Below are 221,297 nucleotides of genomic sequence, written 5' to 3'. Positions count from 1 at the left end.
GAAATGGCAGAGGGAAACTGAACACAGAAGAGGTAGCGAGATGACCATAGAGGCAAGCTAGAATGATGTGACCACAAACCAAAGAATGCCTGGAGTTAACACAGATGGAAAAGACCAGGAATGGATCTTTCTTAGAGTAGCTCGAAGAAGTCAGCCCTCCATCCACCTAGAGTTTCATCCTATGAGGCTCACTAGAGACTTGTGGCCTCCAGAACTGTACAGGAATACATTCCTGTCACTTTAAGCCATTCAATGTATATATTTGTTCTAACAGCAATAAGACAGTGACACACTGCTCCTTTCTCAGGACTCTCACCAGGCCTCCAAGAGAACTTCTGCAACCTGCCAGGGTAGGCAGCTCTCCACGCTTACACAGCACTGGCCACGCCAGGTGACATCGTTAGCCTCAGCGCTGGTGTCCTCTAAAAAGAGTGAGTTCTTGGAGATCTCAAAGAATATCTGCTGAGTAAGTGAAGGAAGAGAAATTAGATTTTGTCTGATAACTCTGGGTCTTTACCCAAGACTTTGTAGTTGACTTGAACTAACTTTGACCCAAGAAAAGAAAAAAAAAATTACATCATCCAAAGAAAGAGGTCTGTTCTGTTCTCTTTTCTTTCCAAAAGTAAGGCTTTCACAACTTTTGGCAGAGGCTGGGATTGTGACTTGCTTAGTTTTTCAACTTGGGGTTGTCTTAAAAAAAAAAAAGTGATCAATCATTTAAGATTTATGTTTCCTTCCTTTTTTTTTTTTTTTTTTTTTCGTACTTGGAACTGAACTCAGGGGCATTCTACCTCTGAGCTACACACCCTGTACTTTTTTATTTTGAAACAGGGTATCGCTAAGTTGTTGAGGACCTTGCTAAATTGCTGAGACTGGTCTCAAAACTGTGATCCTCTTGTCTCAGCCTCCCAAGTTACTGGGATTAAAGGCATACATCATGCTAGCCGACTAAGAAAATACTTATCATTTAAGACCACAGAGGTGTAGCTCAGTGGCAGAGTACTTGTGTAGCATGCACGAGACACTGGATTCCATCCCCAGTACAAAAATAAGTTGTAAGCTCACATCTGCCTTTGTCTACCATCAATCATTAGTTGTAAACACTAATTTTACTCTATGAAGTAGTTCAGAGCAAGTTCCTTATTTTCACTTTCCGTCTAAAAATCAGAGACATCTATTTTTAAAACAACTATCACCAGTCTTGTGTTTTGTGTGTGTTTGGTTTATGGAGGTTTCTCTTTGGTACTGGCTCATATTCTTTTTTCTTTTTTTTTGTGGTGCTGGGGTTCCTGGGAGCCCTTCTACCTCCGGGCTACACTCCCAGACCCATTTTATTTTTGGAAACAGGGTCTCTTAAGCCAGCGCTGCTGGCTTTGAACCTGCACGATCCTCCTGTCTTCGCCTCCCAAGCGCGGGGATTTTAAGTGCGCACCACCATGCCCGGTGTTTAAACCTCATATTCTGCCGGGTTTGGCGGCGCACACTTGTAATCCCAGCTTTCGGGAGGCTGAGGCAGGAGGATCCTGGTTCCTGGCCAACCTCAGCTACTTAGTGAGGCCCTTTGCAACTCATGGAGACACTGTTTTAAAATAAAGAATAAAAAAATAGAGCTGGGGGTGCAGCATAGAGGTAGAATGCCCCTGGGTTCCATCCCCAGTACCGTAATAATAATAATAATAATAATAATAATAATAATAAACAATAAAATAATAAATAAAATAAAACAAAACAAGAAAAAGGAACTGTAACAAAACACAGCAGTTCTCTGCTGCCACCCCTCCTCTGAGTCAACAACAATAACCACCAAAGTGGTAAAATAGATATAAATAAAATTTATATTTTTCACTACTTTCAGTTGCACAGTTTAGTGTCATTTAAGTTTAGTGACATTTAGTAACATAAATACATTCACATAGTTATACAACCATCACCACCATCCGTCTCCAATTTTTTTCTTATCTTGAAAAGAGAAAAAGGAAAAGGAAAAACAAACAAAACCAGATTCTTAAAAATAATAACATTTAAGCCAGGAACGGTGGCACAGGTTTGTAATCCCAGTACTTGGGAGGCTGAGACAGGAGGATCGCAGGTTCACGGTCAGCCTCAGCTACTGAGTGAGAGCCTCCACAACTTAGTGAGACCCTGTTTCCAAATAAAGAATAACAAATTGGGCTGGGGTATACTTGGAGGTAGAATGCCCCTGGGCTCAGTTCCCAGTATCACAATAAATAAAATAAAATAAAATAATAATAAAACTTTTTCACCTTCCTAAGTTAGAACTTTATATACATTAAGCAATAATTTACCCACCCACCCCCCAGCCTGTGGCATCCATTCTACTTGCTCTAAGGCTCCTCATGCAAGTGGTATGTACTCACACAAGTACAGTATTTATTCTTTTGCATCTGGCGTGTGTGTGTGTGTGTGTGGGGTGTGTGTGTATGTCTCACTGGAGATCGAATGCAGGGGCATTCTACTCTGAACTACACCAAGCCTTCTTTTATTTATTTATTTTTATTCTGAAACAGGATCTCGCTAAATTACTGAGGCTGTTCTTGAACCTGTGATCCTCCTGTCTCAACCTCCCAAGTACTGGGATTAGAGGTGTGCACCACCACACCTGGCTACACCTGATTTATTTCATTTAGCATTTCTCCAGGGTTCATCTTTATCAAAGCATGTGTCAGAATTTCTTTCTTACTTAAGACTGAGTAATATTCTATTGTATAGATGTACTGCATTCGGGTTCTTTCTGCCTTTCAGCTACTGTGAATAATTCTATTATGAACATGGGTTTATTTGAATTCCTACTTTAATATTTTGGGGTACATATCTAAAAGTGGAATTATTGGATCATACAATAGCTCTATTTAAAATTTTGGGGGGAACTACCATAAACAGTGCTTATATTATCCTCCCAGTTTTTGAAGCACAGACAGAAAGAAGGATATTGGCAAAGAGGAGGGAATCGGGGTTTTCTTAGGGTAGCCAATGTCATGAGTGAAATTGCAGGGACTATAGACCACGCAAGCCATGTGACACGTGGATCAGATGTAGACACAAAGCCCCTTGGGGAGCAAGAGGGACCGAGTTGGTTGAAGAGAAGGAGCCTGAAATTGGAGATTCTGCATGGACACACACCCTGCTCCCGCTCCAGGGAAGCCCAGTGTCTGGAACGCCAGACTAAAGCACATCCAGAGAAAACTCATCCCTCCCCTGTAGGACTGACACTTAACAAGGAGAGTAAAAGGGACCTTTGGGACCAGTGTCTGTCCCTCACTTTGTAGAGAATGGTTTACTCAGAGAAGAGTGATGGTTTACCCAAGGTCACCCAGCAAGACAGTGGCAGAGTCTACTAGGTAAGGCTGGCACCCTGGACTTGAGAATTCCCTGGGCGCAGCTAGCAGAGATAGTAGGTGAATCTAATTAGAAAGACATGCCCTAGCATGTAAACCCAGCTCCTCATAGTCTCCCTGCTCCTTAGACCTGCCGGACTGCCCCTACACAACTTGAAGTGTGGGGGCGCTCCCCAGGAGCCAGAGTTCCAGGGGGATTTGAAGTCCTGGTGAGGACCACAAAGAGGAGCAGTGTGGGCCGGGCGTGGTGGCGCATGCTTGTAATCTCAGTATTTGGGAGGCAGAGACTGGAGGATTGCAGGTTTGTGGCCAGACTCAGCTACTTAGTGAGGTCCTCTGCAACTTAGTGAGTTCCTGTTTCCAAAAATATATATATATATTTAAAATATATATATATATATATATATATATATATATATATATATATATATATATATAATTAGTGCTAGGAGTGTAGCTGAGAGGTAGAATGCCTCTGGGTTCAATCCCCAGTACCATACGGGAAAAAAAAAAAGAGGAACTGTGTGAACTCCTTATGACCTCTACTGAGCCTACCACCTGGGTGGGTAAGGGCACAGGCTCCTGAAGCCAGGCTCCAGGCGCCACCCCTCCCTCTGGCCTGGCTTACTTCATCCTCTCCAAGTCAGCAGAGGGGAGCCCACCCAGTCAGAACCTCCCATTTTGGCCTCTTCCCCTCTTCCTCTATGGGAAGAGTCCAGGCAGGTCTAAGGCATGGAATGTATATGAACAGTGCCAATCTTTGGAACCTAGCGCCACCTTTCCCAACCAGGTCCAGAAGTATACAATTACCTCCTCTGGATCCTGCAGCCCTGCCCAGACCTTAGGGGACCAGGAGGAGGGCAGGAGAGAGAGTGAGGAGGACCAGGGAGGTGAAGGTGCTTTCTCTCTAGGGAATTGTGAGTTAGGTCCCAGGCTGGGATAGGTGGATGGGGAATAGGATAACAGGTCCTAGCCCCTGAGGCCGCCTTACTGAGGGTGGTCCCCGAACGCTATAGGACCACTCACTGTTCCAAGGGCCAAGGCCGAGATGCAAGGGGAGGGATGGGAGGATGCCGCGCTTGAGATGGGGTACCAACTGAATCGGGTGGCTGGCCTCTCCGCCGACTTGGCCCTACCCCTGTGGGGACCGAGGGGCTTGCCTGCAGTTTTCTTTGTTCGGGCGCTACCCCGCCCCCGTCAGTCAGGATCTCTGTTCCAACTGGCAGGCCTTGTGGGGCTCTCCAGGCCGCCTTTGGCCTCTGAATCACCACCGGGGGGTTCCCACGTGGTCCACCCGCTAAACGGGTTGATGGGGACCCATCAGCCTTGGCCATGCTCCGCATTGACGCACCGCTGGCTTCTTTTTTTTTTTATTAATTGACAAGTTCCTTGGTCCTCTATACCCCGGCCGCTGATGGCTGGAAGCAGCTCTGTCTTGGGCTGCACCCAAGGGCATTCGGATCCAGAGGGAAACCAGGGCAATTCTTCCAGGGTGGGCGGGGAGGACCGCGGGTCCGACTCCGGGGTGGCTCTGGGCACCGAGTCGCCACCTCCTCGTCTCGCCCCGCCCCGCCCGGCCCCAGTCCTCTGCACCCCATAGGCAGAGGCGACCCTTCCCGCCTCCCCGCCTGCTCGGCGCTCGCCCCGCCTTGGCTTGCTTTAAAAGTTTACTCCCGGCGGGCGGGGCGGGCTGGGAAGCGCAGCGGAGAGAACCATGGCTGTTTCTGTCGGGATGGGACGCCTCGGGAGGCTGTGCGCCGGGAGCCTGGGGGTGCAGGGGGCCCGGGCGGTCCTCTCTCGGGGTTGGCAGGACGTGAAGTTGCAGCCTGTCCGCGCGCTCAGGTACCGGGCCGGGAAGAGGGAAAGGGGGCGTCCCCCGGAAGGAAACTGGAGTGTCCTGCAGAGCTTGGAAAGGGAACCGGGGTCTGCTGCTGCGAGGCCCGCTGCCTGGGCCGCCCTTGGATGGATTCACTGGGGGAGAAGGAACCCCACCCGTGTTCTAGCACTAGGGAACCGGAAAAGCTGGTCTGGCCTGGGACTGGAGCCATGGCTAGTGGGTGCAGTGGATCTGCACCCATTTCAAGTTCTAATCCAGGACTACTCGATTCTTCCCTGTATGGACACAGGAGGCCAGGAGCTTGGCCTTTAGCCATCTCTCCTGGACTGTGCCCCACGACTGTCTCTGCACTGGACCTCCTTCAGGGATAAACTTGGGATCAGCCCCAGAGTTCACTGGGGGCACTAAACTAAGCAGTTTCACTGTCCTCATCAGCAGCTGATAAACTGTTCTTCTTGTCACCCGCTCCAGTCCTCAGCACAGGGGTGGGATGGGGCAGACAGACAGTCTAAGTAAGCCACCAGGAGAACCCAGAGGCTGCACATGGGAAGGGCCTTGGTGAGGTGGACCTGGCTCTCCCTTGAGATCAGTGGAGGTGTTACTGCCAGCACCCAGCAGGGGCTTGGCCTATGTGCCACTGACCCCGCCCTGCCACCCAGCAAAGGCCAAGTACTAATAAATCTGTGGTCCAGACACCACGTTTTATACCCTAGGAGGTATGGGCCTGGGTGTGGAAAGGGGAGAAGAAACCTTACAGGATTCAATTTGGTATTTTCAAAAACAAACAAAAAGTTAGGTAGAGCAGTTCAAGGGAGAAATGAATTTCTTTTAGGCCAGAACTCCATGATCACGTTTTTTTAATTTGTTCGGCTCCCTGGAAGCTAGAGAACATTTAATATCAGTTGGCCTCATTCCCTGAGAAAACAGAGGGGATCGAGTCTGGTCAGCAGATGGATGAAGGAAGCTGGGTGCTTTTCTAGCCGTGACACTCCCTTCCATGCCTTCCTAGGCTAGCTCAGCCTCCCCCACCCCTGGCTCCAAGCCTCTCCTTTGCTCTCCCTGATGTCCCTCTCTTAGGCTGTGAGGCCTCTAAGGAAAGTGGCCATCCCAGCCCCTAAGAAAAATGACCATCCAAAGTATACGTCATTTATGATCCCAAACCGGGCCACATAGTAATATTCCTGACCTTTGACATTTTTTATGTGAACGAAGCAAATCACTTACCTGTTCCAGGCCCGTGACCCGGGGTGGGGGTGGGGGTAAGGGGAACCAGGCCTCAAAGGAATTGTCTGTATCAGAAAGAGACAGAGATTTCCTAAGCCAGGCATGAGGGCACATGCCTGTAATCCCAGTACTTGGGAGGATCAAAAGTTCAAGACCAACCTCAGCGATATAGCAAGCCTCTCAGCAACCTAGTGAGACCCTGTTTCCAAATGAAAAAATAAAAAGGGCTGGGGGTATAGCTCAGAGATGGAATGTTTCTGGGTTTAATTCCTACCGTCCAACTTTCTGAGTGTTTGGCCTAACTTCTTTCTATTCCTTTCTTTCCTTTTAGCTGTTGTGATTACAGTGGTCCTGGACCACTGTGCCCTTACCAGCTGACAGTGGTGATTTTGTCTGATTTTTCCCCTAATTTCCATTTTAGAAGCCTCAGATGTCTCAAACTGTTTAACCAACATTTCTGAGAATTTGCGTTGTTAAACACTTAGTGGGTGTTGTGGGTACAAGGCCATACACCTCAGCCTTCTAGAACTTGCATGCTAGTGCAAAAGAAAGAAAAAATCAAGGTGATCGCTGTGTGGTGTTCCAGGTACTATGGTGTGGAAGGTTCTGGACTTTTGATCTCTACCCTTTCTGATATGGTCACCTGTAGCTCTTTTCCTGCTGCCTGTTACTTCAGATCCCTGGTTTTGCTGACAGCAAAGAGTAGTAACTTTGAAGCCAAACTATCTTGAGTGATAGCTCTGGCTCCTCTACCTCTAGGTTATGGGACATGGGGAATATTACCTAACCAGAATCCAGTTCCTTTGCTGCTAATAGAGTTACTTGCTGTTTGGATGGGAAAAGCTTGCTCTTGTCTGAGCCTTTCCTTTAAGGCAGGGCTGGTTCTAGAAAGCTAAGCTCTAGATCTTGTATACACCTTAGCAGTTCTACCAAGAGATTGTGTGTCTTGCACTGGCCGCACTCCTGGCTCCTGGGCTTTGTACGAGCATCTCAGGGGAAAACCTGCATCATGGATGACCCTGGAATCTGAGAATAGCTTCCTGAGTTTGCTGGACCCAAATAATAACTTCTTGTGTGTTTCTCTATAAACCAACAAATACACATACACCAGTGATTCTATTTGAGATGCTGATATTGGAAACCTCCACCAATAGAATGTGTGTGTGTGTGTGTGTGTGTGTGTGTGTGTGTGTTGCTAGGGATTGAACCCTGGACATTCTACTTCTTTTCTTTTCTTTTCAATACTGGGGATGGAACCCAGGGGCAGTCTACCTCCAAGAGGCACCCCCAGCCCTATTTTTTATTTTATTTTATTTTTTGCGGATCTGGGGATGGAACTTAATGGCAGTCGAACTCCAAGATATACCCCCTGCCCTGTTTTTAATTCTCTATTTTGAAACAGAGTCTCACTAAGTTGCGGAGGGCCTCACTAAGTAGCTGAGGCTGTCCGTGAACCTCGATCCTCCGGTCTCAGCCTCCCAAATGCTGGGATTACAAGTGTGCGCCACCACGCCTGGCTTGGCATTATACTTCTGAGCTGCACTCTCAGCCCTATTTTATCTTTTATTTTGAAACATGGTCTCACAAAGTTGCAGAGGGCTGTATTACACTGCTGGGACTGGTCTTGAACCTATGATTCTTCTGTCTCAGCTTCCCAAGTACTGAGATTACAGGCATGCACCACCATGCTTAGCTAAACATATATTTTATTTTGAAACAGGGCCTCACCAAGTTGCTGAGGCTGGTTGCAAACCTATGATCCTCCTGTTTCAGACTCCCAAGTACTGGGATTATAAGTGTACCACTACCACATCCAGCTAAATATATATATTTTATTTTGGAATAGGATCTCGCTAAATTGCTGAGACTGGCTGTGAACCTGCAATCCTCCTGTCTCAGCCTCCCCAGTAATCCCCAGTACTGGGATTACAGGCGTGCACTACCACTCCCAGCTCCAATAGAATATCTTGTTCAAAATCTTTATTGTAGCTCTTAGAACTCGGGAGTTCTTTGTAGTCTGAGACTTTCATAGCCTGTAGATTTCTTAGGGGAGATTATGTCCGGTGGTGATCACTGCACTTTGTGTTATAATCGCATGTAGGACATTTACACTGATCTTCAGTGTGTAGTTCACTGAATTCTAATTGCTTTACTTTGTTTTTTGTTGCTATAATTGAAGAGCAAAGGCTGAGCAAAGGAATAAAGGTTCATTTAGCTCATGCTTGGGGGCTGGGAAGTCCAAGCGCGGGCACCGACAGCTCAGCATTTACTGAAGGCCTCCCCACTGGGTCAAGTATGACAGAGGAAATCACATGGTGAGACAGACACTCCAGGCCAGGGACAGCTCACTTTTCTATTTTGCAGCACTGGGATCAAACCCAGAACCTCATACATGCTAGGCAAGTGCTCTACCACTGAGCTACATCCTCACCTCATTTTTAAAATGAATGAATGACTAAATGAACGAATGCATTTATTTATTTTGTTTGTGGTACTGGGGATTGAACCCAGGGGCATTCTACCTTGGAGCTATACCCCCAGCCCTATTTTATATGTGGAAACAGGATCTCACCAAGTTGCAAAAGGCCCCTCACTAAATTGCTGAGGCTGACTCCTGGGATTACACTCCCAAGTACTGCATGTACCACCGTGCCAGCTTTTTTATTTTTTCCTTCTCCTCCTCTTTCTCCTCCTCTTCCTCCTCCTCCTCCTCCTCCCCCTCCTCCTCCCCCTCCTCCTTCTCTTCCTCCTCCTCCTCCTCCTTCTCTTCCTCCTCCTCCTCCTTCTCTTCCTCCTCCTCCTTCTCCTTTCTTCTTCTTCTTCTTCTTCTTCTTCTTCTTCTTCTTCTTCTTCTTCTTCTTCTTCTTCTTCCTTCTCTCTCTCTCTCTCTCTCTCTCTCTCTCTCTCTCTCTCATACTGGGAATTGAATGAATGCAGGGGCACTCTACCTCACTGAGCTACACCCCCAGCCCTATTTTTTTCCAAACAGGGTCTCACTAGGTTGCTGAGAGTCTTGCTACATTGCCAAGGCTGTGTTTAAACCTGAGATCCTCCTGTCTCAGCCTCCCAAGTTTGGGGATTACAGGCATGTGCCATCACGCTTGACTCTGAATACATTTTCAATGCCATTTGCCTGTATCTCTTCCCCAATTGTTATGAGCCTTATGTTTGGCTCGTCTGTCTGTCTGTCTGTCTGTCTGTCTGTCTATCTGTCTGTCTCTTTCTCCCTTTTGTGGTACTGGGTTTTGAATCTGTGGGTGATGAGCCTCTGAAGTACACCCCCAGCCCTATTTTTAAAAATATGAAATATTTTTAAAATATTTAAAAATATGAAATAGGAGGCCGGGTGTGTACACTTGTAATCCCAGTTTGAGAGGATGAGACCAGAGGATCGCAGTTCCCAGACAGCCTCAGCTACTACTTAGTGAAGCTTTTTGCAACTCAGTGAGACCCTGTTTCAAAATATTGAATAAAAAATAGGGCTGGGAGTGTGGCTCAGATGTAGAATGCCCCTGGGTTCCATCCCAGTATCATAATAAATAAATAAATAAATAAATAAATAAATAAATAAATAAATGTGATGGAGGTATAGCTCAGAGGTAGAATGTCCCTGAGTTTCATCCCCAGTAACACACACACACACACACACACACACACACACACACACACAGAGAATCTCTTTAAGTTACCATGTGTTGGCATTGAACTTGAATTCTCCTGTCTCAGCCTCCCAAGTACTGGTATTACAGACATATCCCATAGCGTCCAACAAATTTGTTCTCTCTTTTTTTGTGTATGGTACTGGGGGGCATTCTACGTCCAAGCTACACACTCGACCCTATTTTTTTGTGTGTGTGGGTGGGTCTGGGGATGGAACCCAGGGGCATTCGACCTCCGAGCTACTCCCTCTGCCCTATTTTTTATTCTTTATTTTGAAACCGGGTCTTACTGAGTTGCAGAGGGCCTCACTAAGTAGCTGAGGCTGTCCGCGAACCGTGATCTTCCATTCTCAGCCTCCTGAATGCTGGGATTACAAGCCTGTGTCACCATGCCCGGCTCCTCGCCCTATTTTTTTTTTTTCTTTATTTTGAAACAGGATCTCACTAAATTGTGGAGGGCCTCACTGGGTAGCTGAGATTGTCCACGAACCTCTTGTCTCAGCCTTCCAAGTACTGGGATTACAAGTGTGTGCCACCACACCTGGCTAATAAATTTAATCTCTTAATGTTGACTCAGAGTATATTTTGATCATGGTCTTTCTTTCTTTCTTTCTTTCTTTCTTTCTTTCTTTCTTTCTTTCTTTCTTTCTTTTTTTCTTTTTCGTGGTACTAGGAATTCAACCCAGAGGCATTCTACCTTCAATCTATACCCCAGCCTGATTTTAGTTCTTATTTGGAAATACGGTCTGGCTAGACTGATGGAGAGTCTCACTACTTGCTGGGGCCATCTTCAAACCCACGATCCTCCTGTCTCAGCATCCCCGGTACTAGGATTCCAAGTGTATGCCACTATACTTGGCTTGATTGATCGTTTTAACAATCAACTTTTTGAGTTATTTGTCCAAGGTTCCATCTACTTCTGTATCTGCAGGTTCAATGATCGGAGTTTATAAACTTCTGGAGGCATCTTGTTGGCTTATTTCTTCAGGTTTTCAGAGGTTCTAAGTTGTTAGTACATTCGTTATGGTGGATTTGCCTTCTTTAATTATACAAGGGTCTTTTAGTGAGCATTTACCTCTGTACAATCTACCCTGAGCTGGGGATTACATCTGAGCATGATAACATCCAGTCAGCATAAGGAAGGTGCTAAGTACTATTCTGAGAGGAGAGAGTAACCAACTGCCTGATGTGGCAGTAACTTAATAGCACATCATATATCAAAAACATATTTTTAAAACTTTCTAATAATGAACTCTACAACTATATTAACAACTGGAAAAGGGGAGTGAGAAATAAGATAGAATGAGCTGCCAAGTTAAGCATTAATGATGGTGTACTTGGTACTAAGTTATAGTAAAAGATGGGGAAGATAAAGAGAAAGAAAAGAGTTAGGGAAGGGAGACAAAAAACACGAGGAGAGAAAGAAGGATGAAGGAGAAGGAAAGGAACGGAGATGAGAAAGAAGAAAAGAGGTTTTGAGAAAAATCCAACTAGTTGAAAAACTACATAAAATTAGGACTATTAAAAAAAAAAACAAGCAATCAGGGAAGACTATAAAACACTACAGGGAAGAGCTAATGCAACAGTAATCATTAAAAAATTCAGTCATTTCCTTGCTGAGTTGTTGTTTCTTTAATGGAGACCCTTGTCTCTCGGATTTCAATTTTAGAATTCCTCCAGTTAAGAGAATGTTTGTGGACCCCAAGTAGTGTACTGCTTGTTCATTTTCTGCTCTGACCCAAACCAGCCAAACTTGTTGGGGGAGTCTGTGAGCTGAGCACCACCCCCTCCGTGCCTGCTAGCAAATATAGGGGCTCGGTGTTCACTGTGGAGCTGAATTCACCAGCAATATGCCTGTGTTTTTGCAGCAGGCTAGGAATGTAGCTCTGGCAGGCACAGCACGCAGGCCCTCTCCCCGGGGAGCCCGTGGCCACACCTCTCCCTCTGAGCGCCTTAGTCCTGAGCTGGGAGAGGCCTTAGTCCTGAGCTGGGAGAGGCGTGTGGGCCTCGGCCGTGGGGTCAGCTGATCCTCCACAAGCTTTTGGGTGTGGGGGAGGCAGCAGGCTGCGGGGAGGAGGCTGGGGGCTGGGCTTTCCTCCCTGGCCTGACCCAATTCTCCTAGTCGGCCTTGCCCCTGATCACAGTGCAGACCACCAATTCCAAACCAAAGCATCCTTCATTGACTCAGCTCTGCAGGCCCATAGAGCAGCAGTCATGGCTCCAGTCACCAGCCAGAGCTTCTCCTAGGCCCATGGTACAGGCCCACAGCTGTCCCCAGATGGACTCACGCTGAGACAGGAGGATCACATAGGTTCGAAGCCAGCCTCAGCTACTTAGTGAGGCTCTCAGCAACTTAGTGAGACCCTGTTTCCAAGTAAAATATAAAATAAGTATGGGAGTGTAGCCCGGAGGTAGAAGGCCCCTGGATTCCACCTCCAGTACCACAAAAAAAAAAAAAAAAAAAAAAATATATATATATATATATATATATATATATAATATATGATAGACAGAAGGGAAAAAAAAAAAGCAAACTTGTTGGCTCAGTGGTAGAGAGCACCTCTGTACCATCCACAAGGCTCTGCGTTCAATCCTCAGTACCTCAAACCAAGCAAAAGTAAGGGAAAGAAAGGAAAACTTCAGGGATTTCTAATCTTCCACTCAGAAAGTCCAAACAAAGAGTTTTAATTAGAGCAGGCGCTGCTTCCCCACTTCCACTAGACCCGCTGGGAGGTGCCAGGGCTTTCCCCTGCACTGGCTCACTTAACAGTATCTGAATGTTTTTCCTGCTCAGAGTGCCAATTTGCTGGACAGTGGAGCCAGCTTGCTTGTGTGTGTGTGTGTGTGTGTGTGTGTGTGTGTGTGTGTGTGTGTGTGGTACTGGAGATGGAACCCAGGGGCTTTCTACCCCTGAGTTACACTCCCAGACCTATTTTTTTAAATATATATTTTATTTGGAAACAGGGTCTCACTAAGTAGCTGAGGCTGGCTTGGAACCTGTGCGATCCTCCTGTCTCAGCCTCTGAAGCGCTGGGATTACAAGTGTGCGCTACGATGCCCGGCTTTTTTTTTCTTTTTTAAGCTGGGGATTGAACTCAGGGGCACTCTACCTTTGAGCTATACCCCAAACTCTATATTATTATTTTTTTTTTAATTTTGAAATAGGGTCTCACTAAATTGCAAAAGGCCTCACTAAGTTTCTCAGGCTGGTCACAAACCTGCAATCCTCCTGTCTCAACCTCCCAATTACTGGGATTACAGGCATGTGCCACCATGCCCGGCTAGCCCAATTACTTTTTTTGGGGGGGGGGGTGGAACCCAGGGACATTCTACCTCCGAGCTATACCCCAGCCCTATTTTTTTTTTTTTTTTTTTTGCGGTACTGGGGTTCTTGGAAGCCCTTCTACCTCTGGGCTACACTCCCAGACCTATTTTTTACATTTTTATTTGGAAACAGGGTCTCCTAAGCCAGCGCGCGCGGCTGGCTTCGAACCTGCGTGATCCTCCTGTCTCTGCCTCCCAAGCGCGGGGATTACAAGCGTGCGCCACCACGCCCGGCTTACCCCAGCCCTATTTTTTATTCTTTATTTTGAAACAGGGTCTTACTGAGTTGCAAAGGACCTCTCTAAGTAGCTGAGGCGAACCTGATCCTCCTGTCTCCGCCTCCTGAATGCTGGGATTACAAGCATGTGCCACCATACCCAGTTTAGCCCAATTACTTTTGAGTGTGTATGGTACCGGGGATTGAATCCAGGGGCATTCTACTTCCAAACTACACCCAAGCCCTTTTTATTTTTTGTTCTGAAATAGGGGTCTTGCTAGGTGGATGAGAGTCTCACAGTTTTGCTGAGGCTATCCTCGAACCAGCAATTCTCCTGTCTCGGTTTATCAAGTATTTGAATTACAGGTATGTGCCACCATGCCCGGCTTATTACTTTTTATTTTGAGATAGGGTCTCATTAAGTTGTACTGACTAACTCAAACTTGTGATCCTTCTGAGCTGCTGAGATTAAAGACATAAATCATGTCACCTGGCCTACGTACTTGTCTTTCTTTTCTTTTTCAGTACTAGGTATTAAATCCAAGGGCATTTCACCCCTGAGCTATAACCCAGTCCCTTTTAAATTAAAAAAAAATGTTTTTTGATACTGGGGATTGAACCCAGCGACATTCTACTTCTGAGCTACCTCCCAGCCCTATTTTTTACTCTTTATTTTTTTGAAACAGGGTCTCACTAAATTGCAGAGGACCTCACTAAGTAACAGGCTGGCTGTGAACCTGCAATCCTCCTGTTTTCCTGTCTCAGCCTCCCAAGTACTGGGATTATGAGTGTGCACCACCACACCTAGCTTTTATCTTAAAGAGTCTTGCTAAATTGCTGAGAGCCTCACTAAGCTGGCCTTGAATTTGTGGTCTTCCTGTTTTAGTCTCCCATATACTGGGACTACAGGTATGGAGTTCCTCTTCCCCTTCTAAAGTAGTTCAAGTGCAATTCTGAGTTCATAAGCAATACATTGTATCACTTGGTCTGTAAAGTTTACATTTGTTAAGAATGTAAAATAGCTGGATATGGTAGCCGGGGCTAGCAATCCCAGTACTTGTGAGTCTGAGAATGGAGGATCTCATGTTCACTGCCGGCCTCAGCTACTTGGTGAGGCCTTCCTCAACTTAGTGTCACCCTGTTTCAAGATAAAGAATAAAAAAATAGGGCTGGGGGTGTAGCTTGAAGGTAGAATGCCCCTACCCAGTACTGCAAAAAACAACAACAACAACAAAAGTAAAATATTAATGAGTGGTGGTGCCCACCTGTAATATCAAGGAGGCAGGGATAGGAGGATCGCAGGTTCACGGCCAGCCTCAGCTACTTAGTGAGACGCTGTTTCAAAATAAAGACTTAAAAAAATATAGGGCTGGGGAGCCGGGCGTGGTGGCGCACGCTTGTAATCCCTGCGCTTGGGAGGCTGAGACAGGAGGATCACACAGGTTCGAAACTAGCCTCAGCTTAGTGAAGCTTTCAGAAACTTAGTGAGACCCTGTTTCCAAATAATATATATTAAAAAAAGGTCTGGGAGTATAGCCTGGAGGTAGAAAGCCTCTGGGTTCCACCCCCAGTACCACAAAAAAAATTATATATATATATTGGCTGGGGGTATAGCTCAGAAGTACTGAAAAATAAATAAATAATGAATGAATGAATTAAAAAAATAAAATGGGGATGGGAGTGTAGCTTGGATGTAGAATGCCCTTGGGTTCAATCCCCAGGATTCCCCACACACCCATTGAATAAGAATACTAGCTTCAACAGCAGCTCTTAAGCACTGAAGTCACATAAGTTACATCAGAATGGGCAAATATTGCCCAAGTAAAATCCCATTGTTAAAGCTGAAACAGGTTTAAGACTTTTCAAATTGAAGCACAGTATACAAATCTTTTGGCACCTCATCTCTTGTGTTTGAATCATGTGACCTGTCTTCCAATTTGTGGCCTTAAACTTCTGTTTTACAAAATTCAAAATGAAAATACAGGAGAAGTCAACGTTATAGTAAATAAGAGTAGCACGCAAAGCTATAATTAAAATGAAGAAAGGAAAGCCAGGCATGAGGGTGCATACCTGTAATCCTAGCATTTGGGAGGCTGAGACAGGAGGATCACAGATTCGAGGACAACTTCAGCAAATAGTGAGACTGTCATTAACCTAGCTAAACCCTGTTTCAGAATAAAAATAAAATAGGGATGGGGGTGTGACTCAGGGGTAGAATGCCCCTGGGTTCAATCCCCAGTACCACCAAAAGAAAAAAAAGAAAAAAAAATGAAGTAAGAAAAGTAAAAACACCGTAGCTGTTAAAACTTGTTACTTATTGAAACCAGCCCTGCATTAGGAGTTAAGTAATATATACAATTATTTTCAAATTTTCAAGTCAATGACATGCTGTTCTAACATGTCCTTTTTGTCAGTGAACTGTTAAGCTAATCAAAACCTCTACGCTCGTGTATTCCCTTACAGTGCAAAGCCGTCAGTCTCCAACGACTCAGTGACTGAAAGGAAGCAAAAGTGTATAATTACCATATTAAGGAGAAATCATGGGAATCAGAAAACTCACACAGGTCAGCTCTTTTCACCAGCCAGCCAGCTTGCTGGCAACAGGAGCTGGTTTCTGATGAGAAAGGCCCTAAGAGGGGCACTGTGGTGGCCAGTGACCTCTGTCTTGCCTGGGACCCCTACAGGAAGTTGCTGTTCTGTGTCTTTGCTTTAGCCATGTTGCATTCCCCCACAATCTACGCAGCTTTTGCTCTCTCTGAAATTGCTTCCCTTAAGAAAATCGGAACCTCCAGGCTTTTGTGCCAGGGGAGGCTTCCTTGCTTTTAATTTTGCTCCTTCAGCTTTCTCTGGACTGGTCACTTGATCTTCCCTTTCCTTCTGTTCTCACTGAGGCTGCCCTTGGGACTTCTGCGGACGCATCCACTGGGACTCCCTTGGGGAACCGTGCTCCCTCGAAGCTGCTCCGTGGTGGGCGGGACACTTCAGCTTTTCTTGAAGTGTTTATTGTTCGTGTGTTCTGTGAGCACTCTTTTTTTTTCTTTTTGGCAGGCAGGCAGGGATGAGGGGGGAGTACTGGAGACTGAACTCAGGGGCGTTCTACTTCCTAGCTACAACCCTTTTTATTTTTTAGTTTGAAACAGCATCTCACTAAGTTGTTGAGCCCTGGGAAGCGCTCTCACTGGAAATTGAAACTGGAAGAGTATTCTACCTCTGAGCTACAATCTCAGTCAACCTTCTTACAGTTTTAGTTTGAAACAGGGTCTCACTAAATTAACACCTATACTGGGATCATGGGATCACAAGTGTGTGCCATCATGCCCAGCCCCCCCCCCCCGCCCCGTTTTATGGTCCTGGGGATTGAACCTAGGGCCATTCTACCTCTAAGCTACACACCCCCAGCCCTTTTTTCTTTTTGTGGCACTGGGGATGGAACCCAGAGGCATTCTATCTCCGAGTCACCTTCCCAGCCCTGTTTTTTATTTGGAAACAGGGTTTCATTAAGTTGCAGAGGGCCTAAGTAGCTGAGGCTGGCTGGGAACCTGCGATCCTGTCTCAGCCTCCCAAGTACTGGGATTCTCCCAAGTACTGGGATCACAAGCATACACCACCATGCTCAGCTCTTATTCTTTATTTTGAAACAGAGTCTTACTAAGTTGTGGAGCGCCTCACTTAATTGCTGAGGCTGGTCTCGAACCTATGATCCTCCTGTCTCGGACTCCCAAGTACTGGGAACACAAGAGTGCAGTATCACGCCCAGCTTTTATTTCTTGTTTTGAAACAGGGTTTCAACAGGTTGCTGGCACTGTCCTTGAACCTGCTATCCTCTTGTCTCAGATTCCCAAGTACTGGGATTCCTGGTGTACACCATCATGCCTGGCTCATCCAGCAATTTTTATTGTTAATTTTGAAGCAGGGTCTCACTAAGTTACCCAGGCTGGGCTTAAACTTGCCATTCTCCTGCCTCAGCCTCCTGTGAGGCTGGGATTATAGGTGGTCACCACTTTGCTCAGCTGATCTGTGGGTTTTTAAAATTCAGGCTTAGTATTAATCCTTTGTATCATACATATGTGCATTTATATGTAATTAAAATGTTAGGCTCAGGCCATTTGCTTGTCTTTTTTTTTTTTTTTTTTTTTTTGCAGGTCTGGGGATGGAACCCAGAGGCATTTGACCTCCGAGCTACACCCCCTGCCCTATTTTTTATTCTTAATTTTGAAACAGCGTCTCACTGAGTTGCAGAGGGCCTCACTAAGTAGCTGAGGCTGTCCACGAACCGCGATCCTCCAGCCTCAGCCTCCCGAATGCCGGGATTACAAGCGTGGGCCACCACGCCTGGCTTCCATTTGCTTTTCTTTTAGCCTTGCTGATGGTGTATGCTTTCCTTAGGATCTGAGAACCAGCCTTGCATCAGATACCAGTAGGGGGAAGGGACAAAGGTCAGTGTTAGTCCACGACTTGCAACCACATAAGATGTTACTTTCAATTTCATTTCCAAATGATGGCTGCAGCTGGCGTGCCACCCTCCCAGGGAAGCAGTAGTTGACCTCAGACGGGAAGACGTTCCTGTAGCAATGTGGGCCCAGACCAGTCTTGCCCATCCTTCTCCCCCAGTGGCTCCTTGAAAGGACTAGGAAAACTTGCCCAGGACCTCCTCCTGCAGGGGTCAGGTCAGGTCTACCCACCAGCCTCTGCCATAAGTTCCAAGAACCTTCACCCTGCAGGTACTATGTACAGAAGGCTAAACCAACACCGTCTCTCTTTCAGTCTGTTTGCTTAGACATTTGCAATTATCCTATTTCAGGTGGTTACTCAGCACCCAGCTCTACTTATCAGATCTGTGTACTCTGTGTCCGCAGTGACTCCTAGTCCCTGGCTTTAATTGTCAGCCCTGGATGCCATAGAATGCCACGGTTCTCCCACTTGGGTTCCCCGGACCAGCCAGCTCACGTTTTCTGTCCAGATCTTGTGAGGCTTGGCCAGGCATATATATTCAAAATGTTAATAGATATCACCCAATCAGAAGGGATCCAGATTAATGAGTCTGATGTATATACAAATTAGAGAGCTTTTTCTAAAAAAAAAAAAAAATACAAAGCCCTATTTCCAAATAAGAAATAAAATCGGAGCTGAGTGTGGTGGTGCACACTTTGTAATCCCAGCATTTGGGAGGCTGAGACAGGAGGATCGTGATACCCGGACAGCCTCAGCTACTTAGTGAGGCCCTTTGCAACACAGTGAGACCTTGTTTCAAAATAAAGAATAAAAAAATAGGGCTGGGAGCCAGGCGTGGTGGCTAACGCTTTTACCCAGCGCTTGGGAGGCTGAGACAGTAGGATTTTGGTTCACGGACAGCCTCCCTCGGCTACTTAGTGAGGCTCTTTGCAACTCAGTGAGACCCTGTTTCAAAATAAAGAATAAAAAACAGGGCTAGGGGTGTAGCTCGGAGGTAGAATGCCCCTGGGTTCCATCCCCAGTACTGCAAAACAAAACAAAACTTAAATGCCAGATGTAGTACAAGTTGAATATTCATTGGGAATAAGAAAAGAATTTGCTACCAACCGCCGGGACCTTGAAGGTTCTTTTCTTTTGAAATCTCTTTAGGAAGTTTTCTGGAAACGCTGACACATGAATGCATCTTGATTTGTGGCCAGCCTCCCTCTCCAGTTCCCAGGAGCTCCAGTCGGGCTGGGGAAGGAGGCCAGTCAGCCTAGGGATGCCGGGACCTGTCCCTTCATGGCTCCTGGGCTTGTCCTCTAAAGAAGTCTTGTCCCAATTTACACTCTGCTCCACTTCTCCACATCCTTGCCAACGTGCTGTTTTATCAATCATTCTTGTTTTTATGTTGAAATGAATAGCTGTTTCATCAATCTTTTCTAATCAGGGAACTTGTAGGTTTTTCTTTTTTTCATTGCTGGGGATTGAACCCAGCCTCCAGCACAGCTGGCGCTCCATCACCGATGCAGCCCCAGGCTTTAAGCATTTGTTACCATCCCTGCTCCAGGTATCCTGGGATAACCTCTTCCTGATTGCACAAAGCCAGCAAGAACACTCATTGGCTCAGGTTGCTGGGACCAGGTCTCAGTGAGCTGAAGCTGCTATCTAGGACTGTCTGGGAGGAAAGAGACAAAAATACCTGCCACGGATCTGTGAATGGAACTCCTCTAGAAAGACAGCTATGTGCACTGGGCAGAGGATTACTGATTTGTTAGGTTTCCCCTCCAATAACTTTTCATTTATTACAATATCAGACAGGTCCTAGTACTTGGGAGGCTGAGAAGAGAGGATCGCAGGTTTGAGGATAGCCTCAGCAACTTAGTAAAACCCTGTTCCTTTCCTTTCTTTCTTCCTCACTTCCTCCCTCCCTCCTTTTCTTTCCTTCCTTCCTTCCTTCCTTCCTTCCTTCCTTCCTTCCTTCCTTCCTTCCTTCCTTCCTGGTGGTACTGGGGATGGAACCCTTCTCGGGCTACACTCCCAGACCTATTTTATATTTTTTTAATTTGGAAACAGGGTTTCTTTAAACCAGAGAGGCTGGCTTCGAACCTACGTGATTCTCTTGTCTCCACCTCCCAAACTCAGGGATTACAAGTGTGCGCCACCACGCCCGGCCTTTCCTTCCTTCCTTCCTTCCTTCCTTCCTTCCTTCCTTCCTTCCTTCCTTCCTCCTTCCCTCCTTTCCTTCCTTTCTTCTCTCTTTCTTCTTTCTTTCTTTCTTTCTTTCTTTCTTTCTTTCTTTCTTTCTTTCTTTCTTTCTTTCATTCTTTCTCCTTTCTTGTGGTACTGGTGATTGAACCCAGGGGCTACCTCTGAGCTACACCCTCAGTCCTATTTTATTAATTTATTTTTTACTTTTTGAATCAGGGGCTCACTAAGCTATGGAAAGCCTACATTGCTGATGTTGGCTATGAACCTATGAACCTCCTGTCTCAGCCTCCCAAGTATGGGGATTACAAGCATGTGCCACAACATCCAGCTATGAAACCGTTTCAAAAACAAAAATATAAGCCGGGCATGGTGGCACACATTTGTAATCCCAGCACTTAGGAGGCTGAGACAAGAGGCTGAGACAGGAGGATCGCACGGGTTCGAAGCCAGCCTCAGCTACTTAGTGAGGCTCTCAGCAACTCAGTGAGACCCTATTTCCAAATATAAAAAAGGTCTGGGAGTACAGCCCAGAGGTAGAAAGCCTCTGGGTTCCACCCCCAGTACCACCAAAAATATAAAATAAAAATAAAAAATAGGGCTGAGGGGTGAAGCTTGAAGGTAGAATGCCTCTGCGTTTCACTCCTAGTGCTGCAATAAATAAATAAATAGATAAATAAGTTGCAGGTGTAACATCAGTACTTTTTTTTTTTTTTTTTGCGGTACTGGGGATGGAACCCAGGGGCATTCTGCCTCAGAGCTACACCCCCAGCCCTATTTTTTATTCTTTATTTTGAAAAAGGGTCTCACTTAGTTGCAGAGGGCCTTACTAAGTAGCTGAGGCTGTCCATGAATCATGATCCTCCATCTCAGCCTCCCAAATGCTGGGATTACAAGTGTGCGCCACCACGCCTGCCTGGCTCAATATCTCTACTTTCCATCTTTGCTTATTTGGGGGGGAACAAATGCCTCTTTGCTGAGTTACTTTGTTTTGTGCCATGCACATTTTTTCCTGTGCTTACTGGCCATTTGTCTCCACGTTTGCAGCAGATTTCGCCATTTTTATTATATTATTGTTGTTGTTATTATTATTACTATTTTGCAGTACTGAGGACTGAACCTAGGGACATTCTATCTCTGAGCTACACCCCTGCCCTATTTTGTATTCTTTATTTTGAAACAGAGTCTCACTGTGTTGTGGAGGGCTTCCCTAAGTAGCTGAGGCCCATCACAAACCTGCTAGCCTTCTGTCTCAGCCTACCAAGTACTGGGATTACAAGTGTGCGCCACCGCGCCTGGCTAGATCCAGCCATTATTATGTTCTGTATTTCAGCGTCATGTGGTCTGTTTTAGGAGAAAGCTGCTTGCGATCAGATGCTGAATCAACCTTTCTTTGCAATATCTCAGACAAGCTGTTTCACTTCTCTATCTCCAGTTTTTGTCCATTCGTAATACAGAGGCAAAAGCACTGGCTCCCATGACTTTTAGGGACGATTTGCCTAGAAAACCTGCAGGACAGCATCGCAGAGGAGGTGCTGGGTGTTCCTTTCTCTCTGGTGCTCACATACCCCACAGGCCCCTCTCATCTCTGCCTTCCCCTCTGAGAGTGCTTGTCTTTTTCACAAAGCTGAATCTTTACATTCCTGGTTCATTCTTCCAAGTCTCCACAGAAATTATTGGAAATTGCACTCTAAGCAGACGTCATCAGGTAGATACTCGTTTCCTGCAGCAGCAGTATTCCGGTCCTGGGCTGCCTCCTGGACGAGAGCCTTGGGTCTGTTTTGCCATAGTGTAAGCAATAGACAATGTGTCGGGAGCTGCTCTGTCTTCCTGATCCTGGAGGATGTGCATTCATGTCTGAGATAGGTTGGAGGGTGTTCCAGTCAGCAGTCTCACCACCATAACTTAGAGGAAAAGAATTATTTTCTTACGGTTTTGGGTTCAGTCCATGGGAGGCTGGGGATGGAGGATCTCAGAGCATGGTGGTGGGGGACAGAGAGGGAGAGCACATGGGCTGTGCTCCTCAAATCATGGAGGCCGGAAGCAAGAGAGGGAGAGTGGGGAGGAGGCACCATATATAATCTCCAACACCGACCCCGCCCCATGGTCCACCTCTCCAACCACACCCAGATAAATTCATTGCAGTGGGATTTGTCCACTGCTGGGGTCTGGGATTACAGCCCTCACGACTCAACTATATTAACCCTGAATATTAATAAATGAGCTCTTTAGGGGCCATTTTATACCTAACTATAACATTCTGCCCCTGGCCCCTAAAGAGCTCATGCCCAGCTCAGAATGCAAAATGCACTTTGTTCTTTCTAAGAGTTCCCACAATCTTAACAGTTCCAGTATCACTGAAAAAAAAAATCCCAAAGTTCAAAGTCTGCTCTGAGGCTCACGGTGAACTTTTGTGAGTCCCTGTAAAGGACAGTGAAGATAAAAACAAGAAGTGTATGCATCTAATATACAAAGAGTAAACAGTCGCATTCCCAAAGGGAGGAATAGGATCATAAAAGAAGGGATGGGATCAAAGCAGCAATGAGATCGGCAGGGCAAGAATTTAACCTTGCAGCTCCAGTTCCGGCGTCGTGGTCCCTGGTGGTGAGATGGGCTCTCCAAGGGGCCTTGGCAGCCCCACCCCTGTGGCTTGACCCAGTGCCGTGGGGAGTTTACTGCCTCTTTCCAGCCTAGCTCTGTGGCTCGCAGCTAGCAGCTCTTTCTCACAGTTGTTCCACTTTTCTGGTGTTCCTAATTCTCAGTTTCTAAGTCCCCATTTCCATATGGAGTCCCCTTTGCCATCTAAATTTTCTAAGCACAGTCTCTACTGTCCACCTTTTTAGTCACATTTTGGCCCTTCCAATTTCCTCTCACAAACTGGTTCAGAGTCACAGTTTACACGGTCAGACTTTTTCTTTTCTTTTCTTTCTTTTTCTTTTTTCTTTTTTTTTTTTTTTTTTTTTTGTGGTACTGGGGATGGAACCCAGGGGCCTTTTACCTCCGGGCTACACTCCCAGACCTATTTTTTATACTTTATTTGGAAACAGGGTCTCTTAAACCAGCTGAGGCTGGCTTCGAACCTTCATGATCCTCCTGTCTCAGTCTCCCAAGCGCCGGGATTACAAGCGTGTGCCACTACGCCTGGCCCATTTTTTTCTTTTACTTACATTTTCTGTTCTGGTCATCATTCTTACAGCTATAATCTAAAGACATGACCATGTAACTTACAGGATTTATTTTCTTATGGTTTTGGGTTAAATCCATGTGAGGATGGAGACCGAGGATCTCAGAGCATGGTGGCTGAAGGCTGAAGAGAGAAAGAGTACCTGCGCTGTGTTCTTCACATCATGGAGGCCAGCAGCAAGAGAGGGATAGTGTGGGGAGGAGGGACCATATATAATTCCCAGGACTGACCCCACCCCCAGGACCCACCCCTCCAGTCACACCCACATGAATCCATTGCAATGGATCCTCTGCTGGGATTACAGCCCTCCTGACTCAACTAATCAACCCTGAATATCAATAAATGGGCTCTTTAGTAAACTTATTTTCTTCCCCCCCCCCTTTTTTTTTTGCAGTACTGGGAATTAAACCCAGTTTAATCTACCTCTGAGCTATACCCCCAGATGTACTTTTTATTCTGTGTGTGTGTGTGTGTGTGTGTGTGTGTGTGTGTGTGTGTGTGTGTTACTGAGGATGGAACCCAGGGGCATTCTACCTTCGAGCTACATCCCCAGCCCTATTTTTTATTCTTTATTTCAAAACAGAGTTGCACTGAGTAGCAGAGGGCCTCACTAAGTAGCTGAGGCGGCCCGTGAACTGTGTCAGCCTCCCAAATGTTGGGATTACAGGCATGCGCCACCACACCTGGTTTATTTATTTATTTATTTTTTAACTATAGAATTTTTATTTCTATCTTTTTTTATTAATTTATTTTTTAAATTGGTGCATTGTAGTCATATATCAATCACATTGGAGTACAAGACTTGAGAGGATATACAAGCACACATCATCCAATTAGCCCTCCTCCAGCCCCCATCCCATTCCCTCCCCCTCCCTCCATCACACACTTCTTTGGTGATTTACTTTGATACATTTGTTTATGTACCTCCTGCGTTTTAAAGAGGCTCTGTCCTCCAATATTACATACCCTCTGATTGGTCACATTAGTTGCTTCACTATAGGGCCCTTTCTATAGCTCAACCTCTTCCTGTTGCCCTTTTCCTCCTAGTTATTGCTGATTAAGAGAAGCGTCTGATTTATATTTTCTGTGATATTTCTCTGTGCATGCTGCGTTGCATGTACCGATCCCACTCTTGATGGTCCCAGTAGTGGCCTGGCTACTCAGTGGACTGATCCAGACCTCGCTGGCTCAAGCAGCAGCCTTGCCTCATGGGAGGCCCCAGGTCTAGTCTCGCTGGCCCCTGCACCGGTCTAACCCCTAAGCTGGCTTCGGTCCTGGCCTTGGAGGCCGCAGGAGTGGCCTTGCCTCACGGCAGGCTCCAATGCCGTCCTTGCTGGCCCCAGCATCGGCCTCACCCCTCAGCAGGCTCTAATCCCGGGCTCGGAGGCCTCAGTACCAGCCTTGCCTCATGGCAGGCTCCAGTGCCGGCCTCACTGGCCCCAGCACCGGCCTAAACCCTTGGCGGGTTCCGTTCCCGGGTTAGGAGGCCCCAGCACTGGCCATGTCTCACGGCAGGCTCCGATGCCGGCCTTGCTGGCCCCAGCACCGGTCTAGCCCTTCGGCAGGTTGTTATACTGGCCTCGGAAGCCCCAGTACCGGCCTTGCCTCACGGCAGGCTCCGATGCCGGCCTCGCTGGCCCCAGCATCGGCCTCACCCCTCGGCAGGTTCCAATCCCGGGCTCAGAGGCCCCAGTACCAGCCTTGCCTCATGGCAGGCTCCGGTGCCGGCCTCGCTGGCCCCAGCACCGGCCTAACCCCTCGGCCGGCTCCGATACTGGCCTCGGAGGTCCCAGCACCGGCCATGGCTCACGGCAGGCTGCGATGCTGGCCTCACTGGCTCCAGCACCGGCCTAACCCCTCAGCAGGCTCTTATCCTGGCCTAGGAGGCCCCAGTATCGGCCTTACTTCACGGCAGGCTCCGATGCTGGCCTCGCTGGCCCCAGCACCTTCCTAACCCTTCGGCAGGCTCTTATCCTGGCCTCGGAGGCCCCAGTACAGGCCTTGCCTCAAGGCAGGCTCCGATGCTGGCCTCGCTGGCCCCAGCACCGGCCTAACCCCTCGGCAGGCTCTTATCCTGGCCTCGAGGCCCCAGTACCGGCCTTGCTTCAAGGAAGGCTCTGATGCTGGCCTCGCTGGCCCCAGCACCGGCCTAACCCCTCGGCAGGCTCCGATCCCGGCCTTGGAGGCCCCAGCACTGGTCATGCCTCAAGGCAGGCTCCGATGCCGGCCTCGCTGGCCCCAGCACCGGCCTAACCCCTTAACAGGCTCTTATCCTGGCCTCGAGGCCCCAGTACCGGCCTTGCCTCACAGCAGGCTCCGATGCCGGCCTCGCTGGCCCCAGCACCGGCCTAACCCCTCGGCAGGCTCTGATCCCGGCCTCGGAGGCCCCAGCACTGGTCATGCCTCACGGCAGGCTACGATGCCGGCCTCGCTGGCCCCAGCACCGGCCTAACCCCTCGGCAGGCTCCGATCCCGGCCTCGGAGGCCACAGCACTGGTCATGCCTCACGGCAGGCTCCGATGCCGGCCTCGCTGGCCCCAGCACCGGCCTAACCCCTCGGCAGGCTCTTATCCTGGCCTCGGAGGCCCCAGTACCAGCCTTGCCTCGCGGCAGGCTCCGATGCCGGCCTCGCTGGCCCCAGCACCGGCCTAACCCCTCAGCAGGCTCTTATCCTGGCCTTGAGGCCTCAGTACCGGCCTTGCCTCACAGCAGGCTCCGATGCCGGCCTCGCTGGCCCCAGCACCGGCCTAACCCCTCGGCAGGCTCCGATCCCGGCCTCGGAGGCCCCAGCACTGGTCATGCCTCACGGCAGGCTCCGATGCTGGCCTCGCTGGCCCCAGCTCCGGCCTAACCCCTCGGCAGGCTCTTATCCTGGCCACGGAGACCTCAGTACCGGCCTTGCCTCAAGGCAGGCTCCGATGCCGGCCTCGCTGGCCCCAGCACCGGCCTAACCCCTCAGCAAGTTCCGTACCCGACCTCGGAGGCCCTAGCACAAGCCTTGCCTCATGGCAGGCTCCAATGCCGGCCTCGCTGGCCCCAGCATCGGTCTAACCCCTCTGCAGGTTCCAATCTCGGCCACGGAGGCCTCAGTAGTGGCCTTGCCTCACAGCAAGCTCCGATGTCGGCCACTGGCCCCGGTGCCCGCCTAACCCCTCAGCAGGTTCCGATCACTGTCTCTGTGGTTATTATTTCAAAGGTTCCAGGTGTAATGTATCAGATCTCTGCCTCCCCTGAGTATTGGCCACTGGCATTGCCACTGCCTCCACCATTTCAAATCCTTCCCAGGCTCTTTTTTCACTCTGAATGTTGTCCAGTGTTCCTAAGCATGCGTGATGGTAGCATTCGACATTTGGTGTAATTTTTCCAAAAAAATAAAGTTGGTAAGATCCGGTTTCTGCTTCTCCTGAATACAAGTCTCCACCACCATCGCGGAGAACTCTTTCAACACCGCATTTCTCCTTGGTCTCCGCTAAACTCTCTCCTTATATGTGATGTCTGAGATTCTTAGCAATATAGAGAAATAGCAGTCCTCTTTCCCGGCGAATTTTTCCATAAGTTCCAGTGCATTTAGATAAGTTTTGTCTGCATCTCCAGTGTCCTGGCATCCATAACGGCTTTCTTATCTCCTCTCCGATATTTTTCTTTATCTTTTTCTGTTCTGGGCCCGGTTTCTCCAGGGGTCTGGCGTGCTACTCGCAGTTAGGCCCGGGGCCCAGAGTCCCACGACCCGGGCCCCAGCTGGCGTGCCCCGCGCGCGACCCCCGCCCAGAACCCAGCGTCTTACTGGGCCCGGTTTCTCTAGGGGTCTGGCGTGCTACGCGCAGTTCGGCCCGGGGCCCAGAGTCCCGCGACCCGGGCCCCAGTTGGCGTGCCCCACCCGCGACCCCCGCCCAGAACCCAGCTTCTTACTGGGCCCGGTTTCTCCAGGGGTCTGGCGTGCTACGCGCAGTTCGGCCCGGGACCCAGAGTCCCGCGACCCGGGCCCCAGCTGGCGTGCCCCGCGCGCGACCCCCGCCCAGAACCCAGTGTCTTACTGGGCCTGGTTTCTCCAGGGGTCTGGCGTGCTACGTGCAGTTCGGCCGGGGCCCAAAGTCCCGCGACCCGGGCCCCAGTTGGCGTGGCGTGCTACGCGCAGTTCGGCCGGGACCCAGAGTCCCGCGACCCGGGCCCCAGCTGGCGTGCCCTGAGACCCCCGCCCAGAACCCAGCATCTTACTGGGCCCGGTTTCTCCAGGGGTCTGGCGTGCTACTCGCAGTTCGGCCAGGGGCCCAGAGTCCCGCGACCCGGGCGCCAGCTGGCGTGCCCCGCGCGCGACCCCCGCCCAGAACCCAGCGTCTTACTGGGCCTGGTTTCTCCAGGGGTCTCCACACCTGGTTTATTTTTTAATCTTTATTTTGAAACAGGGTCTCACTAATTTGCAGAGGACCTCACTAAGTAGCTGAGGCTGGCAGCAAACCTGTGATCCTTCTGTCTCAGCCTCCCAAATAATGGGATTACAAGTATGAGCCACCATGCCTGGTTAGGGAATATTTTATATCTAACTATAACAGAGGGTGAGTAGTTATAGTGTATCTTGATCTGTATAGAATGTGTATAAGATAGCTGGGCATGGTGGCAAACACTTGTAATCCCAGCATTTGGGAGGCTGAGACAGGAGGATCGCGGTTCGCGGACAGCCTCAGCTACTACTTAGTGAGGCCCTTTGCAATTCCATGAGACCCAGGTAGAATGCCCCTGGGTTCAGTCTCTAGTGCTGCAAAAAAAGAAAAAAGAAAGAAGAAAGTAAGAAAGAAAGGAAGAAAAAGAAAGCATATAGGTATCTCTCTCTCTCTTTCTTTTTCTTTTGTGGTACTAGGAATTGAATCCAGGGATATTCTACCTTTGAACTACACCCAGCCCAATTTTATTTCTTATTTGGAACCAGCGTAATGTTAGGTTGATGTGAGTCTCACTTGCTGAGGCTGTCCTTGAACCTGCAAGGTTCACCAAGTTGCAGAGGGCCTCACTAAGTGGCTGAGGCTGGCTGCAAACTTGGAATCCTCCTGTTTCAGCCTCCTAAATACTGGGATTATAAGCATGTGCCACCATGCCTGGCTTATTTTTTATTTTGAAAAAGGGTCTCACTAAATTACTGAGGTTGTCCTCCAATCTGCAATCTTCTTTGTGTGTGTGTGTGTGGGGGGGGGTCTAAGGATGGATCCCGGAGGCATTCGATCTCTGAGCTACACCCACTGCCCTATTTTTTTTTTTTTTTTTGAAACTAGGTCTCACTGAATTGCAGAGGGCCTCACTAAGTAGCTGAGGCTGTCTGTGAACCGTGATCCTCCGGTCTCAGCCTCCTGAATGCTGGGATTACAAGCATGCGCCACCATGCCTGGCTCAATCTGAAATCCTCTTGTCTCAAGCCTCCCAATGCTGTGTGTGTGTGTGTGTGTGTGTGTGTGTGTGTGTGTGTGTGTGTCCCTGAGGATAGAACCCAGGGGCATTCTATCTCTGAGCTATACCCCAGCCCTGTATTATTTATTTTGAAACAGGGTCTTGCTAGATTGATGAGTCTCATCATTTTTTTGAGGCTGTCCTCAAACATTCAATTCTCCTGTCTCAACCTCCCAAACCCTGGGATTACAGCCGGGAGTGGTGGCACACGCTTGTAATCCTCACGCTTGGGAGGCTGAGACAGGAGGATCGCACAGGTTCGAAGCCAGCCTCAGCTACTTAGGGAGGCTCTCGGCAACTTAGTGAGACCCTGTTTCCAAATAAAATATAAAATAGGTCTGGGAGTATAGCCCGGAGGTAGAAAGCCTCTGGGTTCCACCCCCAGTACTACCAAAAAAAAAAAAAAAAAAAACAACCACCCTGGGATTACAAGTGTGCGACACCATGCCCAGCTTAGTCTTTTTATTTTTGAAACAGGGTCTCACTGAGTTGCAAAGGGCCTCACTAAGTAGCTGAAGCTGTCTGAAAACCACAATCCTCTGGTCTCGGCCTCCGGAATGCTGGGATTACAAGTGTGTGCCACCACGCCCGGCTGTCTGGCTACATTTTTGAGTCTTGTCCTCTCAAATTCAATCCTGTCTCAACCATCTACGTATTGGGATTACAGGTATGCGTCACCACACCTGGCCTGAGTGTTCAAAGCACTGCAAAATTTTATGTCACTCACCTAGCAAACTAAGTATATGGGATCATGTAAAAGCTACGTAACAAAATATGTGGTCTTTTGTTATTGGCTTCTTTTACTTAGCATAATGTTTACAAGGTTTATCCATGTAGTAGAATGTATCACTACTTCTTTTTTTTTTTTTTTTTTTGTGGTTCTGGGGTTCTTGGAAGCCGTTCCACCTCCGGGCTACACTCCCAGACTATTATATATATATATATATATATATATATATATTTTTTTTTTTTTTTTTTTTTTTTTTTTTAATTTGGAAACAGGGTCTCTTAAGCCAGCAAGGCTGGCTCTGAACCAGCGCGATCCTCCTGTCTCCACCTCCCAAGCGTGGGGATGACAAGCGTGCGCCACTATGCCCGGCTACTTCTTTCCTTTTGATGGCCAAATAATATTTCATGCTGGGTTGGATAGAGTTGGTTATACCACATTTTGCTTATCCATTCATCATTGCTGGGCTATTGTTGTTTCTACTTTTTTGCTATTGTGAGTAGTGCTTTTATATATATATATATATTCGTACCCAAGTTTTTGTTTTATCAAAGGACAAAACTACAAACTAATTTGAATATTTTTTTAAGCTGAGCTGAGGTGTTCACTATGGAGCCCACACCAGCACTAGACTCCTGGGCTCAGGTGACCCTTCCCTCTCAATCTCCTGAGTCTCTGGAAGTACAGGGAGGCCTTCAGGGTGCCCAAGATAAATATCATAATTGGATTTATTTCCAGTTCTAGAATCATGCAGTGCTACATTCCATGAAGCTAAGTAAATGTTGCAATACTCTGAGCAAAGAGGTTGGTTGTATAAACAGAGAAGGCTGGAGCAAGCCCAAAGAACAGAAAACAGATTGGTTATTTCAAAGTTACTTTCCTTGTAAAGTGGGGACAGGACGATAGAACGGGGGTGGGGGGGGAATTAACAGATTAGTTAACATCCGGTTACTCCAGGCTGTTTTGTGTTGTAGGGCCAAAAAACGATCTGTCTGGGAAATATGGCTATTGTCTCTCGTTTTTCCTTGTTTCTTGAAAGGTCACACAAACAGCTTAGTTTTGTTGGTTAAGGTGAAACTTTTTTTTTCTTGTATGTGGTACTGGAGATGGAACCCAAGGACATTCCATGTCTGAGTTCCATCTAAACCCCCAGCCCTATTTTATTTTTTATTTTGAAAAAGGATCTCACTAAGTTGCTGAGGCTGTCTGCGAACCTGCGATCCTCCTGTCTCAGCCTCCCAAGTACTGGGATTACAAGTGTGCGCCACCGCGCCCGGCTTGACAAGGGGCATGGGTGACTCCATTCTGATTTCCAGCCTGGTGAGTTAGAGCCCAGTGTAAAAACATAGTCTGAAACAACAGGCTCCTCAGGGGTGTTGGTGCACACCTGCAATCAAAGTACTAGGGAGGCTGAGGCAGGAGGAGTGCAAGGAGGCCAGCCTAGGCAACACAGCAAGACCCTGTCTCAAAATAAAATAAAATAACATAAAATAAAATAAAATGGCTGGGGATGTAACTCAGTAGTAGAGCAAGAGCACCTTGGGTCAATCCCTAGCACCATAACAAAGAACAATGTCCTCCTATAATACTTATTTATTTTGGTTCTAGGGACTGAGCCCAAGGGTGTTTACCTCCAAGCTACACCCCTAGTTCTTTTTATTTTTTATTTTGAACAGGGTCTTGATAGGTTGCTGAGAGTTCCACTAATTTGCTGAGGCTGTCCTTGAACCTGCGATTCTTCTGTCTCAGCCTCTCAAGTACTGGGATTACAGGCTTGGACAACCATGTCTCTCTCTCTCTCTCTCTCTCTCTCTCTCTCTCTCTATATATATATATATATATATATATATATTTTTTTTTTTTTTTGGGGGGGGGGTGGTACTGGGGGCAGAACCCAGGGGCTTTCTACCTCTGGGCTATATTCCTAGACCTATTTTATATTTTATTTGGAAACAGGGTCTCACTAAGTTGCTGAGAGCCTCACTAAGTAGCTGAGGCTGGCTTCGAACCTGTGTGATCCTCCTGTCTCAGCCTCCCAAGCACAGGGATTACAAGCGTGTGCCACCATGCCTGGCTTATATTTTTTACTTAACAGTTTGAACACTTGTCTTCAACTTACAACTCTCTCTCTTTTTTTTTTTTTTTTTTTTTTGTGGTGCTGGGAATGGAACCCAGGGGCATTCTTCCTCCAAGCTACACCCTCAGCCCTATTTTTTTTTTTTTTTGTGGTATTGGGGTTCCTGGAAGCCCTTCTACCTCTGGGCTACATTCCCAGACCTATTTTTTATATTTTTATTTGGAAACAGGGTCTCCTAAGCCAGCGCGGCTGGCTTCGAACCTGCGCGATCCTCCTGTCTCCACCTCCCAAGCGCGGAGATTACAAGCGTGCGCCACCACGCCCGGCTCAGCCCTATTTTTTTATTCTTTATTTTGAAACAGGGTCTCACTGAGTTGCAAAGGGCCTCACTAAGTAGCTAAGGTTGTCCACAAACCTGGATCCTCCTGTCTCAGCCTCCCAAATGCTGGCAAGTATGCACCACCACACCTGGCTCTTCAGTTCTTTTGAGTATATATCTAGGAGTGAGATTGTTGAGTTGTATGGCAATTCTTCATTTTAACTTTTTGAAGCACCTCACTGTTTTTCACCATGGCTGGACCATTTTATATTTCCACCAGCAATGTACAAGGATTCTGATTTTTCCATCTGCTCACCAACACCTACTTTTGATTTTTAATTTATTTTTTGCCTCCTGGTGGTTGTGCAGTGGTATCTCATTGCAGTTTTAATTTGCATTTAATTTGCTTGTTAGCCATTCTAAGATACCTATTCAAGTCCTTTGCTTTTTTTTTTTTTTTTTTTTTTTTTTTTTTTTGTGGTACTGGGGATGGAACCCAGGGGCATTCTATCTCCATGCTACACCCCCAGCCCTGCTTTTTTAATTCTTTATTTTGAAACAAGGTCTCACTGAGTTGCAAAGGGCCTTACCAAGTAGTTGAGGCTGTCTGCGAACCGTGATCCTCTTGTCTCAGCCTCCCAAATGCTGGGATTACAAGTGTGCACCACCACACCTGCTTCTCCTTTGCCTATATTTAACTGAGTCATTATGTGCATTATTTTAATTAATTCAATACTCATTTGGTCATTCATTTGTGCACCCCTTATGTTGCCAAAAAGTCAAGAGGAGTGTGTGTGTGTGTGTGTGTGTGTGTGTGTGTGTGTGTGTGTCTAGGGATTGAACCTAGGGTCATTCTATCCCCAAGCTACACCACCCCTAGCCCTTTTTATTTTTCTATTTAAAAATAGGGCCTTCCTAGGTTGCTGAAAATCTTGCTAAGTTACTAAGACTGGCTTTGAACCTGCAATCCTTCTGTCTCAACCGCCAAAGCCCTGGGATTACAAGTGTGCATCACCAGATCTGGCAACCAAGTATTTTTTAAAAAAGATTTCCTTGTTCTGACCTCTTATGAAATCAGATCTGGGCCAGCTCTCTAAGGGCAGCTTTGGGTGGGGATGTGCTTTGTTTTTGTTCCTCACCACTCATACCTAGCTTCTCTCCCAAAACAAAATAAAAGAAATAAAATAAAATAGGAGGGCCTTGGGTTTCTCAGTCCCCAATCTAAGTTGCTTGATGGCCCCACTAAGTATTGACTTTGGTTCTGTGAGTTGACACCACTTGGCCCACTGGCTCTCCTCCAGCTTCTCAAGTTCCCTCCACATTAAACACACACGTACACATGAATGTTTCTTAAAGCCTTCCCAAATATCTTTAAGTATACAAAAAGAAGTGGCTACCCTTTTTGCCCTGGGCAATTGGGTTGTAGACAGGGAAGGTGAATCAGTGTTTGTGCTAGAGCTTTTTATATATTTATTTATTGTGGTACTGGGTGGAACCCAGGAACTTTTCTACCTCCAGGCTACACTCCAAGACCTATTATACTTTATTTGGAAAACAGGGTCTCACTAAGTTGCTGAGAGCCTTGCCAAGTAGCTGAGGCTGGCATCAAACCTGTGCAATCCTCCTGTCTCAGCCTCCCAAGCGTGGAGATTACAAGCATGCGCCACCATGTCCCATGATGCTAGCACTTTTTAAATGACTGAGTGATGGGATTAGTTCTTATGTTTATGAGAAAATTGCATTGATTGGTAGGAGCTTCTAGAAGTCTTAACACCTTAGAGGAGCCACCTGTTTCTCCCTTAGCGAGGCCCTGCCGTAGACCGTTTCTTAGGATCAGTTGGTAGAAACTGTCAAAAAAGTGCAATTGAGGTTAAATCCTCTGACGGTCAGATAGGGGTACATCCAAGGCAGAAAGATCAGGGGTTGCCCCTGAATGCCTCCCTGCCCGGATTGGGGGTGGCTGGTGTAGGCAGGCCTGGATGTCTTGGTTGTGGCAATTATACGAGACTCTCCTTTAACAGCAAAGCTATTTACCATCCCTGCAGGCACTTGACCTCCTTGGACTTCAGCTTCCTTACCAAGGAAGTAGAAGTTCATAATTCCCACTATTTTGTTTTGTTTTTGGTACTGGGCATTGAACCCTGAAGCATTCTATCTCTGAGCTACATCTCCAGCCCTTTTAAATTTTTTAATTTAAAAATAAGTTCTCACTGGGCGTGGTGGCGCATGCTTGTAATCCCCGTGCTTGGGAGGCAGAGACAGGAGGATCGCGCTGGTTTGAAGCCAGCTGTTCTGGCTTAAGAGACCCTGTTTCCAAATAAAGATATAAAAATAGGTCTGGGCATGTGGCCCAGAGGTAGAAGGGTTCCCAGGAACCCCAGTACCACCAATAAATAAATAAATAAATAAATAAAATAAGGTCTCACTAAATTGCTGAAGGTCTTTCTAATTTGCTGAGGCTGGCCTTGAACCTGTGACCCTTTATGTCTCAGCCTTCTAAATACTGGGATTCTAAGTATACACCACTGCTTACTGGACAAGTAATGAGATTCTCATCAACTGAATAAAACCCTATTTCAAGTAAATAAGTAAGTAAGTAAGTAAGTAGAAATAAAATAGGGCTGGGGATGTAGCTTAGAGGTAGAATGCCTCTAAGGTCCAATCCCCAGTGCCAAAAATATAAATAAATTAATTAATTAAATAAATATGGTCATACCAAGTTACTGTATACTAGTCTCAAGCCTGCAATCCTCCTGTCTCAGCCTCATAAGTATTAGGATTACAAGTGTTTGCCACCACACCCAGCTTATTTATTTATTTGTATAATATTCCTGAGTATCACAGAAACCCCTATCACTGATTCTGCCGTAGAGGAGATGGGAGTTTCTTTTTCAGGGACGGTCCGTCTGTGGCTGGTAGGGAACCTCCTATTACCCAGACATCAGCGCCTTCTCCTTGGTGGCTGTGTGGTGCCTGAGATCACCATGCAGTGATCCAAACGCTCCCTTTCTTTTCCCGTCACTGTGACCTCTGCTGAGACACCACTGAGAGCCGGGGCCTGAGCCCAGGCGCCATGGGGAACACAGGAGCTTTCATCTGCGTCTGCAGGCGCCTAGCATCTTGCCTCCTGGCACCCGGCCAGAATGTTGGGTAACAGGAGCCTTCCAGCTGCCTCTCCTCAGGCTGCCGCCTGCGTCCCAAACCCCTTGCCTATTTTGTCTTTGAACTTCAGGCCCAGAGAAGAGAAACTGGCCCACCAAGGAGCCCAGACACCTAAGGCTCTGGATTCCAGCTCTGGGTCCAGGCATGATCTTCATCAGTTCCTCAGGAAGGGCCCCAGTGACCCCTCCATTCTCCAGGAGGCAGGGGATGGGGTGCAGTGGCACTTTGTAAGATCTGTCTCTCTGTGTACTTGGGCCCCCTCAGGCTTTCCTGGGGCACCTCATCCTCCCAGGAAGGTGAAAGAGAACCCCATGTCCCCAGTATGGGGTAACTTTGCCTCCACCCTGCTGATATGGGGTTGTGCTGAGGTTGGAAAAGAGTCAAGGAAAGCCAGGCATGGTGGCACTTATCTATAATCCCCGTCCTTGGAGACAGAGACCAGAGGGTCACAATTTCGAGGACAGTCTTGGCAATTAGGGAGACCCTCAGAAATGAGTGAGGCCCTGTTTCAAAAATAAAAAATTAAACAGGACTGGGGGTAGAATGACCCTGAGTTCAATCCCTAGTCTCTCTGTCTGTCTCTGTCTCTGTCTCTCTCTTTCTCTCTCTCTCTCTCTCTCTCTCTCTCTCTCTCTCTCTCTCTCTCTCACACACACACACACACACACACACACACACACACACACACACACACACACACACACGGGAGGTGTTCTAGGCTTACAAAAGATCCAGAGAAAACTTGGAGGTCTCAATACCAACCTGACTGGCAGCTGGGTGTGCCAGGTTCTTGGTGGCAAGGAAGCCCAGCCTGGCACAGTCTAGTCTGTGACCCTCTCCCCACAGCTCTGGAGACATGGAATACACCACCCCCCTGCCAATCGGAGGCCTCAGTTACATCCAGGGCTACACCAATCTCCCTCTTATCAACAAGACTGTGGGTTGGTGCCTGGATACCACAGCACAGAGGTTTCCTGACCGAGAAGCCTTGGTTGTCCTCCATGAAAACATCAGGCTGACCTTTGCCCAGCTCAAGGAAGAGGTGGGTCTTGGCCTTGAACCCTCAGATGGGGCAGGTACTAGTTCCCAGGCTGCCCTGGCTGGGTGATGCTGAGAGTGGGCACATGACTACGGGCCAGTGGCTGGGGTTGCCTGAGGACCCACGGGATGGCAGGAGAAAGAGACAGACTGCCAGGGGTGGAGGTGGGCATGGTGGTATATGCCTGTAATCCCAGTACTTGGGCAGTTGAGGCAGGAGGTTCTCAGATTTGAGGCCAGCCCCAGAAACTTAGCAAGACCCTCAGGAACTTTTTTTTTTTTTTTTTGGTGGTACTAGGGTTAATGGGAGCCCTTCTACCTCCGGACTACACTCCCAAACCTATTTTATACTTTTTTATTTGGAAACAGAGTCTCTTAAGCCAGCACGGCTGGCTTTGAACCTGCGCGATCCTCCTGTCTCTGCCTCCCAAAAGCGAGGATTACAAGCCTGCACCACCATGCCCGGCTCAACCCTCAGGAACTTAGTGAGACCTTGTTTCAAAATAAAAAGTCAAGCTGGAGGTGGTGGTGCATGCTTGTAATCTCAGTACTTGGGAGACTGAGACAGGAGGACTGCAGGTTCAAGGACAGCCTTAGCGACCTAGCAAGAACCTGTTTCAAAATAAAAATAAAATAGAGCTGAGGACATAGCTCAGAAGTAGAATGGCCCTGGGTTCAATCCCCATTACTACAAAGTAAATGAAAAAGTAAATAAGTTAGTAAAAAGGGCTGGGGACATCGCTTGAAGGTAGAATGCCCCTGGATTCAATGCTTAGTACCATACACACAAAAGAATAGCAGAGGTAGCCTAGATGTCCCTACTGCCTTGGTAGCTCCTGAAGCCTTTGGAAACTGTGCACCCCCAGCTCTCCTGCAGGCCCACTGGGGCCTGGGAATCTCTGGCCCCTTTGTTCCTGGTAATTCTGTTCCTGGGACAAGGGCTCAGGGTGGGACTCGTGGGTCCCTTCCTGCTTGCCCCATCTCACATTTGTGCCCTGTCTGTTTACACCAGGTGGATAAAGCTGCTTCTGGTCTCTTGAGCATTGGCCTCAGAAAGGGTGACCGGCTGGGCATGTGGGGACCCAACTCCTATGCGTGGGTGCTCATGCAGTTGGCCACCGCCCAGGCGGGCATCGTTCTGGTGAGGAGGTGTTTGCCTGGCACAGTGGGGTACTGTGAGGGGCGGTGTCATCCTGGCTGCTCAGCCCCAGAATGAAATCAGTGCCTGGCCGCTGGCTTCAAGACTCATCTTTCTCTCTGGGCCCACCTTAAGTCTCTTAAGGAGACTTGGGAGGCACAGAGTGCTGTTTTCTGAGAGTAGAGGGGCAGTGGGAGGGTGCTGTGTTTTCCCAGGACAACGATGTATCTTCACTGTCCCCCCAGGTGTCTGTGAACCCAGCCTACCAGGCCATGGAACTGGAGTTTGTCCTCAGAAAGGTAGGACCTGCTCCTGGGGGAGGGGTGCTGCCAGCGCCTGGCTCAGGGGCTTCCGGTTGTCACAGACCCTGGCTGGGTGAGGGGAGCATGCACTGAGGGTGCCCTTGGAGTGTGTCCCTGCTCAGGCTGTGTGTGGCTGGAAGGCAGCGTCAACTCCATGGAGAGGGCGGTGGGTCAGACACAAGGTTGGTGTTGGGTGTGCAGCACGTGTGTGTCAGGGTGGTAGTGTGTGTGTGTACATTCACATGTATGGTGCCTGTGTCTTAAGGCCAATTATATGTGTATTTGGGGGTGGAGTGCAAGTGAGTATGTGAGTGCATTGGAGGTGGTGTGCGTGCGTGCGTGCGTGCGTGTGTGTGTGTGTGTGTGTGTGTCAGGGTGTGTGTGCATATCAGGGTAGCGATGAATGTGTAGAAGAGACAGCAGCTAATTAGTGATGCCTCTCTGAGAGCCTCCATCTAGGGCTTTCTGCTGACACAGGTGGGGGACACCCTTCCACAGGTGGGCTGCAAAGCCCTGGTGTTCCCCAAGCAATTCAAGACCCAGCAATACTATGACATCCTGAAGCAGATCTGTCCAGAGATTGAAAAGGCCCAGCCAGGGGCCTTAAAGAGTCAGAGGTAGGTGTGTCCTGGGTTTGGGAAATACCACGCGGCATACCCTGCTCCCTCACCCCTTACCAGGCCCTGGGCAGGGGTGTCTCCCAGAGCCCTCCTCGGTCCCTCCTTCTCACCAACCTCCTTATCCCCCAGACTTCCAGATCTGACCACGGTCATCTTAGTGGACGAACCTCTGCCGGGGACACTGCTGCTGGACGATGTGGTCACAGCTGGTAGCTCAGAACAGTGTCTGGCCCATCTCCGGCACACCCAGAAGTTTCTGTCCTGCCATGACCCCATCAACATCCAATTCACCTCGGTAGGATAGAGGTCCCCAGGCCCCAAGCCTAGCTGAAGCAGCCCGTCCCCGGTGACCCTGCCCCAGGGATGGGGACACAGTGGAGGAGGCACGCACTCTCCCAACACTGGCCCCCAGCCACTCTCTGTGCCTTAGGCAGTCAGCAGCCCGTATTCCTGTCATACCACCCTCTGGGTCCTCTTGCTCTGAGTGCAGTGCAGATTCACTGCACCCCCTGCCCCCATACACAGGGCTCAGAGTGTCCGAGCTGGTAGAGCCTACCCCCTGCTGTAGCTGAGGAAAATCTGAGGCCCAGAGAGGGCATTTCCCTAAGCCCATGCAGCTAGCAGATGGCAGAGTTCCCTGAGCCGCCTTCCAGGGCAGCAAGAGAACCAAGACCTTTGCTTTCTCATTTCTGGATCCCAGCATGTGGCCCTGCACAGTGTGTGGTGCATGGACTGAAGGATCTGGGGCAGCCATCCTGGGCCCCTCACTCAGAGTCCTGTGCTCTACTGGACAGTGTCTGAGGGTAGGAAGGAGATGGGGAGAGGGAGACCAAGCTGTCGCCTGCCTGTCTTCTCAGGGGACCACAGGCAGCCCCAAGGGGGCCACCCTCTCCCACTATAACATAGTGAACAACTCTAATCTGATAGGCCGGCGCCTGAAGATGCACAAGAAGGTGAGGCGGTGCTGGGCCAGGGTCCGCTTACTGGCTGCGGGGAAGGCCGGGCGGCGTGCTGGGCTCCCCCTGCTGGCGGGAGGAGCTGGTTCCATGATAGACCGGGTCTCCTATCTTCATCTTTAGACACCAGAGGAGTTGCGGGTGATCCTGCCCAGCCCCCTGTACCACTGCCTGGGCTCCGTGGGGGGCACAATGGTGTCTATGCTGCACGGTGCCACCCTCCTCCTGTCTTCTCCAAGCTTCAGTGGCAAGAAGGCACTAGAAGCCATCAGCAGAGAGAAGTAGGCACTGGTGGACAGGCGACCTGTGGGCTGATGAGACCCTCTCCCCAGTCCTCACTCCTGAGCGCTGACCCCTTCCCAAGATGCCTCCTCCCTCCAGCCAGGAGACCCGGGAGGGGAAGGGGCTCCCAGGAAAGGACTTCTTCCTGCCTTGAGCTTTCCCTACCCGTTCCCACAGCTTTGCCCACGCCCTTGCTACAGGTCTGTGGTGGATGGGGGAGAAGAGGGAATTCCCTTCCACTTTCAAGCCTAATTTTGAGACCTGCCTCTTTCTACACAGAGGCAGCTCCCTGTATGGCACCCCAACGATGTTCGTGGACATTCTGAACCAGCCAGGCTTCTCCAGTTATGACTTCTCATCCATTCGTGGAGGTGGGGTGAGGCAGAGGATGGCTAGGCATGGGGAGGGGGCTGCTTCCCCCCAGGACTGGCCAGGGTGAGCCAGTCTTTTGTTTAGCGGACAGGAAGGGTACTTTAGAAACATGGGTGGGAGCCAGGCGTGATGGCACATGCCTCAGTAGTTGGGAGACTGAGATAGGAAGATCGCAGGTTCGAGGCCAGTCTCAGCAGCCTAGTGAGATCCTATTTTAAAATAAATAGTAGAGCCAGGTGTGGTGGCGCACGCTTGTAATCCCAGCATCCGGGAGGCTGAGACTGGAGGATCGCGGTTCGCGGACAGCCTCAGCTACTTAGTGAGGCCCTCTGCAACTCAGTGAGACCCTGTTTCAAAATAAAGAATAAAAAAATAGGGCAGGGGGTATAGCTTGGAGGTAGAATGCCCCTGGGTTCCATCCCCAGACCCGCAAAATAAATAAATAAATAAATAAATATAGTAAAATAGGGCTGGGGATAGAATGCTCCTGGGTTCAATCTCTAATACCAAAAAGAGAAAGAAAAATGTAAAAACTTGGGAGGTTGAGACAGGAGGATCCCAGGTTCAAAGGCCAACCTCAGCCAGCAATTTAGTGAGGCTGCGACTGAGACTCTGTTTCAAGAATAAACGAATAAAATAGGGCTGAGGGTGTAGCTTGGAGGTAAAATGCCCCTGGGTTCCATCCCCAGTACCATATCTAGATAGATAGATAGATAGATAGATAGATAGATAGATAGACAGGAAGACAGACAGACAGACAGACAAATGTGGGTAGGAAGGATGTAGATCTCCAGTGTTCCTTGACACCAGGCTGAAGTCGGGGCCAGGGGAGAGAAGGGAATGTTCTGCTCAAATGAGCAGTAGGTGGAAGGGTTCCACCGGGCCTGGGGGAGGTGGAGCTGTGTCAGCCTGTCTCTGATCCAGGTGTGATCGCCGGGTCCCCTGCACCCCCAGAGCTGATCCGAGCCCTCATCACCAAGATGAATATGAGGGAGCTTGTGGTGAGTGGTGGCGGGAGCCGGGGCTGTGTGTGTGTGCGTGTGGGGGGCAGGTCTGGCCTGGGGATCGCCAAAGGAGACCCTGAGACCAGTCCTCTCTCCAGAAAGCAGACGGGGGAAACGACAGTCCGACATCCTCAGCACCTGGCAAGGTGTGGAGATAGGTGATGGGGAGTGAAGAGTATTCACACATAAATTTATATTTATAGGAATCTGGGGCAGAAACGCAGCATGAGAGGACATGCGGCAAAGCACTGGTGTCCTGCAAGGGTGTCCTGGCAGGCGGGGGCCGGCAGAATTGGGGTATGGGCCTGAGAACCCTTCTGGAAGTACCGGGCATGGCAAGGGTCCGATGTGTCTTTCCAAATGGCAGGGAAAGAGGGAGCAGAGAAGGACGATTCTGGGCTGGTGGCCATCCTGATGACCACCCCATTCTGGTTCTGATGGACGCAGAAGTGCCAGCCACAGCACAATGGGTGGGGCCGGGTGGGCAGTGGAGTGGCCCAGGCCCCCTGCCAGGACGCGTCTAGGTGGGGGGCAGCTCTGTGCATCGGCAGGGCTGTGGGCAGCGGTGGGAAGGTCAGTAGTCTCTCCAGTAGAAGGCAGAGGCCAGTCACCAGGACTGGCTGGGTCAGCACCTATGGGAGGGCAAGGGTCGGCGTTAGGACTCCAGCAGCCCAGTCCCTCCAGTGGGAGTCCTGGGCAGTATCCGTTCCTCCCTTAGAGGAGGTCTCCAGTTCTCCCCTCCTCTTCCTGTAAAAATGGAGGGTCTGCCCACCATCTTAGTGGCACAGGTATCCTGGGAGATACCAGCCTACTTGGTGGAATCTCTGAAGAAGACAAAGGGCGGCCTGCCTGCTCAAACCCCACCTGTTTAATGGCGGCCTGCTTTCTTGGACCTCTTGGTAGGGGACTTGCAGCTGCGGAGGGCGTCTGTGTCACGGATATGCTGGCCCTTGAACTTGGCAGGTGAGGCGCAGGTGGCATCGGGGCGAGAAGCCTTGGCTTCCAGCCACCTGGAGAAGACAGAAAATTGTGAGGGTCAAGGGAGACGTGTGGGAATGCCAGATGGAGCTATTGAGCCAGGAGGGATTTGACCTTGGGATTATCTGGAGCTATCATCTTCATTTTACAAATGGGGAGACTGAGACTTCCCGGGTCCCATGCCAATTAGGTAGCCAGGACGTCTTAGTGCTGGACCACTGTGTCTTTACTCCATCAAGCGAGGAGGAGTTCTGGGGGTAATGGGGGAATTCTTACCGCCGAAGGCCCCGGAGCTGGCAGGTACACTTCCAGGGGTTGTTGGCAAGGGTGAGGGTCTCCAGATTGTCAAAGGGGAAGTCGGAGGGCAGCTGGTGCAGGCGGTTGTTCTCCAGATGGACGTTTTTTAGCGTGGTCACACCCAGGAAGGCACCTTCGGCGAACTGGGGAGGGAGGCAGGGTGGGCGGGGTGAGCGCTCCAACTTCGGTGTCCAGCCTCTCCCTGTCCTATCCCTCCAGAGAAGCAAGGTCCTTTCCTGGCACCTTGAGGTGGTGCAGTTTTTAGAGCAGAGTGACTGAATTGTCTGGATGAGGTAATCCCCATGGCCCCTTTGGGGATGGAAGATGTTTCTAATATGCAGATGGCAAAAGGGGAAAAGTTCCTTCCTTTGGCCAGAGTCACACTAGCAAGTAAATAGCAGCCGTGGGACCACACCCCTCCCCTGGGCACCGCACTCACTGTGCAAATACCGGGCCCGGGGAGGCCGCCAGAGCTTGGCCCCAGAAGCCCAGGCTGGCACACGGTGAACCTGGTCAGTGTTCGGTGGGGTGGGCAGTGGGCCCGGGCTTCCCCCGCTCTATCCTCGCTGTTCCCCGCCTGCCTGCCAGGCACTATTTGTGGAGCCACCTTGGTGGAGACTTTGGCCAGTTGGACGGCTCCAGAGGAAATGTTTCATTGGTGCCCACATCTCGGCACCAGACGCCACTCTTCCTGTCTGGCCTCCCGTGCCCCAAATAAGCCCCTGATACGCTGCTACACTGCTTACCAAAAGACCACCTTGGCTCTGGTGGGCCACAGGGACGTCCACCTTCAGTTGGGGCAGGCCTGGCTGAGGAAGGGCAGGTCCCCACAGGCTCCCTCCACCCAGACAAAGGTTGGCTGCTGTCCAGGTATGATTCTGCCCTCATCCCCACGCCTGTGCCCTATTCTGCAAGCTAGGTTGGGATGTGGCATTCTCTAGTAACCAGACGATCCTTTACCTTGTCTTGCTCCCCACCCAAAACTCTTGGTTGAAGTCTCTGCCCCAGGATGATTTTCCAGTCCCAAGGAAGGGATTCTGCCCTCCCTGGCCAGTCTGAGCATCCCAGGGCAGAACCGACCAAGTGAGAATGCAGACAGGAGATGGGTCTGGTTTCCCATAGCAGTGGGCAGCCAGGAGTCTGGGGGATGGTGAAGTCTACACAGTCTTCCTGGTGGGGGACCCCTGGGGTCTTGTGTCAAGGGTCCACAATGGGGCACTTGCCTCTGCTCCTTCACAGAGCCCAGGCGCCCCTGCCTGCAGCCTGGAGGGCGTCTTTGGTCCCCAAGCCTTGACTGCCCCATTCAGTTGAAAGGGACCTGAGGAGCCGGTGCAGTGGCCCATGTCTGTAATCCCAGGACTTGGGAGACTGAGACAGGAAGATTGAAGGTTTGAGGCCAGCCTCGGCAGCTTAGCAAGACTATTTGAAAATAAAATATTAAAAAGACTAGGGATGTAGATCAGAGGACTGAACACCTCTGGGTTCACTCTCTGGTTAAAAACAAAAAAGAAAGAAAAAGGAAGGAAGGGAGGGAGGGAGGGAGGGAGGGAGGGAGGGAAGGAGGGAGGGAAGAAAGGGACTTGAGAATGCAGTGGGCTGTGTGGTCCGTGTGGATGGGAGTCCTTTGAAGACAGAGCATCCAGGGCCTCCATGGGGTGTGGCAGAGATCTCAGATATTTGCTCCCCCATCCCTCCCCAGCCCCCCATTCCACCTTAGCACATAGGCCAACCCCCACCAGGAACAGGGTCTCTTTGTGGGCCTGATTTACCCAGCAACCCTGGAAAGCTCCTCAATAAACAAACCTTCCTTTATGGCACGGTAGGTTTACTGCAGACTGCAGGGGTGGGGGCCCATAAAGGGGGGCAAGGCCCAACAGGAAGAGGTGGGCGCTGCTCACAGCAGGAGTTTGGGAACCCTGGAGATGTCTCCTAAGAGGCCATTTGTGGAGCTGTGGCAGCCCTTGCTCTTTTAGTAGGAATCTTGGGTCCCTACTAAACCCGGGGCTGAGACAGGCAGGCAGACTGGGTGGGGGCGGGGGGGATGAGGTGAGGGAGAGGGGCGGCAGAGCTCCTTGCCTTGGAAGATAGATCAGGGAATTGGGGGAAGGGGCTGGTGCCCAGCAGCCTCCAGGAAGGGAAGAAGGAGGCAGGGCAGACTCTGAGCCAGGCACTCACCTTCTCCAGGTTGGTGTTGTCCAGCCAGAGGGTCTCCAGGTATCTGCCGAAGGACTGGAAGGCGTGGTCGGGGATGCTCTTGAGGGGGTTGTGGGACAGCTTCAGCTCCTCCACCACACGCAGCTTGCTCAGGGCAGCGGATGGGTAGCTGGACAGCTGGTTCCTGTCCAGGTGGAACTTGGCGAGGTTCTCCACATCGTCCAGGGCGCCAGGCTGCAGCGAACTGAGCGCGTTTTCCGACAGGAAGAGCCAGCGGAGGTCCTTGGTGCCCTGGAAGGCGCCTGGGCGCAGCTCTCGGATCTTGTTATTGTTGAGCTGCAGGATGAAGAGGTTGACCAGAGGGGACAACAGCCCCCGGGGCAGCTCAGTCACCTTGTTGTGGTCCAGGTAGAGGTAGGTGAGTTCAGTCAGATCGTCGAAGGCGCCGGCACGCAGCACGCGGATGTCGTTGTGGGACAGGTACAGGTAGATGAGCTGCTTGAGGCCGCGGAAGGCGCCGGCGGCCACCTCTCGGATCTGACAGTGCTGCAGGTGCAGGGACACCAGGTTGGGCATGGCCCGAAACGAGTTGGCGGCCAGCACGGGGAAGTTGTTGCGCTGTAGGTTGAGCAGCTTGGTCTTCTCCGACACCTTGGGGATCTTCTGCAGCCCCACCTTGTCGCAGATAACGTGCTGCAGGTCGCCGTGGCAGTGGCAGTTCTGAGGACAGGCAGCCAGCGCCGGCAGCAGGCCGGCCAGGAGGCCGAAGCTGAGTAAGAGCATCGCGCGGGCCATTGCCAGGTGGTCGGGAGCCGGGCCGGGGCCAGCAGCGGTGGCCGGGCGCGGGCAGCGGTGAGTCCCGGGCGCTTGGGTCTCCTGCCCTATTTATACGGTGGCCCTGACCGCAGCCAGCAACCGGAGCCAGCAACTACGTGGAGCGTCGAGGCCAGTGGACTTAACTCCCTCGCGCCCAGAGATGCGAGGGGTCCGGAGAGCGAGTGTGTCTTCCCACAACTGGTGACCATGCATGGGGGTCCCAGCCTGTATCCCCAAGCCTCGGCCCCTGCTTCCTACTCTCAGATGCAGTCTTGACTCTCTCCCTATCTCCTTTCTCTGTGTTTTTTTTTTTTTTTTTTTTGAGGGTCGGGGCAATGGGTGCATCTAGAGCCCCAAATTTGCACCGGAGGGAGGCGTTCCCTGAACTTATTTATTTGCTCAAGTTTGAGACTCCACGCTCCACCCCTCCACCCCATATACACTCGGCCGGGTGCCCCATCCCTGGGAGGGAGGAAGAGTGGCGGCCGGATGCATCTCACTGCCGTCTGCCAGCCGGCGGCGCTTTAATGGGGCTCTTGTGCGGCGCCAGAGGAGCGTGAGAGCGACTCTGGCGTTGGGCTCTCCCTTCTGGCAAGACTCCAGAGCCCACCCTAAGGGAGAAGGGAGCTCCTTCCTCACCCGTGGGCTGTCTGTCCTCATCCCTCTCTCCTAGTCCTGGGCTTACGATTCTGTCCCGTGTACCCCCGCTCCCTGAAGGCTAAGCAATAAGTGGGAACTAAGAGTGGGGCGTGGCCTGCAGAACTAGCAAACACGCCTGGAGGTCTGGAAAGGCACTGTCACACCACTCTCCTTAATCTCCCCCAAACACCCCCTTCTGCTGGCCATGGTGGGGCACACTTGTAATCCCAGTACTTGGGAGGCCAAGACAGGAGGATCGCAGGTTCTTGCCCTCCAGAACTCAGTAAGACCCTGTTTCAAAATAAAGAATAAAAAATAGGGTTGGGAGCCGGCGGTGGTGGCGCATGCTTGTAATCCCAGCGCTCGGGAGGCTGAGACAGGAGGATGGCACAGGCTCGAAGCCAGCCGCAGCTACTTAGTGAGGCTACCAGCAACTTAGTGAGACCCTGTTTCCAAATAAAATAAAAAATAGGTAGCCGGGCATGGTGGCACACGCTTGTAATCCCAGCATTTGGGAGGCTGAGACCTGGAGGATCGCGGTTCATGGACAGTCTCAGCTACTTAGTGAGGCCCTCTGCAACTCAGTGAGACCCGGTTTCAAAATAAAGAATAAAAAATAGGGCAGGGGGTGTAGCTCGGAGGTCAAATGCCCCTGGGTTCCATCCCCAGACCCGCAAAAAAAAAAAAAAAAAAAAAAAAAAATAGGTATGGGATTGTAGCTCAGAGATAGAAAGCCCCTGGGTTCCACCCCCAGTAACACACACACACACACACACACACACACACACACACACACACACACACACAATAAGGTTGGGGGTGTAGCTCAGAGGTAGAATGCCCCTGGGTTCAATCTCTAGTACCAAAAACAAAAAAACCTCATCCACACCCTGGTGGTCAGGCTCCACTCCTGAGGGGCTCTTGGTGGCAGCCGAGTGGCGCCAAGGTGTACTTGGCAGAGGCCACATCTGGCCAGTGGCCCCAGGACTGTGAGGATGGGGTCAGGGGGGAGGTCCTGGCTACCAGGGACCAGCACTGGCCAGCCCAGGCTGCCAGACATGCTAGGTTGTGGGTAGCCCTGCCCCAGCGGGCAAGGTCTCTGTGTCCTCGTTTGCAAACCATGGTGTCCAGATTCCTGTGGACAGGGAGGGTGAGCGGGCAAGTCACAGCTCTGGCCCCAGGGTGAGCTCTCGGCTGCCTGGCAGGGATCATTGTCCATCTGGGGGAAGGAGGGAAAGAACTAGACCCCAATTGTGTGGGAGCCAGGCCAGCTGATACAGGGGCATTGGGAAGCACTGGTGGATCTAGTATTATATTGCAGCGGGTAGCCTAGAACTTTCTCCAGTGGCATTTAGGCTGGCTTTGGGTTTCTCTGATGCTCAGGACATTCTGACCACTGGAAGTCAGCGGGGAGGGAATGTGTGTGCCGCAGGCATTTTAAATCCCTGCTCTGGCTGTATTTTTATTTTGATGAAAATAAACTTAGAGGAAGTTCTCTAGAGCTTGGGGGCACCCACCCCAAGGCCAGGTACTTGTCCCAGGATTTTTTTTGGGGGGGCAGGTTGTGTCTGCCCCTCCCAGCTGGCTGAGGCAGGCTGGCTTTCTCATCAAGTTTATGGGGCCTTTGGCTTGGAAGGAAGAGACAGAGGATGTTGTGAGCTGAAATCAAGAAGGTGGGGCTAAGGATGGGGTGTGGGGGAGAAGCCTGGGGTACTGGTGGTGCCAGGAGCCACAGACAGACGTGGCTGCTCCAGACACTGAGAGCTCTGGTGAGGAGGGAATAGCTTCCTGCTGTCAATGTTATTTCAGATCTGGGGGCCCTACTGCAGAGATCAGCACTTCTCCCCCTGCCCCCTACCAGTGACATCTGAAGTCCCACTGACAGCTGCCCAGAGTCGCCTGCCCGTCGCCCCGCAGTCACTGAGCTTCCCCTGAACGCTCTCTCTGGCCCCTCTAGGTTGTTTATGGAACCACAGAGAACAGTCCTGTGACCTTCATGAACTTCCCTGAGGACACCGTGGAACAGAAGGCTGAAAGTGTGGGCAGAATTATGCCTCACACGGAGGTGAGCCCCTCACCAAGACCCCCAGCCCTCACCTTCCACCACTTGGGGACATTTGTGGCTTCCCCTTAGAGATCCAAATAGCTCCTGGGAGGGGCCAGGAGCCTCCTGCCAGTCCAGCCGCAGGGTCTCGCTGGGCCTGGCTGGAGAGCCCTGTGGGCTGAAGCTTGAAAGGAACGGGCTGGGAGAGTGGCCAGCTGAACCTCTCCACAGCCTCCCTTCCTGTCTGAGGTGTGTTTTTGCCAATCGCACTGTCTGTTTCAGGGCAGCCAGGGTAGCCTCAAAGAGGAGTCAGAGCACAGAGATTTTTCCTACACTGTTTTCTTCCCCAAAGGCCCCCTGCCTCTGGTTTCAGCAGAGTTCCTCTTTTGGCTGGGTGTAAACAGTTTCCCAGGCAGCCTGTCCCCTGCAGCTGAAAGGCTGCCCCAGAGCACATCTCAGTCTCAAATTCCCACCCCTGGTTTTCCTGCCTCTTGGAGGGTTACTGCCAGGGGCTCATATAGCTGCTTCTCTGGGGGCGGTCTCCCTTGGAGCAGTCCCTCATGGGATGAGTGTGCAGAGATGTGCGCCCCCTCCCATGTCTCTCACAGCCTCACTGACACCCTGCGGAGAGTAAACGTATAGGCATAATTCTCCCCCACCCCATCCCAGGTGCAGACACTGAAGTAAGCGGAGACTTGGCTTCCCTTGGCGTGATGGCTGTGGCTCCTTTCTCTACCAGGATTCCAGATTCTGCCTCTCCTGTTCACATGGCAGTGCCACGCCACCCTCTTTGGCTTCTTTATTTGGTGCTTAGCAGGAAGCCGGAGGAGACTCCCTTCCCTTCTGCATAGTTTATTCTTCCTCAGCTGGCCCGGCCCTCCACAGGCCTCCTTCCCTGCCTGCCCCATTCCATCTGAAGCTCTGACCTGGGCCTCAGTTGTTCTTTTATGCCCAGCTCAGGTTTTTGGCTCATGATGGGTCTCGACTGGCCTTCCTTTCCCTTCCCTGATCTGGAATGGGCAGAGTGAGGAGCCATCATTATTGGGTGGTCAGAAGGCAACCCCACCCCACCCCTCATTTCCTGAAGGCTGCATCTTAGAGTGAGAGGGCAGGAGGAGGAGCCATGGCGGCTCACACCTGTAATCCCAGTGTTTGGGAGTCTGACATAGGAGGATCACAGGCTTGAAGCCAGCCTCAGCAGCTTAGCAAGGCTCCCAACCACTTAGGGGCACTCTGTTTCCAAATAAAAAGTAAAATAGGGCTGGGACTATGGCTTGGAGGTAAAAGGTCCCTGGGTTCAATCCTCACCAACACACACACACACACACACACACACACGGAGTCCCCCAACCTGACACTAGGTGACTTGTCCCAGGCCCGGATCGTGAACGTGGATACTGGGGAGCTGGCAGAGCTGAACAAGCCCGGAGAACTGTGCATCCGAGGGTACTGCGTCATGCAGGGCTACTGGGACGAGCCTCAGAAGACCTTCGAAGCAGTCGGGCAGGACAAGTGGTACCGGACAGGGTGAGAAGCCAGGACGGGGCTCTGGCTCCTGAGGGGAGGCTGGGGGTTCTGGGGCTGAGCTGGGAACTATGGGAGGACAGGAGGGTCAAGAGGGCCCCCCCATCTGGATACTCACCTTCCTGAATGTGTGCAGCGTGGGTCGTCAGGCCCCAGTGTGGCAATAAGACACCAGGACAGCGTGCTGTACCCACACTTCCAATATCTGGGATCTGTCGCTCGTTGGTTAGCTCAGCATGTTCTTAGCACGCACTTCCGAAGTGCCAGCCCTGTTCAGGGCTGTTGGCCAAGTGCAAAGCGGGGTGAGAAGGACCCTGCTCTTTTGTCCCACGTGTCTGGTGGAGGGACACAGATGAAATTGGATATTGTAAAAATTAAATGAGGTTGGGCATGGTGGCACACGCCTGTCATCCCAGTACTTGGGAGGCTGAGACAGGAGGATTGCAGGTTCAAGGCCAGGGCACAGTAATTTAGCAAGATCCTATTTCAAAAATAATAAGGGGCCGGGCGTGGTGGCACATGCTTGTAATCCCAGCATTCGGGAAGCGGAGACAGGAGCCTCAGCTACTCAGAGACCCTGTTTCAAACATAAAAAGGAATTATAAAAAGTAGGGCTGGGAGTGTAGCTCGGAGGTACAATGCCCCTGGGTTCCATCCCCAGTACCACAAAATAAATAAATAAAAATAAAAAATAAAAAAGAATGAAGGTGTAGCTCAGAGGTCCAATCTCCATAGGCTCAATCCCCAGTACCACATAAAAAAAAAATTAAATGGGATTATAGAAGAAAAAATAGCTGTGCTGTGATGGGGAGAGAAGCTTTCTTAGACAAGGTGGCCAGACCAGGCCCCTGGAAAAATTTACGCTAAGATCTGAATGGGTGAAAGGAAACCAGCCATGAAAAGCATATTCACAGATATGGTTTACTGTTTCGCTCTGCCTTCCTGCCTAGACTGTAAGTTCCAGGAAGTATGTCCTACTCCTGCTGTGTCTCCCCGTGTCTAGAACAGTGGGGGACACGTAGCCAGGTACTCAGTAGCTGTTTGATGGACAAGTAAGTGAATGGGCCAGCCGCATACAACAGAGGTGAGCGGCCATCCCTGGCCTTTCCCCACAGAGACATCGCCACCATGGATGAGCAGGGCTTCTGCAAGATCGTGGGCCGCTCCAAGGACATGATCATCCGCGGGGGTGAGAACATCTACCCGGCGGAGCTGGAGGACTTCTTTCACACACACCCACAGGTGCAGGAAGTTCAGGTGAGGCGCACAGCCAGGGTGAGACCCGAGGAGCAGGAAACACATAGGAAGACGATGATGTCTGGTATTTGTCTCTGACCCTGAAAGGTGGTGGGAGTGAAGGACCCCCGGATGGGAGAGGAAATTTGTGCGTGCATCCGGTTGAAGAGTGGGGAGACCACCACAGAGAAGGACATCAAAGCTTTCTGCAAAGGGAAGGTGGGACCCTCTCCTCTGCTGATGGGACTCATGCACTCACCTGTCTCTCCCCGAATCCATCCAGGGGCGGGGGGCCCTGCCTGGATGGACTCGGCTCTCAAACCACGCCTGTCCTCTGGCCCGACCCTAGCCCGGTGACCTTGCCTAGCCTCACGACGCACCTCTCTGCTCCGCAGATCTCCCACTTCAAGATCCCCCGCTACGTCGTGTTCGTCAGAGAGTACCCCCTCACCATCTCAGGAAAGGTTCGTAAAGTGGGGCGGGCAGCCTAGGGCCCAGCCTTTGCCTCCCTTGGCAATGGATAGTATAGTCTCCTCATTCTGGTTTGCCCCAGACCATTGGATTTTAGTGCTAACAAGCCCACATAAGTGAGACTCTGAGCAACCTAGTGAGACCCTGCTTCAAAATTAAAAAGTTAAGCCAGATAGGGTGGCGCATGCTTGTCATCCCAATACCTGGAAGGCTGAGACAGGGGGACTGCAAGTTCGAGGACAGCCTCAGCAATAGTGAGACTCATCGACTTAGCAAAACCCTGTTTCAAAAAATAGGGCTGGGGGTATGGCTCAGAAGTAGAATGTAGCTCAGAAGTAGAATGCCCCTGGGTTCCATCCCCAGTCTCACTCACACACACACACACACACACACACACACACACACACACACACGAGTTAAAAGGCTGAGGGTACAGTTCAGAAGTCCAGAAAGCCAAGCCTGTGGGTTCAATCCCCAGGGACACATGGACGCACGCACACACATGCCTGGGAAACCCCTTAGTCCCAGGCAAACTGTGGTGAACCCTGCCTGACTCTCTCTCCTTTCTCTTTCCTCTAGATCCAGAAATACAAACTCCGAGAGCAGATGGAAAGGCATCTGAAGCTGTGAATGAAGGGGTCAGGGGTGTCCTCCCTGGCCCGCCCCAGCCTCTCCCCCAGGCTTTGTCTTTGAGATTTGGCATAAAGCGTTCCCTGTGCCCCTGGTCTCCGGCTGGTGCTCTCTGGGCAGCTACGGTGGGGTGGAGAAGGGAAGAGAGGGAAAGGGAAATCAGCACTTACAGACCTATTTCTCTGGGCATTAGCTACTTAATTTAACCCTTACCCCATCTGTTTGAGGTTTCAACCGTATTTAAAATTTCTTTATTTTATTTTATTAGTATATCCTCAGCCCTTTTAGTAAAAAAATTTATGTTTAGATATGGTCTCACTAAGTTGCCCAGGCCCGCCTCAAACTTGGAGCCCTCTTTCCCAAATTGTTGGGATTACAGGCATGCGCTAATGTGCCTGGCCCACTTTTCCTTTTTTTTTTTTTTTTTTTTTGGCAAGTCTGGGGGTGGAACCCAGGGGCATTTGACCCTCGAGCTATACCCCCTGCCCTATTTTTTATTCTTTATTTTGAGACAGAATCTCACTAAGTTTCAGAGGGCCTCATTAAGTAGGTGAGACTGTCCGCGAGCCATGATCCTCCCGTCTCAGGCTCCCAAATGCTGGGATTACAAACGTGTGCCACCACGCCTGGCTTTTTTTTTTTTTTTTTTTTTTGGTGCTAGGGTTTGAATCCAGGGGCATTCTACCCTTGAGTTACACCCCTACCCCCTTTTATTTTAGCTTTTTTTTTGGTGGTGGTGGTGGTACTGGGGTTCCTAGAAACCCTTCTACCTCCGGGCTACACTCCCAGACCTATTTTATATTTTTATTTTTGGAAACAGGATCTCTTAAGCCAGCGAGACTGGCTTCAAACCTGCCGGATCCTCTTGTCTCGCCTCCAAAGCACGGGGATTACAAGCGTGCGCCACCACGCCCAGCTATTTTATTTTATCTTATTTGGTACTGGGGATTGAACCCAGGAGCATTCTACCTTCAAGCTATACCTCAGCCCTTTTTATTTTTATTTATTTTTTGTTTTGAAAGAGTCTTGCTAAATTGCTGAGAGTCAGAGTTGCTAAGGCTGTCCTTGAATCTGTGATCCTCCTATCTCAGGCTCCCAAGTCACCATGTCCAGCCTTATTTAATTTATTGTGGTACTGGAGATTGAACCCAGAGGTATTCTACTTCTGAGCTACACTCCCAGCCCAGTATTTTATTCTTTATTTTTGAAACAGGGTCTCACTAAGATTTGGAGAGCCTCACTAAGTAGCTGAGGCTGGCTGCAAACCTGTGATCCTCCTGTCCCAGATTCCCAAGTACTGGGATTACAAGTGTGCTATCACACCCAGCTATTTATTTATTTATTTATTTATTTATTTATTTATTTATTTATTTTTGCAGTACTGGGGATGGAATCCAGGGGCATTCTGTCTCCGAGCTACACACCTAGCCCTATTTTTTTTGGGGGGGGGGGTTCTAGGGATGGAATTCAGGGACATTGTACCTCTGAGCTACACCCCCGGCCCTATTTTTTTTTTTTTTTTTTGGTGGTACTGGGGGTGGAACCCAGAGGCTTTCTGCCTCCAGGCTATACTCCCAGACCTATTTTATATTTTATTTGGAAACAGGGTCTCACTAAGTTGCTGAGAACCTCACTAAGTAGCTGAGGCTGGCTGCAAATCTGTGATCCTCCTGTCCCAGACTCCCAACTACTGGGATTACAAGTGTGCCATCACACCCAGCTATTTATTTATTTATTTATTTATTTATTTATTTATTTATTTTTGCAGTACTGAAGATAGAATCCAGGGGCATTCTGTCACCGAGCTACACCCCTAGTCCTATTTTTTTTTTTTTTTTTTTTTTTGCAGTTCTAGGGATGGAATTCAGGGACATTGTACCTCTGAGCTACACCCCCGGCCCTATTTTTTTTGGTGGTACTGGGGGTGGAACCCAGAGGCTTTCTACCTCCGGGCTATACTCCCAGACCTATTTTATATTTTATTTGGAAACAGGGTCTCACTAAGTTGCTGAGAGCCTCACTAAGTAGCTGAGGCTGGCTTCGAACCTGTGCGATCCTCCTGTCTCAGCCTCCCAAGCGCGGGGATTACAAGCGTGTGCCACCACGCCCGGCTTCCCCTGGCCCTAATTTTTATTCTTTATTTTGAAACAGGGTCTCACTGAGTTGGGAAGGGCCTAAGTAGCTGAGGCTGTCCGTGAACTGTACTCCTCCTGTCTCAGCCTCCCAACTGCTGAGATTACAAGCGTGCACCACCACACCCAGCCCAGTTTTATTTATTTTGAAACAAGATCTAAGTTGTTGAGGGCCTTGCTAAATTGCTGAGGCTGCCTTTGAACCTGCAATCCTCCTAGGTCAGCCTCCCAATTACTGGTATTACAGGTGTGCACCACCAATGCCTGGCTATAGTCTTCATTCATCTAATTCCTTTTCACATGTTCCCAGATTAGTGCAGCAAGAAGTATTATTATTATTATTTTTTATTATTATTGCAGGTGTGGGGATGGAACCCAGGGGCATTCAACCTCCGAGCTACACCCCCTGCCCTATTTTTTATTCTTTATTTTGAAACAGGGTCTCACTAAGTTGCAAAGGGCCTAAGTAGCTGAGGCTGTCTGCAAAACGTGATCCTCCGGTCTCAGCCTCCTGAATGCTGGGATTACAAGCATGTGTCACCATGCCTGCAAGAAGCATTGTGTGTGTGTGTGTGTGTGTGTGTGTGTGTGTGTGTGGTACTGGGGGTGAAACCCAGAGGCTTTCTACCTCTGGGCTATACTCCAGACTTTTTTTATATTTTATTTGGAAATAGGCTCTCACTAAGTTGCTGAAAGCCTCACTCAGTAGCTGAGGCTGGCTTCGAACCCGTGTGATCCTCCTGTCTCAGCCTCCCAAGCGCAGGGATTACAAATGTGCGCCACCACGCCCGGTGAAGCATTATTTTTTTAAATAACAGCTTTGAGCCGGGTGTGGTGGCGCACGCTTGTAATCCCCGCGTTTAGGAGGCAGAGACAGGAGGATCGCACAGGTTCGAAGCCAGCTGTGCTGGCTTAAAAGACCCTGTTTCAAAAATATAAAATAGGTCTGGGAGTGTAGCCCAGAGATAGAAGGGCTTCCAGGAACCCCAGTACCACCATCAAAAAATAAATAAATAACAGCTTTGTTAAGATATAATTCATATACTATGCAATTCATCCATTTAAAGTACAAAATTTTCAGTGGTTTTAATATATTCACAGATATGTGTAACCATCACCAAAGTTAATTTTGTTTTTGTTTTTGTTACTGGGGATTGAACCCAGGGGCATTCTACCTCTGAAGTACACTTCCAGCCTTATTTTATTTTATTTTTTTATTTTGAGACAGGGTCTTGCTATGTTGCTGAAACTAAATCTTCCTTTCTCAGCCTCCAAAGTACTAGGACTACCTGCATGCACGAGCACCTGGCTCCAAATTCATTTCTGAACATTATCATCACCTCAAAAAGAAATTCCATCTGGGTGTGATGGAGTATGCCTGTAATCCTGGTACTTGGGAGACTTAGCTAGGAGGATCACGAGTTTGAGACCAGCCTCAGCAACATAGTGAGACTCTCAACAACTAGCAAGACTCTGTTTCAAAAAAAAAAAAAAAATAGGGCTGGGGGTGTAGCTCAGAGGTAGAATGCCCATGGGCTCAATCCCCAGTACAAAAAAAAAGAAAGAAAGAAATCTCATAACCCTTAACTATCACCCCACATCCTCTCCGACAACCCAATTTTTGTTTTCTTTTTCATTCTCTTTTTTTTTTGGGGGGGGGGCAGGGTTCGCTCATGGGTAGGGCCAGATAAAGCAGCCCGTAGCTTGACCCAAGAAATGAAACAGTGGCTTCCACAGGCACATGGGTATTGTTACTGAACCAGGCTGGCTCTGCTGGCTGTGCAGTTTGCCAGTCACTGAAATGATGAGTTTTTCAAGAAAGTTGATTCATGAGGTGGCCAAAACACAAGGAGATGGAAGAACCAAGTTTCAGATCCTTCCCACAGGGTTAGGGTGTGGAGATATTTATGAGCTACCAAAGCAGGGCGATTTACAAGCAGGGGCAAAGTGACCCGAGGTGACGCAATTGGTGGTCTGCGCATGCGTGATCAGTCTTCGTGGCTCTATATAGGACGCATGCCCAGAAAAACGGTGGCTCTGAAAATGATCTGAGGGTGGTTTTGGGCTCCGTGACATCAAACTCATGGGATACTTGCATGGTCCAAAGTGAAGAGTCAATGGCTTCAACAAAAGTGGTCTTCAGGTCCCTGAAAGGCAAACTTTATCACCAGGTCAGGATCTGCACATCAGAGGTGTTACCTACAGCAAAACCCGTGGGTGACTAATAATATATTGTTCCACTGTGTGACCTCCAAATTAGTGATTCTTAAAGCCAACGAAAAGCAAGTGACGAAGCCGGGCCTGGTGGTGCACTCCTGTAATCTCAGAAATTGAAGGGATCACAGGTTGGCGTCCAGCTTCAGCAACTTACTGAGACCCTCCACAACTTAGCAAGACCCTGCTTCAGAATAAAAAAAATAAAATAAAGCCGGGCGTGGTGGTGCACGCTTGTAATCCCCGCGCTTGGGAGGCTGACACAGGAGGATCACACAGGTTCGAAGCCAGCCTCAGCTATTTAGTGAGGCTTTCAGCAACTTATTGAGACCCTGTTTCCAAATAAAGTATAAAGTCCCTGGGTACCACAAAAAAAAAATAAATAAATAATAAATAAAATAGAGCTGAAGGTGTAGTTCAGAGGTAGAATGCGCTTGGGTTCAATCTCCAGTAATACACACACACACACACACACACACACACACACACACACACACACAGAGCAAGTGAAGAAGTGAAGCAAGATGGTTTATTGAGTTTCCCCTCCTTTTTGGTTCCCAGTTTGAAGAGACAGAAGATTTCCTCCTACCTGCAACTCCTACCTCCCAGAATGTCTATCCCCAGTAAAAGCTGCTGCTCCTGTTTTAAGAGAATGAGCCCGGGGCAGGTGTGATAGTGTACACTTGTAATCCCGGTACCTGGAAGGCTGAGAGGAAAATTGCAGGTTTGAAGCCAGCCTCAGCAACTTAGCAAGGCTCTCAGCAACTGTGAGACTTCCTAATAAAAAAAATTAAATAGGGCTGGGGAGGGGTAGCCCAGAGGTAGAAGGCCCCAGAATTCCACCCCCAGTACAGAGAGAGAGAGACAGTATGTGTGTTACGGTGAAAGACAACTGTAATTCGAGTACTTAGGAAGCTGATACAGAAGGATCACAGGTTTGAGCACAGCCTCAGCGGCTGAGATCTTCAGCAACTTAGACTCTGTTTCAAAATAAAAAAATAAAAAGGAACTGGGTGTGGTGGCGCACGCTTGTAATCCCAGCATTCGGGAGGCTGAGACTGGAGGATTCTTAGTGAGGCCCTCCGCAATTTAGTGAGATCTTGTTTCGAACATAAAGAATAAAAAATAGGGCAGAGGGTGCAGCTCGGAGGTCAAATGCCCCTGGGTTCCATCCCCAGACCCCCCCCCAAAAAAAAAAGAAAAGAAAAGTAAAGAAGCCAGGAGTGGCGCCACATGCTTGTAATCCCAGCATTTGGGAGGCTGAGACAGGAGGATAGGGGTTCGCAGACAGTCTCAGCTACTTAGTGAGGCCCTCTGCAACTCAGTGAGACCCTGTTTCAAAATAAAGAATAAAAAAATAGGGCAAGAGGTGTAGCTTGGAGGTCGAATGTCCCTGGTTTCCATCTCCAGATCTGCAAAAAAAAAAAAAAAAAAAAAAAAAAAAAAAAAGAAAAGAAAAAGAGAAAGAGAAAAAAAGAAAGAAAAAGGTAGGGGCTGGTAGTGTAGTTTGGTGGTATAATGCCCCTGAATTCAATCCACAGTGCCCTCTCCATCCCTCCACCCAAAAATAGATTCAGCCCAGCCGGGGGGGGGGGGTACACCTTGTAATCCCAGTACTTGGGAGGCTGTGACTGGAGGATCACAGGTTCAAAGCCAGCCTCAGCAGCTTAGTGATGCCCTCCGCGACTTAGTGAGACTCTGTTTCCGAATAAAATTTTTAAAAATAGATCTGTGGGTGTATCTCAGAGACAAAAGGCCCCTGGATTCCATCCTCAGTACCACCAAAAAAAAAAAAAAAAAAATTCAGCCCAAGTGTCCTCTTCTCCTCCATGGACTCCCCCTGCTCCGCTCTTATAACCAAGGCCCCCACAGCACCCTGGCCTGGCGTCCAGAGGCACTGCATTAGTTCATATAGCCTGTCCTGACTTGGTTTGCTTCTTGCTTGTCCGACGGGGACTGGATCTTACGCATCTAGATGTCCCCAGCAGCGCCTGGCGCTGAGCCAGGCACATAAAACGTGAAAGAACTGACCGAACGAACTCAACCCCTGGATGGGTCCTGGGAACTCGGGGCCCTGGCGTCGGGTGCCAAAAGCCAGCGGCGCCCCGAGCCCCTGGAGAAGAGCGGCCCGGCGACCGCGGTGCGCGCCGGCGTCCGGCAGGTGGCGCTGCAGACGCGCGGCCCGGGAGGGCGCGCCGCCTCTTCCTTCCGCCCGGCCGCATCCGCCACCCGCTCTGTACGCCCCCGTGCAGCCCCGGCGCTTCTCGAGCGCGGGTCTCCACTCCCGCCGCGGTGGAGGCCATGGTTCTCCCCGGAGCCCGGGCCCGGGCCTGGGGGGCAGCGGCCAAAGCCGCCCAGAGGCGCCGCCGCGTGGACAGCGCGGGAGGGCCCCCAAGCCCGGAGCCCGCGAGCAGGCGCGCGGCCATTTATGTGCACGTGAGTGGGTGGGTGGGCGCAGTGCCGCGGCTGCCCCGGCGGAGCCCCGGTGACGTTCGTCCACCTGGGAGACCAGCCTGCAGTCTGCAGTCTCCCCCGTCCCCCAGATGAGGTCTGGTAATAGGACCTGGTGCCCTGGTCGGGGAATGCCATGTCCAGAGACCTGAAGTCCCTGGTACCCACCAGCTCGGTGACCTTGGCCACGTGATTTCCCTCCTGAGTCTCAGTTTTCTCATACTGACGTGGGCCTGAGCCCAATGCGACCTGCCTTGCCGAGTGGAGTGGCTTAGATGTCGTGGACACTGTTGACCTCGGGATGGGGAAGGGAATGCGCGGGGTGAGCCCTGAGAGCGGCCAGGGCAGCCCGGGGTCACACCTCACCCCTTCCATCCACCCCCGCCTGCCCGCAGTGGCCGTATTGCGAGAAGCGCTGTAGTTACTGCAACTTCAACAAGTACATCCCCCGGGGCGTGGACGAGGCTGCCATGCGGAGCTGCCTGGTGACCGAGGCCAGGACGCTGCTGCGGCTCAGCGGGGTGCGACGGTATGAGGTATTGGGATGGAACACGACAGGTGCGAGGCAGTCCCAGAGGGGCCCACCAGGTGCCACCTTCTCCATCTTCTTTTCCCAGGGTGGAGTCTGTGTTCTTTGGTGGGGGGACGCCCAGCCTGGCCAGTCCCCACACCGTGGCTGCTGTCTTGGAGGCAGTGGGGCAGACAGCCCACCTGCCGGCGGACTCAGAAGTCACCTTGGAGGTTAATCCCACTTCTGCCCCAGGCCCGAAGCTGGCAGCCTTCGGGGCAGCGGGAGTCAACAGGTTGTCCATTGGCCTCCAGGTAAGGCATCTCACCCACCCAGCCCAGGGCACACAGACCTGCAGGGCCCTCTCCCCTCTGGTGGCAGTCATTCACTGGGTGAACATTTCTGGGTCAAGGGCCCAGTACACAGTAGACTCTTTGGGGGATGCTGTGTTTTGTTTTGTTTTGTTTTGCATGGCTGGGAGTGGAGCCCAGGGCCTCATGCCCGGTAGGCAAGTGCTCTACTACCAGCCAGTTACATCCTAATGGTGACACTTTTGCACCTGTTTAGTCTAAGTCTGCTTAGACATGCTAGCCCATAACCTTCACGAGGAAGTATGCAGGCATGTCTCTTTGTATTCCAAGCACCTTTTATAGTGCCCAGGACATAGTAAGTGCTCAAAAAAAGATTTGTAGCTGGGTGTGGTGGCACAGTCTTGTAATCCCAGTATCTGGGAAGCTGAGACAGGAGGATTGCAGGTTGGAGGCCAGCCTCAGCAAGTAGTAAGACTCAGCAACTTAGTGAGAAGCCTAGGCTGTGGTGTGCGCACACACACACACACACACACACACACACACACACACACAGACATTTTTTGCAGGAGGCAGGCACATATTCAGATTATTGTGGCCCATGCTGCCTATAACAGGGTCTCTACAAAAGGCGCTCAGAGTACAGCCTGGATAGCTTAGTGTGATGAAAATCTAGAAGCTTTCCTGACGGAGGTGCTGTTTGAATGGGAGGAGGCATTCTCCAGGTGAGAGGGTGTAGGAGGAAAAGACACAGGATATGGCTGAGGCTTGCGTGTTTAGGGGACCTGTGAGTCATTCCTGTGACTGGGGAGGCTGGAGACAGGGCCGCCAGGGAGGGCCTGAAACCTAACAGGGCCTCTAAGGAGTTCAGGTTTTCTCCTGCTAGTGATAGGGAGACATCAAAGGTTCTTAAGTAGGGGGTGCCTATTCCAGCTTCACTGCTGCTATTTTTCTATCTGAAATTGTCCCACTTTCCAATACTACCACTTATCATAGGTGTTCCCACTGTACTGCTTCTCTTAAGATAGTGGGCTTTGACCTGGTAGGATATATGGAAAGGAACACATCATTTCTGAGATATTCCTGCCCAAAATGTTATGTGTCTGAATATGTGTGTGTGTGTGTGTGTATGTGTGTGTGTGTGTGCATGTGTGTGTGTGCGTGCGTGTGTGTGTGTGTGTGTGTGTGTGTGTGTGTGTGTGTGTGTTGGTACTGGGGATTGAATGAACTATACCCCATCCCTTTTTATTTTTATTTTGAAACAAAGTCTTACTATGTTGCTGAAGCTGGCCTCCAGCCTGTGATCTTCCTATTCCATAGTACTGGAATTACAGGCACATGTCGCCACGCCCAGCCTCAAAATGTCTATCATAAAACAAACTGTGAGGAAACATCAGGTATACCTAAATGGCGAGATTCTTATAGCTAGGGGGTGTAGCTCAGTGATAGACCACTTGCCCAGCCTATGTGAGGTCTTAGGTTGAATGATCTTCAGCACTGGGTGGGGGGGGGGGAGATAGAGGGGGGGGCTGACTTTATTATTATGGTAAGAACAAATTATGTGAAATCTACCGTCTTAATAAATTTTTACCTGCGCAGTACAGTCTTGTTCATCATAAGCACAATGTATACAGCCAATCTCCAGCATTTCTTCACTAAGAGACACTTTCAGAAATGACTGGCCTTTTCTCTTCCAAAAAAGTCAGTGTCAAGAAAGGCTGAGACTCTCGAGTAGATTAAACGAGGCTAGGGAGATGACGGCCGAGTGCAGCGTGTGACCCCTGGTGGGAAGGAAGGAGGAGGTGATCGCTGTAGATATGACCTGGACAGTTGGCCCTATTTGAATATGACTGTATATTAGATAATGATGGTGGGTCAGTGTTACACTTCCTGAATTCTGTTCCTGGATCATGGTTATGTAAGATAATGTCCTTGTCCTTAGGAATTACACGCTATAGTATTTAGGAGTTACAGATATATTATCTGTCACTCTGCTCTCCAACACACCCTCCCAGCTCCCTGCTGGGTGCTGTGTTTCCCCTTACTTGTGTCTACAGTGCTGTGCCTGCTGAATACTTGAAGTGTGGCTATTTAAACAAAATTAACTTACATGTGTCTAGTATCTATGGTCTTGGACAGTGCAGATAATAGAATCTTTTTAACCTCAGTACTGGGGAGACTGAGAGGAGGATCAAGGATTCAAGGCCAGCCTAAAACAAGTGAGGTCCTTGCCCAGGCGTGGTGGCACACGCTTGTAATCCCAGCATTCGGGAGGTGGAGACAGGAGGATTGTGGTTTGAGGACAGCCTCAGCTACTTAGTGAGGCCCTTTGCAACTCAGTGAGACCCTATTTCAAAATAAAGAATAAAAAATAGGACTAGGGGTGTAGCTCAAAGGTAGAATGCCCCTGGGTTCCATCCCCAGTACTTAAAAAAAAAAAGTAAAGCCCTCCAATTTAGCCAGACCCTGTTTCTAAGATAAAATAAAATAGGGTAGGGGGTGTAGCTTATAAGTAAAATGCCCCTGGTCTCAATCCCCAGTACTAAAAAAATAAAAATTAAAAAAAAAAGAGTATCTCCATCATCACAGGAAGTTTTTCTGGGCAGTGCTGGTCAATACCTTACTCTGATGATTCAGTGCAATAACAATGCTGTATGTGCATCTTTAGAGAGAGAGAAAGCAATTGTAGCCAAATGTTGGTGAGTCGAGATGAAGGTGTGTATTGTGCTTTTTCTTTCAACTTGTCTAGAAGTTATTTCAAAATAAAATAGAAGTTGCCAGGCGTGGTGGCGCACGCTTGTAATCTCCACGCTCGGGAGGCTGAGACAGGAGGATCGCACAGGTTCGAAGCCAGCCTCAGCTATTTAGTGAGGCTCTCAGCAACTTACTGAGACCCTGTTTCCAAATAAAATATATAAAATAGGTCTGAGAGTATAGCCCAAAGCAAAAAGCCCCTGGATTCCATCCCCAGTACCACAAATAAATAAATAAATAAATAAATAAATAAATATAAATAAATAATAAAAATAAAATATAACATAAGAAAAGACTACGGGGTTTACAGTCAGAGAGTCCTAAATTCCAGATCTGACTTTGCAGCTGTATGACCTCAGATAAATTTAAAGTCGCTGACCCTTGGCTTTCTCCACTGTAATTGGAGCTAATTGGAGGTTATGAGCTCTACATTCACCTGCCAGTGACTAGGAGCTCTGGGTACCATCTCCAATATCATCCTGCTTCTCCACCTTCCAGCACCTGCTGGGTGCCATGTTCCCCATGTTTGTGTCTACAGTGCTGTGCCTATGGCATCCCTGCCACCCTCTAAGCTGGCCAGCATGCTTACACCTGACCCTCTCTTCCCAGTCCCTGGACGATGCTGAGCTGCGGATGCTGGGGCGGACACACTCAGCCAGCGATGCTCTGCGGACGCTGGCGGTGGCTCGGCGCCTCTTCCCTGGCCGGGTATCCGTGGACCTGATGCTAGGGCTGCCGGCTCAGCAGGTGGGGCCGTGGCTCGGGCAGCTGCGGGAACTGCTCCAGCACTGCGATGACCACCTCTCCCTCTACCAGCTGTCCCTGGAGCGAGGAACCTCGCTCTTCACCCAGGTGCAGCAGGGCGCCCTTCCTGCTCCTGACCCGGAGCTGTCTGCCGAGATGTACCAGGAGGGCCGGGCCGTCCTCCGGGAAGCCGGCTTCCGCCAGTATGAGGTTTCCAACTTTGCTCGGAACGTGAGTCCTGGGGTGATGGCTGGAGGTGAAGTTGAGTCCTCTGATTAGAAGAGCCCCGCTGGGTGCTCTTAGGCCTGAGATGGCAGGACACAAGAACCCCATGTTTCTTATCTGAGCAAAAACAGCCACCCTCCTCCCTCTGGGCTGATTGTTCCCTCCTTCCCCACAGGGGGCGCTGAGTACCCACAATTGGACTTACTGGCAGTGCGGTCAATACCTTGGCATTGGGCCTGGTAAGCAACCAAAGGGGTGACTTAGCAGAGGAATGGCATGGCTGTGTGAACTCGGGCCATTTATTTAACCTCTGTAAGCCTGTATTTCCTCATCCGTAAAGTGCAGCAAAAGATAACATCTTACAGAACTGTTGAGTGTGTATTGTAAAGTCCTTGGTATACTGCCTGGGGCTGTGTCTGTGTTAGCAGGTATCAGAATCTCCTGCAGGGCATGTTAAAACTCAGAATGCTGCCAGGTATAGTGGTACACGCCTGTGATCCCAGTACTTGGGGGGCTGAGACAGGAAGATTACAGGTTTGAGGCCAGCCTTAGCAACCTAGAGAGACCGTGTTTCAAAACAGAATTAAGGAGGGGGCTAGGAGGGTGTAGCTTGGAGATAGAGTGCCTCTGGGTTCAATCCTCAGTAACACACACACACACACACACACACACACACACACACACAAGAAACTCATCCCAGGCGAGGTGGCACACGCTTATAATCGCGGCGTTTGGGAGATGAGGCCCTTTGTAACTCAGTGAGACCTTGTTTCAAAATAAAGTATAAAAAAATAAGTCAGGCCTGGTGGCACACGCTTGTAATCCTAGCATTTGGGAGGCTGAGACAGGAGGATCTGGGTTTGTGGACAGCCTCAGCTACTTAGTGAGGCCCTTTGCAACTCAGTGAGACCCTGTTTCAAAATAAAGGAATAAAAAATATATAGGGCTGAGGGTGTAGCTCAGAGGTAGAATGCCTCTGGGTTCCATCCCCAGTACCACAAAAAAAAAAAAAAAAGAAAGAAAAAGAAAAAAGAAACTCAGAGTGCTGGATCCCACCTCCAGATTGTTGATTAGTCAGGTCTGGAGGAGAGCCCGAGGATTTGTATTTCTAGCACATTCCATGCTGTTTGTCCGGGGACCGTATTTTGGGAACTACCTCATATAATTCTGGGAAGCACACAGCTAGCGCTTATGAATACAGGGGTGGTTGTTGATATTGTTAGGGGCCCATGGGCGATTTATGCCCCAGGGGGCTGGAGGCCACATCCGGGAGGCTCGGATCCAGACCCTGGAGCCTGACAACTGGATGAAGGAGGTGATGCTGTTCGGTCACGGCACCCGGAAGTGCATCCCGCTGGGCAGGCTGGAGCTGTAAGCATCCCAGGACCGCACCCAGGAGCACCTCCATGTGCACATCTTTATTTCCTGCCTTGCTCCGCCCACACCCGGCCCCATACTGCATGATTCCCATTACCCCCATCAGCCATCCCAGCATCATGTTTAAAGATGGGAGAGGCACAGGTCTCCTCTTCAGAACCCCTTGATGATTTATTTTTTTTTCAGGCTGGAGGAGGTTTTGGCCATGGGGCTGCGCACTGATGTGGGGGTCACTCACCAGGTAAGGGGTCAGAGGCTCTCATAGGCTGCTTCCTCTTGTTTTTTTTTTTTTTTTTTTCTATAGTACTAGAAATTAAATCCAGGGGTGTTTTACCTGTGAGCTGCACCCCTAGCCCTGTTTAATTTTTTTTTTTTTTTTTGGTGGTACTGGGGGTGGAACCCAGGGGCTTTCTACCTCCGGGCTATACTCCCAGACCTATTTAATATTTTATTTGGAAACAGGGTCTCACTAAGTTGCTGAGAGCCTCACTAAGTAGCTGAGGCTGGCTTCGAACCTGTGTGATCCTCCTGTCTCAGCCTCCCAAGCGCGGGGAATTCCAAGTGTACACCACCACGCCCGGCTCCTAGCCCTGTTTATTTTTTGTTTTGAAACTGGGTCTGATAAGTTACTGAGGTTGACCTTGAACCTGCAATCCTCCTGTCTCAGCCTCCTGAGTACTGAGACTATAGGTGTGTGCCAATGTGCCTGGCCAGTCTCTTTCTTTCTTGCCTACCCTCTCCCTCTAGTTCCCCTGGGGTTGGCAGCTGGAGGTTGGACCTTGGTCCAGCTGGGGCCTGATAAGCAGGAGGTAATGTGGTACAGTGGTAGGAACCCTGGGCTAGGACTGCAAAGGCCCAGTGCTGATCCGCTCCCCATTCCTCCACAAACTTGAACACAAATCATTTCAACTCTTTGCGCCTCCATTTTATCAACTATGTGAGGGAATAGACTAGATAAAGGATTTTCAAATGTTTTTAAGCCGCACTGAAACCTCAGAGAAGGAGGCGTAGTAGATAATGATTGACTAGACCCAGAGCTGATAAAACCCTGGCTGGGGCTGGCTACTGGCAGAAGGAAGAGGAGGGAAAGGAGCTGGCTTTCATCCTGAATGTGTGGTAAGAGTAAAGGTGCCCAGCCAGGACTGCTGCACACCTGTAATCCTGGTATTTGGGAGGCTGAGACAGGAGGATCACAGGTTCCAGGCTAGTCTTAGACACTAAGCAAGACCCTGTTTAAAAATAAGTAAATACTGCCGGGCATGGTGGCGCACGCTTTTAATCCCTGCGCTTGGGAGGCTGAGACAGGAGGATCGCACAGGTTCGAAGCCACCCTCAGCTACTGAGTGAGGCTCTCAGCTACTTAGTGAGACCCTGTTTCCAAATAAAATATAAAATAGGTCTGGGAGTATAGCTTGGAGGTAGAAAGCCTCGGATTCCACCCCCAGTACTACCAAAATAAATAAATAAATAAATAAATAAATAAATAAATAAATAAATAAATAAATAAAATAAATAAATACTATAGGAATAGGGTATAATTCACAGGTAGAATGCTCCTGGGTTCAATCCTTAGTACCATAAAAAAGAAGGAAAGAGTGCAGGTGCCCCTCTCTGCTGGCCCGTTGGCCTGTCCTGGTGTTTGTGAATATCAGCGACTGAGGTGGGCCCTCCTCTGCCCCTCCCCACGCCCCTGCCAGTGGTCCAGAGTAGCTCAGCCAGCTCGTCACTTCCGACCTTCTGGTTTTACAGCACTGGCAGCAGTTGGAGCCCCAGCTGACCCTGTGGGACGTGTTTGGAGCGAGCACAGAGGTGGCGGATCTGTCAGAGAGGGGACTTTTGCTGCTGGACCACAGGTGTGTTGGGGGGCAGTGGGCAGAGGAGGCTTGGGGACCCAGGAGCCCTGGCTACAGGTCCAGAGACCCAGGGAAGTGAGGAAGACTGGCGAGGAGGGGCCTGTGATGCAGGGGCTTGGCACTGAAACAGCCACTCACATCCAGGCCTCTCGGTTTTCCAGGGGTCTCCGGTGTTCCTGGGAGGGCCTGGCTGTGCTGGACTCCCTGTTGCTGACCCTCCTGCCTCGTCTTCAAGAGGCTTGGCTGCAGAAAAGCCCCTCACCAGTGCCAGGAGGATGAGCGGATGTTTCTGGGTCCCAGGAGAAAGCCAGGCGGGCTTGGAGACATCTCTGCTGCTGGCAGGTGCCATCTCTGCTCTGAGTGGCCATTGCCAGGCCCCGGCACCCCCAGGTGTGTGGCTCTAGTGAAGGGGGTGGGAGGACATTTCTGGTCTGGGAATTGGCATTCCATCCACCATCTCAGGATTCTCCCACCAGCATGGGCTCCCCGGCTGGGCACTGCACATCACCCATGCCAGCTTTTGTTTGCCTTTTTGGTACCAAATAATGGCCAGTGTTTGAAAATCTTTCCAAAGGGAATTGCCTCCCTTGGAGACATCCTCACTCCGGAGTGAAGACCTGAGATGGCTATATGAGCCAGGAAAGCTGAATCCTGGGCATGGATCTTAAGCACAAAAGGATTTAACATGGGAATGACGCATTTATAAAACCATTGGGTTTTTGAGAGTCAACACCACTTGTCTCACATAATGTCCCATATTCTGGGTGTGATTGATTGTTTCCTAAGGATTGGGTGCAGGTTGAGTTTTTTTTTTTTTTTTTTTTTGGTGGTACTGGGGTTCCTGGAAACCCTTCTACCTCTGAACTACACTTCTAGACCTATTTTATGTGCCAGTATTGGGAATGGCCTAGGAAGATTTGAGAAAGCTCTGATTATTAATATATTTCAAAAATAATTGTGTCAAAATGGCGGCAGACCTGGAGAGAGAAAGACTTGCCTTTGGTCAGGAAGCAAACAGCTACTGAAACTTAGATTGACTTAGCTACATGTAATTAGCAAGTCAATAGGAGAGGAGAACTAGGCCTTTCTCTATCTAAAGACAAATCTACATGATAAGCCAGCTAAGATGGTAAGAGGGGTCAACCTTCATGAAAGTAGACACCTCGCCACACCTTATTGGGGAAGGTACCTTACAGGGTAAGGGGAGGTACCTTACTACGTCAGAGTCACGCAAACAAGATGGAGGTCATGGGTATAAAAGGCTGAGTCCACTTGTAATTCCTTTGGTGTATTCATTTCGAGTCACCCCCTCATGCCATTTTCTGTATTTCTATCTTTTAATAAACTTCTTTAAATCTTCAGCAACTGTCCAAGCTATGCATATTTATTCTTAGCTTAGGACAAGAACCCGCGGTAATTTTCTGGTGTGGGTCGTTTTGAATTTTGTTATGGGTTGGGGGAAAGTGTGTCCGGGACCCTCGCAGGGGTTCCCGGGGAACAGTTTCCACAAACCATACTCTCCCCCAAACCGTAATAGTTTGTATTTTTTTATTTGGAAACAGGGTCTCTTAAGCCAGCATGGCTGGCTTCAAAACTGTGCGGATCCTCCTGTCTCCGCCTCCCGGATCCTCCTGTCTCCGCCTCCCAAGCGCTAGGATTACAAGCGTGTGCCACCATGCCCGGCTAGGTTGAGTATTTTTAGCAAGAATAATTTGAGCTGGGCGTGGTGCCACTTGCTTGTAATCTAGTACTTGGGAGGCTGGGGCAGGAGGATCGTAGGTTCTTGGCCAGCCTCAGCAACTTAGTGAGGCCCTCTGTAACTTAGTGAGACCCTTTTTCAAAGTAAAAAAATATTAACTAGGGATAGGGGTGTGACTCAGAGGCAGAATGCTCCTGGGTTCAATCCCTAGTGCCAAAAACAAAAAAATAAAGAATATTTTGTAGGTGTTGTGTATCTCAGTGTTCTTATTGCTAGATCAACCCAACTGTCAAAACTGCTAATCTTGATTATTTAATGGTGAGTCTCTGTCTCCATTGCCCAAGTACATTTTTCTCCTTGAGATTAAATAGTTTATAATCTGTGGAGTAATACCTCGAGACCAAGTGAATGTTTTGTTCTCTGGCAATCATTTGATTATTGACTTGGTCATCCATTGATGATCCTTGCCCAAATCCATTTTTTTTTTTTCAGTACTGGGGATGGAACCCAGGGGTATTCTACCTCCAAGCTATACCCCTGCCCTATTTTTTTTATCCTTTATTTTGAAGCAGAGTCTCACCGAGTTGCAAAGGGCCTCACTAAGTAGTAGCTGAGGCTGTCTGCAAACCACGATCCTCCTGTCTCAGCCTCCCGAATGCTGGGATTACAAAGGAATGCCACCATGCCTAGCTTCCAAATCCATTCTTAAATTGAGGGTTAAAAAATGTTGATTTCTGGATCCATTATTCTTTGTACATTAATTAACTGGCATTTGTTCATTAAGAAAGAGCATTTTAGAGCTGGGCGTGGTGGCACAGCTTGTAATCCCAGCATTCAGGAGGCTAAAACAGGAGGATCAAAGTTCACAGTCAGCCTTAGCTATACTTAGTGAGGTCCTTTGCAACTCAGTGAGACCCTGTTTCAAAATTTAAAAAAATTGGGCTGGAGGTGTAGATTGGAGGTAGAATGCCCCTGGGTCCCAACCCCAGTAACACACACACACACACACACACACACACACACACACACAGAGCATTCTAGGTGGGTGTAGTGCCACATGCCTGTAATCCCAGTGCTTGGGAAGCTGAGACAGGAGAATCACACATTTAAGACCATTCTCAGCAATTTAGTGAGAGCCCTCAGCAACTTAGACCCTGTTTCAAAATAAAAAGTAAAAAGCACTAGGGATATAGCTTGAACGTAGAATGCCCTTGTATTCAATTCCCAGTACCAACCCCACCCCTCCAAAACTTTTTTCCCTTTTTTTCCTAAGGCTGATCTTCTTAACCTGAAAATTATATGCTAGGGGTGTGTGTGTGTGTGTGTGTGTGTGTGTGTGTGTGTGTGTGAGAGTGATATCTGAGTTGTGCTGCAGATTGAGGCACGTTCCACTCAGCCTCTAGTGGCTGCTGGAGGCTGGGGCTCCCCCTGCCTCTCAGAGGTAAGCACATGCATTTCCCGTGTGCCCAGTGGGTGTGAATGTCAGTCCTTCCTTGACCCTGTAGTAACATGGTAAGTGTTACTCCTCCTCTATTCATGAAATATTCAGCCAGCACCAGCGCTGGGCCAGGCACTGTGATAGGCAAGCCGAGAGGAGTAAGACCCGTTTCAGCCCTCGAGGAACTCTGTCATGTTGGCAGAGATAGATCCCACGTGGGAAGAGATAGATCCCAGGGCTGTTCGTCAAGGGGCGCAGAGGCCGGGGGAGCCTGGAACGCATTGGCTTCTGAGGGGCTGGGAGCAAGAAAAAATGGCTTTTCTTACCACCTTCAGTGCCCCAGTCCCCTAGAAAGCCCAGTGCCAGGATAGCTCGCAGGGTGACCTGTGCCGCGCAGGGACACCTCTTCCTGAGCCTCCCCTCATCTTGATATTTAAGAAGCAAGCATGGGGCCAGAGCAGGCGTGCCATCAGATAACCTGGGCTCACTCAGGTTTCTCCCCGCCGCCAGGTCTCCTGGCACCTGAGATGTCCGTGCCCTCCCTGCTGGGCACCTCACGAGGCCGTGCAGAGGGCTGGATGGGAGCCAGCACCAGGCAGGTGGCTCAGCCTGGTCCCACCCTCGCCACGTGAGTCAGAATCTCCAGGAGGCAGAGCCCAGGAATGTAGCTGTCGAACGCTTCCCAAATGGCCCCAGTGTCCAGTCTGGTTTGGGAAGCTCTGATTGCCACCATCTCCCCTCCTCGTGAGGCTGGCTCAGGAGGAGCCAGGAGCGCATGGCTGCTTCCTGACACGATAGCTCATCAGGGCTCCTCTCCACCTCCAGGCCCTGCCATAGCTCATCCATTGAAGGGCTTCTCTCCTCTACCTTGGGACTTTGGTTGTCATCTCACCTGTCCTGTGCTTAAGTAAAAGGGGTGGGGAGAACAGCCCCCTTTGGTGATAAGGGAGAGAAGTTGGGGATGTGTCGAGCGTATGAGTGTGTGGTTATGGCTTAAAGGACCAAGATTTCCAGCCGGGCGTGGTGGCGCACGCTTGTAATCCCCGCGCTTGGGAGGCTGAGACAGGAGGATCGCACAGGTTCAAAGCCAGCCTCAGCTACTTAGTGAGGCTCTCAGTAACTTAGTGAGACCCTGTTTTCTTTCTTTTCTTTTCTTTTCTTCTTTTTTTTTTTTTTTTTTTTTTTTGCGGTACTGGGGTTCCTGGAAGCCCTTCTACCTCCGGGCTACACTCCCAGACCTATTTTATACTTTTTTTTAAAATTTGGAAACAGGGTCTCTTAAGCCAGCGCGGCTGGCTCCAAACCTGTGCTATCCTCCTGTCTCTGCCTCCCAAGCGCGGGGATTACAGGCGTGCGCCCCCATGTCCGGCAGACCCTGTTTCCAAATAAAATATAAAATAGGTCTGGGAGTATAGCCTGGAGGTAGAGGTAGAAAGCCTCTAGGTTCCACCCCCAGTACCACCAAAAAGAAGAAAGAAAGAAAGAAAGAAAGAAAGAAAGAAAGAAAGAAAGAAAGAAGGAAGGAAGGAAAGAAAGAGGACCAAGATTTCCATGTGTGAGAAGAGCACTGGCAACTTTAAAGTCCCACACTCAAGCTCTTCCTGCACCACAGGCAATGTAAAATAGTTGGGCAGCTTTTCCAATTTCCCTTATAAGCCAGGCGTGGTGGTGCACTCCTGTCATCCCAGTACTTGGGGACCTGAGACAGGAGGATCGCAGGTTCGAAGCCAGCCTCAGCAGTTTGGCAAGGCTCTCAGCAACCTAGTGAGACCCTGTTTCCACATGAGAAAGAAGACCAGGCAGGGAGGTAGAATGCTTCCGGGTTCAATCCCCAGTACCATTAAAAAAAACAATCCAAGCCGGGCGTGGGCACGGTGGCGCACGCTTGTAATCCCCGCGCTTGGGAGGCTGAGACTGGAGGATCGCACAGGTTTGAAGCCAGCCTCAGCTGGCTTAAGAGACCCTGTTTCCAAATAAAATATATATAAAAAATCTGGGAGTGTATCCCGGAGGTGTAGCCTAGATGCCTAGGGACCATCTCTAAATGTGGTCCATCATGGGGGCCCCTGGATTCCCCAGTACCAGCAAAAATAATTTTTTTTTTTTTTTTACAGATGGGGATATTCTAAGAGGTTATCTAACCAGACATGGTGGCGCATGGCACATGCCTGTAATCCTAGCACTTGGGAGGCTGAAACAGGAGGATTGTAGGTTTGAGGCCAGCCTCAGCTATTTAGCTGCAAGACCCTGTTTCAAAATTAAGAGGGCTTAGGGCTATAACTTAGAGATAGAATGCCCCTGGATTCAGTCCTCCCCCCCCCCGTACCAAAAAAAAAAAAAGGTTCTCTAACTTGACTCCAGTCCTGTGGATACAGCCATGCATCTCGTAACAGGAATGTATTCTGAGAAATGCACTGTTAGTAGGTTTCATTATTCCGTGAACAGTGAAGATTGTACTTATACAAACCAAGATTGCTAGGTATTGCCCAGGGACCATCTCCAAACGTGGTCCATCACTGACCAAGACATTGTTCTGTAGTGAGTAGCAGACCTCATTTAACTATTCTGTTAAATCCAGAACTTTCTATTCCACCATCATTATACTTACTATGGGTCCAGATCAATGGGTGTACCATTTATTTACATATTTAATACGTGAATATTAAATATGTAATATATTTAATGTATATATATTTGGTTCTGGGCATTGAGCCCAGGGGCATTCTACTTCTTTTTTTTTTTTTTGGTGGTGGCATTGGGGGTGGAACCCAGAGGCTATCTCCGGGCTATACTCCCAGACCTTTTTTATATTTTATTTGTAAACAGGGTCTCACTAAGTTGCTGAGAGCCTCACTAAGTAGCTGAGGCTGGCTTCGAACCTGTGCGATCCTCCTGTCTCAGCCTCCCAAGCACGGGGATTACAAGTGTGCGCCACCACGCCCGTCAGGGGCATTCTACTTCTGAGCTCTACCCCCATCTCCCCATTTTTTGTTTTGAAACAAACAAAACTTGCTAGGTCTTGCCATGTTGCTGACAGTCTTGATCCATTACTGAGGCTGGCCTTGAACCTGCGATCCTCTTGTCTCAGTCTCCCAAGTGCTAGGATTATGGGCATGTGCCAGGCTATTTTAATATTTTTCCCTTTACAGTTCTGGGGATTGAACCCAGGAGCTCACACATTCTAGGCAAGTACTCTATCTCTTAAGTAAGTATATGCCCATCCATCCCTTTCCAAATTTTACTTTGAGACAGGCTCTCACTAAATTGCCCAGACTAGCCTCCAATTGATGATCTTTCTGCCTCAGCCTCCCCAGTAGCTAGAATTACAGACATGTCCACCATGTCCAGCTAGCCTACCCTTTTTTTCTTTTGAAACAGGGTCTCACTAAGTTGCTGAGATCTTGCTAAACTGCTGAGGCTAGTCTCAAACCTGCAATCTTCTTTTATTAGCCTCCCAAATACTGGGATTACAGGTGTTCACCACTCTGCCCAGCTGTCCCACATTTTAAATTAGGCAAAATCCTAATCGCTTTCTGGCTTCTCTGCCTTAGGCTTGAAGCGCTCAGTGTCTATACAACCATTTCTCTGGAGGAAGGGAAGGGGCATCGGTTCCAGTATCAGATACCAAAATCTGAGGATGCTCGAGTCCCTTAAAGAGAATTCTGTGGTATTTTCATACAGGTATGTGCGCACAGGAGGCACACAATCCTTCTGTATGCTTTTAATCACATCTAGATTACTTTCCATACCTAATACGGCATAAATTCTATGTAAATAGTTGTCGACTGTATTGTTTAGGGAACAGTAACAAGGAATAAAAGTCCACACGTGTTTAGTACAGACACAATTTCCCCCCAGATATTTTCCGTTGGCGCTTGGTTGGCTCTGCAGACACGGAACCCATGGATTGAACAGGCTGCTGTTTCCCCTCCTTGAGCAGCTCTCACAATAAGACCTGTTTTACCCAGCCCCCACCTCGGCGGCAATGCTCTACTTCCTGGAATAGAGCTGCATTATACAAAGAAAAGAATGCTAATGGGTTGAAATAACTTAGGTGGCGGATGGCATTATTCTTTGAAATCTACCACTCAGGTGGTAGATTGCTACCCTCCCTGGAGTGTCTCTCCCTGAGGCCTGTAGGAGGATCAGTTAACCCTGCCCTACTAAACCTGGAAGGACCAGGAGACTTGCCTGGCCTCGTTGTAAGAGCTGGCGGGTGGTCCACCATCTATGTCATCCCGTGTCACAGTGACCTGAAATGTTCAGATAGCAACTGTTTTGTCAGTTCAGGTCCCAGTGTGAAGATTTTGGGCAGGAGAGCAGCCAGCCTCAATTAGACGGGAGCGGAGGAGGAGGAGAGACCTAGCATTAGCTCTTGTAAACCAGGAGATATTCAGGTTAGAATAACTGAGACTAAGCTGAGGGATACAATGGTGGGATTCCACCGTTCAAAGAGTAAGTACTAGCCGGGCGTGGTGGCACTTGCTTTTCATCCCAGTACTTGGGAGGCTGAGACAGGAGGATTGCAGGTTCACAGGTTCACAACCAACCTCAGACTACTTAGTGAGTCTCTCTGCCACTTAGAGCCTTTTTCTTTTTTTTTTTTAATTTAATTTAATTTTTTTTTTTTTAGTGGTACTGGAGGTGCAACCCAGAGGCTTTCTACCTCCGGGCTATACTCCCAGACCCATTTTTATATTTTATTTGTAAACAGGGTCTCACTAAGTTGCTGAGAGCCTCACTAAGTAGCTGAGGCTGGCTTCGAACCCGTGCGATCCTCCTGTCTCAGCCTCCCAAGCGCGGGGATTACAAGTGTGCGCCACCACGCCCGGCAAGTGAGAGCCTTTTTCAAAACAAAGAATAAAATAAGGCTGAGGGTGGGGCTTGGAGGTAGAATGCCTATGGGTTTAATCCCAGGGACCGTAAAAACAAACAGATGAACAAACACCTCAAAGATTAACTACTGTTAGGATTCTGATGTGTATTTTTGCAGAAATTCTTTTATGCAAATGAACATATTTAAAGATACAATCTTACAAAAATAGGATATATGTATTGCTTTGAAGCCTTCTATCTAATATGCGATGGGCATCTTTCTGTGTAAATTTTCTGTGTCCTGTTTTTCTTTTAGTGTGGTTCCACAGTATACCATTGCATGGTTGTGCCAAATAATTCATGCCAAGTTCTCCAATTCATTTTTTATGAAATTGAGGGTTTAATTTTTATTATTATAAACTATTTGGTGATCATCTGTTTGTTTGTTTGTTTTTGTGGTGTTGGAGATTGAACCCAGAGGCATTCTACCTCCAAGCTACACCCCCGGCCCTATTTTATTTTATTTGGAAACAAGTTCTAAGTTGTTGAGGCTGGCTTTGAGTCTGTGATCCTCCTAACTCAACCTCCCAAGTACTGAGATTACAGGCATGTGACATCATCCCTGGCTTGTGGTAACCATATTGTATAAATATATACAGGAGCCTGGTGTGGTGGCGCACGCTTTTAATCCCAGTACTTGGGAGGCTGAGACAGGAGGATCATGGAGGTTTGAAGCCAGCCTCAGCTACTTAGGCTCTCAGCAACTTAGTGAGACCCTGTTTTCTTTCTTTTTTAAATTTTTTATTGGTGCTGTTTTTAAATAAAATATAAAATAGGTCTGGGAGTGTAGCCTGGAGGTAGAAGGCCCCTGGGTTCCACCTCCAGTACCACACAACACACACACACACACACACACACACTCTCTCTCTCTCTCTCTCTCTCTCTCTCTCTATATATATATATATATATATATATATTATAACTATGGATGAAACCCAGGGGCATTCTACCTGGAACTACAACCCCAGCCCTATTTTTATTCTTTATTTTGAAACAGATCTCACTGAGTTGCAAAGGGCCTCACTAAGTAGCTGAGGCTGGCAGCAAACCACCACCACGCCCAGCGTGTAAATGTTTTTAAGCATTGGTTTAATCAGTTTCTGAGGATTAGGTAAAATCCTAAGACATAGAAGTGCTGACTCAGAATATGTGCATTGTAGCTAGGCATGTTGGCGTATGCTTGTAATCCCAGCATTTGGGATGCTGAGACAGGAGGATTGTGGTTCGCAGACAGCCTTAGCCACTTAGGCCCTTTGCAACTCAGTGAGACCCTGTCTCAAAAAATAAAGAATAAAAAAAAATATAGGGCTGGGGGTGTAGCTTGGAGGTAGAATGCCCCTTGGGTCCATCCCCAGTAAAAAAAAAAGAAAAAGAAAAAAGAATATGTGCATTCTGCTGAGTGTGATGGTATGCACTTATAATTCCAGTGCCGGTGAGGCTGAGACAAGAGGATCACAGGTTTGAGGCCAGAGACTTTGTTTCAAAATAAAAAAAATTAAAAGGGCTAGAGGTATACCGCAGTGGTAGAATGCCCCCAGGTCAACCCTCTAACACACACACACACACACACACACACACACACACGCACGCACACACGCACGCACACACGCACGCACACACGAATATGTGCATTCTATTTGATGGGTATAACATGACAGGTGACCTTCCAGTAGACCTGCTCACCTGCTCAGTTCACACTCTTGCCAGCTTACCAGTGCTCGTTTCTTTACAGCCAGCCAATCTATTTTTCCAAATGATTCCAATCTGAGGTCTTGTGTATGTGAGGCTGGAGATCAAACCCCAGGCCTTGGCGTAGGCTAGGCAAGCGCTCTACTACTGAGCTACAATCCCCGGCCCTTGAAGAGAATCCTTAGCCCTGGCTTTGTTATCTACTAAATTTCCTGCCTTCCTAACCTTGGCAGCTCTTTTGGTCCCTTTTCTCACCGTCAAGTCAGATGGCAGAGGGGGTGCAGTTTCTGGGAACACCCAGGTAGAAAACCAGCCTGGGAATGTCTGTCTGCCTGTCTTGTAAATTACCCCTTGACTTTCTGCCACCTGGAGCCCCCTTCAGAGTCCCAGGCCTCTCTTCCATCTTCCTCTCCTTGCCTTCTCTTCTTTTCCCTGTGGTGAATTTTGAAGCCAACTTTTAAATTATTATTAGGTAAACAACCCAATAGAAACAGACAGAATCCTAAATGACCAAAAAACAACAAAAAATCACCCGCCATCAGCGACCGGCAGCCCGACAATCGCGCTGTTTACCTGCCTGCTTCCTTCCTGTCCCTGTCTGGATGTGAGCTCTGTGTTTGCCAAGCACCCAGGCACAGGTCTAATTTTGTATTCTACCCCTTTCGCTCCTCATGTTTCACAAAGCAGTTTACCACACTGCTCCGTGGTCATCATCCTTCTCACAGAAATCGTTGCAGTGTTCCAGTGGGTGAATAATTTAATAATCATTACCGTAATGTAAGTCAGTTGCACGGTTACTCGATTTGCCCTATTATGAATACTGCTGCGGCGCTGTGTTCATGGTTTTTATGGATATTGCTCCTTCCTTCATTTGGATTATTTCCTTGGGTGGATGCCCCAGAGTACGATAGCTGGGTTAAAGGGTAGGAGTGCTTTAATGATTCTTGGCACGAATTGTTTTCCAAAGGGGATTCCTTCTTTTTTATTTTTTCTGCTTCAAAAACAAAAAAACAAAAAGAAAGAAAGAAAAGAAAGAAAGAAAAGACATATGCTCTTCTTCATATAGAAGAAGGCAAGAATTATACTACAGAAATTTCCACTACAACATTTGGGCAACCCTTCCTCCAGACAGCTCTTGATACATAGATATACATATACATAGAGAAATAAAAATACTTTTTCACAAAAGGGATCATACTCGTGTGCCAATTTTGCAACATGCTTTTTTTTTTTTAACTCTACAACATGTCCTAGGTTTTTCTAATTGCTTTTGCCACCACCCACGCCTAGGTAGCATAATGTAGTACAATAATAAACTGGAAGGCAGGCGCTGTGCTAAGAATCATATCTGTGTCAGCGCGTTTAAGTTCTACAAGGACCCAATGAGAGAAGTTCTATTATTCTTATGCCCATTTTACAGAAGAAGAAACAGACTCAATGGTCTGCCCAACATCACGTGGCTAGGGAGGGGTAAGAAAGGACTGGCTGTGTGGCACAGACTTATAATCTCAGTACTCGGAAGGCTGAGACAGGAGGATCACAGGTTCAAGGCCAGCCTCAGCAATGTAGCAAGACCCTATTTCAAAATAAAAAGGGCTGAGGTGCAGCTTGGAGATAGAATGCCCCCCAAAATGATGTAGGGGATTTCGCTGGGTCCCCAAAACAAATGCCTGTAAAACGGATATTACTATATCTTATAAAAAATAATCACATGGGAAATAAAATGTGAATGTCACCTTTACATTTCCATAGAGGATTGATGTGTGTATCAGATAAGTTTAGGTTCAGCTGCATATAATAGGAAACCAATAACCACCTTAAACAGAGTAGGGGTTTATTTTTCTTTACATGACTGGTATCTGGATGTGGTATTTCAGGGTTAGCATGGTGGACCCATGGTCATCACTGTGGAGAACCGAGCTTCTGATTTTGTGCTCTACATCCTCGTTCATGGCTTCCACACCTAAGGTCTCCACATGGTCTGCGATGGTCCCTGGAGTCCCAGCCATCATTCCTGCATTCCTGGAAAGGGAAAGGCTGAGGGGCAACAGACTGCTCACTCCCTGAGGACTCGGCTCCTCGTAAGAGCTTATTCTCAAGCCCTCAGCCCCATGACATCAGCTCGTTTCTAATTGACCACCTTTTTCCACAAGGGATTCTGGGAAGTGTAGGAACTGTTTTGGTTTTTTTTTTTTTTTTTTTTAAACTGGAAATTGAACCCAGGGGCATTCTACCCCCGATCTAGCTTTATTTATTTATTTATTTATTTATTTATTTATTTATTGCGGTACTGGAGATGGAAACCAGGGACATTCTACCTCCCAGTTATACCCCCAGCCCTATTTTTTATTCTTTATTTTGAAACAGGGTCTCACTGAGTTGCAAAGGGCCTCATTAAGTAGCTGAGGCTGTCGGCGAACGGTGATCCTCCTGTCTCAGCCTCCCAAATGCTGGCGTTACAAGTGTGAGCCACCACCCCTGACTTTTTTTTTTTTTTTTTTTTTGGTGGTACTGGGATTCCTGGAAACCCTTCTACCCCCGGGCTACACACCCAGACCTAATATCCTAGTGTGTGTGTGTGTGTGTGTGTGTGTGTGTGTGTGTGTGTATTTTTTGTAACAGGGTTTCTTAAGCCAGCAAGGCTGGCTTTGAACCTGCACAATCCTCCTCCTTTCTCCACCTCCCAAGCGCAGCGATTACGCCCGGCCACGCCTGACTTCTTATTTTTTTATTCTTTACTTTGAAACAAGGTCTCATTGAGTTGCGGAGGCCTCACCAAGTAGCTGAGGCTGGCCACGAAACTATGATCCTCCGGTCTCAGTTTCCCAAGTATTGGGATCGCAAGTGCATCACCCGCCCGGGCTGGAAGTGTAGTTTATAAACTGAACATGTTGCCTCTTCTCTGCTCCCACTGCCCGATAAGACAAGAGCTTGGTTGATAACGGAGGGGTGGGCGGAGCTGGGACGGATCTCGGAGGTGGTGAGATGGCGCACTTCACTTCCTAGTGTGCAGGAGGCCCTGGGTTCATATCCCAGCACTCTAAACAAGAAAAAAAAAGGTGCAAGAAAACATGAATATTAAGAGTCAACGAACCTGGGATGGTGGCGCATGCTTGTAATCCCAGCATCTGGGAGGCTGAGACAGGAGGATCTGGGTTTGGAGACAGCATCAGTTACTTAATGAGGGCCTTTGCTACTCAGTGACACCCTGTTTCAAAAATAAAAAATAAAAAAGTAGGGCTGGGGGTGTAGCTTGGAGGTAGAATGCCCCTGGGTTCCATCCACAGTGTCTCTCTCCCTCTTTCTCTCTCCCTCTTTTCTCTCTCTCTCTCTCTCTCTCTCTCTCTCTCTCTCTCTCTCTCTCTCTCACACACACACACACACACACACACAGTGTCAATGAGAAGCGAGAAGCCAGGCATGGTGGTGCACACCAGTTATCCCAGTACTTGGGTGGCTGAGACAGGAAGATTGTAGGTTCAAGGCCAGCCTCAGCAACATAGTGAGATTCCCAGGAACCTTGGGAGACCCTGTTTCAAAACAAAATATTAAAGCCGGGTGTGGTGGCGCACGCTTGTAATCCCCGTGCTTGGGAGGCAGAGACAGGAGGATCGCACAGGTTCGAAGCCAGCCGCACACGCTGGCTTAGGAGACCCTGTTTCCAAATAAAAATGTTAAAATAGGTCTGGGAGTGTAGCCCAGAGGTAGAAGGGCTTCCAGGAACCCCAGTACCACCAAAAACAAAACAAAACAAAATATTAAAGCTGGGCATGGTGGCAAACACTTGTAATCCCAGCATTTGGGAGGCTGAGACAGAAGGATTGCAGTTCTTGGACAGCCTCTACTTAGTGAGGCCCTTTGCAACTCAGTGAGACCCTGTTTCAAAATAAAGAATAAAAAAATATGACTGGGGGTGGAGCTCAGAGGTTGAATGCCCCTGGGTTCCATCCCCAGTACCGCAAAAATAAATAAATAAATAAATAAATAAATATAAAAAAAATAAAAAAGGAGCTCAGAGGTCTCTGGGTTGAATCTCCAGTCAAACACACACACACACACACACACACACACACGCACACACATACACACACACATACACACACACACACACACACACACACACACACATGCTGGGGTTGTAGAATCCCCCTGGAGCCTGGAGTCAATCCCCAGTTAAAATTACATATGCACGTATATAAAATATAGTTTAAAATAGTCTAACATGTAAGTGGTACCTTGTTTTAATTTGCATTTTAAAGGATTATCAACCAGATTAAAATTCCCCATTAGCTATCCGTTTGGTAATTACTGTGTTGTGTGCATAGTCAAGCTCTTTGTTTATTTAGCCAACCAGGGCGAGCCCAGGTGATTTCCTGGTCAAGCTGAATGGACTGTCTCCACAGATTCATTGAGGCAAAGACGTCACAAGTATGTTATTAACTCTGTCTTACTTGCTGCAAAATTTGTTCCCCATATGCTGCCCTTTTTATCTTTCACAGATTTTTCACTTTTTTGGAAATGAGTTTTCTAGAAATTTCAACCATATGTATATGGTTGCGTCCATCTGTCGCCTTAGGACTTTTTCCATCAGCCCCGGGCTCAGACGTTCTCTCCCGTTCTCTCCGCCTGCAGCGCTGCGGTGGTGTTTTCTCGGGCTCTCTCCTCCCATGAGAGGCTGCCTGCTGTGGGTGGTAGGGCCACCTGGGCCCAGATCTCCACTTGGTCACTTCCCACCTGTGTGGCTCCGCAGGACACTTCCCTCGGAGTTCCAGTTTTCCCAGCACGTGAAGGGGTTGGACCTGCCTCAGGTCCGCAGACTTGTTTATGCATCAGAGGTGCCTGGGGCTCTGCACATGCCTGCCCTCCTCCATCTCTACAACCAAAATCCCCGTATCCAGCAACCTCTGTTTTTCAAAGCTCTACAGTGAGTCTGCTATTCAGTCCAGTTTAGGAATCACAAGACCAGCTGAGGTCTGAGATGGCTTCCTGCATCAGGTTCTGAGTTGTCCAGAAGTAGAGAGGGTAGCAGCCACCCCCAAGGCCCCGGAGCTGGTTGGCCTGGCTCTTGTTCTTGGTCAGAGTCACATCAGCCTGAGCAGCGCCCCCCCCAGCCCCCCAGCTCCCTTAGTGGGGAGAGGGGCAGTCAGGCTCTTGGGAGGCTGGTGCAGCCACACCCCCGGGAGGGGCCCAGGGTCATTTACCTGACTGCGTGACCTTAGCTAAACCACTCACCTGTGAATTTCGATTTCCTCACTGTTAAAAATGGGGCCCTGCAAGGCTGTTGTAATGTTGGCGATGATAGATGTGTGGGTGCAAAGAGCCCAGAGCGGTCCCTGGCATGAAGTGTGCCTGTGACACTTGTCATGGGGATTACGATTAGTGCTTCCTTGTGATTTACAGCTGTAGGGAGGCAAGTTTCCGGCTGCTGTCCTAGGGTTTGGAGGCCGGGCCTGGGAATTAAACTGACAAAAGGCAGATTAACAGGGAAACCGCATACAGATCAATACAAGTTTAACATGGCAGGAGGCTGCATAAAGAAACAGGTACTTGAATGCTTTTATCCTGAGCTGGACTAAGCAATTATGGAAATGTGACAGGCAGAGGGGCTGGGGCTGGGGCTGTCAACTGGGTGGAAAAGCAACGAGGAAGACAAAGGGGAAGTTTAACAGGTGCGTGGGGGAGGGCTGCTGGGATGGAACCTGGGGTCTTGTGCCTGCTAGGCAGCCAGTCTACCGCTGAGCCACACCCCCAGCCTCTCAGCTGCTTTTAAGAAGAACAAGGAAGGTCAGAATGATCTTGTACCTGCTATTTTTCAAGTGCCTTTAACTCAAAATAGTCAATATGCCTGAATGGCATATTTGGGGGCAGCGTGTTCTTAACTGCTGCTCAGTGCCCTGGGCAAGCTGACCCTGTGGAAAGAGGGTCCCCAGCAGGAACTCCTGGTGCCTGACAAGACAGACAGAGACAGAGACAGAGACCTGTCATTTCCTGGAGGCTGAAACTTGTCAGAAGAACCCTGGCTCCTAAAAAAGTTCCCCCTGACTCAGCGTGGAACTTGCCGCCTCCTGGGTAGCTGAGAGGGCGTGTGCCACCGCACCGACCGTCCACCTCTGGGCATCAGGCACCTACACACTGTGACTCCTCAAACAGTGCTCCCTGCCTTTTCCAACAGGTCTGACAGGAATGACTCCATTCCTTGGGTGGCTGACTCATGGAGTTGGGGACTGCCCCTAACCATCCCCAGGTCCCTGATATCTGGGGTACCCAGCAAGTGTTTCTTTGTGGCACCTCTGGCTTAGATGCCCTTCTCTAGAGTTAGGGCCTGTCTGCCCCCATCCCTGCCTCCCTGCCCTTGGACTTGAGCTTCTTCCCTGTAATGAAGACTCCAGCAAGACGCCAGACCCCTTACCAAGGGCCTTGGCAGCACTGATGAGGGGCAAGGTACCCAGGGCCTGGGCTTCTTGGACCATTGAGGAAGTTGCCATGGAAACGCCCTTCTTCCTAGCCTTCTCCCCCAAGCATGAACACTTCAAAGTAATATACACGAACAATAAAGGAACTATAAAAATTGTTAAGCTAGCCAGGCACGGTGGCGCACACCTGTAATCTCAGTACTTGGGAGGCCGAGACAGGAAGATTGAAGGTTGGAGGACAGCCTCAGCAAGCAGTGAGGACCTCTACAACTTAGCGAGACCCTGTTTCAAAATAAAAATAAAGTAGGGCTGGTGTAGCGCAGAGGTAGAATGGCCCTGGGCTCAATCTGCAGTACCACAAAGAAGAAAGGAAACAGCTGTTAAGCTGACAGCCCTAACCTTGAGCAAGGTCTGAGGACAATCTGTGGGTGCTGCTCGCACACGGCAGCTCCACCTTGGGGCCTGGAGTCCAAGCGCCCAGTTCACATCCCAGCCCTGCTGTTGCCGCTGACCTCAGGCAAGGTGCTTAGCCCGTGTTTGTCTCAGTTTCCTCATCTGCGAAATGGGGATAGTAATGATGTTCTTTACCTCATTGGGAGTGTGTAAATGTTTAAGAAGCTGTGTGGTGGCGCAGGCCTATAATCCCAGTACTTAGGAGGCAGAGACAGGAGGATCGCAGGTTCAAGGCTAGCTTCAATGATTTAGTGAGACCCTGTTTCAAAATAAAAAGCAAGCCGGGCGTGGTAGCCTACGCTTGTAATCCCCGTGCTTGGGAGGCTGAGACAGGAGGATCGCGCAGGTTCAAAGCCAGCCTCAGCTGGTTTAAGAGACCCTGTTTCCAAATAAAATATAAAATAGGTCTGGGAGTGTAGCCCGGAGGTAGAAGGCCCCTGGGTTCCATCCCCAGTACCACCAAAAAATAAATAAATAAACAAACAAACAAACAAATAAATAAAATAAAAAGCAAAAGCCGGGCGTGGTGGCGCACACTTGTAATCCCCGCGCTTGGGAGGCAGAGACAAGAGGATCGCGCAGGTTCGAAGCCAGCCGTGCTGGCTTAAGAGACCCTGTTTCCAAATAAAAGATAAAATAGGGCTGGGAGTGTAGCTACTTAGTGAGGCCCTCCGCAATTTAGTGAGACCCTGTTTCAATTAAAGAATAAAAAAAAACTAGGCAAGGTGGGTGTAGCTCGGAGGTCGAATGCCCCTGGGTTCCATCCCCACAGCTGCTGAAACGAAAGAAAGAAAGGAAGAAAGAAAGAAGCATTTATTTAGCATATAGTATCTTCTTTCATTCAGTTGCACACTCTTGATTTTACATACTTATGTGTATGCATATGCATATGCGATACATGTAAAGTTTTATCTGTGTTATTTTTAAATTTTATATTCACGATCACTTTATCTTTTTTCTTTGTGTGGTTCTGGGAGCTACACTCCCAGCCCGATTTTATTTTTATTTTGAAACAGAGTATCACTAGGTTGATGAGAGTAATGATATCACTACTTGCTGAGGCTGGCCTCAAACCTGTGATCCTCCTGTCTCAGCCTCCCAAGTACTGAGATTTCAGGTATGCGCCACCACACCCGGCTTCATGATCACTTTAAAGTGTGTGTGTGTGTGTGTGTGTGTGTGTGTGTGTGTGTGTGTGTGTGTAAGGTTTCCCTAAGTCACGTATAATCTCATTAAATTGTTGAGGCTAGCCTCAAACTTGCCTTGCGATCCTTCTATTTCAGCCTCCCAAGTACTGAGATTACAGGTGTACACCTGTACATAATAATCTATATAATAAACTATAATCCTTTTCATCTGTAATCAAGGCCTGGCTTGAGATACACACACACACACACACACACACACACACACACAAATATATATTTGCGGTACTGGGGATGGAACCCAGAGGCATTCTACCTCTAAGCAACACCCCCAGCCCTATTTTTTATTCTTTATTTTGAAATAGGGTCTCACTGAGTAGCAGAGGGCATCATTATGTAGCTGAGGCTGGCCACGAACCAGGATCCTCCTGTCTCAGCCTCCCAAATGCTGGGATTAGAAGCATGTGCCACCATACCTGGCTCCTGGCTTGGTATTTTGAAAGTATGAAATATGTTTCTTTTTTTTTTTCCCTTTTGTCTTTTTTTGTTTTTCAGGTCTGGGAATAGAACCCAGGGCATTCTGCTTCCAAGTTTCATCCCCAGCTCTATTTTTTATTCTTTATTTTGAAATGGGTCTCACTGAGTTGCAGAGGGTGTCACTAAATTGCTGAGGCTGGCCTCAAACCTGTGATCCTCCTCTCAGCCTCCCAAGTACAGGGGTTACAAGCCTGCGCTACCACACCCAGTTGAAAGAGGTTTCTAAGGCTTGAATTGCTTTTGTTTACCCTGCCGCTCTGGGTGAGTCCTGGCTGCCCTGTGGCTCAGGCATCTACTCTAGGACAGGTGTGTAAGAGAATAGGATGCTTACTGACCTTGAGGCAAGAGACCCGAGACTGAGGCTTAGCTCTGGGCCTACAAAAATGCAGACACCCTAAGCCAGCCTTGCGCACTGGCTTAGGAGACCCTGTTTCCAAATGAAAATGTAAAAATAGGTCTGGGAGTGTAGCCCGGAGGTAGAAGGGCTTCCAGGAACCCCAGTACCACCAAAAAAAAAAAAAAAAATGCAGACACCCAGCTGCATTTGAATTTCAGATAAACAATGAGTACATATTTAGCGTAAGTATGTCCCCGATATTGCACAGGACACACACTAAAAAAAAAAAAAATGACTTGTTTTCTCTGAAATTCCAATGTAGCCAGGCATGTTACATTTTATCTCTAACCTAGACATGACTCAATTTCTGTGAAAGGAAAGAGGTTTTGAGGGAATCACATGTAATGCTCACAACTCCTACTATTTTTCCATTGGAAGAGACTGACTCAGAGAAGTTAAGTGACCTAGCCCAAGGTCATCCAGCTAGAACATGACTGGGCTGGGATTTGAACCTGGGTGTGTCAAGTATAGCGTGAGCTGCTAAAATGGAACTCAGAACAGAGAGGCAGTGACCTGCTTAATGACTACACAGAAGCCGTGTGCTAACTTGGGAAAGGCACACGATTTCATTGACCAGGACGTTTATAAAAAAAAAAAGAAAAAAAGCAAAAAAGCGCTGGAGACCTGCATTTCTATGCTTTTGTCTATATTCCTTCTTATTGCTGCTGTAACAAACCACCACGAACTTGAGGGCTTAAAGCAACACAAATGTATTATCTCACAACCCGGATGCCAGCGGTGCCAGCAGAGCTGTGTTCCTCCTGGGGAAAGAACCCGCGCCCGGCCTTTCTCGGTTTCTGAAGCCTGCTGCGCTCCTGGCTCCCGGCCACCACATCCCGACCTTGGCTTGCGTCATCGCATCCCTCCGTCCACCTCCCCCTTTTAACGACCCTTGTGATTACTGGGGGCTCACGGATCATCCAGGATAATCTCCGAATCAGGATCCTTAATCACACTGGGAAAGTCCTTTTTCACTCTGTAAGGTAACGTATTTGTGGGTTTCAGCTATTAGGATGTGGACATCTTTGGGGAGAGATTATTCTGCCTACCACACTGAGAGAGAAATTATCCGTCAGACTCAAGCATTCTGGGTCGAAACTATAATCCTTTTCGTCTGTACATTATTTAGGGTACCCCTCCCCCCTTTTTCTGTCCTCCTTGAGTTGATCCTGGAAGATTGGATGAAGCCAGCCCTGAGCCCAGGTTGTAAGGGAGAGAGATGGGTGAAACTCGGGGAAGCAGCCCCCACCCCCGGCTCCAGCCATGCCCCTCTCTAACAGTCTTCTTGGAGGGTCAACTCCTCAGGGACTCCTACAATCTAGACAGAGAAGCCCCCAGGAGAGCCAGGCCAGCAGCAGGCAGCCTCTCCAGACCAGGGCAAGGAGGGAAAGATGAGGGCTGAGAATCTTTTTGTGAGAAACTTGAGCCCCCAAACCGAGTGTCTGTGTATCTGGGGCATGTCCTCAACAGCCCAGCCTGGAACTCCTGTGTTCCCTGCAGGGAGCTTGGAGTCTTAGAAAAGTCCACTTAGGCCGGGCGTGGTGGCGCACGCTTGTAATCCCCGCGCTTGGGAGGCGGAGACAGGAGGATCACGCAGGTTCGAAGCCAGCCGTGCTGGCGTAAGAGACCCTGTTTCCAAATAAAAATATAAAAAAATAGCTCTGGGAGCGTAGCCCTGGAGGTAGAAGGGCTTCCAGGAACCCCAGTACCACTAAAAAAAAAAAAAAAAAGAAAAAAAAGTCCGCTTAGAGCTGGACATGATGGTGTCTACCTGTAATCCTAGCTCTTGGGAGACAGACAGGAGGATTGCAGGTTTGAGGAGCGCCTCAGCAACTCAGCGAGACCCTGTTTCAGAATAAAAGATAATTTTACAAAAAGAACTGGGGTAGAATGCCCCCTGGTTCAAGCCACAGCATGAAATAAAGAGAAAGCGAGAAGTTTCAGAACAAACCTGGACCACATCACGGTGGTTTGTGGTTTCGCCTCCGGATGCTGCTGCAGGGGGGGCGCCAGCTCGCTTCTGCCCCACAGATGCTGGAAGGTGCTGCCATGTGGCTTCTCTGGGCTGCCCCTCGCCCCCATGCGTGGCGGTGCATGCCTATAATCCCACTGCTTAGGAGGCTGAGACAGGAGGATCGCGGGTTCGCAGCCAGCCGCAGCTACTTAGTGAGTCCCTCTGCAACTTAGTGAGACCCTGTTTCAAAATATAGAATAATAATAAAAAAAAAAATTGCACTGGGGATGTAGGTCAGAGGTAGAATGCCCCTGGGTTCAATCCCCAGTGCCACATAAATAAATAAATAAATAAATAAATAAATAAATAAATAGGGCTAGAGGTGTGGCTTGGAGGTAGAATGCTTTTGGGTTCAGTCCCTTGTACCAAGGGAAAATAGGGGGAAGGGGTTAGGGATGTGGCCCAGTGGTGGAGTGCCCCTGGATTCAATCCCTAGTAGCACAAAAGCGGGGCGGGGAAGAGACTGAGCCTGGCTGGCATCAGGTCTGTGTGCCATCCTTGGGGCTTGGTGTGTCTGCTGCGACCAGCTGTGGCCTGTCCTCAGAGCTCAAGGGATGCATGCTTCCTGCTGAGGGTTGGCAGAGCACGGTCACGGAGAGGAGCACATCAGTGTGATGTGTCCTCTAAGGGGGATGCTAACCAGATGTGGTGGGGAGAAGCCAGATGTGATGAGACCGAGCCAGCTGTGTGGGATGGCCAGATATAAGTAGGGTGGCCCTGGAGACCACAGGGGTGTGGCCAGTTGTGTCTGTGGAGGCGAGAGAGAACGGCAAGGATGAACTGGGAGTGGGCAGCCAGAAGAGGGAGCTAGAGATGAGGGGCTGAAGGAGAGACTGTACCCCAGCCTCCGCGCGCGGGGGGGGGGGGGGGGGGGGGGGGGGGGGAACACACGCAGTCTGTGGAGGAAAACATGCCTTCTGTTTAAGGAGGTCGCTCAGCCTCTGGAAGGAGTGGCTGATGACATGCTCGGCACCCGGCTGGGTGGAAATAAACAGAGACATTAAGCAATAATTTATGTCGTGTCTTCTGTCAACCCGGCCGCCGCCTCCTCCCTGAGCTCGAGGAAATTGCTCAGAGTTGCCACCAGGGAGGAGACTGCTGGAGCTAAACACGGCTGCTCCCCGCGCTGTCCTCCCTCCTCGGGTCTCTGTACCTGCTGTGTCCTCGCCCGCAGTGCCCGCCACCCCGCTGCCTGCAGAACACCTACCTCGACCTCGATGGCCCGCTTCCAACGCTCCCTCCTCCAAAGCCCTGCTGCTCACCATTCTGCAGTTTTCAAGCTGCATTTGAGCTGAAATTCTGCTTTCTGGTAGCTCGGTGTCTAGAGCACTCTGACCTTGTCCAACCCTCACCCTAGGGGCACGTGAATGAGCGTCAGGGAGTTCCTGGGATTGACTGGGAAACCATGTGTACAATCAAATGCACAGATAAATGGGTAAGCAAAACGTGGTATATCATGGAATATCATTCAGCTGTGAAAAGGGATGATGAAGTGCATGCTAAGCGAGAGAAGACCAAATACTATTCCATTCTTATGGGATGTTTAGAACAGGCAAGTAAGTAAAGACGCAAAGTAGTTTAGTGCTTGAGAAGGGCTGCGAGAGGGGGCAATGGGGGCTGCTTAACGGCTGCAGGACTTCCTTTTGGGGTAATGAAAGCCTTCTGGAACCAGATACTGGTGATGGTTGCACAACACTGAGAATGCACCAAAATGACACTTAAATTGTAAATGTTAAAATGGTGAATTTTATGTTGCCTGTATTTTACCACGTTAAAAAAAATCAAATGCACATTTCTGGGGAAAAGATTTCCAACTTTGATCAGATTCTCAAAAGTTGAGCAGCTCTGAGCTGGGTCGAGCCTTTTATGAGGCACAGAGGGTGCACAGGCACCCAGGGGCTGACGGCAGAGCCCAGTGGCCTACCTGTCGCACTGTCCCCTCCTTCTCCTCCAGTCCTTTGATTTCCACTGAAGCCTCCCAGCCAGGCTGTGCCCGCTGGGCGACGCCCCAAAGTTAAAAGGCCTTGCAGGCAGATGCTGGAGCTCAGACAGGAGTGTCATGAATGTTCGTCTTTTCTCTCTGTGGACTCTGAGCTCCTACCGCAAGAGACATTTCTTTCTTTTCCCCATGTCTTGCAGAGCACCTGTGCAGCTTGGAGGGGAACGGTGCTTGGCGCTCTTCAAGAAAAAACTTGTTTCCTGCAAGGAGGTCGCTTAGCCACTATGGAACCTGCTTTGCCCAGAGGACACCCCGGGTGGGCCTAGAGCTGGTCAGATCTGCAGGAGGCTGAGGTCCTCCGGGTCCAGGCCTTCCTTCCGCCCCCTTCATTTTTATCTTTTAATTGACCGATAATTGCATATATTATGGGGTACCAAGTGATGTTTTGACACCTTCCCCCTTCATCTCTCTCTTTTTTTATTTTATTTTATTTTTTGCGGGTCTGGGGATGGAACCCAGGGGCATTCAACCTCCGAGTTACACCCCCATCCCTATTTTTTATTCTTTACTTTAAAACTAAGTTGCGGAGGGCCTCACTAAGTAGCTGAGGCTGTCCGCGAACCGCGATCCTCCAGTCTCAGCCTCCTGAATGCTGGGATTACAATTGTGCGCCACCATGCCCGGCTCCCCTTCATCTTTCATAGGCCTTACCGCGGCCCCCACCCTTTCCTACCACAAACCTCTTGCACCCCTGATCTCCAACTCAGTGTCCACTTCCCAGGGAGGGCCCAGGTGATCCAACACCTGCCTGATGGATAAGTGCGCCGTAGATGCGCAGAGAGGACTCAGATTCTCGAGGGCACGTGGAGGTCAGTGCCTGTGCGCGAGCAGAGGAAGAGAGGGTAGCCGAGGACTAGAGTGTAAAGGGTAGAGGCCACGCCCCGAGGAGGGGCCGGCGGGTGGGCGGGGACACAGGGCACCCAGGGATTGGCCAGACCTGCGGGGGAACTCCTAGCTCAGAAATGGCCTGGGAGATAGAGCCTTGGACTTGGGAAAACCAGGGTCCAGTTGTGCTTCCAGCTAGTCAGGTGATTTTTAAGCCCTCTCCTCCCCCAAGCTCAGTTGCTCCATCTATAAAGTGGGTACCGTGTACCCCCTTCCTCAGACTCCATCATGATTTTGAGAACTGACAGAGAAGGCACTAGAGTTTATGGTGGACACTGTGTTGGGTAAATTCGTGCCCATTTAATCCTTACAGGGCCCTGTGAGGGAGGCATTATAACTTCCATTTTATTTTATTTTATTTGGTGGTAGTGGGGTTCCTGGAAGCCCTTCTACCGCCAGGCTACACTCCCAGACCTATTTTATATTTTTTAAATTTGGAAACAGTGTCTCTTAAGCCAGCTGGCTCCGAACCAGCACGATCCTCCTTTCTCTGCCTCCCAAGCGCGGGGATTACAAGCGTGCGCCACCACACCTGGCATAACTCCATTTTATAAGTGAGAAAACTGTGGCTCAGAGAAGTCAAGGGATTGGTCGGTAAACACACAGCCAGCAAGCGGGCAGAACTGGGATAGGTACTCAGTTCTGTCTAGCTCTAGAGCCCCTTCATTATGGGGCACGCAGTCTCTTGAGCAACTGCCGTTTCCTAAACTTTGGGTTAGGGACAGGCAAGGGACAGGCCGTCTCTGTTCTCATGGAGCTGACATTCTGACAGTGAGTAAGATCACAGGCACTCTCATAAACAAGCAAGCTAGCTCCAGAATGCACCGTGGCTCTGAACAAATAATAATAATAAAGCAGCGCGGCACACAGGTACACGCCTGTTAACACAGCAACTTGGGAGGATCTGAGGCTTACAGCCAGCGATTTAGACAGACCCTGTTTCAAAATTAAAAATAAAATTGGAAACGGGCGTGGTGGTACACGCTTGTAATCCTAGTACTTGGAAGGCTGAGACAAGGAGGATCTGTGTTCACCGGCAGCCTCAGCTACCTAGTGAGGCACTCCGCAACTTTGTTTCAAAATATAGAATAAAAGACGGGCGTAGTGGTGCACGCTTGTAATCTCAGCATCTGGAGGCTGAGACAGGATTGTGGTTCACAGACAGCCTCAGCTACTTAGTGAGGCTCTCTGCAACTCTGTGAGACCCGGCTTCAAAATAAAGAATAAAAAGTAGGGCAGGGGGTGTAGCTCGGAGGTCAAATGCCCCTGGGTTCCATCCCCAGACCCGCAATAAATAAATAAATAAATAAATAAATATTCTTATAAAAATAGGTCTGGAAGTGTAGCCCGGAGGTAGAAGCGTTTCCAGGAACCCCAGTACCACCACCACCAAAAAAAAAAAAAAAAAAAAAAAAAGAATAAAAAATAGGGCTAGGGGTGTATGCCCCTGGGTTCCATCCCCAGCACCACAATAAATAAATAAATAAATAAATAAATAAATAAATAAATAAATAAATAAATATTGGGCTGGGAGTGTAGCTCAGAGGTAGAGGTAGAACGCCCCTGGGTTCAATCTACAGTACCTCAAAAAGGGAAGGGGGACTTAATGCACCAATAAAAGCATATACATAAATAAACTAGTTAAAAAAATTAAATAAGAAGGGCCGGGTGTGTAACTCTGTAGTAGTGTGCCCCTGGTTTCACTCCTCAATACCTAATAATAATAATGATAACAGTAATAAGGCAGAGGTGATTATACATTTGAGGTAGCAGAAGGGCTACTTTCAGTTGGGGTGTCAAGGGCAGCATCTCCAAAGTCTGCAGCCGGCCGCGTAGGAAGACGCCGAGCTGGGGTCAAAGCTTGGCTGGGTTGGGAGGTGATGGACAGCTGTCCAGCGCGGGCGGAGCAGCCTGGGTCCCAGCCTCCTCAGCTCGCAGGATCTCGGCCTCGCCACCGCCTGGCGGGTGACGTCACGGCGCTCCTCGCCGCCTGTGACGTCACGGGCCCTCGGGGTTCCCCGGCTTTCTCGGGGTCTGGGCGCGAGGAGCCGGCGGTGGCGGGCGCGGCCCGATGAAGAAACTGTCTCACAAGCACTCTCCGCCCAAGCTGATCGGTGGGTGCGCGCCGGCGCGCGGGCCGCTGGTTGCTACGGCGCGTTGTTAAGGACGCCGCGGCAGCCGCTGGCCGGCTGGGGGCGCGGGGACGCGGGGACGCTGCGCAGCCCGGTGGTCGCGGGGGGGCCGGGCGGCGCAGGGTCAGGCTCGCAGCCGGGGGTGGCATCATGAAGTCTTTAAAGAAGGAATCCCGCGTCAGAATACCAACCAGCAAATTCTTGGAGTCCGTGGAGAACATGAAAGGTTGGCTCTGGCTGCCTGGGTGCACAGGAGAACCCAACTGGGACGCTGGGTCTTCCGGAGGGTGATCCGATAAAGATCACTGGAGCAGGGGGTACGGGACACAGAGAACTTAAGGATGAGGAACAGCACAGAAACCTCTGGACAGGGAGGTGGAGCGCACCAGGCCTTGGGTGGAGACACAGCAAGTTGGGGATTGAGAGAAGGGCGTCGGGGACCAGTGGCTGAGGAGTAAGAGGCCTCGACCTCTAACTTGATCTTCCTGTGGCCACAGGAGATGGGATTCCTGAGCTGGGTTAGGAAAAGAGCCAGGAGGGGGTTTAGGCTAAGAGGGGCCAGGAATTTGGGTCTGTAAAAAGAGGAATTGAGGAAGGAGTGCAAGACCCAAGTTGACTGATGAAACCAACCACCTAGACAGGGGTCACCTAAGAGTCCTGCTGGAAAAACCCAGAAAAGATGCCTGACCTGGCTAGTCCTGTTTCAGAATGTCTTCCTATCATGTGCCCTCTCTAGCCATGTGAATCTTGTCCAGCTTGCTTAACCTGGAGTCACTAGACATAGCTGCTCGCTCCTTCCTTCCTTCCTTCCTTCCTTCCTTCCTTCCTTCCTTCCTTCCTTATTTGGTACTGGGGGTTGAACCCAGGGACATTCTACTTCAGAGCTACATCCCCAGCCCTTTTTATTTTGGTTCTGAAACAAGGTTTCCTTCGGCTCTTGTGGGTCTCACTAAGTTGCTAAGGCTGCCCTATAAACTGTGATCCTCCCATCTCAGCCTCCCAAGTCCTGGGATTATGATGTGAGTCACCAGGCCAGCTGACATGACTGCAGTTTCCCTCTGGTTGCGGGTGAGAGAGGGCAGACTGTCTGCCTGACCCCCAGGGACATGCTTCCCTTTGCAAACTATTCCATATTTGATCTTTTCTTTCCTGTGTTGGGATCAAATCCAGCAGGTGCCCTACCACAGAGCAACACTCCAGCCCTGTTTTTATCTCGTGCAGGCCCCCCATGTGTGGGCATTATATTCTGGGCAACGAGGGTATTGGTTGTCACCAGAAGGAGTCCAAGGAGGTCCTGGAGAAGAGGCTCTTAACTCAGGATGACAGGGTCCTTGACAAACATAGAAAATAATTTCAAGCCAGGTGCAGTGGCATACACCTGTAATCCCAGGACTTGGGAAGCTGAGACAGGAGGATCCCAGGTTCGAGGCCAGCGTCAGCAATTTCTTGAGCCCATCAGTAAATAGTGAGACTCTGTTCCAAAATAAAAAAAGTAATCAACGGGGCATGATTGCACACACTTGTAAGTCTAGTAGTTGGGAGGCTGAGACTGAAGGATCTCAGGTTAGAGGACTGCCTTAGCAAGTAGCGACTCTCAACCTATGGAGACCTGGTTTGAAAACAAAATAAATAAATAAATAAATAAATAATAAGGGCCTGGGGGTATATCTCAGAGGTCAGTTGCCCCTGAGTTCAAACCCCAGTAACACACACACACACACACACACACACACACACACACACAGACACATGAAAATAGGGCTGGGCTGTAGCTTAGAGGTAGAATGCCCCTGGGTTCAATCCTCTAGTACTACAAATCAACAACAAATGAGTAAATAAGAAAAGAACTTCAAAGTGTGTCAGATAGAGGCACAAGCAAAGATGTATTCAAGAAAGCAAGGAATACATATTCAAAGGAGAATATGAGTTATCTCAACAGTGATATGTGGCCCAGAATCCTAAAAGAAACTTGGCAAGGGGTGGGAATGGGAAGGTACATGAGAATGGTGGTCTGGGGGGCGGGCCTTTAGGTTAACCTTCTCTCCCTATCTGATCTGTAGATAACATTTGGAATGTACCCTAGATTTACAGGTTTCTTAAAATACCCTATCTCCCTTGCTTAATCTAATCTAACAGTACCTTGCCAAAGGCAATTTTCATAAGTTAGTGAATTTCTAGTAACTTTAAGATTATAAGTAAAGATTTGTAGATTTCCTAGAAATTTGGGGGTGGCAGGCCTGGGAGAGATATGAGGAACTTTAGCATAAGGTTTTCAGGTTTAAGTCTCCTTTTCCTTCCGTTTTCTCCTTTCTACCTTTTTTTTTTTTTTTTTTTTTTTTTTTTTTTAGGGACATTCTACCTCTGAGCTACACTCCCAGCCCTGTTTTATTTTTCATTTTGAAACAGAGTCTCACTAAGTTGCAGAGGGCCTCAGTAAGTAGCTGCATCTGGCCGCAAACCTGTGATCCTCCTCTCTCAGCCTCCCAAGGACTACAAACAAGTATGCAGGTATGTGCCGCTACATCAGCCAATCTACCTGGATTTTTTTTTTTTTTTTTTTTTTTGGTGGTACTTGGGGTGGAACCCAGGGGCTTTTCTACCTCCAGACTATACTCCCAGACCTATATTTTTTGGAAACAGGGTCTAAGTTGCTGAGAGCCTCACTAAGTAGCTGAGGCTGGCTTTGAACCCGTGCGATCCTCCTGTCTCAGCCTCCCAAGCAAGCGCGGGGATTACAAGCGTGCGCCACCACGCCCGGCCATTCTATCTGTTTTTAATCTCTTCTGTGGTCCCTCAGTGCTAAGGGTACAATCCCAGTCCTCAAGAAACTTGAGTCCAAACTGAGTGTGGAAGTGTCGTGGGTGAAATATGCATGGTGTGTGTGTGGGGAGAAGCAATTCCCCCCCCACCACCACCACACAAACAGAAAAACCGTGGATTCTTGTCCTAAGCTAAGAATAAATATTCATGGCTTGGACATCTGCTGAAGATTTAAAGAAGTTTATTAAAAAGATAGAAATATAGAGATAGTTACAGCCCTGTGCGGGAGCGGGGCACAGGGGGGCAATTCGAATGAAAATGCCATAGAACTCCAGTTTACTAAGTGTTTTATCCCGACCAAGTCTGCAGCAGTTCCTTTGATCTGGAGATAATGCTACCCCTTATCTCGAGCCCTGGTTCTGCTGTCTCCAGGCGGATCTGCCCCAGAAGGGGGGGCAGCCCCATCTCCCAATCCCCCCCAGATGTGTGAAATTGTTTTAGAAATGTAAAGAAACCCTCTTTCCTGTCTCCAGCCTTCTTTCCTTTAAAATGTAAATTACAAGTCCCCTTCTTCTTGCTAGCTAGCCCTGGCTTTCTTAGTAAAGAAGATATATTTTTAAAATTGGACTTCTTTCCCAATACTGATACATTAATAAATTTTAAAACCTCTTCCCAATACTAATACAGAAGCATATACCTATAATCCCAGTATTTAGGAGGCTTAGACAGGAGGATTGCAGATTGAAGGATAGCCTCAGCTACTTAGTGAAACTCTGCCTCAAAGCAGAATATGAAAGGGACTGGGGGAGCCATGCATGGTGGCTCATATTTGTAATCCCAGTAGACTGCTTGTAAATTCCATGCTTGTAAACTTGGGAGGCTGAAACAGGAGGATCACAGGTTTGCAGCCAGCCTCAGGTACTTAGTGAGTCCCTCTGGAACTTAGTGAGACCCTGTTTCAAAATAAAGGATAAAAAATAGGGCTGGGGATGTAGTTTGGAGGTAGAATGCCCCTGCATTCAATCTCCAGTACTGAAAAGAAAAAGAAAAAAGAAAAGAAAAGGAAAGAAGGAAGGAAGGAAGGAAGGAAGGAAGGAAGGAGTGAGTTGAGGGTATTGCTTAGAGATAGAAATACCCTTGGGTTCAATCCCCAGTTCCACAAAAAAAGGAATGAATGAATGGATGAAGGAAGGAAGGAAGGAACCAAATCTAGTGAAGACCAGGCAGGAAGACCAGGCAGGAATACCTAGACAAATGTCGCATATAACTGCTGTGCTATACGCACATGCTGGGGCGAAGGGGTCCCAGAGCACCTGAGCCAGGCCGTGGATGGTTGAGTTAAGGGGGAAGGCTTTCTGAAGAATGTGACATTTATGCCAGATTTAAAAATAAATCCATAAAAAGGGTTGCTTCTCCAGGTCTAGGGAGGAGCATGAGTTTGTGAAATTCTGAGCAGGGGAGCCAGAGGTAGGTAGGCAGGGGCGAGGCCATGAAGGGCCTTCTCCTGCAAGGTCGGGAGGTCTGGGCGCGTGCTTGGGGCCCCGGGACCAGCCGCAGAGGTGGCGAGAGCTCTGTGGGGCGAGAACAGCAGGCCTGGGTCAGGTGAGTCCTCTGCAAGGCCCAGAAACCTAACAAGAACCTGGTTGCTTTTTGGTATAGCTTTCTTTTATGCTTCTTCATGGTATAAAAGGCTGATGCTGTTTCATGACATACTTTCTAATAGTTAAGAGAGAGAAAGAAAATATATATATCTATCTATCTGGTTCTCTCTCCCAAGGGCAATCAAAGGCTCTCCTAGCCACTGCTCCTGCTCACCTGTTTTTTTGCCATCTTGATCAGATTAGAACATTCCACTGTAAACAAATAAAAGATTTTTCATTGCTCCCCCTCCCCCCTTTTGGCCCTGGGGATTGAACCCAGGGGCATTCCACCTCTGAGCTACACCTCTATCCTTCTTATTTTTTATTTTGAAACAGGGTCTTGATATATTGCTGAGGCTCTCACCAAATTGCTGAACCTGGCCTCAAACTGGCTATCCTCCTGTCTCAGTGACCCAGGTACCGGGATTATTGGTGTACACCATCATGCCTGGCTTGCATATTTATGTGTTTATGTATTTATGTATTGTGGTACTGGGGTTGAACCCAGGGCCATTCTGTCTCTGAGATACACTTTCAGCCCTATGTTATTTTTTACTTTCAAACAGGGTCTCACTAAGTTGCAAAGAGCCTTACTAAGTTGCTGAGGGCAGTCACAAACCTACCATCCTCCTGTTTAGCCTCCCAAGTATTAGGATTACAGGCATGTGGTACTGGGGATTGATATTCAAAGACATTCTACCTCTGAGCTACACCCCAGCCCTACTGTTAAATTTGTATTTTGAGACAGGGTCTTGATAGGTTGATGAGAGTCGCACTACTTGCTGAGGCTAACCTCAAACCAGTGATTCTCCTGTCTCAGCCTCCCAAGTACTGGGATTACTGGGGTGTGTCACCGTGCCCGGCTTTGCATATTTATTTATTTATTTATTTATTTATTTATTTATTTTGCGGGTCTGGGGATGGAACCCTGAGGCATCTGACCTCTGAGCTACACCCCCTGCCCAATTTTTTATTCTTTATTTTAACAGGGTCACACTGGGTTGCTGAGGGCCTCACGAAGTAGCTGAGGCTGTCCATGAACCGCGATCCTCCAGTCTCAGCCTTCCGAATGCTGGGATTACAAGTGTGCGCCCCCACGCCTGGCTAGCATATTTATTTTTAATAAGGGGAACATTTGTTGTTGTTAAATAGCCTTTGAGTTAAGAACATGCATCATAATAAGGAGGAAAAACCAAAGTGTTCAGTGTGCAAGAGCGCTTTTGTCCTGGACCTTCTCAGGGAAGCCTCTAATGTAGAGCAGGACTCCATCATGTAATGCAGCCAATCAACAAAAGTAATCTTGTAACCTTGTGTACATTTCCACAAGGTCTCTGAATCATGAGCAAAAATGCAGTGACTGCAAATCTGTTTAGGGGCCTGGGCGCCCTTTTGAGTCCCAGTGCGTGTGTGCGCTCTCTCTCTCTCTCTCTCTCTCTCTCTCTCTCTCTCTCTCTCTCTCTCTCTCTCTCTGTCTCTCTGTCTCTCTCTCTCTCTCTCTCTCTCTCTCTCTGTCTCTCTGTCTCTCTCTCTCTGTCTCTCTCTCTCTGTCTCTCTCTCTCTCTGTCTCTCTCTCTCTCTCTGTCTCTCTGTCTCTCTCTCTCTCTCTCTCTCTGTCTCTCTCTCTCTCTGTCTCTCTCTCTCTGTCTCTCTCTCTCTCTCTCTCTCTCTCTCTCTCTCTCTCTCTCTGTCTCTCTCTCTCTCTCTCTGCTGTTGTTGCTAAGCAACACAGAAGATTCCCAGCAGTAACAGATCCTCTTTCCCCACCTGTAAAATCTCTGCCCTGGCAGGGACTGTCCTTGCTTTGGTGCCCAGCCCACTCCTGAGGTCGAAACTTCCCAAAGATTTGCCAGGCATGGTGGTGCATGCCTGTGATCTCAGTACTGGGGAGGCTGAGACAGGAAGATTGCAGGTTCCAAGCCAGCCTCAGCAAGCCGGGCATGGTGGCGCATGCTTGAGATCTCAGCGCTTGGGAGGCTGAGATAGGAGGATCGCACAGGTTCGAAACCAGCCCCAGTTACTTAGTGAGGCTCTCAGCAACTTGGTGAGACCCTATTTCTATTTTTATTTTTATTTTTTTGGTGGTACTGGGGGTGGAACCCAGGGATTTTCTACCTCTGAGCTATACTCCCAGACTTATTTTTATTTTATTTGGAAACAGGGTCTCACTAAGTTGCTAAGAGCCTCACAAAATAGCTGAGGCTGGCTTCGAACCTGTGCAATCCTCCTATCTCAGCCTCCCAAGCACAGGGATTACAAGCGTGCGCCACCACGCCCGGCTTGAGACCCTGTTTTTAAATAAAGTATAAAATAGGTCTGGGAGTATAGCCCGGAGGTAGAAAAGCTCCTGGGTTCCACCCTCAGTATAATAATAATAATAATAATAATAATAATAATAATAATAATAATAAGCCAGCCTCAGCAACTTAGTGAAACCCTCTTTCAAATTAAAAGGACTGTGGGGTGTAGCTCAGAGGTAGAATACCCCTGGGTTTAACCCCCATCATTTAAAAAAAAAAAAAAAGGATTTTCCAAAGATTTTAAACCAAAAAAAGAATAACATTTAAATAAAACAAGAAGCAGAAAAAATGAGTCCAGGTGTCCTCATCCCTACTCCTGGCCTGAGCATCTGGTTTCCAGCTGCTTGGCCTGGTACCAGCAGAGGTGTCACTTGACTGCCTCCTGCAAGGGGGCTGGTTTCTCTGACCCCCACCCCCACCCCGAGCTGTCAGGATGAGCAGAGAAAGGCCAGTGTGCTGGCTCACCTGCAGCCCCACTCAGGTTGGGTTTCCAGAATAGAAGAGAGCTGGGCCTGCCCAGGTTCATTGGTGACATACCTCCACCTCATGGCGCCCTCCAGCAGGCCCTAAAATGTCCCCCAGAGGCTCATTCTTTCCCTCTGGTTCCCGTCCAGTCCATCTGGCTCCCCCTCACTGGACAGGGGAACGCCCTTGTCATCAGTTCTTTCTCTTGGACCAGGAAGCAGTCGCCTGGGCTGTACTTCACAAAACCATCATGCCCTGGCTTCCAGCAGCACCCCTACCTCCCCGGCAGGCCTTCCGTGTCACCATGCCACGGATCTCCTGTGCTCAGCCCTGCTCAGACTGGGGCCTCACCTGGAACATCTTCGTTTTGTTTCTTGAGGAGCTGAGAATCAAACCCCGGGGCCTCAGGCATGCTAGGCAAGTGCTCTACCACTGAGCTGCACTCCTAACACTCAAACATCTCCTTTTGCTGCTCCACTTGTACAAAACCTTCCTCTTTTCAAGCCTGTCTTAGCCTGGGAAGCTGTCTGTGCAGCTGCTCCCCTGAACCTTCCTGAGAGCCCTACACCCTGGGGCCCACAGGCGCTGTTCCGTCTTTGATGTTCGAGCAGCCTTGCCTGCACCCCTCATGCGGCTCTCATGTTACTGTGATTGCTGCTGCCTGTTAGCATCTTATGCATTTTTCGGTTCCCAAGAGGAGAAGCCATATTGTAATTGTTTATACCATCTCCTCTGTGGTTTAGAGCACACAGGGTGCTTGGTGAGTAATCTCCAGCATGAATTTAACTTTAAAATGTATGTCTCGTTTTAATGAATATTTTATTAACTGGAACACACCATTCCCTGACTGCACACAGTAACAGAGCACTTAACTGTACAGCCTTCAAGATAATGCTCTCAGAAAAACCTCAGATCAGAGTTTCTCTGACCATTTCAAGCTCAACCGAATGTGAAAAATCAGCTTTTGTATCACTGAAAGGGGTAGGAGTTTTGGCTCCCAGAAATCTTCAGCGATGTTGAAGGTTTATATTTATACCTGATAATTCTATTCGCACCAGTGAAAAACACACATCTGAGCCAGGAATGGTGGCCCACACCTTTAATCCCAGTACATAGGAGGCTGAGACAGGAGGATCACAGGTTCAAGGAAGGCCTCAGGAACTTAGAAAGACTGGACTGTCTCAAAACAAAAGATAAAAGGGTATGGGTATAGTTCAAAGTTAGAATATCCCTGGGTTCAATTCCCAGTACCCAACAAAAATAGAGGGAGCCGGGCATGGTGGCACACGCTTGTAATCCCTGGGCCTGGGAGGCTGAGACAGGAGGATAGCGCAGGTTCGAAGCCAGCATCAGCTGACTTAAGAGAGCCTGTTTCCAAATAAAATATATAAATATATAAAATATATAAAATATATAAAATAGGTCAGAAGTGTAGCCCTGAGGTAGAAGGCCCCTGGGTTTCATCCCCAGTACCACCAAAAAAAAAAAAAAAAAAAAAGAGGTAGAGAAGGAAAAAAGACACACATGTACACACATGCACACGCGCATGTGCTTATAGGAATATGCACACATGCCTATCTGGAGAATTTAATCCCCAAGAAAGATGTAAACCAACCAAGGTGATAGGAGAAGAAACAACTGTCCTGGAAAGTGTGAATAATAACTAAAATACGTATAAACGCAGGCCTTCTGTTGGTACAGTTCTCTTGTGGGCATGGCTTTGTCATAAGTAGGCTTTATGACTTGGTCTAAATAGAGGGAGGGAAAAGTGGAAATCAAGACCCGAGGCTGCATCTCCACACACGGCAGCAGCTCAGACCAGAACCTGGAGTCAAGCTGCTTGTCCCTGCCTGTGTGTGCGTATGTGCTTTGAGCAGACACTTTGTGTTTGTTTGTTTGTTTGTTTGTTTTTGTGGTACTGGGGGTGGAACCCAGAGGCTTTCTACCTCCCGGATATACTCCCAGTCCTATTTTATATTTTATTTTTGAAACAGGGTCTAAGTTGCTTTGAGCCTCGCTAACTAGCTGAGGCTGGCTTCGAACCCGCGCGATCCTCCTGTCTCAGCCTCCCAAGCGCGGGGATTACAAGCGTGGGCCACCACGCCCGGCTTGTTTGTTTGTTTTTAATGGTACTGGGGATTAAACCCAGGGGCATTTTACCGGGAAGCTATGCCCCAGCCCTATTTTTGTTTTGAAATGGTCTCACTAAGTTGCTGAGGGCCTTGCTAAATTGCTGAGGCTAGATATAAACTTGCGACTCTCCTGTTTCGGCCTCCTGAGTGCTGGGATTACAGACGTGCACCGCCACACTCAGCTAAACAGATAGTCTTGGGTTTGTGCAGAACCCACTGTGAAAGAGATGGACGGTGGCCTCTAGGCTGAAGTTACGTGATCCTTGGAATGATTCTGCCTTTTTTTTTTTTTTTTTTTTTTGGGCCACCAACTAGGTGGACATTTTTTAAAAAGTAGTTTGATTTTGTTAGCTGAAACCCCTGCCTTGATGTTTGAATGATATGGTCTCTTGAAGATTAGAATTCTTTGAAAAGCAAGTGAATAAAACCAAATGTTTTAAATGCCCTGAAGGCAGGGCTTAGGTTTTTTCTTTTGATTGTTTTGTACAGGGCCTTACATCAAGCCCTTCTGAACCAGAAGGAAAGGATGAGCTTCTCCCCAGCCAGAGAAACAAGATGTACATTCAAAGTAGTTAAATCATGGCTTTGGACGGCAGGCAGAGGCTGTGTCCTGGCCAGAGAGTAGCCGTCTTCTGCCCTGTGTGTTGACGTGTCTCTGTGTGTTGACGTGTCCTTGTGTGTTGACATGTCTCTGCTGCCGCTGAGAGACACAGGCCCAGCTCGCTCCTTTTTCTCTAGCTGCTTGACTCACTATCGACATCAATCGCTTTACGACTGCAGCAAACTCCTAAGTATTCTTGTGGTCCGTCTTGCCCTCACTAGTTCAGCCCATGCCGTGCAGTGGCCCACAGGGCAAAGTCCTCTGCGCGGCTCACTGAGCTCTTGGTGATAGGGCCCCCCCTTCCCGCCGCGGTTCTGCTTCCTGCCACCCTTCTCACTGCACTCCAGCTATTTTAAAACTCATGCTTATGCCGGGCGTGGTGGTGCCCACCTGTAATCCCAGTACTTTGGGAGGCTGAGGACGGAAGAATTTGAAGAATTTGAGGTCATTATATTGATTCATTGATTGTGCTGCAGATTGAACCCAGGGGCATTCTACTTCTGAGCCACACCCTCAGACCTATTTATTTATTTTTAAATTTTTGATACAGGGTCTCACTAGGTTGATGAGAGACTCACTAATTGGTGAGGCTGTCCTCGAACCTGCGAACCTGCTCCATATGTCCCAGCCTCCCAAATACTGGGATTACAAGCCGGCACCACCACGCCTGGTTTTACAAGGTCATTATTAAGTGAAAGACTATAGAACAAATGCTCAGTGATGCATATCTTGTTTCTGCTAGGGCATCTGCATTTTAACCAGTGTCTTAAGAAACCCAGCGCCTTTACTGAGAAGCATGGATCAATGCCAGCTCTGCAGGAGGCTGGGAAAACATCTAGTCTAGTTACACAAAACCATGGCACAACGCTGGGCGTGGTGGCGCATGCTTGTAATCCCAGTACCTGGGAGGCTGAGGCAGGAGGATCACAGGTTCAAGGCCAGCCTCAGCTACTGAATGAGGCCTTCTGCAACTTAGTGAGACCCTGTTTCAAAATAAAGAATAAAAGTCAGGCGTGGTGGTGCACACTTGTAATCCTAGCATTTGGGAGGCTGAGACAGGAGGATCACGGTTCCCAGACAGCCTCAGCGACTTAGTGAGGCCCTTTGCAACTCAGTGAGACCCTTTTCAAAATAAAGAATAAAACATAGGCCTGGGGATGTAGCTCGAAGGTAGAATGCCCCTGGGTTCCATACCCGGGATTGCAAAAACAAAACAAAACAAAACAAACCCCCCCCCCCCAAAAAAAAAAGAATAAAAAATAGGCCTGGGCCCGGGCATGGTGGCGCACGCTTGTAATCCCCGCGCTTGGGAGGCGGAGACAGGAGGATCGCGCAGGTCGAAGCCAGCGAGCGGTGCTGGCTTAAGAGACCCTGTTTCCAAATAAAAAGTATAAAAAGTAGGTCTGGGAGTGTAGCCCATAGGTAGAGGGGCTTCCAGGAACCCCAGTACCACCACCAAAAAAAAAAAAAAAAAGATATAAAATAGGTCTGGGAGTATAGCCTGGAGGTAGAAGGGTTTCCAGGAACCCCAGTACCACACACACACACACACACACACACACACACACACACACAAATGGGGCTGGGGGTATATCTTGGATGCAGAATGCTCCTGGTTTCATTCCCCAGCAACACACACACACACACACACACACACACACACACACACACACACACGGTATACCAGAATCCTAGAATTTGGTTTTTAAACCTTCCCTGACTTTAAAACAGTATAGCTCCATATACCCTCATACTCAGGAAGCTCTATTTGCAAAGCTCCCCAGAAGATTCTGAGGCAGACATTGAGCTAATATTTGATTTAGTCCCACTTTCTCGTCTTACAAATGAAAGACGGAGGCCCAGGGAGGTGAAGTGGTGTGGTCCCGTGGTTCTCCAGCTTATTAATAGCACAGCCTGAAATGAAACATCTCTCTCTCTCTCTCTCTCTTTTTTTTTTTGTGGCACTGAGGATTGAACCCAGAGGTATTTTACCTCTGAGCTAAACCCCCAGCCCGACTTTTATTCTTTTATTTTTTTATTTTTATCTTTATTTATTTATTTATTTATTTTGTGGGTCTGGGGATGGAACCCAGGGGCATTCGACTTTCGAGCTACACCCCCTGCCCTATTTTTTATTCTTTATTTTTGAAACCAGGTCACACTGAGTTGCAGAGGGCCTCACTAAGTAGCTGAGGCTGTCCGCGAACCGCGATCCTCCAGTCTCAGCCTCCCGAATGCTGGGAGTACAAGCGTGCGCCACCATGCCCGGCACCAACTTTTATTTTTTATTTGGAAACAGGTCTCACTAAGTTGCAGAGGGCCTTGCTAAGTTGTTGAGGCTGGCTTTGAACCTGCGATCCTCCTGTCTCAGCCTCCCAAGTACTAAAATTACAAGTGTGCGCCACCACACCAGGCTATGAAACATATTTTGATCTCAGTTTTGACTACAGAAACCTTAGTAACTGTGGCAGGCCTGAGGGTGTGAGTAGGGGGACCCTCTGCAGAGAATTCCCATCACCCCAGGAAGTGCTGCGAAGAAGGCGAGCTCTGCCTTCTTCCACGCGGTCTAATACTAATTGATTGATTGATTGATTGACTGATTGCCGTGCTGGGCATCAAGCCCAGGGTCTTGTTGCTTCGTGCTTGTTAGGCAGGCATGCTACCACTGAGCAATGTCCCCAGCCTGAGGCTTATTGTTATAGCTACACAATTATATGTACAGAAAGCTCTTTGAGCAATTCCAGCATTCTGCTTTTCTTCAGAAAAGAAGCGGCCAAAGGTCACTGAACAGCTCACACCCCCCATTCAGGAAGAGCCCGAGCCTGTCAGCAATGTCCTGCAAGGAGATGACATTCTTGCCTTAGCCATTAAGAAGGAAGACTTGAAGAAGGTAAGGATGAAGTCCTCCTGGCCAGCGCCTGTGGTCTGGAACATCATCTATGCCCAAGGTCTCTCCACACAGTCCTCCTTCCTCACAAGGGCTAATTCTATGGGGGAGGAGAGAGAACCCATTGAAGACATTCTTTTCACTTTAGCATCTAAAGGACTTTACTATTTGTTTTCCCACATTTCTGCAATTCATGTAGCAACACAAAAGGCGTGGGCAGATGAACGGTGAGGTATCTTGCGTCCTAGAGAAACACATGCCATTATCCCCACTTCATAGGTGGGAACGTGAGTTTCAGCAGCAAAGATAGAGCTATGGATAGAGCTGCTATGCCCCGGCCCCACGCTTCCCTTGGAGGACCGAGCCACTTCTCACCTGGACTGCCTAGAAGCATCAGATGTTAGTTCCCCCCTCCAAGACGTTCCCAAAGCTCACATCTGTTACATAGGCTTTTCCTGGACGGAACATATGGGCAGCGCTGAGCAAGCTGACATGTTGCCTTCAGGAATTCCACCAAGAATGGGGACAGAGGAGATGGGTGGCACTCTCTCTCCCCCTCATCTTGGGTGGAATTCTCCTGGGTTGTGTTTCTTTTTCAGCAACACATTCCTCGCCTTACTGAAACAGAAGACAAGCCTGTCACTACCCAGAAATTTATCATCCGGAAACTCAAACCCAAGGACCTTAGGAGGAGGGTCTGCCACTTGGTAGCACACCCCGCTAATCCAGAAGCAGCCACAAAGCCCCTGGACTATTCTGGTATGACCAGTCGTGGCCCTGGCACCCTGAGCTTTTAATTCTTGGGTCAGACTTGAAACAAAGCCCCGTCTCCATCAGAAAGCCACACACTCATATAGTTTACATCAGCTGCCTACCGCTGGGCCTTTCCCACCTCTCTTTTCCTCCACCCCAGGTCCAGGTGACCACTTTGACGGCAGTGACCAGATCCTGCCTCATCACATCTTGGGGAGTCTCCAGGACTTTAAGAGAATTGCGGTTGCTCAAAGGAACACCCAGGTTTGTTTGTACAGAGCTGCCTGGCTGACAGAAGTTGCCAAAGCCATCTTGGTCTTCCACCTGCAAAGTCAAGCAGGACAGGGACCAAAGAGACAAACCAGGCCCAGACTCTGGGCCTCAGTCTGAGATAATAAGTTTCCCTCCCCTGCAGTAATGGGACATTTCAGTTGTGAGTCACAGAGGCCAAGTTAAGCTGGCTTCAGCTGAAGTTGGGGATTTGCTCTGAGGATACAGAGGTTGCCTCGTGGAACGGAAAGGTGTACCTGGGTCTAGGTAGGCAGAGCCCAAGGAGGCCCTGGGACCCAGGGCCCGGCTCTTCAGTGCTTCCACTGCTTGGTGCTGGCTTCATTTTCCTTTCTCTAAAGAATGGCCTGCTCTCCCCAGCTAGGAGGTGGAGGAAGGCGGATTCTCACTTTCCCTGGGCAACTTCCCATCGTGCAGTGCTTCTCCGTCCCTCTGATCATTACTTCCAAAGGGCAGCTGTTACGGGGCCTGGGGTCAGTACAAATGGCCCAATCACTCTGACAAGAGTGCCAGCATCAGTTGTGAGGAAGAGAGCCACACTAAAAGATGTTGACCATAATCTTAGAACAAAAGTTCTTTTGCGTGTGTGAGTGGGGGTGGGATTGACAGCTGCTTCCAAACCTCCCCCTCCACCAGGTGCTATGATTGATTTTCTGTCCAGCACCACCCTGCAGTGGAGGGCGAGAGGGACCCTGGGTAGGAGGGATTCTCAGCGGAATGGGACGGTGGCAGGAGCTCGGCCTGGAGAAACTCCTGCTCAGGCCGGCTCAGAGCCTTCTCAACACCTTCTACGTGTCCACGTTATTCCTTTCAGCTGGCTGAGCTGATACGCACCCCGCCCTGTCTGATGACCCTCATCTCAGCGAAAGAAGGACCGAAGCAGAAAGTCCCAAAGGAAGAGAAGAGACCTCCCTGGGCCCCACCGCCTCAGCACAACTTTCTGAAAAACTGGCAGCGTCACATCACCCTGCGGAAGAAGCAGCAGGACGCCCTCAGTGGTGAGCGGAGCGGACGGCCCCGCCTGGCCTCCCTCTGGCACGGAGGCTCTACTGGGGCTTTCTCTCTGCCCCATCTGTCCAGAGCCTAGGCTTGGGCTGACCACGTCTGTGTTGTCTCCTGAGAGCTTCTCCCTCTCACACCTTAGCGGGTCCTGAAGTCAGCCCAGGGAGTGGGGCTGCTCCTTTGTTCTGATCCGGTGGAACGGCCACATTCTTGCGTCCTGTTTCCCAGCGCACCTGAAGAAGCCAGTCGGTGAGCTGCTCATGCACGCTGGGGAGACCCACAGACAGATCCAGGAGGAGCGGGAGCTCATTGACCGAATGCTTCCAACACAGCATGACTGGAAAGTGAGAGTGGCCCTTCCCAGGTGCTCTGTGGGGGTCAGGTGGGGTCTCTTTCAGGTTTCACAGTTGGGAAGAAACCAATGTATCCTTTGTGAAGCCTTGCTAAGCCCTCGGGACCTTTACTAAAGTCCATTATTGGGTGTTTGGGAGCCGGTCAGTTAAATAATTCAGCTTGTGGTGGTCACTGGTGGTCAGTTTGCTACTGAGTTGTTACAAGAGCTTTAGTGCTTAGACCCCAGAGGCTTAAACTCCAGCTTTTGGACCGCCCAATGCATTGTGCTTTATTTTGGTTCCTCAGTGAGGACCTGGACCAGCTCACACCATCTTTCTGGAATGAGTAAGGCTATATATAGCAGGACATCCTGAAAACAACAAAGTGGGTGCTGGCTTCTCTGCTACCATCAGGGCAGCAACGGACCCTCCTGCCCCCTGCCAGAGGGAGCATCTTAGCAAAAGTGCCAGTTTAACATCAGTTGTGAGAAAGACAGTCATACGAGAAGATGCTGACTACAATCTTAAAAATATAGGTTTTTTTGTTTTTGTTTTTGTGTGTGTCTGTGTGTGGTAGGGGGGTGCTCTATGGTACTCTTGTCTCCCCAGGCCCAACCAGTCCCTGGCTGAGGTGCCCAGGTAAACTCACTGTTTGGTCCTTCCTTGCCAGGGCTACAAGGGGACCAGCGCATTCTGGAGCCCACTGGAATACTTGGGAGATGAGATGACAGGTCTGCTCATGTCCAAGACAAAAACTCAGCGTGGCCTCATAGAACCCATCACTCATGTCGGGAAGCCCCAGTCCATCCAGGTGGAGACAGGTGAGGAGCAGGGTTGTAAAGCAACGGCTTCTGGTGCCAGGCACAGTAGGCAGAGCAGTGTGATGTCGACCAGCCTGACTCTGCCGTCAGATGAATCTGAGACCGAATCCTGGCGCAGTGTGGCCTTGGGCAAGCCCCAGATCCTTTCTGAGGTCCAGTTCTTCCTTCAACACAGGGAATAGAGAAGGTAGGGAAGGCAGAGCAGGAGGGCAGGCTGTAGAGTATGCTGTCCAAGCAGCTTTAAGCTACAGCCAGCCGGCAAGCACCTGCAACTGGCTGGTCTTCGCAGAGACAGGTTACACCCTGGGTCTCAGACTAGTTTTACAGAAATATATATTTTTTTTTTATCAAAAGCTTTTATAAGCCGGGCGTGATGGCACATGTTTATAATCCCAGCATTTGGGAGGCTGAGACAGGAGGATCATGGTTTGTGGCCAGCCTCAGCTACTACTTAGTAAGGCCCTTTGCAACTCAGTGAGACCCTGTTTCAAAATTAAGAATAAAAAATTGGGCTGGGAGTGTAGCTTGGAGGTAGATGCCCCTGGGGTCCATCCCCAGTACCGCAAAAATAAATAAATAAATAAATAAATAAATAAATATAAAAATTTTAAAAAAGCTTTTATAGTCAGACGTGGTGGCAAACACTTGTAATCCCAAATACTGGAGAGGCTAAGAGAGGAGGATCACAGGTTTACGGCCAGCCTCAGCAATTTAGTGAGGCCCTCTGCAACTTAATGAGACCCTGTTTGAGACAGGTTATAGGTTTGAGGCCAGCATGTGGTAACTTAGACCCTGTTTCAAAATAAAAAATAAGAATCGGGCATGGTGACACATGCTTGTAATTCCAGCATTTGGGAGGCTGAGATAGGAAGATTACAGTTTGCAGACCGCCTCAGCTACTTAGTGAGGTCTTTTGTAACTCAGTGAGATCCTGTTTCAAAATAAAGAATAAAAAATAGGGCTGGGGAGGGGGTGCAGCTTGGGGTAGAATGCCCCTGGGTTCCAGCCTCAGTACTGAAAAAAAAAAAAAAAAAAAAAAAAAGGATTGGGGATGTAGCTCCGAGGTAGAATACCCATGGGTTCAACCCCCAGTACTACTAAATAAATAGATACATAAACAAGCTATATTACTAAAATGAATGTCACCTGGCAGATTTGCAAGGACACACATGGCTGTTCTTGCGATTTGCATGTTTCTGCTGGGCGGCCTGCTTTAGAGACGGCCTGCCAGCATTTAGATCCCAGCCCTGGTGGCTTTCTGAACTCCAGCTAGGCATTTGATCCCTCTGGCTCCCCCTTAGAGCATCCTTATGGGGTTGTGTGAGGGCTAAATGAGACGCTATAGGTAGTAAGAGGTTCTGACTCACTGTCAAGCATTCAGTAAAAGGCACCCTCTGTTGTTATTTTTATTGGAATCCAAAGACTTGGCTGTTTTGCAGGAACTTGCTAATTCTGCAGGAATCCTCCAGGGCCGCTGGGGAGGTGTGGGGCAGGAGGACTAGAGTCCAGTGGCCTCAGGGATGCTGTATTTATTATTATTATTATTATTATTATTATTATTTTTATTATTTTGGTACTAGGGGTGGAACCCAGAGGCTTTCTACCTCCGGGCTATACTCCCAGACCTTTTTTGTATTTTACTTGGAAACAGGATCTCACGAAGTTGCTTAAAGCCTCACTGAGTAGAGGAGGCTGGCTTCAGGATGCTGTTTTTTTTTCGTCCTTCTCAGAGATGGTGCCGGGAGGGGTGCTCTCACGGCCCTTGAGCAGAGGGTGGGGAAGAGGCACAACAGCAGCCTATGCTGGGGTCCTTGGACCCCATTCTAGGATTACCAGCCCAGAAGGATGCTTGGTACCGCTACGCTTGGGACCGGAGTCTGTTCCTGATCTCCCGACGCAAAGAACTGCAGAGCATCATGGCTGAGCTGGATTTTAGCCGGCAGGTTGGGAAAGCCTCTATGCCCCCGTCTGAGGCTCCGCAGGGTGGTGGTGACTTTGCTCACCTAAGCTGTGCTTTCTCTGTTTCTGCGAGGACATCGATGGCCTGGAGGTGGTGGGCCGAGGGCAGCCCTTTTCATCTGTCAAAGTGGAAGACTGTGCAGCGACTGAAACGAAGGAGGAAAGCTCCTCTGAAGAGCCAGCCCGCTTGTGAGTTGAGCCTGAGCCCCAGGGAAAGAGGCTGAAGACTAACAGGCAGGCGGGCTCTTCTCCCTGAAGTCAGGGCGCCTCCATCCTTGCGGCTCCAGTGCTGGCCACCCCTCCTCTAGCCGATTCCAGCACCCCTGCTAGCTTTCCTGTGACCATCTGCTCCTTTCCAACAACCAGCCCCTGGTGGGGACATTGCTTTGTTGGCTAAGTGCACAGCTCCTCCCTCTGCTGTGCACGGAACGGTTGGGCTCTAGCAGGAGGGCGTGTTCCTAAGATGCTCCTGCCTCCAAAGGAAGCTGAGCAGGAGCAGGCTGACCGCATCCACTGCACTGCAGAGCTGGTTACGTCTCCAGACTTCCTGGCGACCACGTCTGTGGGTTCCACATGGCACCACTGCAGCCTCTGAAAAATAAGTCCTTGATTTTTCTTACAGAGACTTTTCAGACACTTACCCCGATATGGCCTCCCTGCCCATCCTCGGCCCTTCTCTGCTGTTCTGCGGGAAGCCAGCTTGCTGGATCAGAGGCAGTAACCCGAAAGACAAGGTAAAACCGCCTTCCCCCTCACTTACCTGTCTGAGCACGCAGCCCCAAGGTGACCGTGGCGGTCACAAGGAGCCTGCACAATCTCACATTTGTGCTGGTCGTGCCCCCAGCATGTCTGAAAATGGTAATACCAACACTAACTTGAGGAAGAATAAAGTCACAAGGCTGAAAAGAATGTCACAAGCTACCTACTTTGTACTTAACTGCAAAGCAGGTAAACAAACTCTGTCACAAAGGCAGGGCTTCAGGAAGGTCCTAGAATATTCTTCAGAGGCTAAGGAGCAGAAATACCCATCAGGTAGAAAATCTGTGTATCTTCCTACAATTGGCGGTAACCTCAGAGGCAGCCACTGTTGCTGTAGGACGTGGCTCTGAGGCCCTGTGGGCTCTGGAGGCCTGGGACGCCGGACCGTCAGTGCTAAGCCCAGAGAAGTCACAGGCAAACTGGGACCAATTGGTTGCACTAGCCAGGGCCTCCAGCCGGTGAGTCCTCATACCTCTTTCTTCCCCAGAAGCAAATTGGAATTGGTGCTCGCTTGACCTTTGAAACGCTGGAAGGGGAGAAAACATCTTCAGACCTGACCGTGGTCAACAATGGCACTGTGGGGATTTGGTACGACTGGCGACGGCGACCCCAGCCAGACACTTTCCAATACCTGAAGAAAACCAGGGTACAGCGATTTTACTTCAACAACCGGGAAGGTATCTGGAAGCTGTTCTCCTCACTGGCTCCTGGCTCTGTCTGAGACACCAACATCTAGTCAGTGCCTCGCTCCTGCAAGTCGGCACCCCTTCCCGCCCGCCCCACCTTGCCCCTACTGTTTCTTCCATGGGTGTGTGGTCTAACTACTCAAGTCTGTTGAGAGAGCACAGAGAGGTGATCCTCTGGGGGACAGAAATGTTCTAGGGGGCCAAGCGTGGTAGTACTAGCCTGTAATCCCAGTACTTGGGAGGCTGAGACAGGAGGATTATAGGTTCCAGGACAGCCTCAGCAAGTAGTGAGACTCTCATCGACCTAACAAGACCCTGTTTCAAAATAATAAAATAGGGCTTGGGGTGTGGCTCAGAAGTAGAATGCCCTTGGGTTCAATCTCCAGCACACCACACACACACACACACACACACACACACACACACACACACATAGAGTTCTAGGGGCTTAGTCCCTCCTTGCCTGGGACTTCCCCAGTTTTAGCACTCAAAGTCTTATGTTCTAGAAAACCCCTCAGTCGGCTTCTGAGACCGGATCGGAGCCTGCTGAGGTGTTAGACCGGTGCTGGGGCCAGCAAGGCCGGCATTGGAGCCTGCCATGAGGCAAGGCCGGTGCTGGAGCCTCCGAGGCTGGGATGGAGCCTGCCGAAGGGTTAGGCTGGTGCTGGGGCCAGCGAGGCTGGGATCGGAGCCTGCCGAGGGGTTAGGTCGGTGCCGGGGCCAATGGCCGGCATCGGAGCCTGCCATGAGGCAAGGCCGCTACTGGGGCCTCCGAGGCCGGGATCGGAGCCAGCTGAGGGGTTAGGCTGGTGTGGGGGCCAGCGAGACCAAAATCGGGGCCTCCCATGAGGCAAGGCCGCTGCTTGAGCCAGCGAGGTCTGGATCAGTCTACTGGGTAGCCAGGCCACTACTGGGGCCGTCAAGAGTGGGCTCGCTACTTGCAACGCGGCATGCAAAGAGAAATATTGCAGAAAATAAGAATCAGATGCTTCCCCTAATCAGCAAAAACTAGGAGGAAAGGGGCAACAGGAAGAGGTCAAGCTATAGAAATGGCCCTATAGTGAAGCAACTAAGGTGACCAATCAGAGGGTATGGAATAGGGGAGGATGGAGCCTCTTTAAAACTGCAGGAGGTACATAAACAAATGTATCAGAGTTAATCACCAAACAAGCATGGGATCAAGGGAGGGGGAGGGAATGGGATGGGGGCTGGATGAGGGCTAATTGGATGATGTGTGCTTGTATATCCTCTCAAGTCTTGTGTTCCAATGTGATATATGATTACAATGCACCAAAAAAAAAAAAAAAAAAAAAAAAAGAAAAAAGAAAGAAAAGAAAACCCCTCAATCCGGTGTGAACCAGGACGGTTGGTCACCAGACCTGGTCCTTGGTTAAATGGTATGTTTCACGTAAGGGGCTCAGTTAACTTTATGCAGGCAGGCTGGGGCTCAGCCAGCTCGTCTCTGTTGACCACCTCTGTCTCTGTGCTCTCAGGTGTGATTCTGCCGGGGGAAACAAAAAACTTTACCTTCTTCTTCAAGTCTTTGAGTGCTGGGATCTTCAGGGAGTCTTGGGAGTTTGGAACCCATCCCACCCTCCTGGGAGGTGCACTCCTGCAGGTCAACCTCCATGCAATCTGCCTGGCCCAGGACATCTTTAGGGATGAGAGGAAGTCGCTGGAGGTGAGGGACCCGGGACCTTGGCCTGTGGGGACACCAGATAGGTTACCCTGTTGTTCTTCCTGGCACTGCCTGTGGGGATCTTATTTCTCCTCAGCTAAGAGGTTAATTTTTCACAAACAGGTAACTACTCTTGCTCAGACACTTTCCAGGGCTTCGTGCGTAGAAGATGGGGTAGCAGGCTGGGGGGAGGCAGCTGCATGTGGCCCCCAGTAAGTTAGATAAGAATAAGCCATTGCCATAAGATGTGGACCACACAGTCTTTCTTGGAGTCCAAACATATGGTATGACCCTTAGCGCTGATGCTGTATTTCATTTATTTCTGTCTCAGATTGTGCAATGGAGTGGCAGACATTCCACTGTCAAGCCTTCCAAACCAGAGGCCACTATTGGTTGATTGATGGATTGATTGACTGATTGATTGACTGACGGTGCTGGGGATTAAGCCTAGGGATGTTCTACCTCTGAGCTATACCCTTAGCCCTATGTAGAAAAAAATGTTTTTCTCTGGAAGCAGGGTCTCACTAAGTTGCAGAGGGCCTCACTGAGTTGCCCAGGTTGGTCGCAAACCTGTGATCCTCCTGTCTCAGCCTCCAAGTACTGGGATTACGGTGTGAGCCACCATGCCCCACAGAGGCCACAATTTAAATAGCCTATCTCTCCACCCTGTGAGTCCCATGTATCTTTTGCCATGTTCCGAAGGACTCTGTGGGAAGCTATGCTTTTTTTTAAATTTTTATTGTGCCCTCAGATGCAGCCAGCAATTGCAGCTGGGGCCCAACCAGCAGCATTCAAAGTTTTGTTTTTATTTTATTTGTATTTATTTTTTTGGTGGTTCTAGGGGTAGAACCCAGAGGCTTTCTACCTCCGGGCTATACTCCCAGACCTATTTTATATTTTATTTGGAAACAGGGTCTCACTAAGTTGCTGAGAGCCTCACTAAGAAGCTGAGGCTGGCTTCGAACCTGTGCGATCCTCCTGTCTCAGCCTCCCAAGTGCAGGGATTACAAGCATGTACCACCGTGCCTGGCTAAGGTTTTGTTTTTATTTTTATAATTTTTAATTAATTTATTAATTTATTTATTTTTTGGTGGGACTGGGTTTCCTGGAAGCCCTTCTACACTCCCAGACCTATTTTATTTTTGGAAATAGGGTCTCTTAAGCCAGCGCAGCTGGCTTCGAACCTGCTTGATCCTTCTGTCTCCGCCTCCCAAGAGCGGGGGTTTACAAGCATGCGCCACCACGCCCGGCCTTTGTTTTCATTTTAATTGTGGCACTGGGGGTTGAACCCAAGGGTATCTTACCTCTGAGCTACACCTCCCAGCCTTATTTATTTATTTATTTATTTACTTTTGCGGGTCTGGGGATGGAGCCCAGGGGCATTCTACCTCTGAGCTACACTCTCTGCCCTATTTTTTTATTCTTTATTTTGAAACCGGGTCTCACTGAGTTGCAGAGGGCCTCAATAAGTAGCTGAGGCTTTCAGAGAACCGCGATCCTCGGGTCTCAGCCTACCAAATGCTGGGATTACAAGTGTGCGCCACCACGCCGGGCTGGCCTAGAGACTTAGGATGGGCATGTAATAGGCATGTAAGAGACAGGCAGGCAGTAGCAGGAACTCAGACCCTGCCTGGGAAGACACAAAGTTCCAAGGGGCCCAGCTCCCCTCGAGTCTGCATGGCTGATAAGAGCCTGGGCTGCCTTCTTGTGCCACCTTCCCTTTGCCAGCACAAACTGGCAGAGCACGAGGCCATCACCATCGTGAAGAATGTGCTGCAGGAGCTGCTGAGGGGGATTGCGACCCCGGAGCGCGCACCGTCGCCTGTGGACACCTATCTCACGGAGGAGGACTTGTTCAGCCATAGGAATCCTCGGGTACAGGCCAGCACTGTGCATGCCCTGGGTGGTCTTAGCAGCAAACCCTTCTGTGCGCTGGGACCTGTTCTGAACACCTTCCGGAACACCTCTTTTCTCATAGCTATCCTATTAGACAGAGGTGCTGTTTACATCCTCCTCTGACAGCGAGGGAGCTGAGGTCCAGAGAGGTTAAGGAGCGTGTGCGTGGTAGCTAGCAAGCAGATGCTGAGTGGGAACAGAGCATCATTTATTCATACTCGCCTTTCTTGGCAACCCAAATGCAGAAGGAGATTTATTTATTTATTTTGCTGGTACTGGGGATGAAACCCAGGGGCATTTTACTTCGGAGCTACACCCCCAGCCCTATTTTAGTCTTTATATTTTTGAAACAGGGTCGCACTAGGTTGCAAAGGGCCTCACTAAGTAGCTGAGGCTGTCGGCGAACCACCATGCCCCAGCTGCATAAGAAGATTTAAATTGGAGGCTGGGCATGCACGGCAAAATACATTTATATAAAGAACTGAGGCGAGCCGGGCGTGGCGCACGCTTGTGATCCCAGCATTTGGGAGGCTGAGACGGGGACTGCGGTTCATGGACAGCCTCGGTTACATAGTGGGGCCCTTTGCAATTCAGGGAGACCCTGTTTCCAAATAAAGAATAAAAAGTAGGTCTGGGAGTGTAGCTCAGAGATAGAACGCCCCTGGGTTCCATCCCCAGTACTGCAAAACATGCATATATATTTCAATGAGAGATGCTCAGTTTGGAAGGAGCGGGGAGGCCTCTGGCCCCAGCCACTGACCACCTGCTGTTCCTCCTCGCCTCTGCCGCAGCTGCATTACCAGCACCAAGTGGTGCAAAACCTGCACCAACTGTGGCGCCAGTGCATGGATCTCCTTCCCAAGCCCAAGGAGGCCCAGCCGAGCGAGGAGGAGCAGCCGAGTTCTAGGGTGCGTGTGGCTCCAGAGAAGGCTTCCCTGAATGCCGACCCCATGATGAGCTTCAGGAGTCCAATCTCGGAGCCCCAACAACCCGGGTGGGAGAGGGAGGCCCTCGGGGACTCCCGCGATTCCTTCATGTTACAGAAGAATGAAGTGGGGACCAAGGCTGCTCCGCGGAAGAGCGTCATGGAGGAGCTCCTGATACCGAGCCCAGATGTGGAGAGCACCAAGAGCCCGTGGGAGCTGGCAAGCCTTCCCCCACAGGAGTGGAACCTCTGTCTGGAGGACTTCAGAAAGGTACTTCTGAGGCCCAGAAGGGGTTAGTGGGGAATGGCCCCAGACAGCTGGGCACAGTGTTCCTGCCCCCAACCAATGAGGGAGGCCCCAGCAGCCCCTGGAAAGGAGACTGAACCTTTTGAAGGTCCAGAGAAAATGACCTTTGGGGTCATTTCTTTTTGGGTGCTTAGGCAGCTATAGTGCAGGATGGGTTTCCTCTGTGATCTGGCAAACCTTGGAGAAGGGGCTCAAGGGTATAGATTTCTGAGGGAGGTCTCAGATCTTACAGAAGGTGCGTTAGGCAGACTCCGTGGCTCCTGATTCCTGGTCCTCAGCCACCTGTCCCATGTCACCATGCCTGTGTTTGGGGACACAGTGACAGTTGGTATCCTAGGGCAGAACAGTTGCCCATGGTGCCCATGATCCCAACCAGGCAGTGATGGTCCTCCCTGAGGAGCAGCAGAGAGAGGATGCCCTAGTCATTCTCAACAAGGCAGCCCTGGAGCTATGCCAGGAGCAGAGGCCGTTGCAGTCCAACCTCCTGCACCAGATGTGGTAGGTGTTCCATCTCCTTCCCTTAGTGGCTTCTGGCCAGGTGTCCAGGGCAGGCAGCCTCAGGACTCAAGAAACGGAGCTGTCCTTGAACTCAAGTTGCTAAAAGATGCTGCAGATGGTCCATGCACTGGAACCTGCTACCGCTGCCCCACAGCTTCTTGCTGCTCCCTGGGGAGCAGTCACAGCAGAGTAAATACCTTGCCTTCCACCCCTTTTCTCTTCTCTTATTCCTTCTTATTCAGAAGAAGAAAAAAAAAAAAAGGAAGGAAGGAAAAGGAAAAAGAAAGAAAGAGACCAGAGGGCACTGAGAAGAGAGGCTTCATGAAAACCCACTAAAAGCTTCACTTCTCTGTTGCAAGCATCCTCCTTGCCTGTTTGGAACGTGCTTGGATAGACCTGGGGACCTTTTACAAGGCCCTTAGAATACAGCCCCAGGAGCCACATGCTAAAAATCTCCTGCAAGGCTCAGCCCCTCCAGTGGGGCTTAGACCCAAGTCTAGCAGCGGCTCCAAACTAGATCAGATGCTGAGCGAGGACTGAATTCATGGAGGTCTCCCAAACCTAGTCCTGGGCCATCTTTTCTTAGCTGCTTCCCCAGGGAAGCCAGACTCCCATGTGAGCACTTGCACAGTACTGGTGAGGGTGCTGGTGGCTTGATGGCTCGGCATTGCCAAGGACAAAGGAAGAGTGATGGCTTTTCCCTAATACATCTTGCCTTCTAGTTTGCAGCTGTGGCGAGATATGATTGACAGCCTGGTGAGCTATTCCCTGTGGCTGAGGGTCCTGCTGGGCCTGCCTGAGAAGGAGACCATCTATATAGATATTCCAGAAGAGCAAGGTCAGACATTGTGCAGCCACACCTCTGTGCAGTGTTCCCCAGCCTCTGCCCAGATGCTGTGGTGTCTTGGCCACTGGTGTCTCTGTGGGTGCGCTCTGCTAGGCTGAGCCATGTAGTGGGTCATGCCACCCACCTGTTGGCTGCCAGGATCTGAGACCTCTAAGTTACTGTAGCCATCACCTTAGTTTCGTCCCCTGCTTTTGCAGGTAGAATCCAAGATAATTTAAATGAGTTGTTTGTGGCCATACATGTGGGATGGTGGAGGTGGGACGTGAACTCAGGCCTCTTGCCTCTGCCCCCCAGTCCTGTTCTGCAAGGTCACATGCCTGGCTGAGGGGCTCCAGGGAAGAGGCGTACTCCCCAGGGCTGCCGAGACCAGGGCTCAAGGCCATCACCCCCTGCTTTTCCATCTCATCTGGAGCCCTGGCGTGGGCCTGGGCGCTGGCTAGACACCAGGGTCCTGCTACACTGTCTTCTACTCACCTCCCTTAGATCAAAAATCACTTCCCATCACGGAAGTGAAGGTGGCAGCGGGGAGAGTGGGGAAGGAGGAGCGGAAAGGAGCAGCCCAGGAAAAGAAGCAGCTGGGAGTCAAAGACAAAGAGGACAAGAAAGGAGCCAAAACGCTGGGGAAAGAGGCAGGCTGGGTCCTGGTCTGCACCCGGGGACACGGGGCTGGGGAGGGCCTGGGGCGTCGAAAGTGGGCAGCGGCTCCAGCACATGCCTGCCTGGCTCTCAGGAGCTCTGGACGGCTGTGCACATCCCCTTCTTTCCAAGCAGGACCGCCTCAACAGCAAGAAGCAGAAGGCAAAAGATGAGAAGAAAGTAGTGAAATCTTCAAGTCGGGACAGGCTTTCTACGGAGGACTCTACCCCCGACAGTGCAGCCCCTTCCCAGGAGCCCATCGACCCCCTGGTCATGGAGAAATACACCCAGAGGCTGCACACTGAGGTGAAGGCAAGAGCCCGGCGGCCACACTTTCCTTTCCGCACCCCTCCCATTCCTTCTGTTTGTTCTCCAAATAAGCAGGCCTGCTCCATCGGTGATGCCCCCCCCGCCCCCCCGCCTGCGAAGGGCGCCTACTGTGCCAGGCTGTGCTTATAAGTGAGTGACTCAGAGAGAGTGTCAGGGGATGGACACTGTGGGAAAGAGACGATAAACCAGGACAGAGACTTGGAGAGGGCTGGTGGGCCTCACTGAAGAGGTGACACCGTTCAACACCTTACATAGGGATGAAGGGCAGCCAGAAGAGTCTCTGGGCAGGAGAAGTGGCTGATGCAGAGGAGGGAGCGAGTGAGGTAGTGAGAAGGAAGGCAGGCTCGGGCCGGGCACGTGGGGTGGCCGCATGGGACTTGCTGGCCATTGCAAGCACTTGGGCTTTCCTCCATGCAAACTGGGAAATCTCGCAGGGCTTTGAATGGAGGAGTACCATGGTCTGACTTGGGCTTTAGAGGGCTGCTAAGGCTGCCACCTGGAAAACAGACTCTAAGGGGACAGAGAACAAGGAAGCCCTTCTCTTTCTGCCACTTCCACTGCCCCTCTGCGAGGTGCACCCTGGCACACGTGTTCCTTAGGAGAACACCAGGTCTGCGTTCTGTTGCTATAACAAAATGCTACAGACCAGGTTGATTTACAAGGAAGTAAGTTTATTTTGGCTCACAGTCTGGAGGCTGAGAAGTCTAAGTACATGACGCCAGCGGGGCAGGGCCTTGCACTGCTTCAGCTCATGGTGGGGGGCCGGAGGGCAAGTGGGTGTGTGTAAAAAGGGCCAGCACACAGGATCCTGGCTTTATAACAGCCTGCCCTGCAGGTACGAATCCAGTCCTGAAAGAGAGCTAGAACTCACACTTTTTTTTTCTTTTCTTTCTGGACTGGAGATGGAACCCAGGGCCTCTTGCATGCTAGGCAAGCGCTCTTCCACTGAGCTGCTTCCCCGAAGCAGAGGCTCGCTAAGTTGCCTAGGTTATCCTCTAATTTGTGATCCTCCTGCTGCAGCCTCCTGATTAGTTGGGATTACAGGCCCAGTTTAGCACTCACATTTTTGGGAAGACATTTCCCCTTTCTAAGGGCGGATCTCTCTTGACTCAAATACCCCTGAAAGGTCCCAACACCTCTCAACACTGTTACCTTGGAAACCAAATCTGGACATGAGTTTCAGAGGGGACAACCCCTGTTCAGACTGTAGCCAGGGTGGAGCAGTGAAGCTTCGTCTTCCTGCGATGCAGACAGCTGGGAGCCTAGTTTACATCCTGGTGCACTGCGGTACTGCTCTGCCTCTCCCTTGATCAGAAGCTCCATTTGCTGATGGTGATGTCGCCGAGGTTCTGGTAGTCAGTGGGGTCTAGAGGCTGCTGAGGACTCAGGAGTAAACTCTTCCTGGCTCATCACTATGGAGAAGCCATTTGCGTAGGCCCTGATGGTACAGGCCATTGCGACGCTCCGTCTTGGAGGCCTTTCAGTGTCTAGACTTTACAGGAAGACCAGTCGGCCTCTGGGAGGCGAGAGTGCAAGCCCAGCCCCACTTCAAGGGGCTAAATTTAGCATGTCTGGGCTCTAGTGCCTTCGGCGCAGGGTCAGACCGGGCAGGTCTGGAGAGAAAACTGCAAAAATACAAGTTCTACAGAAACTCTTGCCTCATCGGTTCTCCCCTCTCCCTCGGTCTCTCCTAGCGTGGGGGTGTGTGGTGCCTTCCTATTGGTCAGGTTTCTGCAGAGCAAGCCTTTGCCTGTGACGTCTCTCCTGTTCTTCTAGGTCTATGGGCTGTTGGAAACCCTACTCACTGACTTGATGGTCTTGGCTGATGAGCTCAGCCCCATAAAGGACGCTGAGGAGCCCTTGCTGCCTCTTGGCTGACTCTCAGGCCAAGCAGCCTCCCGGGAACCTGGTTACCAAACAAGTCAATAAAGAACCTTTAAGTTTCTACCATGTCCCTGTGCCTCCGTGTCTCGGTGTCAGGTCTCACCGAGGACAGTTCACGGCCCAGGGCCTCTTGTGTCTCACCTGTCCTCTGATTTCCCTCTGTCTGGCTCTTGGAGGAGGGGGTATGATCATATGGGGGATAAGGAGCAGGAGAGCAAGTTGGGAGCAGGACAAGGAATGAAATCTGAAGTCAGGTGATGGGACAGATAGCATCACCCTCACAGCCCCGGCTAGGGCCTGCCTTGGCCCATGGTTTTAGAGTCATGCTTCTTAGATCTTCTGAAAGGCGGTCTCTAAGTGTAATAAAGGGAGACTAGGGGAAAAGTGGGCAGGTGGAGCCCACGGAATCTGGCTCCTTGAGATCCTCCCCCACTTCAGTGAGCCCCAAGGCTGTCTAATCCCCAAGGTGGTGCCCCCCACACCTTCTAAACCCAAGAGGCGTCTTCCTCTTGGATATATTATTTGGATATTATTTGTCTTCTTGTTATTATTTGGGGTTCTAGTCTTTTATCCCCCTACTCAGGTTAAATCATCTGGCCACAGCCATCTTTCTGACTTAAGAACAGCCAAAGGGACTTCACACTCCCTCCCCAGCACAGAGGAATGTGAAGTGGGCTGGGGAGCGCTCCTGGTGGTTTTCTGTGGGTGCAGCCCTGTGGGCAGGGTGGGGTGGGGCTCCCGGGTGAAGTGGGCTCCAGGTTCTGGTTCAGAGACCCACTCTGAACTGTGGCGGGCAGGCTCTCGGGCTCTAAGCGCCGATGGGGCAGGACAGGTGTGGGTGGGGGGCTTAGATGTGGCTCTAGCACCCTCCAGTTGAGGTTCCACCACCATCGAGGAGGCTCAGGGAGATCAGGACACTCCCTTCCTGGGCTGCAGAGGTCAGGGTGGCCACAAAGGACCAGCCCCAGGGGATGGAGAAGAGGATTATATCTCTCTTCCCTTTGTCTTTTGTGGAGACAAGGGAAGGGTTAACTTGCCGCAGGGTGGGAGAGGTCTCGGGCTCTAGATATTTACCTCCTGGGGTGGCCAGCAGGCAGGCCTTCATCTCTGAATGCCCCGCCCTTCCCTCCCTCGGCAGGCGGCAGGAAGGGGTTAATGCGCCGCCCAGCGTCCTCCTGTGTCCGGTTACTGCTGAGACAGACCTGCCGGGCCAGCTGAGCAACTTTCCTCCAGAGTGCCTTGGCCGGCGGAGTCTAGTAGGCAGAGCTGCAGCCTGCCGGGGAAACCCTACCACCCCCCCCCCCTTGAGGGGTCTTCACCTCCTGGGAGAGGGTGGGTCTCTGGGACAAGGGTCCATGGTGGATGGCTCTGGAGCAGCTCCCTAGGCTGTGGCGCGCCCCTGCCGCGCAGGTCAGAGGGTCACTGCAGAGGCTGCGGGGCTGGGGCCCGGGGAGCTCGGGGAGCTCGCACCTGAGGTAAGCTCCCCCTGGCAGTGGAAACTCCTCCGCAGAGCGGGCAAAGTGGGCTTGGGGCTTAGTCTCTCCCCCAGGTGCCAGAGCAGGCGGGCAGGGCTGCAGGGGACCCAGGGACTTGCCTGCACCCTGCCCTCCCCATCACCCTCAGGGAGGGACTTAGAGACCTCACTCCCCACCCTGGGACTGAATGTCCTTGGTGAGGAATAGGATAGTATCTTTGGTGACACTCCCCACAGGCTCTGGCTCATCTCTGCTCTTCCCTCTTTCTCAGATCTAGCCCTGGGCGGCCCCCAGCCCACTCCCGTGCCCCAGGGTGCAAGCTGCCCCAAAGCCTGGGCAGGTGGAAGCTGAGGGCTAGTGCTCACTGCCTGGCCCTCCAGCACCAGCAAGGGCACTGCCACTCCCCAGCTGTTCAGGGACCTGGCCAGCAGCAGGAGGATGGGGAGGGGGTGCTGGCTGTGGGGGTGCATGCAAACTTTGGCAAACCTGCGCACGTGACCGGGCAGATCTGGGTTCTGCCATCACTCTGAGCCCCCACTCTGGGTTGCCATCTGCTTGCTCAGTGCTGACTTTTGGGCATCTCTCCAGGTCCCTCCCCACTCCTGTCCTGTAGACCCTGAGAAGGAAAGGGCTCCCTCGTCCCCACTTCTCCTTGGAATGCTATTTGGAGGAGAGCACTCCTACTCAGCGCCCCAGCCCTGCCCCCAGCTAAGCCTATTCTGCTCTTTCGGTGCCCTCCTGACTTCTCCCCATCTCTGAATGGGCCTCCCGGGCCTGGCTTCTCAGCGTCCTTCCTCCACCCCACAGGGTCTGGCTCAAGGTCACTGCAGTAATTCCATACTGGCTGCCGGGGGCAGCCACGCTGCGCCTTATCGGCGGCTGGGTTTGTGTTTCACTCCCTTTTATTCCTGGGCATATTGTGTTCGATAAAAACCTTTTTGCTTGTAACACCGCTGGCAGGCCTCCCAGTGGCTCCCTCCTGCCTTCCCGCCTGACCTCCCCCCTCCGGGCTCTCGGGGCCTCACCCTGCCCCCTTCCTCCTTACCTGGTCCCCTCCAGCTCCAGGAGGAGGCCGCCAAGGCACCTCCCTGTATGCCTGGCCCCTCTCTTCCCCTAGCTCCTGCAGAAATGTACAGAGAATGCCCACATTTTTCCTAGGAGAAAAGTTGAGGCAGGGCTGCTGGGCCCACAGGGAGGGCCCCCTCCCAGTAAGGCCAGTGTCACCACCCAGGCCAGGCAGGAGAGCTGGGGCAGCCTGGCTCAGGTAGGGCTCCAGCGGAGTCAGGATGCCCAACAGACCGGTTCTGCCAGCTCCTGCAGCCGGCAGGGAGGGGTGTGTACTGGGGCCGGCTCCCATGCACATTTATTTCCTACCTCGACTCTGCCAATGCCAGCCCGCCCCGCCCCTTGGGGAGATGAAGACAGGTCTGAGTCACTAGCAAGGGGGAGGGCAGGAATTAAACAAGTTGTGGCCGTGGTATCTCCACAGAAGGCCCGCCACCGGCTGGACAGAAAGACAGCAGGCAGAAGGTAGGCAGGCCTTTGGGCCAGGTGCACTCATGCCGTCTCTCCTGATTCCCAGCACTCCTAGGGGAGCCGATCCTTGGGGCCCATGCTCTCCCAGGTGCCTGGGCCCTCTGGGACTTGCCAGGGCCTGTGGGGCCGCTTTGAACTGAGCCCAGCGCTGGGGTGGAAGGAGAGTGGTGTTGGGGACCTGGGGAGCGGTGTGGCCTTCTGATTCCTGCCTCTGGCAGCCCAGGGGGGACCAGCCAAGGCACGGAGGGGGTTAGAGGGTGATGCTGGGAGGAGCATTCTCCACGGGTGTTGGGATTTCGTGGAGAGAGGAAGAGGCTCTGCACGCCCAGCCAGTATACTTGTACGCACACGTGCTTGCACTATACTAGTGCCAGGGGAAGGGTGGCAGCAGGGGGCTCTGACCTGGATCTCTGACCTGGGCCTGGTCCTGAGGCTGGCCCTGGTCCTCCCTCTGTTGGACTATCAGAGATCATCCATGAGCTCAGGGTCTTGGAGTTTGGAGGAGCCTGGACAGTCCCCGCCCTCGGGAGCTTCCATTCTGACCGAAAAGGTGGCATTGAGACAGTAAAATAACAAGATCAATTAGCTAGCAAATTAGGTGTCAGTGACAATAAGTATTGGATTAGTCTTCTGGACGCCTGGGTGTCAGTCCTGGCCCTTCTACCTACACACCACGTGACGTGAGCTGGCACATCCCCTCCGGCGTTAGCCCTCTCTGTGTGCTTGGGGCCGGCTAGGCCTCTGTGAGAGGAGGCCTTCCCCATAGGTGACCTCCCTGTGTCTGCCCTGCAGGTTCCCTCCTCTTCCTCCTCTTTTCCTTCCCATCTGTGATCTCAGCTCAGCCACCACCTCCTCCAGGAAGTCCCCTATGATTATCCTTGTTTGTGTCTTGTGCACACCCACACTGAACCGTGGTTGTCTGTGACCTACCAAGTGAGTGCAGGGGGCTGAGGCATGTGCTCTGAGCCTGGCATAGTGCCTGGCTCAGACAGGGCTCCCAGAAGTAGCAGCCAGAGGAGTCAAACTACAGAAATTAGCCACAGGAGGAGAGTGAGCAGAGAGGGCGCAAGGCAGGCCAGTGGGCATTCCCGGAGGCCACCTGAGGTTTCTGGCTGGGGCCAGGCATTCATGGTGGCACTGCCTGGGATCACGGAGGCCCCCTTTGACATCTCTGTGGTCTTGAATACGTCACTGAATACTTGCCCGAGTCTTGCTATCCCCACGTGCAAGTGGAGATAGTAACTGAGGCATCTCTGGTGTGGTAGATGAGCATGATAAGTTAGAAGGACCTGCTGAGTGATAAAATAAGAAAAGTGAAAGTAAGCGTCCACCCCGCAGGCTGAGTCTTAGCAGCGCAGGGACGCTCTGGCTAGGCCTTGAGTGGCCAGCGAGGCAGGCCACTGCCCCTGAGCTCCAGACCCTCTCTTCCTCAGCCCCATGTGGAATCCAAGGACGCGGCCGCCCTGCTGAGAGCAAGGCGGCCCACCTCCCACGACCACCGTGACGACGAGACAGTGGCCCTCGGCCCTCCACCTCCGGCGGGGGCGGGGGCCGCCCAGCTCCAAGTCCCCGGCCATGACCACCTCCGCGCTCCGCCGCCAGGTGAAGAACATCGTGCACAACTACTCGGAGGCCGAGATCAAGGTGCGCGAGGCCACCAGCAATGACCCCTGGGGCCCCCCGAGCTCGCTCATGTCGGAGATCGCCGACCTGACCTTCAACACGGTGGCCTTTGCCGAGGTCATGGGCATGCTGTGGCGGCGGCTCAACGACAGCGGCAAGAACTGGAGGCACGTGTACAAGGCGCTGACGCTGCTGGACTACCTGCTCAAGACGGGCTCGGAGCGCGTGGCCCACCAGTGCCACGAGAACCTCTACACCATCCAGACGCTCAAAGACTTCCAGCACATCGACCGCGACGGCAAGGACCAGGGCGTCAACGTGCGCGAGAAGGTCAAGCAGGTGATGGCCCTGCTCAAGGACGAGGAGCGCCTGCGGCAGGAGCGAACCCACGCCCTCAAGACCAAGGAGCGTATGGCACTGGAGGGCACGGGCATCGGCAGCGGGCAGCTGGGCTTCAGCCGCCGCCACGAGGACCATGGCCGCTCGCGGGGCTCCCCGTCCTCCTACACCTGTGAGTGAGCCCCGTGGGTGTGGCTGGGCCAGGGTGATAGCCTAGTCCCATCCTGGCTCAGAGGACCTCCCCCAGAGGGCTGCCGAGGACCGGTGTGATGATAGGATGGCGAGGTGGTAGCAGCCCCCTCCATTCTGGATGACCCCGGCAACCGGCTCCCTGAACCTTCAGTTTCTTCATCTCTAAAGTGGGGATGATTTTGCCTGCCTCCATTGTTTGATCCAGGAATTAACCGAACCCAGGCCCAGGCTGACGTGGCTCCCCCTGTAGAGGAGCCTTTCCTGACACAAGGAACAGGAACACACCTTCTTTTTCCTTTTCCTTTTTCCTTCTTTCTTTTTGCGGTACTCAGGATTGAATGCAGGGATGCTCTACCATCCAGATCTATCCCAGCCCCCTCTTTTTTTTTTTTTTTTTTTGTGTGTGGTACTTGGGTTGGAACCCAGGGGCATTCTACCTCCTAGCTACATCCCCAGCCCTATTTTTTATTCTTTTTTTTTTTTTTTTTTAAACAAGGTCTCACTGAGTTGCAAAGGGCCTCACTAAGTAGCTGAGGCTGTCCGTGAACTGTGATCCTCCTGTTTCAACTGCTCAAATGCTGGGATTACAAGTGTGTGCCACCACACCCAGTATTTTTTATTTTTTTTTTTTTCTTTTTGAGACAGAATCTCACTAGGCTACTAGGTTGGTCTTAAACTTGTAAACTTGTAGCCAGGCGTACTGGGGCATGCCTGTAATCCCAGCACTTGGGAGGCTAAAACAGGAGGATTGCAAGTACAATTGCAAGTATAACCTCAGCTACTTAGTGAGGCCCTCCTCAATTTAGGGAGACCTTTCAAAATAAAGAATAAAATCAGACTGGGGGTATAGCTCGGAGGTAGAATGCCCCTGGGTTCAATCCCCAGTAACATACATACACACACACACCAAAAAACAAAACAAAACAAAACAACAACAACAACAACAAACAACTTGTAAACTTGTGATCCTCCTGCCTCAGCCTCCCCAGTAGCTGGGATTGCCAGCAGGCGCCACCTTGCCCTGCTTAAAGTAGCCTTCCTTTCACAAGGCTCTTGATGGCTTGCTGAGGGCTTTAAGGCTATGGCATTATTAGATTGGAAGATCCTGCCATCCCACTCCCTTTGGCCCCAAGCACAACGGGACTACTGTAAGAGCTGGAGTCAAGGGACCTGGGCTCAAGTCTGGGTCAGGACCTTACATAGACTGCCTCCCGAGCTGCCTCTCCACCTGCTGCGGAGGCCCTGGCCTCTCCACACCAGGCAGTGTGGGAGAATCTACACAAAATGCCCAGGACACTCTGGCTCACTGGCATCCTTGACGCTGGCTGCTCCCGTTGCCTCAGCTTCCCTCTCTGAGCCTCAGCGTCCTGGCAGGCAGAGGGGATGGAGGGCTGCGGGTAATGACGTGATCACAGAAGCCATGATGGTTGTTACAGCTGCCTCCTCGTCCCCCCGCTATGCCTCGGACCTGGAGCAGGCGCGACCCCAGACGTCGGGAGAAGAGGAGCTGCAGCTGCAGCTGGCACTGGCCATGAGCCGCGAGGAGGCCGAGAAGGTGAGGCTAGGGCTGTGCTGGCCGGCCTCTAGGGGGAGGACAGGGCCCAGTGCCCCCAGCCTTGACTTAGGCCCCCAACCTGGGCCCAAAGCCCTAATCCTGCTCCCAAGGCCAGCACAGGGCCTGTCTGTGCCCCCGAGTTTGTCCTGGGCAGGGACTGCCTCCTCGCCTCCATTCCTCTCTGGCTGGGCAGGGAAAGGGTGTTGGGTGTATGATTAGGGTACATGGAGAATATAAGGGGCCTGCTGCCTCCTCGTGGTGGGGGAGGGGCCGTGTACCGCTGAACACACTCTTAGGAAACCCTGGGACTGCCGCTTCCCTATCAGCTGTCATTTTAGGGAGGAGGGGACAGGGACAGTACTGCTGTTATCTTCTCTGCTGTGACCTCTGTGGATCTGGGCAGGCCAGACAAAAAGCAGGTGGGTTCGCATGGCAGAGCCAGGGGAACCCTCAGGACAACAGAAGAAGACATCCAGCTTCCTGATCCTTAATTTACACCTGGGACATAGGCTGGGAGAAGGCCAGGACCCCTCTGCCCGTCCCACTCGTGGTGGGCACTTCTGTCTCCATCCCTGTTCCCTGAGCAGGGCTATGCTGTCCCTCTGGCCCAGGGGTGGGAACCCTAGGCCAAGTCCCCCATCTTCCTTCCTCGCAGCCGGTCCCCCCAGCCTCCCACAGGGATGAGGACCTGCAGCTGCAGCTGGCTCTGCGCCTGAGCCGGCAGGAACATGAGAAGGTAGTGAGCTGCGAGCCGCCGGGGCTGCAGGTGCTGGTGCTGATGCAGGTGCAGGTGCCGGGGCACTAACCAGCCTCTCTGCTGCTCTAACCTTGGCGCCTCCCACCCTGCTCTCCCAACCCCGGGTGCTCCAGTCCCCTCAACTCCTCCTGCTTCTGTCCCTCCTGCAGGAGGTGAGGTCCTGGCGGGGAGACGACTCCCCCGCCACCAATGGTGCAGGGGCCGCTGTCCGTAGTCGGCAGGACAGAGAGCCTGAGAGAGAAGAGAGAAAGGAGGAGAAGCTGAAAACCAGCCAGGTAGGGAACAGGCCCGGTGCGTGGGCTGGCGCGCCCGGGAGGTAATTGAATTGGTATTTGTAAAGAGTGTAGAACAGTGCTCGGTGTGTAGTAAGTACTACTTAAGTGTTTATTACAGGAAAATGGGGGTGGCGGTGGATAGTAGTCCCTGGTCCCACACTGCCCAGGCTGGTGACTGAGCCGATAGCCCAGTGGGCTGTAAAAGACTTCCGCGCAAGATCCCTGGACCTGCTGCCACTTACTTTATGGGGCACATTGCTGTCTCGGCCTTGCTTTCCCCTTCTGCACAGTGGACTTTCTGGACAGTTCCATCACTGATACCCTCTGATCAGTACTATGGTGGGTCAAGACGAGGCCCTGGAGCCAGGCACGAATGGACACGCCTATAATCCCAGTACTTGGGTGGCGAAGACCGGAGGGACGTGGGTTCAAGGCTAGCCTCAGCAACTTAGTAAGCCCCTCAGCCACTTTGTAAGAGCCTGTTTCAAAATAAAAAATAAGAAGGCCCGGGGATGTAGCTTGGAGGTGGAAAGCCCTGGTTTTGAATTCAATCCCCAGTATCACAAAACAAAACAAACAACAAAGCAGTGAGTGGCTCCAGCAAAAAGTGCTGAAAACATCTTGGACTCCCTAGGGAAGGGAGCAGATGGCTGCTGAGAGCAAGGCCACCCTCCTCACCCACCCCTGCTGCCTCCCCTTTCTGCCCATGGCCGCTGTGGCCAACTTCTCTCGGACACTATCCCAGGGAAGAAGGCTTGTTGTAAAAAAAAAAAATCCATCTTTGCACTCTCTGCTGGCCGGGTTCTGACAGAAGCATTTATGATTATGGCAAATCATTTCCCTCTCTGGTCTTCCACTAGCTCATCTGTAAAATGGGTATGTCGCCCGCCTTAATTACCTCGCAGGGTTGTTATGAAATTAGAAACTAAATGCACGAGGAAACACTTTATAAACTGGAAGCACCGTGTAGAAGCAAGGAATCACTAAGAGAGATGTTGTGGAATGAATAAAGCAGGGAATGAGCTGGGGCCAGGTGGGCAGGTCAGAGCCTGCCCTCCCCATGGGCCGCGCCCCCTCTGAGCCAGGCTGCCTCTCCCCTCCACAGTCCTCCATCCTGGACTTGGCCGACATCTTCGCACCTGCCCCGGCCCCGCCCTCCACACACTGCTCTGCTGACCCATGGGACATCCCAGGTGGGCACGCAGGGCTGCAACCGCCTCCCAGGCTGGTCCCAGAGAGCCTTCCTTCCCTGCCACCTGTAAAGCACCACTCCGAAATAACCTAGGGCCACTGGGCCAGCCACTCACCTGGCAGCCACCATGCCCATGGCAGGAGGTGCAGGCTCCTGAAGGAACCTGCTGGAGTCTGGATGGTCCACCTTGCTGGGTGCCCTGAGTCAGCACCCCACCTGTGAAGTGGGTCCCACCACTCCCAACTTGGGCAGGGTGACTGGGAAGGACCCTGGACGAGGGGTGCAGGGTGGGGGTGGGGGCCTGGAGTCACGCCTGTGCTGTTCACATTCTAGGTCTCAGGCCGAACACAGAGCCCAGCGGCTCCTCCTGGGGACCTTCTGCAGACCCCTGGTCTCCAGTCCCTTCAGGAAAAGCCCTGTCCCGAAGCCAGCCTTGGGACTTGCTTCCTGTACTCTCCTCCTCTGAGCCCTGGGGCAGGACCCCAGTGCTGCCTACTGGACCCCCCACCAAAGACCCCTGGGCACCAAGCTCTCCCCCCAATAAACTCCCCAGCACTGACCCTTGGGGGGCCTCCATGGAGACCTCTGACACTCCTGGTAAGTGCAGGGCAGGGTGTGGGTAAGAGGCTGGGGACTCCTGGGCCCCCTCCTCCAGTGCCGAGGGGACAGCAGGTGCTGCCTGTGTTAACAGGGTCACTTCCCGGGGAAGGGTCGGCCCGGTGCTTGCCCCTTTGCCAACCCCTCTCATTTCCTCTCCCCAGCTCTAGGTGGTACCCCAACCTTTGACCCATTTGCCAAACCTCCAGAATCCACCAAGACCCAGGAGGGAATGGAGGGTGCCCAAGCCCTGCAGGCAGAGAAGCCCAGCAGCCCTGTGGGTGAGCAGCTGGTGAGGGTGCTGAGGCTCTGGGGATCAGGGGTCCCCAGAGCGGGCCTTGGTCTCTTCCCTCCCCCGACACTGAGCTTGGTCACATTTCTTCCAGAGCTGGACCTGTTTGGAGATTCCAGCCCCAAGCAAAATGGCACGAAGGAACCAGATGCCTTTGACCTGGGGGTCCTAGGCGAGGCGCTAATCCAGCCCGGCAAGGAGGTCCGCACCTGCCGCACTCCTGAATCCTTCCTGGGCCCCTCGGCCTCCTCCTTGGTCAACCTTGACTCATTGGTCAAGGCACCGCTGGCCGCGAAGACCCGGAACCCCTTCCTGACAGGTAGGGCACCCCTCAGCACTGGGGACCCCTCCTGTCTCGGCCCCCTCAGAGCCCCCATGGGCCCTTCCCAGCTGCTTCAGCCCTCTCTTGTCCACAGGTCTCAGCGCTCCGTCCCCCACCAACCCGTTCGGCCCAGGCGAGCAGGGCAGGCCCACCCTGAACCAGATGCGCACCGGGTCGCCAGCGCTGGGTGGGCCCGTCGGGGCACCCCTGAGCTCGATGACCTACAGCACCTCCCTGCCCCTGCCGCTCAGCAGCGTGCCAGTCGGCATGACCCTCCCCGCCTCGGTCAGCGTCTTCCCCCAGGCCGGCGCCTTCGCTCCGCCGCCCGCCATTCTGCCACAGCCGCTGCTGCCCACCTCTGGCTCTGCAGGGCCGCTGCACCCAGCCCCGCAGGCCGGCACCAACCCTTTCCTCTGAGCGCCACCCCTCCGGCCCTGCGCTACCGACCTTGGAGCAGGTTGAGCAGGGATCCTGGCCTCGGAGGCACTGGTGCACTCCCGAAGCTAGAGACTAACGGTGTCCGGGGGGACCTAGCCCACACCCCCATAATAAAGACTGGAACCCACGTCCACAGCTCTTACCAAGTGGACTTTTTGCGGGGTGTGGCAGAAGGGTCTGAACCACAGCTGGTGAGGAAAAGACTACCGGGTAATTCAGGGCACAGATATACTTGCACCCGTTTCTCTCGCAAACCCCACCCACACCTCCATCTCTCACCAGCCGTGCACCTTCAAGTCCTAGGCTGTCACCACTCAGTCATTTCATTCATTTACCATACATTTTGGGATAAGGCCCTGGCCTAAGAGGAAGGGGCAGGAGGCATTTGTTCCCATTTACTGCACCCTCCTAAATGCACTAAGCACCTTAGGCAGATAATTTCATTTAACCATTGTAAGGACTCTCTGGGGGTAGAGAATACTATTACTTTCATTCAGGACCGGCTACAGAATTTGCAGATGCTTTGGTTCACAATTGGGTTAAAAACAAACAAACTCAATCCCGGGAGAGCAGAGCGGTGGCAGCGGGTGCTGCTTCCATCTTAGAGGGAGGAAGCCAAGGCTCAGACCCATTCAGTGGCACACTCAGCCTCACAAAGCTGGCATGGTATGGAGCTGAGATGCAGGGCTGGACAGTCTGGCTCTACAGCCCGCAGCTCCCAGGCTGGACCCTGGATTTAATTCAGCAAATATTGACCGAGTGCTGCTGACAAAGTGCTGGGCTGGCCTGGGAGGAATCCAAGGATTGCTGAGCCCACAACCTGCAGGAGCTCAGATGTAGCTGCCGCACAGCCAGGTGCAGGAGCCCCTGCGCCTCTGTTTTACTGCGTCACCCTCAATCCATCTCTGCTCCCAGCCCCCTTCACCAGTGATGACAAGAAGCCACCTCAGCCACCAGGCCGCCCCCTACTCGGGGTTTTCCCAGGGTTTGGGAGACCCGGGGTGAGACAGGGCCTGGTACCTCACCCTGGGGGCCACCATGGTCATCCTTGCTCCCACTCAATGCTCCTCATCACTGGACCACTTAGGCGTCCTCAGTTCTCAGGGGTAGCCCTGCAGCCTGTCTGCAGGGATGCAAAGGGCAAATGGCCTTCCATAGGCCAGAAACACCAAAGTTGGCCGGGAGGGACACGATGCCACTCTCCTCCAGGGGGCAGGGTGGAGAATGGACCTGCTCTGTTTATGTGGAGGGAGGGAGAGGGGGAGTCCCATCTGGGCGGCTGCAGACAGGTAGACAGGAGCAGCTACTTAGGAGTCAGACGGACAGGGCTCGAAACTCTGTCCCAAGGTTTGATGTTGATGATGATACTTTGTTAGTAATAAGTGGTTATGCTCTCTGACCTTGAGTAAATTACTTCACCTCTCTGCCTGTACCTCTGTTTCCTTATTTGTCAAGTGGGATTAAGAGTTCCTTCCTTATGGGGGTGCTATGTAGATGCTCGCAGGCCACTAGCCATTCTGCCCAGGGTCCACCCTCTTTGACACTGAGCATGAACATTAAGCCCTTCGTCCCGCAGCACCCAGAGCCCAGCCCCCATCTGCCTTCTGCGGCACCCAAACCCAGAAGATTCCATCTTCCTTGGTTCCCACTTGAGCCCTCTTCTAAACTGTCTGCCTCCTGGTGACTCCTGAGAGGAGCTGGTCTGTCCCCTGCGAAGAAGAGGTTGCTAGTCTTGCTTCCCATAGCAAGCCTTGCACCCAGCGACCACCTGCCTCCACCCTATTAAGACCCTTGTTCCTGGAGGCTGCTGCCCCGGGGCTGTCCTGCCTCCTCCTGCCCAGGGCTGCCACTCCTCATTCTCCAGATGTTTCCCTCTTGGCTCACTTCTCCTCACCCACCTCTTTCCAAAACTCACATGACTCCTTATCCAGGGGCTCCTCAACCTCCCAGCTCCCCTCACCCATGGTCACCCTTAGGGGCTATTTGCCATCCGCATTCCTCCACAGTGAAGGCAGCCTTCCTGGTCTCACTCCTTCTAGTTGGAGCACACCCTCGGGAGCACCCCTAGGCCCTCCAACCTGCTGGCCCTCCAGTCACAGGACCGCTCCGTATCAATGATATCTCCTCCATAGCTTCCACTGCCCACTCTCAGCCCAATTCCACCCATCAGTGTCTCCTCATCAGCTTCATCTGGCTTGAAAGTGTGTCTCCAGCACCCACTCTCTTCTCCATTTCCCCATTCTTCTCTTCCTCCTTAGCCCTCTCCAGTCCGCTCCAGTGGGTGTCTGCTCTCAGCCTGCTGTCTGTTACTGGAACTAGAGCCACCAAGCCCACCCAGGGCTTTTTCTGGCCCATCCTGATTGGCTTCTTTGTAGATGGTCCTTACTTGTTGCAACCCCCAGTCCCTTTGCCTCTGAGATGCCGCCACCTTTGGGCTTACAAGCTGGTCATTTCTTGTCTGTAGCTTTGTGGGCTCATGAAGCCCAGACCTGAACCTCCTTCTCTGCAATTATTGCATGGTCTCCCTGGTTAGACTCCCCACACTAGTGACCCCCATTTCTCTCCCAACAGCCTCCCTGCTGTGCTCCAAGTCTAGTAATCGCCATCGCCATGTGCACCTCTCAGAGGAAATGCTAGACTAGGCATGGTAGCCCACACTTTTACTTAGGAGGCTGAGAGAGGAGGACCACAGGTTAAAGGACAGTCTCTGCAAGCAGTGTGACTCTCATCAACCTAGCAAGACTCTGTTTCAAAATAAAAAAATAAAAGCCAGCTGTGGTGACACACACGTGTAATCCCAATATTTGGGAGGCTGAGACAGGAGGATTAAAGGTTTTCAGGCAGTCTCGGCTACTTAGTGAGGTCATCTACAACTTTAGTGAGACCCTGTTTCAAAATATTTAAAAATAGGGCTGCGGTGCAGCTCGGAGGTAGACTGCCCCTGGATTCAATCCCCAGTGCCATAAATAAATAAATAAATAAATAAATGGACTTGGGGTGTAGCTCAGAGGTAGAAGGCCTCTGAGTTCAGTCCCCCGTAACACACACACACACACACACACACACACACACACACTTCTAACAGTTCCAAGCCTGGCACAGTGGTGCATACCTGTCATCCCTGAGACTGGGGCCAGTTTCAAAACTAGCCTAGGAAACTTAGTGAGGCACTGTCTCAAAATAAACATTTAAGTCTGGGGTTTGAGCTCAGTGGTAGAACACCCTGGGTTCCATCCTCAGTAATGTGGACACGTAAATAAATAAAAGGGGCATGGGCTAGACAAAATGAGCTGGGGCTCTGAAACCCATGACCTCGATTTGAATCGGATGAAGGGTTATCCTCCCCCAAGGGGCAGGTTTTCAAGCTCAGCCGCTTTTAGGCACAGACCCGGGTCCTCTGAAGCCCTGGCTGTCTGGCCTGAGATTCACATTCGGCCACCGGGTGGCGCTCGGAGACCAGCCACCTGGCCGCGGGTCTGGCGAAGACCCGCCCGCCACTCTGTGGGCACCGGGCCCGCCCCTAGCCGCCTCCCGCCCCCGTCCTCCCTGAGCAGCCATGCTGGGCGCGCGGGTCTGGCTGAGCCGCGGCCTCCTGCCGACCAGTGCCGGGCTGGGCCTCTCCGGGAGCCGCAGGTACGAGCCGGCCGCTGGGGCCCGCCCTGCACCTGCAGGCGCGTGGCCACTCTCCCCGGCCCTGGTCTGCAGTGCCTGCTCAGACCACTCCTGCATGCCTGGTCCTCCCGGTACCCCATCTCCTTCCCGTCTGCTCCGGAGACCTGGTCCCTGTAGAAAGGCCCTCCTCCTCCGGCTTTCCCTCCAGTTGTGGGGCTTTTTCCCAGGGACCGATCTGCCACCACCTCCAGGAAGCCTTCCTAAAACCCAGTGTGGGGCCAGGGCTCTTCTCCAGAAGCACCCTGTGACCTGTCACAGCCTGGACACAGGGCAAGCTCTGTCCCCAGCATCACTCTCCCAGGCTGAACTCCAGGCAGTACTGATTCCAGGACCTGGCCCCACAGAGGGTCCGGCCTGTGGGTGGGTGTTGAGTGAGGAGTCTCAGTGTCTTTTTTCCTCTGGATGTTGCCCCTCACCTGGTCCAGCCCCAGACCTGACTCTGCTTGACCTGTCCAGCCACCAGCAAGGGCACTTCTGTGCCCGGGTCATGCCCCCATGTGTGCCAGAGAGAACACCTCCAATGCAGCCAGCCTGGGGGCCCGGCGAGGGGGACAGAACGGAGCGGAAGGACCATTCTGCCCATTGTGACCCGCCCTGACCTCACAGTTATTCAGCCCACCACCAGGTCCGAGAGGTTGGGGGAGACTAACCTGGAAGGGAGCCCCCAATGAGCCACCTCTCCTCACCCCCCCAAAAACATAAGGGGGAGCACAAAGGCCACGGTCTCCCCCGTGGTTCAGAAAGGTGGGTGGGGCTGGGAGCAGGGGTTCCTTGGGGTGCCTGAGGCTGGGTGGAGTGTGGTGGGCTTGTGTGACCGGCCTGGCCTGCGTGACCCACCTGGTTTTCCTCAAACCACGCCAGGGGTAGCTCCTCCCGGGACAAGGACCGAAGCGCTACGGTCAACAGTTCAGTGCCCATGCCTGCTGGAGGGAAGGGAAGCCGGCCCAGCTGTCCATCTACACCCCAGAGAGTCCCCAACCGCCTGGTTAATGAGAAGTCACCGTACCTCCAACAACATGCCTACAACCCTGTGGATTGGTGAGTACTGCTCCGGTGCCCTTCCTGAAGCAGCTGGGGTCCCAGGCCCCTTCTGGATCCCCTGGGCTGCTAAATGACTCCCCCCGCCCCACCCTGCTGGGCCTAGGTACCCCTGGGGACAGGAAGCCTTCGACAAGGCCAGGAAAGAGAACAAGCCCATCTTCCTCTCAGGTAATGCAGCCGCCTTCTCAGGAAGAGGCAGGCCGTGGCAGCGGTAGGGGAAGGTTCTCTGGGTCCCAGGGGCTCCCAGGAGACTAGAGGCTGGGCCTCTTTAGTCCAGCGGGGGCTCCTGGCTGCCCTTACCACCCCAGCACTACCCCGCTTCTGTCCCAGTGGGGTACTCCACCTGCCACTGGTGCCACATGATGGAGGAGGAGTCCTTCCAGAACGAGGAAATTGGCCGGCTTCTCAGCGAGGACTTCGTCAGCGTGAAGGTGGACCGGGAGGAGCGGCCAGATGTGGATAAGGTGTACATGACGTTTGTGCAGGTGAGCCATCGTCCCACAGGAGGGCTCCTTGCACCTGTCCGGGGAGGCTCCTGACCCTGGCCCTCTCTCCGCCAGGCCACCAGCAGTGGTGGGGGCTGGCCCATGAATGTGTGGCTGACTCCCGACCTCCAGCCCTTCGTGGGGGGCACCTACTTCCCCCCCGAGGATGGCTTGACCCGAGTTGGCTTCCGCACGGTGTTGCTGAGAATACGGGAGCAGGTGGGTGTGCACCCGGGGAGGATGCACCCAGGTACCAGGGGAGGGTGCGAGGAGCCTCCCCTCCACACTGACCTCCGGATGTGGCCCCACTTCCCACAGTGGAAACAGAACAAGAACACCCTGCTAGAAAACAGCCAGCGTGTCACGACAGCACTGCTGGCCCGGTCAGAGATCAGCATGGGTGACCGCCAGGTGCCGCCCTCTGCTGCCACCATGAACAGCCGCTGTTTCCAGCAGTTAGATGAAGGCTATGACGAGGAGTATGGTGGCTTCGCCGAGGCCCCCAAGTTTCCCACACCAGGTCAGCACCCCCCATACCCTCCTCGCCCCAGTCCTGGTCTCCTGATTCCTATCCTGGCCAATGGTCTTCTGGCCCCTGGCTTATCATCAACCTCCTGTCCCCCTAGCTGGCCAGGAGACTTGACATCTGCTCTTGGTGGTGACTCTGACCGTGACCTACATAATGACCTTCTGACCTGGTCAGTGACCCAGTGGCCCTGGCCTGGATAATGTTACTGGTCTGGCTGGTAACTCTTTGGTCCCCATGGGCTGATGATATTTTGATCTTTGACTGGGGCAGTGACCTCAGATCCTCTAGGTCGACTGTTGACCTCCGGATTCCCAGCCTTCCAGACACTGCCTGTCAAGGGAACTCCTCACCCAGCCCGGCCAGAGGCCTTGTGACCACCCGCCCCTCACCCACATGTTCTTGGTGCCCCACAGTGATCTTGAGCTTCCTGTTCTCCTACTGGCTCAGCCACCGGCTAACCCAGGATGGCTCCCGGGCCCAGCAGATGGCCTTGCACACCCTGAAGATGATGGCCAATGGGGGCATCCGGGACCATGTAGGGCAGGTGAGGGACAGCTGGGCATTCCTTGGAGTGGAGCCGGGGTGGGACAGAGGCTGGGATCAGCCTCCAGCCCTGCCTCTTGCCTGGCCCAGGGCTTTCATCGCTACTCCACGGACCGCCAGTGGCACGTCCCCCACTTTGAGAAGATGCTGTATGACCAGGCGCAGCTTGCAGTGGCCTATTCACAGGCCTTCCAGGTGACCCCTGATCCCAGTCTTGACCCGGCTGCCCCTCCCAAGGTCTTCCTAACAAGTGTGGTGCCCCTTTAATTTCTTTTTCCTCTTTCCCCTCATTGTACTGGGTATTGGATCTAAAGATGCTCTACCTCTGAGCTGCATCCCTAGGCATATATATATATATATATATATATATATATATATATATATATTTTTTTTTTTTTTTAAATTTTGAGACAGTCTCACTAAATTTCTGAGGCTGGCCTTAAACTTGTGATGCTTCTGCCTTAGCCTCTGAAATGGCTGGGACACAGGTATGTGTCCCCTTAATTCCAACCCATAATTTTCTCTCATATATCTACTATCCAGGCTTCTGGCTCCCACTTTCCTGGGGGAATGTTACCAAAAACATACCCGGGCCACCCTGATGACCTTTATTTACAGCCTCCTTCTCCCTCAGATCTCAGGTGATGAATTCTACTCTGATGTCGCCAAAGGCATTCTGCAGTACGTGGCCCGGAGCATGAGCCACCGGGTGTGTGTCCACAGAGGCGGGCAGGCCTGGCTGCGGGAGGGGCTGGGACCTCCGCTGCCCTTTAGGCCGGGACCAGCCAACTCTCCCCTCCCTACAGTCTGGAGGCTTCTATAGCGCAGAGGACGCAGATTCGCCCCCAGAGCGGGGCATGCGGCCCAAAGAGGGTGCTTTCTATGTGTGGACGGTCAAAGAGATCCAGCAGCTCCTCCCAGAGCCCGTGGTGGGTGCCACAGAGCCGCTGACTTCGGGCCAGCTCCTCATAAAGCACTATGGACTCACAGAGGCTGGCAATATCAGCTCCAATCAGGTGAGGGCTTCTGGGGACACTGGAGGAGACCCACTGGGCACAGGGGCTCTCTTCAACAAGGGCTGTTTTCCGCAGGACCCCAAGGGGGAGCTGCAGGGCCAGAACGTGCTGACTGTGCGGTATTCTCTGGAGCTGACTGCTGCCCGCTTCGGCCTGGACGTGGAGGCTGTACGGACTTTGCTTGCCACAGGGCTGGAGAAGCTCTTCCAGGCGCGGAAACATCGGCCAAGGCCACACATGGACAGCAAGATGCTGGCTGCCTGGAATGGTGGGGCAGCCATGTCCGAGGCCTGTTTGTAGAGTATCCCTTCACCAAGCCCCTCAGTCAGGCAGTGCTAAATGCTGTCCCGTTTATCATGCCTTTTATCCCTAATTTACAAGTGAACAAACCAAGTCTGAGAGGTCACGCAGATGACCCAGGAGTCCAGCCCTGCCTGGCTCTGAGGCCTAAGGGGTGGGGTGGGCACTGGCCTCAGCCGGCCACCTCTGCCCTCTTCTCCCTCCAGGTCTGATGGTGTCTGGCTTTGCTGTGACTGGGGCCGTCCTGGGTGTAGACAGGCTGATCAACCATGCCACCAACGGTGCCAAGTTCCTCAAGAGGCACATGTTTGACGTGGCCAGTGGCCGCCTGAAGCGGACGTGCTACGCTGGGACTGGGGGGACTGTGGAGCACAGGTGGGGCGCTGCGCAGACTGTGGGGGCTGTGGGCAGATGGGGCTGGGCTCCCTTGCACCTTCCCAGCCCTGCTCTGTAATTCTTGCCCTGCTTTGTGCTCACTGTGAGCTCCTAACCTCCCTGGCCCACTCACTTATCTGGGAAACTGGCTAGTGGTCGCCATGGCAGAGGATTCGCTGAAAGGATGCGTGAGAAATGCCCCCTCTATGAAGCCCCCAGGCCTGTCCCCAGCTTGTCCCCTACCTCCTGTGTCCTCAGCAACCTGCCTTGCTGGGGCTTCCTGGAGGACTACGCCTTTGTGGTGCGGGGCCTGCTGGATCTCTACGAGGCCTCACAGGAGAGCTCATGGCTGGAGTGGGCTCTGCGGCTGCAGGACACACAGGACCGGCTCTTCTGGGACTCCATAGGTGGTGGCTATTTCTGCAGTGAGGCTGAACTGGGGGACGGCCTGCCCCTGCGTCTGAAGGACGGTCAGTGTGGGCACAGGCCAGTCTGGGGTCCTGGGCCCAAGCGGGGGTGTGGTTCTCCCTGAGTGCAATGTGATGGTGAAGACCCTGTTTCAAAATAAAAAATAAAATAGGGCCAGGGGTCTAGCTCAGAGGTAGAACTTCCCTGGGTTCAACCCCCTTCCCCCTAAAATAAGAGCTGGTGTGGGCCTTCCTGGAGTTACATCTCTGTTCTTAACTCACCCTGTGACTTGGGACGCTCTCCTGATATTTCTGAGCCTCTGGTTCTTCTTATGCTGCTCCAAACGCTGGTACCACCTCATGGGCTTGATAGGAAGACTTACTAGCTGCTCTGTGGACGTGCGTGGCACAGTCACTGGCACCCACAGATGACTGATAACGTTCAACGGGGCTAACTTGGTTCCTGACTTCAGGAAACTTACAGCGTGGTAGGGGAGAACGCTAAATAATCAGTGTTGATGCAAAAGTGCACACGCCACATGTGGTTAAACTGTGGTGAGTGCCACAAAGGAGGAGCCTCTCCCACGTGCCTGTGCCCCATCATTCACCTGTATCTTGACTGTCGTTAATGGTCTCCTCCGGGAGCAAAGCTCTCTGTCGCTGCTATGTCCCTGGCACCTCATGCAGTCCAGGCACATAGCTGGTGCTCATTAAATGTTAGCTGAATGAAAGGAAGCACGTTGGGAGAGAACCACAGAAGGGATTTAGCTCAGCCGGGGGGAGAGCAGATGAAATCTGTGGCAGGTGTCATTTATTCAAGGCCTGAGAGGCACAAGGGGCATGTGGCTATGGAGTTGGTGGGAAGTTGTTCAGGCAGGGGAGACAGTCTGAGAGGCCCGGATAAGGCAGCCTGTGCCTTGGAGGGCAGAGCCCACCCGAGAGGAGGGCACTGAGGCCAGTGGAGTAGGAGGGGAGGGCTCAGGAAGTTTTAAGGAGATGGTGACCTGCCCTGGTTTAGGCGTAAGGAGGCCACTCTGGTGGTGGTGAAGTGATGTGGGTAGGGGAAATGGGGCGACCAGTGAGGGGACCATCTGTGGCATTCAGTCCCAGCAGGTATCGGCAAACGCTCAGTCGGGGTAAGGCTGGGATGGGAGAGGTGGTGGGATTGGGATGTACTCTGGCCGCAGTCCCAGCAGGACTCATAGATGGATTAGAAGTGGGGTTAAGAGACAAGAAGGCTGAAGCCACTCTGGCTGGAGTGCCTGGGTGACTAGACTGAGGTAGGGAGCCTGGGGACCCATAGTTCAGCAGGAGGAATTAAGGGTTCCCTAAGAGAGCCCAGTGTCCATCACTGCTGGAGCTGGCCTTCACTGACCTCTCAGTCCAGGCAGGATCTGTCTTTCTCCATCCCCTCCCCCTGGACCTGGATTCACTGACCCTCCCTGTGCCCGGCAGACCAGGATGGTGCAGAGCCCAGTGCCAACTCTGTGTCGGCCCACAACCTGCTGCGGCTGCATGGCTTCACAGGCCACAAGGACTGGATGGACAAGTGTGTGTGCCTGTTGACTGCCTTCTCTGAGCGCATGCGCCGGGTCCCGGTGGCATTGCCCGAGATGGCCCGCGCCCTCTTTGCCCACCAGCAGACCCTCAAGCAGGTGGGGATGAGGGTCCTTGGACCAGGACCTGGGGTCAGGGGTGGGGGAGCTGGGGCAGGACCCTGCTTTGTGCAGTAGAGGCGTCTGGGGGAGGCTGGCCTCTGGCCCAGGCACGTGCCTGCCTGTGTGAATGCCTGTCACTCGGCCTTCAGAGTATGGGGGCAGGAGGCAAGGGCTAAATATGGGTTCCCAGCGGCTAGGTGTTTTTCTGTAAGGCTGTGTGGCAGTCTGATCATCTCTGTCTCTGTGTGTGTGCAGCCCTGGAGGTGTGTGTCTGTGTGTCCTGCTACCTGCCTCTCTGGATGTGTGTGCTGGTTTGTGTTTGTCTATCTGTCTCAGGGCTGCCTGCGTTTGTTCATATGTTTGCGTGTGAGTATGCGTGTGATCTGCCTCTGTGTGGGGTCAGATATGTGTGAGTGCTTGGAGTCTCCCTGCAGATGGGTGTGTGTGTATTGTGTCTTCCAGTGCAGCAAGTGTTTCTTGTGTCTCTACCGCTGTGCATTCTGTTGCTACTGTGTGTCCTCCAGTGTGTGTATGTTTTTACTTGCCAAGTGTTAAATCCGATGGGCACCTGAGATGAGTCTTCAATCCTTCTTAGGGATAGAGGGTGGTGTGGAGGGAGGATAGGGAAACCCAGCCCTTCTGTCGTCTGACACCAAGAGACCTTTTTATTCCGGCCAGATTGTGATCTGTGGAGACCCCCAGGCCAAGGACACCAAGGCTCTGCTTCAGTGTGTTCACTCCATCTACATACCTAACAAGGTGCCTGTCCCTGTGAGCCCTGCCCCACCTCCTGCCCTCTCCCCTCCTCTCTCCCCAACATCTGAAGGTCTTTTCCTCTGAAGGCCGGGGGAGAGGTCACCTCACAGTGGGCTCTGCAACCCCTACCATGCTCCCCCAGGTGACCCTCTCTGCTCTGCCGCTGCCCCAGGTGCTGATTCTGGCTGATGGGGACCCCTCAAGCTTTCTGTCCCGCCAGCTGCCCTTCCTGAGCACCCTGAGGCGTCTGGAAGACCGGGCCACTGCCTATGTGTGTGAGAATCAAGCTTGCTCCATGCCCATCACTGAACCCTGTGAATTACGAAAACTCCTACACCAGTGACTGCCCCACCCACTCGGGCTGGGGCAGAAGGTGGAGCTTCCCAGCTGGCCAGAGACTCAGGCCCAGTGGGGCCGTGCAGCACCTGCAGCCATTCGTGGGCACCCTGCCACCAGGTGACCTCGGCCATCCTCGCTGCTCCCTCATGGGCACCCACTCACCCTGGAATAAACCGAACAGCGTCCCGCAATGACCTCAGGGCCTCAGCCTCGCTCCAGCTTGGGAACCAGCGGCCCAGGGCCTCTTCCTCTGAGAGTCCCCAGCTGACCCCTCTGTCTTCTCCCATCCCCCCTTCACCTTCCAGAGTGACCCTGCCCCATCATTCATGATCACTAAACTTGAGAGAAACTGAGGTCAGGGGACTAAAAACCAAGTATGGAGGACCAGGGTGGGGACAGGGGTGTGTACTGGTGCAGGAAGGGGAAAGCCCAGTCTTTGTCTTTAGGAGGGGCCATGAAGGGGCCTGCTCTCCCCTTCCCTCCCCGTAGTCCCTTGTTTTGAGCTGGGGAAGGGACAGCTTAAAAGTGAGAGCTTTTATGTTTCAGGGAAGGACAACATTGCATGTGCCCTGGTGCACGGTAGCAACTGCTGCTATCAGGACTAAGATCTCTCTTTGGGGAGGGGGATCCATTCAACCCTGGCCACATCAGGAGGGAGGCAAGGCTTCCAAGGAGGTCATATTGTTCCTCCCCTGCTTTCATGAGAGCCAGCCGAGAAAGAGTTTTCTTTTGTTTGGAGCATCTGTTGTATTAGAAGTCCTTCCCCAAATTTATCTGAGTCTTTCCTGCTGCAGAGAAAGCCAGTGCCTCCCTGTGACCTCCTCCTGCCCCTTCGATGCTGAGAGATGCTCTTGAGTCTGTCCCTGGCACGCACATCTTGGCAGGCTCCAGAAACCCCATCTAGCCTCCATCAGAGGCGGAGACTGGGAAGCATGCACTGGGAAGGGCAGGTGCAGAGTGATGGGGCTGACAGGTGGAGAGGGGGGAGCCCTCCCTCGGGGGCCTCCAGGGTCTGCTAAGCCTGGGCATCCTCCTAGGCCCCAAGCCCAGCAGCACCTGGCCAAAAGCAGCCTCTAGAGACAAGGAAGCATGAAAGGGGCCACTGACGGGGCGGGGGGTAATGTCAACAGTGGAGAGGAACAGAACAGTGTCACTCCCGGCACACCGTTACACACAGCCACACATGGTTACTGGGACCAGACTCAGCTCTCTCTGGGCGGCTGGCCCTTGGTGCAAGCCACCCGCCCATCTGGAGGGGATTAGAGCCCCAGCCAACAAGGTCAACTGGCCCCTTTCTCGTTGGAGCCCACTCAGCCGTGCCAGGAAGTCAGAGGCTGGGCATGTGGAGCTTGGCCAGGGGCTGTAGAGGGGAAGGCACACCGTGCTGAGGCACAGGTGGCCTTTTTGGCAGCACCAGCCCTGGCTTTGGAATGGTCTGGGCAGTGTGCATAGCCCTCTTGCCGCTGCCGTCCCACTGACCCTCTTAAATGAGGTGGCGAGTCGAGGACCTTCAGCCTCCTGTGGATGGACCCTCAAGGCATAGAGAGGATGAGTTTGGCCTGGGGCCTCCCCACACATCAGGTTCTCTCTGGGGTCTTCAGGTTAAGAAGACGTCCTCTTCCCCGGGAGGTCCAGCCGCGGCTGGGACGCAGAGTGCAGCGGGTGTCTCTACCCTTCAGTCTTCTTTCGGATCTCTTTCTCCTGATACCAGACCCACACATGACAGTGGGACTCTGAAAACGGGTACAGAGGGAGGAGTTAGAGCCTTAAAGCATTCTTCCAGAAGTCCTTGAACTTCTGAAGAGAGCGAGGCTGAACATAAACCTTGCTAGGTGTGGGATTGGAAAGTCCCCACAGCACCCCTCCCCTGTGCCGGCCCCACTCCGTGTGCTCCCTGTTCTGCCAGCAGGACTGTTCTGGAACAGTTGTGGGCCAGCATCATGGATTAGGAAGTCATCTAAGTAATTTCATCTCTCTCTGAGCTCGGCTTCCTTATCTGAGAAATGGGGGACCACCCACCCAGCTCCCAGGTCTGCTGGGGTGACCCAGTGGGGTCACATTTGCACCATCCTTGAACAAAGAGTGTCACAGATGGGAAGAGTCCTCAGCTCCTGCGGAAGCCAGATGAGCTGCGGGGGAGGGGTAAAAGCCAGAGGGTTGCAGGACCTTGGAGGGCGGGGCTGGCCAAGAGAACCTTAGAAGTTTCTGAGGTTTAAAGGAGAAGAGAGCTTAGGCGACATCTAGGCCTAACTTCTTTCTTGGGAAACTGAGGCTCAAGGAAGGGAACTTCTTGTTCCCCTCCTACCTGAGGTTATTGATTCATTCAGCTAACAAAAATTTTCTAAGTACTTACTATGTGCCGAGCCCTAGCCTAGGGCCTCCTAAGTAAAGTAAACATTGCCCCTACCCTCAGGGAAAATAGAGCCCAGGGGCAGAGGCAATCATTTCATTAACATAAGTATAAACATATAATTCCAGCCTGGTGTCTGGCTCAGTGCTGTATCCTTAGTCCCTTGGCACTTAGCAGCATTGAAATACTTGCTGGAAAGAAAACCAGTCCGTGGAGGTGATGTCAGAGCTGAGACCTGGAGGGCTGGAGTTAAAAGATGGTTTCAGGCCTTTTTTTGCCTTCCACCTCCTCTCCCCCACCTGGTAACCGGTGACCAGTACTGGCTTTGGGATGTCCTAGGGGCAGGTCTCCCCAGGTCCCTAACCCAGAGAGGAAGATCTCAATTCATCCAGATAGTGCACAGGTATGCATGCTGCTTTTTCTGGGTTTTCTATAAAGGGACAGCCCAGGATCAGGGGTGGCTTGGATGATGCATGGGGGTGTGGGGCCTGCTGGCCATCAGAGAACCTGACCACCCATTTGGTAAGCCTCCCTGGCCTCATTTTCCGTTGGGGAAACACTAGGTGATGAAAGTCCATGCCTCCCTGAGCCAGCTCTGGGGCATCTCGACCCTTGTCAGAAGGGCAAGCCAACCCCCCACACCTCTCATCCACCCGGGTGGAAAGAAGAAGTTAGACTGGGAGCTCAGGATAAATAGCGTCCCTCCCCCAGAAGACAGCTCTGAGTTCAAGATCAGCGCGGCACACTTGGAAGGAGAGCAAACTCTCGCCAGGAGAAATAGGTACTTAGGGGATCTACTCATTAGCATGAAATGCAAATGAGCTCGGCCTCATTTGCACAACTCGGTGCCCGTATTTGGCAAAAGGGCAACTAGCTAGGGAAGCGGCCGCACAGCACTCCCTCCAACCCGGGCAGAGCTGAGACCCCCCCCCCCCAACACACACACACACACACACACACACACACACACACACACACACTGCGGCAGGAGGCAGGCAGGGGCTGCGTGGGTGGCTCTGCCTTGGGAGAGCAGAGTCAGGGGGTGCAGAGGTCATTCGACACCCCCCCCCCAGTCTCTCCACGGTGTTGTGAGCGCCCAGGAATCTCAGGGAGACCTACTGTACAGGTGGGTTTCCCCGTGTATCCTTCCCACAAATGTTGGGAAAGTGATACCCTACGTCTAATCCTCGATGCCCTTCCCCCACCCCACGTGCCTCGCTTCCCATAGAGCTCGATTCTATAGAGGTCCCATAGAGGTTCGGCTTTGGGGGAGTAGGGTCGGCGGTGTGTGTGTGTGGGGGGGGTAGAGCTAACTGAGCCTTGGAACTCGGGAAGGTGAGGCGGGGCGAGGGCTGGAGTCTGCGCATGCTTGTGCGCGCGTGGGAAGCACAGACCCACCACGACCCACTCTCGGTAGGGTGGAGGTGAGCGAGGGAAACAGCTCCACGCAACTACTGTCCAGCGACAACTGAACCCTAAGCCACTGAGGTAGAGAGTGGGGATTGGAGGGGTTCGCAGGATGAGTTGGTGAAGCCCAGTCCGTGCTGGCATCCCTGCCAGACACCCGAGGTTCCCGCAGGTTGCTTGGCAGAGGGTCCTTGCTCTGCTCAGCAGCTGCTTTTGGAGATCTAGGCTCTGAGGTCTGGCGCGACCTACCTGGGCTACATGCTCAAGCAGGAAGACCCTGTGTGGTGGAGTCCACACCCGTCAAAGAATCTTTAGACACAAGGGATGAAGCTTGGGAGCGTCAACGTGAGGTCGGGGTTTGTGGGTTAGGGTTAGAGGTCAGGGTGAAGTCTCAGAGGGGGCCTGGGAGCAGGACCCTTAAGCCCAAGAGGTTGGCCAAAGCCACGCCCAGGCCGTGCCTACCGCCGCTTTTCCTAGGCGCCGCCTTTCCCCCCTAGACCGGCCCCTCCAGTCAAAGCCCCACCTCCGGGACCTCCGGCGCCGCCCCTCCCCTTTCTCAGTCCCACTTTCAGGTTCAACTACAAGGTGGGAGATTAACCAGGTGTAGACCCGGGATTTAGCTCTGAGACCCTGGTCTCATCCCCCTTCCCCCCAGTGCATCTCTTTTGCTCCGGTAGGGTCTAGAGCTGAGCTCCGCCCTCTGGCTGTGGTCCAATTCGGGGGTCCTAAACAAAGGATGCCCGAGGCCTGTGGCGTTATCCCTGAACGACCCCACACCAAATACTGATTCCTCGGGGCTCCCTCCAGGGGAGTCCCAAAGTCCTCAGCGGCCAATCGGAAAGTGGGTTCGGTCTGGACAATGGTCTGATTGGCTCCAGCCTTTGGGAGCGGACCCAGGGGCAAGGGGAGGGGAGAGGGGCGGTCCTGGGATTTGGGGTGGAAACCGAATTCCAGCTGTGGTTCTCTCCCCCCTCGCGCCCCCTCCCGCACTGCCACGGCAGCCGGCCAATGGGCGTGCGGCTCGGGGCCGGCAGCGCGCGGGGATTGGCTGGGAGCTTGGCTGGGGAGAGGCGGGGCCGAGGCTTGAAGTTGGAGTGAGAGATCCAGCTGTGGTGTGCGCCGGGCTCCTCGCCGCCGCTTTCGCTAGCTCGCTCCGCGGTTCGGCCGGAGGAGGAGGCAGTGGCGCCGGCGACAGCTACGGCAACGGCAGCCACCGCGGCGGCTGCTGCGGCGGCAGCATCTCTGCCTCCACCCCCGCCCGGGACGGCCCCCCACGGTCTCCCCGCCCCTCCCGGACTGTGAGCCCGCCGCGGGCGGAGGAAGGAGCCGCCCCCCACCCGCTCCAAACCCACCCCCAAAGAGATCCTCTTCCCCTCCCCCCCCCCCGCCGCCGCTGGCGCGGAGCCGGGACGATGCTGACCCCTTAGATCCTGCTCCAGCTGCGCCGCGAGAAGAGGGGCGCCCCTCTCCGGACCCCCCCCTTGCTCTCCATCGGGTGCCCCCTATTATCCCCCCCTCGTCTCCGGGCCACTTTGCCGAAGGTAGCGCCGATTCTGGCGACCGGAGCCTGGGCGCAAAGCGAAGAAGCCGGAACAAAGTGAGGGGGAGCCGGCCGGCTGGCCCGGGGGGCCTGGGGGCCCAGAGGAAGCGGAGCTCTCTCCAAGCGGGGCTTCCCTGCGACCCGGCGCCCCGCGGGCAGCATGCCCCTGCGGGCAGGGGGAGCTGGGCTGAACTGGCCCTCCTGGGGGCTCAGCCTGCGCCCTAGAGCCTCCCAGATGCGCCCCCGCCGGGGTCCCCCGGTTGCGTGAGGACATCTCCTCTGAGGGGCGCCGCTCGCCCCTCTCCGGACCCCCGGGGCCCCGGCTGGCCAGAGGATGGACGAGGAAGAGGATGGAGCGGGCACTGAGGAGTCGGGACAGCCCCAGAGCTTCATGCAGCTCAACGACCTGTCGGGGGCCGGGGGCCAGCCGGGGCCGGGGTCGGCGGAAAAGGACCCGGGCAGTGCGGACTCCGAGGCGGAGGGGCTGCCATACCCAGCGCTGGCCCCGGTGGTTTTCTTCTACTTGAGCCAGGACAGCCGCCCGCGGAGCTGGTGTCTCCGCACGGTCTGTAACCCATATCCTTTGGGGCACAACAGGCCAGGCTAGGGGGTCCGCAGGGGGGCGGGCCGCGCTGCCGGAGGGGACCAGACGCCAGGTGAGTGGCAAAAGTGGTACTGGAGGGTGGGTAGTTGACAGAAGGGGCTACTTAAAAGGGGAGGGGGCGTCAGAGTGGGATCGGAGACTCGAGCAGGTCTGGTGGATACCCCAGGCGAGCCCCACCTCCATACACACACCTTCTCGGGGTGAGGGGGGGGGAATCCAAGTCAGGAAACGAGAGATGTGCCCCGCTGGCTCACAGCTGGATACTCTCCAGATGTGGGCAGAGGAGGGTCGTCATCCTCCAGATGTGGGAAGCTACAAGAGCCTGGGCGCTTTACTCCGCCTGCCGCGGGTTAGCGAGCTGGGCTTGGTTTCCGAGTTTGGGGGCTGGGGTGGGGAGGAAGCTGCGGGGACGGAGGAGGGGAGACCGCAATCTCCTGGGCTTTCCTTTGCCCCCGCCCCAAAGTTTGCGGCGGATTCTAGGGCCCAGTCCCCCCACCTGGACCTTGAGGCTGAGGTTTTTACTGACCCAGAGGGAGATGGGGGGGGGACCAGGTCCTATCCCCCCAGCCCCCTCGCCCCGCGGCAAAAGGAGATTCCGGCGGCGGCTGATGTCAAGGGTGCCGAATGAGAACAAGATGTGGTGGTGGGGGGGAGCCGTCTGCCCCCAGATCTGGACTGCAGCCCCTTTCAGCTGGAGTCCAATGCCGGGGGTGCCTCCCTCTACCCCAATTCTTCATTTGATGCAGAGTGGAGACTTTTGTGCTGGATTTTTTTTTTTTTCTTCCTCTTCTTCTTGTAGAGGGAAAGACTGGCAAGAGCTTTGGCAACTGGGGGATGGGATTGAGCTGGCCCAAGTGACCCCTCCCCTTTCACACACTGAGTGCCAGGGCTGATGGCAGAGCAGGTAGGCAAGACCACAGCCCTGTGAAAGTACTGGGGAATGGTCAGGCTGTCAGTGTGCTGGCTGAGAAAGACTTGATCCACCACCCCAGTGTCTGCTCTGTGGATGGGTTTGGAGGATACATGCTCCACATTCCAGGTAGATGGTTTTAGGACTGCGCCCGAGCCTCTGCCAAGTCTGGAGTGACTGGGGAGACCCCAGTCCTCTCCCCCATGGCACAAAGCACTGCTTGACTAATGCCCAGCTCCAGGCTCCTGGGAAAGGTGGGGGTTGGCTGTGCTGCTATCCCAGGTCATGACAGCCTTTTCTGGGCTCCTTCCTGCCAGCGCAGAGGTTTATTTTGGAATTCAAAATGGGAGACCTCGGGTCCCCCTTGTAGCCTCTGAAAACCCAGGTGAGACTCTGCTCTGGGGAAGAGGGGGGGTGGGAAGCTTGGTCCCGCCCTCACTCTCTGCAGCTCTGCTGCCTCTAGTGCGCAAAGCAGAATGTGAGCTTGGGTCCCCCCACCCCCCTGCTCTACACCGTGGGTCTTTGAGAGGCTCCCCTCAACACATCCTCTCCTCAGCTTCTACCTCTTCTTCCTTTCTGAGCTGCAGAAAGAAACTGGGGGCCTCAGAGAATGGTGGTCCTGCGGAATAGGCACATACTAGGCTTCGAGACCCCACTTCCCGGGCCCCTTTCTCTGTGGCAGAGATGAAAATGGGAAAAGGATGTTGCTGAGAAAGGTGGGCTCTGGGCATCCCTCCTCTCTGTCCTTAACTGCCCAACTGCTCCATGAGTATAAAAACCCACTAGCCCCTAACTGTTTCTCAGGGGTCCTGGGGAACCAGAGAGCTTCTCTTCCCTCTGACCCCTCCCTCCTCTATAAACAGTCCTCCTGGCTAGCATCTCTTCTCACCTGCCCTATCTCCAGGTGCAGTGGAGGGTCTGGAGGAAGATGCTTTCCTGGAAGGGAGCAAACAGCAAGGGCTGGAATGAGGGAAGAGAGATGGGAGCCTAGGGCTCATCTTGAGGGGGGAGCAGACATACTCTGGGGGGTATAGTCTGGAGCGTGGGGTACTCACCTCACTAGGTCTGGACTAGTGGCTGAGCCTGGGCCAGCTGAGAATGGGTTGAGAACAATTTCCTGGCAAGGGGGCTGCCTGTATTTCACTCCCCGCTGCTCCATCCTACCCAAGTGCCAAGGGAAAGTTGTGTTTTCAGTGCCAGAGGGGCTCTGCACTGATCTCAGGCCCTGGCCTTCCCCTTTCTCTCTCTCTTTGTATCTATTCCTTGGCTCCAGGAAGTTCCCCATGGACCTCTGGGCCTGCGAGACATAAGGATCCCCCCCCACACACACACACACACAATCACCACCAACTCACTGAAGCTAGTTAGCCATTTCTGGGCACATTTTTCTTGGCCCCTTTCTCTCTCAGCCTCTTAAGAGACCAGGTTTCCTAGAGAGGAGATCTGGATGCAGGTCGGACATGGTGTGTGAGTGGCGGTGTGTATTGGGGGGATGGAGAAGAGGGGCTCAGAAGTACATGTTTTGGTTTGGGTGAGAGCAGGGATACTGGCTCAGTCAACTCAGAGCCAGAAAAGCTCCCGCCTCTCAGGTTCTAGGGGAGTGCTGGCCTTTCCAGCGTTGTTTCTTCAAGTGTGCGGGCGTGCATTTCCCCTCCCGGGAAGATCCTCAGCATTCCCTCCTCGGCTGTTGTGTCACATCTGGAAGTTTGTGTAGGAGTTTCTCCAAGCTCGGAGCCCAGCACAGCTTTTTCTCATTTGGAAATCACAGGCTGGCATTTGGGATGCCGGGAGAGGGGGAGCGGGAGGGGGGCCAGAGGGGGAGAGGGGAGCCTGCCAGGAGTGGGGGGAGGAGAAGGGGGAGGCCCGGACGGCAGGAGCCCTAATGGCTTCCAGAAGTGAGTGTGTGACTGTGCGTCACCGTGTGTGTGTCTGAGCGTGCGCCTCTAGAAGGGAGGGAGCCCCAGGAATTTCTGGAGTCTTCTTTACCATTGTCCCAGTGCCCCAGGTCTGCCTGTTCCTCTTACCTAGGGAGAATTCTCCATTTGGTCCTCAGAGGAAGTGGGGTGTGGGGAGGTTGCTCTTGTCTCATCAATTCCTTTTTCTCATTTCCAAACCCCAGACTTGGGGAAAAGGGGCGAGGACTTGAGTGGGATTGGGGGGACCGAGCATACTTGGCATGCTTTTCTGTTCCCAGCCCACCTTCTCTTTGGGTCACACACACTCCTCCCTACCTACTCTGCTCCACCGCACTGCTTGGGGGACTCCCTTCACCCCTGGTGCCAGTTGGAGCTATTCCTGGGGTTGCCCCCACCACACTGCCCCCCCCACTCTGGGCCTGCTCCCGCCCCAGCTTTCACCCCGCCCTGCCTGCCTGTCTCAGCCAGGATGGCGACAGACACACTGCTCACACACACGCAGACATGCGCGTGCACAAACATGCGCGTGCACACACACAGAGTCACAGACGCTTGAATCAGATTTCTGGCCTATTTCTCCTCCCAAAGATTCCAGCGGCCGTCTCTCTTGTGTCTCTGTGTCTCATGTCTCTGTCTCTGGGTGGGGCTGGCTGCCTTTCTGCCGGCTTTAGTTTTTGGTTCAGCTGGAAACCTTTCTCCCACACACCCACACGCTGGAGCTGGGGGCTCAGAAAGAAACACACATTCAGGAGGGGGCTCAGCTGGGGAAATCCCCCTTTCCGCCTCCCTGGAGCAAGCGGGGCCCCTGCATACTCATACACCCTAGGAGAACAGAATCCAGAGCATACTGGCTTCTGCGGGATGAGAGGCAAGGACCTGCCCCATCCACCTCCTCAGCTCTTACTACATGGCCAGGATTCCTGGGTCCAGGCCCATTTCCTCCTCAGCGTTCCTCAGTCTCAGATTTCCAGACTCCTAGGAGGGAATGAGGCAGTCGGAGGGCCTGCTTCCCTCTCAATTCGTGCCCAGAGCCCCATGCCCCTGGAGGCACCCCAGCCTGCCTTCCTCACCCGTACAGCTGCCAGGCTAGGCAAGGGCTCTCTAGATAAAGCCCCACAGAGAGGACTCATTTGTGGAGATAACATGCTCTACTTCTTTCTCCCAGGAGGGAGGAGGAGGAGGGATGGAAGTGGGGTGCATCTCCTGCCATTTCCTGTCTCTCTGCCTTTGATGGTGGGTTGTGGGGAGAAAAAAAATCCTCCCCCCTCCTGCCCCCACCCTTTGGGATCCACTCCAGCCTGGACAGTCACCATAGCAACAGTAGACATGTGACTGCACAGGTCTCTCATAGTCACTATGGTAACCAGTGTCCCCTGTTCCCTTGGTTACCATGGGGATGCGTCACATGGTTCCCCCCCCAACCTGATAACCTGTGGGTCTCCCAGCTTCCCCTTCCCTGCATGAGGACAAGACAGCAGCCTGGGTACAGGGAGATCATGTGTGAGGGGGTCTCTTTAATTACCATGGCAACAAATCCACACCACCTGGTGACACATCCTCCTGTTGTTATGGCAACGGAACATCACACAGTGACATACTGCCATGTTCCCAAGGAAACGAGTGCCATCCTGAGAAGGGTGAAAGACCTCCCCCCATTAATTATCCCTCTGTTCAGATCGTCCCCAGTTGGCATGTGCTTTGATCTCTTCCCTGTCCATTTATGCTCACCTACAGTGCAGGGGAGAGGAAGTGGGCAGGCAGGATGTCCCTGGGAGTAGGCCCAGTTGCCAAGCGGGCCTTCAAGAAAGGGCTTCGATGGTTAGGAGCTGCATGCGGGGTTATTTGAAAGCAGGTTCTGGCTATAGGAAGCCCCAGTCTGAGCCTGTATAAGGAGGGGACGGAAGGAGAGGCAGCTCCTCTGTGGGGTCAGCTCAGCCCCTCCTCATAGTTACAATCAGCTCATCACTATTGAGGGAAACGGGGCAGGAAAGCATGAATGAGGAGACACATCTGGCTTTAGGCAGGCAGATGCATTGTTCATTAGATCATTCATTCATTCTTTCTTTCTTCCCAAACATCGATCCTCTGCTAAATGCCAGGCACTACACTAAACTCTGCAGGGGTGACATTAAGATGTAGCAGAGAGACCCTGTCTGCCAAAAGCCCACAGCTCAGCAAGAGAGAAAGTCAAGTGCATGGATTACTTAATATGGTGGGATCACTGTTATTAGTGGGGTCCAAGCAGATGTCCCGAGGAGCCCTTTTTCCCAAGAGAACTACCCTTTCTTTCTCATGTAGACACATTTGCTCTTAGGAGCCCCCTCCCAGACTCCCCTTTCCCTGCAGAGGAAAGGGAAAAACAGACAAGTTCTTGAGGGTAATTGTGCCCTTTCCTTTCCAAGTGATGGCTCTCTCCCTGTCCCCCTTTTTCCAGAGTGAACCCTGGCTGACTCCTATTCTGGGGCAAGATCCATTGGGCTCTGGCTCCACTTGGGAACACAGCTCGGTGGAAACAGCACTCTTAAAGTTCCCCCTCCCATCTACTTACCCCCAAACCCAGAACTGATTTTGTTTTTGGGTATTTATTTTTAAGCTCTCATTCTTGTAAGGGAGTAGATTTAGGGATATTGCTATGTCTTGGAACCAGAGACATGCGGTAGCTGGGATGTCCTTCTGAGGAGAAAGAACCTGAGTGGTGGTGGGGGGATAGGAGGACTGCAAGGGGTTGAGGGAGTCCTCGGCCTCTGGAGTGAGGGGTTGAGGGAGTCCTCGGTCTCTGGAGTGGGGGTGTGTTCTGAGATTCAGGACAAAGATGGGATGCAACTAAGGCCAACTGGGAGAAAGGTCCTTGGATCCCTGGACGTTCCTGCTGTTCTCTTCACCCCTGTTCAGAGCCTTAGCATTGATAAGTGAGGTTAAGACAGGATGGCACCATGTGCTCTGGGTCTGAGTCTGGCTTGGTGGGGCGGCAATAGGAGCTGCCAGGACCCCCTCCTACCTCCATTTCCTAGGCAGTTTCCTCCCCCGCCTTCTACTGTTTGTAGCCTTTTTGTTCTTCCCTGTCCCCCTCACGTTTCCCATGCTTCATTACTTTTCTGTGAGTCTGGGGCCTGGGACCTGCTAAGGCTCAGAGGCCATCTTGTACATTCTCCTACTGATGGGCTGGAGGTGAGTTCCTCATAGAATCCATTCCATGGAAAGACACATGGTGTAGAACGGCCCCCAACCATTGCTCTGGTTTAGGCTAGAAGGCACAGGAGGCGTGAAGGCCACATAACCATGTGTGCAGAGCCCCAAGGGTCTCTGCCTAGCACAGCGTGAAGTGGGGCCTCAATATCGCAACGCATGAGTGTCTCTAGAGGCTGTCTGAGGGCTTTGAGCCTTGGGCTCTGGGGCTGTGGCAAAGGAGCTGCAGCTGTGGTCACTCTCATCTGACTGGCACCAGGGTAGCCATGGCAGCCCCTTCCCTGCCTGCCACAGCTATGGTGGCATGCAGAGGACCGAGTCATCAGTGGGGAGCTTGCAGACCTCAGCCCCTTCCTGGCTTCTTAAATGACATTGGTACGTGACTTCGGTTCCCTGGGCCTCAGTTTCCTTGAGCTCTGGGGAATAAAATGATCTAGCGTGGACGCTTCATGGGGCTGTTGCGAGCATCAACTATGGCATTGTGTGAAAGTGCTTGGTAAACTGTAAGGCAGCCATAATCCGACTGGAGGTTTGTGTAACACATTCACATACATTATCTCACTTGCTCCTCACATCTACCCTGTGAGGTGCAGAGAATAGGATCGGATTCAGCAGCAAACTCATGGTGTCTGGCATTTCCAACAGCACGATCAATTCTATTCCCTAAATGGCTTGTGCAAATAGTCAGGGTATTTATGGCTTTTCCTACTTTACAGATGAGGAAGCTGGGTCCAGAGAGGTGAGATGACCAAGGTGAGCCAGGGCAACCACACCTGGCTGCATCTCGGATGAGGTTGGGAGGTCCGTGTGACTGCAGGGTGTGGGGGACACCTGGCCGGCTGTTTCCTTGACACCTGATACCTGGTTCGAGCGCATCAGCATGTTGGTCATTCTTCTCAACTGCGTGACCCTGGGCATGTTCCGGCCATGCGAGGACATCGCCTGTGACTCCCAGCGCTGCCGGATCCTGCAGGTGAGTGTGTTCTGTGGTGGAAAGGGTGGGGTGGCGACTTCTGATCTTAACACCCATGACTCCTTCTCTGCTCAAGGTCCTGACTCAACTGGTGAGGGCTGGGTGGGGGTGGGCGTATCCTCCTGCCCGCTTCTCAGTTTCAGTGGCCTCTCGTCCCCACATCAGGCCTTTGATGACTTCATCTTTGCCTTCTTCGCTGTGGAAATGGTGGTGAAGATGGTGGCCTTGGGCATCTTCGGGAAGAAGTGCTATCTGGGAGACACTTGGAACCGGCTTGACTTTTTCATTGTCATCGCAGGGTGAGGGCCTGGGCTGGGGGTGGGAGAGCAGCAGGCCAGATCAGCACCTTCCCCAGGGGCCCTGGCTCCCACCCCAGCCCAGTGGAAGCTCGTATCCTCCCCCCGCTCATCTACTCAGGAGCCAAGCCTGTCCTGGCTGCAGTACTCCAGCCTGTACTCCACAGTCCTCCTCCCGGCTCTGCCTTCTTCTCTGAGGGAGTTCTGTCCTTGCCCGGGGGTGGCCCTACCTCCCAGACAGAAAGTTAATCTTCAGGGTCCCTTGGTGGAGGAGAGGGAGGCATGCCAGGTTGCCCTGCTGCCCTCACAACCGTAGCCCTCAGCAACCTCTTTTGACACTGTGGTGGCCTCAGACTCAAAGGGCCTCCCTCTGGGCCCCTTCCCGCAGGATGCTGGAGTATTCACTGGACCTGCAGAACGTCAGCTTCTCAGCTGTCAGGACAGTCCGTGTGCTGCGACCGCTCAGGGCCATTAACCGGGTGCCCAGTGAGTGACCCCCTCAGCCCTCAGCCCTGGCCCCTAGGGGGAATGTGACGAGCTCAGGCCCCGCCCCTAACTGACCACCCCAGGCCACTGTAGAGAAGGGCTCAGCATGGAGCTGGGATCACTGGGATAAAACAGAGCCCCAGCCCTGGCTGTGGTCCTGGTCAGAGTTACCTGGGAAGACCCTCCCCCGCTTCATTGTAGCCTGGCGTTGGGTCAGAATCTCAGAAACATCTCAGATGACTCTTCCCAGGGTAAAAAGGGTGGTGGGGACAGGTGGGCGGGCGGCAGGAGTCAGTGTGAAGCGCGGATGGCCTTTCTGCAGAACAGCCTCTCGCACAGCGTGGTCCTTGCTGATGAGACCATGCTGGCCTCTGAACGTGACTTCTTTCACCACAAGGCCGCTGCGTGCCTCAGCCTCCCGGCTGTGGCTGCGTCCCCTTCCCCCATCCCACCCCCTTCCAGCTCAATGCAGTAACTGCCGGGACCATTATCTAAATTAAACCGCATTGGTTTCTGGAGCCAGCAAAGGTTTGGCAGCTCTGGTTCCCCCGATGCCCTGCCCCCCCCCCACCTTTGCTCAGGCCCCCTTTGCAACTCCCCAACCTACACAGGCTGCAGATGGTCCTCGAGTGGGGGTTGGGGAGTGTGTTTCTGGGGCTCTGTGCCCAACTGTGTGCCTGATGTAGCAGCAGCAGGCCCCTTTGCTGTGTGTGTGTGTGTGTGTGTGTGTGTGTGTGTGTGTGTGTGTGTGAGAGAGAGAGAGAGAGAGAGAGAGAGAGAGAGAGAGAGAGAGAGAGAGAGAGAAAGAGAAAGAGCGGTGCCTCTGGGAGAGCAGAGATGCTACTGTCCTGGGGTGGGCATGACGGGTATGTAGGTGTTAATGGGAGCTCCAGAAGAGGGGCATGCCTGCCTCCTCTCCCACCCCAGGTGCTGGCTGGCAGATTGATAGACCTCTAACCACTGGTGTAATTCCCTTAATGCAAACCCTGAGGAATTGATCTCAGTGGGAGCACAGAGGAGCGGAGGGGGATGGGAGGGGGAGGAGAAGAAGGACTGAGCCAGGGGAAGAGAAGACTGGGTGGGTGGGGCGGGATGGGATGACTGCAGTCACCAAGAGGTGTAGCTGCTGCTCTTAGAAGGTTTGTCCTACAGGGGCCAGAGCCATAATGGGCCCTTTGGGGGTCAGAACCAGCAACTAGAAATCTGCCTGCTTGACAAGGGGTTAGTGGCTTGGGGGCTGGGTCAGGTCCTTTGGGCTGCTGGGTCCTACAAGAGTGAGGCAGGGAGAAGGGTTCCTAACAAAGCTTTTGCTCTGGGGGTGGGTACAGTGGCTTTCCACGTGCTTGGGGTTGTTAGCTGATGGACTCCTGAGAAGACAGTGCTGTGTCTCTTCTGGTCCAATTTGAGGATCTGGGCCAAGCAGGGAACAGACTTGGATGGGGAGGCGGGAACCCTGGTGAGGCACAGGGCGTGTCTGCCCTGCTGGGGAGGTGGTCCTCACAGGGAGACTGGCTCCTGCCTGTTCACCTCCCCCCAGAGTTCTCTGCCTCAGTTCCCCAGTGACCCCAGCGGTGATGACTTAGAAAGGTCGGGTGACTGTGTCTCCTACGAGAAGAAGGTGGGAGGTGTGTCTGTGCCTGTGTGTTGGGAGCAGGATTTGGAAGCACAAAAGCCTAAATTTAAGCGCCAGCGCCTACATTTAGCAGCTCTGATACTGAGCAAGCCACGTCACTTCTGTGAGCCTCAGACTTCTCATCTGTAAATTGGGGGTGATAATCATCTACCCTGTGGTGAGGCCGGGAGAGTGAGATGGTACTCAGAGCGTGAGAGCCTCTGACTCGTTGGTGGTGGCGCCGGGCGCAGGTTGATGTAGACTGGGGGCTACAGGGCTGCCTCGGCCTCAGACTCCCCGGTGGGTCCCCTCTGGGAGTACTGCCAGGCCCTTGGCAGCTAGCCTAGCTCGGCCAGTCTGGCATCCCCAGCGTGGCTTCTGCCCCCACAGGCATGCGAATCCTTGTCACGTTGCTGCTGGACACCTTGCCCATGCTGGGCAACGTCCTGCTGCTCTGCTTCTTCGTCTTCTTCATCTTTGGCATCGTTGGCGTGCAGCTGTGGGCCGGGCTGCTTCGTAACCGGTGCTTCCTCCCGGAGAATTTCAGCCTGTGAGTGGCAGATGGGGTAGGAGGGCGACCTGGGAGCGGCCGGCCATGGGGCTGGGACGTCCTTCAGTTCCTGGCTTCCTGTTGCCATTGACATATTTGTGCTCATATCTGGGACACATCTGATTCTGAAACTTGGCTACACGTAGGGATCACGTGGCAGGTTTTCAAAGTGCTTGATGTCTAGATGCCCCTTCCAGAGTCATGGTTGCCCTGATCGGGTGTTCAGCTTGGCTACAAGGATTTCACAAACTCCTCTAAGCTCTCACCCTCCTGGTGCTCCCATCCACAAATCCCCGCTCCTGCCCAGTCCCTTCTCCCACTCTCACACCTGGCCCATTCAGCTGCATGCTTGGATACACCTACCCCAGCCCTCCCTCTCTGGGCCCCTCCATGGAGAACCTGGCTCCCAGCCTCATCTCCGTCACCTTCCCCACCTGCAGCCCCCTGAGTGTGGACCTGGAGCGCTACTACCAGACAGAGAATGAGGACGAGAGCCCCTTCATCTGCTCCCAGCCCCGTGAGAATGGCATGCGGTCTTGCAGGAGCGTGCCCACGCTGCGTGGAGAGGGTGGCGGCGGCCCACCCTGCGGTCTGGACTACGAGGCCTACAACAGCTCCAGCAACACCACGTGTGTCAACTGGAACCAGTACTACACCAACTGCTCCGCGGGCGAACACAACCCCTTCAAGGGCGCCATCAACTTCGACAACATCGGCTATGCCTGGATTGCCATCTTCCAGGTGGGGCACGGGAGAGGGGCACCTGGGTCACAGCAGCCTGGGAGTGATCATTCTTGGGGATGGGGCCGGCGTCCTGGCTTCTGGAGGAGGTTTCAGTGAACCCGGAGCCAGTCTGTCCCTCTTGACTTCCCAGGTCATCACCCTGGAGGGCTGGGTCGACATCATGTACTTTGTGATGGATGCTCATTCCTTCTACAACTTCATCTATTTTATCCTCCTCATCATCGTGAGTGACTCCTCTGGCCCCTGCGGGGATGGTGGGTCTGGGGGCCACAGGGCAGGGGATAATCCAAAGAGGGGAAGATTTGGCTTGCTGAGTCCCATAGAGAGGGCATCTTCAAGTCCCATAGAGAGGGCATCTGTCCTGTGTTGAGAAGGACACCAGGTGAGAGGTCAGGAGGAGCCCAAGGTCAAGGCCCGACTCTAAGGCAGGCATGGTGGTCCACATCTGTAATCCTAGTGCTTGGGAGGCTGAGACAGGATGATTGCAGGTTTGAGATCAACTTAGCAAGACCCTGTTTAAAAATTAAAAATAAAAAGGCAGGAGGTATAGCTTAGAGAATGCCCCTGGGTTCAATCTCCAGTATTCCCCCAACCCCCCCCCCCCAAAAGACCTGACTCTACCACTTACTATTATTTTGGCCTTGGGCAAATCATCACCCACAGTGTCCCCAACCTCACCCTGGGCCTCTGATTCTTCATTCAAGGACATGGTTCTCACCCAGGCATACCACCTTCCCTGAGGACATCTGGAAATAGCGAAGGGTGGTTCTGTTTTTTAGGAGGACTAAGGGAGCACTGTTGGCATTTCTTTGGGAGGAGGGGAAAGATGCTAAACATCCTGAAATGTTTGCAAACAGAATTGTTCCACTCCAAATTCCAATTGGTGTTGAGAAATGCTACTTGGTCTCCCGTTCCTTCCAGCTCAGAGATTCCAACACGGTTTGAAAGCAGAAGCCAGGCAAAATGAGCAATGTGTAATAGTTCTAATCACTACCATTCATAGTTAATAATTTCATTGCTATCACTACCATCTGATATTTGTTGATTACTTACCATGGCCAGCCCCTGCTCTCAGCACCATGTGCTGGGCGTTTAATCCTCACCACAATCTTACTGTCTACATTTTACAGATAAGGAAGCTGGCATTTTTTTCATTTATCTGACCTTACTTTGTGCTTTGCCTAAATTGTGGATTAATCTTGGTGGGTGGGGCCCCACTGCTGATGTGTTTCCTGACCTCTCCTGCCTGCTGGATCTTCAGAGGCTCCTGTGAGGTGGTTAGTGCTGGGATAGGGGTCTCAGATTCCTAAGGGACAGCTGGGAGCCCCAGAGGGTTGGTCACTGGGCCTAGCTGAAAAAGAAGTAAGGGCTGGAGCTCAGGATTCAACCCCAGGCTACGACTCCAAGTCCAGCCCTTTCCCCTCAAGAAACCAGATGGAAAGACAGATATTGAGAGATTTAGAAAGAGATTAAGATTTACTCAGGGGAAGCCGAGACAGGAGGATCGCAGTTGGAGGTCAGCCTCAGCAATTTAGCAAGACCCAGTTTCAAAATAAAAGAATAAAAATAGGACTGAGGGTATAACTCAGAGGTAGAACCAATACTGAAAGAAGACAAACAAACAAAAAACAAAAACAAAGAAAAGATATACTCAGGACCAAACACCAGAAAGGTGGAGACAGAATGAGGCAGCTCCTGGTGAGAGAGACAGACAAAGGGTAAGCCCTATAAATGAGTAGGTCCCCAAGGCCTCCCCCTCCTGGCCCAGGGAACTTTCCCTGGTGCGGAAGAACAGCCTGGCTTGGGGTGAAGCCTGGCTTCCCCTCCGTGACCGTGGCCTGGAGGCCAGGTGTGCTTCAGGGAGGCTCAAAACTGCTGCTCTCCCCCTGCTTGACTGGGGAGGGGGCACAGACAGGGAGGTAAGGGGCCTAGTTTCCACCCTCCCACACACCCCTTTAAAAATCTTTCCAAACAGCTCTCTGGAATCACACTAGTGAAGCTAATTACCATAATTACTAGGACACCATCTAGAAAAAAAAATCTGCCTTGTCACCATAAATATTCATTTCCATCATTCAGGATTATTATCCAAGCAGTGGCCCACCCAGGAAACTGAGGCATGAAGGTGGGGGTTGGGGAGTATGGGCAAGTCAGAGTGGCAGCTTGGCTAGTCTGGGGGAGGTGTCCAGGGTTCGGCCCCTCACTCCTCTAGGGAAGGAGAGTGGCCCAGGGAATAGGGGTATGGGCCAGGTCAGGGAGCCCCATCTTCAGATGAGGATATTGAGGCCCCATGGTTAAGGGTCTCATCTAAGGTCACACAGCTGGAATTGGGACTAGAAGTGAAAGTCTCATGAACAAATCTCAAAGCCTCAATCTATTTTAAAGGCCCTGGGTCCTTAATATTGCATTCAGATCCACGGCGTTCTCTGCTCCTAATAGGAGCAGGCGAGAGCTGCGGAGAGTCTCCGCCGTGGGCAGGGAACTCGAGGTAACTCTGCGGGGCACCATCGCCAGCCGTAGCAACACCTGGAATTCCACAGGGCTTGTTGCAAGTCTCAGCCATGCTTTACATTAGCCGTGCTTTACATCTTGGACAAATTCTTTGACCTCTCTGAGCCTGGCTTCCTCACCGCTCTGATGGAGAGATGGCGGTTCCAACAGCTCCATCTCCTGACACTATCATGAGAATAAAATGAGAAAGTGCAGAGTGAGGCCCTCCGCAGCTAACTTTCTTTCTCTCTCTCTTTCTTTTTTTTTCCTTTCTTTTTCTTTTTCTTTCTTTTTGATAAGGGAGATGGAACCCAGGGACATTCTACCTCCGAGCTACATCCCCAGCCCTATTTTTTTATTCTTTATTTTGAAACAGGGTCTCACTGACTAAGTAGTAGCTGAGGCTGTCCACAAACCAAGATCCTCCTGTCTCGGCCTCCCGAATGCTGGGATTACAAGTGTGTGCCACCACACCTGGCTCCTCCGCAACTTTCAAGATAAAAAAATAAAATAGGGCTAGGAGTGTAGCTCAGAGGTAGAGAACGTTCCTGGGTTCAGTCTCCAGTAACACACACACACACACACACACACACACACACACACACACACACACACACGAATGAAAGAAAGAAAAGAACTAAGACAGAGAGCGAGCTGGGATCAGGCTGACGTGCTGAGGTCTCTGTGCCTGGCGGCCTGTGCTGAGATTCGCTTTCCTTCAGGGCATCTCCTCTTCCTGTCCCCACCCCTACAGGTGGGATCCTTCTTCATGATCAACCTGTGCCTGGTGGTGATTGCCACACAGTTCTCAGAGACCAAGCAGCGGGAAAGCCAGCTGATGCGGGAGCAGCGTGTGCGGTTCCTGTCCAATGCCAGCACCCTGGCCAGCTTCTCGGAGCCGGGCAGCTGCTATGAGGAGCTGCTCAAGTACCTGGTGTACATCCTACGCAAGGCAGCCCGCAGGCTGGCCCAGCTCTCTCGGGCTGCGGGCGTGCGGGCTGGCCTGCTGAGCAGCCCAGTGGCCCTCAGGGGCCAGGAGCCCCAGCCCAGCGGCAGCCGTTCTCGCTCACACTCGCACCGCCGCCTGTCCGTCCACCACCTGGTGCATCACCACCACCACCATCACCACCACTACCACCTGGGCAATGGGACGCTCAGGGCCCCCCGGGCCAGCCCAGAGATCCAGGACAGGGATGCCAACGGCTCCCGCCGGCTCATGCTGCCGCCGCCTTCGACACCCACCCTCTCTGGGGGCCCTCCGGGGGGTGCGGAGTCCGTGCACAGCTTCTACCACGCTGACTGCCACTTGGAGCCAATCCGCTGCCAGGCACCCCCTCCCAGATCCCCATCGGAGGCGTCGGGCAGGACTGTGGGTAGCGGGAAGGTGTACCCCACGGTGCACACCAGCCCTCCACCAGAGATGCTGAAGGAGAAGGCACTCGTGGAGGTGGCCCCCAGCTCTGGGCCCCCCACCCTCACCAGCCTCAACATCTCGCCTGGGCCCTACAGCTCCATGCACAAGCTCCTAGAGACACAGAGTACTGGTGAGAACACTGGGTGGGGTGTGCTGCGCCCCTCCCCCAGGGGCCGGGTGGTGTCCCAGAGGGACCAGAGCTTAGATTCTCATCTTGCCTCTTGTAGCCATGGCCCCTTCAATCAGTCCAGTCACTTCCTTGGGCCATACATTTCTTCATCTGTTAAAATGGGATCCTAATTCCTACATTGTAAAAATAATGTAATGTGCACCTACTATGCACTCTGCTGTAATCAGCTTGTAGTAATGTCTGGCCATGGATGCCCCATGGTGTGTCTGACCCATACCTCGCAGGCAGGATCCCTGGGGATCCTTGGAATGACTCAGATAATAGGCCGACCCAGCATCCCTCTTCTCCGCAGGAGAAACAGGAGGCTGGGAGGGATCTCAGTATGGCCCAGGCTTGTTCCCTGGATGAGGTGTGGCCTTGAGCCACCCAGTCCTGAAACCCACACTCTGCTTTTCATTGCTCCGTGCGAAGACAGTGTGTAGCTGAGCTCAGCGCAGTTCCTGCACCAAGGGGGACTATTAGCAACCCAAGTCTAGTTCTCTCTCCACAGAGAGACCCGGGCCCGAGCGGCACATGCTCAGAGCTTCTGGTCCGATGGGTGGACACCTGTGTCTTGGGGCAGTGAGACACTTGCTGCCTGCGGGTGGTCCCTCAGACAGGGCTGGCCTCTCCCCAGCAGACAGCTTCCCTGCAGCCACAGCCCGGAGCCTGGGTTTCAGGGAGGAGGGAGCGTGGAGGGAACAGTGGCATATTTTTGAGGATGTTCCCTGGGAACATGGTTTGGGACTGCAAGCTTTGATCGCAGAACACAGAGCGAAAGATCCTTACGGTGGCTCTTCCATTTCTTCCATTGCCCTACCATGGGCTGTGGGCCAGTCACACACACACACACACACGCACACACACACGCACACGCACACGCACACATGTACGTCATTTCCTTTGTGTAAAAGGCAGGGTATGGGCCACCATTATTGTCAGGGAATGCTTACTGATGCCCTCCGGTATGGATGTAGTCAGGAGGGGAAACCCTGCTTTGTGCCTCCTGGGGGCTGGGCCCCGAGCCAGGGCCTGCACACATGTACTTTACTTGGGCGTCCTCTGAGCTTCCTTTCAGCTCTCACATTCGTGATCAAAGATGGATTTAAATGGATGTTGATGTTTCAGGATAGCTTGGGTGTGTGCACGAGCATGCCTGGTACGCGTATGTGTGCTTGTGTGCATGAAAGAGTCCACTGCGTGTGCATGCATATTTCTGGTGTTCACATCTGATGTGTATGTGTGTGCTGTGCATGCGAATGTGCACACAGACGTGGTGATTTTTCCTGGTAGATATGCCTGGGTAAGGCATATGCACACTGAGTGGTGAATATGTGTTTTTGTATATGTGTGTGTGTGTATGTATGCACATGTGTGTGCATATCATGGTTTGCAAATAGCACGTGCACCTTGTATATGTGTGTGCACGAGTGTGTGCATGCAGCACACATATGCATGTACATGGATCTAGTGTGCGTGCAGGTTCAAGTGCGTGCCTGTGAGCAGGTAGGCCTTAAGGATCCATTGGGAAATGCCACTCAGAGCAGTGTGATGCAGGCCGGGCGCCCCTGGGAAGGCGAGATGGTCTAGGCTCCTTGCTGAAGCTCTGAGACATGGGAGCTCTATGGGACCTCAGAGGCCACAGAAGCCACCTCTCTGCCTGAACCTTAGGAGACTCAGCAGTGACCATCAGTGGGGTGCTATGGACACTTGGGGCATCTTGTTGTTTAGGACTGCCTGCATTGCAGGACACTCAGCACCCCAGCTCATCACCTCAATATTGTAACAACCTGGCCTCCCCCCCACCCCGCCTCTGTGCATCCTCCTAGGGCAGGGGAGCCCCAGGCGGGAGCCGCTGACCTCTGCTCTGCTATTCCAGGTGCCTGTCAGAGCTCCTGCAAGATCTCCAGCCCTTGTGTGAAGGCCGACAGTGGAGCCAGTGGCCCTGACAGCTGCCCCTACTGTGCCCGGGCGGGAGCAGGGGAGCTGGAGCCGGCCGACCACGAGGCGCCTGACTCGGACAATGAGGCCGTTTATGAGTTCACACAAGATGCCCAACACAGCGACCTCCGGGACCCCCACAGCCGGCGGCGACGAAGCCTGGGCCCTGACGCAGAGCCCAACTCTGTGCTGGCTTTCTGGAGGCTGATCTGTGACACCTTCCGGAAGATTGTGGACAGCAAGTACTTTGGCCGGGGGATCATGATCGCTATCCTGGTCAATACCCTGAGCATGGGCATCGAGTACCACGAGCAGGTAGGAGTGTGGGCCAGGCTGGCTCCTACAGGCTGCTGCTCTTCTCTCTAGGGGCCCTCTCCTTCCCTCCCCCCTTCAGAGACCTGCTTCCTCTTGGTGCTCCCAGCCTGCAGGGAGGCTGGGAGCGAGGAGATGCAGTGATGTGTGGGGACTCCGAAGGGTGACTACAGAGAATGCCTCGAGGTGGTTTCTAAGGTTGCCTGGGCAGGGCCAGGCGTGTTCTATCTAGGAAGGTTTCTCAGAAGAGGTGGGCTGTATGCTGACAGGCAATAAGCACTGGCTGGTGGGCAGAGATGGGTCACCGAAAGGGGGTTGGGTCTTTGGAGAGTGGTAGCAGGCTGGGGGGGTGGGGTTGGGGGTCCCCCAGCATTCACCTGGCTCAGTAAGTAGGGATGACTGACTGGAGTGTGGAGGGGCCATGTCAGGGGAGTGAGGAGCAGGGCCTGGCTGTGCAGGGCAGGGGCGGGGTGCTGGGAACGGGGAGGTTGCCTTGACCTGGTATTCTGTCGTGAGCCTTGTTGTGAACCAGGGCGGCTCTGGGTGGATGAGAGAAACTTGAAACCAGCGCATTTGAGGACTTGCTCTAAGAATCAGGATGTTTAGTCAGGAGAAGAGGAGGCTCAGCAGGGGCGGGCGAGCTGTCTTCAAATATTTGAAGGGCTGTCATGTGGAAGAGGGAGCAGGCTTGCTCTGTGGGGCCGATGGCTGCGAGCTATGGGATCTGGGCTGAGGGGAGGAGGCCGTCCTCCCTCTCTGAGCTGTGCAGACACAAGAGAGTGGCCTGGGGACCCTGCTGACCCCATCACCACCACACTGGGCTGCACCACGGGGGCCTCACAGCTGGGCTTCTTTCCCTAAAGCTGGCTCTTGCCCTGTGCACCTTCCAGGTGCCCCCCTGGCTGGTGGAAGGGAGGGAGGCGAGCCTGAGGTGCTGCAGCACCCGGGTCCTTGTGTGACCTTCTCTCCTACTCTCCTCTCCCGGGTGTTCGTGCACCCAAGGGCAGTAGGGAGGGGACTGGGCCACCTCTCCTGCCCTGTCCCTACACTAGCATGCCATGGACGGAGCATCTCTACGAGGTGTGGCCTGGCCATGATGGGTGGACTCCCATGGTGGTGCAGGCACATGGGAGGGAGGAGGAAAGGAGAGAGGAAGACGGAGAGGGCTCTGGGTAAAAGTTGGGGTGCAGAGGTCCCAGATGTTCACCCTTCTGGGGGCTCTGAAGCTACCATGGCCTCTGGCCCTGTTGTGCTGAGAGCACTCAGCTCTGACCCGGCCCTGCCCTGTCTGACCAGGTGCACCCTGCTCACATCCTGTCACTTCTTCCCATTGGCTTGGCAGCCTGGCACCCAGGAGCTATGCCCCATTGCTTCCCTGGAGGCGAGGTGGGGGCAGCCCGCCATGGTGCCAGCAGGTGGGTGCGCGTGGCACCGTGGTGGGTGTGTTGTGTCTGGGCTGCGTGGGGCGTGGGTGTGCGGCGCGTGCTGCTCCGCCAGCCTCCCGGGGAGAGGTGCTCCGCTCTGCCAGGCCAGTGAGGGAACCCGGGGGCAGCATTTTCTCTTCCTGGGACCCAGGTGGTGGCAGCCTCTAACCTCCCATGACCCCGATGCCCCGTGTCTGAACCTCGGCCTCCTTTGCCTCGCCCAGTGCTGGCCACGACCAGGGGACCTCCCCAGGGAGCAATTCCTCTGTGACTGCCGCCTCCCCTGGGGTGCGCCCAGCAGGCCCTGCCCTGCCAGATGCTGCTGGTGGAGGCTTTGATTGCCCTGTGAAGGAGCTGAGTCACATACACCGAGGGCAAATGAAGCCGCAGCAAGCAGGCTTTCAGGGAGATGTCAGGAAGGATGCCCCTAACCGGGGTGCCCACGGCATCTCCTTGCCCAAGTCCCTGAGGAAGTGAGGAACAGCCCACGGCTCCCCCAAGCCCTCAGTGGTGGCAGTGTCTGGTATGGGCAGGAGGACCTGGCTCTGAGGGCCCATGGGGTAGGTGGGAGTCCCCAGCAGGCTGGGCAGATGACTGGCTGCTGCCCAGCAGGCTCAGGGGCGGAGGGTGTAAGAAGCCCAGGAGCTGTCGTGGCCCTGAGCTTGCAGGCACTGCGGCGTGAACGTCCCGCCATCTGGGCCCCTGAGCAGGCTGGAGGGGGTGCCAGGGAAGGGAGCGAGGAGACGGGCTGAGGGACAGGGACACAGAGGGGGCTGGGATGGGGAGACAGAGACCTAGAGGGTGAGATGGAGACCTAGGGGGACAGAGAGAACAGAAACGAGGGAGGCAGAGGCTGGAGGGAGAGACAGGGACACAGCACAGGGGAGGTGGAGACCGAGAGAGATGGAGGGACAGAGAGAGAGAGAGAAAGAGAGAGAGATGAAGACAAGACGGAGACCCAGATGCAAACGAGGACAGAGACAGCTCAGGGAGGTGGGGACAGGGAGCTGACTGCAAGGGAGGTGGCGCTGGGAGGAAGCGCTCAGGAGGAGGCAGAGGTCGCAGAGGCAGATGCTGACAGAGGCGCACAGCCGGGGTCCTGTTCTCCCTGCGGTGCTCTTAATGAGGCAATTTTGTCCATCGATCCTGGTATTGATCTGATTGGGGAGCACCAGCGAGGGAGGTTGCTGTGTGTTCCTGGAGGTGGGGCCTCAGGCCTCTTTCCTTCCCCAGGCCCTCTCCCCTCCCACTGTCACCCGCTTTGCCTGTCCTTCACTGTTCCTGCCAGGGATGACAATGCCCCACTCCCCAGGCTTCTCCAGACACCTCTGGACTGAAGGAGCACTGTTTTGACGTACCTGCCCTCCCCGAGGCTTGCCCCTCTCTCTGCTCACTCCTGCTTACCTCATTCCTTAACCACCTGCTGGCAAAGAACCAGCAGAATTAGTGTGCCCAGAGACTGGTGAGAGGGACAATGACACAGAACACTGAGGAAGGACCAAGGAATGAGTAGATTTAGGAAGTGTGTGAGCGGATGCTGGGTGAGCGTGTGTGTGCCCAGCCCCCAGTGGGAAGTACATGGAGGCATCCGTCCATCCATCCACCCATCCACCCATCCACCCATCCACCCATCCACCATCCCTTCATCCATGCATCCACCTTTCATCCATCCATCTATCCACTCATCCATCCCACACATGTCCTGTGCACCAGAGTTGGGCCTAAGCAGTGGCATGCTACAAATATTTAACTTCTAACTCCCCCCTCAAAACAAAAAACAAACTGGTGGCACACACCTTTAATCCCAGCTACTTGGGATGCTGAGACAGGAAGGTTGTAAGTTTGAGGTCAGGCTGGGCAACTTAGCAAGACTCTGTCTCAAAATAAATAAATAAATAAAAAGGACTAGGGGCTGGGGGTATAGCTAAGTAGTAGACTGCTTGCCTAGCATATGCAAAAACCCTGGGATTCATTCCCAGCACTGCACTGGGGACACGTGCCTGTAATTCTAGTGCTTGGGAGGCTGAGACAGGAGGAGGGTAAGTTCAAGGCCAGCCTCAGCAACTTAGCAAGATCCTTAGCAACTCAGCAAATTTTTTATTTTTCAAAAGAAAAAATAATATAGTGCTAGGGATCTAGCTCAGAGGTAGGATGCTTCTGGGTTCAATCTCCAGTACCAAATTAAAATTTAAAAAAAGGAGGAGAAGGAAGAAACAGGTGCTTTAAAAAAACAACCAAAGCTTGGTGTGGTGGTGCATGCTTATAATCTGAGTACCGGGGAGACTGAAACAGGAGGATTGCAGGTTCACGGCCAGCCTCATCTACTTAGTGAGGTCCTCTGCAACTTAGTGAGACCCTGTTTCAAAATAAAGGACTTTAAAAAAAAGAGCTGAGGGTATAGCTCGGAGGTAGAATGCTCCTGGGGTCAATCTCTAGTACCACCAAAAACAAAAACAAAAACAGACAAAATCCCCCAACCAACCAATCCTGATTTGTAGTGCGTGCCAATTTCCACGATTTAAGTGCTTTCATAACCAATTTTAAACTACCAACATGTCACTGGATGTGGAGCTGGGAAGAGGTGTTCTCTGAGTTGTTCTAAGGACAAGTGTAATTAGTGAAGAGAGGATGGGAGGGGACAGCAGCCAGGAGGGCCAGAGGTACCCAACGCTGGAATTGAGCAGGCCTTAAGAATAAGCGAGCCACTGGGTGGGGGCTGGGATGGACAAGTGACAAGAGATGAGATGTGGGGGAAAAAATGTCAGGGCTAGGTCCTGAGAGGCACAGGAAGGCTGTTAGATGTTATCCTGAGGGTGATAGGTTTTCAGCAAAGATTTAAGCAGGGCAATAATATGAGCAGGCTTGTGTTTTGTGGAGCATTCTCTGGAAGTAATGGGGGGAGTAAAAGGGAAGGAGGGGAGAAGAAGGAAGGGGCCGAGGAGGAGGCCAGCGCTGTGGTCCGGATGGTTCACGCTGCATCTTTGGTCCTGGAGATGGAGCGGAGGGGGCTGAGGGGCACAGGCAGGATCTGCAGGATTCAGCACTGCTTGGCTGTCCAGGGGAAGGATGACTCTCGGGTTTCACCTCGGGTGGGAGCATGGGGATGGGGCAGATGGGGCCTGGGGGTCATCCTGGCTCCATGTCCAGCTGGCTGGGAGAGCTCAGAAAAGAGATGGTCTTAGAACCTGTCTCCCACCTGGGTCTATGCGGGGGCCAGGCCCCTCCAGGAGGAAGGGAGAGAGCAGGATGGGGTCTTGGGGACTCAGGCGCTTCCTAATCATCCCCTTCCTGGCTCTGAGTCACAGAGTGGGGGTGCAGGTGCTAACCTCATATTCTAGAAGAAAGATGATGGTGGGGGAGAATAGAGGAAGGAGGGAGGGAGGGGAGGTGGGTTCAGGGCAGATGGCCATGGAGGACAGGAAGGACAGGGCAGGGAACAATTCTGCTTGCCACTCAGACTCTGGACCCATCCTGTCACTCCAGATACATGTCCAGAGAGAGTTTCTATTTATAAGTGAGGTCAGCTGTTCGCTGTGCGGAAAACTGGGGGCGGGGCGGGGGGATCCAGGTGTGTTAGGTCTCAACTTTTAAAAGGAATTGGACTCCTTTTTTATTTTACTGAAGGCTGGGAGACTTTCTCCCCAGAAAATACACACATACAGACATCCCAAATGTGGCCTTTGAGGGCAAAGGTCCATGGATACCTCCTACCCAAGCCTATTTCTTGGCCTCCACTATAGACAGTTTGGGGCTGGGACCTATGCATGTCTTTAAGGGGACAATCCTTTGACAGTTAATTTCGTTGTCTGCCTTTCTTTTCTGAATTAAACCCAGCAGCATTCTACTTCTGAGCTACGTCCCCTCCCCCCAGCCCTTTTTATTTCATATTTGGAAACAAGGGCTTGCTAAGTTGCTGAGGCTGGCTTTGAACCTGCAAACTTCCCGCCTCAATCTCCCAAGAACTGGGAGTATAGGCATGCTCCACCGCACCCTGGTTGGCTGTGCGCTTTCAAGGGATCTCGGCTGTGGGAGCACGAAGGGCCCTGTTCTAGAGACGTCTGGCCCAGGTGTGCTCACGCCCCTTCAAGCATCCCTTGGCTCCAGGCTTCCCCAATTCCGCATGGGGAGTGTGTCCTGAGCAAGCACGCTAGAAGAGGACACTAGAATGTCTGGGGGCCAGGAGCAGAGCCAGAACACTCAAGAAATGTAGGTTCTAGTGGAGAAATTGTTCTGTTTCAGGCACCACTGATACCAAATGCCATAGGGGGACAGAGTAGAGGTGCTCACACCCGGGTGAGGGACTTGGAAGGTCTTCATGAAGGAGATGACCTTGAAGGATAAGTGGACTCGATGGCTGGGGCAGGAGCAGAGACGGCTAAGTGGGTGGTTGAGGGGACATTCCAGCAGCCTGGCTGGGAAATGCACCGGGCGGATGGGCTTTGAGGTGTTTGAACAGGGGGTGATGTGAGTCCAGCCCAGCCGCGATGCTGAAGGAAGCCAGAGCTTCCACGGATGCGGGCTGGGTGGGGGAGGGGCCTGGAGGCCATTTCTATTGTTCAGATCAGAAGCAATGAGGGCCCCAGGTCAGACTGCCAGCCGTGAGGCTGGGGGGTATCTAGGATAGCCGCCCCACTGGCAGGGTCTTTGGATCTGGGCATCTGACCGTCCTGAAGGATGAAGGGCAGTCATGAGTCCTAGATAACCCCAAGATTCCCAAACACAATATCCAAGAGTGGCAGAGCCAGGCAGTTGGTGGAGAAGCAGGTTGCGAGAGGAGGTGAGAGGATTTGTTTTGGACGTGCTGAGTTTGAGATGGCTGTGGGCCATGCCGGGAGGATATCAGGCAGGCAGGCAGGCAGGCAGGCATTGGCTCTCTGGATGAGGAGCCGGGGGCTTGGAGAGAGATTGTTCAGTGTCGTCTACACCCCAGTGACAGCTGGAGAGTTGGGAGGGAGGGCGCCAAGGCAAAGGAATGGGCTTAGACTGAATTCTGTGGAATGTTGGCCTGAGGGGAGAGAAGTGGCAGAAGAGGAGCCCTAGGACAGGCAGGAGGTGGCCACAGGATCAGGGGAGCCAGGAGGGCTGGGTGGGTGGGAGGAGGGCTGGCGCAGGCTGGATGCTGCCAAGACTTCTACTTGGGGGAGGGCCGGGAAGAGGGTCTCTGGAGGGAGCTGGCTTGGCAAGGCCTGGAATCCTGCAGAAGAGTAGAAGTGAGGACTGCAGGGATAACTGATGTAAGAGGCCCAGGGGAGCTGGGCAGGGCAGAGAATCTGACCCAAGTACAGGTGGAGGGGGCGGCTGTCTGGACACAGGGCCGTGCTGGGGAAGGCTTGGGGCAGCTCCAGGAGGACAGAGGTGGAGCTCACAAAGCAGGGGATTGGAGGGCTGTGCCTGAAGCCATAAAGCAGCCCAGGGCCCCAGCAGGCCCTGCCTGTCCACTCCACGCGCTTCCTTCGTGACTCCATGTAGCAGCGCTCAGCAATTCCGGAGCCGCAGGAGAGGCACAGGCTTGCAGACTCACCTGCACTGGGGCCCGATGGGCAGGGTCTCTCTGAAGTCTACGTCAAGAGGGCAGCCTTCTGCCTTGGGCTCTGGGCTGGAGGTTGCTCAGGTGGGTAGGGGGCAGAGCTAGGACTCCAGACTTAAATTAGTAGGGACTTGGTGTGGCGGTCTCACAGCTGAGCCAGCACTGTGGGTGCACCATGTGGGGCTTCAGGAGCCAGGGAGGTGGGGGGAGGCTAAAGCCAGCTCTGGGCATCACCCTAGGTTAGGAGGTGCAGTGACACCCAGCAGGGAGCAGTGGGCACGAGGGTGCTGGAGGGGGTGTGCTCCAAGAGGCCAGGTTCCAAGCTGAGAAGGGATGAGCAAGGTTGGTGACCTGGGTGATGAGGCCTGAGATACCCTGGGGACCTTCTGCCACCCAGGTGCCCTGGACTTCCCGCGCCTCCTTGAAGGCTTGCCTCTTATGTCTGCAGGGGCAAAGGGGCAGCAGGCAGATCCAGCATGAGGGTAGGGGAGCAGAGGAGTCCAAACTGAGGAGCAGAGGGCTGGTGGAGCCAAGGAGATGGGGCTGGCATGGGACTTGGGCAGAGCTAGGGTGACTTGTCTCTGCCCCCCCAGCTCTGGCCTGGCTTGTCTGCCCCTTCATGCCTTCCCTGTGAAAGGCGCATCACTGTCTGCCAGAGGCAGAGCCGGCTCTCAGACCGCCTGCCTGGACCGCTGCAGTTGCCTCTCCCCTCTAAGCCATCCACACGCTGCCACCACTGCAGCCAGATTAATCTTCTTAATACACTGCTTTGCACTTCTCCTCCCTCCCCACCCCCAGCCTCAGTGGCAGCACTGGGCAGAGGTCAGTCCAGCCTGGGTCAGGGATGAGGGTTCTTCTGCCAGGCCCCTGCCTGCCTCGCAGCCTTATGCCCTGACGGCCCTTTCCATCCTCTGGTCCAAGCCGACCATTGGAGTTTTAGTTCCGAGTACATCCTGCAATCCCTGCACCAGTGCTGGGGCCGCCCCCAGCTGGGCGGTCTCCTCCTGCCTCCTCCTCCCCGCTGGCCCACTGACCTAGCTGGGTCTGAGCGCCTGCGGGGCTCCCGGTCACAGACACTGCCCTGCCATGTATGAGGCCTGCTTCGACTGTCAGTGTCCATGAGGCCACAGGTGCTTGGCCCTGGGCTGTATGTTTCACAGGCTTTAACTACTCTGTTCTGCAGGGCAGCCTCATCGCAGGGCAGTGTTACTCTGTTAAACAGGAGAGCCCACAGGAATGAGCCCAAGGTCACACAGGTGAAAGTCTCAGCATCACAGGCCTCCTGTGATCAGGTCCAATCCCACCTTTTTATCGGGAATGCTCCGCGCACAGAGGGCACTGTGAAGGTTAGCTGAAGGAGCTGCCATGGGTCCCGGGAGTCCTGGAGGCGGGAAGTACTGAGCATCTTTCCTGGGGCCACCGTTGCTGCAAGGTGACAGCCTGAGGGAGGGCGGGTTGGGGGAGAGAGGAGGTTCACAGTGAGCCTGAGCACAGAGGAGAGGCCTGGGCCTGCTGTGGAAGCTTAGGCTGCCCGGCCTCCACACACGCTCACACTTCCTCTGGGCCTTGACTTCCATGGGCAGCAGGAAGGATGAGCCTAGACCCAAGAAAGGACTTCTGACACTGGGGAGAGCCCGTGAGGGAGGCCTATTGAAGGCTAAGAAATAAAGGAAAGTACAAGAGACCCGACCATGTGCCTTTCTGAGAACTTTCTGGGAACCAAGTTGCCACTTCTCTCAAATCTTGTTTTCTGGACATATGGGAGGCTCATAGCCCTCCCTTGTGTGGTTATAAACAGAGCATATGAATCCCGGGAGGAAAGTTCTCAGGCCTGGGAAGGCCTTGGTGGGTACTAGCAGAAATTGGCTCCACCTCTGCCCCTTTAGGCAGCAGTGGCCGTAATTCCGACTGCAGTCCCTAGAGCAGCCGGGTTGCTAAGATTATGTCTCAGTGTCCTGCCCTGCATTTGCAAAATGTCCTTAGCCTCCAATTTAGTAACTTGGACAGACCCGGCTGTCTGGGGGAGGAGGGCTTTTCTCCACAGATCTCTGGGGAGTGGGACAGATATTGGGCCCTAGAAAGGAAGAGAAATAAGCCCTAAGTGTGTTCAGGAGAGAGGCAGGGCCGAGGGAGCCTGCCTGGCCCCCTCCTACTTGTGTGAGGAACCTCTGCTTCTCCAGAGCCGCTTTGCAGGGTGGGGCGGGGGCATCAGCCTTTGCTAGCACCCCTCTTTTTGGTGACTGTTGCCCTCAGGGGCTCTTGCATCAGCCTTCTCAGTGAGCCTCTTCTGGTGTGCAGGTGAGCCAGGTGCGTGCAGGTGAGCCAGGTGCGTGCGGGTGAGCCGGGTGCATGCGGGTGAGCAGGGTGTGCATGTGCCCATGGGCTGTTGGTGCAGTCTGCTGAGGGGCTTTGATAACTACCACTCTGCACATGCCCACAGTCCTTTTAGGATCCTCTGACGGAGTAAATACATTTCAAAAGCACTATAGTGCTGTCAGCTGCTTTTTAAAAAACATTTTATTAATTTTTATTTTTAGTAGTTTTTTTTTTTCAAGTACGGATTGATTATCTCTTCTTCAAAATGCTAGAGACCGTCGTGTTTGGGATTTCGGATTCGGGAGTATTTGCACACCCATAGGAGGTATCTTGGGGGTGGAGCCCATGTCTACACACAAAAGTCACGTAGTTTTGTTTACTCCTCGTGCACATTGCCTGAAGATAATTCTATACATTATTTTTAGTGCGCCTGTGTTTTGACTATGACCTGTCACATGAGGTCAGGTGGGAATTTTCCACTGGTGACGTCATGTTGGTGCTTTAAAAGTTTTGGATTTTATAGCATTTCAAATTTTGGCTTTTCAGATGAGGGATGCTCTGCTTGTATAATGATTTATATGACATGAAACCCCACCTCAGCTCTGCTTCCACACCAACTTATTCTTTATCCATACTTTTATAGTTGATCTCAAATATAACTGTGTATACACTAGGAGACACGCTATCTACATAGTCCATCTGTGTGTCCGGATCCACAGGCCCCTCTCTGTCACCGGGGCTTGAGTCTGAATCCCGACTGTCTCGAATTATTGGGGTCAGGGTGAGATGGGAGAGGCCCCACCCCTGGCTCTTCCTGCCCTGTGACTTTGAAGGAGTCATCCATCATCTCTCAGCCTCTTCTGTTCATCTGTTCCATCAGTAGCCGAGGGCTGTTGTGTGACCGGCATGAGGTAAAGCTCGTGTGGACCAGGGTCTATGCCTATCCTTGTGTGGCCTGTGCCTATCCTCATCCAATCCCAGGATGGAAGACTGGGCAGGCAGCAGAGTGACCGGGAGGCAGGCTTGTTGACCACCACTCCCCGGCCACACTGGGCTTTGGGGTACAGAGTGGGTGTCTGAGCCCTAGGCTTTATCTGCACTGACAGTGGCTACTTCCCCACATCTTCCTCACACTGGAGGGATTAAAGGTCCTGCCTCTGTGTAGCCCCATTAATTAGGTCAGGTTGTAACATCCCCTCCTGTCCCCACTACTCCCAGTTGGTGAAACAAAGACTTGCTTAAGAGCCAGGGCAATGGACTCCGTGCGGCCTCAGGTCCCCTGACAGTCCTCAGGTTAGCTGGCTATCTGCCCTCCTTGATGACCCAGGTTCTGAGCCCAGGCTTGCCTTTGGAAAGCACCCTATGCCTAGGCTGAGAGTGTGTCTCCTGAGCAGCCGTGCACCCTGAGGTTCCCAGACGCCCCTGGCCTGCAGTGAGAAGCTCCTTCTTTCCAGCTCTCCCCACCTTCCATCCCAGCTGGCCACAGATTGGGGCCATTAGGATACATTTCATTAGGACACACTTAGTTGTGCCCGGAACCTGGCTTCCTGCTCGGGCAGCCAGACAAGGCAGCTGGGTAAGCAGGAGGAGGTGTCTGATGTAACGAAGCCTCATTTGGCTATTTCTGTAACTCAAACTTCTTGAGCAGGTACTATGGACCTTGGACTTTCGGTTTCTCTTTCACTGGGCAGGTGGGCGGTGGGCTTCTCTAAGCCAGCCACATCTCTGCCTGTACCCCAGCCCTCACCCCAGTCATACTCTTCCCTCCTCCCCAGCCAGTGGGGGCTCCTGTTGACCATGCATCCCTCCCCGCCCTGGGGGAAGCCCCTCACCATTTGGAGTTCAAGTACTGCCTCCCAACTAAACCTTTCCCAGTGTGCTCGCCCTCACCTTCTCTACCCTGAACTCCCAGAGTTGCTGTCTGGATGACTTATTTTGGCCTCAAGGCAGGGTCTAGGATCCCTGTGGTTATTCAGCTGTTTAGTGCAGGTACAGCTTGTTGCCAGTTAGACACTGAGCTCCTGGGAAGCAGGAACATGGCCGATGCCTTTTGACAACTCCTTCAGTGCCGGGTGCATTGTGAAGAGTACGGTAGTTACTTCATTTGAAAAAGCAGGTGGCTAGTGAACTGGAATGGCAGGTGAGCCTGGGTTTGCCATTATTCTGAGAGTCTATCCAGGATACATCCATGGTTCCAATCGCAGACCTTGGAATCGTTTTACAGTTGGCTAGAGAAGTGGGGTGTCTTGCTGAAAGTCACATAGTGAGTGACAGGACAGGCTGAGAATTATCCCAGGCATCCCGGGTGCCTCCGCAGCCTGGGGGAGCTCCCTCCTGCCCATCAACACGTGCATGCCAGGGAGTGCGTGCATTCATGTTTGCGTGTTATGTGTCTGGAAAGAAGCAATTGTAGCCAACGGTTGTCTAGGAGAAAGCTGCCAAGTCCACGGAGCAGTTGTGGAACACGTGTGACTGTGTGTGGGGCTGTGTGACTGGGTGTGCGTGTGAAGCCTTGGTTACAGCCCTCCAGTGTCGACCGGGCCATCACCCTGCTGGCCTGGACCACTGTCCTCATGTAGCCGCACAGGATAGGATGGTCCCAGAGCTCCCAGAGGAGGTTGAGCAGAACTCACATGCAGGCTCCCAATAGCCTGTGGCTCCAGGACCTGAGGCTCAGTCGTGGGGAATGCTTGGGGGTTATGGGTTTCAAATGGCCCTTTCCAGGGGTGGCTGTCTTTCAATCTGTGTGGCCAGCTGTGTGGCCATCCCCTGTGGGGGGTGGTCCTCTCTCTGCGCCAGAGCATCCATCACTGCCTACCTTCCAAGGCTTGCTGTTCCTGCTTCTGTTCTCCCTGGGGCCCCATGTTCAGGAGGACTGGGATGGGGGCTCAGGGATGATCCTGGTGCCTCATGCCCCCTGCCCTGCAGCCCGAGGAGCTCACCAATGCCCTGGAAATCAGCAACATCGTCTTCACCAGCCTCTTTGCCCTGGAGATGCTGCTGAAGCTGCTCGTGTATGGTCCCTTTGGCTACATCAAGAATCCCTACAACATCTTTGATGGTGTCATTGTTGTCATCAGGTAGGACCGCCCCCTACTGCTTCAGGCTGGAAGAATGCCAGCAGGGGTGGCTTGGGGTGCGGGGCCACACATCTTGTTCTTCTGGGCTGGAGGAGTCTGAAGTCAGGCCCTGCCGCTCCCCTGCAAGGGACCCTGTGCCCCCCTTGCCTCACTCCACCCTCTGCCTCAGCCTCATTTCTTGGAGCTAGGGCTCATAGGTCCTTTGTCTGGGCCTCTCCCCACAGCTACCTCTTGTCCTCATCCCCACCCAAGCCTGGAGTGGGCGAGGACAGCAAATTTGGCTTTCAAGAGGAATCGGACGAGGAGAAAGTCCCAGCTAGCTGTCCCTGCTTGCAAAGTGCTGGGAAACCAACTCCAACACAGGCAACTTGCTTTAGGGTTTCCAAGACCTTGGGAAAGTAATCCAGACCCCCAGCCCTGGGGCCAGGATAACTGCTTTATTGCTTTTTGGAATTGGCTTTAGATTTCATTAAGAGAACAAAGCAAATATTCCATAACTCCACGCTGCATCGGCCAGATTCTGGGAGAGGGCTGCCTGTTGCCAGGACTGGGTATCTGTCTCGCAGGGGAGGGTGGAGAGGGCTGGGACTGTCAGCTGGATCCCCACCGCCTTGGAGGCTCTTGCCTGGAGGCCCAGGGGCCAACCCATGCCTCTTCTCTCATGCTGGGCCAGCCAGGCCCTGCTTTGGGTGTGCTTCATTTCTGCAAAAGGCGGGAGGGGAAGGCGCAGGGGCTGAGGCTGCCTCCCCCCTCCCCAGTGTATGGGAGATCGTGGGCCAGCAGGGGGGCGGCCTGTCGGTGCTGCGGACCTTCCGCCTGATGCGGGTGCTGAAGCTGGTGCGCTTTCTGCCGGCGCTGCAGCGGCAGCTCGTGGTGCTCATGAAGACCATGGACAACGTGGCCACCTTCTGCATGCTGCTCATGCTCTTCATCTTCATCTTCAGGTGAGCGCCAGGTGTGGGGCTGGGGGCCCAGGACGGAGCGTGCCGGGGCCCTGACCCTGTCTGTGGCTCCCTGTGTCTTCAGCATCCTGGGCATGCATCTCTTTGGCTGTAAGTTTGCATCTGAGCGAGATGGGGACACTCTGCCAGACCGGAAGAATTTTGACTCCCTGCTCTGGGCCATCGTCACTGTCTTTCAGGTGCGAGGGTCACAGGGCACAAGGGTGAGCAGGGGTGGTTGGGTATGTGGCCAGGGCCCTGAATCCTGTCCTCTCCTGTAGATACTGACCCAGGAGGACTGGAACAAGGTCCTCTACAACGGCATGGCCTCCACGTCATCCTGGGCCGCCCTTTACTTCATCGCTCTCATGACCTTCGGCAACTACGTGCTCTTTAATCTGCTTGTCGCCATTCTGGTAGAGGGCTTCCAGGCAGAGGTAACCCCCGGCCCTGCCCCCCTCCCCCTCCCTGCCCTGTTCAGGCAGTCCCACTTCCAGAGGAATGGCTGCCTGTCTAGAGCCTCCTCCTCCCTCTGCAGCCAACTATGGGGGCCTGGGAGGTCCTGCAGGCAGCATCCCTCAGACCAAGCCAGGCCGGGGCCTGGGGGTGGGGGAGGCTCTGGGTCTCGTGCAGCCCCTCATCATGTCGGAGACAGGATGGCTGTGCAGGGTCCCTGGGCTATAGCATAGTGAGCCGTGGGCTTCCGTCTTAGACCTTCCTTCAGAAACTCAGATAAACCGAGTGTGCGGTCTGCAATAAGCTGGACTCTGAGAACAAGTGCTCTCCAGGACGTCTAGGGGCACTCATCGGGGCTGAGGGGTGTGGGAGGCTTGTGTGCAAGTCATCTGAGCTCAGGCTGAGCTGATGAAGATGCCATCGGGCCCCGGGCAGGGCTGAGCTGCCCAGGGTGAGAAATGAGCCCAATTAGCTGCGGGCATGGCAGAGATGAGTGTCCTATTTCCAGCCCAGACTCTATCACCTTCGTCACAGGCAGCATCATCAATTAATATTGATTTACATTGATCCTGCCCCAGCCGTGTCAGGACGCAGCCTCTGCCCCAAGGACTGCACCCCTCCTGAACCTCAGCTTTGCTGCCTACCCGAGCCTCAGGCCCAGCCCAGCACCCTGGCTCCTCAAACAGGGCAGGTTGGCCCAACCTAGAAATGCTCCAGGTTGGGCCTGGAGAAGCTCTTGGTCCAGTTCTCTCTGGGTGACCCGGATGGAAACTCCCGCTGCGGCCTGGTCTATAAATACCCGGCACACGGTGGAAAAACAAAAATCTATTTTCCGACTCTTTCCCAGCCTTGCAGGGGAGGGCTGTTCCCCGTGGGCCAGGCTGGGCTGGTGGGGTGTGGGTGCATCTGTCCCACCCTGGCCTCTCTCCCCGCTTCTGTTTTAATTCTGTAGTTATCCATTATCGCATTTCCTCCCTGCTGGGTGGCAGCGAGGGCAGCTTGTGGGGGAGGCTTTGGTGATGCCAGGCCTCTTGCAGAGAGGGAGGGCCGTCGGCGCTCTCCCCAGAATGGGACACTTCTTTGGGGTTTCCCTGGGGCCTGAAGAGTTCAGGGGAGCCATGGGGTTCTCTCAAGAGCCAGGGTCTCGACGGCCCCACGCTGGGCCGTTGTTCACCGGCTGCAGGAGGAGGAGCTGTGTGGGAACAGACAGGTCCCTTTAGCCTCATCCAAGAGCAGTTCCTGACTGCTACACTTCCCTCAGACAAATTCCTGCCGAACCCTGTAGAGGGGAATGGAAAATACCCCAAGCCTGCTCCTCCCCCTCACTACCATCCAGCCGTCATGGCGGCCCTGGGGTGCCCAGCGCAGAGGCCCCCTCCCCACCACTTGGCCTTCCACAGCACCTGTGAAATTGAGTGCAGCTGAGCCGGCCTGGTTGCTAGGCAGCAGTGGTGTCTGAGTGTGGGAACAGAGCTGCCTGGCCTGGTCACCCGGGCCCTGCTGGGGACCTGCCAGCTGCCCCAGAATGGGGGACCCCGGGTGTCACACCTTCCTCAGCCTTTGGAGTATAAACCCCCGTGCCAGGAAGGTATCACTTGGGACACGGAGTTTTGGGGTTATGATGCTGCAGGTGTGAGGTGGGCCAGAAAGCATTTCAAGGTCAGCCCTCTCCGTGAGGTGATGGCAGAAGCTGGTGGCCCTGAAGTGTCTGCGTGGGGGGATGGCCCCGTGCCTCAGTGTCCTGCACATGGTGGCTTGGGGGAGGGTGTCATTGGATGCTTACCACTGAACACCTCCAGAGCCACCTGCTTTCTCCTGGATGGGGTTTCAGGAAGCCCTACAGTCTGGCAGAGGCAGCTGGGTTTGCTGGGTCTGGGGAAGGAGCAGCTGCCCCCCCCCCCTTTTGGTGGCTATCAATAGCAGGAGACCTCAAGGATTGCCACCATGCCAAGAGGGGGCAAAGGCTTGGCTGTTGATTCTCAGGATTTGCAGGGGGGCAGCGCCCTGAATTCCTGTATATTCATCATTGACACACTTAATTAAATGAACAGGCAGCAGCCCCTGTGAGCGGCCATTAATTGATACTAAACAATATCACAGCCATGCTCTCAGTGTTAACTTGTCACAAACCATCCCACACAGAGCAGCTGGGTCTGTTCTGACTGGAAGGGACTTGGGGCCAGAGCCTGAGAGATCATTGTGGAGGCCCAGTCTTGGGCTTGGGCTTGGGCTTGGGCTCCGCTGCGCTCCTTCTTCCCGTCATGCCTATGGCCTCAGAGCCAGGGAGAGGGGAGCTACCTGCTGAGCTGGATGTCGGGGCTCCACGCCCACATCCTCCTCCTGCTCTGCATGATTCGGGGTGATTTTCTTAACTTCTCCGGGCGGCTGGGTCTCAGCAGCATCACTTCCTGTCTTTCAGGGAAGTGAGCTGAGTTACCGGAGCAGTTCCACTCTGCCCCGTCCATGCATGGTAGCTGTTCTGATGAGGATTACAGGGGGGGCTTTATTCTTCCTTGCCCTGGTCCCCATCTTCATGGCCTCTCACCCTTCAGATTCATTCTGGCCTGGGGCCAGCGGTTGAATTCTGCAAGGCCATCCTGTCCCCTCCCCCGCCCGGCCCTGTGCTTCTCGTTGCCTCTGCTCTGGGGAGTGTAGCCTCCTTTTCTCCATCTTCTTTGGACACTGCTGATACTTGAAGGCCCGGGCGTCTGTGACCAGCAGCCCTCCCCTGCCTCCCCCTCTCCCTGTAGGAAATCAGCAAACGGGAAGATGCGAGTGGACAGTTGAGCTGTATTCAGCTGCCTGTCGACTCCCAGGGGGTAGGTACGCCATCACGAGTCAGCATGCCCCCGTGCCCCTCGCCCCTCCACTCTGCCCCCGTGTCTCTGTGCTCGTGTCCACGCTCAGCTGCTGTGCAACCTGTGGTAGATGTGGTGATCATTGGTGTTGTGAGGTTTGCTTCGATTTTAAGTCCCTTCCCCCTTGAGGACATGGAAGGGAGGAGCCTCTTTGCCTCTGCCCCCCTCGACCCGCAGAGGGCACATCCCGTTCCTGCCAGGCTGCTGGATGGGCCAGAGAAGGAAGGGACTTAGAATCCTCTGTGTGCATGTGTGTGGGCACCCTGTGTGTGTGCGTCCCGGAGGGGTCTGCGGCGGTTGGCCTGGGTGGACTCAAGACCCATGGCAGTGGAACGTGCTTCCCCATCTTTCTCCCCTTCACTCTGGGCCCTGGGCCCCCATGGGAGATCCATTGGAGACCCTACAAGCTGCCTCAGCTCCTGACAAGTCCTTGGAGGATGTGGCATGGCTTTTGCCAGCATGTACCAGAAATGAAAATTCACCACAGAGTCTCTGGCCCCCTGATCACCCAGTTAGGTCCAGCCAGCTCTCAGGCCACGTCCCTCCTCTGCTCCCAGGTGGAGCCTGTGCCCTGCTGTTTCCTGCACCGGCACTGGAATTTGGGGCAAAGTCAGGATTCCCACGGGACCCCACGGTGCTGCACATCCCAAGCAGCCCCCTGGAGATCCCACTTGATAATTAAAGGCCTCGTTAGGGATGTAAACTGAGTTAATGAAAATGATCCCCCGAGATGCCAATTACCCAATATTTATGTCCTTATCAAAAGTAGCAATCAAGTATTTTTTAATAACTTCTTAAGTAGAAGTGTGTAATTACTGGGGAACCTACTGACCTGCTAAGAAGAAGAAGAAAAATAAAAAAAAACTATCCCAAAGACGAGAGAGGGAAAGGTGGGACCGGGCTGGGGCTGGGGCTTGGAGGAAGAGGGCCGAGGGACATCCGGGGCTGAGCCACTTCTGCCTGGGCGCTTTCAGTTTCCCGCCAAGGTCCTCAGGTCTGAGGCTCAGGGAGTGAAGCCATGGAGAGTAGGCAGGGGCCTCAGGAGGACTTTTGGAATTGAGGTTCTAGTGAGCGCTACATCCAGGTCCTCAGCCCCTCCAGCCTGTATCAACTGCCTGCCCAGCCACCCCGTGTCCCCCCAGCCAGCCTTGGTGCCAGTCCAGCCAGGCTGTTGGTGCTGTGGGCTCAGGTTAGCCGTGACCTTTTCTGAAGTATGGCTGAGGCATCGGGGTGGGGAATCCTTGGGCCTGAGCCTGGGTGGTCTGGCCTGCACTGGTGCATGCCGTGGTTTCTATGTGGTGTGTGTGTGTGTGTGTGTGTGTGTGTGTGTGTGAAGGGTGACCTTGGTCTTTCCCAAGGACCCCTGCCTGGCCAGGGCCCTAATGACCCACCGCTCCCCCACCTTAGGGAGATGCCACCAAGTCTGAGTCAGAACCCGATTTCTTCTCTCCCAGTGTGGATGGCGACGGGGACCGGAAGAAGCGCTTGGCCCGTGAGTACCTAACCTAGGTGTGTAGCCCCTGGCTTTGAGGCAGCCTTGAGTGGACTCAGGCTCTCTCTCCTCTCCCCTGCAGTGGTGTCCCTGGGAGAGCACCCAGAGCTGCGGAAGAGCCTGTTACCCCCTCTCATCATCCACACTGCTGCCACACCCATGTCGCTGCCCAAGAGCTCCAGCACTGGCCTGGGCGAGGCTCTGGGTCCTGGTTCCCGCCGCACCAGCAGCAGTGGGTCTGCCGACCCTGGGGCGGTCCACGAAATGAAGTCACCGGTAGGGGTGCACGCGGTGCCCCACAGTGGGAGATGAGCCGTGGGTGGGAGGGAGAAGGGATGGGGGAACTGGGTGTGGGCAGAGGGCACATCTGTAATCCCAGCAATTTGGGAGGCTGAGACAGGAGGATTGCAGCTTCAAAGACAGCCTCAGCAATGTAGCAAGACTCTCAGCAATCTAGTAAGCCTTTGTCTCAGAATAAAAAGTAAGAAAAGGAGCTGAGGGTGTAGCTCAGAGGTAGGTTCCTTCTGGGTTTAATCACCAGTACTGAAACAGAGAGAGAGAGAGAGAGAGAGAGAGAGAGAGAGAGAGAGAGAGAGAGAGAGAGAGAGAGAGAGAGAGAGAGAGAGAATGAAGGCGGGCATGTCTAAGGGAACAATTCCTGAGCAGTGGACTCTAGAGGACCTGGGTGTGCCTGGACAAGCCCCAGGGCAGTTGGGGCTGGCAATGCAGGCAAGTGAAGGAGCCCTAGCTTTGAAGGTAAACAAGCAGCCTTCTAGGGCTGCCTCTTCTGTCCCTTAGCTGAGTGACCTTGGGCAAAACTCAACCTCTCTGATCCTCCTCTTCTGTAAAGCAAGGTCAGAGCGCCCCTTGCTCCTTTACACCTGATCATAACACTTAAACCTTCATCAGCTCCGGATCCCATGCCAGACATTGCTGTAGGTGCTGCTCCTAGCTTCCTAAGTGCCGTCCATGTCCTTGCCCCCATTTGACAGGTGGGAACTTGAGTCAGTGGTTTAGTCCAGGAGGTCAGCGGTTGAGCTCACTCTCTCACTGTTGTCTTCTTTTTAATTTTTAAGACTTTATTTTAATTGACAAAAATTGTATATATTTATGGGGCAAAATGTGATACTTTGGTGCAAGTATACATTAGGGAGTGATTGAGTCAAGCTAATTAACATACATATCATCTCAAATACTTTTTGTGGTTATAAATACCTAAAATCTACTCTCAGCAATTCTGAAAAAAAATACTGCATGTCATTATTAACTATAGTCTCTGTGCCTGGGTTATTTCACTTAGTTTAATGTCCTCCAGGTCCATTCCTGTTGCTGAAAATTAAAAAAAAAAAAAAAAAACAGTCTGAATAGAGCCCCATGTGGTGGCACACACTTGTAATCTCAGTACTTGGGAGGCTGAGACAGAGGATCAAAGGTTCACTGCCAGCCTCAGCTACTTAGTGAGGCCCTCTGCAACTTAGTGAGACCCTGTTTCAAAATAAAGAATAAAAACATAGGACTGGGGGTGTAGCTTGGAGGTAGAATGCCCAGGCCTGGGTTCAATTCCCAGTACTGCAATAAATAAATAAATAAATAAATAAATAAATAAATAAATAAATAGCTGAATAGTATTCCATTGTATGTGTGTGGCTGCACATGTCCACATACATGTATGGCCACATTTTCTTTTCCTTTTTTTTTTCTTTTGATACTGGAGATTAAACCCAAGGATATTCAACTTCCAAGCCACACCCCCAGCCCTTTTTATTTTTTATTTTGAAACAGGATTCCTCTAAGTTGCTGAAGCTGGCCTTGAACCTGCAATCCTCCTGTCTCAGCCTCCCAAGTACTGGGATTAAGTATCTTGGCTAGTGTGGCTAGTGCAGCAACGAACATGGGAGTATCTCTCTGGCAGACTGATTTAAAATCCTTTCCATAAATCCAGTAGTAAGATTATTGGATCACAAAAATAGTTCTGTTTTTAATATTTTGAGAAACCACCATACTGTTTTCCATAGTGCCTACACTAATTTACATTCCCACCAACAGTGTCCAAGGGTTTTCTTCTCTCCACATCCATTGTGATAATAGCCATCTTAACAGGTGTGAGGTGATACCTCTTTGTGGTTTTAATATGTGTTTCCTTGATGATCAGCAGCGCTGAACAGTTTTTCATATACTTGTTGGCCGTTCATATGTATTCTTCTTCCCTTGGTACTGGGGACTGAACCTAGGGCTTCTTACTGGAACATAAGCACTGTACTATTCAGCTACATTCCCAGCCCTATATGTTTTCTTTTGAGAACGGTCCATTCGAGTCCTTTGCCCGCTTTTTAAATTGGATTCTTTTCTTGCTATTGAGTCGTTTGAGTTCCTTCTGGCTGTTATTTTATACTGCTTCTCAGCGATGATAATACTTCTCTTGCCAACTCAATGAGAAACAAGTGCTATTGCCATATCTACTTTTTGGATGAAGGTACAGAGAGGTTTAAAAACTTGCCTCGGGTCACACAGCTGATGGGCTGAGCCAGGACCTGAAGCCAGGCATTGGAGTCCAAGGCTCCTGCTCACACCTCTATACCCAGTGTCATGCCAGAGGGGCCAATAGGAGGAGGGGTGCGTGTGAAGGGTGCAGGAGTCCATGGTCCTGGCTGAGGCCGCGCCTTCTCTGCTCCCCCCACAGCCCAGTGCCCGCAGCTCCCCCCACAGCCCCTGGAGCGCCGCAAGCAGCTGGACCAGCAGACGCTCCAGCCGGAACAGCCTGGGCCGCGCACCCAGCCTGAAGCGAAGGAGCCCGAGCGGGGAGCGCAGGTCCCTATTGTCGGGAGAGGGCCGGGAGAGCCAGGATGAGGAGGAGAGCTCAGAAGAGGAGCGGGCCAGCCCAGCAGGCAGTGACCGTCGCCACACGGGCTCTCTGGAGCGGGAGGCCAAGAGCTCCTTCGATCTGCCAGACACACTGCAAGTGCCCGGGCTGCACCGCACGGCCAGTGGCCGCAGCTCTGCCTCTGAGCACCAGGACTGCAATGGCAAGTCAGCCTCGGGGCGCCTGGCCCGGGCCCTGCGGGCCGATGACCCCCCGCTGGATGACGGCGATGATGAGGGCAACCTGGTGAGGCCCCAGGGACACAGTGACCCTCACCCCTGACCTTGGCAGAGGGCAGCCAAGTAAAGAGTACTCTTCCTGGCCTGGCAGAGTACAGGCTAGTTATCATCCCAAGCTCAGGGTCTCAGGGGGTGTCCGCCCTCGAAGCTGACCTCCAAGCAGCCCCTTTTCTTCCTCTGCCTCCCTGCTGAGCCCTGGGTCCCCATCATGCCCCGGGCTGCGGCTCTGCCGTCCTGGGTGGATATGAATGGTTTCAGGCAGATGTGTATGAATCTTTCATGGCCCTCCCCCTGTGACTCAGAAAGACCCATCACTCATCTCTAAACTGATGTCCCCCCTCCCTCCTGTTCTCCTTTCTCATCTGGACCTCATCACAAGCCTTGATTTCCAGCCCGTCTTTACCCATTCACCCCGCCCCCAGCCCCTCACCACCCCTTTACCCTGGGGATGGGCACAGGGACGGGGGTTCAGGGTGAGCACGTGAGAAGAAGGGCCCGTGTCTCCTCTGCCCAGGTGTGTCTTTGAACAGACAGCTGTGATGAGTACAATGTTTGATAATTGATGCGGCTTCCCAGCCTAGCAGGGAAGGAAGGAGGAGGGCAGGCAGCCTGGCTGGAGGCAGAGATGGAAGAGTGGAGGAGCCTTGGGAAGGCGGTGCAGTGGAGGAAGGGGTGATGAAGAAGAGGCCATGGCCAGAGGAGGGGGACTTGCACAGCTGAGAGATGGCTTTCGTAATAGAGAAGCAGGGGCCGGGCTCAGTGGCGCATGCCTATGATCCTAGTATTTGGGAAGCTGACACAGGAAAACCACAGGTTTGTGCTCAGCCTCAGCAATTTAGCAAGACCCTCAGCAACTTAGCAAGTCCCTGTTTCAAAAACAAATAAGTAAGACTGGAGGTGTAACTCAGAGGTAGAAAGACCCTGCATCAATTCCCAGTACCCTTCCCCCCAATAATAATAATAAGAGAAGCAGGGCTGAGGCTGGGCCAGTGGGGAGGGGAGAGGAGCCAGGTAAGGGTCCTGGAGCTGCTGGGGAGGAGCGAGGGGTTGGGGACTTGGCAGCCTGGTCCTGCTCACACCCCAGTGTTCCTTCTACAGAGCAAAGGGGAAAGGATCCGAGCCTGGATCCGAGCCCGGCTCCCTGCCTGCTGCCGCGAGCGAGATTCCTGGTCTGCCTACATCTTCCCTCCTCAGTCCAGGTAGGTCAGGGTGCTGGCCTGTGTCCCCACAGTGCCCTCCAAGGATGCTCATCGTGGCACCCTGTGTGGGGGTGTTAGTGAGCAGCCTTGGGCTGGGAGGACCCGCAGGGCCAGGGCTGTGAGTGCCGCCTGCCTCTCAACCTTCGCCTCCATCCCCGGAGCAGGTTCCGCCTCCTGTGTCACCGGATCATCACCCACAAGATGTTCGACCATGTGGTCCTGGTCATCATCTTTCTCAACTGCATCACTATTGCCATGGAGCGCCCCAAAATCGACCCCCACAGCGCCGTGAGTCACCAGGGCTGCCCATGCAGCTGTTGAGTCCTGCTCAGTGCCAGGCCCCTCCCGGGTTAGCGCTCTGAGCATGTCGCAGAGGCAAAGGCCCAAGTAGTGGCCAGACTGACAGGGCCACACGCCCTAAATGGGGGAAGCTAGGGCCCTCCCCTAGGCCTCCTCGACTCTCGCCCTTGCTCCTAGCTCTGCACAATGCCTTCTGTGTCCTCTGCTTCCTCAGTTTCCCCTTTGTTGGCACACTGGCCCAGCTGGGTGCCTCCATTGCAAACCAGGATATGTGTAGATGGTGTGTACTCCCAAGCCAGAGATTTGTGAGGCAGTGTCAGGGTGACACAGACTGACCCTGGTTCTGCTTCCCCTGCCCCTAGCCAAGGGTCACCCAAGTTCGGCCCAAGGGCGGTGTAAGCAAGACAGGGAAGCTGTTCTCTGCTCCTTGTGTTCCCACCAGGTCATAAATAAATAGGTTTTCTGGGGCCAGAGGAGGGATGGGACGTTGGCAATTTCTGCTGGGCTGTGAACTTGTCATTCCTTGTTAGAGGCACAGGAGAGAGCTGGGCACAGTGGCCCGTGCCCACAATCTCAATACTTGGGAGGCTGAGATAGGATGATTCAAGTTCAAGGCCAGCTGGGGTGTAGGGGCAGAGTTATAATGCCACTGGGTTCAATTCCCAATACAAAAAAAAAAAAAAAAAACCCACAAAGGACAGGAGAGACCTGCGCATTGGACCTCCTGCCAGGGGCCTCGCCTCTTCCCGATGGGCTCAGCCAGTTCTGAAAATAGCCTCTCCCTCACCTGGCATCATAGCTCCTCTGCACTGGTAGCAATTCGGGCCCTGGATGGATAGGTTGGGAGTAGCCCTGCCCCCCTCAAGGCCTTCTGCACTACATCCTTGGAGGTTCCAGAGCCCCACCACCACCCCCGCCGCCCCTCCTCACCGCCTCCCCCGTCATTGTCTGGATTTCAGTGCTGCTGGGTCTTCTGTTTTCCATTAGGGTGGGCTCCAACCAGGCCAGGGTAGGGATGGAGGGAGCCTGAGGAATGGAGGGCCAGCCCAACCTCCCACCCTGGGGACGCCCTGCTGCCTCCTGCCCACCCAAGGCCCTGCACAGAGCTCTCTGTCACCTGTCCACCTTCCTGCTCAGCTCCTCCATCTCCAGCAGCCCCCATGCCTGCTTTTTGACTTCCCCATTCACCCCCACACACTGCCGGCTGCCTCTGAGCTCTCTGCATGCCTCTCTGGCCTTTGGGGATGGCCTTGGCCCACGAACACTGGGGCACTCAGCCACCCGTGCCAGGCATGAATATGGTGCCCAGAAAGGCACACTCTGTTCCCGGGCACCCAGCTCGCCTGCTGCTCTGTTTCTGGGGCACACAGCAGGAAAGCAAGTGAGGAGGGTAGGATGGCAGCCAGGGGTCAGAGATCAAGTCAAACCCTGCCCCAGTTTCAAGGGAGGAATTGTGGAATTGGACCTGGGACTTGGGACTAACAAGCAGCGCATGTCCCCCTTCAGGCCGCGTGGAGGGAGGAAGTTCTGTTCAGGGGCAGGAGAGAGACAGTCCAGAGTTGCGAGTGAGGTCAGGGGCTGGCACTGGATGAGAGGGGATTGTCTGCATTGTTGGGGAGGGAGAGGGTCATCGTTCTGCATGAAATGTCAGAAGCAGTTGTTGGCTTCTGTCTAGAGAGCAGGCCTGGCCCTGAGAGAGGGTTCCTGGTGGGTAACGCCTGCCCCCTCTCTCTTGCAGGAACGCATCTTCCTGACGCTCTCCAATTACATATTCACGGCGGTCTTTCTGGCTGAAATGACAGTCAAGGTGATGGGGAATCGGCACTGGTTTGGGTCCTCTGGTTCTCGGTGGGCATGGAGACAGGGGAACCCGCTCGGGTGGGAGAGTTGCTGCAGTGGAGGGCGGCTGGCGATAGCCATGTGGTGGCGGTCCCCAGGTGGTGGCGCTGGGCTGGTGCTTCGGGGAGCAGGCCTACCTGCGCAGCAGCTGGAACGTGCTGGACGGGCTGCTGGTGCTCATCTCCGTCATCGACATCCTGGTGTCCATGGTCTCTGACAGCGGCACCAAGATCCTGGGCATGCTGAGGGTGCTGCGGCTACTGCGGACCCTGCGCCCGCTCAGGTGACCCCTTCCCTGGAGATTCCACAGCCCCTCCCTGCCACTGCCTTCTCCTCAGGAGTTCCCCTAACAACCAGCACCCCCACAAGGAGCAAAACCCCTGCCTCCGGTCAGTGACCCCACCCGTGATCCTCTGCCCCACCCCAGACTACACTCGGACTGTGACCCTGGTAATTTCCCAGGTACCCCCTCTCAGTTTTTTTGGTACTGGGGATTGAACCCAGGAGTATTCTACCACTGAGCTATACCCCCAGTCCTCTTTACTTTATTTTGAGACAGGGTCTCTCTAAGTTGCCAAGGTTGGCCTCAAACTTGCAATCCCCCCACGTGGCTGGGGTTACAAGCCTGTGCCACTGCACCTGGCCCCTCTCAGTGCTTCCCCTTGTCCTTTCCAATGTGACTTACCCCTCGGAACCACCTGTGTGGCAGGACTTGTCATGACTTCAGCCTGGTTAGAGGCCCTGCGCCTCCAGCTGACGTTTTCTCTGGGGTAGTCCCCTCCCCCAGTGCAATACCTTCCTCTTGCTGGTTTTTCCCCTTTCCTGGCCTCTTAGGGGACACCCCTGGGTACTGTTTCGCCTGGCAGGGGTTGCCCTCGTGAAAGCCCTTCCTGGTCAGGCATCACCACTCCCCAACTCAAAACATCTCCTCTGGGTACTGTTTCGCCTGGCAGGGGTTGCCCTCGTGAAAGCCCTTCCTGGTCAGGCATCACCACTCCCCAACTCAAAACATCTCCTCAGTGGGAGTGGTACTGACTTGACCATGATGTGCATTGACTGTGGCCCACCTCCCTCCCTGCCTGCCTTACTAGTCTCCGTCCTGTCCTCGCCTCTCACTGCCTCCCTCGAATTGAGTCCTCCCCACTCCCAGCCTGAGCAGGGGACACATTTGATGCCCTGGGGGTGAAGATGCAGTGTGGGGGCTGCGGGTGTTTACAACCTATTTGGAGAGATTATGGGTGGGGTTCTTGTGGCAGGGATCCCAGGACAGGACAGTGAGCTGAGATTGGGGGTGGCAGTGGGGTCATAGTAGGGTAAGGGTTAAGGCAGTGTGAGAGTGCGGGGGGGGGGGAAGCCCTCATATCCCCCTCCCTGTGCTCCCCAGGGTAATCAGCCGGGCCCAGGGGCTGAAGCTGGTGGTAGAGACGCTGATGTCCTCTCTGAAGCCCATCGGCAACATCGTGGTCATCTGTTGTGCCTTCTTCATCATTTTTGGCATCCTGGGGGTGCAGGTGTGCGAGGATCTGGGGGAGGGGTCTGTCTGTGAAAGCCTCTCAGATACCTCCCCTCTTGGCCCCTAGGTCCTGAGGTGTGAGTTGCTGTCACCATATCTAGAAAGGAATAGACGGGGTCCTTTCCCTACAGGCCCTAGGCCTTGGGCTCCTTTTCCTCCTGGGCATTTTGCAGAAAACCAGGAACCCAGAGGAGGGCCCCAAAGGGAACCCAGCCTCAGAGAAGCTCCAGAAGCTGCCGTCCCTGCCCCTGGTGCACTCTTGCACTCAGACGCTGGGCTGGCCGCGGTCTACTCCGGGATCTCCTCCCTTCCTTCCCTGCTTGAGCAGGGCGGGCTGCCCGCCAGGCCTGGAGATCCAGGGCCCAGACAGCTGGGCCAGGTTAGCGGCGTGCTGCTGGCAGGCAGGCGGGTGCAGACCCCAGACGAGGCAGGAAGTGGGGGCTGCTGGGGAAACCTGGCTTCTGGCCCAGGGAGGAAACTTGGCTGTGGAGGAGAAAGAGTCAGAGCCGCCGGTCGGGATCCAGCAGACGCCTCTGGGGACCAGGGAGCCCCTCCACCCCATCTTTGTCTTCCAGTGCTCCCTGTTCCAGCTGCAAGGGTAGATAGCTGGCTGGTGGAGTAGTGTGGGAGCTCCTGGGTGGCTACTGCTGCCCCCCTCCCTTCCCTTCATCTCGTGGCTTCCCAGGATGGCCACTGTGCCCTGGGGAGGGGCTGTTCCCTGGCTTCCTAGAAATTCTCCAGCCCCAGGGACCAGGCTGTATTTGCCAAAGCTGTGTGGAGCCTCTCTGCCCAGCCCCCACCCCACACACAGCTCAGTGCCCTCCGCCTCCCTGCTCCCCGGGCTCCTGGGCCTAGGAAAGTGAGCCGCTCTGGAGCCCAGACTTGGGGCTCTTCCGGTGGATTTAGGTCTGCCCCAAGCAGCCCATTCAAGATCCTGGTCTCTCCTTCCCCACATCAATCATGGGCTACTCTGGAATGAGGGTGAGATGTCCACATAGACCTAGGCTCAGACACTTTTCTGCATCCACTGGATATATGACAGCAGCGAGTCTCTGAGCCTCTGTTTTTCTCATCTGTAACGTGGAGCCCATAGTCCCTCCTGCCTACCCTCTGGTTGCTATAAGCATCAAATACGCAGCTCTGTGGTCCTCAGACGAGCATGCGTCACAATCACCTGGCGGCTCACTGAAGATGGCTGGGTGCCACTTTCAGGTGGCTGGTTCGGTAGGTCTGGGTGGGCTTGTCAGGGAGCACATCCAGTGTATTTCCAGGAGATGCAGATGGAGCTCCGCTGCCCTAGCCCTTGGTAGAAGATGAATAACCGTCCCCCCTTCCGCCCTGTCCTGTTCCTCTTTAGGAATAGGCAGGATCCCATCAGGGTCCCTGACTTGACTGGCCCAAGGGGAGTCCGCAGGCCGCAGGGCTGGGTGGGAGTGGACAGGGAGTCCTGGGCATCTTGGGCTTCTTGGGTCACGGCTCACTTCTCTGTCCCCGGCACCTGTGTGTCCAGCTCTTCAAGGGGAAGTTCTTCGTGTGCCAGGGTGAGGACACCAGGAACATCACCAACAAGTCCGACTGTGCCGAGGCCAGTTACCGGTGGGTCCGGCACAAGTACAACTTTGACAACCTCGGCCAGGTGAGCCCCAGGCTCTGAGACGGGGTGGGGACGCCAGTGCATGCTGAATGATACGTGTTGACTTGACTGGAGAGATCTGCCCCTGGCTGTCTAACCACCAGCAGGCAGCAAAACTCAGACCCTCCCGCACCCCCCAACGAGTAAGCTCACAATGGCTTTCAGCCTCCCCAAAGATGAGGAAATGGAGATTCAGAGAGGGAAGGGGACTTGCCCAGGGCCGCAGTGCTGCGGGGTGGACAGAAAGCACTTGTGAGGTTGGGGACCGGCAGCCCTTGATGTGAATCCTGGCGCCATCATCATCTGCTCCACGATCATGGGCAGCCTGGTTTCGTCAGCTGGTGAATGGGGTCATAACGGTATCCCTGTGGAGCCAGGAATTGGGCCATGGTGGGATACACATACTCACTTACATGATCACTCTGCATTTGCAGAAACAAAAAGAGAAAATTAAGTAGCTCACTCGGTTCTACCAGCTTGCTTCCCAGACCTGTACTCATTCTGGTTTCTGGATTCCTGGGGTCTGAGGTCCCTTGCCCTATCTGGCTGAAGTCAGAGACTGCGATCATCTCTAATGGCTGTGAGCAGCCATGGAGCTCTGGGTCAGAGAGCTCACCTGGGTCCTAAAATGAGACTCTGGCTGGATCTCTTAAGGGTGGGGACACCCGGCTGTTACCAGGAGGTGCTTTGGTAGCAAGTGGTAGGTGTTTCCGCCATACATTCTAGGTTTCAAATAGTCTGTCTCCTCCTGCCTCTTCCCAGGCCCTGATGTCCCTGTTCGTCCTGGCTTCCAAAGATGGCTGGGTAGATATCATGTATGACGGGCTGGATGCTGTGGGCGTGGACCAGCAGGTAGGCTGCGGTGGGCAGGAGCCATCTTTGGGCTCAGGTCACTCAGCCTGGGCTGTCACCAGGCAGAATGATGTAGGACTGAAAGAGCAAGACGCCATCAAAGAGCCATCATGTCTTACAGCAGGGCTGTAACCGTGGTTCAGGAGCCAAATCTGGTCGTTAGATCGACTTGCCGCACATTTAGAAGTTTTATTTTTATTTTTATTTGGTAGTACTGGGGGTGGAACCCAGAGGCTTTCTACCTCAGGGCTATACTCCCAGGCCTATTTTATATTTTATTTGGAAACAGGGTCTCACTAAGTTGCTGAGAGCCTCACTCAGTAGCTGAGGCTGGCTTCGAACCTGTGCGATCCTCCTGTCTCAGCCTCCCAAGCGCGGGGATTACAAGCATGCGCCACCACTCCAGGCTCATTCAGAAGTTTTTAAATTAGCAGTGAACATTTAGAAATTGGTGAATCTGATATGACAATCCAGATGGGTTCTACTCAGGGAAAACCAGAAGCTCCAAAAGTTGGACACGGTGGCTCATGCTTGTAATCTCAGCACTCGGGAGGCCGAGACAGGGGGATTGCAGGTTTGAGGACAGCCTCAGCAAGTTGTGAGATTCCCATCAACCTAGCAAGACCCTGTTTCCAAATAAGAATAAAATAAGGCTGGGGGTATAGCTCAGAGCTAGAGTACCCCTGAGTTCAATCCCCAGAACCATACACACACACACACACACACACACACACACACACACACACACACGGTCTAGAAATACTGGGTTTACATTTTTTCAGGGCAGGGAGGCAGCTTGTGGATGGAGAATGCATTCTCCTTCGTCTCAGTCCCCACTCCTCCCCACTACCTAACACCAAACCCACACCATCATTCTCACCACCTGCCAGGTCCGGAGGTATTGATTTATTGATTGATTGATTGATTGATTGCGGTGCTGGGGATTGAACCCAGGGGCATTCTAACTCCGAGCTATACCCTATTTTTATTCTTTCTTTCTTTCTTTCTTTTTCTTTTCTTTCTTTCTTTTGGTTGTACTGGGGTTCCTGGAAACCCTTCTACCTCTGGGCTACACTCCCAGACCTATTTTATTTTTTTTTTTTTTGGAAACAGGGTCTCTTCCTCCTGTCTCTGCCTCCCAAGCACAGGGATTACAAGCACGCACCACCACACCTGGCTTCTTTATTCATTAAAACAAGGTCTCACTGAGTTGCAAAGTAGCTGAGGCTGGCCGCGAACCTGTGATCCTCCTGTCTCAGCCTCCTAAATGCTGGAATTATAAGTGTGTGCCACCACGCCTGACTCAGAGGGCTGTACCTGAGCTTGCAGGGGCCCGGGCTGTGGTCCCTCCTCAGGCTAATGCCTCCACCTGTCCTTCCGGTCCCCCGCCAGCCCATCATGAACCACAACCCCTGGATGCTGCTGTACTTCATCTCGTTCCTGCTCATCGTGGCCTTCTTTGTCCTGAACATGTTTGTGGGCGTGGTGGTGGAGAACTTCCACAAGTGTCGGCAGCACCAGGAGGAGGAGGAGGCGCGGCGGCGGGAGGAGAAGCGTCTGCGGAGACTGGAGAAAAAGAGAAGGAGTAAGGAGAAGCAGATGGCCGGTCGGTAGTCTTTCCACATCTCTCTGGGTCGTGCTTGACCTTGGCCTTGCGACTGAAGGGGGCTGGGGGCTGGGGCCGGGGGCAGGGAGAAGCTGCTCCCACCCCCCTCCTCACCTCCTCGCCCCCAACAGCATGTCTGCCTTTAGAGCCGCATGAAGCAGTCCAGGGCAGCCCCATGGGGGATGGAGCTGCCCCCAGGGACGCCCTAGGTCTCAGCCTCATACCCCCCAGAGGCTGCCAGGTGGGAGTTAACGCATGGCCTCTCAGCCCGACTATCAGAGGATTCCCGTGGGATGGGAACCTGATACTACCTTGCCCTGCGCCAACGCTCAGCAGCCTGGGGACTGGCCCAGGCGCAGTCCAGTTCTCTGCGGGGTTGCCCAGCAGTCACTGGGACTCCCTGCCTGCCCACTGGCTGTGGCTGCTGAGCAGGGGACCCGCAGAGCCTGCCGAGGGGCCACAGCTGAGCGAGAACTCCAGACGCACCCTTCTTCCCTATCTCTATCAAAACTACCTGGCCTCCTGATGATTGGGGTTTTGTTTTGTGTTGTACTGGGGATTGAACTCAGAGGTGTTCTTCCTCTGAGCTACACCTCCAGCCCTATTCGATTTTATTTTGATTCTGAAACAGGGTCTCACCGAGTTGCCGAAAGCCTCACTAGGTTGCTGAGGCTGGCCTCAAACCTGCGATTCTCCTGTCTCAGCATCCCAAGTACTGGATTTACAGGTGTGCACCACCACGCCTGGCTATTGTTGGGTGGTTTTTGCCAAACTAAGATGATGATGATGGTGATGATGGTGATGATAACTCGCCCCAGCTCGGGGAAGGCCCGAGGTCACAGGAGCTCTAAATTAGACCCTCCCGCCCCTCACCTTTGCTCCCAGCATCTCTTGCACGGGATGGGTGAAGCCCCCTGCCATCCTTTCCTGGGTTGAGACTAAGTTCAGAGACACACAGAGTCAGGGAAGGTTCAAGAGAAGCGGCTGGCGGGAGCCACTTTGTTTCTGGTGTGTCTCCAGGTGCGTGTGCACCTGGCTGCCCGTCTTTGGGGCTCCTGCCTGTCTGGTACTCCATAATCTCCGTGCCTCTCTCTCAGTCGCAGCCCACGTCTCTCCACGTGTCTTTCTGTGTGGGTTTCTAAGCCTTTGTGTGTCTCTGTGTGTCTCTCCCTGTTTGGTCTGTGGGTTTCCCTTCCGCTCCACCCTCTCACAAACCACCTTCTTTCGCTGATAAGATGCGTGCAGTGCTCGATGAGTTTCCCCTTGGTGTGTGAGTTTCCCCTTGGAAATGTGAGTACCCCTGAAAGAACTAGGGGTTGCAGTGCCCCTGCCTCCCTTCTGCCCACGGCAGGCACCAGGAAGCGGGAGGGAAGTGTGGGAGTCGCCAGCAAGGGTGGGGGTGGGACCGGCTGGTTCTCTGTGTGAGAAGGGGGCTGCTCCAGGAGGAGCCATGGGTGGTACAGTTGTAGACGTCTCACCTCCATCCAGTAGCCAGCAAGGCCCCCTGCCCAGGTCCTGGGTAGGGGTCTGTTCTGAGCTTCCCTGTGGAGTCCAAAGCTGAGCAGGAATGCTGTTCCAAGATCCGCCCCCCCCCTACCCCTGTCCGTCTGCCCCTACCCCTTGCAGTCGGCTGCCTCGCCTCCGTGGTGCATCCACGGACAGAATTCTTTCGGCAAGAGGCACCACGCCCCTTCCTGGCCAGCTGGCTCCCTCTGGGGTCTGTAGCTATGCAGGTGCAGTTGAGGCCACCGCGCCGGTAGGAGTGGACATCTGTTCTGATGACAGTTTGCTTGCCCCTCTGAAAGCTTCTCTACCCCTGTGACCCTGGCAAGCTGGCTGAATCACTGGTCTTCCTTAAGTGCCCCGTGCCCCTGGTCTGAGGCTGGGCATTCAGAACCAGCTGCCCGGGCTCAGCGCACCCCATTTGTAGGCAGAGTGAGGGTCGGAGCTGAGGGGGAGCGAGCTGCTGAGGGCCCTGCCCAGCACACCTGGTCCGGCCAATGACCAATGTCGTGTTTCGTTCTTTTAGATCTAATGCTGGACGATGTAATTGCTTCCGGCAGCTCAGCCAGCGCTGCGTCAGGTACTGCGTCTGGGGTGTGGGTTCATGCGCGTGGGAACGTGGTCCTTGCTCCCTCTCCATGGCTCACTGATTTATCCTCTGGGGTGAAGGGCAGAGGGTCCCTGGGGCCCTGAAGAGGGCAAAGGCTGAAGCGCTGGGTCTGTGCTGTCCTGGAGGCTGTGCCGAGCTGGACGGGAGGTGAGGAGGGCCGAGCACGGCCCTGGCTCGACCCTCTCGGAGGACCCTCGTCCTCTGCAAAGGCTCCCAGGATGAGCTCCCCGGCCTGCCCCTGCCCTCTCCGTGCCTCCTCCCTGCTCCCACAGTGGAATTATTAGAGCTGCGAGTCTCTCCCATCTCCTTTTGTCGGAAGCAGAGACTTTGATCCAGCGGAGCAGGATGAGAGGCACAGAGAGGGGAAGGATTTGTTTTAAAAATGTAATGATGAATAATTGATCAGGCTCATTAATAGTCAAGTAATCACAGTGGCCACGTCACGGCTACAAACAGCAAGAATTGGGAATCAGAGGCCTAAGTTAGCCGCAAGCTTCTCCAGAAAAAGCTAAGGGTTCGGGAGTGAGTTGGGTCCTTGTCCACAAAAAAAGTCATTTCTCTGAGAAGGACTCCTGGTACCGCCTGCCCTCTCCTGGTGTCTTGTCCCCTGGCCCCCCCATACCAGTCCTCAGACGGAAGTTTGGAGGATCAGAGAGTCTGTGACAGGGCTGCAGGGCCCCGTTACACCCCCTGATGTCTCCACCTGGTGGTCCCCAAGCTGTTTATTCCTAGAACCCCCCATCATCTCCTTCAACAGACCTTATATTGTAAAAGGCTGTCTCTGAAGTGAAGAGCACTTCAATAATACGTTTATTTCACCATTTTTACTAATCAAAGGCACATTCGATTGCTAATCTGAGCTTCTGAGCTGCAGAAGGTTACACATTGAACCATGGCAAAGAAATAGTACCATTAAATTAGTCTGCGGGGTCTTAACATAGGCAAGTATGTGATTCTTCTTAAACTTTTAGAAATATTAAAAAAAAAAAAAACTAAAGGACCCACACACAGCTGCCTTCTCAGGTTACTGAGGGCTTGGGACTCTAGTCTGGGAATAGCTGGCCGTACGGTTTTCCACTGGAGCCCATGGCCTGGCTTAGGCAGGCGCCATCCTGGGGGTGCTGGGCTGCCTGGTCTGTGAGGTTTGGGGACCTCAGAGCCTCTTCAGGAGGTCAACCCTGAGGCCCTCAGTAGGTCACATCTCCTGTCTCCATGGTGCTGAGTTCAGTGTTTGGCATCTGCGGTCTCAGGCGTCCCTGGCTCATTTGTGTCTCTATTGTTGGGATCCCCGTGTCTCTGTGTCAGGCTGTTTTGCAAATCCCTGAAGAATCAGGGGATGAGTGGAGGGTGGGAAGAGGTGCCTTCAGCTTTTTCCTTATGGGCCCATCTGGGCTATAGACTCGAGTGTGCACACATTTGCACTCACCCCAAAACATACCCAAGCACAGAGGAGACCCACAGAGGGGGTTGTCCCATGAATCAACACATGCAGACCCCGTGACCCCTAAGACAGGATACACCTTCTCCATGGTGAGCACACTGGTTATTCTCGCCCTGCACCCTCGTTCTGGGGACCTTCTGCCCAGCTCCTTTTGGCACATGCATTACTTTCCTGGACTGCTAGTGAGGACCCAGAGACCCTGCACAGGGCTCCAACCATTTCATGTCCCTCTTCCCAGGACCCAGAGTTCCACAGAGTCTCTAGCTGAGCTTTGTAAACAGCAGTGTGCATCGGGATCGCGTGCAGAGCATAAACAGATTCCCTGGCTCCCCCCCCCCAAGAAGTTCTAGAGTGGTCTGGGGTCTGCATCTCCAGTTAGCAGCCAGGTGCTGATATACTTACTGTTCTACCCACCAAGGTGACAGGGACCAAGACAACCCCTTAGTCTGAGGCTGCTGAGAATCAAACACATGCACTATATCTCCCTGCTGGGGTCACCCCCCACCCGCCCCACTCGGGAAAGTAAATTATCAAGGGAAGAGTGATTGTCCAGGGAATGGGCCTGACCAGACACTTGAGTCTGGAGGGAGGAACCGGGGTTGCTGGGTAATCAGGCCAGCCCCGTGACTGGGACCGCTAGGCCTCCAGCTCCAGCTCTGGTATCCTCAGGCACCGTCTTCCACCAGGCCAGGAACCACGACAGCTGAAAGTGTGACCTCTGCCGTGGGGGCCTGGGTCCCTGGAAACCTCCCTTGCCCTCTACCTCCTCCCTGTCCTCCACTGTCCTTTGCAAACCCTCCGCCCCTGCTACGCCTCCGGATCCCCGTGAGCCCTACTAACTTATCATCCCTTTTGCCGTCACTCACATCCTCATAGCGCCCTCCTGCACCCTCCTCCCTCCCCAGCCCTGGCTGGGGGCCTGGTGCCCTTCCCCCTACCATGAGACTCTGGTATTTTCTCTGAGACATTCATAATGGTGGGGTGGAGAGGTGGGGCCATGACTCTGCTGGGAGTTGGGGTTTCTGCTGGCTTATGCCTCAGGGTGCTGAACGACTAACTTCCTGCCGGGCTCCTTCTCTCCCTCTGCACAGCCAAGGGGCTGCCAAGGAGAGCCCCCATGGGTTGGCTTGGTGTTCTTTGGACCTGCACTCTAGTGTGTGGCGGGGGGCGAGTTCGGGCAACTTCAGCACCTGCCGGTCTGGGTTAGGGGCTGGGGTGCAGGGCTATTTGAATATACCTCAGAGGGCTGGAACTATCGCTGTAAGCAGATGCCCACCTCCTGGAGGAGGGCCCCTGGCTGAATCCAAGCCCACCCACCACTAAGACTCCCAGAGCAAGGCCAGAAAGGGGCATCGGTGGCAGTGGCTCCATTCAACCTGGGGCTACCTGTGCAGTCAGGCTGGGGCGCCGGGAGAGGGGGACCTCTCCCTTCCAGCCTCCCCTCTACATTGTCTTAGCTAATAATGGGGCTAATAAGGAGCTGCTTTTTCTAACCTAATTGTATTCAAACATTTTAGTTAATTCTCCATTCATATTTTAGCATAATGGGATCGGGTGCTCTCGGCATTTATGGAGATTAATGCAGAGAAAGATTTCCGGCTGCTAAGGCAACGCAGGGTGACTAGCGCCCTCTGGTTCTTGTGGTACTGAAGGAAGGAAGGAAAGAAGAAGCCCAGCCTGCCTGACCACCCTCCACAATCGGGTGTGGATGACCCGAGGCCTCACGGTGTCCCTGCCCCAGGCCTCTCCGTCCCCACGGCCCTGGGGGTAGGAGGGCTGCCTGGGCAAACCAAGCCGCACTTGGCTGGCCCATCTCTGAAAGCAAAGAGCAATGGCCTCGTGCATGCCTTAGGCGCCCCAGTTCTCCCTGGGGTCTCTGCCCCTGGTTATCCACACCTCAAGGCCGATGCGGAGGGGGCCAGGTGGGCCTGGAGCATAGCAGCCTACAAGGCTGGATATGCCATTCCTGGGCACTCTTCTTCCTTTGGCCTTTGGTGGGAGCCCACCCCAGGCCGCTCCCTGCCTCAGTTTACCTCTCTGTTAAGTGCTCCTCTGCATGGGAAAGAACAGTTATATCTGAGCTGGCCTAGGCCCAAAGCTTCCTGCCACCCTTGAGCCAGCCGGCCCCCTGGCACAGGCCTCGGAGGCTGCAGCCCTCGCTAGCTGGCTCCTCCTAAGACCTCCTGAGAGGGGAAGAGCTGTCTGGGACCTGAGGCTGCCCCACACCTCCCCGTGGGGAGTCTCTTCCTTCTTTGTGGCTGTGCAGGAGACCAATCTATTGACACCCTCCAGATAACAAGTGTTCCTCAGCTTGACCCAGCCCTTCCTCAGCACCTGGAGGAGGGGCCCCCTGTAATCTCCTGCCCCCAGATTTATTCTGCCTGCTTAGCAGGCCAACCTTCTGGCACTGTGATTTTTTATAACTAAGTGGTTCACTAATTACAAGAGAAATGTTATGCCTGTGACAGATCTCAGACAGTGCTTCCAGCCCAGCCTGTATATTCGCGCCGCCCGACACCCAGGGCAGGTTGGGCACTGCCTCATTAGAAACTGGGTGAGTCCATCAGGGGGCCCCCAGCTTGAGTCTGGGACAGAGCAAAGCCCTGCAGCCTCCCCTGGTCTCTCCCGCCGTCAGGGTGTGGGAGGCCCAGGCCCTGCCCCCTGGAGGCCCGTGGTGGGTCAGTGCAGCCAGCCAAGAAGATGTCCAATTTCCAATCTCCGGCTCTATCTGCAAATCCCAGCTCTGGGTAATCTCCTCTGCTTCCCCAGGGGCTGAGCTTGGAGAAGGCACAGGAGCGTTTGCTTCTGTGTTGCTAGAACTCCCTCTGAGCCCAATAAGACAAGGTGTATTTCCTCTTATGATCTGACCTCGCTGCGAACACCGAATCGAGGGCGTTATGAAGGGCTGGTGGATTTTGGAGGCTGCCTCGGAGGGGGGCTCACCTGGTGTCTAATGTAGGTGGGGAGCTCTGCATGTCCTGACCCGTCCTGCCCCCGACTGCAGCCAGTAGAACAGATGCTTGGAGGGGACCTGCCGAGAAAGCCGCCCCTCCCAAAGGGCATGGAGGGGAGCCGAGGGCGCGGCTGACACGGAATGTTTCAGCTCTGGCGTTAGAGGCTGGTGGCGGGGCTGTGGGTGGAGGGGTGCAGGGGGCCCGGGCTGAGTCTGCTCTGCTCTTCTCCCTGCCCTACCAGAAGCCCAGTGCAAACCCTACTATTCGGACTACTCCCGCTTCCGGCTCCTGGTCCATCACTTGTGCACCAGCCACTACCTGGACCTCTTCATCACAGGTGTCATCGGGCTGAACGTGGTCACCATGGCCATGGAACATTACCAGCAGCCCCAGGTGAGAGCACGTGACCGGCCACCAGCCCCCTATCTCCAGCCTTAGGACCCCCGGGTGAGGCCAGCATAGCCTGAGCCGGGGCATCTCCGTGCCAGGTGAGTGCTGGACATGCTACATGGGTTCCTCTCGTACCCCCTGCAGGAACCCGTGGAGATGGGTGTCATGTTTGTTTCACGGATGAGGATGCTGTGGCTCAGAGGGGTTAGGTGGCTTAGCCAAGGCTACGCAGCTAGGAAGTGGAGGGCCCACTTTCTTCACCAGCACATTTTTATTGCGTGTCTACTATTGCCGGGCTCTGGACCTTTGTGGGTAAAGAAGGCAGGCTGGTGGGTGCCTGTTCTTCTAGGGTTAAAGTCAAGAGAATATCCAGCTCTAAAAATCACCTGTGGTCTCGCCACTTTTCCAGTCATCCTTGCTCAGTTGCCCTCCAGCCCTCAGTTTCCCCATCTGTACAACGAGAAAGTAGAAATGGTTGTGCGCAAGGCCCCTTCCACTCCCAGCATCCTGGGCTCCCCAGGACGTCTTGCCTGTAGTCTTCTTAGCCTGTCTCACGGAGACATTCCTCAGCAGAAGGTTTGAATCATTCATGTGAAAGAGGACTCGAAACTTCCTCCTGGGTTGGCTAACGCTCAGCATCATCGGGGAGACAGGAGGCCTCCCAGCATCTCCCATACCTGGTGGGCGTGGGTTGGGAGCGGGCATGGGCACCGGGCGTAAGGAGACCCTACGTCTTCCTCCATCTCTGCCAGATCCTGGATGAGGCTCTGAAAATTTGCAACTACATCTTCACCGTCATCTTCGTCTTGGAGTCGGTTTTCAAACTTGTGGCCTTTGGTTTTCGTCGGTTCTTCCAGGACAGGTAACAGAGAGAGGTCTGAGGGAGCTGGAGAGGTGGGATGGGGTGTGTCTCCTGGGAAATTCTCAGAAGGATTTAGTGCCCAAAGACCCTTCTTTAGTGCCCAAAGACTGGGCCCAAAGCTGGGCCCCAGGGGTCTTTAGTGCCCAAAGACCCCTGGGGCCCAGCTCCCTTCCTGGGACTGATGGAGGGAGCAGCATCCAGGGCTTGAGAGATTGGTGGGAATGGAGGAAGTTTGACAAGACAAGGCTTACATACAGGCCTCTAGAAACCAATGTGGCCTATCCCGGGGCCTAAGGGTAAAGACTAGCCCGGGCGTGGTGGCGCACGCTTGTAATCCCCGCGCTTGGGAGGCAGAGACAGGAGGAGCGCGCAGGTTCGAAGCCAGCCACCAGTGCTGGCTTAGGAGACCTGTTTCCAAATAAAAATGTAAAAATAAGTCTGGGAGTGTAGCCCGGAGGTAGAAAGGCTTCCAGGAACCCCAGTACCACCAAAAAAAAAAAAAAAAAAAAGTAAAGACTAAAAAATAAGGCTGGGGGTGTAGCTCAGAGGTAGAACGCCCCTGGGTTCTATCCCCAGTACCATGGGGGGAGTATATATATCCCAGTTCCCTACTTAGTAGCTGGTGAGATTGGGTAAATTGCTTAACCTCTGATGTGCCTCAGTTTACTCATCTGTAAAATGGGAGATAATCAAGCCGGGCGTGGTGGTGCACTCCTGTAATCCCAGCACTTGGGAGGCTGAGACAGGAGGATCGCGCAGGTTCGAAGCCAGCCTCAGCTACCGAGTGAGGCTCTCAGCAACTTAGTGAGACCCTGTTTCCAAATAAAGTATAACATAGGTTTGGGAGTACAGCCAGGAGGTAGAAAAAGGCCCTGGGTTCCACCCCCAGTACCACACACACAAAAAAGGGAGATAATCAGAGCATCCACATCAAAGTTGTAAGATTCTAAATTCCTATTTGTAAAGCCCTTTAAACAATGCTTGGCATAGAGTAACATCATAAAAGTGCTAAGTTTTTGTTTGTTTGTTTGTTTGTTTGTTTGTTGTTTTGTGGTTCTGGGGATGGAAACCAGGGGCATTATACCTCTGAGCTACACCCCCCAGCTCTATTTTTTTTTTTTTTTAGTCCTTTTATTTCTTGAAACAGGGTCTCACTGAGTTGTGAAGGGCCTCGCTAAGTAGCTGAGGCTGTTTAGAACTGTGATCCTCCAGTCTCAGCCTCCCGAATGCTGGGATTACAAGCGTGCGCCACCACTTCCGGCTTCTTAAAAGTGCTAAATTTAAAAAGCAGATGAAGCCAGTCATGGTAAAAGGCAGAGTCAGAAGAATCTCAGATTCAAGTTCATCCTTAGCAATTTAGTAGGACCCTCAGCAACTTAGCAAGACCCTGTTTGTAAAATAAATAAATATATGTCTAAGGATATAGCTTGGAGGTAGAAGGCTCCTGGGTTAAAATCTTAGTACCAAAAAAAAAAAAAAAAGAAACCCAACCCCAAACAAACCCCAAACCCAAAACAGAATGAATAAAAATGAAGCTAGGTGCAGTGGTACATTCTCATAATTTCAATACTTGGGAGGCTGAGACAGGAGGATCACAGGTTAGTGGTCAACCTTAGCAATTTAACAAGACCCTCAGTAACTTAGCTACACCGTTTCAAAACAGAAACTAAACCTACCAAGTGCTGTGTGCGTGAGTGTCATTGTCAACATGATTTACATTATGATGTGAGGCTATAATGCATCAATAAAAGCACCTTAAAAATAAAATTAAAAAAAAGCGCTAGGGTTGCATCTCAGAGATAGGTTACCTCTGGGTTTGAACTCCATTCCCTACCCCCCCAAATAAAATAAAATGGAAAGTGGAGACCCTGCATCTAAATTCTAGCCCTGTCTGTGCCACCAGCTAGCTGTGTGACCTTAGATAAAGACGTGCCCCTTCTCTGCAGAACAGGAGGCTGCACCAGCTGACCCTGCCCTCCTTCCCAGCCCTGTCTTTCTGTGCCACAGCTGCACCCTCCCCCACGATGCCCCTTCCCCCGCTCAGAGAGCTGTGTCCTGGGCTTTCCAGGTGGAACCAGCTGGACCTGGCCATCGTGCTGCTGTCCATCATGGGCATCACGCTGGAGGAGATCGAGGTCAACGCCTCGCTGCCCATCAACCCCACCATCATCCGCATCATGAGGGTGCTGCGCATTGCCCGAGGTTGGTCCCGGCCATCTGCCCACAGGCCTGCCTTCTCAGGGTGACCGGCCCGGAAGGAGATGACTGGGGTCAGTTGTGAGGATGGTGGTGGCTCCAGGGGTCTTTCTCTGAGCCTCTGCCCAAGAGGAAGGTTGAGGGCTGGCGGGGTGCAAGCTGCTGGCCAGGTTGGCCATCCCGCCAGCTCCAGCCCTGGCCCTGGCTCCTCCGCCCAGAGAGACCCACTCATGACACTGTCCTGTCCTGCAGTGCTGAAGCTGCTGAAGATGGCTGTGGGCATGCGGGCGCTGCTGGACACGGTGATGCAGGCCCTGCCCCAGGTAGCCGGCAGGTGGGGTGGGTGAGAAGCGTCCTCTTGGGGAAGGGGCTCCGGGAAGCTGCCCGAGACCCAGCTGCACCTGTTCCACTTCTTCTCCTCTCTTCCAGGTGGGGAACCTGGGACTTCTCTTCATGTTACTATTTTTCATCTTTGCAGCTCTGGGTGTGGAGCTCTTTGGAGACCTGGGTGAGTTGGGGTGGGGGAGGGTGGGGGAGGCAGGGCTGGAGACTGAGGGGCTCCGGGACTCACGCGGGCCTCTCCCTGCTTTCTTTCTGCCCCCAGAGTGTGACGAGACACACCCTTGTGAGGGCCTGGGCCGCCATGCCACCTTTCGGAACTTTGGCATGGCCTTCCTGACCCTCTTCCGAGTCTCCACGGGTGACAACTGGAACGGTATTATGAAGGTGAGCGTCCCCCTGAGTCTGGGCCCCTCCCAGGGCTGGCTTGGGTGCCCAGGAGACAGCCCCAGTTTTCGAGCCAAGATTCCTTGGGAAGATAAATTGGCCATGAATAAAAAGCATGCATTCTTCAGTCCCCCATGGCAGAGCACTCTGGAACCCCCTCTCCCCGGGACATGCTCTGACTCAGACTTCCCCAGGCAGATCCAACGCTCTTCTGTCCCCAGGACACTATAATACCTTCTTCTCCTTCAGTGCTCTGTGGCAATGATGACCTTGTTTTCCAGGACAGCGGCAAGGGCTGTCCTCTCCGGTCTCACTGTCCTGCCTCCCCCAGGATACCCTCCGGGACTGCGACCAGGAGTCCACCTGCTACAACACGGTCATCTCGCCCATCTACTTTGTGTCCTTCGTGCTCACGGCCCAGTTCGTGCTGGTCAATGTGGTGATCGCCGTGCTCATGAAGCACTTGGAGGAGAGTAACAAGGAGGCCAGGGAGGAGGCCGAGCTGGAGGCCGAGCTGGAGCTGGAGTTGAAGACCCTTAGCCCACAGCCCCACTCACCCCTGGGCAGCCCCTTTCTCTGGCCCGGGGTCGAGGGCCCCGACAGCCCCGGTAGCCCCAAGCCTGGGGTCCCACAAGCCGGAGCAGCCTCCAGATTCTCCCTTGAGCACCCCACGGTGAGCAACCTTCCTCAGATTGCAGGCGAACACGGGGGCCGGGAGGGCGGCTGGCAGGTTGGGGGGTCGGGCGGTGGGGGGTTCCTCCTAGATCCTCCTGCCCCTCCCGCCGGGATGCCCCGGGGCCGGCAGACAGCTGCCCCTCCCCAGAGGTGGCCACCACACTCACTGCACAGCCTCAGCAAGAGGCCCCCTGCGCCTCCAGCCTGGTGGCCGCCCCTTCCTGGTTCTTAGGTTCAAGGCTAAGTTTTCTGTTTCCTTCCTGTCTTTCTTGCCTTTGCCCAAATGCCAAACCTCTCTCCTGCCCATTTCCCTTTCATCTCTCCATCCTCTCCCATCTCCCCTTCCTCCTCCCACACCTTCCCTCTTCTCCACACCCTCCTCTCTCTTCCTTTCTGTTGCGTGTGTATGTTTGTGTGTATGTTTGTGTGTGTGTGTGTGTGTGTGTGTGAGCGCGTGCACTCACACACACATTGTATGAGTCTCACCTCCTCTTTCCCCCTCTGTGCCACTGACACGCCTATCCCTGCTCCCCTGGCTCTCCACTCCCCTCATGGGCTGGTCCTCCCAGGACAGACAGCTGTTTGACACCATCTCCCTGCTGATCCAAGGCTCCCTGGAGGGGGAGCTGAAGCTGATGGACGAGCTGGCAGGCCCCGGGGGCCCGCCCGCCTTCCCTTCCGCCCCCAGCCGGGGCGGCTCCGACCCGCAGGTTACTGTGCCCTGTGCCGTGCCCTTCCCCTGACCTTGCCAAGCTGTGCCATGCTGTGCTATGCTTCTGGGGAAGCTGGGGGTATTGCCTGCTCACCGGGTAGCTGGAGAAAGAGCAGCCGCAGGGCATCAGTTGAATGTGGGACCTGGCAGGAGGCAGTCGGGTGCTTCCAGACTGAGAGCAAGTCTGAGCAGCCTTAGAAGGTAGGAAGCCGAGGGTGCCCTTCTGAGGGAGAAGGATGGGTGGAGAGACTTCAAAAGGGGCTTTGTAAGAAAGAACCCAGAAGAGAAGAGAGGGTGGGCATCCGGACCTTAGGGGTGGAGGGAATGCGGTGCTATTTCTAGGTGAGAAAGGCCTTCAGGATGATGCAGAGGCCTGGGACCCTTAGGGGGCACGCCTTGCGCCACAGTCAATTTCGTCCCTTGTACCCACACCTAGGCTTTTGATGGCTTTCTAAGCTGTGGAGCCCCTTGGGTATCACCAGTGCCATCAGGAGTGGTGATTTCTGTCCCAAGAGAATGAGAGTGGCTTCTAGGTCCTTGAGAGAAATAGGCCTTGGCCTCCTCTCCAACCCGGCCCCTTCCCACCACACCACAGGTGCTTCTCCCCTGGGCCCACCTCATCCTGAGATACTTTCTGGACCCTTCCTTCCCTCCTCTCCTTCCCTTGGCCGAGGCCCCGGCCATCCCTCCCCCAGGTCAGGATCTGCAGACCTGGACTGGGTCAAGGAGACAGGTATGAGCTGGAGATGGCCCTGCCGGGGGGAGGGGTTAGCAAACAGGTTCCTAGGAAGCCTTTAGCACAAGCTGAAGAAATGCAGTGACTGTCACATTGGAAGGGCCTGTGCCTCCTGTTGGGATTCATTCTCCGACCTAGCAGTGACCTAGAATGATCTGTGAGGAGGCAAGTCCCTTCCCCAGGCCTCCCGCCCTGGAGAAGGCTCCCAGGGAATCCCACTCCCCCCTCCTCCCGCATCCTGTGGCCACCAAGACCCCTTTACAGGTCCCACATTAGCCAGCCAGGTGGACTGGGGGCCCCGGAGGGCGCCCCCTTCAGGCTGGCTGGGAGAGCACCTCCCAACCAAGACCCAAGTTGGAGAGGGGGGGCAGGCTGCAGGCAGGCAGCAGAGGAGGGCCCAGAGGGGAGAAATCAGAATCTGGGGGCAGGCCAAGTCCTGCTAGGCTTTTGGAAACGGAGAGAATAGGCAGAAAACAGCCATCAGAGCGGTGGTATTGTCCCCAGCACCCCCCACGCCGCTCTGTCTGCGCGGAGAGGAGATAGGCTTTGCTGGCCTTTCTTCATTTTTCTTTCTTTCTTCCTTTTTTTTTTTTTTTTTTTTTTGTTTTGTATCATCTTTATAAGAGTCGAAGCCCTCACTCCTCCTGCTCCCTCCCTGGGTGGTGGCAGTGTGGGAGGGGCCGCTCAGGGGCCTGGGGTGTCTTTAGAATGTGTTTCTGTGTCTCTTGGCTTTGTCCGTGTTTGGCTCTTTGGTGCCTGCGCAGCCTCTGATCAGAGCAGGGGACTGAAGTGGGTGAGGGGAGGCGCTGCCCAGTTACCTGGGAAAGGGGTGGGGAGTGAGAAGGGAGCCCCCCCCCTGCTTTGTGGAAGAGGGAAGCGGGGGCTGAGCGTGTGCCACGTGTGGCGGTCTGGTTTCTCACGCCTGGTCATCTCTCTCCCGTCTAGATCCCTCTAGCTGAGATGGAGGCTCTGTCTCTGACGTCAGAGATTGTGTCTGAACCATCCTGCTCTCTAGCTCTGACGGATGACTCTTTGCCTGATGACACTCACACACTCTTACTTAGTGCCCAGGAGAGCAATGTACATGCACACGCCCCCTGTGCTCCCCCGGCCGGCCTGGGCTGGGCTGGGCTGGCTGGCTGCAGGGCTCCAGGTCCTCGGCTCCCTCTGCCACCAGGCCTCACCCCGCGGCACTCAGTGCCCCAGCCTTTGCTGGTCCAAGGTCTTTCATGTCCCCCACGGGAGACAAAGACATTAGATGAAATTGAAGCCTTGCCCAGAGGGGCAAAGGGACAGTGAAAGGGCTACTCCAGGACCGACACGGCGTAAAACAGAGTGCCTCAGAGCCGGCCTCTGTGTTTGGAGCCCTGCGCAGGCCAGCCCTCCCTGCCCTGCTCCCCTCCTCCCGCCTCCCCCACATGAGATGGTCACCACCGCCGAGTGGTGAGAGCCACGCATCACTGCTGCAACCACCATGCCCTCTTCCCTGGGGCGCCGTTCCTGTCTCCTGTCATGTCCCTGTGTGTCCCTGTGTCCCCCCCAAACCCTGGGCAGGGTGGGGGGTTGTAACAGTTTCTCCACCCTTCCCTAGCTCCCTGTCTCCTCTTCCCTGAGCAGCCCCCTCTTCCCAGCTGTTCCCTTCCTGTTGTCAGAGCAGGGCCCAGCTGGGGGGAAGGGTCCCTAGGGCGGGGGTCTTAGGTGGCTGGCTGAAGTGAGGACCGGGACCGAAACAGGGAGCAAAGGACCCAGCTGGCCCTGCAGCACAGCCATCCTCAGCCTGCTGGCTGGGCCCACATGTAGGGATGTGAACCCTACAGCCTCCCTGAGGCCCAGGCCTGGATGGTCCAGAGAGGATTCACCAGGGATGGAGAGGCCTCTTGGGAGCAGACCCTGGCTGCCTCCAGCAGTGGTCCAAGTTCTTTCTGCAAAACCCACTCCTAGGCCCAGTCTGCGTACTGAGGGAGAATTTGAATCCACCATTTTGGGTCTTGCCACCCACCCCACCCACCAGACTCTCTGTGTGGTGCAAGTGGGGGTGGGGAGCAGGCTGTGACATGCCCCTAGTGTTCATCTGTTATTTAACCTGCCTAGACCCAGCTTACGCCAAACCCCTGAGAACACAAACCCCGAGACCCCCTTCAGAGCCCAAGGGGCCTTTAGAAAGCACCCTGGGATCACCTGCAGGGCTGGGGCTGGGGGCTGCTCTCCCTTCTCAACACCTCTTCACCCTTCCGCCATCCCCCCTCCCAGAGGCTGGCAGGCGATGCCCTATGCACACTTTGGGCGGGGCCTCTCCCCACCCTTCCTCCCAGGGCGTGGAGAGTTCATCATGTGTCTGCCCCTCCCCCACGCTCATGCCCATCACCACCTTGTCCTGGGAGGGGATGGTCTGTGGGCCTGGTGGGGTGGTGGTGGGGAGCTGGTTTCTGTTGCCCAGTTCTGCCTCAGTTACCAAACCCAGGTGCCCCCTTTAACCTCTCCTTGCTCCTTTCACAGATGGGGCCCCACCCCCAGGTGCCCATCATGCTGGGACCCGACTTGCTAACTGTACGGAAGTCTGGGGTCAGCCGGACGCACTCTCTGCCCAACGACAGCTACATGTGCAGAGATGAGAGTACTGCCGAGGGGTCCCCGGGACACAGGGGCTGGGGGCTCCCCAAAGCCCAGTCAGGTACCAGGGCTGGGGCTCAGCTCACATGGGGATAATCCAACCTTGCCTAAGCCCAGTCCTGACCTGGAGGGCCTTCAGGCAATAGAAGAGGTCTCTCCTACAGGGAGCCCCCAGCCTGAGGGGTGTGGCTTTCAACCCAGGATGGTGAGGGTAGGGGCACTGATGGGGAGGCTCTTCCTCAGCCCTCTTCCTTTCTCTCCCGCCCCCCACGCAGGCTCCATCTTGTCTGTGCATTCCCAGCCAGCAGACACCAGCCACATTCTGCAGCTTCCTAAAGATGTGCCCCACCTGCTCCAGCCCTGTGGCACCATCCCTAAACTGCCCCCACCAGGTCGCTCCCCTCTGGCTCAGAGGCCACTCAGGCGCCAGGTGAGCAGGTGTGGAGGGCTGGACTCTCTCCTGGGAATCCTAGGCTGTAGTGACAACCAGGATTGATGCTCCTGTTCTTCCTGCGTGAGCCCCGACACCTATGAATCCGCTCAGAGCCAGGCGTGGTGGTGTCTGCCTGTAATTCCAGTCCTTGGGAGACTGAGATGAGAGGATCGCAGGTTTGAGGCCAAGCATGCAGTAACTTAACAAGACCCTATTTCAAAATAAAAAAGGGAGCCGGGCATGGTGGTACACACTTGTAATCCCAGCATTCGAGAGGCTGAGACCAGAAGATTGTGGTTCGCGGACAGCCTCAGCTACTTAGTGAGGCCCTCTGCAACTCATTGAGACCCTATTTCAAAATAAAGAATAAAAAATAGGGCAGGGAGTGTAGCTTGGAGGTCGAATGCCCCTGGGTTCCATCCCCAGACCCGCAAAAAAAAAAAAAAAAAAAAAAGGGCCGGGGTGTAGCTAGGTTCAATCCCCATTAACCCCCCCACACACACACACACATAAACACACAAAGCACCTACTCTCTGAGCAGCCTCGGGGTGACGGCCACCAGGGACATAGCCCTTGACCTCTGGGATCACTGTCTAATAGTGAAGACATACATGGCATCAGATTATTTTAGCCACAGGTCACAGCTGGGGGACACTCAAGCGTGGTGTGCAGCAGGGAGCAAAGAAGTGGAAGGGCTCAGTTTTCCTCGGGGTAGATGTAAAGTTGTGATGCAGGGAATGAAACAAGCAGGTCAAATAGAGACCAAGAAGTGCTTTATTGGGGCAAGGTTCGAAAGGCGGGGTGAAGCACATACCTAGGGTCAGCAGGTTGAAGCTTTTTATGGGGCTGTTTCTTGAGGGCGGGGGAGAGCGAGGAGTTGGGGGCTTTCTGGGCAGGCAGGTTGTTGTTTCTTAAGCAGTGGTCTGTATCAAAGTTCTTGGAACTTGGCGACACCTGTATCGGGAACTGAGTAACATAGGTGTTTGCGGTTGTCTGCATCGGCCAGAACAGTTAGGCCAATGTTGTTTAACTGCAGTTACATGCATCAGCCAACTGGAACATTCAGGGGCGGGGGGCTGCCAACGTCCCTGCTCCAGCCTAACAGTAGAGATGGTCAGGCACTATATCATAGAGAACCTGAGCCCATAAAGGTGAGGGGTGCTTGCCAATCAGGAGGTGTACACGGCTATGGCTGGGCACCATGAGGAGCCCGCTGTGGGGCAGAGCTGGCCCGCCTGCGTTCGTGCTTCCCAGGGGCTGCAGAGAGCTGTTCCTGCAGGCTTGTGCGAGGCCAGGACATGAAAGAAGGTAGATAGGTTTGGGGGCTAAAGGGGAAGCCTGGTGGACTATAGAGATGAGTTTGTTCATGATTCCCATCTCCAATAATAGTAGCCACTGGTACCCCTGCTTAGGCAGGGGTCCTGAAGCTACATGGGTAGGGGACATTCAGCTTGACAGGAGAGAGGGGGACACTCCGTGTTGGAGAGAAAAACCCTCAGCTGAGCCCTCTACCCACCCCATATAGGCAGCAATAAGGACTGATTCCTTGGACGTGCAGGGCCTGGGCAGCCGGGAAGACCTGCTATCGGAGGTGAGTGGATCCTCCCCACCTCTGGCCCGGTCCTCCTCATTCTGGGGTCAGTCCAGCATCCAGGTGCAGCGACATCCCCGCAGCCAGAGCAAAGTCTCGAAGCACACGCCCCCGCCAGCCCCTTGCCCAGGCCTTGAACCCAACCCGGCCCAGGGCCCTCCAGAGACCAGGAGCAGCTTAGAGCTGGACACGGAGCTGAGCTGGATTTCAGGAGACCTCCTGCCCATCGGCGGCCAGGAGGAGGCCCTGTCCCCACGGGACCTGAAGAAGTGCTACAGCGTGGAGGCCCACAGTGGCCGGCGCCGGCCCACCTCCTGGCTGGACGAACAGAGGAGACACTCCATCGCAGTTAGCTGCCTGGACAGCGGCTCCCAACCCCACCTGGGCCCAGGCCCCTCGAGCCTCGGAAGCCACCCTCTTGGGGGGCCTGGGAGCCGGCCCAAGAAAAAACTCAGCCCACCCAGTATCTCTATAGACCCCCCGGAAAGCCAGGGCCCTCGGCCCCCACCCAGCCCTGGCATCTGCCTCCGGAGGAGGGCTCCATCCAGCGACTCCAAGGATCCCTCGGCCTCCGGCCCCCCTGACAGCATGGCTGCCTCGCCCTCCCCAAAGAAAGACGTGCTGAGTCTCTCTGGTTTGTCCTCTGACCCAGCAGACCTGGACCCCTGAGACCCATCCACTCTCTCACTCACCTTTTCCACTGGGTGCGATTCCTAGCTCCTCCTCCTGGGCCATATTCCTGAAAAAGTCCCATATAGACATCAAGGAGGCTTTCCTGCCTGCCTCCATGGCTCTGGGTACCTGTAAGCAGGACTTCCAGAAAGTCCAAAGCCACGGTTCTTGGCCACTTGGACTCCAGACAGAGAGAGACAGAGACAGAGTCAGAGACAGAGAGGCCCAGCACGGTGAGGTTCCTGAACCAGGAGCTGTTGGGAGAAAGCAATACGTTTGTGCAGAATCTCTATGTATATTCTATTTTATTAAATTAATTGAATCTAGTATATGCGGGATGTACGACATTTTGTGACTGAAGAGACTTGTTTCCTTCTACTTGTATGTGTCTCAGAATATTTTTGAGGCGAAGGCGTCTCTTGGCTATTTTAACCTAAAATAACCAGTCTAGTTATATTTTCTCTTCTTGCAAAGCACAAGCTGGGACCTTGAGTGCATCATAGCCCCGACCATGGCCCATCTTCAGCCGAGAGTGAGAACCATTTTGGAAACTGTAATGTAACTTATTTTCTCCTTTAAACTCGTCATCATTTTCTGTAGGGAAAAAAAAGAGAGAGAGAAAAAGAAAAAAAAAAGAAAAAATGAGATTTTACAAATGAAATGGAACCTTTTTATATATACATACATACATATCTATATATCTATATATCTATATAAAATAAAGTAATTTTCCAAAATAAAAAGTTAATCACGGTCCAGAGTAAAAGCAAAGGGGATGGAGAGTCAGGCAGGTCCAGATGGCCACGGAGATTCCTGGAGCTGCGGAGTGGGCGGTGGGGAGGGAAAGTTCAGAGCTGCCTGTGAAATTTGTGTGTGTGTGTTTTGAGTGTGTGCAGACGAGTGCATTTGTGCAATAAGGTGTGTGTATGTGTGTGTTTGAGAGAGAATCCAAATCCCCCCCCCCAGAGCTGCAACCTGCAGACCCCCAGAAGAGGAATAGCCCCTCTGCCTGGCAGGAGGAAGGGGCTCCTAGGAGCAGCAGGGCTCCTGCCTCTATCAGAGCTTTATCACATCCTCCGAGCCAGGCAGCTCAGTGAATGTAATTCCAGATTAACTCTTATTTCTGCTGACAGCTATCAGCCGCACATTGAAAGCTGGAAATTGGCGTAATGAAGCTGTCTCGGTTAATGGGGCCGATGGAGGCTGGGGAGGCAGCCCCAGCTGCCTGGAATCTGATCTGTGGACTGGCGGGGGAGGGGCAGGCGCTTCTGGGTGTTTCTTCTCCCGGCTTTGCCCTCGTTTGCCTGGCTTCTGGCTAGGTGGGTGACCTGAGGGGTCTGGGCTCACCACCCTCCTGCTGGCAGTGAGATTAAGCTGTGTACATAGGAGCCGGCGGCTCCCTCCCGTCCAGAGCTGACCTCCTGGTGCAGTTGATGGGGTCTACAGTGGCCAGGTTGCTGAGAGAGAAGCCGGCCCCCTGAGGGGTGATGAACGACACCATCAAGGTGCTTACACGGTCTGAGGCTGCCTGCCCAGTGGGAGCTGGAGGAGGAGGGAGGGACAGGGGAGGGGAAAGCTACCGTGGGCAATAGTCTCTTGGCTGAAACCCTAGTGGCCAAGGGCTCAGCTAGCCAGTTACCTGCCAGCCTCCCCCAGACATCCCCCACTCACTTTCCTGAACATCCATATCCCCTCCCCCCACTCCAACCCATCACCCCCCACCCCCACCCCTGGCCTCCAAACCCCAGAACTGGATTGGTTTCTTGGAACCTTGGGGCAGCCCTCACTCTCGATCCGCACCAATCCACACCGTCTGCCCAGGCAGCTGGAAGCTGGGGTGCCAAGCTGCTGGGCAGCTGGACCCGGAGGCGCCCCTTGTCCAGCCCATGCTTTTCTAATTGCTCTTTTGGACAGAGATGATAGTTCTCTGAAGCAAACACCTGGTTTGAACCTCCTAGGGCATGTAGCAAAGCCAATCTCTGTTTCCTCTGGACTCCTCTGGTAGGGTGAGGTGGGGATGCTTATGAACTCCTTTTTTTTTTTTTTCCTTAAGCAAAGCTGTACAAAATTCCTAGAGTTTTGCCACCTGGATATAGAGATTAAGCTTTATCGTTCGTAGAACTCTAGAGCTGTCTATTCCCTGAGGGTAGAAGATTTGGGGAAGGGGTAATGGGGTCTCATCTAGCAGTTAAAGGATTCTGAGTTAAGGTGAAGAAGAGCTGGAGCAGCACCCCCTCCCCACCGCCCAGTCCCCCTTTCCTTCCCCTCCCCACTTCTGGGGGTAACACAGCAGCCGTGTAAGGCTGTTGTGTTGCTTGGGGTGACTCTGGTATGCCTGGCTCTTTCTGGAGTCCTCTTCCTCTGGTCCCCTCTTCCCAGTAGGGGCTAAGGTAGCTTATTTAGGGTGCACTAGAGATCTCTACTCTCTAGAGATCTCTAGTGGTTGACCTAGGGAGAAGGAAAAGGTTCTGTTCTCTCCTCCACCTCCACCAGTGGACCTGCAAGTTTCTCCACAAGGGGGCAGTGCCCAGGGGGGGTAGGGAATGAATTGCAGCCCCTTCCCCAAAGAGGTTAAGTTCTTAATCAATGATGGGAACTATTGTGTCTCATGGGAAGGGTCTGGAAATGGGAATAATTGTGCTGCCGAGTCTCGTGGACAGTAGTAGTAACAATGCGGATGCTGGCCTCAGGATTGCTTTCTGGGTGGGTATTTGATTCTGCTCTGGGATATCAAGGGGCAGGTAGGGCACGATGGGGAGTCTGAAGGAGGCCAAATTGGGGGGGGGGGCTGGTAGGGGCAGAAGGTCTTGGACTAGGGCCTTCACAGGCTTGAAACGGCCCTAATGTGGGGCTCTTGGAAGCAGGAACAGCTACCCTGTTGCTTTTGCCTCCTCCGTGGGGGATCAGAGGAAACTGTGCCAACAGCTTCAGGCCCCCACCCCAGGCTTGGCTGCTCCTGCTTCCTCCACCCCCAAAACTCCAGGAAAAGGTCTGTCTGGGGGTGGGGGACTGGGAAGAGGAGTGAGCTGAGCTGGTGCTAAAAACAAACCTGAGGCTCATATGCAGTCTCTCACTCACTCCCCAGAACACCCTAGCAGGGAAATCGTGTTGCTAACATTTTTCCATGTAGCTGAGTTTAGAGAGATGAAGGGACCTGCCCAAGGTCACACACCCAGGAAGTGGCAGAATTCATACCGAGCCAACCTGCTGTCTGCTCTCGCTGCAGAGGGAACGGGGCATCAAGGGATCAGTCATGCTTACAGAATGAAAAGGGTTAGCAAGAGGGCAAGGGGACCCTTTTCCAAAACAGTCAGGATCAAGCCGGGCATGGTGGCGCAGGCTTGTAATCCCAGCATTCAGGAGGCTGAGACCTGGAGGATCGTGGTGTACGGACAGCCTCAGCTACTTAGTGAGGCCCCCTGCCACTCAGTGAGACCCTGTTTCCAAATAAAGAATAAAAAATAGGGCAGGGGGTGTAGCTCGGAGGTCAAATGCCCCCTGGGTTCCATCCCCAGACCCACACACACACAAAAAAAAAAAAAATTAAAAAATAGGGCAGGGAGTGTAGCTTGGAGGTCGAATGTCCCCAGGTTCCATCCCCAGACCTGGGGGGTGGGGGGGAACAGCCAGGATCATACTTAGGAAGATGTACACATGGTTCCCAGATGGCACTTGCAGGGGCTGAGGGGGCCCCCAGCCACCCTGTGGGATGCCAGCCTCCGGGTTCAGGGAGCAGTGGAGAGGGGATTCAGTCACAAGACAAGGTGTCCCTCAGCCCCAGGGGCCTGTTCAACAGGTGGCCATGGCTGGCCCCACAGCCCCACAGGTTCCCCATCACGGCCATTCCCTGGCAGTCCTGCTCTGAAGCCTGGGCACCTGCTCTCCTCTCCCTCTCACCTCCTTCTCACTTCTGGCCCCACCCAGCCCTCACGCACTTTCCATCTTCACCTCCACAGTACCCACCCAGCCCAGCCTAATGCCCTATGGCCTCTTTTCCCTTCTGCTGGGCCGGCTGAGCAGCAGTAGTGGTGCAGTGAGGGCATCGGACACCAGGTGGCAGCATGTGGCACCCCCACCTGGTACCACCTGGAACCCCTCCTGCAGAGGGAGGAGCCACGGAGAGGACTCCAACAGTGATGGACACCTTCTGTGGACAGATGCTTTGTACAACTGCCAAAGGAGGAAACAGGTTCCCAGGGCCCAGGAAAGAACTTGTGCATGGGAGAGCCCAAGACAGGAATCCCAGCCATCTGGATGTCCCCCTGATCCCTCCCCTGAAACCTATACCCCGGGGTCTGGTCCTTACCTAACACCAGTAGACTCAGGACTGATCCAGGAGAGTGGTGGTCAGGAGAGAAATTAACTCTCGAAGCGAGTTCAGTTGTGGACCGGTGTCCCTCTTGGTGGTGGGTCAAGGAGGCAGCTGCTCCAGGAAACCGCAGAGGAGATTCTGCTAAGAACGTTGGAGGCATGCGTGCCTTAGCCCTGGCCCAGGTGTGGGAGCTGCTGGCCTTTGCCCATGGAGCTCATTAATTCTTGCTCTGAAAACTCCAGAATTGGGTGCAGCGGCCGGTGCTCTCACATGCATGCCAAATCAGACGAGGAGCAGGCCAGGCAGGGGCACAGCCTCGCTGAGACCCTGAGCAGGACCCTGTGGCCCCACCAGGAAACTGGCTCACTGCTCGGGAGGAGAGAAGCGGAGGCGGCTGTGGGACGCAGGTGCTCCTGGCCTTCAAGAAGCCAAGGGGGTTAAAAGGCATCAGGCAGTGAAATGAAGCCAGGCTTCGCCCCTGCACACACCCCACCGTCCCTCTCTCCCTCCCTCCTGCCAGCTCCAGCCTGACTTCCCTTGTAGCAGCATTTCCTGGGGCTCCCCTTGCCTCGCTTTCTTCTCTCTGCTGTCCTGCCTGCTCTGAGATGTACCTTGCAATGACCTTATCTTGTCATCTCTTAGCCAGGAAATCCTTGGTGCTGGATTCCCCCAGGACACTCACTGGTGGGGAGGCGTGGCACTCGCTCAGGCCAGACAGCCTGGGACTGCAGCCACCTGGGGAGGGCCTCTGAGGCTGGGGGGATTCAGTCTGTCTCTCCACCACCGCCCAACATACAGGCCTGTATTATTTCTCTCAGTAGTCTCCCGGCAAGAAATGTCTTGATTCTGAAAACTCAAAAGCAGAGCAGGCAGTGCCCAGTGCCAGGCTGTACCTAAAGCCACAGTGGTCTCACTACCTATGACCTCTTCTTAGAAAGTGGGGTACTTGTTGAGTCAGCTGGAAAACACTGCCTGAAGGCTGGCTTTGCCAGGCACTCTGCTGGGTGCTGTGGATACATTGATAAACAGGACTTGGTCCCTATCCTCCAGGTGCACAGTCCACGGGAGGGGAGGGGTAAGCAAGATGACAATAATTACAGTATGTGCAGAGGAAGGGTTCTTATGCCAGGGGTGGGATCATGGAGGAGGTCCAAGGAAGGATTCTGAGAAAGTGGGAGGGTCTCCAGTGAGTTTATCAGGTATAGGAAGGGAAGGGAGAATGCACTGAGCAGCCTTGAAGGCAGCCTGGGGCAGAGGCAAGAGCCCAGGTGCGGGAGTACACCCTGCCCAAGGAGCTGCCTTCGGGCTGTAGCGTTGAGAGGATGGGCTCATACCTCTGTAGCGTTGAGAGGATGGGCTCATACCTGAGCCGGGATAGGCTCTGGGGCCTGGGCAAGCTGTGGGAGGCCCCCGAGTTCTTGCTCCAGTGAGAATAACCAAAACAGTAACATCCTAGGAATACTGTGTTATCATTCAAGGACTGGGTGGAAGGGGCCACATTTCCAGTGCCTTGGGAAGAGACAGGGAAGGCAACAATTGATGGGCGAGGGCCCCACCTTCATCTTAGAGTCTCCCACCCAGTGCTGAACCCTGGGGCAGGCACAGCAAGATGGAAAGGCAGGGGCCCATGTGGATGATGCCTCTGCCCCAATGCTGAAGTCAGAACCAAAGGGTTCTGACCCCAAACTGGAGCTCTAACCACTGGACTTCCAGAGCTCAGCCTGGGTCTGCGCTCCCCAATCTCAGGAAGTGGGCCTTCTTAGGGAGCTCACCTCCTAAAGGGACCTGAAGGAATGTCCCTAAGTTTCCCAAGCACAGAGCCAGGCCTACTGGGTTCTCTGGTGCCTAGGACTCCACAAGGCTAAGAGAAGGGGAGAGAAGGGAGAGCTAAAAGATGTGAGTGTATGGGTAGAGGTAAAAATGCAGGGCAAGAGGGGGTCAGCAGAAGGCTTCCAGGGAGATTTCAGCTGCTCAGGCCATAGGAGCCCAGACTTTGAGGGCTAGAAGAACACTTACTGGCACCTTGTCCAAGATGCTCAAAAATCTGGGTCCCACCCAGAGACATCAAGGAGAGTGTTGAGATCTCACTGTATGTGAAAGCTACTGCCTAAGGCATGGAGAGGCTGGAGGTGACTCAGTAGATCTCTGCCCTTCAGGGGACTTTGGTCCCTTCCCTCAGACTGGCAGGGAAGACAGACTGCACAATTATAACTCAAGGTGCATACCGGGTGTGATGGCGCATGCTTGTAATCCCAGTACTTAGGAGGCTGAGATAAGAAATCAAAGGTTCAAGGCCAGCCTCAGCTGTTTACTGAAGCCCTCCACAGCTTAGTGAGACCCTGTTTCAAAATAAAGAATAAGCTGAGCGTGGTGGTGCACACTTGTATTTGGGAGGCTGAAACAGGAGAATCACCCAGGTTCAAAGCCAGCCTCAGCTACCTAAGTGAGGCTCTCAGCAACTTAGTGAGACCCTGTTTCCAAATAAAATATAAAATAGGTCTGGAAATATAGCCCGCAGGTAGAAAGCCCCTAGGTTCCATCTCTTACACACACACACACACACACACACACACACACACACACACACAATAAAAATAGGGCTAGGGAGAGCCAGGCATAGTGGCACATGCTTGTAATCCCAGCATTTGGGAGGCTGAGACAGGAGGACCGCAGTTCACAGCCAGCCTCAGCTACTTAGTGAGGCACTTTGCAACTCAGTGAGACCCTGTTTCAAAATAAAAGACTTAGGGTATAGCTCAGAGATAGAACACCCCTGGGTTCCATCCCCAGTACTATTATTACTACTATTACTACTACTACTACTACTACTACTACTACTACTACTACCACCAACTCAAGGTACACTGTGTAAGACGTGGAAGCTCTGTAGTCTTTTGCCTAGAGACTGGGGTGGAGGGGACAGAACAGGGTGATGTAAATGGATGCGTGGAGGAGGAGGGAACAGAGGGCTGAGAGACTTATCAATAGAGAGGTAGATGGCCCTGGTCCAATTACCTGGGAAGGCGGAGCCTCCTCCCAAACCATGCCATTCCACCCGAATCTGCCGATTTCTGTTCTGATAGCACTTGGATGGGAGACATCCCTTCTGGTGACTTCCTGCCTGCCCAGAGGGACAGGAGATGGCTGGACACTTCTGTACTATCTTGCTGGCCCCTCCTTCCCTGTAACTGAGTGGTCCTGGAAGGAAAGACTTTGACCAGAGAACAGAGCCAGGAATATGACCACCAGGTGACGCTAGGCCAAGCTTGCAGGCAGAGGAGAGACGGCCAGGGAAAGGTCTGCCCAGAATTCCTTCTCAGCCCCAAGAAGGGGGTGTGGGTTGGCTTCAAGCATGGCCAAGGGGGCAAGCAGACCCTGAGCCTGTTTTCCAGGTGGGAATGTGGAGTCTCAGCTTCAGGAAGAGGATGCTAATACAGGGCTCCTTCTGGCCAGGCTGAGATGGAAGAAATGAGCGCGTGCCATCAGCTGCCGGGCAATATATAGGTTACATACCTTTCCCACTGACTCCTCAGATAACCCAATGAGGAAGAGCTGATAGGATTATGAGGGTTTTACAGATGTGAAAGTGAAAGCAGGACCGGGGAGCCAGGGAGCCTCTGAAGACAGCCACGGAAGAGGACCACAGGAGACTACCATCTGGAGGATTCTGGGACGGCTCCTAACCTCCAGCTCTCCAGGGCACACCTGCACAAGCACACACTAGTGTGCAATGTGTTGGTGTCTGCCAACAGTCTCTGGCAACTTAGGGGGAAGAGGTAGCCTTCTAGATTGAAACTTCAAGCTCTTTCCATTTTACAGATGAGGAAACTGGGGCCCA

The 221,297-nt window shown here is 52.9% G+C and overlaps 7 protein-coding genes across 41 annotated transcripts; 6 read left to right on the top strand and 1 right to left on the bottom strand.

Annotated features, from left to right (window-relative positions):
- Positions 1 to 5,070: 5,070 nt before the first annotated feature.
- Positions 5,071 to 51,662, top strand: ACSF2 (acyl-CoA synthetase family member 2; the record flags this gene model as incomplete). Of its 3 annotated transcripts, none has more annotated exons than XM_080712945.1 (16): positions 5,071 to 5,198; positions 36,008 to 36,203; positions 37,212 to 37,325; positions 37,607 to 37,636; positions 38,138 to 38,256; positions 38,389 to 38,554; positions 39,117 to 39,212; positions 39,339 to 39,496; positions 39,777 to 39,868; positions 40,794 to 40,870; positions 47,715 to 47,822; positions 49,177 to 49,328; positions 50,441 to 50,582; positions 50,670 to 50,780; positions 50,957 to 51,025; positions 51,612 to 51,662. In XM_080712945.1, the coding sequence occupies 16 exons, from the start codon at positions 5,071 to 5,073 to the stop codon at positions 51,660 to 51,662; spliced, it is 1,809 nt and encodes a 602-aa protein (XP_080569071.1). The 3 variants fall into 3 exon arrangements, with proteins under 3 accessions (XP_080569071.1, XP_080569070.1, XP_080569072.1); XM_080712944.1 differs by having other exon boundaries at positions 37,212 to 37,340; positions 37,583 to 37,636; XM_080712946.1 differs by lacking the exon at positions 37,212 to 37,325 and having other exon boundaries at positions 37,583 to 37,636.
- On the bottom strand, positions 41,742 to 45,097 carry CHAD (chondroadherin; the record flags this gene model as incomplete). The annotated part of the gene is made up of 3 exons (XM_080712947.1): positions 41,742 to 41,883; positions 42,128 to 42,291; positions 44,324 to 45,097. The coding sequence occupies 3 exons, from the start codon at positions 45,095 to 45,097 to the stop codon at positions 41,742 to 41,744; spliced, it is 1,080 nt and encodes a 359-aa protein (XP_080569073.1).
- Positions 51,663 to 58,309: 6,647 nt separating the features above from the next.
- On the top strand, positions 58,310 to 66,507 carry RSAD1 (radical S-adenosyl methionine domain containing 1; the record flags this gene model as incomplete). The annotated part of the gene is made up of 9 exons (XM_080713525.1): positions 58,310 to 58,444; positions 58,855 to 58,988; positions 59,077 to 59,281; positions 62,639 to 63,004; positions 63,174 to 63,237; positions 64,222 to 64,369; positions 64,562 to 64,616; positions 66,125 to 66,228; positions 66,390 to 66,507. 9 exons carry the CDS (start codon positions 58,310 to 58,312, stop codon positions 66,505 to 66,507), a joined length of 1,329 nt encoding a protein of 442 aa, XP_080569651.1.
- Positions 66,508 to 92,054: 25,547 nt separating this feature from the next.
- MYCBPAP (MYCBP associated protein) lies at positions 92,055 to 120,281 on the top strand (the record flags this gene model as incomplete). Its single annotated transcript, XM_080714039.1, has 19 exons — positions 92,055 to 92,130; positions 104,562 to 104,689; positions 105,286 to 105,445; positions 105,600 to 105,703; positions 106,542 to 106,725; positions 106,958 to 107,073; positions 107,732 to 107,882; positions 109,710 to 109,825; positions 109,915 to 110,030; positions 110,464 to 110,575; positions 111,088 to 111,277; positions 112,780 to 112,967; positions 114,693 to 114,839; positions 115,652 to 116,056; positions 116,469 to 116,590; positions 117,313 to 117,428; positions 117,921 to 118,066; positions 118,209 to 118,379; positions 120,180 to 120,281. 19 exons carry the CDS (start codon positions 92,055 to 92,057, stop codon positions 120,279 to 120,281), a joined length of 2,850 nt encoding a protein of 949 aa, XP_080570165.1.
- Positions 120,282 to 124,864: 4,583 nt separating this feature from the next.
- EPN3 (epsin 3) lies at positions 124,865 to 130,859 on the top strand (the record flags this gene model as incomplete). 3 transcript variants are annotated; one of them, XM_080714233.1, is made up of 9 exons in its annotated part: positions 124,874 to 125,432; positions 126,889 to 127,007; positions 127,663 to 127,743; positions 127,914 to 128,039; positions 129,145 to 129,232; positions 129,565 to 129,828; positions 129,999 to 130,109; positions 130,215 to 130,439; positions 130,537 to 130,859. In XM_080714233.1, 9 exons carry the CDS (start codon positions 124,874 to 124,876, stop codon positions 130,857 to 130,859), a joined length of 1,896 nt encoding a protein of 631 aa, XP_080570359.1. The 3 variants fall into 3 exon arrangements, with proteins under 3 accessions (XP_080570360.1, XP_080570359.1, XP_080570358.1); XM_080714232.1 differs by having other exon boundaries at positions 129,993 to 130,109; XM_080714234.1 differs by lacking the exon at positions 127,663 to 127,743 and having other exon boundaries at positions 124,865 to 125,432; positions 129,993 to 130,109.
- A 3,577-nt stretch (positions 130,860 to 134,436) lies between these two features.
- Positions 134,437 to 142,005, top strand: SPATA20 (spermatogenesis associated 20; the record flags this gene model as incomplete). 2 transcript variants are annotated; one of them, XM_080713718.1, is made up of 16 exons in its annotated part: positions 134,437 to 134,513; positions 135,414 to 135,590; positions 135,697 to 135,761; positions 135,924 to 136,078; positions 136,154 to 136,297; positions 136,397 to 136,598; positions 137,021 to 137,151; positions 137,241 to 137,345; positions 137,785 to 137,859; positions 137,957 to 138,166; positions 138,242 to 138,434; positions 138,673 to 138,841; positions 139,100 to 139,311; positions 140,704 to 140,903; positions 141,585 to 141,665; positions 141,835 to 142,005. In XM_080713718.1, the coding sequence occupies 16 exons, from the start codon at positions 134,437 to 134,439 to the stop codon at positions 142,003 to 142,005; spliced, it is 2,367 nt and encodes a 788-aa protein (XP_080569844.1). The 2 variants fall into 2 exon arrangements, with proteins under 2 accessions (XP_080569844.1, XP_080569843.1); XM_080713717.1 differs by lacking the exon at positions 134,437 to 134,513 and adding an exon at positions 135,220 to 135,296.
- A 5,627-nt stretch (positions 142,006 to 147,632) lies between these two features.
- On the top strand, positions 147,633 to 213,144 carry CACNA1G (calcium voltage-gated channel subunit alpha1 G; the record flags this gene model as incomplete). 30 transcript variants are annotated; one of them, XM_080713494.1, is made up of 38 exons in its annotated part: positions 147,633 to 147,867; positions 154,769 to 154,887; positions 155,053 to 155,186; positions 155,572 to 155,669; positions 157,672 to 157,831; positions 158,272 to 158,572; positions 158,706 to 158,798; positions 161,820 to 162,609; positions 164,528 to 164,904; positions 177,097 to 177,248; positions 178,007 to 178,192; positions 178,275 to 178,389; positions 178,471 to 178,626; positions 181,396 to 181,464; positions 182,911 to 182,995; positions 183,078 to 183,271; positions 185,676 to 186,101; positions 187,193 to 187,293; positions 187,458 to 187,581; positions 189,332 to 189,400; positions 189,531 to 189,715; positions 190,817 to 190,943; positions 192,456 to 192,581; positions 193,341 to 193,430; positions 194,823 to 195,015; positions 197,066 to 197,119; positions 201,786 to 201,937; positions 202,687 to 202,796; positions 204,865 to 204,998; positions 205,245 to 205,315; positions 205,422 to 205,500; positions 205,597 to 205,718; positions 206,050 to 206,391; positions 206,963 to 207,103; positions 208,787 to 208,921; positions 210,338 to 210,512; positions 210,727 to 210,881; positions 212,410 to 213,144. In XM_080713494.1, the coding sequence occupies 38 exons, from the start codon at positions 147,633 to 147,635 to the stop codon at positions 213,142 to 213,144; spliced, it is 7,110 nt and encodes a 2,369-aa protein (XP_080569620.1). The 30 variants fall into 30 exon arrangements, with proteins under 30 accessions (XP_080569620.1, XP_080569640.1, XP_080569644.1 ...); XM_080713514.1 differs by lacking the exons at positions 206,963 to 207,103; positions 208,787 to 208,921 and having other exon boundaries at positions 212,410 to 212,475; positions 212,713 to 213,144; XM_080713518.1 differs by lacking the exon at positions 208,787 to 208,921.
- Positions 213,145 to 221,297: the final 8,153 nt, after the last annotated feature.

This window comes from Muscardinus avellanarius (assembly GCF_963383645.1).
Source record: "Muscardinus avellanarius genome assembly, chromosome: 16".
In the NCBI taxonomy this organism is placed as follows: Eukaryota; Metazoa; Chordata; class Mammalia; order Rodentia; family Gliridae; genus Muscardinus; species Muscardinus avellanarius.
The sequence above is the reverse complement of the archived record's forward strand: the minus strand, read 5'-3'. Positions and strand labels throughout refer to the sequence as shown.